Here is a 288,358-nt window from a genome sequence, read left to right on the forward strand (position 1 = left end):
GTTGAAATGATACAAAGTAAAGATGAGTACACCAGTGAGATGTTGAAGAGTATGCACACAGGTCAAGGGAATGTACTTATGGAGTGAGCGATGTGTGCACAGCCTATTCTCCCATGTGCTTGAACACAATCAGATTAAAATAAGAGTGGCACCTCACATGCAAAGGAAGAGAGAGTAATACAATAAACCACATTAGGAGAGTAACAGGCTCCTCAAAGCCTATTGGTCTGACACATCTCCCATCCCAACTAATCCCAGTATTTAATAATTTAGTAAATTATTCCGAACATTTCTCTCTTATTTTTCCTAAAATCTGCTGTGAACTTTCCCCTCGTTTCTCTAAGGAGGAACCTCCCTCTCTCTACCTTCTCTAGCCTTCCCCTCTTGCTCCTTCTTGCTAGAGTCCATCAGCTTCCTCCCTGGGTCTCCCGGAATGGAACAGAAATGATCCAGCTATCCTCAGCAACCCTGGGCTGGGAAACTGACTTGAGCTGCCAGTCTGGAGTCTTACAGAATAACCATAGGAAGGGCAGCATCAGGTGTGGCTCTGACACCCTCTACGTTGAGTAGACTAAAGACATTGCTCACAGGAAACAGACGCAGTTATTGCTGGGATAAGAAGGCTTTGCTACAGCAACCACATGAGATATTGGGACAGACATTGATAATTGATGGATGTGAGCACATTACAGAACACTGATGGAAAGAGAATTCATACAGATTGAGCAACAAGAGGAAATGTTTCAAATCTTCCTTAACCCTCTGTCTCACTACAACCAGAATCATCTCACAGTTATATACATAAACCATCCCTCCCTCTCACCCTAGGTCCTCCCTCTACAGCACCCCACCCCCCCAACCACCCCACCCCCCCGACCAGTGTTCCTCTCCCACCACCCAGGTCTCCCTCTCTGCCTCCAGTCCTCCCTCTCGCCAAAGCCCCTTGCTACTGCACCCCCCGCACTCCACCTTCCAGGTCCCTCTCTCTCCCAAGGTCTCTCTTCCCGCTCCCCCCAAGTCTCTCTCTACCCCCAAGATTTCTTTCTCTCTCTCTCTCTGCCAGCACCCTCCTCCCAGGCCCCTCTCTCTCCCAGGGTCTCTCTCCCCTTTTCCAGCCCCGCAATCTCTCTCTTTCCCCCAGGTTCTCTCCCAACAACCCACTCCTCCAGGTGTTTCTTTCCCCCAAGGAGGTCTCTCCCCGCCCAGGTCCCTCTCCCCCCTCCCCCAGCTCTCTCCATTACCTTTCCCGGTCCGACATTCAGTAACTATCCATGTTGGGTGTACACACTCAGTCATTCTCCAGTAACTGTCCATGTTGGGTGTACACACTCAGTCATTCTCTAGTAACTGTCCATGTTGGGTGTACACACTCAGTCATTCTCCAGTAACTGTCCATGTTGGATGTACACACTCAGTCATTCTCCAGTAACTGTCCATGTTGGGTGTACACACTCAGTCATTCTCCAGTAACTGTCCATGTTGGGTGTACACACTCAGTCATTCTCCAGTAACTGTCCATGTTGGGTGTACACACTCAGTCATTCTCCAGTAACTGTCCATGTTGAGTGCACACACAGTCATTCTCCAGTAACTGTCCATGTTGGGTGTACACATTCAATCATTCTCCAGTAACTGTCCATGTCTTACGTACACACGCAGTCATTCTGCAGTAACTGTCCATATTAGATCTACACACTCAATCATTCTCCAGTAACTGTCCATGTTGGGTGTACACGCTCTGTCATTCTCCAGTAACTGCCCATGTTTTATGTACACACTCAGTCATTATCCAGTAACTGTCCATATTGGGTGTACACTCAGTCATTATCCAGTAACTGTCCATATTGGATTTACACACTCAGTCATTCTCCAGTAACTGTCCATGTTGGATGTACACACTCAGTCATTCTCCAGTAACTGTCCATGTTGGATGTACACACTCAGTCATTCTCCAGTAACTGTCCATGTTGGGTGTACACACTCAGTCATTCTCCAGTAACTGTCCATATTGGATGTACACACTCAGTCATTCTCCAGTAACTGCCCATGTTGAGTGTACACACGCAGTCATTCTCCAGTAACTGTCCATATTGGATGTACACACTCAGTCATTCTCCAGTAACTGTCCATGTTGGATGTACACACTCAGTCATTCTCCAGTAACTGCCCATGTTTTATGTACACACTCAGTCATTATCCAGTAACTGTCCATGTTGGGTGTACACACTCAGTCATTCTCCAGTAACTGTCCATATTGGATGTACACACTCAGTCATTCTCCAGTAACTATCCATGTTGGGTGTACACACGCAGTCATTCTCCAGTAACTGTCCATGTTGGATGTACACACTCAGTCATTCTCCAGTAACTGTCCATGTTGGATGTACACACTCAGTCATTCTCCAGTAACTGTCCATGTTGGATGTACACACTCAGTCATTCTCCAGTAACTGCCCATGTTGAGTGTACACACGCAGTCATTCTGCAGTAACTGTCCATATTGGATCTACATACTCAATCATTCTCCAGTAACTGTCCATGTTTTGTGTACACGCTCAGTCATTCTCCAGTAACTGTCCATGATCGGTGTAAACACTCAGTCATTCCCAGCTCCAATTGCCATGCTCTTCATGTTTGGTTCTGACAGGTTATTTGGACTTTGGGACTAATCGCTCAACATCCAACAAAAGCCTTTTTCTGTTTTCCTTTCAGTCATAGAGTTCCTCACCCATGACTATGAGTTGCTTTCTGGGCTGTTGCTGCTGAAATGTCAATTATAGCTCATCATGCTGTGGAGCACGACTTGTGAGTGTTAATTATTGCAGGTACAGCCAGATTATCTGAAAGCCTTGCTCCCAGGGCATTAGTATTTTTGTGAGGCTGTTTATTGCGGTCAAGGATTTTTGGATCACTGAAGCAATGCTTGGATTGGAGGTAGTTCAGCTACTGTCTGCAGGGTGTCTGCAATAATGAATAGCAATTCCATACAGTGAAGTCTACAGCAATAACTCATACACAGCATCTTTCACATAGCTAATAGTCCCAGGACATACACTGGGCAGGAAGTAGGACAGTGGGTGGAGAGCAGTACACAGTGAGTTCAACACTGAGGAGCGATTGAAGATAAAGAGCAAGGTTGACGAGGTCAAGACTTTTGAACACAAGAAATAGAAATTAGGCCCCTCCCACTTTCTTCACCACTCAATAAGATCATGACTGATCTGGCTGTGGTCTCAACTCCATTTTCCTCTCTGCCCCCCATAATCCTCAACTCCCTTGTCTATCAAAAATCTGTCTAACTCAGCCTTGAATAAATTCAATGACGCAGTGTCCACTGTTCTCTGGGAAAGAGAATTCCACAAACTAACAATCCTTTGAGAGAAAATAAAATCTCCTCATCTCAGTCTTAAATGGGGGTCCCCTATAGCTCTAGACTCCCCAACAAGAGGAAACATCCTCTCAACATCTGCCCTGTCAAGTCCCTCAGGATCTTATATGTTTCAATAAGATCATCTCTCGTCCTTCTAAACTCTTAATGGGTATAGACCCAACCTGTCCAACCTTCCCTCAAACGATAAGCCCTTCATCACAGGAATGAGTCAACTGAACTGCTTTTAATGCAATTATATCTTTCTTAAGTAAGGAGACCAAAACTGTACACAATACTCCAGATGCAGTCTCACTAAGGCGCTGTACAGCTGTAGTAACACTTCACTACTTTTATACTCGATTCACTCAATTCACCCTGTAATAAATGCCAACATTACACTTACTGTACCTGCATATTAACTTTTCTTCATTCATGTACCGGGACACCCAGATCCCCTCTGTACCACCGAGTTCTGCAATCTCTCTCCATTTAAATAATATTCTGCTTTTGTATTCTTCCTGCCAACGTGGACAAGTTTGCATTTTTCCACATTTATACTCCATCTGCCAAATCTTTGCCCACTCATTTAACCTACCTAAATCCCTCTGTAAACTCTTATACTTTCCTACTTTGTGTCATCAGTAAATTTAGCTACCATGCATTTGGTCCTTTCACCCATGTTTGCCAACCTGAAAATGGCCCATTTAGACCATAAGACCATAAGACATAGGAGCAGAAATTAGGCCATTCGGCCCGTTGAGTCTGCTCCGCCATTCAGTCATGGCTGATAAGTTTCTCAACCCCATTCTCCTGCCTTCTCCCCGTAACCTTTGATCCCCTTACCCATCAAGAACCTATCTATCTCGGTCTTAAATACACTCAATGACCTGGCCTCCACAGCCTTCTATGGCAATGAATTCCATAGATTCACCACTCTCTGGCTAAAAAGGTTTCTCCTCATCTCTGTTCTAAAAGATCTTCCCTTTACTCTGAGGCTGTGCCCTCGAGTCCTAGTCTCTCCTACTAATGGAAACATCTTCCCCACGTCCACTCTATCCAGGCCTTTCAGTATTCTGTAAGTTTCAATCAGATCCTCCCTCATCCTTCTAAACTCCATCAAGTATAGACCCAGAGTCCTCAAACGTTCCTCATATGTTAAGCCTTTCATTCCTGGGATTGTTCTCGTGAACCTCCTCTGGACCCTCTCCAGGGCCAGAACATCCTTCCTGAGATACGGGGCCCAAAATACGGGGCTCACAATATTTTAAATGTGGTCTGACCAGAGCCTTATAAAGCCTCAGCAACATATCCCTGCTTTTATATTCTAGTCCTCTGGAAATAAATGCCAACATTGCATTTGCCTTCCTAACTACCGACTCAACCCGCAAGTTAACCTCAAGAGAATCCTGGACTGGGACTCCCAAGTCCCTTTGCACTCCAGATTTCTGAATTCTCTCCCCATTGAGAAAATAGTCTATGCCTCTATTCTTCCAACCAAAGTCTGCTTCCTGTTAGCAAACAAACCTCTATCCAAGTGAATATGTTACCCCCTACACCATAAGCTCTTATTTTGTGTTGTAACCTTTGATGTGCCATCTCATCAGAAGCCTTTTGGAAATGCAAGTACACCACATCTACCAGTTCCCCTTTATCCACCTGGCTTGTTACTCCCTCAAATGACTCTAACAAATTAGTCAAACATGATTTCCCTTTCATAAAAACATGTTGACTCTGCCTGATTTTATGATGATTTTCTAAATGTCCTGTTACTACCTCCTTAATAATGGATTCTACTATTTTCCCATGCAGTTTTGTCAGGGAAAACGCTGTGGGATGAAAGCTCTATCATTGATGGTGCACTGGGGTTGGTAGGGGTCATATGTGGTACAAGGATTTCTATTTCCATGACCTCAGGATGGCCCAAAGCTTTGCACAGCCAACAGTGTGCGCTTGAAATGTAGTCACTGTGTAACGTAGGAAATATGATGACTTGCGCAGAGCAAGCTTCCACAAACAGCAATGTGATCATGACCAGCTCATCTGGCCGGGATTTTCCGGTCCAGCCGCAGAATGGGAAATTTGGAAAGCCAGCCAAAAGTCTATTGACTTTTGGTGGTGGGCGGGGCCAGAAAATCCCAGCTGCTGCTTTTTGTGATTTGTTTTTTATTCATTCATGGGGTGTGGGTTTCGCTGGCTGGGCCAGCATTTATTGCCCATCCCTAGTTGCCCTTGAGAAGGTGGTGGTGAGTTGCGTCTTGAACCTCTGCAGTCCATGTGGTGTAGGTGCACCCACAGTACTGTTAGGAAGGAAGTTCCAGGATTTTGACCCAGCAACAGTGCAGGAACGGCGATATATTTCCAAGGCAGGATGGTGAGTGACTTGGAGAGGAACTTCCAGGTGGTGGTGTTCCCACATATCTTCTGCCCTTGTCCTTCTAGACGGTAACGGTCATGGGTTTGGAAGTTGCTGTCCAAGGAGCCTTGGTGAATTCCTGCGTACATCTTGTAGATGGTAAATACTGCTGCCACTTTGCGTCGGTGGTGGAGAGAGTGAATGTTTGTGGATGGGGTGCCAATCAAGCGGCCTGCTTTGTCCTGGATGGTGTCAAGCTTCTTGAATGTTGTGGGAGCTGCACTCATCCAGTCAAGTGGGGAGTATTCCATCACACTCCTGATTTGTGCCTTGTAGATGGTGGACAGGCTTTGGGGAGTCAGGAGATGAGCTACTCATCACAGGATTCCCAGCCTCTGACCTGCTCTTGGAGCTACAGTATTTATATGGCTAGTCCAGTTCAGTGTCTGGTCAATGGTAACCCCCAGGATGTTGATAGTGGGGGATTCAGTGATGGTAATGCCATTGAACGTAATGGGGCGATGGTTAGATTCTCTCTTGTTGGAGGTGGTCATTGCCTGGCACCTGTGTGGTGTGAATGTTACTTGCCGCTTGTCAGCCCAAGCCTGGATATTGTCCGGGTCTTTCTGCATTTGGACATGGACTACTCCAGTATCTGAGGAGTCGCGAATGATGTTGAACATTGTGCAATCATCAGTGAACATCCCCACTTCTGACCTTATGATGGAAGGAAGATCATTGATGAAGCAGCTGAAGATGGTTAGGCCAAGGACATACCCGGAGGAACTCCTGCAGTGATGTCCTGGAGCTGAGATGACAGACCTCCAACAACCACAACCATCTTCCTTTGTGCTAGGTATGACCTCAACCAGCAGAGAGTTTTCCCAATGATTCCCATTGACTCCAGTTTTACTAGGGCTCCTTGATGTCACAATTGGTCAAATGCTGCCTTGATGTCAAGGGCAGTCACTCTCACCTCACCTCGGGAGCTCAGCTCTTGTGTCCATGTTTAAACCTGTAATGAGGTCAGGAGCTGAGTGGCCCTGGTGGAACCCAAACTGGGCACCAGTGAGCAGGTTATTGCTGAACAAGTGCAGTTTGATAGCACTGTTGATGACCCCTTCCATTACTTTACTGATGATGGAGAGTAGACTGATGGGGCGGTAATTGGCCGGGTTGGATTTATTCTGCTTTTTGTGTACAGAGCACGGGTAATTTTCCACATAGCTGGGTAGATGACAGTGTTGTAGCTGCACTGGAACAGTTTGACTAGGGGCATGGCAAGTTTTGGAGCACAAGTCTTCAGTGCTATTGTTGGAATATTGTCAGGGCCCATAGCCTTTGCACTATCTAGTTTCTTTAGCCATTCCTTGATATCACGTGGAGTGAATCGAATTGGCTGAAGACTGGCATCTGTGATGCTGGGGACCTCTGGAGGAGGCTGAGATGGATCATCTATTCAGCACTTCTGGCTGAAGATTGTAGCAAATCTTATCTTTTACATTGATCTGCTGGGCTCCCGCATCATTAAGGATGGGGATATTTGTGGAACCTTCTCCTCCAGTGAATTGTTTAATTATCCATCACCATTCATGACTGGATGTGGCAGGACTGCAGAGCTTAGATCTGATCCGTTGGTTGTGAGATCGCTTAGCTCTGCCTATCACTTGCTGCTTATGCTGTTTGGTACGCAAGTAATCCTGTGTTATAGCTTCACCAGGTTGACACCTCATTTTTAGGTATGCCTTGTGCTGCTCCTGGCATGCCCTCTTGCACTCTTCCCCTGGCTTGATGGTAATGATAGAATTGGGGATATGCCGGGCCATGAGGTTACAGATTGTGTTTGTTTACAATTCTGCTGCTGCTGATGGCCCACAGTGCCTCATGGATGCTTAGTCTTGAGTTGCTAGATCTGTTCGAACTCTATCCCATTTAGCATGGTAGTAGTGCCACACAACGGAGAGTATCCTCAATGTGAATTCATCCCCACAATGTGCGGTGGTCACTACCACCAATACTGTCATAGACAGATGCATCTGCAGCAGACAGGTTGGTGAGGATGAGGTCAAGTATCTTTTTCCCTCTTGTTGGTTCCCTCACTGACCACCTGCCGCAGACCCAGTCTAGTAGCTGTACCCTTTAGGACTCGGCCAGCTCGGTCAGTAGTGGTGCTACCGAGGCACTCTAGGTAATGGACATTGAAGTCCTCCACCCAGAGTACATTCTGTGCCCTTTCCACCCGTAGTGCTTCCTCCAAGTGATGTTCAACATGGAGGAGTATTGATTCATCAGCTGAGGGAGGGTAGTACATGGTAATCAGCAGGAGGTTTCCTTGCCCATGTTTGACCTGATGCCATGAGATCTCATGGAGTCCGGAGTTGATGCTGAGGACTCCCAGGGCAACTCTCTTCTGACTGTATACCACTGTGCCGTCACCTCTGCTGCTCGGTGGGACAGGTGGGACAGGACATACCCAGGGATGGTGATGGTGGTGTCTGGGACATTACCTATAAGATATGATTCCGTGAGGATGACTATGTCAGGCTGTTGCTAGACCAGTCTGTGAGACAGCTCTCCCAATTTTGGCACTAGCCCCCAGATGTTAGTAAGGAGGACTTTGCAGAGTTGACAGGGCTGAGATTGCCATGTTGTTTCTGGTGCCTAGGTTGATGCCGGGTGGTCCATCTGGTTTCATTCCTTTTCTGTGACTTTGTAGCAGTTTGATACAACTGAGTGGCTTGCTAAGCCATGTCAGAGGGCATTTAAGAGTCAACCACATTGCTGTGGATCTGGAGTCATATGTAGGCCAGACCAGGTAAGGACAGCAGATTTCCTTCCCTAAAGGGAATTAGTGAACCAGATGGGTTTTTACAACAATTGACAATGGCTTCATGGTCATCGTTAGACTTGTAATCCCAGATTTTTATTGGATTTAAATTCCACCATCTCGTGGCGGGATTCATACCTGGGTCGCAGAGTAGTACTCTGGGTCTTTGGATTACTAGTCCAGCGACAATATCACTGCACCATCGCCTCTCCATTTTTGAGGGATTAATATTGACTAGGACACCAGGGAGAACTCCCTATTCTTCTTCAAAATAGTGCCATGGTTTCTTTATCAACCATCCGAAAGAGTTTAATGTCTGATCCAAAAGGCAGCTCCTTTGACACTGCAGCACCATATCAGTACTGTATTGGGAGGGTTGGTCTGGATTTAGTGCCCAAGTCTCTGGAGTGGGACTAGAACCCACCACCTTCTGACCCAGGAGTAGCAGAGCAGATTTGGAAAAGCACTGCATACCTTCTGGGATGTTGGGTTGGAGTACGTTGGCGAGGTGAAAGGTGGAAGGTCATGGAGTTCACTATCTCAGAGGTGGTGCAATGGAGTGTAGGTGTCCAACCTGACAGAGCTTTTCACCGCATTGAAAAGAATAGGAGAGCAGAGGGGATAATTCAGTGAACAGTTATTCTGGTTGGTTTCTGAAAATCCGTAGGCTGTACGGACATATGAAATAGGAGCAGAAGTAGGCCATTCGGTCCCTCGAGCCTACCCCGTCATTCAATTAGATCATAGCTGATCTGGTTGTGGAAGGGAGAGGAGACGGAAGCAGGGAGAAGTTCCTGTGAGAGAGGAGGTGATGAGCCTGAATTTGACTACAGTGAAGTTGGAGAGAAGAGGAAGAGTGTGGAGGCTGAGGGATTGGGAGTTCATGCCTGATATCCTGCTCTGTCTGTGCCCGAGTGATCACTCTTTTCCCTGCTTCTACCAGAGCTCCATTCGGTTGCTACATCTTGCAAGGTAATAGAGAGGCCCCTGGGAAATGCTTGAGACATTCTCTGAGAGAGGGCAGTGCCTCTGTCCAAGTGTGAGCCTGACTTATTTACTTAATTAATTTACTGTCCTCTAAATGTGTGCCTAAATTTACTGCCCCAGCTAGATCGGGTGTACTTGTTGACAAGAAATGTCAAATTACGCTCCGTCAATTGGGTTCAAGACTGCCTGACATTTGCTCACCATTAAACAGTGAGAAACATGTCAATAAATTTTAACATTACATGTAAGCAGTGCAGACAAGCGCAAAATTTACTTTTATCAAGCAAAATGCACTCACTGATTCTCACATACTCACGTGGAAAGCTCCTGTCAGTTTTTCCCTAAGGGTTCACTCAGTCTTTGTTGCTTGATGTCTGTGTTTTGAACTGGATGATTCTCCTGCATTGAGCATGCAGACTCATCACTCTAACTGGCTTTGCCAGCATTTGTTATATTTGTACATAACAGCATTTGTTATATTTGAGGTTATACAGGGTATTCAATCATGGAGGGGGGCCAATTCACCCAAAATTAACACAGGAAAGTGAATATGAGCTGACTTCCCCTCTCCGGGATGTTGAAGGAATTGCAGCACCTCAACTCCAACCCGTCGGAGATCAGCCAATTGGATCGTAGAATGGTGACCGAACAGGAGGAGGCCATTCGGCCTGTTAGTTCCATGTCAGTTCTCCGAAAGAGCAACTCACTTAGTCCCACTCCTCCTCCTTTTCCCCATAGCCCTGCAATTGTCTCCCTTTCAGGTGTTTATCCAGCTCCCTTTTGAAAGCTAGGATTGAATCTGCCTCCACCACCCTCTCAGGTAGTCTCTCAGATGGACAGACCCTAACCACTCGCTGTGTAACACGTTTTCCTCATGCTGCCTCAGGCTCTTTTGGCAATCATCCTGAACAAATGCCCTCTGGTTCTCAAACCTTTGGCCAATGGGAACAGTTTCTTCCTATCTACTTGGTGCAGACCCCTCATGATGTTGAATACCTCCAACAAATCTCCTCTCAAACTTCCCTTCTCCAAGCAGAACAATCCCAGCTTCTCCAATCTATCCAGGTAACTGAAGTCCGCCATCCCTGGAATCATTTTAGTAAATCTCTGTACCCTCTCGAATGCCTTCACATGCATCCTAAACCATGGTGCCCAGAATTGGACACAACATTCCGGTTGAGGTCATACCAGTGTTTTATACAGGTTTAACATAACTCCTTACTTTTGTACTTAGTGCCTCTATTTATAAAACCTAGAATCCTGAATGCTTTAGTAGCAGCTTTCTGAACCTTCTTCAACGATTTGTGCATGTATACCCCCAGGCCTCCCTGTTCCTATATCCCACTGAGGACACAGTAGGGAGTGAATCCTCTCTTTTTCCTCTGTACCACCTCAGACTGTGCATTGACTTGCTTCACCATCAGGAAAAGCTCAGCAATTCCCAGGAATTTCTTGCTTGTCTCGAATTGGATCGGCTGTAGAGTGCTGAGCTCCGTGGGAATTTGGTAGGCCTGTGTGAAGAGACTGAAGAGCCAGTGAACCGACTGACTCTTTGATCATTTCTCAACCCCTTCCTGTCGTTGGTGTGTGGTTTGATAATGAGGTTCCTGAACAGAGGGGGTTTTATTAAAGAAGGGAGAATTGCATTTCCGTAGCACCTTTCATAACCTCAGGCCATCCCAAAGCACTTCACAACCAATGAACTGCTGTCGGAAACTTGAGAGCCATATTGAGCACAGCAAGATCCCACAAGCAATTATGTAATAATGACCAGTTTATCTGTCTTTGTGATTTTGATTGAAGGATAAAAACTGGCCACAGGACACCGGGGAGAGCGCCCCTGCTCTTCTTTGAAATAGTGCCATGGGATCTTTTATACCCAACTGAGAGGGCAGATGGGACCTTGGTTTAACGTCTCATCCGAAAGACCTCCGACGGTACAATGCTCCCTCAGCTCTACACTGGAGTGTTAGCCTGTTGTATGTGTCCAAGTCTCTGTACCTCTCTCACTCAAGAGATGAGAGTGCTACCCACTGAGCCAAAGGAAGTCCCATCCACCTCCTTGTTGCTATATTGTACCATACGCTCACCAGCCCATTGAACGGTGAGGAGCCCCCAATCTGTAGGAAGATCAGTGTGCAGTTGGCGCCATATTTAAATGTTGGCTTTGGAAAGATTGACATTTACAGCAAACAGATGTGTTTTCCAAATTCTGTGTTGGTTGGCCTCCTACTCCTGCCATCCAATATACGGGGAAATTACCATTCTTCATCCATCCAGTTTTGACGTTCATTGCAGGAATTTCCCCTGTGATTTCCTGATGCTAATAGCACAGATTCATAAACTTAAATATTGCTGAAAAGAGAGACATGTTGCAGAAGCTTTTCATCTTGGGACACTCATTGGGACAAACACAAGAATGCCAAATTTCAAAGGGAGCAACAATTTATACTATATGAGAAAAGGGTGCTGATTGGTTAGCAGGTTGGCTCTGATTGGTCAAGACATTGCCATGGAGAGTGCACCAGGGAACTACTGTCCCCCACGTTTTTGTTTAATTCATAAAAAAGGAGCAATGCCTGGACATATTCCTTTTGTCTGCAGAGGACAGGTCCCTGTGTATGAATACATGCAGCTTCTAGCAAGCATAAGTGAGCCACATTATGAGCCCAAATGATAATTTTAAATTGATTGGATTCATAATCTATTGGTCAGTGGCATGAACTCCCTCCCTGTCACTGGGACAGAGCCTCTTAGCAAGATCCCAGGTGCTATCCCTCCTCTGTTCTGAGACAGTAATGGGGGCAGTGGGGCAGTAATGTGGGCAGTAACAGGGCAGTATTGGAGGAAATAACAGGAACAGCAATAGGGCAGTAACAAGGACAGAAACAAGGCGCTGACGGGGGTGGTAATGGGACAGTAACAGGAGCAGTATGCGGGCAGTACAATTGCCGGTTAGAGGCCCTAAATCTTGGCTAGGGAAAAGAAGATTAGCTGTGATTCTTGTGTATAATAACTTCTCCATGATTCCTGCTGGAAAATGTAAACATATTGATTTCAGATGAGGACAGGAGTGGCTCTGCTGTGAGGTCTTTCACAGCTCAATAGCCTGCAGACACACTCCATTTTGGCTCCCTCATTTGGAATGGCTGATTGGTTGAGGTATGGCAATGCACCATCTATGGATCCCAAACTTCAAGAGAGATAAGGGAAAAATTCTACATCGATACTAAAGACGGCAGTGAGCCTTCTGAGACAGCATCTCTTTCTCTGCATGTTAAGCGGAGCATTGATGCCTTTGTAACACTATTTCACTGCATTAGTGTGAAGTTAGCCAGCATCCTTGTTACAGGAGATCAATAGGGACATAATTTTTCTCCGGTTTGAGTTACTATTTGCCATCGACAGCCATGGTCCCTGAAGGATTCAGTCAAATGCATCAAGGGGTAAGAGAGGATGTTTGTCTAATCAATTTGCAATTGCTTAACTCTGCTACAGTTTCTCAACATTTAGTGATGAACTGGAACATTGATGGATCCATTTTGAACTTCTTTGTCTCTTGGTTTGTTCACTGATGGTTCACAAAAACTGGAAGATTCATTTATTATAAGAACGAGTGAATATGGACCATCTGAATGATCCAAATTGGGTTTGAGCAACTTACCATCTGACATAAAATATTGAGACTCCAATCACTGTTACCTTTAGAATTCAGTCTAATTTTTTTCTTATTCATACTCGGGGAACTGGGCATCGCGGGCTGGGCCAGCATTTATTGCCCATTCCTAACTGCCCTTGAGAAGGTGGCGGTGAGCTGCCCTCTTGAGCAGCTGCAGTCCGTGTGGTGTAGGTACACCCACAGTGCTGTTAAGGAGGCAGCTCCAGGATTTTGACCCAGCGACAGTGAAGGAACAGCCGATATATTTCCAAGTAAGGGTGGTGAGTGGCTTGGAGGGGAACTTCCAGGTGGTGGTGTTTCCATGTGTCTGCTGCCCTGGCCTTTCGAGGTGGTAGCGGTCATGAGTTTGGAAGATGCTGCCTACGGAAGCTGAGCTCCTGGAAGAACTCAAGTTGGGTCCCATGCATCTGCTGCCCTTGTCCTTCTAGATGTCCTTCTAGTGGTGGCAAGTTTGGGAGCAACTGTCGAAGAAAGCTTGGTGAATTACTGCAGACCAATCAAGATTGAGCTGGTCTGAAAGACTGCAATAACCACGGCGACTCTCCCTCCGGTGGAGGTGAGCAGGAGCCTACAAAGCCACCATATTACAATGTAGTGGGCTCATCGCAGCACACATCAACACCCTGGGGGAAGCCATTGTCATGAAAAGCAGATTATAGCCACAAATTACTTATTGACATTTTGAATTTTTAAGGAAAACCTGTGTTTTTTTAAAGAAATACAAGCAAAGACACTGAGGAAAAGATGGCTGATAATGTAAAGTGACCACTTCTGGAAAAGTCCTGTATAAATTATCCTGACAGATCAGTCCTGAGAGAACATGGAATGTTGCACCTGTCATGGCCTTCTTCAAGCAGAGACACTTAAAAGGGGGCTGGGAAAGTTGCAAATGACTGAACTTTAATCTCCTGTGGTTGCAGAGATAAAAGACTGATTACCACGCCTCAGCAGGCATCTAAAATCCACCTCCGGTTGATTTATTTCTCAGAATGTGTAAAATGTTGGAGATCAAAGAAAACAGACTCTGGGTGCAAGACATGGTATTTTTCCTTCAGAGGAATATACAGGGCAATATGCAGGGCAGTGCAGTGTGCTAGTGTGGTGTGAGAGTGACAGCACAAGAAGACTAAGTAGTCACCCGTGCAGTTGCAGGTGAAGTCTCTCTCTCTCTTTCTGTTGGTGGAGGCAAGGCTGAGCAAAGCTACAATCAAAAAGGGAATAGGACAGCTTCTTCACTTATCCTGCAGAACCAAGTATCTCCCAACCAACTACTAAACTGCCAAAGTCATCTCTAACGGAATCACCCAACTTAATGCCACAACATTTCGCCATCCACGCCTCATGGACAAGCCAAAGACTGATTCATATTTTTTTTTTTTTAACTGTTTTTGGACTCTTAACTTCTCATTTCTGATCTGTGTGTAAGTGTTATGCGTTTTTATTATTTTTCTCGGGTTTTTAGTAACTAATAAACTTAGTCTTTCTCAGACTCAAGAAAGCCCGGTCAAATTGGCTCCTTCTAAAAAAAATAAATACATTTGGACTGGGAAAAGATATCCAAGGGGAAAGGGGTCCCTTTGAAATTAACCTTGTTGCAACCAACCAAGGTGGTTGAATAAAGAAGGGGAGCCAGCTCATTCCTCCTCACCTGGAAGCATAACAACATTGGAGTCCCGTGTGGGAATTAACAAATTGGGAGACCTTGCCCGGGGACTGGTTGTAACACCATTGACCAGAAACTGAGCTAGACTAGCCATATAAATACTGTGGCTACAAGAGCAGGTCAGAGGCTGGGAATCCTGCGGTGAGTAACTCATCTCCTGACTCCACCATCTACAAGGCACAAGTCAGGAGTGTGATGGAATACTGTCCACTTGCCTGGATGTGTGCAGCTCCCACAACACTCAAGAAGCTTGACACCATCCAGGACAAGGCAGCCCGCTTGATTGGCACTACCTCCCACAAACATTCCCTTCCTCCATCACTGATGCACAATAGCAACGGTGTGTACCATCTACAATATGCACTGCAGGAATTCACCAAGGCTCCTTAGACAGCACCTTCCAAACCCACAACCACTGCCATCTAGATGGACCAGGGCAGCAGATACATGGGAACACCACCACCTGGAAGTTCCCCTCCAAGTCACTAACCATCCTGACTTGGAAATATATCGCTGTTCTTTCATTGTCGCTGGGTCAAAATCGTTGAACTCCCTCCCTAACAGCACTATGGGTGTACCTACACCACATGGACTGCCATGGTTCAAGGCAGCTCATCACCTCCTTCTCTAGGGCAATTAGGGATGGGCAATAAGTGCTGGCCTAGCCAGCGACGCCCACATCCCATGAATGAATAAAAAACCACATAAGTACTTACTACCCAATGAGAACCACTGGACAGTGGTTTGGAATGGGAACCCTGACAAACTATTCCTCTCTATAGTTCAAAAATACTGATGCTAAATATTAAACCCCTACTGCCACCTTTGCATAGACTGGGGATGGAACCTGGCATCCACCCACTGTGTGGCTCAGAATCACACTGAATAATACAATCTCCCACTAGCAATCTTGAAAGCCTTTTGTCCTGAGTTTAATTGAAGCATCATTTGTAGGAATTATGTTGTTTAAAAGGCCAAATTGTGTGTTAAGTATCTCGTTTCTCCATATCACAATGGGGACTTATTTGTGAAGGCAGAGTTAGCCATCCATAGCAGGGGGTCTGTACATGGGATCTTTCAGAGTTGAAGGCCTGCTGCAAAGCAGGCCCCACACTCTCTTGATGGGGCATGACATGGTTTCAGTGATCAGGTGAGCTGCATAGTTGAGGACAAGGCCCTGTTGCAATCTTTTGCCAACCTTCACAAGCCAATCCCCCATTGAAGGGTTGTGTTATAGGAGGCTTTGTTGAATGGCAGCCCTTGCTCACCATGTCACACCATGCTGAAAAGTAGGTTTATGGGTGCATTGGATGAGGTGGAGGCACCACTCTCGACCTTACCTCACCCTAAACATTCTGGCACTGTGGTCCGCTTATTCGTCAGGAGAGAGCTGCTTATCCTGCAGCGAGCTTCCCGATCTGGAGGTTATCCCACTATCTGTCACTCACCAATGCGTTTGACAGCTACAGTTTACCACAGCAGGAGAGTTAGCATTTTACTGGTGTTAAGGAAGGATGTGAAGGCATTGGAGAGAGTATGAAAAAGATTCATGAGAATGGTTCCAGGGATGAAGAACTTCAGTTACGTGGACAGATTGGAGAAGTTGGGACTGTTTTCCTTGGAGAAGAGAAGGTTAAGAGTGTTTAATAGGTGGATATCCATTCACCAAATCAGACAGCAGAAAACATTCTGTGAATCACAATTGTCTTATTGTTAAACCATAGCTCAGTACAAATACCAGTTTCCACTCTTCCTTTCTGGATCCTTACTCTGTCCCCTTACTGGGGAAAAAACCAGCTCTTAAGTACAGGCTTCAATGAGCATCACCTACTCTCAGTTCACTCTGAATCTTGTCCTGGTTTACTCTTAAAGGGACCTGCATTTCTAACATTGTCAAAGAGAAGACAGAGGTATTCAAAATCATGAGGGGTCTGGACAGGGTAGATAGGGAGAAACTGTTCCCATTGGCAGAAGGATCGAGAATGAGAGGGTACAGACTTAAGATAATTGACAAAAAAACAGTGGAGACATGAGGAAAAACTTTCTCCCACAGTGAGGTTAGGATCTGAAAATGCACTGTTTGAGAGGCAGGGTCAATTGAGGCTTACAAAAGGGAATTGGATTATTGTCTGAAATGGAAGAATGTGGAGGGTTACAGGGAAAAAGCAGGGAAGTGGCGCTAGGTGAATTTTCCTGCAGAGAGCCAGCATAGACACAGTGGGCTGAATGGCCGAAACAATTCAATGTGAAAGGGAAAAATAGCAGCAGATTTCGGCCTCATTTGCCTGCCTCAATGGCCATGTCGAGAAAACCATTTGCGGGCATTGGGAGGCATGGATGGATGTTGGAGGTATATAATCCCCTTGTAATGGAAACTCACCAGCTTACTGATTGCTAATTCCTGATCACAGTCAAATGTCAGACTGTCTTACAAAACAAATTTGGGGAAGCCGCCAAGTAAACTACTGAAGCCCAAACTGTAGAATAAATTAGCTAACACTGGACTAAATTAACCAACTTCTAACAATGGAGTTAACTAACTAGCAGCAGTATGCAAGAGTGGCACTATTAGAGGGCACTCGCCACCCACTCTCTCACAGAATGATACCTGGTGTAGGCAGAATGAGACCTGCAGTAAAGGGTGTGAGGGATTATTTACAGGTACAGTCCCGCTGGTAATTTTTTTAAAAATCCACTTCTTAAACCATGTGGGCAGGTATTAGAAACACAAACTACCCTGAAATAGATAACAAAAACAGAATTACCTGGAAAAACTCAGCAGGTCTGGCATCATCGGTGGAGAAGAAATCAGTTGACGTTTCGTGTCCTCACGACCCTTCGGCAGAACTGAGTATAGTTAGGAGAGAGGTGAAATATAAGCTGGTCTAAGGTGGGGGACGGGGGGAGAGAGAAGTTGAGGGTGGGGTGATTGTGGAGATAAGCAAGCAGTGATAGGAGCAGATAATCAAAAGATGTCACATTCAAAAGGATCAAAGAGGTGTTGAAGGTGGTGATATTTTCTAAGAAAAGTGCTAATTAAGAAAGGAAGGCAGGATACTCAAGGTACCCTCCCTGAAATAGATAGCGTGTTCAGAATGAAGAGGTTCATCACAGTTATTTTTCCAGAAGCAGGATTCAATCTGACAGGATCAGAGAGAGGGAAGGTGTGTGGGAGCTTAGTAGCTGAGTGAGAATTGTCAGTAAGGCATGGAGGTATGAAGCCTGGGAGTAAGTGAGGCGATTTCTATCCCGGCCAGAGGCATCGTCAATCCCCTGTTTCTTGGATTGTGGTTGTTGGTGGGTGTAAGCTGCTTCATCAGGGCCTGATGTGCAGCTTTTCTGGGGATCTCTTGCCAGCAAGGAGCACTTTTTAATTCCCGCAAGGTGTAATGTTTCTGGTACTGCCTTCGCAGAGGAAGAAGCAGCTATTCATACTGAACGCTTTTACTTTATAGAAGATTGTACAAGCAGTGCGAGTTGGAAAATGTACGTTCCCACATGCTCAGCAGTCCCAGTTGGTGTAACTCAGTCGCTTGGAGGTCCGACCCCACCCCCTACTCCCTGACTGACAGCAAGGGCATTCCAATTGCCCGAGCATAATGCAGTTGAGAAATCTGAACATGACTTCTGCTGTAATCCTCGTTGCTCCTTGACACTAGGGAAGGAATGGGTGAGGTGGAGCTGTGGTGCCCCCACAATTGAATAGCTTCCTGACTGTCAGTAACTTAGATTTGCAAAGGACAGGCTACTGGGGTTAGGGTTAGTGAGTAAGTGACACTGTACTCTGAAAAGAGTCAACCCCTTCATCTGGCTAATGGACAACATTAGGAAATAGCTAAAGGGCACCCTCACAATCACAACACTGTAGCTTTTCACAGAGTTGAGGGTGTCCCATTGCAATGCTGCATGTTTCAGGAAGGTCAATGCCCACACATCAAACACCCTGGCAGGATAGGCTCATAGGGCCGAATGGCCTCCTCCTGTTCCTATGTTCCATAGGAAAGCACTGAGCACACTGACATTGTATGAACAATGGCACTCCTAATTCCCATGGGTGACTGAGAACAGGAGAGGTATATAGCTGAGGCATCTGATTATGAATTTGTTCAATGATTGTGTTTGTCAGTTTGTCCTCTCAGTGAGATGGGAATACAGGAAATCAGAAGTGTGTACTGAAACCCACTTTCTCGCCTGAGACATCTGATTCTTCACTGTCCTTTCACATCTTTGCTGCCACAGAATTGATCGGTTGAAAGTCTATTGAATCTATTCTGTGTTTGGGTGAAAGTCCCTCCAATCTGCTTCCGGGTTGGTTGAGTTTCACTTCAATCTGCTTTATTATTGGGTGAAAGCCACTTCAATCTACCTCCCCATTGGGTGAAAGTCACTCCAGTCTGCTTCCTGATTGGGTAAGTTTCATGTCAACCTACTTCCTGATTGGGTAAAAGTCACGTCAGTCTACTTTCTGATTGGGTGAAAGTCACTCCAGTCTGCTTCCTAATTTGTAAAACAAAAGTAAAATACTGCAGATGCTGGAAAGCTGAAACCAAAACAGAAAATGCTGGAAAAACTCAGCAGGTCTGACAGCATCTGTGAAGAGAGAAACAGAGTTAACGTTTTGAGTCTGTATGACCCTTCTTCATATGGAACTGTATGAGCCAGTCTGAAGAAGGGTCAGACAGACTCAAAACATTAACTCTGTTTCTTTCTCCACAGATGCTGTCAGACCTGCTGAGTTTTCCCAGCATTTTCTGTTTTTATTCCAGTCTGCTTCCTGATTGGGTGAGTTTCATTTCAATCAATGCCGTGATTGGGTGAAAGTCACTCCGATCTACTTCCTGTTATGATATGGCAGGTGGCAATTGCCATGCTGACCAAATCCCAAAGGGAAACTTGGTCAAGCTATCACAACAATTTGCAATTTGTATTTTATTCCGAGAAGGTATTTGCATTGAAGTCAAAAGTAAAGATTCCATTACAACGTTTGGAGATTTTAAATATTAAATTAAAACATTAACATGTATTAACAAAAAAAAAACTTAAACACACAAGATTACAATTATACAGTTAAATTTAGTCTTACAGCAGTTCCCAAAAGATTTATACTTAGCTAAACTCTCAAATAAACACCCTTTTCCCAGGCAACAGTCCAAATTATTAATCTATAAAACAAGGCACCCACTGTTGCTACAAGGGAGGTACTTCATAGCTTGTCTCTTCCTCTAGCTTGACAATGAGAATTCCAAGGCTTTTAACTAAACCTTGCTTTCTGGAACAAGCAAGCACTTCTTTAGGGTGGCTAGAGGTTGATTTTTCACACGTCCATCTTCGCAATGCCCATCTTTCAAGATCTCATGTGGCCACTCACCAGACTGCTTTCAATCTTCCCTTACATATATTTTCTCCCTTTTGATCTTTAAAACCCATTGTTCTTAACTTTCTTTGGAAGTTACCTTTCCCAGAATATAAAAATCTTTCATGTTGTCATTATGGCGAGCACTTTTGTAAAAAAATAAGCTTAATAACTTTGCCTTGTTTATTTAAGTTTTTTCCAGTTGTAAAAGTTCCAATCATGTCTCTTTGAAATTCAAACAGCTAACACTTCAATCCCCACTTATCTCCTAATGCAAATTCCAATTCATACTGTATCTACTGGGATCTCATTTTAGCTTGCCCATCTCCATTTCAAAATGCCTGTTTTTACACTTAATCCCTTTGGTGATTTAAACCTTGCAGTCTGACTGTCTTCAGTTTAATTAAATTATTCACAGGCACTGCCACCACAAGCATGCTTCAGTACCACACAGTAATAATAAGAAAAATAATATTCCCTTTACATTCCTGATTGGGTTGAGTTTCACTTCAATCTACTTCCTGATTGGGTGAAAGTTACTCCAATCTACTTCCTGATTAGACGAGCGTCACTCCAATCTACTTCCTGATTGGGTGAAAGTTGCTCCAATCTACTTCCTGATTAGACGAGCTTCACTTCAGTCTACTTCCTGATTGCGTGATGGCCACTGCAATCTGCTGCTGTGATTTGGGGTGCTCCATTCCACGTTGTGTATTGACAGCGCATTTTGATATGAAAGGGGAGAGTTGCATTTCTCGAGCACTTTTCACGGAAATCCCAAAAACATTTTACAACAAATGATGTACGTTTGAAGTGGAGCGATTGTTGTAATGTAGGAAATGCAGCAGCCAATCTCCCCTCATGTTTCTCATTGTCCATGGAGCAGTCTAGAACTGGAGCCACAGTTTTAAAATACGGGAACTCCCGTTGAAGACTGAGACCAGGAGGAATTTCTTCTCTAAGCAGATCATGTGTGTTTGGAATTCTCTTCCCCAGAGAGCAAGTGGAGGCTGAGTCATTGAATTAATTCAAGGCTGAGTTTGACAGATTTTTGATTGACTTGGGAGTCGAGGGTTATGGGGGCAGTGGGGGTGCTGGGGTGTGCTGCGGGCGGGAGGCAGAGAGGAAAGTGGAGTTAAGGCCACAATCAGATCAAACATGATCTTATTGACAGACAAGGTGGGCTCGAAGGGCCGAATAGCCTACTCCCACTCCTATTTCTTATGTCCTCAACACTCTCCCACAAACAGCATTGTGATAATGATCAGATGTGTTTTGTGCTGTTGATTAAGGGATGATGAATTTTGTCCAGGACACTGGGGAGAACTCCCCTGCTCTCCTTCGAAATAGTGCCATGGGATCTTTAATATCTAACCAAGCAGGAAGATAGGGCCTCGGTTTAACATCTCATCCAAAGTGAATGTTTTAATACCCACAGTCGTGCTTCCTGAGCCTGTGACCTCATTCCCAGCTACATCCCCCGATCCAACTCCAATTCTAGCAACATGCCAAAGCTGTGCAGATTTAAATGTTCCCATCGATTCCACTGAGGCTCGGGATTCACTGCTTCCCAGAAGCTGTGGGAGTCTCAGTAAGCAGAGCTCAGCAGTGCTGATCCAGTCATGAAACAGCAACAAATCAATTCCAGCCAGAACAACATTGATTCTCTTCTAATGAGCTTGAAAGATATTTTCCAACAAAGACTGTGAATCAACTCCACCCCATCACACTGCTTAAGGGTAGCAACTCGAAAATGTCCACTCACCTCTTATCTCACTACCCAGCTTACAGAGCAGCATTCTCACACTCCTGATGTCTTATCCTGGATTTCTGCACAGCCTTTAGGATTCCAAACATAGATTTGAAATTCTTCTCATTAGTATTGGAATAAAAAGAAGCAAATTCCCAGGACAGGTACAGCATGGGGTTAGATACAGAGTAAAGCTCCCTCTACACTGTCCCCATCAAACACTCCCAGGACAGGTACAGCACGGGGTTAGATACAGAGTAAAGCTCCCTCTACACTGTCCCCATCAAACACTCCCAGGACAGGTACAGCACAGGGCTAGACACAGAGTAAAGATCCCTCTACATTGTCCCCATCAAACACTCCCAGGACAGGTACAGCACGGGGTTAGATACGGAGTAAAACTCTCCCCATACTGTCAACATTAAACACTCCCAAGGCAGGTACAGCACGGGGTTAGATACAGAGTAAAGCTCCCTCTACACTGTCCCCATCAAACACTCCCAGGACAGGTACAGCACGGGGTTAGATACAGAGTAAAGCTCCCTCTACACTGTCCCCATCAAACACTCCCAGGACAGGTACAGCACGGGGTTAGATACAGAGTAAAGCTCCGTCCACACTGTCCCATCAAACAGTCCCAGGACAGGTACAGCACGGGGTTAGATACAGAGTAAAGCTCCCTCTACACTGCCCCCATCAAACACTCCCAGGGCAGGTAAAGCACGGGGTTAGATACAGAGTAAAGCTCCCTCTACATTGTCTAACAAACATATCCCAGTTTCAGAGCAGTGCCCCCTCTGTGACATTTTCTATTTTGACACTGTGCTGAATCCCAAAGCAGTCTGCAGTTGTTTGTTGGTATTTATTGCCGTCTGTGTGAACAGCTTCCATCGTTGTCTTGGGAAAGCTGCAGTGAAATGAACTTTAGGGTTTGCATTGATCCAGAGGCTCTCACACCTCTCAAAAACATGCCAAATCTCCTCACTTACTCTCAATTATAGCAACACAATAACTTGTATTTATATAGTGCCCATACCCCAGTAAACCAAAGCACATAGTACAAATCACTTGCCAGTGACGGAAAGAATGTGTCATTTTGCACACGGTAAGATCCCAGAATCTCTGGCTAGGATGAGATAAGAATGGAAGCAGGTCAGAGCAGTCACACATAGCCAGACAATGGTGGATGGACATTAGGGGAGAATGGTGTGGTCACCATGTCAAAGGCTGCAAACAGGATAAGAAGGGCTAGTTAGCTTTGTCATAGTAACACTGGAGGCCATTTATGACTTTGATAAGAATTGTTTCGGAACTGTGACAGGAAGAATTGAAACTGTAGTTTCCGGACAGATGAGTTTGAATTTAGGAGGCGAAAACACCTGTAACATCCAACACACCTGTAAACATCCAAAACATCTGTAAACCTCGAGCACACCTGTAAACATCCAACATACCTGTAATCTTCCAACATACCTATAAACATCCAACATACCTGGAAACATCTGACACACCTGTAAACACCCAACAAACCTGTAAACCTCGAGCATGCCAGTAAATATTCACCACAGCTGTAAACATGCAACGCACCTGTAAACCTCCGACACACCTGTAAACATCCAACATACCTGTAAACACCTGACACAGCTTTAACATCCAAAACACCTGTAAACCTCCAGCACATCTGTAAATATCTGACACACCTGTAAACCTCCAGCACACCTACAAACATCCAACACACCTGTAAACATCTGACACACCAGTAAGCATCCAACACACCTGTAACTTTCCAACATACCTATAAATATCCAACTCACTGTAAAATCTAAAACACACCTGTAATATCCAAAACACCTGTAAACGTCCAGCACAGCTATAAACATCCCACACACCTGTAAACATCCAACACACCTGTAACCTTCCAACACACCTGTAAACATCCAATATGCCTGTAAACCTCCAGCACACCTGTAAATATCCAACACACCTGTAAACACCAACACACCTGTAACCTTCCAACACACCTGTAAACATCCAATACACCTGTAAACCTCCAACACACCTGTAAACATCCAATACACCTGTAAACCTCCAACACACCTGTAAACATCCAACACACCTGTAAACATCCAATACACCTGTAAACCTCCAACACACCTGTAAACATCCAATACACCTGTAAACCTCCAACACACCTGTAAACATCCAATACACCTGTAAACCTCCAACACACATGTAAACATCCAACACACCTGTAAACATCCAATATACCTGTAAACCTCCAGCACACCTGTAAATATCCAACACACCTGTAAACATCCAACACACCTATAAACCTCCAACAACCCTGTTAACATCTGACACACCTGTAAATATCAGACACACCTGTAAACATCCAACACATCTGTAAACATTTGGCACACCTGTAGACCCCCAGCACACCTGTAAGCATCCAACACACCTGTAAACATCCAAAATACTGTAAACATCCAATACACCTGTAAATACCTGACACACCTGTAAACATCTGACACACCTGTAATCCTCCAGCATACCTGTGAACATCCAGTATGCCTGTAAACAATAAACACACCTGTAAACCTCCAGCACACTGTAAACTTTCAACACACCTGTAAACCTCCAACATACCTGTAAACATCCAACACACCTGTGACCATCCAACGTATATGTAAACCTCCAACATACCTGTAAACATCCAACACACCTGTAAACATCCAACGTATATGTAAACCTCCAGCACACCTGTAGACCTCCAATGCACTTGTAAACTTCCAACATGCCTGTAAACTTCCAGCATATCTGTAAACATACAACACACCTGTAACACCCAGCACACCTGTAAACCTCCAGCACACTTGTAAACCTCCAACCCACCTGTAAAGTTCCAATGCATCTTTAATCCTCCAGCACAACTGTAACACTCCACAACTGTAAACATCCAACACACCTGTAAACATCTGACACACCTGTAAAACTCCAACACACCTGTAAAATGCCAACACATCTGTAAACATTCAGCAGAATCTGTAAACATCCAACATACCTGTAAACATCCAGGACACTTGTAAATGTGTGAGTGGTTGAGTGTGGGTGAGTAAGTGGCTGTATGCCTGTATGAGTGTGTGTGAGTGTGACTGAGTGTGTGTATGTGTATCTGACTGTGTATGTGATGACTGAGTGTGCGTATGTGTGTGTGTGTGTTGTGACTGAGTGTGCGTGTGTGTATGTTTGTGATAACTGAATGTGTGTGTGTGTGTGCGAGACTGAGTGTGTATGTGTATCTGACTGTGTGTGATGACTGAGTGTGCGTGTGTGTGTGTGTGTTGTGACTGAGTGTGCATGTATGTGTGTGTGTGTGATGGCTGTGTGTGACTGCGTGTATGTATGTTTGTGACTGAGTGAGAGACTGAGTGTGAGTATGTTTTCAGCTGAGTGACTGAATGTTTGTGACTGAGTGAATGTGCATTTGCGACTAAGTGTGTGTGTGTGACATGTTAGTGAGTGTGCGAATGTGTTGGTGACTGAGTGTGTGTGTATGAGACTGTGTGTGAGTATGTGTATGTTGAGCGTATGTTTGTGACTGAGTGAGTGTGTGAGTGACTGAGCGTGTGTGTGTGTAGGGGACTGTGTGAGACTGTGTCTGAGTATGTGTGTGACTGAGTTTGAGTGTATGTTTGTGACTGAGTGAGTGACTGAGTGTGTGTGTGTATGAGACTGTGTGAGACTGTGTGTGAGTATGTGTGTGACTGAGTTTGAGTGTATGTCTGTGACTGAGTGAGTGTGTGAGTGACTGAGCGTGTGTGTGTGTGTATGGGACTGTGTGAGTCTGTGTGAGTATGTGTGTGACTGAGTTTGAGTGTATGTCTGTGACTGAGTGAGTGACTGAGTGTGTGTGTGTATGAGACTGTGTGAGACTGTGTGAGTATGTGTGTGACTGAGTTTGAGTGTATGTCTGTGACTGAGTGAGTGTGTGAGTGACTGACTGTGTGTGTGTGTGTGAGACTGTGTGAGTATGTGTGTGACTGAGTTTGAGTGTATGTTTGTGACTGAGTGAGTGTGTGATTGACTGAGTGTGTGTGTGTGTATGAGACTGTGTGAGTATGTGTGTGACTGAGTTTGAGTGTATGTCTGTGACTGAGTGAGTGTGTGAGTGACTGAGTGTGTGTGTGTGTGTGTGTGAGACTGTGTGAGACTGTGTAAGTATGTGTGTGACTGAGTTTGAGTGTATGTCTGTGACTGAGTAAGTGTGTGAGTGACTGAGTGTGTGTGTGTATGGGACTGTGTGAGACTGTGTGTGAGTATGTGTGTGACTGAGTTTGAGTGTATGTCTGTGACTGAGTAAGTGTGTGAGTGACTGAGTGTGTGTGTGTGTATGGGACTGTGTGAGACTGTGTGTGAGTATGTGTGTGACTGAGTTTGAGTGTATGTCTGTGACTGAGTGAGTGTGTGAGTGACTGAGGATGGAATTTCCGGCCCCGTTGACGTCGGGCGTCATGGCGGGTGGTGGTGGTGGTGGTGGAGCAATGTCGCGAGGAAGCCAAAAGTCAGCTTCACACCATCACGAAACCAGTTTGTGATCGTCTGCTCCACCCATCACATGTCAGGACCTAATTTCAATGCTTTAGCATCTCATTGTAAACGCTGCCCACTGGAATCACTCCCACCCACGCTGATTCATCCAGGCACCTCGGCATTTCACAACTATACATTAGTGTCGTGCGCCTGGCCAGCTGCACGTTGCTTGGAGCTTCAAGGTTTATTTGCCCACCTTACTTCGGGTAACACTCGTGGTCACTAGTGCCAGGCTTCACAGGCAGCGGCACATCATTTTTAGCGGGATTCACGGGCAGATCTGTACCTACTAGACCAGCCGGAAGGGAAGCTCTGGTCATTCTCTGGGGACCCGGGTTCAAATCCCGCCACAGCAAATGGTGGAATCGGAATTCAATAAAAACCTGGAATTAAAAGTCTAACGATGACCATGAAACAGTTGACAATTGCCGCAAAAACCCATCCGGTTCACTAATGTCCTTTAGGGAAGGAAATCTGCCGTCCTTACCTGGTCTGGCCTACATGTGACTACAGACCCACAGCAATAGAGTCGTAGAATCATAGAGGTCTACAGCACAGAAAAAGGCCCTTCGGCCCATCGAGTCTGCGCCGGTCAAACAAGTACCTAACTATTCTAATCCCATTTTCCAGCACTAGGCCCATAGCCTCATATGCCATGGCATCGCAAGTGCACATCCAAATACTTCTTAAATGTTATGAGGGGTTCTGCCTTTCAGGCAGTGAGTTCCAGATTCCCACCACCCTTCTTCCTCACATCCCCTCTAAACCTCCTGCCCCTTCCCTTCAATCTATGCCCCCTGGTTATTGATCCCTCCACCAAGGGGAAAAGTTCCTTCCTGTCTACCCTATCTATGCCCCTCATCATTTTATACACCTCAATCATGTCCCCCCTCAATCTCCTCTCCTCCAGGGAAAATAACCCCAGTCTGTCCAATCTCTCCTCATAACTAAAACAATGTGGTTGACTTTTAAATGCTCTCTGAACAAGGGCAATTAGGGACGGGCAATAAATGCTGGCCTTGCCGGCGATGCCCACATCCCATGAACAAATAAAAAACAGAGTCTGCAGGATGAGGGCTGTATTGGGGAAGGAGGGTATCCCAGGGTGTGTGTGGGGGGCACATGTTGATCTGTGCAAGTGGCCTCAAGATGGTGAGGGCTGGAGGAGACAGTCTCCAGAGGAGATGAGGCCAGTTGGAGACATGAGGGTGTGTGTGAGAGAAAGAGTGGTGATGTCCCTTGAGCTGGCAGTGAGTGAGATGCCAGTGAATGTGTAACGGGCTTGTGAGTGTGTGAGTTTAGAGTGATGAGATGGTTGACCTACCCTGGTGGCACGGATGAAACCATTCATCCGCGCTTTTTGCACTGGATAGCTGACATCCTGTGTGCAGCGTTGGCGCTGACCACCTCTGACCACCGCCTCCCAAGCCAGAGTGTGAGACTGATGGGCTTCCTGTGCCCAGAGCGCAGGTAAAGGACTTTGTGGTGGGCCTCCACGGCATCCAGAAGATGTCTCGAGGCTGCATCACTGAATCAGGGGGCTGCACTCTTCTTGGCTTTTAGGGCCTTGTCTCCACCAGAGCAGTCCTGGGCTGCGAGCATTCAGAGGTGTGTGCACGGCTGCAGTTGAAACATGGTGCCCTCCGTGAGGAAGCGGTGAGGTAACGGTGAGGTGGGCCAATCAGAGGCTGCCTGCCAGCGAAACGGCGTGTTTCCCGTGGCTGCATATTTAATGAGGTGACAATGGGACGATACAGCGCGAAAAGCCGCCCTTGCAGCCGGCGGATAAAATGTCCTTTATCCTGCTTGCTACCACACTTAGTGCAAATCTGGGACGAGTCCACCCTGAATGTGTGTGACTGTAAGTGTGTGTTTGTGACTGTGACTGAGTAAGTGTTTGAGTGACTGTATGCGTGAGTACATATGTGGCTGAATGAGTGCGTGTGTGACTGAGTGTGTGTGACTAAGTGTGAGTGTGTGCTTGTGAGTAAGTGACTGGGTGCATGTGTGAGTGAATGAGTGACTGCGTATGTGTGTGTGTGTATGTGACTGAATGAGTGTGTGTGTGACTAAGTGTGAGTGTGTACTTGTGACTAAGTGACTGGGTGCGTATGTGACTGATTGGGCGAGTGAGTGTGTTTGTGACTGTGTTTGTGTGTGTTTCTTTTTGCGTATGTGTGTGTGTGACTGTGAGTGAGCGTGTGTGCATGTGACAGAGTGAGTGTGTGCGTGTGCATGATTGTGATGCGTGTGTGTGAGATTGCTGCTTGTTAACGTTGCCTGCGATACACCTTCCAATCTGATTCACAAAATGGAGACTGCCCTGTTTCCGTTCCTGAGACAGGCAACACCGCACCCCCCCCCCCCCCCACCCCGACCCTGACCACAGGCTACAATCAGTGTGAAGCCCTTGCTTGTGGTCTCTCTCACTGGCACTTGTTGAGAAACCACCTCTGCCAGTCAGGGCTCCAAACGCAGTAGCACACATGGATAAAGATGAGCACAAACTGGAGCTTCTGCCAAATTGGAGATGTAATTGTTCTCAGGTTGGGCACCAGATTGAGCAGCTGCTATAATGGGAGTCTAATAAATAGAGTGAGGGCCACAGCGTTTTGCCAATGGGCTGTCACTGGTGCACAGAGGTTGAATGTTTGGGTAATGAGGTGAGCATGTGCTCAAATTGTTGTGCTGGTGATTTGAGCTTTCTCTCTGGATAGCGTGAGAAGGGAGGGTTTTTATTTTTGATTGGTGAGCTGCATCATAAACAGATTGCACTGACTTTGAATCAGAGTGAAGGTTGTTTCTCATTTCCCCTTCTATCACTGCCCACTCTCCTCGGACGAGGAGCTTCCCCAAACCCTGACAGCCCTGCAAGGGGAAAATTGCTTCAATAATTACAACTTCATAATTGTACCACCAGGCAGGGTAATGAATCAAACAGTTGAACAAGGTCCTATTATGTTTCCATTTCTGCTTTACACAATTTCACCAGTCATACACAGGAATGGTGAACTAGACTGAAGTTCGGTTTATTTGAAGATACTGCACAGGATGGCTCAGCAGACAGACCTGCTTTATGGATTCAGCAACTATTACTCACAGGGACAGCACAGCTGCAATTCCTACACACACACAGTCCGAGCTGCTGGTCACACGCTGCTCTACGTCTTGCAACTTGCTCATTTGCATATTCTCTTAAAGTGATATCACAACATCCCCTTTTTCCCCAGGATAACATGACATACATTAACAGTGAAAATACATGCGCAGTAGGGTGGTATGGGGGAGGTGGTGGCATAGTGGTATTGTCACTGGACTAGTAATCCAGAGACCCAGGGTAATGCTCTGGGGACCAGGGTTCGAATCCCAACACAGCAGATGGTGGGATTTGAATTCAATAAAAACCTGGAATTGAAAGTCTATTGATGACCACGAAATCATTGTCAATTGTCGTATAAACCTATCTGGTTCACTAATGTCATTTAGGGAAGGAAATCTGCCGTCCTTACCTGGTCTGGCCTGCATGTGACTCCAGACCCACAGCAATGTGGTTGACTCTTAAATGCCCTCTGAAGAGGGCAATTAGCAATGGGCAATAAATACTGGCCCAGCCAGCAATGCCCTCATTCCATGAACAAATAAAAAAAAATTGTGAAAAAAGATAGATCTCTGTTTAAGGGTTCAAGAATCTGTATAACGTACGGGTGGCTTGCTAATTCTCCTGGATTTCATGATGGTATGACCTTCCTGAGATCAAGACTTACCACTTAGGTGTTCTTGACTTGTAGGCGTGTTGGTATCCTGTGTGTTGTCGGAGTGCTAGTTGTTTTCATGGTCATCTTCCACAATTTCACTTTCCAAGTTTGGATGTTTTTAGATGCAGTTGGAGTGCTGAGTGTTATACGGTTGTACAATTCCCTTAGCTGGCTTCTCTTTCTCCTTAATGTCACTCCATTCAATGTTGTGACCTCATAGGCTCACTGCATACCTTGGGGACTTCTGAGGGTGACCAGTTTCCCTGAGTAGGAAATCAACCAAACCTTCTGTCCTACGCATGGACTAGGCAGTTCCGCACCTGCAAGTCAGTCGTGTGCTATCTTCATTCTCCCTTGTATTTTGAGAAGTTTCTCCTGTATCTCTGAGAGCTGGGACAGGTGATGGCTTGGCAAGGTTGTCCTAACCTGCCTTGAGAACACCATTTCCACTGGTGACAGTAAACCCATTTCTAAAGGTGTTGCTCTCAAGTGTAACATGGCAAGATCTTGTTATGTTTCTCTGCACTTCATCATTAATGCCTTAAGATTAATGCCTTAACAGTCAGAATCATGGAATCACAGAATCACAGAGTACAGAAGAGGCCCTTTGGCCCATCGAGTCTGCACCGACACGTGAAAAACATCTGACCTACCTACCTAATCCCATTTACCAGCACTCGGGCCATAGCCTTGAATGTTATGGCGTGCCAAGTACCTCATCAAAGTACTTTTTAAAGGATGTGAGGCAACCCGCCTCCACCACCCTCCCAGGCAGCGCATTCCAGACCGTCACCAACCTCTGGGTAAAAAAGTTTTTCCTCACATCCCCCCTAAACCTCCTGCCCCTCACCTTGAACTTGTGTCCCCTTGTGACTGACCCTTCAACTAAGGGGAACAGCTGCTCCCTATCCACCCTGTCCATGCCCCTCATAATCTTGTACACCTCGATCAGGTCGCCCCTCAGTCTTCTCTGCTCCAACGAAAACAACCCAAGTCTATCCAACCTCTCTTCATAACTTAAATGTTTCATCCTAGGCAACATCCTGGTGAATCTCCTCTGCACCCCCTCCAGTGCAATCACATCCTTCCTATAATGTGGCGACCAGAACTGCACACAGTACTCCAGCTGTGGCCTCACCAAGGTTCTGTACAACTCCAACATTACATCCTTACTTTTGTAATCTATGCCTCGATTGATAAAGGCAAGTGTCCCATTTGTCTTTTTCGCCACCCCACTAACATGCCTCTCCACCTTCAGAGATCTATGGACACACACGCCAAGGTCCCTTTGTTCCTCAGAACTTCCTAGTGCCATGCCGTTCATTGAATACTTCCTTGTCAAATTACTCCTTCCAAAGTGTATCACCTCACACTTTTCAGGGTTAAATTCCATCTGCCACTTATCTGCCCATTTGACCATCCCGTCTATATCTTCCTGTAGCCCAAGACACTCAACCTCACTGTTAACCACCCGGCCAATCTTTGTGTCATTCACTCAGTGAGATCGTTGGATCTGGGATAGTGTGGTGAGGCTGTCACATGGTTTATGCCCCATTTAATACACACGTCCCTAAAAAGTCGACCTGTATATTGTGGCTCATTGTCTGATATGATCTCTTCAGATATATCTAACAAACCGAATATTGCACTCATTATGTCCACCACAGACGTACTTGGGGTACCCATCAATTGTCTGATGTTTAGAAATTTGGAAAAGTAATCAATGGCTAGGAGAAAGTCATTGCCACGGATGGTGAATAAATCTGTTGTGATTTGAGACCAAGGATATGATGGAATCTCGTGAGGGTGTGGAGGTTCTTTGTGTTGACATGGTTGCTGACTCTGGCATGCTTTGCATATCCTCACTACCTTCTCAATATCATTGTCGATCCCCGGTCAATACACAGATTCCCTTGCCAGGTGCCCTTTTCGTTCTATATCAATCAATTCATTCTTAAGCTTCTCCTAAATGTGCACTCTGCACTTTCTGGAAGGGTTAATCAATGGAATTGCATCTTCTCTGAGGTGTCATACAGCATCACTCTGAAGTTCCCGATAGTATTGAATCTGTCTGGGTATCTCTGCAGTAGGCCACAGACTGACTCAATGTAATTATTCTTGGTCTCTTCTCCTGCGATTGGCATCTTCCTCTTTTCCAATGGCCGTCCTTATTTTCACCGCTTCTTTATCCAGACCTATGATGGATGAATCTAAAAAGCATAATTCCATCCTTTGTTTGAAAATTCAAGTAGGGCACCTGTGGCCTTCCAAGTCATACTGAGGAATTTGATGTCCCCTGGCTTTTATGGACACTCCCGATGTGTAGGGAATTTGTGATCTCTCTACTCCATTCACCAATGCAGCTGCTGTGTTTTCTTTCCCCTCTCTTTTGGTGATCTCATGTATGGTCTCAGTGTTGAGTCTTGTACACGCCAGTAACCCAGCTACTGCTGGTCCACTTGTGTCCACCAGGTAGAACACTTGTGGTTTCCATGGAGACTTGCTGTAGCTGCATTTCAATGTCAATGTACCAGTGCGATGAATGGGTGACCCATTGTACACCATTAGTTTGTCTGTCACAGGTTATATCATTGACTTCCAACAATCCAAATACATATCCTTCAGGATCCTGACAGAGAAGATGTTCATACTCCCTCCCACGTCCACTTGGGCAGTGTGTTTGCAGCTTTTCTTCAGGCATACGATGCTGATAGTAACAAAAGGTTCTAACTGTTTGACTTCATCCACACGTCACTTCACACTCACAGTGTGGAAATCCTCTTCACTTTCCAGTTGAAGATTTTTCCGTTCTTAACCTTCACCCTGATCTGTCTGGCCGTTAACCTCGTGTACGATCTGTCTGGCCGTTAACCTCGTGTACGATCTGTCTGGCCGTTAACCTCGTGTACGATCTGTCTGGCCGTTAACCTCGTGTACGATCTGTCTGGCCGTTAACCTCGTGTACGATCTGTCTGGCCGTTAACCTCGTGTACGATCTGTCTGGCCGTTAACCTCGTGTACGATCTGTCTGGTCGTTAACCTCGTGTACGATCTGTCTGGTCGTTAACCTCGTGTACGATCTGTCTGGTCGTTAACCTCGTGTACGATCTGTCTGGTCGTTAACCTCGTGTACGATCTGTCTGGTCGTTAACCTCGTGTACGATCTGTCTGGTCGTTAACCTCGTGTACGATCTGTCTGGTCGTTAACCTCGTGTACGATCTGTCTGGTCGTTAACCTCGTGTACGTGTTTGCATTTATGTGGGTCTCTGGCGCACCCCCTGCAGTTGCTGCCAGTCTGCTTCATATACTCTTTGGTTGTAACTTATTGTGACCTCCGGTCACACCTCTGGAACCAGATTTCCTACGTATGTGAGCCCAATGTCCTTTTACACCACATAACCTCGCAAAAGACCTTGGAACGCAGGATAGCTTCACGCTGGGTGCAGTAAACCACATTTCCCATGTGGCTTGTTTGCTTTCTGCATCCTGGCTACCGTGCCTATACTGGTGGGTGGACCTAATGCGAGCAGGGGTTGTTGTCCCAGCTACAAGGGCTTCATATTTTCTGCCATTTTTAGCAGTGTATCAGTATTGCGACCTTACTTTTTCTCCAGAAGGTCCTTTTGGAAGGCTTTGATTGGTATCAAAGCTATAATCAGCTCCATTATCCATTCAGAAAGCTCCACTTCCAAATAAATCACAGTCCCTGTGCTTATCAGGGCACCTGCTGATGGACTGATCAATTGGATGGGAAAGATCCCAGGACACTATTTTGAAGGAGAACAGGGGAGTTCTCCCCTGTTTCCTGGCCAATATTTATCCCTCAATCAACATCACTAAAAACGACTCACCAGCACGTAGTTACATTCCCAGGGGAGGAGGGGAAACTGCTGACTGGGAAAGGACAGTGGGACACAGCAGCAAGCAGCTAACTTGTAGCAAGAATAGAGGCTGGTTTACTGAGTGAAATCCTGCTCATCTGAAACTCACAACTAATCCAGAACTCATTAAAAGGTTAGTGCTGGTGATTATTGTCATTTTCTTGGTTCACAAGAAGGGATCTGAAGTTAATCTGCTCATTCATTTTGCGTTTGTTAACAATTTGCACCAAAGTGTCTCGATCACCAAAGTGTTTTCAATCATTCAAGAGAGGCTGGTGAAGTAGCTTGTGAGAGGACATGTGTTCAGTACAATTAGCCACTGACACTCTCTTTATAGGGAAGTGGTTAACTCAGTTGCTGGATGGCGAGTGTGTGATTTAGAATAATGCTCACAGTGTGGGGTCAATTCCTGTTCTGCCTCAGGAAGACTTGGGACCTGCCCTTATCTTCTCGGTTGTAGAGGTCGTAGGTTTCAAAGGTGCTGTCCAAAAATATTACAGAAGGTCTTACAAATATTCCGTTTTCCTTAGATATTCTCTGGACAATCGATAAGCAGCCTGATCATCATACGCTCAGGAGTGGCCAGTACCAATAGCCAAGAACAGAACCTGGGGTATAAAGAAAGTGACGTCATTTTTTAAAATTTGTTGACGGGATCTGTTTCACAGCATTTATTGCCCTTGTTCTGAGGGCATTTTAAGAGTCAACCACATTGCTGTGGGTCTGGAGTCACATGTAGGCCAGACCAGGTAAGGACAGCAGATTTCCTTCCGTAAAGGACATTAGTGAACCAGAACGGGATTTTATGACAATCGTTTCATGGTTATCATTAGATGTTTTAACAGATGGTTTTTATTGAATTCAAATTTCACCATCTGCTGTGGGATTCAAACTCAGGTCCCCAGAGCATTACCCTGGGCCTCTGGATTACCAAGTCCAGTGACAATACCACTGCACCACCGCCTCCCACTATGTGTCCTCTGCCCAAAGACAGGTCTCTGGCGTATTGTCTGCTGATCTTCACTCTTCAGTTGTTTTCCTTGTCAGTTTTTGTCAGTGGTGGTTTGCTATTGCCTTCCACTCTCAGGGGCAAGCGAGGAGGCAGGTCCCAAAATCTTCCTGAGCCAGAACAGGAATTGACCCCACACTGTGAGCATTATTCTAAATCACACACTCGCCATCCAGCAACTGAGTTAACCGCTTCCCTATAAAGAGAGTGTCAGTAGCTAATTGTACTGAACCCATGTCCTCTCACAAACTACTTCTCCAGCCTCTCTTGAATGATTGAAAACACTTCGGTGATCGAGACACTTTGGTGCAAATTGTTAACCTGTTCTACTTTACAAACGCAAAATGAATGAACAGATTAACTTCAGATCCCTTCTTGTGAACCAAGAAAATGACAATAATCACCAGCACTAACCTTTTAATGAGTTCTGGATTAGTTGTGAGTTTCAGATGAGCAGGATTTCACTCAGTAAACCAGCCTCTATTCTTGCTACAAGTTAGCTGCTTGCTGCTGTGTCCCACTGTCCTTTCCCAGTCAGCAGTTTCCCCTCCTCCCCTGGGAATGTAACTACGTGCTAGTGAGTCATTTTTAGTGATGTTGATTGAGGGATAAATATTGGCCAGGAAACAGGGGAGAACTCCCCAGTTCTCCTTCTAAATAGTGTCCTGGGATCTTTCCCATCCACCAGAGGGGGCAGACAGGGCCTCGGTTTAGCATCTAATCTGAAAGATGCACGAACTCTGGACTTTAGCAGTGATCAGGGGTACAGAGGCTAACTGTAGACTGCAGTGCAGTCAAAATCGACTCTAGCTACTCCAGCAGAGTCTGAGACTAGAATCTGAGATCTGTATCGCTTTAAGGAAATAGCAAATGAGGAAGTAGCCACGATGTAGAGCATGTGACCAGCAGCTAGTAATGTGTAGCACGTGTGTAGGAATTGCAGCTGTGCTGTCCCTGTGAGCGACAGTTGATGAATCCATAAAATAGATCTGTCTGCTGGGCCATCCTGTACTGTATCTTCAAGTAAACCAAACCTACCCTACCTATTGTTTATCAATCCTGTGTGTAAGATTGTAAGTTTGTGTAAAGCCAACCTAGAAACACAACATGGTGGCAGCGATGTGAATTTGAAAACCACAGGACAAGCCACTGAACAGACAGAGGCTGTGTGTACATCAAAACCCTGGGAGGGAAAATCCCTCTACAGATGGTATTTTTGCGGAACAGTGAGTACCTGGTTTGGGGAATAGCCAGTTCGGTGGTTAACGGGAGCAGCGAGTTGGTTCAGAGTCCGGCTGTGCAGCCATTGCCACGTCTGCGGGTGCCATTCCTACACAAAAACACGCAAAACAGGAAAAACCCAAATGGCCGTTACAAAAAGAGGGGAACAAAAACGCAGCAGCTGCATTGGCGAATCTCTCCGTGGAGTAGAGAGTTCACAAATCCCCTACACATCGGGAGCGTCCGCAAAAGACAGGGGACACCAGAAAGATGACCACCAAATTCCCCAGTCTGATTTGGAAGGCCACAGGTATCCGATCCTAATTTAGGCTTTTCAAACAAAGGATGGAATTACGCTTTTTAGATTCATCCATTCTAAATCTGGATAAACAAGCGGTGAAAATAAAGCCATTGGAAGCAAGGGGTTGCATACTGTCCACAACTTTGGGCCTGTCTGAGGAGGATCAGGAGGATCCTGTTAAGCTGTGGAACGTGATGGAGGATCAGCTTTGTGTAAAAGTGAACTTAAGGATTCACTTTTGAGCTGATGTCCTACAGACCATAGCCACAAGAATCAACTGATCAGTCCATCAGCAGGTGCCCTGATAAGCACGGGGACTGTGATTTATTTGGAAGTGGAGCTTTCTGAATGGATAATGGAGCTGATTATAACTTTTTTACCTGTCAAAGCCTTTCAAAAGGAACATTCTGGAGAAAATGTCAAGTCCAATACCGACACGATGCTAAAAATGGCAGAAAATATGAAGCCCTTGTAGCTGGGACAACAACCCCTGCTCGCATTAGGTCCACCCACCAGTATAGGCACAGTAGCCAGGATGCAGTAAGCAAACAAGCCACATGGGAAATGTGGTTTACTTCACCCAGCGTGAAGCTGTCCTGCGTTCCATGGTCTTTTGCGAGGTTATGTGGTGTAAAAGGACATTGGGCTCACATACGTAGGAAATCTGGTTCCAGAGGTGCGACCAGAGGTTACAATAAGTTACAACCAAAGAGTATATGAAGCAGACTGGCAGCAACTGCAGGGGGTGCGCCAGAGACCCACATAAATGCAAACACGTACACGAGGCTAACGGCCAGACAGATCGTACACAAAGTTATGGACCAGACAGATCGTACACGAGGTTAACGACCAGACAGATCGTACACGAGGTTAACGACCAGACAGATCATACACGAGGTTAACGACCAGACAGATCGTACACGAGGTTAACGACCAGACACATCGTACACGAGGTTAACGACCAGACACATCGTACACGAGGTTAACGACCAGACAGATCGTACACGAGGTTAACGACCAGACAGATCGTACACGAGGTTAACGACCAGACAGATCGTACACGAGGTTAACGGCCAGACAGATCGTACACGAGGTTAACGACCAGACAGATCGTACACGAGGTTAACGGCCAGACAGGTCAGGGTGAAGATTAAGAACGGAAAAATCTTCAACTGGAAAGTGAAGAGGATTTCCACACTGTGAGTGTGAAGTGACGTGTGGATGAAGTCAAACAGTTAGAACCTTTTGTTACTATCAGCATCGTATGCCTGAAGAAAAGCTGCAAACACACTGCCCAAGTGGACGTGGGAGGGAGTATGAGCATCTTCTCTGTCAGGATCCTGAAGGATTGTTGGAAGTCACACTCAGCCAGGGCAACAAGGGCAGCAAAATCACACACCATCCTGACTTGGAAATATATCGCCATTCCCTCACTGTCGCTGGGTCAAAATCCTGGAACTCCCTTCCTAACAGCACTGTGGATGTACCTACACCTCATGGCCTGCAGCGGTTCAAGAAGGCAGCTCACCACCACCTTCTCAAGGGCAACTAGGGGTGAGCAATAATTTTTGGCGTTCATTGCCGGAGATGCAGTGCAGAAAACACAATAAATGTCAGATAATTAACTGAGGTCATGAGGGACCATAGACATCTCTCTTTATTAGAGAGAGACAATTGGTTTCTTCATAGGTTGAGGGGCACCAGTCTGCAGCGTGGGGCAATGTGATCGGGGAGGGCTCAGTACAGAGAATGAACCCACATCGTTAGCGTCGTTCTGCATCACACACCAGCCATCGACCCAAGTGAGCTAACTGACCACCCCCCCCGGAACTGATTCACAGCAGCAGAATGGAACCTTGCAGTCACTCACTGGGGTGTCAGCAGGTTGGATGACTGAGTGAATCCCTTACTATACAAGGGGCAGGTGAACAGCCTCTCCCCACTGTGAATGCGTTGGTGTTTCATCAGATCAATCCTGCTTTTAACGCTGGCGTCACAGTCAGAACATTTAAACGGATCTCGGATTGGCGTGAATAAGCTTGTGCACCCTGAGATGGAATGGAGTTTAGAACAGCGAGAGCGAGGGGGTGACGTGATTGAAGTGTGTAAATTCCTGAACAGCCTTGACAAGGTGGACGTGGAAAGGATGTTTTCTCCTGTGGGTGAATCCAGACTAAGGGGCACAGTTTTAAAGTTAGGGGTGGCCCTAATGATGAGGAGAATTTTTCTCTCTTAAGAGGCAACTTTGGAACTCTCTGCCTCAGAAGGTGGTGGAGGTGGGGTTATTGAATATTTTTAAGGCAGAGGTAGATAGATTCTTGTTAGGCAAGGGAATCAAAGGTTATCGGAGGTTAGATGGGAATGTAGGATTTGAAACACAAACGGTTCAGCTGTGATCTTATTGATGTTCTGAGCAGGCTCGAGGGGCTGAATGGCCTGCTCCTGCTCTATTTTATATGCTTGTATGTAAGTTCCTTCCCACACACGGAGCAGATAAAAGGTTTACTCCCAGCATGAATATGCTGTGAACCAGAAGATGAGGTAAATTAGTGAATCCCTTCCCACACTCAGTGTGGTTGAAATTGCAGATATTAAATCCAATGGTTCAGCGAATCAGAGTAAAGAATTTAAATTAATAACTTGATCCAGACAAAAAAAACTGCTTCATCACAAGACCAACACAGTCCAGGACCCTCATAGTCCACGACCATTACAGTCCAGGACCATTACTGTCCAGGACCATCACATTCCAGGACCATCACATTCCAGGTCCATCACAGTCCAGGACCATCGCAGCGCAGCACCATGACAGTCCAAGACCATCACATTCCAGGACCATCACATTCCAAAACCATTATAGTCCAGGACCATCACATTCCAGGACCATCACATTCCAGGACCATCACATTCCAGGATCCTAACAGCTGAGAGCCGTTACATTCCAGGACCATCATATTCCAGGGCCATTACAGTCCAGGACCATTACAGTCCAGGATCATCACTGTCCAGGACCATAACAGTCCAGGACCATCACATTCCAGGACCATTACAGTGCAGCACCATCACAGTGCAGGACCATCACAGTGCAGCACCATGACAGTTCAGGACCAACACATTACAGAACTATCACAGCCCAGGACCATCACATTCCAGGATCCTCACAGCTGAGAGCCGTTACATTCCAGGACCATCATATTCCAGGGCCATTGCAGTCCAGGACCATGACAGTCCAGGATCATTACAGTCCAGAACCATCACATTCCAGAACTATCAGATTCCGGGTCCATCACATTCCAGGACCATTACAGTCCAGGACCATTACAACCCATGAGCATCACATTCCAGGATCATTATAGTCCAGGACCATTACCCTCCAGACCATCACATTTCAGGACCATCACAGCCCAGGACCAATACAGTCCAGGACCATCACAGCCCAGGACCATTAATATCCAGGACTATCACATTCCAGGACCATTACAGTCCAGAGCCATCACATTCCAGAACTGTCACAGACCAGGACCGTCACAGACCAGGACCATTGCTGTCCAGGACCATCATAGTCCCAGACCATCAGATTCTAGGACCATCACAGCCCAGGGCTGTCACATTCCAGGACCATCACAGCCCGGGGCCACCACATTCCAGGACAATCACATTTCAGGCCCATCACATTGCAGGACAATTACATTCTAGGACCATCATATTCCAGGACAATTACATTCCAGGCCCATCACAGTGCAGGACCATTACAGTCCAGGACCATTACATTCCAGGGCCATCACATTCTAGGAGCATTACTGTTGAGGATCATCACATTCCAGGACCATCACAGTCCAGGACCATCACAGTGCAGCACTATGACAGTCCTGGACCTACACATTACAGGACTGTCACAGCCCAGGACCATCACATTCCAGGATCCTCACAGTCGAGGGCCATTACATCCCAGGGCCATCACATTCCAGGACCATTACAGTCCATGACCATTACAGTCCAGGAACATTACAGTCCAGGATCATCATTGTCCAGAACCATGACAGTCCAGGATCATCACTGTCCAGAACCATGACAGTCCATGACCATCACTGTCCAGGACCATGACAGTCCAGGACCATCACATTCCAGGATCATTACAGTCCAGGATCACCACATTCCAGAACCATCACATTCCAGGTCCATCACATTCCAGGACCATCACATTCCAGGACCAACACATTCCAGGACCATTACAGTCCAGGACCATTACAACCCAGGAGCATCACATTCCAGGATTATTACAGTCCAGGACCATTACCCTCCAGACCATCACTGCCCAGAACCGTCACAGTCCAGGACCCTCACATTCCAGGACCATCACATTCCAGGACCATTACAGTCCAGGATCATTACAGTACAGGAACATTGCCCGCCAATACCAGCACATTCCAGGACCAATACAGTCCAGGACCAACACAGTCCAGGACCATCACAGTCCAGGATCATTACCTTCCAGCTTGATTACAGTCCAGGACCATTGTCCTCAAGGACCATCATATTCCTGGTATATCACAGCCTAGGACCATCACAGTCCAGGATCATCATGGCCCAGGACCATCATATCCCAAGACTGTCATTTTCCAGGGCCATTGCAGTCCAGGAACATCACATTCCAGGACCACCAGAATTCATGACAATCACAGTCCAGGATCATCACATTCCAGGACCATCACATTCCTGGACCATTACAGGCCAGGAGCATTACCCTCCAGAACCATCATATTTCAGGACCATCACAGTCCATGACCATCACATTCCAGGACCATCACAGTCCCGGACCATCTCATGCCAGGACCATCACAGCCCAGGACCATCTCATTCCAGGACCATTACAGCCCAGGAACATCTCATTCCAGGACCATCACAGTCCAGGACCATCTCATTCCAGGACCATCACAGTCCAGGACCATCTCATTCCAGGACCATCTCATTCCAGGACCATTATAGTTCAGGACCCTCACAGCCCAAGACTACTGCATTCCAGGATCATACATTCCAGGACCATCAATTCAAACAGTGATGGAAATTATTGAAGATTTTGATAGCCTCTCATTGATTATCAATGTCTGTTGTTACTAGAAGTTAGAATAATGCTGTGGACAAACCATCAGAGAGAGCCTTGGTGAGTTGCTACAGTGCATCTTGTAGATGGTACACACTGCTGCCACTGTGTGTCGGTGGTGGAGGGAGTGAATGTTTGTGGATGTGGTGCTAATCAAATGGGCTGCTCAGTCTTAGATGGTGTCAAGCTTCTTGAGTGTTGTTGGAGCTGTGCTTATCCAGGAAAATTAAGAGAATTCCATCACACTCCTGATTCATACCTTAAGCATCCCCGATTTTAATCAATCCACCATTATGGAGTGGGCCTTCAGCTGCCTGGGCCCTAAGCTCTGGAATTCTCCCCCTAAACCTTTCCTCCTCTCTGTCTCTCTCTCTCTCTCTGCTTTTCTCTCTCTCCTTTAAGACGCTTGTTTGGCAGCCCATCCACAAACATTTGTTCCCTCCTCCACTGACGCACAGTGGCAGCAGTGTGTACCGTCTACAAGATGCACTGCAGGAAATCATCAAGGCTCCTTAGTTAGTACCTTCCAAACTCATGATCACTACCACCTAGAGGGACAAGGGCAGCAGATAGATGGGAACACCACCACCTGGAAGTTCCCCTCCAAGTCACTCACCATCCTGACTTGGGAATATATCGCTGTACCTTCACTGTCGCTGGGTCAAAATCCTGGAACTCCCTCCCTAACAGCACTGTGGGTGTACCTACACCACATGGACTGCAGCGGTTCAAGAAGGCAGCTCACCACCACCTTCTCAAGGGGCAATTACGAATGGGCAATAAACCATGGTCTAGCCGGTGAAGCCCACATCCAGTGAATGAATAAGAAAAACTCTTTTAAATTCTACCTGCTTGACCAAGCGTTAAGTCATTTGCCCCGTGTCTCCTTAGCTCGATGTTAAAATTCTGTTGGATAACACACTCCTGTGAAATTCCATAGGATGGTCATTATGTCAAAGGTGCTATATAGATACAAGTTGTTGTTGTGGATGGTGGTGAGGCTTTGAGGGAGCCTGGAGGCAGAGATACAGAGATTGCACTGGTAGTGGAGGGAGACACGTTGTGTGACTGGGTATTGGTGGGGAACTGTGTGGGCGTTAGCGAGTCTGTCACTTGTTGCAGAAAGCTGGTTTCTAAACGCTGATGTTGATTGGATACAGACACTGAGCTCCTTTGTGTTGTATAACATGGTTAATGGGTGAACCTGACACTTCAAGCTGGGCAACAAACTTCGTCATGCACTTGACAAGCTGCTCGAGGTTATAATGGGGCAGTGTTACTGAATAGGATTTATCTCACCATGTCCTCCGAAGGTTTGGAATTATCTTTCTGACGACAATGTTCCAATTCCTAGACGCTCCAGGACAATCCTGGAAAGTTGGCAACCACAACGCAAAGCCAACGAGAAAAATCTATCAATCTCCGTTTTTAAATTCAAATTGACCCCCCAGCCTGAACAGTTTGAGGGTGGGGGGGAGGTGGTCCGATTTCCATTCCCCTTTCTATGAAGGAGTGCTTCCTGACATCACTGCCGAACAGTCTGGCGTGAATTTGAAGGTTTTGAGAAGGAAGAAAGTTGCTGAAGACCTTCAACTCAACCCCTGCTGCACTAGGCCTCAGATTCTGGGCCTGGAGGAAATCGCTTGTAATTACAGCCTTCTCCACCAGAGGGGACCCTCTTATTAATATTTCGGCTGCCTCCTGATCGACTTCAAAACCACGGGGAGTTTATTTCCAACTTAAACCCTTTCCTTTCTGTCTCTGACATGAAGTTGGCTTCACACTGAAATTCTGAAACTCCACTAAGCCAGCCTCATTCCTTTGACTGAAAAGACAGGCTAAGTGACGGGCCAAAGTTCACTGCAGCCCAAAAGAAACATCTTGCATTTCTATAGCACCTTTCACTACTACAGGACATTCCAAAGCAATTTAGAGTCAATTAAGTACTTTTTGAAGTGGAGTCACTGTTGCAATGAAACTCAGCAGCCAATTTGCGCACAGCAAGCTCCCACAAACAACAATGTGATAATGACTGGATCATCTGTATTTGTGATGTTGGTTGAGAAATAAATATTAACCCCAGGACACTGGGAGAACTCTCCTGCTTTTCTTCAAAATAATGCTATGGGATCTTTTACTTCTACCTGAGAGGACAGATGGGGCCAGCACTCCCTCCTGACCCTCTGAGAGTGCACCGTTCTCTCGATACTGACCCTCCAAAAGTGCATCAACCCCTCGGTACTGACCCTCCAACAGTGCGGCACTCCCTCAATACCGACCCTGCGACAGTGCGGCATTCCCTCAGTACTGACCCTGCGACAGTGCGGCATTCCCTCAGTACTGACCCTGCGACAGTGCAGCGCTCCCTCAGTACTAACCCTCTGACAGTGCGGCACTCCCTCAATACCGACCCTGCGACAGTGCGGCATTCCCTCAGTACTGACCCTGCGACAGTGCAGCACTCCCTCAGTAGTGACCCTGCGACAGTGCAGCGCTCCCTCAGTACTAACCCTCTGACAGTGCAGCGCTCCCTCAGTACTGACCCTCCGACAGTGCAGCACTCCCTCAGTACTGACCCTCCAACAGTGCGGCACTCCCTCAATACCGACCCTGCGACAGTGCGGCATTCCCTCAGTACTGACCCTGCGACAGTGCAGCACTCCCTCAGTAGTGACCCTGCGACAGTGCAGCGCTCCCTCAGTACTAACCCTCTGACAGTGCAGCACTCCCTCAGTACTGACCCTCTGACAGTGCGACACTCTCTCAGTACTGACCCTCTGACAGTGCAGCCCCCTCTCAGTACTGACCCTCTGACAGTGCAGCACTCCCTCAGTACTGAGCCTCCAACAGTGCAGCCCCCTCTCAGTACTAACCCTCCGACAGAGCAGAATTCCCTCAGTAATGAGCCTCTGACAACGTGGCACCCCCTCAGTACTGACCTTCTGACTGCATTACTCCCTCAGTACTGACCTTCTGACAATACATTACTCCCTCAGTACTGACACTCCAACAGTGCAGAGCTCCCTCAGTACTGACCCTCTGACAGTGTAGCACTCCCTCAGTACTCTCTGACAATGTAGCATTCCCTCAGTACTAATCCTCCAACAGTGCAGTCCTCCCTCAGTAGTGACCCTCTGACAATGCAGCACTCCCTTAGTACTGACTCGCTGACAATGCACCATTTCTTAAGTACTGACCCCCAACAGTGCAGAGCTCCCTCAGTACTGACCCTCCAACATTGCTGCACTCCCTCAATACCGACTGTCTGACAGTACAGCACTCTCTCAGTACTGACCCTCCGCCAGAGCAGAACTCCCTCAGTGCTGACCCTCTGACAGTGCAGTGCTCCCTCAGCGCTGACCCTTTGACAGTGCAGCACTCCCTCAGTGCTGACCCTCCAACAGTGCAGCACTCCTTTAGTACTGACTGTCTGACAGTGTAGCACTCCCTCAGTACTGACTCTCTAACAGCGTAGCGCTCCCTCAGTACTGACTCTCTGACAGCGTAGCACTCCCTCAGTACTGACTCTCTGACAGTGTAGCACTCCCTCAGTACTGACTCTCTGACAGTGCAGCACTCCCTCAGTACTGACTCTCTGATAGCGTAGCACTCCCTCAGTACTGACTGTCTGACAGTGTACTGCTCCCTCAGTACTGACTGTCTGACAGTGTAGCACTCCCTCAGTACTGACTCTCTGACAGTGTAGCACTCCCTCAGTACTGACTCTCTGACAGTGTAGCACTCCCTCAGTCCTGACTCTCTGACAGTGCAGCGCTCCCTCAGTAATGACCCTCTGACAGTGCAGCACTCCCTCAGTACAAATTGGGAATGTTGTTATGAATTTTATGTTCAAGCCTCCGGTGTGGGACTTGAACTCCCAACCTTCTGACTCTGGGGCGAGTGTGTGACCTACTCACATTGGCTGACCATGATTGGGAAGAGCGGATTTTTGGTAGAGGTTACTGACCTCCAGGATTGTGCTGGTGTCTCCTAGATCTGCAGCTGAGCCTCTAGGCGAGTGCTGCTGGGACAGGACAGCAGGCTGACCGAGTGGAGAGGTGCAGGCAGAACAGTGCCAACTCTGGCGTCAGCTCTGACACAATACCGACACTGAGTTGGGAACCCCTCGGGCGGGGTGACCCTAAGGTTGGGTTTGAGAAGTCTGCAATTGTGCTGTGGGGTAGGGAGCGTGGTGGGGGAGGAGTCCAAAGTTTGGGATTCTGAACTAGAGTTGGAAATGGGTGATGGGTTGAGGGCAGAGAAAGGACAGAGAGTGTGTGAGTTGGAGAGTGGGGGTGGTAGAGAACAGATATCAGAGTGGGGAGGGAACACAATATAATTAATAAACTAGAAAAAACAAAAGGCATCCTAGCTTTAAGAGATGGATTGACATAAAACTACAATACATTTTTATCCAGGCTGAAAGACAAATGGTGGTGTTCGAATCCCAAGAATTTGTATAGCACCTTTCAGATTCCCGAACATCCCTTGGAACTTCACTGAGGTGTGATTAAACCAATCACGATTCATCATTCAAGCCTCTACAAGGTAACTGAACCAAACACGAAGAAAGCCTAATGACATAGCATTCCACACTCCAATAGAGAATTGTACACTGACTGGTGTCTCCTAGTCCCTCTCACTCTCTCTCTCTCTCTCTCTCAGGGTTTTATCTGTGCACTGACTGGTGTCTCTCAGTCCCCTCTCTCTCAGGGAGATATCTGTACACTGAGTGGCGTCTCAGTTTCTCTCTCTCTCTCTCTCTCTCTCTCTGAGGGAGATATCTGTACAGGGACTGATGTTTCTCAGTCTCTCTCTCTCTCTCTCTCTCTGAGGGAGATATCTGTACACTGACTGGTGTCTCTCAGTTTCTCTCTCTCAGAGAGATACCTGTCCACTGACTGGGGTCTCTCAGTCTCTTCTCTCTCAGGGAGATATCTGTACACTGGCTGGTGTCTCTCAGTCCCCTCTCTCAGGGAGATATCTGTACACTGACTAGTCTCCCTGAGTCCTCTCTCTCTCAGGGAGATATCTGTACACTGACTGAGGTCTCTCAGTCCCTCTCTCTCAGGGAGATATCTGTACACTGACTTTGTCTCTCAGTCCCTCTCTCTCAGGGAGATATCTGTACACTGACTTTGTCTCTCAGTTTCTCTCTCTCAGAGAGATATCTGTACACTGACTGGTGTCTCTCTGTCCCCTCTCAGGGAGATATCTGTACACTGGTGTCTCTCAGTCCCCTCTCTCTCAGGGAGATATCTGTGCACTGACTGGTGTCTCTCCACCTCTCTCTCTCAGAGAGATATCTGTACACTGACTGGTGTCTCTCTGTCCCCTCTCAGGGAGATATCTGTACACTGGTGTCTCTCAGTCCCCTCTCTCTCAGGGAGATATCTGTGCACTGACTGGTGTCTCTCCACCTCTCTCTCTCAGGGAGATATCTGTACACTGACTGGTGAATCTCAGTCCTCTCTCTCTCAGGGAGATATCTGTACACTGACTGGTGTCTCTCCACCCCTCTCTCTCTCAGGGAGATATCTGTGCACTGAGTGGTGAATCTCAGTGCTCTCTCTCTCTCAGGGAGATATCTGTACACTGACTGGTGTCTCTCAGTCCCTCTCTCTCTCAGGGAGATATCTGTACACTGACTGGTGTCTCTCAGTCCCTCTCTCTCTCAGGGAGATATCTGTACACTGACTGGTGTCTCTCAGTCCCTCTCTCTCTCAGGGAGATATCTGTACACTGACTGGTGTCTCTCAGTCCTCTCTCTCTCTCAGGGAGATATCTGTACACTGACTTTGTCTCTCAGTTTCTCTCTCTCAGAGAGATATCTGTACACTGACTGGTGTCTCTCTGTCCCCTCTCAGGGAGATATCTGTAAACTGGTGTCTCTCAGTCCCCTCTCTCTCAGTGAGATATCTGTACACTGCCTGGTGAATCTCAGTCCCCTCTCTCTCTCAGGGAGATATCTGTACACTGAGTGGTGAATCTCAGTCCCTCTCTCTCTCAAGGAGATATCTGTACACTGAGTGGTGTCTCTCTCTCTGTCCTTTCTCAGGGTGCTGCCTGGGAGATGTGCTCTTGGGTGCTGGTACCATTCACAGGCTTCTCAAAGATAGCTGGCCATCAGAGAGTTAACACTATTCACTTCCTGTGCGTGGATTTAATTTAGTTTTGGAATCTGAGGTATCTGCATTCAGCTCTGCTGCCTGATCCCACCCTGATGAAATGTGGGATTTGAGCAGCGTTATTGCAGTCTCTGCCTCCTCCTTTCTCCCTCCCTCTTTCTGTCTCCCTCCCTTCCCAAACTCTCTCCGAAATCAGGCCCTATCTTTACCTCCAGCCCACCCTGTCCTCCTCACTTCACTATCGATTGAAAGGTAGTCTGTGATGCCTAGCAACCAGGAGATAAACCGGACAATAACCCAGAACATTCAGCGAGCCGATCGCTGCCTGTGTGAGTGAGAAACGGTTGGATTGTTTGACTATAACAGGATGAACTAAGGTTACAGCTTTCTTCAAACTGGTAAGTGGACAATACATTGAGCCAGCAAGATTGCAGTCTCTGATCAACTGCATCTCTGTATCATGATGCCTCTCTGTTCACTGCTTCAAGATCACTTCGCAGTGAAACAGAAGACAGCTCTTGAATGCGAGTGCACAGTGCAGACTGCTACAGAATTGATTTGTGGCTAAATGTTATTTGAATTAGATGTAGAATGGGAGCTTCTCCCCGTTTGTGAGGCTACCAATTCATAAATCATGTGAAAATCACAGTAAAATCTACCGGCTGAAATGAAAGATTTAAAATTCTTGTCTCCTATCAGTGCCTTGAATTTGTGTCTCCGTGCAGCTGGGCTATTGTACTATACTGCTGTAGGAAGAAAGGCAGGAATTGTAAATGTCGGACACGCAGTGTTTGAGAAATGGGGAATGTAGCAGCCAGGAATAGAAGCAAATCGAATTGTGTGTGTGTGTGTGTGTGTGTGTGTAGGTATGGGGGGTGTGTGTGAGATTGTGTGTAGGTATGGGGTGTGTGTGTGTGTGTGTGTGTGTGTGTGTAGGTATGGGGGGTGTGTGTGTGAGATTGTGTGTGGGTATGGGGGGTGTGTGTGTGTCTTCCTGTTTCACAGGTAATTGTGTGTGTGTGTATGTGTGTGTGATTATGTGTAGGTATGGGGGGGGGTGTGTGTGTGAGATTGTGTGTGTGTGATTGTGTGTAAGTATGGGGTGTGTGTGTGGGTATGGGGTGTGTGTGTGTGTGTGTGAGATTGTGTGTGGATATGGGGTGTGTGTGTGTCTTCCTGCTTCACAGGTAATTGTGTGGGTGTATGTGTGTGTGATTGTGTGTAGGTATGGGGGGTGTGTGTGTGTGTGAGATTGTGTGTGGGTATGGGGTGTGTGTGTGTCTTCCTGTTTCACAGGTAATTGTGTGTGTGTGTATGTGTGTGTGATTGTGTGTAGGTATGGGGGGTGTGTGTGTGTGTGATTGTGTGTGGGTATGGGGTGTGTGTGTGTCTTCCTGTTTCACAGGTAATTGTGTGTGTGTGTATGTGTGTGTGATTGTGTGTAGGTATGGGGGGTGTGTGTGTGTGTGAGATTGTGTGTGTGTGTGATTGTGTGTAAGTATGGGGTGTGTGTGTGGGTATGGGTTGTGTGTGTGTCTTCCTGCTTCACAGGTAATTGTGTGTGTGTATGTGTGTGTGATTGTGTGTAGGTATGGGGTGTGTGTGTGTCTTCCTGTTTCACAGGTAATTGTGTTTGTGTATGTGTGTGTGTGATTGTGTGTGTCTGTGTGTGCCTTCCTGTTTCACAGGTTTTTGTGTGTGTGTGTGTGTGTGTGTGTGTGAGTGCTTCTGTGTGTATCTTCACATTGAGGATACCCTCCATCGTGTTGTGCGGCACTACCACCATGCTAAATGGGATGGATTTCCAACAAATCTAGCAACTCAAAATTGGGCACCCATGAGGCACTGTGGGCCATCAGCAACGGCAGAATTGTACTCAACCACAATCTGTAACCTCATGGCCCACTCTACCATTACCATCTAACCAGGGGATCAACCCTGGTTCAAGAGTGCAGGAGGGCATGCTAGGTGCCTATAAATGAGGTGTCAACCTGGTGAAGCTACAACACAGGACTACTTGCATGCCAAACAGCGAAAGTTGGTTACAGCGAAACCTACGCTGCTGTTTACAGTAACTTTCCTGCACTGCTGCTTAGAGTAACTATAATGTACTGCTGGTTGCAGTGACTGCACTGCGCTGCTGGCAACAGTGGCTGTACTGCACAACTGCTTACAGTGACTTTCCTGCACTACTGGTTACAGTGACCTTCCTGCACTACTGGTTACAGTGACCTTCCTGCACTACTGCTTACAGTGACCTTTCTGCACTGCTGGTTACAGTGACCTTTCTGCACTGCTGGTTAGTGACCTTCCTGCACTACTGCTTACAGTGACCTTTCTGCGCTACTGGTTACAGTGACCTTCCTGCACTACTGCTTACAGTGACCTTTCTGCGCTACTGGTTACAGTGACCTTCCTGCACTGCTGGTTACAGTGTCTGTACTGCGCTGCTGGTTCACAGAATCACAGAATGTTATGGTGCAGGAGGCCATTCAGCCCATCGTGTTTCCGCCGGCTCTCCGAATGAGCATTATGACTTAGTGCCATTCTCCTGCTTTTTACTCCGTAGCCTCTTGAATGCCTCAATTGAAGTTGCCTCCACCACACTTCCAGGCAGTGCATTCCATAGACAGTACTGCGCTCCTGATTAGAGTGACTGTCCTGCGCTCCTGGTTACAGTGACTGTCCTGCACTGCTGGTTACAGTGACCTTTCTGCGCTACTGGTTACAGTGACCTTCCTGCACTACTGGTTACAGTGACCTTCCTGCACTACCGCTTACAGTGACCTTTCTGTGCTACTGGTTACAGTGACCTTCCTGCACTACCGCTTACAGTGACCTTCCTGCACTACTGGTTACAGTGACCTTCCTGCACTACTGGTTACAGTGACCTTCCTGCACTACTGGTTACAGTGACCTTTCTGCACTACTGGTTACAGTGACCTTCCTGCACTGCTGGTTACAGTGACTGTACTGTGCAGCTGGTTACAGTGATCTTTCTGCACTGCTGGTTACAGTGACCTTCCTGCACTGCTGGTTACAGTGACTGTACTGTGCAGCTGGTTACAGTGACCTTCCTGCGCTGCTGGTTACAGTGACCTTCCTGCGCTGCTGGTTACAGTGACCTTCCTGCGCTGCTGGTTACAGTGACCTTCCTGCACTGCTGGTTACAGTGACTATACTGCACTGCTGGTTACAGTAACTGTACTGTGCTGCTGGTTACAATGACTGTACTGTGCTGCTGGTTACAGTGACTGCACTCATCTGTTGGTTACAGCGACTGTCCTGCACTAATGATTGCAGTGACTGTACTGCACTACTGGTTGCAGTGACTGTACTGTGCTGCTGGTTACAGTGTCTGTACTGCACTGCTGGTTACAGTGACTGTAATGCGCTGCTGGTTACAGTGACTGTACTGCGCTGCTGGTTACAGTGATTGTACTGCGTGGTGGTTACAGTGACCTTCTTGCGCTGCTGATTACAGTGACTGTACTGCACTGCTGGTTACAGTGATTGCACTGTGCTGCTGGTTACAGTGACTGTACTGCGCTGCTGGTTACAGTGACTGTACTGTGCTGCTGGTTACAGTGACTGTACTGTGCTGCTGGTTACAGTGACTGTACTGCACTGCTGGTTACAGTGACTGTACTGCACTGCGGGTTACAGTGACCTTCCTGCACTGCCGCTTACAGTGACTGCACTCCTCTGTTGGTTACAGCGACTGTCCTGCACTAATGATTACAGTGACTGTACTGCACTACTGGTTGCAGTGACTGTACTGTGCTGCTGGTTACAGTGACTGTACTGTGCTGCTAGTTACAGTGACTGTACTGCGCTGCTGGTTACAGTGACTGCACTCCACTGCTGGTTACAGTGTCTGTACTGCACTGCTGGTTACAGTCACTGCACTCCGCTGCTGGTTACAGTCACTGCACTCCGCTGCTGGTTACAGTGACTGTACTGCGCTGCTTGTTACAGTGTCTGTACTGCACTGCTGGTTACAGTGACTGTACTGCGCTGCTGGTTACAGTCACTGCACTCTGCTGCTGGTTACAGTGACTGTACTGCGCTGCTGGTTACAGCGTCTGTACTGCACTGCTGGTTACAGTGACTGTAATGCGCTGCTGGTTACAGTGATTGCACTGTACTGCTGGTTTCAGTGACAGTCCTGCACTGCTGGTTACATTGACTGCACTGCATTGTTGTTTACAGTGACCATCCTGTGCTGCTTGTTACAATGACTGCACTGCACTGCAGGTTACAGTGACTGTCCAGCACTACTGGTTACAGTGACTGTACTGCGCTGTTGGTTACAGTGACTGTACTGCACTGCTGGTTACAGTGACTGCACTGCACTGCTGGTTACAGTGATGGTCCTGCACTGCTGGTTACAGTGACTGCCCTGCGCTGCTGGTTACAGTGACTGCACTGCGTTGTTGTTTACAGTGACCATCCTGTGCTGCTTGTTACAATGACTGCACTGTACTGCGGGTTACAGTGACCCTCCAGCACTGCTGGTTACATTGACTGCACTGCGTTGTTGTTTACAGTGACCATCCTGTGCTGCTTGTTACAATGACTGCACTTTGCTGCTGGTTACAGTGACTGTCCAGCACTACTGGTTACAGTGACTGTACTGCACTGCTGGTTACAATGATGGTCCTGCACTGCTGGTTACAGTGACGGTCCTGCACTGCTGGTTACAGTGACTGCACTGCGCTGCTGGTTACAGTGACTGCACTGCGTTGTTGTTTACAGTGACCATCCTGTGCTGCTTGTTACAATGACTGCACTGTACTGCGGGTTACAGTGACCCTCCAGCACTGCTGGTTACAGTGACTGCACTGCGCTGATGATTACAGTGACCTTCCTGTGCTGCTGGTTGCAGAGACTGTCCAGCACTACTGGTTACAGTGACTGTACTGTGCTGTTGGTTACAGTGACTTACTGCGCTGCTGGTTACAGTGACTGCACTGCACTGCTGGTTACAGTGACTGTCCTGCACTACTGGTTACAGTGACTGTCCTGCACTATTGGTTACAGTGACTGTCCTGCGCTGCTGGTTACAGTGACTTCCCTGCGTTGCTGGTTACAGGGACTGTACTGCGCTGCTGGTTACAGTGACTGTACTGCGCTATTGGTTACAGTGACTGTACTGCACTGCTGGTTACAGTGACTGCACTGCACTGTTGGTTACAGTGACGGTCCTGCACTGCTGGTTACAGTGACTGCCCTGCGCTGCTGGTTACAGTGACTGCACTGCGTTGTTGTTTACAGTGACCATCCTGTGCTGCTTGTTACAATGACTGCACTGTACTGCGGGTTACAGTGACCCTCCAGCACTGCTGGTTACATTGACTGCACTGCGTTGTTGTTTACAGTGACCATCCTGTGCTGCTTGTTACAATGACTGCACTTTGCTGCTGGTTACAGTGACTGTCCAGCACTACTGGTTACAGTGACTGTACTACGCTGTTGGTTACAGTGACTGTACTGCACTGTTGGTTACAGTGACTGTACTGCACTGCTGGTTACAATGACGGTCCTGCACTGCTGGTTACAGTGACTGTACTGCACTGCTGGTTACAGTGATGGTCCTGCACTGCTGGTTACAGTGACTGCACTGCACTGCTGGTTACAGTGACGGTCCTGCACTGCTGGTTACAGTGACTGCCCTGCGCTGCTGGTTACAGTGACTGCACTGCGTTGTTGTTTACAGTGACCATCCTGTGCTGCTTGTTACAATGACTGCACTGTACTGCGGGTTACAGTGACCCTCCAGCACTGCTGGTTACAGTGACTGCACTGCGCTGATGATTACAGTGACCTTCCTGTGCTGCTGGTTGCAGAGACTGTCCAGCACTACTGGTTACAGTGACTGTACTGTGCTGTTGGTTACAGTGACTTACTGCGCTGCTGGTTACAGTGACTGCACTGCACTACTGGTTACAGTGACTGTCCTGCACTACTGGTTACAGTGACTGTCCTGCGCTGCTGGTTACAGTGACTTCCCTGCACTGCTGGTTACAGTGACTGTACTGCGCTGTTGGTTACAGTGACTGTACTGCACTGCTGTTTACAGTGACTGTACTGCGCTGCTGGTTACAGTGATTACACTGTGCTGCTGGTTACAGTGACTGTCCTGCGCTGCTGGTTACAGTGATTGCACTGTGCTGCTGGTTACAGTGACCTTCTAGCGCGGCTGGTTGCAGTGACTGCACTGCGTTGTTGTTACAGTGACCATCCTGTGCTGCTTGTTACAATGACTGCACTTTGCTGTAGGTTACAGTGACTGCACTGCGCTGCTGGTTATAGTGACTGCACTGCACTGCTGGTTACAGTGATGGTCCTGCGCTGCTGGTTACAGTGATGGTCCTGCACTGCTGGTTACAGTGACTGTACTGCGCTGCTGGTTACAGTGACTGTACTGCGCTGCTGGTTATCGTGACTGCACTGCGCTGCTGGTTACAGTGATGGTCCTGCACTGCTGGTTACAGTGACTGCACTGCACTGCTGGTTACAGTGATGGTCCTGCACTGCTGGTTACAGTGACTGCCCTGCGCTGCTGGTTACAGTGACTGTACTGCGCTGCTGGTTACAGTGACTGCACTGTACTGCTGGTTACAGTGACTGCACTGCGTTGTTGTTTACAGTGACCATCCTGTGCTGCTGGTTGCAGAGACTGTCCAGCACTACTGGTTACAATGACGGCACTGTACTGCGGGTTACAGTGGCCCTCCAGCACTGCTGGTTACAGTGACTGCACTGCGCTGCTGATTACAGTGACCTTCCTGTGCTGCTGGTTGCAGAGACTGTCCAGCACTACTGGTTACAGTGACTGTACTGTGCTGTTGGTTACAGTGACTTACTGCGCTGCTGGTTACAGTGACTGCACTGCACTGCTGGTTACAGTGACTGTCCTGCACTACTGGTTACAGTGACTGTCCTGCACTATTGGTTACAGTGACTGTCCTGCGCTGCTGGTTACAGTGACTTCCCTGCGTTGCTGGTTACAGGGACTGTACTGCGCTGCTGGTTACAGTGACTGTACTGCGCTGTTGGTTACAGTGACTGTACTGCACTGCTGGTTACAGTGACTGTACTGCGCTGCTGGTTACAGTGATTACACTGTGCTGCTGGTTACAGTGACTGTACTGCGCTGCTGGTTACAGTGACTGCACTGTTCTGCTGGTTACAGTGACCTTCTAGTGCGGCTGGTTGCAGTGACTGCACTGCGTTGTTGTTTACAGTGACCATCCTGTGCTGCTTGTTACAATGACTGCACTTTGCTGTAGGTTACAGTGACTGTCCAGCACTACTGGTTACAGTGACTGCACTGCACTGCTGGTTACAGTGACTGCACTGCACTGCTGGTTACAGTGACGGTCCTGCACTGCTGGTTACAGTGACTGCCCTGCGCTGCTGGTTACAGTGACTGCACTGCGTTGTTGTTTACAGTGACCATCCTGTGCTGCTTGTTACAATGACTGCACTGTACTGCGGGTTACAGTGACCCTCCAGCACTGCTGGTTACATTGACTGCACTGCGTTGTTGTTTACAGTGACCATCCTGTGCTGCTTGTTACAATGACTGCACTGTACTGCGGGTTACAGTGACCCTCCAGCACTGCTGGTTACAGTGACTGCACTGCGCTGATGATTACAGTGACCTTCCTGTGCTGCTGGTTGCAGAGACTGTCCAGCACTACTGGTTACAGTGACTGTACTGTGCTGTTGGTTACAGTGACTTACTGCGCTGCTGGTTACAGTGACTGCACTGCACTACTGGTTACAGTGACTGTCCTGCACTACTGGTTACAGTGACTGTCCTGCGCTGCTGGTTACAGTGACTTCCCTGCACTGCTGGTTACAGTGACTGTACTGCGCTGTTGGTTACAGTGACTGTACTGCACTGCTGTTTACAGTGACTGTACTGCGCTGCTGGTTACAGTGATTACACTGTGCTGCTGGTTACAGTGACTGTACTGCGCTGCTGGTTACAGTGATTGCACTGTTCTGCTGGTTACAGTGACCTTCTAGCGCGGCTGGTTGCAGTGACTGCACTGCGTTGTTGTTACAGTGACCATCCTGTGCTGCTTGTTACAATGACTGCACTTTGCTGTAGGTTACAGTGACTGCACTGCGCTGCTGGTTATAGTGACTGCACTGCACTGCTGGTTACAGTGATGGTCCTGCGCTGCTGGTTACAGTGATGGTCCTGCACTGCTGGTTACAGTGACTGTACTGCGCTGCTGGTTACAGTGACTGTACTGCGCTGCTGGTTATAGTGACTGCACTGCGCTGCTGGTTACAGTGATGGTCCTGCACTGCTGGTTACAGTGACTGCACTGCACTGCTGGTTACAGTGATGGTCCTGCACTGCTGGTTACAGTGACTGCCCTGCGCTGCTGGTTACAGTGACTGTACTGCGCTGCTGGTTACAGTGACTGCACTGTACTGCTGGTTACAGTGACTGCACTGCGTTGTTGTTTACAGTGACCATCCTGTGCTGCTGGTTGCAGAGACTGTCCAGCACTACTGGTTACAATGACGGCACTGTACTGCGGGTTACAGTGACCCTCCAGCACTGCTGGTTACAGTGACTGCACTGCGCTGCTGATTACAGTGACCTTCCTGTGCTGCTGGTTGCAGAGACTGTCCAGCACTACTGGTTACAGTGACTGTACTGTGCTGTTGGTTACAGTGACTTACTGTGCTGCTGGTTACAATGACTGCACTCAACTGTTGGTTACAGTGACTGTCCTGCACTACTGGTTACAGTGACTGTCCTGCACTACTGGTTACAGTGACTGTCCTGCGCTGCTGTTTACAGTGACTGTACTGCGCTGCTGGTTACAGTGACTGCACTGCACTGCTGGTTACAGTGACTGTCCTGCACTACTGGTTACAGTGACTGTCCTGCACTACTGGTTACAGTGACTGTCCTGCGCTGCTGGTTACAGTGACTTCCCTGTGCTTCTGGTTACAGGGACTGTACTGCACTGCTGGTTAAAGTGACTTCCCTGCGCTGCTGGTTACAGTGACTGTACTGTGCTGTTGGTTACAGTGACTGTACTGCGCTGCTGGTTACAGTGACTGCACTGCACTGCTGGTTACAGTGACTGTCCTGCACTACTGGTTACAGTGATTACACTGTGCTGCTGGTTACAGTGACTGTACTGCGCTGCTGGTTACAGTGATTGCACTGTTCTGCTGGTTACAGTGACTGTACTGCACTGCTGGTTACAGTGATTACACTGTGCTGCTGGTTACAGTGATTGCACTGTTCTGTTGGTTACAGTGACTGTACTGCACTGCTGGTTACAGTGATTACACTGTGCTGCTGGTTACAGTGAATGTACTGCGCTGCTGGTTACAGTGATTGCACTGTTCTGCTGGTTACAGTGACCTTCTAGCACGGCTGGTTACAGTGACTGTACTGCGTTGTTGTTTACAGTGACCATCCTGTGCTGCTTGTTACAATGACTGCACTTTGCTGTAGGTTACAGTGACGGTCCTGCACTGCTGGTTACAGTGACTGTAGTGTGCTGCTGGTTACAGTGACTGTAGTGCGCTGCTGGTTACAGTGACTGTACTGCGCTGCTGGTTACAGTCACTGCACTGTACTGCTGGTTACAGTGACTGTACTGCGCTGCTGGTTACAGTGACTGTCCTGCGCTGCTGGTTACAGTCACTGCACTGTACTGCTGGTTACAGTGACTGTACTGTGCTGCTGTTTACAGTCACTGCACTGCTAGTTACAGTGACGGTCCTGCACTGCTGGTTACATTGACTGCACTGCGTTGTTGTTTACAGTGACCATCCTGTGCTGCTTGTTACAATGACTGCACTGTGCTGCTGGTTACAATGACGGTCCTGCACTGCTGGTTACAGTGACTGCCCTGCGCTGCTGGTTACAGTGACTGCACTGTACTGCCGATTACAGTGACCCTCCAGCACTGCTGGTTACAGTGACTGCACTGCGCTGCTGGTTACAGTGACTGTCCTGCACTACTGGTTACAGTGATTTTACTGCACTACTGGTTACAGTGACTGTCCTGCACTACTGGTTACAGTGACTGTCCTGCACTACTGGTTACAGTGATTGTACTGCGCTGCTGGTTACAGTGACTGTCCTGCACTACTGGTTACAGTGACTGTACTGTGCTGCTGGTTACAGTGACTGTACTGCACTGCTGATCACAGTGACTGTGCTGTGCTGCTGGTTACAGTGACTGTACTGCACTGCTGATCACAGTGACTGTGCTGTGCTGCTGGTTACAGTGACTGTACTGCACTGCTGATCACAGTGACTGTGCTGTGCTGCTGGTCACAGGGACTGTACTGCGCCGCTGGTCACAGTGACTGTACTGCGCCGCTGGTTACAGTGACTGTACTGCGCCGCTGGTTGCAGTAACTGTACTGTGTCGCTGGTTACAGTGATTGTACTGCACTGCTGATCACAGCGACTGCGCTGCTGGTTACAGTGACTGCACTCCTCTGCTGGTGACAGTGACTGTCCTGCACTACTGGTTACAGTGACTGTACTGCACTACTGGTTGCAGTGACAGTACTGTGCTGCTGGTTACAGTGACTGTACTGTGCTGCTGGTTACAGTGACGGTCCTGCACTGCTGGTTACAGTGACTGTACGGCACTGCGGGTTACAGTGACCTTCCTGCACTGCTGGTTATAGTGACTGTACTGTGCTGCCGGTTACAGTGACTGTACTGTGCTGCTGGTTACAGTGACTGCACTCCTCTGCTGGTTATAATGACTTTCTTGCACTACTGGTTACTGTGACTGTACTGTGTTGCTGGTTACAGTGACTGTACTGTGCTGCTAATCACAGTGACTACGCTGTGCTGCTGGTTACAGTGACTGTACTCCTCTGCTGGTTACAGTGACTGTCCTGCACTACTGGTTGCAGTGACTGTAGTGTGCTGCTGTTTACAGTGACTGTACTGCGCTGCTAGTTACAGTGACTGCACTCCTCTGCTGGCTTCAGTGACTGTCTTGCATTACTGGTTACAGTGACTGTACTGCACTACTGGTTGCAGTGACTGCACTCCTCTGCTGGTTACAGTGACTGTCCTGCACTACTGGTTGCAGTGACTGTACTGTGCTGCTGGTTACGGTGACTGTACTGCGCTGCTGGTTACAGTGACTGCACTCCTCTGCTGGTTACAGTGACTGTCCTGCACTACTGGTTGCAGTGACTGTACTGTGCTGCTGTTTACAGTCACTGCACTGCTGGTTACAGTGACGGTCCTGCACTGCTGGTTACAGTGACTGTACTCCTCTGCTGGTTACAGTGACTGTCCTGCACTACTGGTTGCAGTGACTGTACTGTGCTGCTGGTTACAGTGACTGTAGTGTGCTGCTGTTTACAGTGACTGTACTGCGCTGCTAGTTACAGTGACTGCACTCCTCTGCTGGCTTCAGTGACTGTCTTGCATTACTGGTTACAGTGACTGTACTGCACTACTGGTTGCAGTGACTGCACTCCTCTGCTGGTTACAGTGACTGTCCTGCACTACTGGTTGCAGTGACTGTACTGTGCTGCTGTTTACAGTCACTGCACTGCTGGTTACAGTGACGGTCCTGCACTGCTGGTTACAGTGACGGTCCTGCACTGCGGGTTACAGTGACCTTCCTGCACTGCTGGTTACAGTGACTGTACTGTGCTGCTGGTTACAGTGACTGTACTGTGCTGCTGGTTACAGTGACTCTACTGCACTACTGGTTACAGTGACTGTACTGCACTGCTGGTTACAGTGACTGCGCTGCGCTGCTGGTTACAGTGACAGCGCTGCGCTGCTGGTTACAGTGACTGCGCTGCGCTGCTGGTTACAGTGACTCCGCTGCGCTGCTGGTGACAGTGACTACGCTGCGCTGCTGGTTACAGTGACTGCGCTGCGCTGCAGGTCACAGTGACTGCGCTGCTGGTTACAGTGACTGCGCTGCGCTGCTGGTCACAGTGACTGTCCTGCGCTGCTGGTCACAGTGACTCTACTGCACTACTGGTTACAGTGACTGTACTGCACTGCTGGTTACAGTGACTGCGCTGCGCTGCTGGTTACAGTGACAGCGCTGCGCTGCTGGTTACAGTGACTGCGCTGCGCTGCTGGTTACAGTGACTCCGCTGCGCTGCAGGTCACAGTGACTGTGCTGCTGGTTACAGTGACTGTCCTGCGCTGCTGGTCACAGTGACTGCCCTGCGCTGCAGGTCACAGTAACTATCCTGCGCTGCTGGTTACAGTGACTGTCCTGCGCTGCTGGTCACAGTGACTGCGCTGCGCTGCTGGTTACAGTGACTGTCCTGCGCTGCTGGTCACAGTGACTGCGCTGCGCTGCTGGTCACAGTGACTGTCCTGCTGGTCACAGTGACTGTCCTGCGCTGCTGGTCACAGTGACTGCGCTGCTGGTTACAGTGACTGTCCTGCTGGTCACAGTGACTGCACTGTGCTGCTGGTCACAGTGACTGCGCTGCTGGTCACAGTGACTGCGCTGCTGGTCACAGTGACTGCGCTGCGGGTCACAGTGACTGCGCTGCGCTGCTGGTCACAGCGACTGCACTGCTGGTCACAGTGACTGCGCTGCGGGTCACAGTGACTGCGCTGCGGGTCACAGTGACTGCACTGCGCTGCTGGTCACAGTGACTGCGTTGCGGGTCACAGTGACTGCGCTGCGCTGCTGGTCACAGTGACTGCACTGCGCTGCTGGTCACAGTGACTGCGCTGCGGGTCACAGTGACTGCGCTGCGCTGCTGGGAACTGTAAAAAAACATTTTGCCAAAATCCCTGTCCCTTTCGGATATACTGGATGCTGAGCACTATCTTATTTGAACATCCCATAAACCTTTCTCTCCATCAATCAAACCCACATCCTGCCCCAATTATCCACCACTTTCATATCCTTATCTCGAAATATTTTTCTATAACTTTGGAATTTTATACACCCTCAACTCCTCCCTCCTAAATTTTCTAATTTTTACCTTTGGGATTTGAACTGAAAGTGCTGGATGCGGCAAAGGCTATGGACCTTGACTATATTCTGGCAATAGTGCTGAAGACTTCTGCTCCAGAACTTGCCGTGCCCCTAGCCAAGCTGTTCCAGTACAGCTACAACACTGGCATCTACCCAGAATGTGGAAAATTGCCCAGATATGTGCTGTACAGAAAAAAACAGGACAAATCAACTCGGCCAATTACTGCCCCATCAGTCTACTCTCGATCATCAGTAAAGTGATGGAATGGGTCATCAACAGTGCTATCAAGCAGCACTTGCTCAGCAATAACCTGCTCACTGAAGCTGTGTTTGGGTTCCACCAGGGCCACTCAGCTCCTGGCCTCATTACAGCCTTGGTTCAAACATGGACAAAAGAGCTGAACTCCAGAGGTGAGCTGAGAGTGACTGCTCTTGACATCAAGGCAGCATTTGACCAAATGTAGCATCAAGGATGCCGAGCAAAACTGGAGTCAATGGGAATCAGGGGGAAAACTCTCCACTGGTTGGAGTCATACCTAGCACAAAGGAACATGGTTGTGGTTGTTGGAGGTCAATCATCTCAGTCCTGGGACATCACTGCAGGAGTTCCTCAGGGTAGTGTCCTCGGCCCAACCATTTTCAGCTGCTTCATCAATGACCTTCCTTCCATCATAAGGTCAGAAGTGGGAATGTTTGCTGATGTTTGCACAATGTTCAGCACCATTTGCGACTCCTCAGATACTGAAGCAGTCCATGTCCAAATGCAGCAAGACCTGGACAATATCCAGGCTTGGACAGCTGAAGGGTCATGAGGACTCGAAACATCAACTCTTTTCTTCTCCGCCGATGCTGCCAGACCTGCTGAGTTTTTCCAGGTAATTCTGTGTTTGTTTTGGACAGATTAGTGGCAAGTAACATTCGTGCCACACATGTACATCTCCAACAAGGGACAGTCTAACCATCTCCCTGTGACATTCAATGTCATTACCATCACTGAATCCTCCATTATCAACATCCTGGGGGTTACCATTGACCAGAAACTGAACTGGACTAGCCATATAAATACTGTGGCTTCAAGAGCAGATCAGAAGCTAGGAATCCTGCAGCGAGTAACTCACCTCCTGACTCCCCAAAGCCTGTCCATCATCTACAAGGCACAAGTCAGGAGTGTGATGGAATACTCCCCACTTGCCTGGGTGAGTGCAGCTCTAACACACAGAAGTTTGAAACCATTCAGGACAAAGCAGCCCGCTTAATTGGCATCACAATCACCAACTTAAACATTCACTCCCTCCACCGCCGATGTACAGTGGCAGCAGTGTGTACCGTCTACAAGATGCACTGCAGCAACTCACCAAGGTTCCTTTGACAGCACCTTCCAAACCCATGACCGCTACCACCCAGAAGGACAAGGGCAGCAGATAAATGGGAACACCACCACCTGGAAGTTCCCCTCCAAGTCACTCACCATCCTGACTTGGAAATTTATCGCCGTTTCTTCAGGCCACCCCAAAGCACTTTACAGCCAATGAAGTGTATGCTGTAAAGGTGGAAATGCAGCAGTCAATTTGCACACAGCAAGCTCCCACCAACAGCAATGTGATAATGACCAGATCATCTGTTTTTTGTGATGTTGATTGAGAGATAAATACTGGCACCAGGACACTGGGGAGAACTCCCCTGGACTTCTTCAAAATAATGCCGCGGAACTATTTACATCCACCTGAGAGGGCAGATGAAGCCTCTGTTTAAAGTCTCATTGGAAAAACAGCACCTCCATCAGTGCAGCACTCCCTCAGTACTGCACTGAGAGTCTTAACATAGATTTTATTGCTCAGGCCTCTGGACTGAGACTTGAACAAATAAACCTTCTGACTGAGAGGCAACTGTACTACCCCCTGAGCCATGGCCTGCTGCTTTGTTGATAATTTTCTGGATTCCTGGTCTATACAACATTGTTCTGTTTGATTCCTCTTCCCAGATCAATGACTGTGAGGCCAGTTGTCACACAGAGCTGCCCAGCAACACTCGGACATCAAACCTTGAAGCTTCATGCTCTGCCTGATGTGAATCCACACTGGACACTGCAGTTCCATATTGGACACTCCAGATCTACAGTGGACACTGCAGATCCAATCTGATCACCACAGATCCACACTGGACATTGCCATTCCACACTGGACACTGTAGTTCCACACTGGACATTGCTGTTCCACACTGGACACTACAGTCCCACACTGGACATTGCTGCTCCAGTCTGGACACTGCCATTCCACACTGGAAATTGCTGTTCCATGCCGGACACTGCAGCTCCACACTGGACATTACCGTTCCACACTGGACATTGCTGTTCCACACTGGACACTACAGTCCCACACTGGACATTGCCGTTCCGCACTGGACATTGCAACTCCACACTGGACACTACAGTTCCACACTGGACATTGCCATTCGACACTGCCATTAAGCTTCCACACTGGACATTGCTGCTCCACACCGGACACTGCAGCTCCATACTGGACATTGCTGTTCCACACTGGACACTGCTGCTCCACACCGGACACTGCAGCTACACACTGGACATTGCCGTTCCACACTGGACACTACAGCTCCACACTGGACATTGCCGTTCCACACCAGACACTGCAGCTCCACACTGGACATTGCCATTCCACACTGGACACTACAGTCCCACACTGGACGTTGTTGCTCCACACTGGATACTGCATCTCCACACTGGACATTGCCGATCCACACTGGACACTACAGTTCCATACTGGACACTGCAGCTCCACACTGGATGTTGTTGCTCCACACTGGATACTGCAGCTCCACACTGGATGTTGTTGCTCCACACTGGATACTGCAGCTCCACACTGGACATTGCCATTCCACACTGGACACTACAGTCCCACACTGGACGCTGTTGCTCCACACTGGATACTGCAGCTCCACACTGGACATTGCTGATCCACACTGGACACTACAGTTCCATACTGGACACTGCAGCTCCACACTGGACACTGCCATTCCACACTGGACACTACAGTCCCACACTGGACATTGTTGCTCCACACTGGATACTGCAGCTCCACACTGGACATTGCTGATCCACACTGGACACTACAGTTCCATACTGGACATTGCCATTTCACACTGGGCATTGCTATTCCATGCTGGACATTGCTGTTTCACAGTTTCACACTAGTTTCACCCGGAAGTGCAAAATGTTTTAGTTGACGGGCAATATGATCAGCGCAGGCTTGGAGGGCCAAAGGGCCTGTTCCTGTGCTGTACTTTTATTTGTTCTTTGTTCTAGACATTGCCATTCCACACTGGACTTTGCAGTTCCACACTGGACACTGCAGTTCTATGTTGGGTTGAGTAAGGTTTTCACCATTAGGGAACTGCCAGTGAATTGTTTCCAGTGGAAATTGTTCAGACCAGATGAGTGTGGGTTAAGATATCAAATGGATAATTGAGCAGTGAGAGAGGGAGCAGAGAAGAGCCTTGAGCTGAACTGTGTTGCAGAATTTGATCTTGACCTGCTCAGTAACTGGCTAGCCCATAGTACCATAGTACTCTGCACTGATTAATATTTCATTGAGAGTGGCAAACATCTCCATAATTTCTTCTGCTTGGATTTGCTGCAAGCCTCCCCTGTCTTAGATGCTCAGTTTATATTTCTGAGCTGGGATGTTCAATAAATATCATGAGCAAAATCCTGCTTTTAACAAAAACTGGATTGAATGATAGATAAATTTGGGATGGGAAGCATCAGCTCTCCTGGTATTTCTGCACCTCTCGAATTTAACTCCTTCATGATTGTAAGCCACAGTTGAGGGGACAGGTGACATTAAGAGCAAATCCCACCAACCCACCTTCTCCCCATATCCCTCAATCCCACCCACCCACCTTCTCCCAATATCCCTCAATCCCACCCACCCATCTTCTCCCCATATCCCTCAATCCTACCTACCCACCTTCTCCCAATATCCCTCAATCCCACCTTCTCCCAATATCCCTCAATCCCACCTACTCACCTTCTCCCAATATCCCTCAATCCCACCCACCTATCTTCTCGCCACATCCCTCAATCCTACCTACCACCTTCTCCCAATATCCCTCAATCCCATCTACCCACCTTCTCCCAATATCTCTCAATCCCACTTACCCACCTTCTCCCAATATCTCTCAATCCCACCTACCCACCTTCTCCCAATATCCCTCAATCCCACCTACCCACCTTCTCCTAATATACCTCAATCCCACCTAAGCACCTTCTCCCAATATCCCTCAATCCCACCTACCCAGCTTCTCCCAATATCCCTCAATCCCACCTACCCACCTTCTCCCAATATCCCTCAATCCCACTGACCCACCTTCTCCCCATATCCCTCAATCCTACTTACCCAGTTTCTCCCAATATCCCACAATCCCACCCAACAAGTTTCTCTCTATATCCGGGTATTTGAGTGTTTGTCCTGTGTTCAGCTGCTGTGGAAATGTGTTCTTTGTGCTAAAATTGGGAGACTAATGAACATTTAGCCCTGGGTTTTAGCTGAAAGTTGAGCCTGTTGTCGAGCGGGCAAGAGAGCAGGTCTGCTGATTACTGCCTGCACTGGGGTAGGTGGGTTAACATGATTCGGGTTTGAAAACATGAATTAAATGCTTGAGATCTCGGAGAGCCCAGCTAATCATTCCCCTTACCACCTCACCACTAGCTCAACACATTACCTCTTTTTTGCATGGCTTTATTATAATTGAAATGATCTCCGGGTATTTCATGGTATGCTGATGTTTGAATGCAGTTGCCAAAACAAGATAAGGTTGAATCGCTATATATGGTAATTGGTTTGCTCACTTACCTACTTCTGCCAGTTTTCCTGCTGTGTGTGGATATTTTGCTGACTGTCGCTGGGATCTGTATTGTGGCCTCGAAGCAGGGGGTCTCCTCAGACATCAGTGAAAGCATTTGAGAGATTCCTATTCAGCTTTGGCAGTGAAGGACCTTGTCAGGAATGAGTGAGACTAACGATCAGATCACTGCTCCTCACAGAAGCTTTGACTGTTCCCAGACCTCAGCTGCCTGACACAGTGTGATAACGTAATGGTCGCTCCTCCTGCACTGGCAGATTCCTGCTTCGGGTTCTTTCTGTGACACAACGTTCTCTTCTGAACCAGGGGCGGAATCGTCCCAGATTTGCACCAAGTGCGGTAGCGGCGGGCGGGAGAAAGGGCATTTTACCCGCTGGTCACAATGCCGGCTTTTCACGCTGTATTGTGCCAATCCCGTCTCATTCATCATGCATTCCCGAGAAACACACGGTTTCGATGGCTGACGGTCACCGATACTCCCGTTACGCCGTTACCTCGCCACTTCTTTACACCGGGCGCCATATCCGCACGCACGCCTCTCAGTGCCTCCAGCCCGGGACTGCTGCACAGAGGACATGGCCCCAAAAGGCAAGAAGACTGCAGCTCCCTCCTGCCCCACAATTCAGTGACACATCCCTGGGACGCCTCCTGGAGCCTGCTGCCATGTCCTTTGGCTGCAGGAGGCCCATCAGTGTCACCACTCCAGCTTGGGACCGGGTGGCAGAGGTGGTCAGTGCCAACGCTGCCCGGAAGAGCTTCACCATCCTGTGTAGAAAACGGATGAATGGTCTCGTCCCTGCCGCCAGGGTAAGGCAACCATCCCACCACTCTAAACTCTCACGCTCACACGGCCATCACACATTCCCTGGCATCTCACTCACTGCCAGCTCAAGAGACATTACCATGCACTCTCTCACATACACCCTCACATCTCCATCTGGCCTCATCTCCTCTGGAGATGCCTCCTTAGCCCTCACACGTACTCTTGAGGCCACTTCCACAGATCAACATGTGTCCCCTTGGATGCCCCCATTCCCCAATAATGCCCTAGCCAATGCAGACTTTTCTCTTGCCTGAAGCCACTTCTCCCCCCCGCCTCCCCAAGCAAGCTATAGCCCTGCAGCCGTTAAAAGGTCACCCCCGCCTTATGGCTGGTCTGGTAAGTAGGGAGCTGCCTGTAGTGAGCCCCCCCCCTAAAAGTGATGTGTTGCTGCCTGCGTAGCCTGGCGCTGATGACTGCGAGTGCTGCCCGAAGCAAGGTGGGCAAACAAGCCTCACAGCCCCGAGTGAAGTGCAGCTCACCAAGTACACTTATGTTCAGTTGTGAAACACTTCGACGTGCCCGGATGATCCAGCAAGGGGGGGATGATTCCGGCGAGCAGGGCTTATAATGATATTCAGGTGCATTAAAACGAGGTTCCCGAAGTGCGGCAGTGTAAACGTGGCCCACCATTGATGGGCGGAGCGGAAGATTGCAAACAGGTTTCATGACATTGTGAAACCAATTTTTGGCCTCCCCACCATATTGCCTGCTCACGCCCACCATGACGCCCGACGCCAACGGGCACAGAGAATTCCACCCTACATCTCGTTCTCTTTCGCTTTTCATTGCCCTCTCTCTCTCTCTCTATCTCTTTCCCACTCAGTCTGGTCTTTCTCACTCTCTTCCTCTGTCTCTATCACCTCTTCACTTTGGCTCCTTTCACTTGCTCCCCCTCTCTCACTCTACCATGAGTGTCACCCTCCTGCTCCCTCAGTCTCGCTTATTCTCATCTCTGCTTTCCTTGTGTTCCCTCTGTATCTGCCCTTCTGTTTACTCATTTCTGATATCACACAGTCTGACCCAGAGCACAAGCTGATGAACCGAACAGTTTTCTCTGAATTTAATATAGTTGTGCTGTTAGCAAGGATAGTGTTGTTGGTGAATGATGTCAGACCTCCACGGTCCAACTCACACAAACACTGAATTAACTGTTACCTGCCCACAATTGGAAGTTATCGCTGGACCCTGCTAGAATAATTCCAAACACAACACAGCTCAGACACAATAGGTGGGAACATTTGCTAACTTTTGGCTGCGCACACACTCAATCAGAGAGTTATTATCATTGACAAGGAACTAGGAGGAGATGAGGAGAAACTTCTTTACCCAGAGAATGACCTCCTCCTGTGCAGAATGACTCAATAACTCAATGGGAGTGGTGAAAATTTGGAACTCACTGCCACAGAGAGAGATACATTTAAGGGGAAGCTGGATAAACACACGAGGGAGAAATGAATAACGGGATATGCTGTTAGGGTGAGGTGAAGCCCACAACTCTTTTCTCCTTGAAAGCAGCAAAGCTAATCATCACAATCTGAGGATTTCTCCAGTCATACTGTGCAGTGAGGGACAGTTAATGTATCCATGCAGTTATTCCACAGATGTCCGTGAGTGTTGCTCCATTATTCATGTCGGGTGGTGTCACTGGGTCTGCAAATCAGCTTTGCAATCACCAGAGGGGACTCTCCATCTGATTAATGCCTCACAAAAGAAAATGGCTGAATTGAAGGCAAAGGAAACATTGAAGGGCCCGTGTTGTGGGGCTATAAACCTTGTTTATTGTTAGGAAGGAAAATCTTTATGTTTGAAATAGTCAAGTTTGTTTCTCTGTTGTTCTGGGTTAAACAATGTCAGATTTTTTTGTATAAAACTAACTATGCCCTGGTTTTCCTTCCCTGGTTTCACCCTCCAGCCCATCGCCAAGCAATCATCCTGCGTCACCATTTGAACCAATCCCAGCCAGCCATACAACCCTAATCTCTCCCTTCCCCCTGGGCATTTTTAATGTTTTTTTAATCTTTCATGGGATGTGGGCATCACTGGCAAAGTTGTTGCCCATCCCTAATTGCCCCTTGAGAAGCTGGTGGAGAGCTGCCTTCTTGAACTGCAGCAGTCCACGTAGTGTAGGAGGGAGTTCCAGGATTTTGACCCAACGACAGCGAAGGAAACACTGTCCAACGTCCAAGTCAGGATTGTGAGAGGCTTGGAGGGGAATTTCCTGCTGCCCTTGCCCTTCTAGATGGTAGTGGTCATGGGTTTGGAAGGTGCTGTCTAAGGAGCCTTGGTGAATTCCTGCTGTGCATCTTGTAGATGGTGCACACTGCTGCTACTGTGCATCAGTGGTGGGGGGAGTGAATATTTGTGGAAGGGGTGCCAATCAAGCCAATTCCTAGTCAGGACGAGAAACTCTGGCTGATTTCCACTCCTTCTAACCCAGAGGTCACCTTGCCTCTCTTACCACAGACTGGGAATTGAACTTCAGAGTTTGTCTCAGTACCACACTGGGCAGGGTATATTCCTACTGAGATACCAGAGGAAACGGTTGATAAGTAACCTAGTGATTCACCAGGATGTAGGACTGTCATGAAACCCATGGAAATCTGCACAAACTCACTCACTCTCTCTCTCTCCCCCACTCACACTCTTTCCCCGACACTCACTCACTCTCTCTCCCACAGTCACTCACTCACTCTTTCTTCCACACCCACTCACTCTCCCACATTCAGTCACTCACTCTCTCTCTCCCATTCTCACTCATTCTCTCTCTCCCATGCTCATTCACTCACTCTCACCCCACTCACTCTTTCTCTTCCACACTTTCTCTTCCATACTCACTCACTCTCTCCCACACTCACTCTCTCTCCCACATCTATTCACTCACTCTCTATCTCCCCCACTCTCTCTCCCACACTCACTCTCTCTCTCCCACACTCACTCACACTCCCCCACGCTCACTCACTCACTCTCTCTCCCACACTCACTCACTCACTCTCTCTCCCACACTCACTCACTCTCACCCCACTCACTCTCTCTCTTCCACACTTTCTTTTCCACACTCACTCACTCTCTCTCACCCCACTCACTCTCTCTCTTCCACAATGTCTCTCTTCCATACTCTCTCCTCCACACTCACTCATTCTCTCTCTCCTACACTCACTCTCTCTCCCACACTCCCTCTCTCCTACACTCACTCTCTCTCACACACCTACTCACTCACTCTCTCTCCCACACTCACTCACTTTCTCTCTCCCCACACTCACTCACTCTCTTCCTCCTCGATACGCACTCACTCACTCTCTTCCCCACATGCACTCTCTCTCCTACACTCACTCAGTCTCTCCCACACCCATTCACTCCCTGTCTCCCCCTACTCTCTACTCTCTCTCCCACACTCACACTCTCTCTCTCTCTCCCACACTCACTACTCTTCTCTCTCCCGCATTCACTGTCTCTCTCCCACACTCACTCACTCACTTGCTCATTCTCTCCCTCATCCACACTCACTCACACTCTGTCCCACACCACCAGGCAGTGGCTCTTCACCCTCACTATCCCCACCCGCACCACTGCACCCAGCCTCTTCCGATCCGGCAGCCTCTTCCTCCCCCCAGCCGGTCCGGCCCGGCCTAGCCCAGCCTTGGAGCCTCTCTCTCTCTCTCTCTCTCGCCAGTGCCTCTTTTTCCAGAGTGCACTCACCTCCGCCCGTGTTGCTGCTCCTCCAGTCACAGACTGCTCCTCTCCTGATAGGCTCACTTGTCAGCCTATCAGCAGCAAACGCGGGAAGGGGCTGGCCTGTGATTGGAGAAGCAGTTCCTTTCAGAATCTTCCACTCCAATTACTGGCATCTTGACAACTGCCTCCGGGAGGGCTTCACCGGCCACATCTGGCCCGTGGGCCGTGCATTTGACAAGCCCGCTTCAGAGGATTTGATCAAAGCAAAATACTGCGGACGCTGGAAACCTGAAACAAAAACAGAAAGTGCTGGAAAGACTCAGCAGGTCTAACAGCATCTGTGGAGAGAGAGAAACAGAGGTAACGTTTCGAGTCCGTGTGACTCTTCTTCAGAGCTCCTCCTTCAGAGGATTTGATGTCTGGTCAGATATATTAAAATATGGTTGCGCTGCTGGACTTGCAGTCTGGGGAAGGTTGGATGAAATAAGACAGCCCCGACAACAGACCATCCAAAACTCCCATCAACAGATTTTAATTCTGTTTTTGAGGTTGTGAGGTGGTTTGGCTAAAAGCCTGCCACTCATGGCCTAACAAAAAAAGCATAACAGATCCCACACCGACCTTAAAATTCCCTCTGCGCCATAGCAGTCATTTGAACTGAACCCACCAAATCCTAATCCAGATCAAATTGGGCAGGTGAATGATGCCACCAGTTCCCCAGTGGGTCGGTCAGAGGAATTCTGCCCCCCGACAGACTACCAGGTGTGGCATCGCTGCCGGACGGGTGAGGCGCAGTATCATAGTGGTGACGCTACTGGGCTAGTAATCCAGAGGGCTGGATAACGTTCCAGAAGCAGGAGCTCAAATCCACCCGTGGCAGCTGGAAAATTTAATGAATTAAGTAAACCCGGAATAAAAACTAGGATCAGTAATGGCGACCGCAAAACTGCCAGATTCTAGTGAAAACCCACCTGGTTGACTGGAAGGAAATCTGCCATCCTCACCTGGACTCCAACCCACAGCAATGGTGTTGACCCTTAACTCCCCTCTGAAATGGCCACTCAGTTGTATTCAAGAAGGTAGCTCACCACCACCTTCTCAAGGGCAATTAAGGATGGGCAACAAGTGCTGGCCTGGCTGAATGAATCTAAAAAAAAGTGGGCGTTCGGCTTGTTAGTTGCAGAACACTTGGTCCTGCCTGGTGTTGAGCGTGGTTTCTACCTGCCCCAGAGGGAGACCCTGTTCACTTGCCCCAGATAGAGAGCCTTTCCACTTCACTTCAGCTTCCAGTTTTATCTGACACAATAACTATACAAAATGTCGAACTTTACTAGACAGTAAAACAAGTGAATCGTGGCAGTAAATACAGCCTGGATGTTTAGAGTCATTACTAAGTTCGGCTCTCTCTTTGACTTGTCGAAAGTTATAAACCTTTTCAGCACTGTTGTTGTGCCAGTTTGAGATATCAGAAATATTCTTTTCTGTGGCTCCCTTCTCTTTCTTACCATTTCTCAAAGCTATCTGGCTGGGCCATCTCTCTTCAAATATAGACTCAGAGTTACTTCTTTGAAGTGACAAACTAATGAATATTGTCAACAAAGGGAGCAGGGTCTAACAAATTTAAACACGTACCTTCCTCAATTCTTTTGAGAAAACGGCAAAATGCATCAATGTGAACAAATCCCAAAGCGTGTTTGTGTTTGAACTGAGTGACTTGCCCCCACAAACCCACAACGCCATCTCCACCAGTCCCACTGGAGACCAGTCCAGACAGACAAAGCTCAGGGTTAGAACAATGAGTGCCAATGTGATTTCTGTGGTTGAAGCTATTTTATAAAATCTTGGTCCAGAAAGAACGAAGCAAATATCAGATAAAAGCAAAAAAACTACGGATGCTGGAAATCCAAAACAAAAGTAAAAATAAAAATACCTGGAAAAACTCAGCAGGTCTGGCAGCATCTGCGGAGAGGAACACAGTTAACGTTTCAAGTCCGCATGACCCTTCAGCAGAACTAAGTAAAAATAGAAGAGAGGTGAAATATAAGCTGGTTTAAGGGGGGGTGGGACAGGTAGAGCTGGATAGAGGGCCAGTGATAGGTGGAGATAACCAAAAGATGTCATGGACAAAAGGACAAAGAGGTGTTGAAGGTGGTGATATTATCCAAGGAATGCACTAATTAAGGGTAGAAAGCAGGACAAGCAAGGTACAGATAGCCCTAGTGGGGGTGGGTTGAAGGAATCGAAATAGGCTAAAAGGTAGAGATAAAACAATGGATGGAAATACATTTAAAAATAATGGAAATAAGTGGGAAAAGAAAAATCTATATAAATTATTGGAAAAAAAGGGGGGGGGGATCGGAAAGGGGTTGGGGATGGAGGAGATAGTTCATGATCTAAAATTGTTGAACTCAATATTCAGTCCGGAAGGCTGTAAAGTGCCTAGTCGGAAGATGAGGTGCTGTTCCTCCAGTTTGCGTTGAGCTTCACTGGAGCAATGCAGCAGGCCACGGCACCTTCCCATGCAACCGCAGAAGGTGCAACACCTGCCCCTTCACTTCCCCTCTCCTCACCGTCCAAGGGCCCAAACACTCCTTTCAAGTGAAGCAGCATTTCACTTGCACTTCCCTCAATTTAGTCTACTGCATTCGTTGCTCCCAACGCGGTTTCCTCTACATTGGAGAGACCAAACGCAGACTGGGTGACCGCTTTGCAGCACCTTCGGTCTGTCCGCAAGCATGACCCAGACCTCCCTGTCGCTTGCCATTTCAACACACCACCCTGCTCTCATGCCCACATGTCTGTCCTTGGCTTGCTGCATTGTTCCAGTGAAGCTCAACACAAACTGGAGGAACAGCACCTCATCTTCCGACTAGGCACTTTACAGCCTTCCGGACTGAATACTGAGTTCAACAATTTTAGATCATGAACTCTCTCCTCCATCCCCACCCCCTTTCCGACCCCCCCACCTTTTTTTCCAATAATTTATATAGATTTTTCTTTTCCCAACTATTTCCATTATTTTTAAATGTATTTCCATCCATTGTTTTATCTTTACCTTTTAGCCTATTTCGATTCCTTCACCCCACCCCACCCCCACTAGGGCTATCTGTACCTTGCTTGTCCTGCTTTCTACCCTTAATTAGCACATTTCTTAGATAACATCATCACCTTCAACACCTCTTTGACCTTTTGTCTATGACATCTTATGGTTATCTCCACCTATCAATGGCCCTCTATCCAGCTCTACTTGTCCCACCTCCCCCCTTAAACCAACTTATATTTCACCTCTCTTCTATTTTTACTTAGTTCTGTTGAAGAGTCATGTGGACTCGAAACGTTAACTGTGTTCCTCTCCGCAGATGCTGCCAGACCTGCCGAGTTTTTCCAGGTATTTTTATTTTTATTTTTGTTTCGTGAAGCAAATATCAGGCCCGATCTCATATAAAAAGATTGATGTTTATGAAGTAATCTCTTACGATGATCAACAGGGAATAGGTAGCTTCTATGGTGACACTGTGAATTACGAAGGGTGGTAAAAGATTGAGAAACTGGTCCATCTTTCAAATCCTCCTGTTCCCTGGATCCGGCAAAGTTTTGTGAGATGAACAACAAATGTTCCGATCCGTGTGGTAACATTTGTCACCCCATTAAACGTGGCATATTATACCCTGGTGAAGAAACCTCCAGCAATTAGAATAGGATTAATTACTCTGAAAAAATATTACACTGAGGAATCTGAACAATTCCACACAGAGATTAGAAATGGTCCATTTAAATGGGAAATTTACGTTAATGCTCTGGAAAGGATCAGTAGATATTACATTACTGGAGGTAATTTCTTTCACCAACCATCACTTTAGCTTCAGCCCTTTAAGACTTAGATTATCACAAACTCAGGGATTTTAATTAAAGGGAGTTTTCGGCAGTTGATGAGAGGGTTAATATGTGGTGTTCGTGGTTCTCTGCTCTTGTCAGAACTGTTCATAGAGTCATTACAGTGCAGCAGCAAACCATTCAGCCCATTGAATCCATGCCAGCCCTCTGTAGAGAAACCCAGTCAGGCCCATTCCCTCACTCTAACCCCATAGCCTTGGGAGCTTATTTCCATTTGGTGCCCATCCAATTTTCTTTTCAAATCATTATCATCTCTACATCCAGCACCCTCCGAGGCAGCGAGTTCCAAACAACTGTACAATTTTCCTTTTATTTAATGAAAGGTTTTAAATTTTAATGCTTATCAAAGTTCAAGGAGGTCAGTGCAGGAGAATGGAGGACTTAACAGTTCAGTCATCCCATGATATTATCAGACACTCCCAGGACAGGTACAGCACGGGGTTAGATACAGAGTAAAGCTCCCTCTACACTGTCCCCATCAAACACTCTCAGGACAGGTACAGTGCAGGGTTAGATACAGAGTAAAGCTCCCTCTACACTGTCCCCATCAAACACTCTCAGGACAGGTACAGCACAGGGTTAGATACAGAGTAAAGCTCCCTCTACACTGTCCCCATCAAACTCTCCCAGGACAGGTACAGCCCAGGGTTAGATACAGAGTAAAGCTTCCTCTACACCGTCCCCATCAAACACTCCCAGGATGGGTACAGCACAGGGAGTGTTTGATGGGGATAGTGTAGAGGAAACTTTACTCTGTATCTAACCCCGTGCTGTACCTGCCCTGGGAGAGTTTGATGGGGACAGTGTAGAGGGAGCTTTACTCTGTATCTAACCCTGTGCTGTACCTGTCCTGAGAGTGTTTGATGGGGACAGTGTAGAGGGAGCTTTACTCTGTATCTAACCCCGTGCTGTACCTGCCCTGGGAGAGTTTGATGGGGACAGTGTAGAGGGAGCTTTACTCTGTATCTAACCCTGTGCTGTACGTGTCCTGAGAGCGTCTGATAATATCATGGGATGACTGAACTGTTAACTGCTCCATTCTCCTGCACTGACCTCCTTGAACTTTGATAAGCATTAAAATTTAAAACGTTTCATTAAATAAAAGCTCTCTCTACACTGTCTACATCAGACACTCGCAGGACAGGTTACAGCATGGGGTTAGATACAGAATAAAGATTCCTCTACACTGTCTACATCAGACACTCCCAGGACAGGTACAGCACGGGGTTAGATACAGAGTAAAGCTCCCTCTACACTGTCTACATCAGACACTCCCAGGACAGGTACAGCACAGGGTTAGATACAGAGTAAAGCTCCCTCTACACTGTCCCCATCAAACACTCTCAGGACAGGTACAGTACAGGGTTAGATACAGAGTAAAGCTCCCTCTACACTGTCCCCATCAAACACTCTCAGGACAGGTACAGTACAGGGTTAGATACAGAGTAAAGCTTCCTCTACACTGTTCCCATCAAACTCTCCCAGGATGGGTACAGCACGGGGTTAGATACAGAGTAAAGCTCCCTCTACACTGTCCCCATCAAACTCTCCCAGGACAGGTACAGCCCGGGGTTAGATACAGAGTAAAGCTTCCTCTACACCGTCCCCATCAAACACTCCCAGGATGGGTACAGCACAGGGAGTGTTTGATGGGGATAGTGTAGAGGAAACTTTACTCTGTATCTAACCCCGTGCTGTACCTGTCCTGAGAGTGTTTGATGGGGACAGTGTAGAGGGAGCTTTACTCTGTATCTAACCCCGTGCTGTACCTGCCCTGGGAGAGTTTGATGGGGACAGTGTAGAGGGAGCTTTACTCTGTATCTAACCCTGTGCTGTACCTGTCCTGAGAGTGTCTGATAATATCATGGGATGACTGAACTGTTAACTGCTCCATTCTCCTGCACTGACCTCCTTGAACTTTGATAAGCATTAAAATTTAAAACGTTTCATTAAATAAAAGCTCCCTCTACACTGTCTACATCAGACACTCCCAGGACAGGTTACAGCATGGGGTTAGATACAGAATAAAGATTCCTCTACACTGTCTACATCAGACACTCCCAGGACAGGTACAGCATGGGGTTAGATACAGAGTAAAGCTCCCTCTACACTGTCCCCATCGAACACTCCCAGGACAGGTACAGCACGGAGTTAGATACAGAGTAAAGCTCCATCTACACTGTCCCCATAAAACACTCCCAGGGCAGGTATAGCACGGGGTTAGATACAGAGTAAAGCTCCCTCTACACTGTCCTAGAGTTGGGCTTGAAACCATGAGCTGTTGCCTGAGTTTGCTAACACTGTATCTGGGTGGCCCTCACTGCTTGTATCGGTCTCTGTATTCTGTCGCTATCACACCCCCGACCTCAGTTATAACCTCAGGGACCTTCCTCTAGCACACCACTACCTTAATTCCGTATACTCCTCCCCAGTCATCCTGTGCTTTCCTTCAGAATGGCATTGGGGCTTACAATCTGAGGGCTGATTGCATACATTTTAAAAAATGTATTTGTTCATGTGATGTGAGTGTTACTGGCTAGGCCAGCATTTATTGCCCATCCCTAATTGCCCTTGAGAAGGTAGTGGTGAGCTGCCTTTTTCTACTGCTACAGTCTATGTGGTGTAGGTACACCCACAGTGCTGTTAGGGAGTGAGTTCCAGGATTTTGACCCAGTGACAGTGAAGGAACGGCCGATATATTTCCAAGTCAGGATGGTGAGCAGTTTGGAGGGGAAATTCCAGATGGCAGTGTTCCCATGTGTCTGCTCCCCTTGTCCTTCTAGATGGTAGTGATCGTGGTTTTGGAAGGTGCTGTCTGAGGGGCCTTGGTGAATTCTTGCAGTGCTTCTTGTAGATGGTACACACTGCTGCTACTGTGCATCGGTGGTGGGGGGAGTGAATGCTGAAGGTGGTGGATGGGGTGCCAATCAAGCGGGCTGCTTTGTTCATGATGGTGTCAAGCTTCTTGAGCGTCATTGGAGCTGCACTCATCCAGACAAGTGGGGAGTATTCCATCACACTCCTGACTTGTGCCTTGTAGATTGTGGACTGGCTTTGGGGAGTCAGGAAGTGAGTTACTTGCCACAGGATTCCCAGCCTCTGACCTGCTCTTGTAGCCACAGTATTTATATGGCTAGTCCAGTTCAGTTTCTGATCAATGGTAAACCCCAGGATGTTGATAGAAGGGGATTCAGCAATGGTAATGCCATTGAATGTCAACGGGCAATGGTTAGATTCTCTATTGTTGAAGAACTTGAGTACTGCTGAAAAAAATAGATCTTGTTGTCAAAACGTTTCGTCTTGCATTCAACAGGACAATTCGCAAGAATACCAAATGTAAAGGGAAACAACAATTTATTCTGTATGAGAAGAGAGTGCTGATTTAATTGGCAAGTGGACTCTGATCGGTAGAGGCGTTGCCATGGAAAATGCACTGATTGATGGTGACTGACAGTTAAATGCCAAGTATTGTTTGAAAATCAAACCAGGCAGCTTTACTCCTATTGGTCAAGGCATTGCCTTGAGGAATGAACCAGCGAATGACTGTCACTTATTTTGTTTAGCTGAAACAGGTGCAATGTGTGTACATGTTCTTTCTGTCTGCATAGAACAGGGCCCTGTGTATTAATATATGTCGTTTCCAGTACATGCAAATGTGTCACACTGCGAGTCTGACTGACAATCTTAAATTGGTTGTCAGCGTGATTCTTAGCACACTGAGGATTATTTAGCAAATGTAGCCCAATCGTAGATTCACGTCTAACGTTGGACACTGTGTTTTGAGTTTTGCAAGCACAGGCTGGTTGGGTACGGGCTGTACCTTGCCTGTTGTGAACAGCAACTGGGACGTGCTGTTTGATACAATCCACCTGTCTTTGGGACATACGGCCTACATACCTACTATCACACTGGCACTGAAATTCATATATCACATTCCTCATTTGTGTGATAGGCAGAGTGTCTTTTTGGCTTGACGGCAGCATCCTGTTAGTGGTGAATACCACTCGTGTTGCTACTGCATAGTAGCAGCGTGAAACAGCTAGCTTCACCTGTTGCTCGAATTTTTGAGATACCTTACCCTTCCAGGGTAATCTGAGGTAGATTGGGCACTTTTTAGGATTGAAAGTGACGGCCTTAGACCCATCCAGGAGATCGCATGATATACAGCGCAAAATGATCTGATCAGGGTAATCTTTGATGAGCCCTATTTCAGCATCAAGCTTGTTGGAGATGATCATTGTCTGGCAGTTGTGTGGTGCCATTGTTACTTGTCACTTGTCAGCCCAAACCTGAATGTTGTCCAGGTCTTGCTGCATTTGGACATGGACTGCTTCAGTATCTGAGGAGTCGTGAATGGTGCTGAACATTGGGCAATTATCAGCAAACATTCCTACTCATGACCTTATGATGGAAGGAAGGTCATTGATGAAGCAGCTGAAGATGGTTGGGCCTAGGACGCTACCCTGAGGAACTCCTGCAGTGATGTACTTGGACCGAGATGGTGAGGATGAGGTCAAGTAGGTTTTTCCTGCTTGTTGGTTTCCTCACCACCTGCCGCAGACCCAGTCTAGTAGCTATGTCCTTTAGGACTTGCCCAGCTCGGTCAGTGGCCATGTTACGGAGCCGCTCTTGGTGATGGACACTGAAGTCCCCCACCCAGGGGACATTCTGTACCCTTGCCACCCTCAGTGTTTCTTCCAATTGGTGTTCAGCATGGAGGTGGGGTTGGTGGGAGGGTGGTAGGTGGCAATCATGTTTGACCTGATACCATGAGACTTCATGGGGTTCGGAGTCGATGTTGAGGACTCCCAGGGCAGCTCCCTCCCAGTTGTATAGCACTGTGCCACCTCCTCTGGGACAGGACAGAACAGGGTTGGTGATAGTGATGTCTGGAGCATTGTCTGTAAGCATTGGCACCAAGTTACAATTATAGGAACAGGAGGGGGTCATTCAGCTCCTTAAGCCATGAGATCATGGCTGCTCTAAGATTCGAAGAGATTCTGTTAGATTTGAATTCTGTTTCTAACAATAAATTAATTATTAATTCCTTGCCTGCTCCTTAATCAAAGTGAAACTAATTAAATCTGTTGCATCGCTCATTTTCTGATCTGCCAATTTCTTGATGTATATTTGTCAGTTTTGGAAGACAGTCACAATTTTCACATAATTTGATACACAGACTCAGGGATTTGAAAAGAAGGAACACTCCTTCAGACAGACACCATCTGGACATAGGAGAAGGAGGAGGCCATTCAGCCCCTTGAACCTGTTCTGCCAATCTATTAGATTGTGGCTGCACTGAACCTCAACTCCATTAATCCACCTTTATTCCATATACCTTAATTGATACCCTTAACTCACAAAGATTTTTCAACCACAATTTTGAAAACTCATAATTGATCCCCAGCATTCACAGCTTTATTGGGTGGGAGTTCCAGATTTCCACTAGCCTTTGTGTGAAGAAGTGCTTCCTGACATCACCCCTGAACTGCCTGGCTCTCATTTTAAGGTTATGTCCCCTTGTTCTGGACTCTGACCCCCCAACCCCCCCAGCCCACCATAGGCACTCGTTTCTCTGACCTACCCTATCAAACCATTTTAACATTTTAAACACCTCAATGAGATCATCCCTCAATCTTCTAAATTCCAGGGAATACAAATCAAACCTTTCCAGTACAGCCACAACATTGACATCTACCCAACAAAGTGGAAAATTGCCCACGTTTGTCCTGTACACAAAAAGCAGGACAAATTCAAACCAGCCAATCCAACCTCTTCACCATCAGTAAAGTAATGGGAAGGGGTCATCAACAATGCTATCAAGCGGCACTTGCTTAGCAATAAACTGCTCACTGTTGCACAGTTTGGGTTCCGCCAGGGCCACTTAGCTCGATCCTGACCTCATTACAGCCTTGGTTCAAACGCGGACAAAAAAGCTGAACTCCAGAGGTGAGCTGAGAGTGACTGCCCTTGACATCAAGGCAGTATTTGACCGAGTGTGGCATCAAGGAGCCCTGGCAAAACTGGAGTCAATGGGAATCAGGGGGAAAACTGTCTGCTGGTTGGAGTCATACCTAGCACAAAGAAAGATGATTGTGGTTGCTGGAGGTCAATCATCTTCGTCCCAGGACCTCACTGCAGGAATTCCTCAGGGTAGTGTCCTAGGCCCAACCATCTTCAGCTGCTTCATCAATGACCCTCCTTCCATCATAAGGTCAGAAGTGGGGAGGTTTGCTGATGATTGCACAATGTTCAGCACCATTTGTGACTCCTCAGATACTGAAGCAATCTGTGTCCATATGCAGCAAGACCTGGACAACATCCAAGCTTGGGCTGATAAGTGGCAAGTAACATTCATGCCACACAAGTGACAGGCAATGACCATCTCCAACAAGGGAGAATCTAACCATCTCTCCTTGACATTTAATGGCATTACCATCACTGAATCCCTCACTATCTACATCGTGGGGTTACTATTGACCAGAAACGGAACTGGACTAGCCATATAAATACTGTGGCTACAAGAGCAGGTCAGAGGCTGGGAATCCTGTAACAAGTAACTCACCTCCTTTCTCCCCAAAGCCTGCCCACCATCTACAAGGCACAAGTCAGGAGTGTGATGGACTACTCTTCACTTGCCTGGAAGAGTGCAGCTCCAACAACACTCAAGAAGCTCGACACCATCCTGAACAAAGCAGCCCACTAGATTGGCACCCCATTTACAAACATTCACCCCCTCCACTACCAACGCACAGTGGCAGCCGTGTGTACCATCTACAAGATCCACTGCAGCAACTTGCCAAGGCTCCTTCGACAGCACCTTCCAAATTCACAATCACTATCACCTAGAAGGACAAGGACAACAGACACATGGGAACATCACCACCTGGAAGTTCCCCTCCAAGTCACTCACCATCCTGACTTGAAAATATATTACCATTCCTTCACTGTCGCTGGGTCAAAATCCTGGAACTCCCTCCCTAACAGCACTGTGGAGGTACCTTTACTACATGGACTGCAGCAGTTTAAGAAGGCAGCTCACCATCACCTTCTGAAGGGCAATTCGGGATTGCTGGCCTAGCCAGCGATGCCCACACCCTATCAAAGAATAAAATAAAAGGCCCTAACTCAAGATGAGCCCCTTTGTCCTGCCCATGCAGGTATCCATGTGAGACGAGATGGTGAACATCACAAGAAATATTCAACTGATTCACAAGCAAGCCTGATCCTTCATCATAGCTGATTTCTGCTTCGAGATGTTCAGGACTAATAACCCCTGGCTGCTTTCCATCTCTAAACATAAAGAAATATTATTATCCAAACCTGAGAAAGCCAGACAGACAGAGAGAGAGATAGTTAGTGGGGGAGAGAGAGAGAGAGAGAGAAAATATTGGAGTCAGAGAAAAAGAGGAGAGAGAGTAAATTACAACAGTGATGGCATTTCAAAACTATTTCATTGGTTGTGAAACACTTTGAGACATCCTGAGGTTGTGAAAGGCACTATAGAAATGCAAGCCCTTATTATTGCAACAGCAACAAGCTCAATTAGTAATTTCCACAGTTATGCATCTGTAAATTGGCATTTTACCTCTCCCCGTGTTGGGACTTAAGCAACAAAGAGATTGGCTTGTGAAGACTGTTCACAGGTGGTTTGGTTACAGAGTCTTGCATCTTTATTTATGTACACGGTGCTCCCATTGTGTGTACATGTGCAGTTCTGGGACACAACAAAGGGCCATGTATATAAAATATCCTCCGCTGAAGATTTTGACTTCTCCTCAATTTAAAACAAAACTAAATGAAGAGTGAAACAGCCCAGAATGTGCAGTTTTTCAACTCTCTCCCTGTTCGTGTAGGTCTCTGAAGAAGAGAGGAGAGGCTGGGGACAGGGCAGTTAACTAATGGGGGAAATGCATCATTCATCAATTGCTTTCTCTCTTTTTTGCTCTCACCCAATGGATCCTGCTCTGTGTAACCATTGAATCATAGAATGGAACCGCACAGAAGGAGGTCATTCAGCCCTTTGTGCCTGTGCCGACTCTTTGAAAAAAACTATCCAATTAGTCCCATTGTCTGCTCTTTCCTCGTAGCCCTGCAAACCTTTCCTCTTCAAATATTTATCCAATTCCCTTTTTGAAAGTTATTATTGAATCTGCGTCCACTGCCCTTTCAGATCGTGCATTCCAGATCACAACAACTCACTGTGTAAAAAAAACGTTTTCTCATCTTCTGTTTGGTTCTTTTGTCAATCACCTTAAATTTGTTTCTTCTGGTCACTGACCCCCCTGTCACTGGAAACAGTTTCTCCTTGTTTACTTAATCAAAACCCTTCCAGGACTTTGAACACCTCTATCAAAGCTCCTCTTAACCCCTCTGCTCTAAGGTGAACTTGCACCCAACATAGTGCTCAGGTCTATTCTGCTCAATATTAACTCCAAGCTTTTCTATCTATTGGACAAGCGGGGTGGGGATGGTAAGAAGCTTTCCAAACCATCACTCAATCATGGCCACGTGTGAAAACAAGGGAAGTTTAGAATCCTTCAGTACCAAGATGGATTTGTAGATATCACAATACACAAAAGGGTCTCGTTTGACATTTTAATGTCAAACTGAATGCTGCAACGCATCGAGACACAGAAATAACACAAAGCAACAGTTCTGTCACTGTCTCCATGGGAAGTGCTGCAGGTATATCAGAGCCTCTTTTCTTTGCAGTGGTTGGAGAGTGCCGAGGGTGATTACTGGTCAGTTGATTAAATCGTCAAGCTGTTATCACTGAACTTTCTCAAGGAGTGCGAAACATCTGAACTGCGTTAGATTAAGAGCCATCACCGGGCATTGTAACCTTTGGAAAGTCTCTGGTGAGGCCACAGTTAGAATATTGTGTATAATTCTGTGGCTACTACTTTCAAATGTTTTAATCTGGATTCTGCACATTCACATTATTCATACGTCATTTGGGGCAGCCTGTGTCTCCTGACATTTCAATTTTCACAAGTCATTTGGTGTTTGTGTGGCTTTCTGAAGTGGAATTAGTGGAAGATTAAGTAGCCATATTAAAGCCAGAAACGAAAAACTGCCCAGGTAGGAGATGGAGAAAAGCAATTAGTCTCTCTGCCTCTGGCCTTCTGAAACTCTCTCCTGAAACTGCTGGAGGTGCCATCTTTTGGAGGAAACATTAAACCAAAGCCCCATCTCCCGATTTGCGTGGAAGTAAAAGATTCCACAGTACTATTTCGAAGAACAGCATGGGAGTTCTCCCCAGTGTCCTGGCCAATATTTACCCCTCAACAAACATCACAAAAAAGATAATCCGACCATTATCACATCGCTGTTTGTTGGATCTTGCTGTGTACAAATTGGCTGCTATGTTTCCTACAACAGTGACTACACTGCAAGAAGTACATTTTTTTATTCATTCACAGGATGTGGGCTTCGCTGGCTGGGCCAGCATTTATTGCCCATCCTTAGTTGCCCTTGAGAAGGTGGTGGTGAGCTGCCTTCTTGAACCGCTGCAGTCCATGTGGTGTAGGTGCACCCACAGTGCTGTTAGGGAGGGAGTTCCAGGATTTTGACCCAGCGACAGTGAAGGAACGATGATATATTTCCAAGTCAGGACGGTGAGTGACTTGGATGGGAAATTCCAGGTGATGGTGTTTCCATGTATCTGCTGCCCTTGTCCTTCTAGATGGTAGTGGTTGTGGGTTTGGAAGGTGCTATCGAAGGAGTCTTGGTAAATTCCTGCAGTGCATCTTGTAGATGGTACATATTGCTGCTACTGTGAGTCAGTGATGGAGGGAGTGAATGTTTGTGGATGTGGTGCCAATCAAGCGGGCGCTTTGTCCTGGACAGTGTCAAGCTTCTTGAGTATTGTGGGAGCTGCACTCATCCAGGCAAGTGGGATGTATTCCATCACACCCCGACTTGTGCCTTGTAGATGGTGGACAGGCTTTGGGGAATCAGGAAGGTGAGTTACTCATCATAGGATTCCTAGCCTCTGACCTGCTCTTGTAGCCACAGTATTTATATGGTTAGTCCAGTTCAGTTTCTGGTCAATGTAAACCCCCAGGATGTTGATAGTGGGGGATTCAGTGATGGTAATGCCATTGAACATCAAGGGGCGATGGTTAGATTCTCTCTTGTTGGAGATAGTCATTGCCTGACACTTGTGTGGTGTGAATGTTACTTGCCAGTTATCAGCCCAAGCCTGGATATTATCCAGGTCTTGCTGCATTTGGACATGGACTGCTTCAGTATCTGAGGAGTTGCGAATTTTGCTGAACATTGTGCAATCATCAGCGAACATCTTCCTTCTGACCTTATGATGGAAGGAAGGTCAATGATGAAGCAGCTGAATATGGTTGAGCTGAGGTCAGTACCCTGAGTAATTCCTGCAGTGATGTCCTGGAGCTGAAATGACTGACTACCAACAACCACAACTATCTTCCTTTGTGCTAGGTATGACTCCAACCAGCGAAGAGTTTTCCCCCTGATTCCCATGGATTCCAGTTTTGCTAGGGCTCCTTGATGCCACACTCGGTCAAATGTGGCCTTGATGTCAAGGGCAGTCACTCTCACCTCACCTCGGGAGTTCAGCTCTTTTGTCCATGTTTGAACTAAGGCTGTAATGAGGTCAGGAGCTGAGTGGCCCTGGCGGAACCCAAACTGGGCGTCAGTGAGCAGGTTATTCCTAAGCAAGTGCCGCTTGATAGCACTGTTGATGAACCATTCCATTACTTTACTGATAGTTGAGAGTAGACTGATGTGGCGGTCATTGGCCGGGTTGGATTTGTCCTGCTTTTTGTGTACGGGACATACCTGGGCAATTTTCCACATAGCCGGGTAGCTGCCAGTGTTGTAGCTGTACTGGAACAGCTTGGCTAGGGGTGCGGCAAGTTCTGGAGCACAAGTCTTCGGTACTACTGTTGGATTATTGTCAGGGCCCATAGCCTTTGCACTATCCAATGCCTTCAGCTGTTTCTTGATATCACATGGAGTGAATCGAATTGGCTGAAGACTGGCATCTGTGATGCTGGGAACCTCCGGGGGAGGCCGAGATGGATCATCCACTTGGCACTTCTGGCTGAAAATTGTAGCAAATGCTTCAGCCTTATCTTTTGCACTGATGTGCTGGGCTCCCCCATCATTGAGGATGGGGATATTTGTGGAGCCTCCTCCTCCAGTGAGTTGTTTAATTGTCCACCACCATTCAGGACTGGATGTGGCAGGACTGCGGAGCTTAGATCTGATCCGTTGGTTGTGGGATCGCTTAGCTCAGTCCATCACTTGCTGCTTATGCTGTTTGGCACGCAAGTAGTCCTGTGTTATAGCTTCACCAGGTTGGCACCTTATTTTTAGGTATGCCCGGTGCTGCTCCTGGCATGCCTTCCTGCACTCTTCATTGAACCAGGGTTGATTCCCCTGGCTTCATTGGCTGTAAAGCACTTTGAGACATCTGGTAGTCATGAAAGTCGCAATATAAATGCAAATTGTTCTTTCTTTTTATTTCTTTACTCAGGAGTGGCGGGAACTAGTTCCCAATGAAAGTGGTTGAAGCAATAAAGCTGAGATGCTTTCAAAAGGAAACTAGATGAGTACATGAGAGAGAAGGGAATAAAAAGACGGGCTGAAAGGCTGAGAGGTTTCTGTTTCTGCTTTAGTTGTGTCAGCATCACAAACTAATATCTGTATTCCGCCAACATTTCTGTGGGTAGCGTTAACTAAACCTGCTGAGATGGTAGTCCTGGTAATGAAAATTTCTAAACAGAAATAATCTAATGATGGGTCTTGGAGATTTCCAGTGATGGGGCCGGACTATTTCCTTTGACAGCTTGTTCCACTGTGGGATTGCCCTTGGGAAGAAAGATTGTTGATGCACTGTCTTGGAAACAAATGGTCTTTGTATTTTGTGTGGATGGCTACCTTGTGTTTTGTCATTGCCGAGGGCACCAGGTACATGATTCTGTCAATTCTCACCAATCGATTCCATATTTTATAGAACATGGTCCATCGGTTTAACTCCCTCCTTTTCTGTAGTGATTCCCATCCCAAATCTTTGATCCAGGATGTGACCCTGGTGTATTTCCCATACTGATTCATACAGAATCATGCAGCACATCTCTGGATCACTTCAATCTTATTTATATCTCTCACCATTTAAGGATCCCACACATAACTTGCATACGCCAGGATTGGACGAACAAATGTCTGATAAGCTTTAACTCTGATATTTTTGTTGCAATGCCAAAGGTTCCTCCTCACAAATCCAAGAACTCTGAAAAGAGAGAGATGGATAAGGAGGAGACTCATGTGAAGGAGAAACACCAGCATAAACGACTTGTGCCGAATGGCCTCTTTCGGCACTGTATGTTCCATGTGAAAATAAATTTTAGTAACAGACTAAAGGCCCACACAGCCTGTTATATTCAGTGCCCTTGCACAAAGGATTCATGGGCCAAATGCCATCTATTTTCTCACATTCTATCGAATTCCAATGGACCTGACCTTTTCGCAGTCAATCCCACTTACACCAGAGGGATGTCAGTGCTGCTCTCTGGAACCCTCTTCCTAAGCCCTTCCCTTTGCTACCTTTTACATTTTAAAAATCTCTTGACAGTCTTATTTTTTTGACCATACTGTTGGTTATCTCCCCTGCTTCTGCTCCTTGAAGGATCTTGGGTTCTTGTCTATTAAAGGTACATGCTGTATGAATGTATTTGTTCTCACTGTATACAATGTTGTTGGAGTTCCCTCTTCCCATCCCTTCCTGTCCATTGCCGCTGTATTTTAATGGTCCAGTGCGTCACCTAACCTGGTTTCAGTGAATGAGCTGGACGTTGAACAAGACTCAGCATTGGTTCTACGGCCACTTGTTAAACTGAGGACCATTCCCCGACACCCCCCGGCCTCCCCCCACAAAAAAAAATTCTGTTTCAGATAAGCAGTATGGGAACAAAAGGTGTTGAGTGTCTAAATTACCCTCTAAGTTGCACCATTTTATATAAGTGAACATCCCATTACACAAAACAGATCAAAGGTGAACACATCAGAATGGTAAGCAGTGTGGTAGCAGGATTGGCCCCAATCGCACCTCAATGGCGAGTCATGCTGCTTTCAGACCTGATTACCAGAAAATGTTTTTCCATCTGAAAATGTAATGCAACAATTTTTATTGCAAAGTTATCTCCGTCTTACAGTGTGTTCTTTGTCTGCCTCTCTGTACTGTACACTTCAGATAAGTGCTCATGGAAAATGTGGGAAATGAGTTTTGCCTTTCCCTCCTCGCTGAAATACATTTTTTCATTGTAAATTTAAAGCTCATTTAAATGGGAGATCTTGATACTGGGCCAGTGAAGCATCATCTATTTCACGCTCAAAGTGTCAGTTTCAAGCACTCCAATTATCACAGGGTTCAAGCTCTTTAGGAGAGAGGAGCCTGAAGTCTGAGTCGGAGGTTAAAAACCAGCTTCGCTCACACAAGTCACGATGCAACACGAGAGAATCGTGATGGGTTTTAGGGTTGGTTTGTCCAGTAGCTGAGAAAGTGACCAGGGCACTCATTTCAATTACAAACATCCTGCGGGATCTGTATCAAAATGCATGCAGGTTATCATCTTTCTGAAAGACATTGAACTGTCATTCTGGTTTTCAGTCACTTTTTTTTAAAAATCATACCGATCAACCCTTCCAAATCAGAGAGTCTATCTGTAGATTTGAAGGAGAAATAATCAATTAGCTTTGTGAAATGGTGAAATAAAGAAAATATAAAAATATTGCTTCTATCATGAAATATTTATGATTTTATCCTAGTTGAAGAGCTGACCAATAATAACAATTACTGTATTTATACAATCCTTTTAATGTCGTGAAATGTCCCAAGGTGCCTCATAGGAGCGATTATCAAACAAACTTTGGTCCCGAGCCACATAAACAGATATTAGGACAGGCGACCAAAAGCTTAGTCAAAGAGGTAGGTTTTAAAGAGTGTCTTAAAGGAGGAGAGAGAGATTGAGAGGTGGAGCGGCTGAGGGAAGGAATTCCGGAGCTTAAGGCCCTGGCAATTGAAGACACAGCCACCAGTGGTGGAGTGATTAAAGTCAGGGATACTCAAGAGCCAGAATTGGGGGAGGGCAGAGTTGTCAGTAGGGCTGTCTGAGCTTACAGAGGTAGGGTGGGACAAGGTCATGGACGGATTTGAACACGAGGTTGTGAATTTTAAAAGCAGAGCATTGCGGGAGCAAGTTTGCTGTATGAATACTTTGTGGGCTGCTTGTTTACTTGATAATAAATTTGCATGGTAGATAAAGCCTGACTCCAGGCCTCAGGTAGTGATATTCTGCTCTCTGCTAACGGATGACCACAGTCGCTCACATAAAGTGAAGTATGCTGTATCCCTGTACACACAACCTGAATTTACTTAGATATCTAGGCAAGGAAAACAGTCTCAGGGACATAAGATTCGCCAAGAATGTGGTCTGAACCTTGGAAAGCCAAAATAGCTTGAGTGAAAAAGAGAATGGGAGCTGGTGAAAGCCATTCTGAGCTTCTGGAAACTCTGATGTGATACATTACCTTCCCAAATACATCAGACCCAGTCATCAGGAAAACATGGAATCATCCCTTCAGGGCACCACATCAATAGGGAGCATGATAGATAATACAACCAACAGCCAGGCTGAATATACAAGTTTCAGATGGGACGTGAAAAATTCAAATGAGAGACGCAAAGAGAGAGTATGAGAAGAGACTGGCAGCTAACGTGAAAGGAAATTTATAGACGTATAAACAGTAAAAAGGGTGGCAAAAGGAGAAGTAGGGCCTATTAGGAACCAAAAAGGGGGATTTACACATGGAGGCAGAGGGCGTGGCTGAGGTATTAAATGAATACTTTGTATGAAAAAATAAAACCCTGTGCAGACATGATGGGCTGAGCTGGGACATGTCTATGAATTTTATTTAAAATTTTTATTGAAGTTTAAAAACCTTCATGAAACCTCATCCCGCGTGTGGATGAGGCTTCATGATAAATGCGAAGGCCGCCTGGGCTCTTCGCCTGCCCCCTCCTGCCGACCTTAAGGTTGGATGGGCAGCTATGTTAATTATTTAAATTGATATTTAAATGGCCTTACTAGGCCCCTGACAGCCCGGCGGGCACATAGCCGGCTTCGGCGCGCGCCTGTCGAACTGAAGACCTGATGACGTGCGGTGATGTCGGGACGCACGCCTGACATCACCACGCGTCATTTTGCGTGCCGATGCGCGGGGCCTGCCCCTGCACACCGACCCAAAGATTCTGGCCTATGATTCTGTTTGTTGCTGAGTGTGGAACCAGACCCTGGACTATCTGCCTTTGAGATCCACAGTAGTATCTCAGGAGAGGAGATAATTAGACCCAAAGTGGTTTCTGCTCAGGGCAAACTGTACAGGACCTGGGTAAATCTCCTCTGTTCCCTGTTACCAATAAATCTTTCTCCTAATTGGTCTAAAGTTTGAGCCAGTCAATTTACTGCAGTCTGTTGATACTCTAATATGTTCAAATATGTCACCACTTATCCTGATTGGCATCTGGCTAACCATGTGTTCCACTACGTTTCTCACAATAATTCCCAGGTCACCACGAATAATGTCACCGGAGACCCCAATTTACAGGAATGTTTGGAATTGTCCCTGTATTTTATTACCAGAACCACAACAATTCACTCAAATGAAATTTAGCAACCTTTCCAATCACTAACACTATGAAACAGAAGGAAAATATCACCAATAATGTGATATCCCAAGTGTTAAAATCTCATTAGTGTTGGAGTGAGGACCAAAGTAAGGCTTGAATAATTCACATCTTTAGAATTCCATTGCAGACGTCTATTCCCATTCACTCCCATTGTGCAGAATTCCAATGTGGCAGCCTCTTCCTCATTTACTCCCCAGAACGAGGGAGCCTGCCTCGCAGTGAAGTGACTTTGAATCATAGAATGGATACAACATAGATGGAGGCCATTCAGCCCATCGTGTTTATGCCGGCTGTCTGCAAGAGCAACTCAGTTAGTCCGCTCCCCTGCCTTCTCTCCGTAACCCTGCAAAATAGAAGTTCAGGAGGACACAGACTGTTCAGGAAGATGTCAAGAGAGATTTAATGCTGGGAGGTGTAAGGCAAGGGAATTATTGGTCAGCCCACAGTTAAAACATAAGTGCGGAGACAAAGGAGAGAGACCGAGGTATAAGGGAGAAACAGGAAAGAGGGAGGGGTCAGAGAGTGCATTTATGTGTACTCTTCCTCTGAGGCCGTCCCTCTGGATTAAGGACAGCTTGCATCTTTGAAGGAGTCACATGTGCTGTGGATAAAGGGGAACTGATGGATGTACTTAGATTTCCAGAAGGCATTTGATAAAGTGCCACATCAAAGGTTATTGCAGAAAATAAAAGCTCATAGTGTAGGGGGTAACATAATGGCATAGATAGAAGATTGGCTATCTAACAGGAAGCAGACAGTTGGCATAAATGGGTCTTTTTCTGGTTGGCAGGATGTGACGAGTGGTGTGCCACAGGGATCAGCGCTGGGACCTCAATTTTTTACAATTTATATAAGTGACTTGGAGGAAGGAACCAAAGGGATGGTCGCTAAATTTGCTGATGACACAAAGATAGGTAGGAAAGTAAATTGCAGGAAGAATAAAAAAGAAGCTTATTATCTAAATGGTGAGAGATTACAGAGCTCTGCGATTCAGAGGGATCTGGGTGTCCTAGTGCATGAATCACAAAAGGTTAGTGTACAGGTACAGCAGGTAATTAGGAAGCTAATAGAGTGTTATCATTTATTGGGAGGGGAATTGATTATAAAAGTATGGAGGTTATGCTTCAGTTGTGCAGGGCATTGGTGAGACCACATCTGGTGTATTGTGTACAGTACTGGTCTCCTTATTTAAAGAAAGATGTAAGTACATTAGAAGCAGTTCAGAGAAGGTTTACTAGACCAATACCAGGAATGGGCAGGTTGTCTAATGAGGAAAGGTTGGACAGGTTAGGCTTGTATCCACTGGAATTTAGAAAAGTAACAGGTGACTTAATTGAAACCTTTAAGATCCTGAGGGGTCTTGGCAGGGTAAATTTGGAGAGGATGTTTCCTCTTGTGGGAGAATCTAGAACTAGGGGTCACTGTTTAAAAATAAGGGGTCGCTCATTTAGGACAGAGATGAGGAGAATTTTTTTTCTCCCGGAGTGTTGAGAGTCTTTGGAACTCTCTTCCTGAAAAGGCAGTGGAAGCAGAGTCTTTGAATATTTTTAAGGCAGAGCAAGATAGATTCTTGATTAACAAGGGGGTGAAAGGTTATCGGGGATAGGTAGGAATGTGATGTTGAGGTTACATTCAGATCAGCCATGATCTTACTGCATGGTGGAGCAGGCTCGAGGGGCCGAGTAGCCTACTCTTGCCCCTAATTCGTATGTTCCACACTGGTTCGATGGGTTCTGTAGTGGTTGATAAGTCCAGTGTGCGACCTACAGATTCTGTCACATGCAGGGTAGATGGTGTTTGAAGGGTTGGGTAGATGGGTTGTTGGAGGTTTGTGCGCTCTTTCTGACGCCTCAACTTCACCTCTGCACGTTCACGACAAAGTCTCTCGATGTGTTCGGTGCCTTCCCGAATAAACCTTCTCTATTTTGGTCGGTTACAAGTCAGGGTCCCTCATAAATCAGTGGGGATGTTTGACCTCTTCAGGAAAGCTTTGAGAACATTCCCAAAACATTTCTGCTGTCCTCCTGGGAGTCTCCCACCGTGACTGAGTTCAGCGTAGAACAGTTGCTTCAGGAGTCTGGTGCCAGACTTATAAACTACATGTACTAAGGGTGTGATAGGTGTTGTGGAAATGCAAGCACCGTCTTTTCTTTACTGAGTGTTAAAGTAGGAAGCAGTTGGTGTTGGTGCCATCACATGCTCCTGAAATCAGAATCTTAACCAGCTCTGCATGCATGCATCTCAGTAACACAGCTGTTACTGTGTTCCTGCAACTCCCTGGAGATGAGCTGCTCTTTAATCGCTCTTTATACCAAACCCCATTTTGTCGAATATCCTGGGACTTTTATTGCGTCTTTGGTCACTGCTGTTGACAGGGCTGGAGCCACCTGTCATTGAAAATTACCCTCTCTCTCCTGCCTCTCTACATATTAATTGTCATTAATATTTCAGAACCCAAAGGACTTTGGTCTAGCAAAACACAACCCATTAATCTTTCATTCTCTTCCTAAGGCAAGCTGCTTCCATCGCTAGTTCCCTCAATGGTACCATGTCTAGGCCTGAACCCTCTGCCCCTTCCCGTCAGTCATTAGCCAGGCTTGCTTTGCTAACATGTTTAATGTTCTGTGTGTGTTATCTTCACATGAGGTACAAGGACGGAGCAAGAGATCGGGCATCTGCTCGTGAAATGGGATGTCTGATAGAAATAATGAAGACAGATTAACTTGAGAATGTTACAGGGCATTTAGTTCAATAACTCTAATCCGTGTTGAGCATCTGCAACGCACTAACCAAAAAACCAGAACAAATCTCACTCTGAGCTAAACAAGGGATGAGTCAAAAAAACACATAACACACATGTAACCATGCAACATAAGCAGACAACACAGCATAGACACACACCATCTTCAGCTGCTTCATCAATGACCTTCCTTCCATCATAAGGTCAGAAGTGGGGATGTTCGCTGATGATTTCACAATGTTCAGCACCATTCGTGACTCCTCAGATACTGAAGCAGTCCATGTCCAAATGCAGCAAGACCTGGACAATATCCAGGCTTGGGCTGACAAGTGGCAAGTAACATTCGTGCCACACAAGTGCCAGGCAATGACCATCTACAACAAGAGAGAATCTAACCACCGCCCCTTGACGTTCAATGGTATTACCATCGCTGAATCCCCTACTATCAACATCCTGGGGGTTACCATTGGCTAGAAACTGAACTGGACCAGCCATATAAATACTGTGGCTACAGGAGCAGGTCAGAGGATGAGAATCCTGCAGCGAGTAACTCATGTCCTGACTCCCCAAAGCCTGTCCACCATCAACAAGGCACAAGTCAGGAGTGTGATGGGATACTCTCCACTTGCCTGGGTGAGTGCAGCTCCAACAACACTCAAGAAGCTCGACACCATCCGGACAAAGCAGCCCTATTGTTACCCTCACTGGGAATTATACATTAGGAACAGTGACCTGGATGGGGTTCCTTAACTGTTCTCAGGAATGAAACTGGCAACTGACCCCCGTCAACAAAAGGATTGTTGAGTTTGAGTTGGGATCACTGGCGAGAGAACCCATTACTTCTCTCTGGCTGACTGGAGCAATAGTGAAACAAGATGCTTGTGTAATGTATAGATATCTGAGTCACTGAAAACGTAGATATCAGTGGTAAATATAAAGAGAGGAGTTGGAATGCACATTGTTATTAATTTGGATGTGGTGTCACATTTATTGAGAGATTTAAAAGAATGTTACAAATTTCTGTTTGAAGAGAATTTACTAGAAACAGCTCAATGAATCTCTGATGGCAGGGCGATGTGAGAGCTAGCAAAATACAAAATTGAATGGGAGAATCTATCAGAGCTTTACATTCCATCATTGCACAAATTTAATATTCAGTTTCTCTCCGTGTTTCGGAGTTCTGTCAGGAATGACATTGCTGGGTAGAAATTCTGGGTGCAGACACATTCTCCTGTTCCTTTTAGGTTCTTTTTTCGATCATTTTGGAGAAGGATGGTGATGGATCAGGTTGGAGACCATTCCATGATTGCAAAGTCAGAGGGTGGCAACATCCATTGTCACACATGAGCTCCCCAATATTGGGCTGTCTTCACCTTGCAACAAGCTAACACCTCACAACAACCCAACACCTCACAACAACCCAACACCTCGCAACAATCTAACGCCTCACAACAACCCAACACCTCACAACAACCCAACACCTCACAACAACCCAACACCTCACAGCAATCCAACGCCTCACAGTAACCTAACGCTTCACAGCAACCCAACGCCTCACAGCAACCCAACGCTTCACAACAACCAACGCCTCACAACAACCCAACGCCTCACAACAACCCATCACCTCACAACAACCTAACCTGTCACAACAACCCAACACCTCACAACAACCCAACGCCTCACAACAACCCAACACCTCACAACAACCTAACCCCTCACAACAACTTAACACCTCACAACAACCCAACACCTCACAACAACCCAACACCTCACAACAACCCAACGCCTCACAACAACTTAATGCTTCACAACAACCTAACGCCTCACAACAACCCAACACCTCACAACAACCTAATGCCTCACAACAACCTAACACCTCACAACAACCCAACGCCTCACAACAACCCAACGCCTCACAACAACTTAATGCCTCACAACAACCTAACGCCTCACAACAAGCTAACACCTCACAACAACCCAATGCCTCACAACAACCCAACGCCTCACAACAACTTAATGCCTCACAACAACCCAACGCCTCACAACAACCTAACCCCTCACAACAACTTAACACCTCACAACAACCCAACACCTCACAACAACCCAACACCTCACAACAACCCAACGCCTCACAACAACCTAACACCTCACAACAACCCAGCACCTCACAAGAACCTAACGCCTCACAACAACCTAATGCCTCACAACAACTTAATGCTTCACAACAACCTAACGCCTCACAACAACCTAATGCCTCACAACAACTTAATGCTTCACAACAACCTAACGCCTCACAACAACCCAACGCCTCACAACAACTTAATGCCTCACAACAACCTAACGCCTCACAACAAGCTAACACCTCACAACAACCCAACGCCTCACAACAACCCAACGCCTCACAACAACTTAATGCCTCACAACAACCTAACGCCTCATAACAAGCTAACACCTCACAACAACCCAACACCTCACAACAACCCAACACCTCACAGCAATCCAACGCCTCACAGTAACCCAACGCTTCACAGCAACCCACCGCCTCACAGCAACCCAACGCTTCACAACAACCAACGCCTCACAACAACCCAACGCCTCACAACAACCTAACCCCTCACAACAACTTAACACCTCACAACAACCCAACACCTCACAACAACCCAACACCTCACAACAACCCAACGCCTCACAACAACCTAACACCTCACAACAACCCAACACCTCACAACAACCCAACACCTCACAACAACCCAACATCTCACAACAACCCAACGCCTCACAACAACCCAACGCCTCACAACAACTTAATGCCTCACGACAACCTAAAGCCTCACAACAACCCAACATCTCACAGCAACCCAACGCTTCACAACAACCCAACACCTCACAACAACTCAATGCCTCACAACAACCCAACACCTCACAACAACCCAACGCTTCACAAGAACCCAATGCTTCACAACAACCCAACACCTCACAACGACCTAACACCTCACAACAACCCAACGCCTCACAACAACCCAAAACCTCACAACAACCTAACACCTCACAACAACCTAACACCTCACAACAACCCAACGCTTCACAACAACTCAACACCTCACAACAACTTAATGCCTCACAACAACCCAATGCCTCACAACCACCCAAAGGCTCCTGCACTGCAGCACAGCAAGTCTCCATTGCATTTTGAATTTATAAGATATTTTATTACCCAGGTTGTTCTCCTCCTTGGGTCAATGGCTTTTGCCCTTCTGATTGTCTTTCTTCAACAACAAGAGCGCAATTGCACTAGAAAGGGTTGTCTGAGGAAACTCCACTGGACACTAGTCTGTGCACCAAAAATCACAACAAGCAGAACATAAATACCCCACGGTGCAGTGACACTAGGGGAAGGGTCGAGGGCCCATGGTGCAGAGAGACCAGGGGAAGGGCCAAGGGCCCACGGTGGAGGGAGACCAGGGGAAGGGCCCAGGGTGCAAGGATACCATGGGAAGGGCCGAGTTGCAGGGAGACCAGCGGAAAGGCCGAGGGCCCATGGTGCAGGGAGACCAGGAGAAGGGCCTATAGTACAGGGTGACCAGGAGAAGGGGCCATGGTGCAGGGAGACCAGGGGAAGGGTCATTGAGTCATAGAGGTCGACAGCACAGAAAAAGGCCCTTCAGCCCATCGAGTCTGTGCATGTCAAACAAATACCTAACTGTTCTAATCCAATTTTCCAGCACTAGGCCCATATCCTTGTATGCCATGGCATCGCAAGTGCACATCCAAATACTCCTTAAATGTTATGAGGGTTTCTGCCTCTACCACCCTTTCAGGCAGTGAGTTCCAGATTCCCACCACCCTCTGGGTGAAAAAATTCTTCCTCACATCCCCTCTAAACCTCCTGCCTTAAATCTATGCCACGTGGTTATTGATCTCTCCACCAAGGGGAAAAGTTCCTTCCTGCCTACCCTATCTGTGCCCCTCATAATTTTATACACCTCAATCATGTACCTCCTCAATCTCCTCTGCTCCAGGGAAAATAACTCCAGTCTATCTAATCTCTCCTCATAACTAAAACTCTCCAGCTCCAGCAACATCCTGGTAAATCTCCTCTGCACTCTCTCCAGTGCAATTACATCCTTCCTATAATGTGGATTCCAGAACTGCACACAATACTCTTGCTGTGGCCTAACCAGCGTTTTATACAGTTCCAGCATAACCTGCCTGCTCTTACATTCTATGCCTTGGCTAATAAAGGCAAGTATCCCACAGTGTAGGGAGACCAGGGGAAGGGCCTATGGTGCAGGGAGGTCAGGGGAAGGGCCAAGGGCCCATGATGCAGGGACGCCAGGGGAAGGGCCAAGGGCCCACAGTGCAGGGAGATCAGGGGTAGGGCCAAGGGCCCACGGTGCAGGGAGACCAGGGGAAGGGCCCACGGTGCAGGGAGATCAGGGGTAGGGCCAAGGGCCCACGGTGCAGGGAGACCAGGGGAAGGGCCCACGGTGCAGGGAGATCGGGGTAGGGCCCACGGTGCAGGGAGACCAGGGGAAGGGCCCACGGTGCAGGGAGATCAGGGGTAGGGCCAAGGGCCCACGGTGCAGGGAGACCAGGGGAAGGGCCCACGGTGCAGGGAGATCACGGGTAGGGCCAAGGGCCCACGGTGCAGGGAGATCAGGGGTAGGGCCGAGGGCCCACAGTGCAGGGAGACCAGGGGAAGGACCCATGGTGGAGGGAGACCAGGGGAAGGACCCATGGTGGAGGGAGACCAGGGGAAGGACCCATGGTGGAGGGAGACCAGGGGAAGGACCCATGGTGGAGGGAGACCAGGGGAAGGGCCCATGGTGCAGGGAGACCAGGGGAAGGGCAGAGGGCCCATGGTGCAGGGAGACCAGGGGAAGGACTGAAGGCCTGAGAGTAAGCGAGTATAATTAGGAGACAAAGTGAAGGGAGCCTTGATTGCAACACAGTGAGGATGTAGGCCATAATTAAGAGTTAAAACAGAAAATGCTGGAAAAACTCAGCAGGTCTAACAGCATCTGTGGAGAAAAAACAGAGTTAACGTTTCGAGTCCGTATGACTCTTCTTCATTTGGACTCAAAACATTAACTCTGTTTTTCCCTCCCAGATGCTGTTAGACCTGCTGAGTTTTTCCAGCATTTTCTGTTTTTGTTTCAGATTTCCTGCATCCGTAGTATTTTGCTTTTATCTTACCATTTAGAGTTTGTCTTTGCTTATAAAATCGTAATTAATTTTATTTATTAAATTAGTTTTGTTAAATCTTGAATATAAACCTTGAACCCTTTATCAAGGGGGAATGTTCTGTGAGTCTGGTTATCTTTCATCATTCACATGAGCAGAGCTGAAGCTTTAATGTTTCATTTTCAATACATCCTCAGATCTGACGGGACTCTGCAAACACATGCATTCCTCTTCAAAGTAGCCTTGAAATTTACTGAAAAAAAGCAAGCTGCACAGGAATGGAGCTCTACTTTGGTGACTCTGTTTAGATCCCAGGATGCTCTGCAACATCCCTTAATCTTCACTCTCTGTTCAGATCTGATTTTGGCCTTTTCTATATAAGACCATCAAAGCAAACTCAGCTTTGTGTTGTGGATCTAACAGGCTCATGCCTACTGGGAACTGCAAAGCATATAATAACTTGTAAATAATATAATAACTGGCGACCTTTCTATCAGAGGGGCCGATGGGGTTAGTCACCCTGCCTAAATTTCAGAGACCTTCTCCAAAAAAGTCATATGGGTTGTGATTCTGAAATGGCCAATCCTGAAGGGCTATTGGTGCCTGCCTCCCATCTTAACTTCAGACAAGGAATTGGGGGTCAAGGGTTGCACAGGGCATTGGGTCAACGACTGGGGTCAGAAGTTTGGACAGGATGTGAGGTCAGGCTGTGTGTATGTACAATACACAGGGGGTAAAGGGGAATAATTCACTCCTGCCTGGTTTTGTCTGGTGTGTGTGTCTCACTGTCAGCTCTGGTACAGGGAGCATACTTGATGTCATTGGGCAGAAAGTTGTAAGCAGTGCTCCCTTGATCTTCCCATGTATTGTTGGTTGCATGGGAGTGTGTGCCCAGCATAAACTGGGTAAAGTATTGTCACACACTAGCCCACTCTCACGTTCAACCAGTACCAGGAGTCAGTTCAATGTCTTGGGAAAGGAGCTTCATGTTTAACATAAATGTTGCGCTTTGACATTTCTGTTGGTGATTAAGAACTGACCAAAGGTTTTTCAGTGGCTGACCTTCCCTGGGATAAACACCAGGAAATGGATCTGCGTATGAAGTTAGAATCCTAGAATGGTACCGCACAGGGGAAGCCATTTGCCCATCATGTCTGTGCCAGCTCTTTGAAAAAACTGTCCAATTAGTCCCCACTCCCTACTCTTTCTCCAGAGCCTTGCCAATTTCTCCCTTTGAAGAATTTGTCCAATATACTTTTCAACATTATTATTGAATCATCTTCCAGAGCCTGGTCAGGTAGCACATTCCAGGTAACAACAACTGATAAGAGAGAGCAGGAAGAGGCAATATGTCCCCTTGAGCCTGCTGCACCATTCAGTACGATCATGGCTGATCTTCAGTCTCAACTCCACTTTCCCGCTCACTCTCCATATCCCTTGAATTCCCTGAGCGACCAAAAAATCTGTCTATCCTTAACTGTGTTCAACGACGGAGCATCCACCACCCTCTGGGGTAGAGAATTCCAAAGATTCATAACCCTTTGAGTGAAGAAGTTTATCCTCAACCCAATCCTAAATGATTGGCTCCTTATCCAGAGATTGTGCCCCTGTGTTCGAAATTCCCCAGCCAGGGGAAACAATCTCTCGGCATCTACCCTCTCACACGTCGCATAAAAATATTCTCCGCATCTCTCTCCTAGTTCTTTTGTTAGTTATCTTAAACAGTTGCTAACTTGTGTGAGGAACAGCAGAATCACCCTTCCCAGGGGAACTGTACATAAGACATAGGAGCAGAAATTAGGCCATTCGGCCCATCGAGTCTGCTCCGCCATTCAATCATGGCTGATAAGTTTCTCAACCCCATTCTCCCGCCTTCTCCCCGTAACCTTTGATCCCCTTACCAATCAAGAACCTATCTATCTCAGTCTTAAACACACTCAATGACCTGGCCTCCACAGCCTTCTGTGGCAATGAATTCCATAGATTCACCACTCTCTGGCTAAAGAAGTTTCTCCTCATCTCTGTTCTAAAAGGCCTTCCCTTTACTCTGAGGCTGTGCCCTCGGACACAGACCGATTCTGTCCTGAGATCAGACAAACCCGGAGGTCCACCCATCCATGAGGAGGTGAAGATGTTGCAACTGTCCCCAGCTCACTGAGCTTCACAGCTTGGCCAGGTTTGTGGCATGGGGGAAAGAGCGGATTGACATTTTTACTTCACGTGATGATAATTACATAGGATATACAGTACTGAAACATTTAATCATTTTAAAGGCCTCTGTCAGGTCACCCCATAGCGAGAGAAGAGACCCAGCCTGTCGACCCTTTCCTGATATGTACCCACACATTTCTGTGATTACCCTCGTAAATCTTCACTGCACTCTCTCCGGTGCCTCTGTCTCCCTTTTTCTAATATGGTGACCAGGACTGCACCTGATGGGCTTGTAAAACCCTGAGAATAGGCTGAGTGATTGCTTCATATCCAAGGGCAGCTTCTTGTTGCTCTGAGCTGCAAATGTCTTCACTCTTCCTATGGGTTGGGACAGGGTAGATAAAAGCAGACTGTTTCCATTGGTTGGGAGTCTAGAACAAGGGGCCATTGATACAAGATTCAACGTGAGAGTTTTTAAAAATTCACAGGATGTGGGCATCACTGGCAAGGCCGGCGTTTCTTGCCCATCGCTAATTGCCTTCATTCAGAGGGCATTTTAATATTCAGCTGCATTGTCATGGGTTTGGAGTCACTTGTAGGCCAGACCAGGTAAAGAAGGCAGATTTCATTCCGAAAGGACATCAATGAACCAGATGAGTTTTTACAACAATCAACAATGGTTTCATTGTCATCATCAGACTTTTAATTCAAGATTTTTATTGGATTTAAGTTTCAAAATCTGCCCTGGTGGGATTGGAACCCGGGTACCCAGAGCATTACCCTGGGTCTATGGAATATTAGTCCAGTGACAAAACCCTATGCCACCACCTCCCTGCAGGAACAGAAAACAAGAGGAACATCTTCGTACAGAGAGTGAAGAGGTTGTAAAGTTGGTGACTGAGGCAGAAACTGTGTCAACATTCAGGATTGGAAAGATGCCGGATGGTGGATGGCGGATGGTAGATGGTGGATGGTGAATGGTGGAAGGTGGAAGGCGGATGGTGGAAGGCGGATGGTGGAAGGCGGATGGTGGAAGGCGGATGGTGGATGGTGGATGGCGGATGGTGGAAGGCGGATGGCGGATGGTGGATGGTGGATGGCAGAAAGCGGATGGTGGATGGTGGAAGGTGGATGGTGGAAGGCAGAAGGCGGACGGTGGATGATGGAAGGCGGATGGTGGAAGGTGGATGGTGGAATGTAGATGGTGGAATGTGGCTGGTGGAATGTGGATGGTGGAAGGTGGATGGTGGAAGGTGGAAGGTGGAATGTGGATGGTGGAAGGTGGATGGTGGATGGTGGAATGTGGATGGTGGATGGTGGAAGGTGGAAGGTGGATGGTGGAAGGCGGATGGTGGAAGTTGGAAGGTGGAAGGTGGATGGTGGATGGTGGATGGTGGAAGGTGGATGGTGGAAGGTGGAAGGTGGATGGTGGATGGTGGAAGGCGGATGGTGGAAGGCGGATGGTGGAAGGTGGATGGTGGATGGTGGAAGGCGGATGGTGGAAGGTGGAAGGCGGATGGTGGAAGGTGGATGGTGGATGGCGGAAGGTGGATGGCGGATGGCGGATGGTGGAAGGTGGATGGTGGAAGGCGGATGGTGGAAGGTGGATGGTGGATGGTGGAAGGCGGATGGTGGAAGGTGGATGGTGGATGGCGGATGGTGGAAGGCGGATGGTGGAAGGCAGGTGGTGGAAGGCGGATGGTGGATGGTGGAAGGTGGATGGTGGAAGGCGGATGGGGAATGGTGGAAGGTGGATGGTGGAAGGCGGATGGTGGAAGGCGGATGGTGGAAGGTGGATGGTGGAAGGTGGATGGTGGATGGTGGAAGGCGGATGGTGGATGGTGGAAGGTGGATGGTGGATGGTGGAAGGTGGATGGTGGAAGGTGGATGGTGGATGGCGGATGGTGGAAGGCGGATGGTGGAAGGCGGATGGTGGATGGTGGAAGGTGGATGGTGGATGGCGGAAAGCGGATGGTGGATGGTGGAAGGCGGAAGGTGGATGGTGGATGATGGAAGGCGGATGGTGGAAGGTGGATGGTGGATGGTGGAAGGTGGATGGTGGAATGTAGATGGTGGAATGTGGATGGTGGAATGTGGATGGTGGAATGTGGCTGGTGGATGGTGGAAGGTGGAATGTGGATGGTGGATGGTGGAAGGTGGAATGTGGATGGTGGATGGTGGAATGTGGCTGGTGGAATGTGGATGGTGGATGGTGGATGGTGGAATGTGGATGGTGGATGGTGGAAGGTGGATGGTGGATGGTGGAATGTGGCTGGTGGAATGTGGATGGTGGAAGGTGGATGGTGGAATGTGGATGGTGGAATGTGGATGGTGGAAGGTGGAAGGTGGAAGGTGGATGGTGGAAGGTGGATGGTGGAAGGTGGAAGGTGGATGGTGGATGGTGGAAGGCGGATGGTGGAAGGTGGATGGTGGATGGTGGAAGGCGGATGGTGGAAGGCGGATGGTGGAAGGTGGAAGGCGGATGGTGGAAGGTGGATGGCGGATGGTGGAAGGTGGATGGTGGATGGTGGATGGTGGAAGTTGGAAGGTGGAAGTTGGATGGTGGATGGTGGAAGGTGGATGGTGGAAGGCGGATGGTGGAAGGCGGATGGTGGAAGTTGGAAGGTGGAAGGTGGATGGTGGATGGTGGATGGTGGAAGGTGGATGGTGGAAGGTGGAAGGTGGATGGCGGATGGTGGAAGGCGGATGGTGGAAGGTGGATGGTGGATGGTGGAAGGCGGATGGTGGAAGGTGGAAGGCGGATGGTGGAAGGTGGATGGTGGATGGCGGAAGGTGGATGGCGGATGGCGGATGGTGGAAGGTGGATGGTGGAAGGCGGATGGTGGAAGGTGGATGGTGGATGGTGGAAGGCGGATGGTGGAAGGTGGATGGTGGATGGCGGATGGTGGAAGGCGGATGGTGGAAGGCGGATGGTGGAAGGCAGGTGGTGGAAGGCGGATGGTGGATGGTGGAAGGTGGATGGTGGAAGGCGGATGGGGAATGGTGGAAGGTGGATGGTGGAAGGCGGATGGTGGAAGGTGGATGGTGGAAGGTGGATGGTGGATGGTGGAAGGCGGATGGTGGATGGTGGAAGGTGGATGGTGGATGGTGGAAGGTGGATGGTGGAAGGTGGATGGTGGATGGCGGATGGTGGAAGGCGGATGGTGGAAGGCGGATGGTGGATGGTGGAAGGTGGATGGTGGATGGCGGAAAGCGGATGGTGGATGGTGGAAGGCGGAAGGTGGATGGTGGATGATGGAAGGCGGATGGTGGAAGGTGGATGGTGGATGGTGGAAGGTGGATGGTGGAATGTAGATGGTGGAATGTGGATGGTGGAATGTGGCTGGTGGATGGTGGAAGGTGGAATGTGGATGGTGGATGGTGGAAGGTGGAATGTGGATGGTGGATGGTGGAATGTGGCTGGTGGAATGTGGATGGTGGATGGTGGAATGTGGATGGTGGATGGTGGAAGGTGGATGGTGGATGGTGGAATGTGGCTGGTGGAATGTGGATGGTGGAAGGTGGATGGTGGAATGTGGATGGTGGAATGTGGATGGTGGATGGTGGAAGGTGGAAGGTGGAAGGTGGATGGTGGATGGTGGAAGGTGGAAGGTGGATGGTGGATGGTGGAAGGCGGATGGTGGAAGGTGGATGGTGGATGGTGGAAGGCGGATGGTGGAAGGCGGATGGTGGAAGGTGGAAGGCGGATGGTGGAAGGTGGATGGCGGATGGTGGAAGGTGGATGGTGGATGGTGGATGGTGGAAGTTGGAAGGTGGAAGTTGGATGGTGGATGGTGGAAGGTGAATGGTGGAAGGTGGATGGTGGATGATGGAAGGTGGAAGGCGGATGGTGGAAGGTGGATGGTGGATGGTGGTCGGCGGATGGTGGAATGTGGCTGGAGGGATATAAAGTTAGGAAGGGTAAACATGATTAGAACTATTTGCTCAGGTGGACAGCAAAGACTGGCAGTGACTGGTTGGGCTGAATGGCCTGTTTCTGTCTTAAGTCTTCTGCGTATTTCTATAAAACCCTGAATGAGCTCTCCCCACCCTGAGCTCATTGTGCTATATATCATCTTACTGACGTCACACAGAGCAGTAAGATCCCAGCTTTGACCCTGAGTTAATCTTGGTCCTGACTGGTCTCCATTCTCTCCGCTGCCTGGTTTTGGAAACTGTGTATGAGTGGATGTCTGTTAAGAAGAGGACCTGGCCCAACGTCATCCCGCAAGACACAGAGGTAACGCGTCTTGGCTGAGGAACAAGCTGGCAGCTGGTGCTCAGTGGACAGTAGGCAGAGAGAATCCGAATCTTCAGGAATAGTGGAAGAAATTGGACGATAAAGTGAAAGACAGTTTGAACCTTTATTACTAATCAGGGAGAGGAATCAAAAGCCCAGACTGAGCAAGTCATACAACAGCAGAATATCCATTCAAAACCTGATGTGTTTTGTTTTTTCAGAGTAAATTAGCTTCCGATGAAATGGGACTGTGGTACACAAAACACTCAATTATGTACAAACGGAGCCAGAGCAGAATTAATTTCACTCTGAGCGGGGAACCTGCAGCATGTCGCATCAAACACCCTGAATCTTAATCAGCATCTCACTGCCACAGTGCAAACAGCAGCAGCAAATCACTGCTTCATCTGTCTCGAATTCAGGTAGAATATGAGGATGTAGAAATCTAGGTTGGGAAGGTCATTCAGCCCATCAAAACCTGTCCCTCTAATACACTGGGGATATCATACAGGGAAGATACTAATGCCAGTTCTGTATGGGGAACGCCCTACAGAGAATACTTAATATATTGTTGAGAATATACTGCCTGGAATACTGCACTAGGAATATACTATTGGGAATTCTGTGCTGGGAATATCCTACAAGGAATAGCATACTGGGAATATATTATTGGGAATATAATAATGGGAATGCCGTACTGGAAATATATTATCATGAATATACCGCCAGGAATACCCGACTGGGAACATACCATAGACAAATCCGTACTTGGATTATACAGGACACATGGTTGCAGGATGACGCAGATTGGGCCCTGAATGTTGAAGGGTATGTGATTCATAGGAAGGACAGGAAGCTGGGGAAAGGTGGAGGGGTGGCTCTGCTAATTAATGATGGTATGAGCGCAGTGGAGAGGGATGACCTAAATTCAGGAAACCCAGGATGTAGAAGCGGTGTGGGTTGAGATGAGAAATGATAAAGGCAAGAAGTCGCTTGTGGGAGTGGTGCATAAGTCCCCTAATTGTAACTACATGGTAGGACAGAGTATAAAAGAAAAGATAATGGGAGCTTGTCAGAAAGGTATGGCGATAATCATGGGGGATTTTAATCCACAGATAGACTGGAAAAATCAGGTGGGCATAGGTATCCTAGATGAGGAGTTCATAGGATGTATTCAGGAAAGTTTCTTAGAACAGCATGTTCTGGAGCCAACCAGAGAGCAGGTTACACTAGACCTGGTATTGAGCAATGAGATAGGATTAAGTGGTAACCTCATGGTGAAGGCACCACCAGGTGGCAGCAATCATAATATGATTGAATTTTATATTCAGTTTGAGGGAGAAACGAGTGCGTCCAAGTCTAGTATTTTGAACTTAAATAAGGGTAATTATGAGGGTATGAAAGCAGAGCTAGCTAAAGTGAACTTGCAGATAAGGTTAAGGGATATGTCAATAGAGATGCAGTCACACACTTAAAGGAATATTTCAGAATACACAGAATACATTCCAATGAGAAAGAATAATTCCAAGGGGAGGACTCACCAACCGTCATTAACTAAAAAAGTTGCAGATAGTATCAAACTTAAAGTAAAAACATATAATTGCGCAAAGCTGGGTAGCAGGTCAGAAGACTGGACAGAATATAAAAAAAAAGCAAAGAATGACAAAAAGATTAATAAGGAGGGAAAAATTATAGTATGAGAGGAAGCTAGCTGGAATATAGTTGGATAATAAGACTTTTTATAGATGCTTAAATAAGAAAAGAGTTAATAAAGTGACGGTTGGTCCTATAGAAAGTGCGTCTAGGGAATTAATAATGGAAAATAATGAGATGGCAAATGAATTGAACAGGTATTTTGCATCGGGCTTCACTAAAGAGGATACAAGTAACATCGCAGATATAGCTATAAATCAGGAAATGGAAGGGAGGGAGGAACTCAGGAAAATTACAATCACCAGGGAAGTGGTATTGAGCAAATTGTCGGAGCTGTGGGCTGACAAATCCCCAGATCCTGATGGACTACATCCTAGGGTTTAAAAGAAGTGGCTAGTGAGATAGCAGGATCATTGGTTTTAATTTTCCAAAATTCCCTAGATTCAGGGAGGGTGCCATTAGATTGGAAAATAGCAAATGTATCTCCATTATTCAAAAAGGGAGGGAGGCAGAAAGCATGGAAACATAGAAACTAGGAGCAGGAGGAGGCCATTTGGCCCTTCGAGCCTGCTTCACCATTCAAGATGATCATGGCTGATCCTCTATCTCAATGCCATATCCCCACTTTCTCTCCATAACCCTTGATGCACCTAATATCCAAAAATTTATCAATTTATTTCTTGAATATACTGTGACCCAGCCTCCACAGCCTACCGTGGTAGAGAATTCCACAGGTTGACCACCCTCTGAGTGAAGAAATTTTTCCTCATCTCAGTCCTAAATGGCCTGCCCTGTATCCTGAGACTGTGGCCCCTGGTTCTAGACTCCCCAAACAGGGGAAACATCCTCCCTGCATCTAGTCTGTCTAGTCCTGTTAGAATTTTATATGTTTCAATCAGATCCCCTCTCATTCTTCTAAACTCTAGTGAATACCGGCCCAGTCGAACCAATCTCTCCTCATACGACAGTCCTGCCATCCCCAGTATCAGCCTAGTGAACCTTCGCTGCACTCCCTCTATGACAAGTATATCCTTTCTTAGGTAAGGAGACCAAAACTGCACACAATACTCCAGGTGTGGTCTCACCAAAGCCCTGTATAACTGCAGTAGACATCCCTACTTCTGAACTCAAATCCTTTTGCAATGAATCCAACATACCATTTGCCTTCCTAATTGCTTGCTGTACCTGCCTGTTTACTTACATAGACTGGTGTACAAGGACAGCTAGATCCCTTTGTACATCCACATTTCCCAATATATCACCATTTAAGTAATACTCTGCCTTTCTGTTTTTCACACCAAATCATGTAACTTCACATTTATCCACGTTATACTGCATCTGCCATGTGTTTGCCCATACGCACAACTTGTCTAAATCGCCCTGAAGCCTCCTTGCATCCTCCTTACAACTCACAACCCCACCTAGTTTTGTGTCATCAGCAAACTTGGAAATATTGCATTTGGTTCCCTCATCCAAGTCATTTATATATATCGTGAATAGCTGGGGCCCAAGCGCTGATCCCTGCGGTATACCACTAGTCACTGCCTGTCACCCGGAAAAAGAGCCATTTCTCCCCACTCTCTGTTTCTGGTCTGTCAACCAATTCTCAATCCATGCCAGTCTATTACCCCCAATTCCATGTGCTTTTATTTTGCCCAGTAGCCTCTTATGTGGGACCTTATCAAAAGCCTTCTTGAAATCCAAATACACCGCATCCACTGGTTCTCCCTTATCTATTCTACTAGTTATATCCTCAAAAAAACTCCAGTAAATTAGTTAAGCATGATTTCCCTTTCATAACCTATGCTGACTTTGTCTAATCCCGTTAATGCTTTCCAAGTGTTCTGTTACCACATCTTTTGTAAAAGACTCCAGTATTTTCCCCACTAACCGGCCTATAATGCTCTGTTTTTCCTCTCCCTCCTTTTTTAAATAGTGGGGTTACATTTGCCACCCTCCAATCTGTAGGAACTGCTCCAAGGTCTATAGAATTTTGGAAGATGACCACCAATGCATCCAATATTTCCAAGGCCACCTCCTTTAGTACTCTGGGATGTAGATTATCAGGCCCTGGGGATTTTTCAGCCTTTAACCCCATTAATTTCTCTAGCACCATTGTTTTACTAACACTGATCTTCTTCAATTCCTCCCTCTCACTAGACCCTTGGTTTCCTAACATTTCTGGGAAATTACTTGTGTCCTCTTTTGTGAAGACAGAACCAAACTATGTATTCAATTCTTCTGCCATTTCTTTATTCCCCATTATAATTTTCCCCATTTCTGACTGTAAAGGACCTACATTTGTCTTTGCTGATCTTTTTCTCTTCACATATTTATATGTCTAAAATACCATCATGTACACACTCCAGGAAATCCTCCTCCATAGTATTATTGCTAGTTTGATTCGTCCAATCTATATGTAGATTAAAGTCACCCATGATTACAGTTGTACTTTTATTGCATGCGTCTCTAATTTCCTGTTTAATGCCTTCCACTGATGTTTTGGGACCTATACACAACCCCCACCAATGTTTTCTGCCCCTTGATGTTTATCTCCACCCAAACAGATTCCACATCATGATTTTCTGAGCCAATATCCTTCCTCACTATTGCATTGATTTCCTCCTTCACTAACAATGCTACCCCACCTCCTTTCCCTAATTGTCTGTCCTTCCTAAATATTGAATACCCCTGGATGTTCAGTTCCCATCCTTGGTCACCCTGCAGCCATGTCTCCGTAATTGCAACTATATCATAACCGTTTATATCTATTTGCGCTGTTAATTCATCTACCTTATTGTGAATGCTCCGTGCATTAAGATACAATGCCTTTAGACTTGTCTTTTTACCTAGTTAGTCCTCTTAGCTTTATTTTGCACTATGACCCCATTTGTTTCTCATTCTTTAATTTTTTGCCTTCCACTTTTGCTTCTTACTTTTCTGTCTTTCATTTCTATCTTTGTTTCCCCTCCTCTGTCTCCCTGCTCAGGTTCCCATCCCTCTGCCATTCTAGTTTAAACCCTCCCCGACCGCACTAGCAAACACCACCCCCCTGCCCCCCCCGCCGCCAAGACATTGGTCCCGGTCCTGCCCAGATGCAACCCATCCTGTTTGTACCAGTCCCACCTTCCCCAGAACCGGTTGCAGTGTCCCAGGAATCTGAATCCCTCCCTGCTACATCATTTCTTCAGCCACGTATTCATCTGATACATCCTGATACTCCTGCTAGCACGTGGCACCTGAGATTACTACCTTTGAGGTAGTAACTTTTTAATTTATGCCCTAACTCCCTATATTCAGCTTGTAGAACCTCATCCCTTTTTTTCCTCATGTCGTTTGTACCAATATGTACCCATGACCACTGGCTGTTCACCTTCTCCCTTCAGAATGCCCTGCAGCCTCTCTGAGACATCCTTGACCCTGGCACCAGGGAGGCAACATACCATCCTGGAGTCTCTTTTGCGGCTGCAGAAATGCCTGCCTGTTCCCCTTACTATTGAGTCCCCTATCACTATAGCCCTGCCGCTCTTCTTCCTCCCGTCTTCTGCAGCAGAGCCACCTGTGGTGCCATGGACTTGGCTCCTGCTGCTTTCCCCTGAGAAGTCGTCTCCCCAGCAGTATCCAAAACGGTAAATCTGTTAGAGAGGGGGACAGCCACAGGGGACCCCTGCACTACCTGCCTTCCTCTACTCTGCCTGGTGGTCACCCATCCCCTTTCTGCTTGTTCAGTCTTTACTTGCGGTGTGACAACCTCACTGAACGTGCTGTCCACGATAATCTCAGCATCGTGGATGCTCCACAGCGAATCCACCAGCAGCTCCAGCTCCGAAATGCAGTTAGCCAGTAGCTGCAGCTGGACACACTTCCTGCACACATGGTTGCAATGGACACTGAAAATGTCCATGACTTCCCACATAGCGCAGGAGCAGCATATCACGGGTGCAAGCTCTGCTGTCATGACTTCCCTTTAGAATAAGCTCGTTAGTTACTCCCTTTAAAGAATACTAATTACGCTAGGGGCCTTATTCCACTCCAAACACTCCCACTACGGTCCAAAGTCCTCACCTTATTTTGTTTAAGCTAATGGACTGCAGCAGTTTAATTAGTAGAAAAAGCAGAAGTAGAAGTACTCACCTGACCCTGCTTACCAATCAGCTGTTTCCCCTGCGTCGCATGACTTTTTGAATCGTGACATCACTTCGAAAGCAGGAAACTATAAGCCAATTAGCTTAACATCTGTCATAGGTTAGATGTTGGAAGCTAATATTAAAGATGTCTCACACTGCAACTCTATTGACATATCCCTTAACCTCATTTACCAGTTCACTTTAGCTAGCTCTGCTTTCATTGCCCTCATAATTCAAGGCAATCAGGCAGAGTCAACATGATTTTGTGAAAGGCAAATCATGGTTAACTAATTTCTTGGAGTTCATTGAAGAAGTCACATGTGCTGTGGATAAAGGGGAACTGGTGGATTTACTGTACTTAGATTTCCAGAAGGCATTTGATAAAGTGCCACATCAAAGGTTATTGTGGAAAATAAAAGCTCATGGTATAGGGGGTAACATGGATAGAAGATTGGCTAGCTAACAGGAAACAGAGGGTAGCCATAAATGTGTCTTTTTCTGGTTGGTGGGATGTAACGAGTGGTGTGCCACAGGGATCAGAGAGTCTCTCAGAGGGTCGAGAGTCTTTGGAACTCTCTTCCTCAGAAGGCAGTGGAAGCAGAGTCCTTGAATATCTTTAAAGCAGAGCTAGATAGGTTCTTGATAAACAACGGGGTGAAGACGTACTGGGGGTATGCGGGAGGTTACAATCAGATCATGATCTTATTGAACAGCGGAGCAGGCTCGAAGGGCAAATGGCCTACTGCTGCTCCTAGTTTGTAATATTCATAATTCTGTCCCAGAAAATACTACTGGGAATATTGCAATAGTGCCTCACTGTTGCCAGACTCTGCAAATCTCCTGCTCCTTAATTGCTGGTAAAGTTTCTCTTATCTGGATATCTGTGTGTGTGTGTACGTGGGGAAGCCAGGTTTGCACAATCGTAACACAAGTGGATTCGAGGCCAGCTGAGTTTAAAATAGATTGAAAAAGGATTTGGAACAGATTTATTATTCATGCTGAATCCTGAGGAATGAATGAGCAAATTGGAGCAAATAAAATAATATGAAGTTTGAAGCCAATTTGAGAGGAAGTGGTTCCTTCACGGATCTTTTCCGGATGATCAATGGCATCGATTTTGTACAATCTTCCTCCCTGAATTTTTAACCCTTTGGGTTCTTGGCCCTTGAGTTACTGTGAGGAGTTTACATTTTTTTATATAAACTAACATTTTTTTTTGCATTGATCTCAGTGAAAGTTGTCAGCGTTTCAGGCTGGACCTCCCCTTGCTTCAGGAACCCATTGTCTGAACATTCAGTTATAGCTCAGGTTAACATCTTAAATTGAGAAAGGAGATCAGCTGGCCTATCAAGCCTGGCCCAGACCACAATGGCTGAAGCATGTGTGCAGAACCACCCCCATTCCTGCTCCCCCACTCCTTCTTCCTCCCCTAACCCTTCTCCCCTCCCCTGATGGACTTCATCCTACGGTCTTAAAAGAAGTGGCTAGTGAGATAGTTGGTTTTAATTTTCTGAAACTCCCTAGATTCTGATTGGAAGATAGAAAATGTAACTCCATTATTCAAAAAGGGAGGGGAGACAGAAAGCTTATGTCCCCTGCACCTTGTGCGGCCAACTTCATCACTAAAGGAAATGCAGTGGATTTCTGACCTGTTGATTTTACTGAATGTACCAGATGGACATTGGTAAGAGTGGCACTTGAACAAAAGAAGTGTAGTTTACAGTTTGTTCTCTCTGCTCCAACTCGCTTTCACTGAACTGTTCAATACATTTGGGTATAAATTCATCCTGGACACTAGTGCGAATCGACAACAGCACATAGCAAACTGTCTCACACAATACTAGAATTTTTTTAATGTATTTAAATCAATGGAAGAGCAAATCATTCAGTGTGTAAAGTGTCCATGTGATATGGTGTGCTCTCCTGCCTAAGACAAATTCAAAGCCTGATGTCTCTTTAATCTACATTTATTGAATTATAATGGTGTTGCTAGATTTATACACTGAACACTTAACTGCTGACATGGGAAGCTACAGGCCAGTTAGCTTAACATCTGTCATAGAGAAAATGTTAGAAGCTATTATTAAAGAAGCTACAGCAGGGCACTTGGATAATTTCAAGGTAATCAGGCAGAGCCAACATGGTTTTGTGAAAGGGAAATCATGTTTACCCAACTTATTGGAGTTCTTTGAGTAAGTAACATGTGCTGTGGATAAAGGAGAACTGGTGGATATACTGTATTAGAGTTCCAGAAAACATTTGATAAAGTACCGCATCAAAGGTTATTGAAGAAAGTAAAAGCTCATGGTATAGGGGGTAACATATTGGCATGGATAGAAAATTGGCTGGCTAACAGGAAGCAGAGAGTAGGCATAAATAGGTCTTTTTCTGGTTGGCAGGATGTAACGAGTGGTGTGCCACAGGGATCAGTGCTGGGATCTCAACTATTTACAATTTATATAAATGACTTGGATGAAGGGATGGATAGGGTGGTTGCCAAATTTGCTGATGACACAAAGATAGGTAGGAAAGTAAGTTGTGAAGACAACATAAGGAGGCTACAAAAATGTATAGATAGGTTAAGTGAGTGGGCAAAGATCTGGCAAATGGAATATAATGTGGGCAAATGTGAAATTGTCCATTTTGGCAGGAAGAATAAAAGAGAAGCATATTATCTAAATGATGAGAGATTGCAGAGCTCTGAGATGCAGAGGGATCTGGGTATCCTAGTGCATGAATCACAAAAGGTTAGTGTACAAGTACAGCAGGTAATTAGGAAAGCTAATAGAATGTTATCATTTATTACGAGGGGAATTGAATACAATAGTAGGGAGGTTATGCTTCAGTTATACAGAGCACTAGTGAGACCACTTCTGGAGTACTGTGTACAGTATTGGTCACCTTATTTAAGGAAAGATGTAAATGCATTGGAAGCAGTTCAGAGAAGGTTTACTAGACTAATACCTGCAATGGGTTGTCTTATGAGGAAAGGTTGGACAGACTAGGCTTGTATCCACTGGAGTTTAGAAGAGTAAGAGGTGACTCGATTGAAACATATAAGATTGCAAGGCGTCTTGACAGGGTGGATGTGGAGAGGATGTTTCTTCTTGTGGGAGAATCCAGAACTACGGGTCACTCTTTAAAAATATATGGGGTCACCCATTTAAAATGGAGATGAGGCCCTCTCAGAGGGTCATGAGTCTTTGGAACTCTCTTCCTAAAAAGGTGGTGGAAGCAGAATCTTTGAATATTTTTAAGGAAGAGGTGGATCGGGGGTAGCCAGGATGCAGATTTGAGGTTACTATCAGATCAGCCATGATGTTATTAAATGATGGAGCAGACTCAAGGGGCCAAATGGCTTACTCCTACGCCTTGTTCATATGTTCTGTCCCTCTCCTCCACACTTAGCCCAATCACTTGTTGCCCCATCCTCTCCATCCCTCAGCACCCTGCCCCTCCCAGTCTGCATTGCATTCTTCTAACAGCCCAGGGATGTTTGAACGTAATAGCTGTTTTCACTCAGATTGGCTGTCTCAGTACTGGATTCCAGAGCCTTCCTCATGAAAGCACTGACCTCCCTCATCATTTAGATGCATAAAAACGGCCTGTATTGCACTGAGTACTGGATATTGAAGAGTGATCTCATTGAGATGTTTCTGATGTTAAGGGGAGTTGATAGGGTAGAGGAACGCTTTCCTCTGATGGGGGGACATCAGAACAAGGAGGCAGAACCTTAAATATCGGGCCAGGCCATTCAGCAGTGATATCAGGAAGCACTTCTTCACAAAAGGGGAATGGAAATCGGCAGCTCTCTCTCCCAAAAAGCTGTGAATGCCGGGGGTCAATTGGAACTTTCAAGACTGAGATTGGTAGATCTTTATTAATTAAGGTATCGGGGCATATGGATTAAAGGCGGGTAAAAGGGCAGATTCAAATCAGCCATAACCTAATAGAATTAGGTTCAAGGGGCTGAATAGCCTCCTCCTGTTCAGATGATATCTGTCTGAAGGAGAGTGCTTCATTACAAAGCCCTCTTGTGTATCAAATCACACAAAACTTGTGACTTCTTCAAAACGGCAAATATACATCAAAAAACAGACAGGTCAGAAAATGAGCAATAGCAACTGATTCAATTAGTTTCACTTTGATTAATGGAGCAGGCAACACATTAATAATTGATTTATTGTTAGAAACTGAATTAAAATCTGATAGAATCTCTTCAAACCCATTGCTGCTCAATTCATTTCTCTCGTTTGAAGTGAGCAAACCATTCAGTGATTTGAATGCATGATCTGAAGCACTGGCCTGTGGAATTGTGTTGATCAGGGTGTAATCTTATTAACTCCCCTAATCATGCACAAGGAACTTTTCACTAAACTTGAGAGAGAGCAGAGATGCCAGATTGTTTCTCGATCTGGACCAGGGTAATCATATTTTAATCTGACGTTTAAATTTGGGTTTTTCTCGTTGTGTTGGGATCAGCCCTGATATCTACCCACTGAGGTCTGTACAGAAGGAGAGGAGAGGACAGGGCCAGGTCACACCAAAGAGAACATTCTGAGAGCCAGTCGGTGAGTTCAGGCACTGGATGATCACCAAGAAGCCCACAGGTCACCATAGACAGAGAGGAGAATTCCAAATGCACGAAGTTAGATGTTTTAGAGTTAATATTAATTAAGGGTGAGATCATCTGTCTGCCAGCTGCTCATTTCCACTCTTTATTTTAAGAAAATTGCTAATTGTCCAATATCAGGCTCTGCCTCAGTGTTCATCCAAACACTGTTGTCTAGCACATTCCTGCAATTCCACAGGCAGCAAAAAAGGTCCCTGCAGTCCCAAATGCAGTGATTGAGGCTCCTGCAGTCCCACATGCAGTGAGTGAGGTTCCTGTAGACCTACATGCAGTGAGTGAGATTCCTGCAGTCCCACATGTTGTGAGTGACGTTCCTGCAATCCCACGTACAGTGAGTATGTTTCCTGCAGTCCCAAATGTAGTGAGTGAGGTTCCTGTAGACCCACACGCACTGGATCAAGTCCCTGCAGTCCAACATGCAATGAATGAAGTTCCTACAGTCCAAAGTGCAATGAGTAAGATTCCTGCAGTGAGTAAGTTCTCTGCAGTCCCACATACAGTGAATGAGGTTCCTGTAGTCAAACACACAATGAGTGAGGTTCCTGCAGACTCACATGCAGCGAGTGAGGTTCCGGTAGACCCACATGCAGTAAGTTCCCTGCAGCCACATATCCAGTGAGTGAAGTTCCTGTCGAATTACATGCAGAGAGTGAGGTTCCTGCTGTACCACGTACATTGAGTGAGATTCCTGCTGTACCACATGCAGTGATTGAGGTTCCTGTAGTCAAACATGCAATGAGTGAGGGTCCTGCAGTCCCACATGAAGTGAGTGAGGGTCTTGCAGTCCCACATGAAGTGAGTGAGGTTCCTGCAGACTCACATGCAATAAGTGAGGTTCCTGCAGACTCACATGCAGTGAGTGAGGTTCCTGAAATCCCAGGTGCAGTGATTGAGATTCCTGAAGTCCCACATACAGTGCGTGAGGTCCTTGCAATCCCACATGCAGTGAGTGAGGTTCTTCTACTCAAACAGGCAGTGAGTGATGTTCCTGTAGTCAAGCATGCAATGAGTAACTTAACTGCAGTCACATATACAGTGAGTGAGGTTTCTACATTCCCACATGCAGTGAGTCAGCTACCTGTGGACCGACATGCATTGAGTTTTTCGCAGTCCCACAGACAATGAGTGATGTTCCTGCAGTTGCACAAGCAGTGAGTGAGGTTCCTGCAGCTGCATGCAGTGAGGGAGCTTCCTGCAAATCCACATGCCGTGAGTGAGTCTCCAGAAGTTAAACAGGAAAAAGTGAGGTCCCTGCAGACCAACTTCCAGTGAGTGAGATTCCTACAGTCCCACATGCAGTGAGTGAGGTTCCTGGAGTTAAAAATGAAATCAGTGAGGTTCCTACAGGCAAACATGCAGTGAGTGAGGTTCCTGCAATCGCACAAGGAGTGAGTGAGGTTCTTGCATTCCCACCTGCAGTGAGTGAGGTTCCTGGATTCACATATGCAATGAGTGAGGTTCCTGCAGTCAAACAAGCAGTGAGTGAGGTTCCTGCAGTCAACCATGTGGTGCTTCAGCTTCCTGTCGTCAAACATGCCATGAGTCAGGTTCCTGCAGTCGCAAATGCAGTGAGTGTGGTTCCTGCACTCAAACATGCATTGAATGAGGTTCGTGCAGTTGAACATGCAAGGAGTGAGGTTCCTGTAGTCAAACATGCAATGAGTGAGGTTCCGGTAGTCAAACATGCAATGAGTGAGGTTCCTGCAATTAAACATACAATGAGTGAGGTTCCTGCGGCCAAACATGCAGTGAGTGAGGTTCCTTCAGTCAAACATGCAGTGAGTGAGGTTCCTGTAGTCAAACATGCAATGACTGAGGTTTTTGCAGTCAAACCTGCTGTGAGTTAGGTTCCTGCACTCAAACATGCAGTCAATGAGGTTCCTGTAGTCAAACATGCAGTGAGGTCCCTGCAGTCCCACATGCAGTTAGTGAGGTTCCTGCAATTAAACATGCAGTGAGGTTCCTGGAGTTAAAAATGAAATCAGTGAGGTTCCTGCAGGCAAACATGCAGTGAGTAAGGTTCCTGTAGTCAAACATGCAATGAGTGAGGGTCCTGCAGTCCTACATGCAGTGAGTGAGGGTCCTGCAGTCCCACATGCAGTGAGTGTGGTTCCTGCACTCAAACATGCAGTGAATGAGGTTTGTGCAGTTGAACATGCAATGAGTGAGGTTCCTGCAGTCAAATATGCAATGAGTGAGGCTCTTGCAATTAAACATGCAGTGAGTGAGGTTGCTGGGGCTAAAAATGAAATCAGTGAGGTTCCTGCAGTCAAACATGCAGTGAGTGAGGTTCCTGCAGTCGCACAAGGAGTGAGTGAGGTTCTTACATTTGCACCTGCAATGAGTGAGGTTCCTGGAGTCAAACATTCAAAGAGTGAGGTTCCTGCAGTCAAACATGCAATGAGTGAGGCTCCTGCAGTCAAACATGCAGTGAGGGAGGTTTGTTCAATCAGGCATACAGTGAGTGAGGCACCTGCAGTCGCACAACGAGTGAGTGAGGTTCTTGCATTCCCACCTACAGTGAGTGAGGTTCCTGTAGTCAAATATGCAATGAGTTAGGTTCCTGTAGTCAAACATGCAATGAGTGAAGTTCCTGCAGTCAAACATGCAGTGAGTGAGGTTCCTGTAATCAAACATGCCATGAGTCAGGTTCCTGCAGTCCCACATGCAGAGTGGTTCCAGTCAATGAGGCTCGTGCAGTCAAACATGCAATGAGTGAGGTTCCTGTAGTCAAACAAGCAATGACTGAGGTTTTTGCAGTCAAACATGCTGTGAGTGAGGTTCCTGCGCTCAAACATGCAGTCAATGAGGGTCCTGCAGTTAAATATGCAGTGAGACAGGTTCCTGTAGTCAATAATGCAATGAGTGATGTTCTTATAGTCCCACATGCAGTCATTCAGGTTCCTGCAGTCAAACATGCAATGAGTGAGGTTCCTGTAGTCAAACATGCAATGAGTGAGGGTCCTGCAGTCCCACATGCAGTGAGTGCGGTTCCTGTGCTCAAACATGCAGTGAATGAGGTTCGTGCAGTTGAACATGCAGTGATTGAGGTTCCTGCAATTAAACATGCAATGAGTGAGGTTCCTGCAGTCAAACATGCAATGAGTGCAGTTCCTGCACTCAAACATGCAGTGAGACAGGTTACTGTAGTCAAAAATGCAATGAGTGATGTTCCTGCAGTCAATGAGGGTCCTGCCGTTAAACATGCAGTGAGTGCGGTTCCTGTAGTCAAACATGCAATGCATGAGGGCCCTGCAGTCCCACATGCAGTGAGTCAGTTTCCTGCAGTCCCACATGCAGTGAGTGCAGTTTCTGCGCTCAAACATGCAGTGAATGAGGTTTGTGCAGTTGAACATGCAATGAGTGAGATTCCTGTAGTCAAACATGCAATGAGTAAAGTTCCTGCAATTAAACGTACAGTGAATGAGGTTCCTGGGGTCAAACATGCAGTGAGTGAGGTTCCTTCATTCAGACATGCAATGAGTGAGTTTAATGCAGCCAAACATGCAGTGAGTGCAGTTCCGTCAATTAGACACGCAGTGAGAGGCTCCTGCAGTCGCACAAGGAGTGAGTGAGGTTCTTGCATTCCCACATGCAATGAGTCAGATTCCTGCAGTCGCATATGCAGTGAGTGTGGTTCCAGCGCTCAAAAATGCATTGAATAAGGTTCGTGCAGTTGAACATGCAAGGAGTGAGGTTCCTGCAGTCAAACATGCAATGAGTGAGGTTCCTGCAGTCAAACGTGCAGTGAGTGAGGTTCCTGCAGTCACCATGCGGTGATTGAGCTTCGTGTAGTGAAACATGCAATGAGTGAGGTTCCTGCAATTAAACATGCAGTGAGTGTGGTTCCTGCGCTCAAACATGCATTGAATGAGGTTCGTGCAGTTCAACATGCAAGGAGTGAGGTTCCTGTAGTCAAACATGCAGTGAATGAGGTTCCTGCAATTGGACACATGTTCAGTTCCTGTAGTCGAACATGAAGTGAGTGAGGTTCCTTCAATCAGACATGCAGTTAGTGAGGTTCCTGCAGTCGCACAAGGAGTGAGTGAGTTTCTTGCATTCCCACCTGCAGTGAGTGAGGTTCCTGGAGTCAAACATGCAGTGAGTGAGGTTCCTGCAGTCAACGATGCAGTGATTGAGCTTCCTGTCGTCAAACATGCCATGAGTCAGGTTCCTGCAGTCGCATATGCAGTGAGTGTGGTTCCTGCGCTTAAACATGCATTGAATGAGGTTCGTGCAGTTCAACATGCAAGGAGTGAGGTTCCTGTAGTCAAACATGCAATGAGTGACGTTCCTGTAGTCAAACATGCAATGAGTGAGGGTCCTGCAGTCCCACATGCAGTGAGTCAGGTTCCTGCAGTCCCATGTGCAGTGAGTGCGGTTCCTGTGCTCAAACATGCAGTGAATGAGGGTTGTGCAGTTGAACATGCAATGAGTGAGGTTCCTGTAGTCAAACAAGCAATGAGCGAGGTTCTTGCAGTCAAACGTGCAGTGAGTGAGGTTCCTGCAGTCAACCATGCGGTGATTGAGCTTCCTGTAGTGAAATATGCAATGAGTCAGGCTCCAGCAGTCCCACATGCAGTGAATGCAGTTCCTGCGCTCAAACATGCAGTGAATGAGATTTGTGCAGTTGAACATGCAATGAGTGAGGTTCCTGGAGTCAAAAATGCAATGACTGAGGTTCCTGTCGTCAAACATGCAATGAGTGAGGATCCTGCAGTCTCAAATGCAGCAAGTGAGCTTCCTGCATTCCCACATGCAGTTGGTGAGGTTCCTGCAATTAAACATGCTGTGAGTGAGGTTCCTGGAGTTAAAAATGAAATCAGTGAGGTTCCTACAGGCAAACATGCAGTGAGTGAGGTTCCTGCAGTCGCAAAAGGAGTGAGTGAGGTTCTTGCATTCCCAACTGCAATGAGTGAGGTTCCTGGAGTCAAACACTCAAAGAGTGAGGTTCCTGTTGTCAAACATGCAATGAATGAGGTTTCTTCAGTCAAACATGCAATGAATGAGGTTTCTTCAGTCAAACATGCAATGAGTGAGGTTCCTGTAGTCAAACATGCAATGAGTGAGGTTTCGTCAGTCAAACAAGCAATGAGTGAAGTTTCTTCAGTCAAACATGCAATGGGTGAGGTTCCTGTAGTCAAACATGCAATGAGTGAGGGTCCTGCAGTCGCACATGCAGTGAATGAGGTTTGTGCATTTGAACATGCAACGAGTGAGGTTCCTGCAATCTCACATGCAGTGAGTGAGTTCCCTGCAGTCAAACATGCAGTGAATGAGGTTTATGCATTTGAACATGCAATGAGTGAGGTTCCTGCAGTCAAACATGCAGTGAGTGAGGTTTCTTCAATCAGACATACAGTGAGTGATGTTCTTGCATTCCCACCTGCAGTGAGTGTGGTTCCTGTAGTCAAATATGCAATGAGTGAGGTTCCTGCAGTCAAACATGCAGTGAGTGAGGTTCCTGCAGTCAACCATGTGGTGATTGAGCTTCCTATAGTCAAACATGACATAAGTCAGGTTCCTGCAGTCCTACATGCAGAGTGTGGTTCCAGTCAATGAGACTTGTGCAGTTGAACATGCAATGGGTGAGGTTCCTGCAGTCGCACAAGGAGTGAGTGAGGTTCTTGCAATCCCACCTGCATTGAGTAAGGTTCCTGGAGTCAAATATGCAATGAGTGAGGTTCCTGTAGTGAAACAAGTAATGACTGAGGTTTTTGCAGTCAAACATGCTGTGAGTGAGGTTCCTGCGCTCAAACATGCAGTCAATGAGGGTCCTGCAGTTAAATATGCAGTGAGACAGGTTCCTGTAGTCAATAATGCAATGAGTGATGTTCTTATAGTCCCACATGCAGTCATTCAGGTTCCTGCAGTCAAACATGCAATGAGTGAGGTTCCTGTAGTCAAACATGCAATGAGTGAGGGTCCTGCAGTCCCACATGCAGTGAGTGCGGTTCCTGTGCTCAAACATGCAGTGAATGAGGTTCGTGCAGTTGAACATGCAGTGATTGAGGTTCGTGCAATTAAACATGCAATGAGTGAGGTTCCTGCAGTCAAACATGCAATGAGTGCAGTTCCTGCACTCAAACATGCAGTGAGACAGGTTACTGTAGTCAAAAATGCAATGAGTGATGTTCCTGCAGTCAATGAGGGTCCTGCCGTTAAACATGCAGTGAGTGCGGTTCCTGTAGTCAAACATGCAATGCATGAGGGCCCTGCAGTCCCACATGCAGTGAGTCAGTTTCCTGCAGTCCCACATGCAGTGAGTGCAGTTTCTGCGCTCAAACATGCAGTGAATGAGGTTTGTGCAGTTGAACATGCAATGAGTGAGATTCCTGTAGTCAAACATGCAATGAGTAAAGTTCCTGCAATTAAACGTACAGTGAATGAGGTTCCTGGGGTCAAACATGCAGTGAGTGAGGTTCCTTCATTCAGACATGCAATGAGTGAGTTTAATGCAGCCAAACATGCAGTGAGTGCAGTTTCGTCAATTAGACACGCAGTGAGAGAGGCTCCTGCAGTCGCACAAGGAGTGAGTGAGGTTCTTGCATTCCCACATGCAATGAGTCAGATTCCTGCAGTCGCATATGCAGTGAGTGTGGTTCCAGCGCTCAAAAATGCATTGAATAAGGTTCGTGCAGTTGAACATGCAAGGAGTGAGGTTCCTGCAGTCAAACATGCAATGAGTGAGGTTCCTGCAGTCAAACGTGCAGTGAGTGAGGTTCCTGCAGTCACCATGCGGTGATTGAGCTTCGTGTAGTGAAACATGCAATGAGTGAGGTTCCTGCAATTAAACATGCAGTGAGTGTGGTTCCTGCGCTCAAACATGCATTGAATGAGGTTCGTGCAGTTCAACATGCAAGGAGTGAGGTTCCTGTAGTCAAACATGCAGTGAATGAGGTTCCTGCAATTGGACACATGTTCAGTTCCTGTAGTCGAACATGAAGTGAGTGAGGTTCCTTCAATCAGACATGCAGTTAGTGAGGTTCCTGCAGTCGCACAAGGAGTGAGTGAGTTTCTTGCATTCCCACCTGCAGTGAGTGAGGTTCCTGGAGTCAAACATGCAGTGAGTGAGGTTCCTGCAGTCAACGATGCAGTGATTGAGCTTCCTGTCGTCAAACATGCCATGAGTCAGGTTCCTGCAGTCGCATATGCAGTGAGTGTGGTTCCTGCGCTTAAACATGCATTGAATGAGGTTCGTGCAGTTCAACATGCAAGGAGTGAGGTTCCTGTAGTCAAACATGCAATGAGTGACGTTCCTGTAGTCAAACATGCAATGAGTGAGGGTCCTGCAGTCCCACATGCAGTGAGTCAGGTTCCTGCAGTCCCATGTGCAGTGAGTGCGGTTCCTGTGCTCAAACATGCAGTGAATGAGGGTTGTGCAGTTGAACATGCAATGAGTGAGGTTCCTGTAGTCAAACAAGCAATGAGCGAGGTTCTTGCAGTCAAACGTGCAGTGAGTGAGGTTCCTGCAGTCAACCATGCGGTGATTGAGCTTCCTGTAGTGAAATATGCAATGAGTCAGGCTCCAGCAGTCCCACATGCAGTGAATGCAGTTCCTGCGCTCAAACATGCAGTGAATGAGATTTGTGCAGTTGAACATGCAATGAGTGAGGTTCCTGGAGTCAAAAATGCAATGACTGAGGTTCCTGTCGTCAAACATGCAATGAGTGAGGATCCTGCAGTCTCAAATGCAGCAAGTGAGCTTCCTGCATTCCCACATGCAGTTGGTGAGGTTCCTGCAATTAAACATGCTGTGAGTGAGGTTCCTGGAGTTAAAAATGAAATCAGTGAGGTTCCTACAGGCAAACATGCAGTGAGTGAGGTTCCTGCAGTCGCAAAAGGAGTGAGTGAGGTTCTTGCATTCCCAACTGCAATGAGTGAGGTTCCTGGAGTCAAACACTCAAAGAGTGAGGTTCCTGTTGTCAAACATGCAATGAATGAGGTTTCTTCAGTCAAACATGCAATGAATGAGGTTTCTTCAGTCAAACATGCAATGAGTGAGGTTCCTGTAGTCAAACATGCAATGAGTGAGGTTTCGTCAGTCAAACAAGCAATGAGTGAAGTTTCTTCAGTCAAACATGCAATGGGTGAGGTTCCTGTAGTCAAACATGCAATGAGTGAGGGTCCTGCAGTCGCACATGCAGTGAATGAGGTTTGTGCATTTGAACATGCAACGAGTGAGGTTCCTGCAATCTCACATGCAGTGAGTGAGTTCCCTGCAGTCAAACATGCAGTGAATGAGGTTTATGCATTTGAACATGCAATGAGTGAGGTTCCTGCAGTCAAACATGCAGTGAGTGAGGTTTCTTCAATCAGACATACAGTGAGTGATGTTCTTGCATTCCCACCTGCAGTGAGTGTGGTTCCTGTAGTCAAATATGCAATGAGTGAGGTTCCTGCAGTCAAACATGCAGTGAGTGAGGTTCCTGCAGTCAACCATGTGGTGATTGAGCTTCCTATAGTCAAACATGACATAAGTCAGGTTCCTGCAGTCCTACATGCAGAGTGTGGTTCCAGTCAATGAGACTTGTGCAGTTGAACATGCAATGGGTGAGGTTCCTGCAGTCGCACAAGGAGTGAGTGAGGTTCTTGCAATCCCACCTGCATTGAGTAAGGTTCCTGGAGTCAAATATGCAATGAGTGAGGTTCCTGTAGTGAAACAAGTAATGATTGAGGTTTTTGCAGTCAAACATGCTGTCAGTGAGGTTCCTGCGCTCAAACATGCAGTCAATGACGGTCCTGCAGTTAAACATGCAGTGAGACAGGTTCCTGTAGTCAAAAATGCAATGAGTGATGTTCCTGCAGTCCCACATGCAGTCATTGAGGTTGCTGCAGTCAAACATGCAGTGAGTGAGGTTCCTGGAGTCAAATATGCAATGAGTGAGGTTCCTGCAGTCCCACATGCAGTGAGTGCGGTTCCTGCACTCAAACATGCAGTGAATGAAATTTGTGCAGTTGAACATTCAATGAGTGAGGTTCCTGCAATTAAACACGCAGTGAGTGAGGTTCCTGTAGTCAAACATGCAATCAGTGAGGATCCTGCAGTCCCACATGCATTTACTGAGGTTCCTGCAATGAAACATGCAATGAGTGAGGTTCCTGCAGTCAACCATGTGGTGATTCAGCTTCCTGTAGTCAAACATGACATGAGTCAGGTTCCTGCAGTCCCACATGCAGAGTGTGGTTCCAGTCAATAAGGCTCGTGCAGCTGAACATGCAATGAGTGAGGTCCCTGTAGTCAAACAAGCAATGACTGATGTTTTTGCAGTCAAACATGCTGTGTGAGGTTCCTGCGCTCAAACATGCAGTCAATGAGGGTTCTGCAGTTAAACATGCAGTGAGACAGGTTCCTGTAGTCAAAAATGCAATAAGTGATGTTCCTGCAGTCCCACATGCAGTTGTTGAGGTTCCTGCAGTCCCACATGCAATGAGTGAGGTTCCTGCAGTCAAACATGCAAGGAGTGAGGGTCCTGCAGTCCCACACACAGTGAGTCAGGTTCCTGCAGTCCCACATGCAGTGACTGCGGTTCCTGTGCTCAAACATGCAGTGAATGAGGTTTGTGCAGTTGAACATGCAATGAGTGAGGTTCCTGTAGTCAAACAAGCAATGAGTGAGGTTCTTGCAGTCAAACGTGCAGTGAGTGAGGTTCGTGCAGGCAACCATGCGGTGATTGAGCTTCCTGTAGTGAAACATGCAATGAGTCAGGTTCCTGCAGTCCCGCATGCAGTGAATGCAGTTCCTGCACTCAAACATGCAATGAATGAGGTTTGTGCAGTTGAACATGCAATGAGTGAGGTTCCTGGAGTCAAAAATGCAATGAGTGAGGTTCCTGAGGTCAAACATGCAATGAGTGAGGTTCCTGCAGTCCCACATGCAATGAGTGAGGTTCCTGTAGTCAAACATGCAATGAGTGAGGTTCCTGCAGTCCCACATGCAATGAGTGAGGTTCCTGTAGTCAAACATACAATGAGTGAGGTTCCTGTAGTCAAACATGCAAGGAGTGAGGGTCCTGCAGTCCCACACGCAGTTAGTCAGGTTCCTGCAGTCCCACATGCAGTGAGTGCGGTTCCTACAATCAAACCTGCAGTGAATGACATTTGTGCAATTAAACATGCAGTGAGTGAGGTTCCTGGAGTCAAAATGCAATGAGTGAGGTTCCTGTAGTCAAACATGCAATGAGTGAGGGTCCTTCAGTCCCACATGCAGTGAGTCAGGTTCCTGCAGTCCCACATGCAGTGAGTCAGGTTCCTGTGCTCAAATATGTAGTGAATGAGGTTTGTGCAGTGGAACATGTAATGAGTGAGGTTCCTCAAGTCAAACAAGCAGTGAGTGAGGTTCCTGCAGTCAGCCATGCGATGATTGAGCTTCCTGTAGTGAAACATGCAATGAGTCATGTTCCTGCAATCCCACATGCAGTGAGTGCAGTTCCTGCACTCAAACATGCAGTGAATGAGGTTTGTGCAGTTGAACATACAATGAGTGAGGTTCCTGCAGTCAAACATGCAATGAGTGAGGATCCTGCAGTCTCAAATGCAGCAAGTGAGGTCCCTGCATTCCCACATGCAGTTAGTGATGTTCCTGCAATTAATCATGCAGTGAGTGAGGTTCCTGGAGTTAAAAATGAAATCAGTAAGGTTTCTGCAGTCCCACATGCAGTGAGTGCGGTTCCTACACTCAAACCTGCAGTGAATGACATTTGTGCAGTTGAACATGCAATGAGTGAGGTTCCTGCTGTCAAATATGAAATGAGTGAGGTTCCTGCAATTAAACATGCAGTGAGTGAGGTTCCTGGAGTCAAAATGCAATGAGTGAGGTTCCTGTAGTCAAACATGCAATGAGTGAGGTTCCTGCAGTCCCACATGCAATGAGTGAGGTTCCTGTAGTCAAACATGCAATGAGTGAGGTTCCTGCAGTCCCACATGCAGTTACTGAGGTTCCTGCAATGAAACATGCAGTGAGTGAGGTTCCTGGAGTCAAATATGCAATGAGTGAGGTTCTTGCAGTCAAACATGCAATGAGTGAGGTTCCTGCAGTCAACCATGTGGTGATTGAGCTTCCTGAAGTCAAACATGACATGAGTCAGGTTCCTGCGGTCCCACATGCAGAGTGTGGTTCCAGTCAATGAGGCTCGTGCAGCTGAACATGCAATGAGTGAGGTTCCTGTAGTCAAACATGCAATGACTGAGTTTTTGCAGTCAAACCTGCTGTGAGTGAAGTTCCTACGCTCAAACATGCAGTAAATGAGGTTTGTGCAGTTGAACATACAATGAATTAGGTTCCTGCAGTCAAACATGCAGTGAGTGTGGGTCCTTCAATCAGGCATGCAGTGAGTGAGGCTCCTGCAGTTGCACAAGGAGTGAGTCAGTTCTTGCATTGCCACCAGCAGTAAGTGAGGTTCCTGGAGTCAAATATTCAATGAGGGAGTTCCTGCAGTCAAACATGCAGTGAGTGAGGTTCCTTCAATCAGACATGCAGTGAGTGAGGTTCCTGCAGTCGCACAAGGAGCGAGTGAGGTTCTTGCTTTCCCACCTGCAGTGAGTGAGGTTCCTGGAGTCAAATATGCAATGAGTGAGTTCCTACAGTCAAACATGCAGTGAGTGAGGTTCCTACAGTCAACGATGCAGTGATTGAGCTTCCTGTCGTCAAACATGCCATGAGTCATGTTCCTGCAGTCCCACATGCAGTGAGTGCGGTTCCTGCACTCAAACATGCAGTGAATGAAATTTGTGCAGTTGAACATTCAATGAGTGAGGTTCCTGCAATTAAACACGCAGTGAGTGAGGTTCCTGTAGTCAAACATGCAATCAGTGAGGATCCTGCAGTCCCACATGCATTTACTGAGGTTCCTGCAATGAAACATGCAATGAGTGAGGTTCCTGCAGTCAACCATGTGGTGATTCAGCTTCCTGTAGTCAAACATGACATGAGTCAGGTTCCTGCAGTCCCACATGCAGAGTGTGGTTCCAGTCAATAAGGCTCGTGCAGCTGAACATGCAATGAGTGAGGTTCCTGTAGTCAAACAAGCAATGAGTGAGGTTCATGCAGTCAAACGTGCAGTGAGTGAGGTTCCTGCAGGCAACCATGCGGTGATTGAGCTTCCTGTAGTGAAACATGCAATGAGTCAGGTTCCTGCAGTCCCGCATGCAGTGAATGCAGTTCCTGCACTCAAACATGCAATGAATGAGGTTTGTGCAGTTGAACATGCAATGAGTGAGGTTCCTGGAGTCAAAAATGCAATGAGTGTGGTTCCTGTCGTCAAACATGCAATGAGTGAGGATCCTGCAGTCTCAAATGCAGGAAGTGAGGTCCCTGCATTCCCACATGCAGTTGGTGAGGTTCCTGCCATTAACCATGCAGTGAGTGAGGTTCCTGGAGTTAAAAATGAAATCAGTGAGGTTCCTGCAGGCAAACATGCAGTAAGGTTCCTGCAGTCGCAAAAAGAGTGTGAGTTTCTTACATTCCCAACTGCAATGAGTGCGGTTCCTGTTGTCAAACATGCAAAGAGTGAGGTTTCTTCAGTCAAACATGAAATGAGAGAGGTTCCTGTAGTCAAACATGCAATGAGGGTCCTGCAGTCGCACATGCAGTGAATGAGGTTTGTGCATTTGAACATGCAACGAGTGAGGTTCCTGCAGTCAAACATGCAGTGAGTGAGGTTTCTTCAATCAGACATACAGTGAGTGAGGTTCTTGCATTCCCACCTGCAGTGAGTGAGGTTCCTGGAGTCATATATGCAGTGAGTGAGGTTCCTGGAGTCAAACATGCAGTGAGTGAGGTTCCTGTAGTCAACCATGTGGTGATTGAGATTCCTGTAGACAAACATGACATGAGTCAGGTTCCTGCAGTCCCACATGCAGAGTGTGGTTCCAGTCAATGAGGATCGTGCAGTTGAACATGCAATGAGTGAGGTCCCTGTAGTCAAACAAGCAATGACTGAGGTTTTTGCAGTCAAACATGCTGTGAGTGAGGTTCCTGCGCTCAAAAATGCAGTCAATGAGGGTCCTGCAGTTGAACATGTAGTGAGACAGGTTCCTGTAGTCAAAAATGCAATGAGTGATGTTCCTGCAGTCCCACATGTAATCGTTGAGGTTCCTGCAGTCAAACATGCAATGAGTGAAGTTCCTGTAGTCAAACAAGCAATAAGTGAGGTTCTTGCAGTCAAACGTGCAGTGAGTGAGGTTCCTGCAGTCAACCATGTGGTGAGTGAGCTTCCTGTAGTGAAACATGCAATGAGTCAGGTTCCTGCAGTCCCACATGCAGTGAATGCAGTTCCTGCGTTCAAACATGCAATGAATGAGGTTTGTGCAGTTGAACATGCAATGAGTGAGGTTCCTGGAGTTAAAAATGAAATCAGTGAGGTTCCTGCAGGCAAACATGCAGTGAGTGAGGTTCCTGCAGTCGCAAAAGGAGTGAGTAAGGTTCTTGCATTCCCAACTGCAGTGAGTGAGGTTCCTGGAGTCAAACGTGCAATGAATGAGGTTTCTTCAGACAAACATGCAATGAGTGAGGTTCCTGTAGTCAAACATGCAATGAGGGTCCTGCAGTCGCACATGCAGTGAATGAGGTTTGTGCATTTGAACATGCAACGAGTGAGGTTCCTGCAGTCAAACATGCAGTGAGTGAGGTTTCTTCAATCAGACATACAGTGAGTGAGGTTCTTGCATTCCCACCTGCAGTGAGTGAGGTTCCTGGAGTCAAATATGCAATGAGTGAGGTTCCTGCAGTCAAACATGCAGTGAGTGAGGTTCCTGCAGTCAACCATGTGGTGATTGAGCTTCCTGTAGTCAAACATGACATGAGTCAGGTTACTGCAGTCCCACATGCAGAGTGGGGTTCCAGTCAATGAGGCTCATGCAGTTGAACATGCAAAGAGTGAGGTTCCTGTAGTCAAACAAGCAATGAGTGAGGTTCTTGCAGTCGAACATGCGATGAGTGAGGTTCCTGCAGTCAAACATGCAATGAGTGAGGGTCCTGCAGACCCACACGCACTGAGTCAGGATCCTGCAGTCCCACATGCAGTGAGTGCATTTCCTGCACTCAAACATGCAGTGAATGAGGTTTGTGCAGTTGAACATACAATGAGTGAGGTTCTTGCAGTCAAACGTGCAGTGAGTGTAGTTCCTGCAGTCAAACATGCAGTGAATGTCGTTTGTGCAGTTGAACATGCAATGAGTGAGGTTCCTGGAGTCAAAGATGCAATGAGTGAGGTTCCTGCAGTCAAACATGCAATGAGTGAGGTTCCTGCAGTCAAACATGCAATGAGTGAGGTTCCTGTAGTCAAACATGCAATGAGTGAGGGTCCTGCAGTCCCACACGCAGTGAGTCAGGTTCCTGCAGTCCCACATGCAGTGAGTGCAGTTCCTGCACTCAAACATGCAGTGAATGAGGTTTGTGCAGTTGAACATACAATGAGTGAGGTTCCTGCAGTCAAACATGCAGTGAGTGAGGTTCCTGGAGTCAAAAATGCAATGAGTGAGGTTCCTGGAGTCAAACATACAATGAGTGAGGAACCTGCAGTCTCAAATGCAGCAAATAAGCTCCCTGCATTCCCACATGCAGTTAGTGAGGTTGCTGCAATTAATCATGCAGTGAGTGAGGTTCTTGAAGTTAAAAATGAAATCAGTGAGGTTCCTGCAGACAAACATGCAGTGAGTGAGATCCCTGTTGTCAAACAAGCAATGACTGAGGTTTTTGCAATCAATCATGCTGTGTGAGGTTCCTGCGCTCAAACATGCAGTCAATGAGGGTCCTGCAGTTAAACATGCAGTGAGACAGGTTCCTGTAGTCAAAAATGCAATGAGTGATGTTCCTCCAGTCCCACATGCAGTCGTTGAGGTTCCTGCAGTCAAACATGCAATGAGTGAGGTTCCTGTAGTCAATCATGCAATGAGTGAGGGTCCTGCAGTCCCACACGCAGTGAGTCAGGTTCCTGCAGTTCCACATGCAATGAGTGAGGTTCCTGTAGTCAAACAAGCAATGAGTGAGGTTCTTGCAGTCAAATGTGCGATGAGTGAGGTTCCTGCAGTCAACCATGCGGTGATTCAGCTTCCTGTAGTGAAACATGCAATGAGTCAGGTTCCTGCCAGTCCCACATGCAGTGAATGCAGTTCCTGCGCTCAAACATGCAATGAATGAGGTTTGTGCAGTTGAACATGCAATGAGTGAGGTTCCTGGAGTCGAAAATGCAGCAAGTGAGGTCCCTGCATTCCCACACGCAGTTGGCGAGGTTCCTGCAATTAAACATGCAGTGAGTGAGGTTCCTGGAGTTAAAAATGAAATCAGTGAGGTTCCTGCAGGCAAACGTGCAGTGAGTGAGGTTCCTGGAGGTAAAAATGAAATCAGTGAGGTTCCTGCAGGCAAACGTGCAGTGAGTGAGGTTCCTGCAGTCGCAAATGGAGTGATTGAGGTGCTTGCATTCCCAACTGCAATGAGTGAGGTTCTTGGAGTCAAAAATGCAATGAGTGAGTTCCTGCAGCCAAACATGCAATGAGTGAGGTTCCTGCAGTCAAATGTGCCATGAGTCAGGTTACTTCAGTCCCACATGCAGTGAAAGTGGTTCCTGTGCTTAAACATGCAGTGAATGAGGTTTGTGCAGTTGAACATGCAATGAGTGAGGTTCCTGCAGTCAAACACGAAATGAGTTTGGTTCTTGCAATTAAAAATGCAGTGAGTGAGGTTACTGGAGTCAAATGTGCAATGAGTGAATTCCTGCAGCCAAACATGCAATGAGTAAGGTTCTTGCAATTAAACATGTAGTGAGTGAGATACATGGAGTGAATTATGCAATGAGTGAGGTTTCTGCAGTCAAACCTGCAGTGAGTGAGGTTCCTGCAGTCAACCATGCGGTGATTGAGCTTCCTATAGTCAAACATGCCATGAGTCAGGTTCCTGCAATCCCACATGCAGAGTTTGGTTCCACTGAATGAGGTTCGTGCAGTCAAACATGCAATGTGTAAGGTTCCTATAGTCAACCGTACAGTGGGTGAGGCTCCTGCAGTCAACAATGCGATGATTGAGCTTCCTGTAGTCAAACATGCAAGGAGTCAGGTTCCTGCAGTCCCACATGCAGTGAGTCAGGTTCCTGTAGTCAAATATGCAGAGTGAGTTCCTGCATTCAAACATGCCATGAGTCAGGTTCCTGCAGTCCCACATGCAGTCAGTGTGATTCCCGCGCTCAAGCATGCAGTGAATGAGGTTTGTGCAGTTGAACATCCAATGAGTGAGGTTCCTGTAGTCAAACATGCAATCATTGAGGTTCCTGCAGTGAAACATGCAATGAGTGAGGGTTCTGCAGTCCCACATGCAGTGAGTGAGGTTTCTGCACTCTCACATGCAGTTAAGTGAGGTTCCGGCAGTCCCACATGCAGTTAGTGAGGTTTCTGCAATTAAGCATGCAGTGAGTGAGGATCCTAGAGTTAGAAATGCAGTGAGTGAGGTTCCTTCAATCAGACATGCAGTGGGTGAGGTTCCTGCAGTCGCACAAGGAGTGAGTGAGGTTCTTGCATTGCCACCAGCGGTGAGTGAGGTTCCTGGACTCAAATATGCAATGACTGTGGTTCCTAGAGTCAAATATGCAATGAGTGAGGTTCCTATAGTCAAACATGCAGCGAGTGAGGTTCCTTCAGTCAAGCATGCAATGAGTGAGGGTCCTGCAGTCCCACATGCAGTGAGTCAGGTTCCTGTAGTTCACATGCAATGAGTGAGGTTTCTGCAGTCAAACAGGCAGTGAGTGAGGTTCCTGCAGTCAACCATGTGGTGATTGAGCTTTCTGTAGTCAAAGATTCCATGAGTCAAGTTCCTGCAGTCCCATGTTCAGTGAGTGTGGTTCCTGCAGTCAAACATGCAGTGAATGAGGTTCGTGCAGTTGAACATGCAATGAGTGAGGTTCCTGTAGTCAAACATGTAATGAGTGAGGTTTCTGCAGTCAAAATGCAATGAGTGAGGTTCCTGTAGTCAAACATGCAATGAGTGAGGTTCCTGCAGTCAAACATGCAATGAGTGAGGTTCCTGCAGTCAAACATGCAATGAGTGAGGTTCCTGCAGTCAAACATGCAATGAGTGAGGTTTCTGCAGTCTCACATGCAGTAAGTGAGATTCCTGCAGTCCCACATGCAGTGAGTGAGGTTCCTGCAATTAAACATGCAGTGAGTGAAGTTCCTGGAGTCAGAAATGCAATGAGTGAGGTTTCTGCAGTTAAACATGCAGTGAGTGAGGTTCCTTCAATCAGACATAAAGTGAGTGAGGTTCCTGCAGTCGCAAAAGGAGTGTGTGAGGTTATTGCATTCCCACCTGCAGTAAGTGAAGTTGCTGGAGTCAAATGTGCAATGAGTGATTTCCTGCAGCCAAACATGCAATGAGCGAGGTTCCTGCAATTAAACATGCAATGAGTGAGGTTCCTGGAGTCAAAAATGCAATGAGTGAGTTCCTGCAACCAAACATGCAATGAGTGAAGTTCCTGCAGTCAAATGTGCCATGAGTCAGGTTCCTTCAGTCCCACATGCAGTGAAAATGGTTCCTGTGCTTAAACATGCAGTGAATGAGGTTTGTGCAGTTGAACATGCAATGAGTGAGGTTCCTGCAGTCAAACATGAAATGAGTTTGGTTCTTGCAATTAAACATGCAGTGAGTGAGGTTGCTGGAGTCAAATGTGCAATGAGTGAATTCCTGCAGCCAAACATACAATGAGTAAGGTTCTTGCAATTAAACATGTAGTGAGTGAGATACATGGAGTGAATTATGCGATGAGTGATGTTCCAGCAGTCAAACCTGCAGTGAGTGAGGTTCCTGCAGTCAACCATGCGGTGATTGAGCTTCCTGTAGTCAAACATGCCATGAGTCAGGTTCCTGCAGTCCCACATGCAGAGTGTGGTTCCACTGAATGAGGTTCGTGCAGTCAAACATGCAATGTGTAAGGTTCCTACAGTCAACCGTACAGTGAGTGAGGCTCCTGCAGTCAACAATGCGATGATTGAGCTTCCTGTAGTCAAACATGCAAGGAGTCAGGTTCCTGCAGTTAAAACATGCAGTGAGTCAGGTTCCTGTAGTCAAATATGCAGAGTGAGTTCCTGCATTCAAACATGCAATGAGTGAGGCTCCTGCAGTCAACCATGCAGTGATAGATCTTCCTGTAGTCAAACATTCCATGAGTCAGGTTCCTGCAATCCCACATACAGTCAGTGTGGTTCCCACGCTCAAGCATGCAATGAGTGAGGTTTGTGCAGTTGAGCATCCAATGAGTGAAGTTCCTCTAGTCAAACATGCAATGAGTGAGGTTCCTGCAGTCAAACATGCAGTCATTGAGGTTCCTGCAGTCCTACATGCAGTTAGTGAGGTTTCTGCAATTAAGCATGCAGTGAGTGAGGATCCTACAGTCAGAAATGCAATGAGTGAGGTTCCTTCAATCAGACATGCAGTGAGTGAGGTTCCTGCAGTCGGATAAGGAGTGAGTGAGGTTCTTGCATTGCCACCAGCAGTGAGTGAGGTTCCTGGACTCAAATATGCAATGAGTGAGGTTCCTGTAGTCAAACATGCAATGAGTGATGTTCCTGTAGTCAAACATGCAATGAGTGAGGGTCCTGCAGTCCCACAAGCAGTGAGTCAGGTTCCTGCAGTCACGCATGTAGTGAGTGCAGTTCCTGCAGTCAGCCATGCGGTGATTGAGCTTCCTGTAGTGAAACATGCAATGAGTCAAGTTCCTGCAGTCCCACATGCAGTGAGTGCAGTTCCTGCACTCAAACATGCAGTCAATGAGGTTCCTGCAGTCAAAATGCAATGAGTGAGGTTCCTGTAGTCAAACATGCAATGAGTGAGGTTCCTGCAGTCCACATGCAGTTACTGAGGTTCCTGCAGTCAAACATGCAATGATTGATGGTCCTACAGTCCCACATGGAGTGAGTGAGTTTGCTGCAGTCCCACATGCAGTTAGTGAGGTTCCTGCAATTAAACATGCAGTGAGTGAAGTTCCTGGAGTCATAAATGCAATGAGTGAGGTTTCTGCAGTCAAACATGCAGCGAATGAGGTTCCTTCAATCAGACATGCAGCGAGTGAGGCTCCTGCAATCGCAAAAGGAGTGTGTGAGGTTATTGCATTCCCACCTGCAGTAAGTGAGGTTGCTGGAGTCAAACGTGCAATGAGTGAGTTCCTGCAGCCAAACATGCAATGAGTGAGGTTCCTGCAGTCAAACATGCAATGAGTGAGGATCCTGCAATTAAACATGCAATGAGTGAGGTTCCTGCAGCCAAACATGCAATGAGTGAAGTTCCTGCAGTCAAATGTGCCATGAGTCAGGTTCCTTCAGTCCCACATGCAGTGAGAGTGGTTCCTGTGCTTAAACATGCGGTGAATGAGGTTTGTGCAGTTGAACATGCAATGAGTGATGTTCCAGCAGTCAAACCTGCAGTGAGTGACGTTCCTGCAGTCAACCATGCGGTGATTGAGCTTTCTGTAGTCAAACTTGCCATGAGTCAGGTTCCTGCAGTCCCACATGCAGAGTTTGGTTCCAGTGAATGAGGTTTGTGCAGTTGAACATGCAATAAGTGAGGTTCCTGTCGTCAAACATGCAATGAGTGAGGTTCCTGCAGTCAAAATGCAATGAGTGATGTTCCTGCAGTCAAACATGCACTGAGTCAGGTTCCTGCAGTCCCATAGACAGTGAGAGTGGTTACTGCGCTTAAACATGCAGTGAATGAGGTTTGTGCAGTTTAACATGCAATGAGTAAGGATCCTGTAGTCAAGCATGCAATGAGTGATGTTCCTGCAATTAAACATGCAGAGAGTGAGGTTCTTATAGTCAAACATGCAATGAGTGAGGTTCCGGCAATTAAAGATGCAATGAGTGAGGTTCCTGCAGTCAAACATGCAATGAGTGAGGTTCCTGCAATTAAACATGCAGTGAGTGAGGTTCCTGGAGTCAAATGTGCCATGAGTCAGGTTAATTCAGTCCCACATGCAGTGAGAGTGGTTACTGTGCTTAAACATGCAGTGAATGAGGTTTGTGCAGTTGAACATGCAATCAGTGAGGTTCCAGCAGTCAAACATGCAGTGAGTGAGGTTCTTGCAATTAAACATGCATTGAGTGAGGTAGCTGGAGTGAATTGTGCAATGAGTGATGTTCCAGCAGTCAAACCTGCAGTGAGTGAGGTTCCTGCAGTCAACCATGCGGTGATTGAGCTTTCTGTAGTCAAACATGCCATGAGTCAGGTTCATGCAGTCCCACATGCAAAGTGTGGTTCCACTGAATGAGGTTCGTGCAATCAAACATGCAATGAGTGAGGTTCCTGCAGTCAACCGTGCAGTGAGTGAGGCTCCTGCAGTTAACACTGCGGTGATTGAAAACATGCAATGAGCCAGGTTCCCGCAGTCAAACATGCAGTGAGTGAGGCTCCTGGAGTCAAACATGCAATAAGTGAGGTTCCTGCAGTCAAACATGCAATGAGTGAGGATCCTGCAGTCTCACATGCAGTAAGTGAGGTCCCTGCAGTCCCACATGCAGTTAGTGAGGTTCCTGCAATTAAACATGCAGTGAGTAAGGTTCCTGGAGTTAAAAATGAAATCAGTGAGGTTCCTGCAGTCAAACATGCAATGAGTGAGGTTCCTGCAATTAAACATGCATTGAGTGAGGTTCCTGTAGTCAAATATGCAATGAGTGAGTTCCGGCAGCCAAACATGCAATTAGTGAGGTTCCTGCAGTCAACCATGCGGTGATTGAGCTTCCTGTTGTCAAATGTTCCTTCAGTCCCACATGCGGTGAGAGTGGTTCCTGAGCTTAAACATGCAATGAGTGATGTTCCTGCAGTCAAACATGCAGAGAGTGAGGTTCCTGTAGTCAAACATGCAATGAGTGAGGATCCTGCAGTCCAACATGCCGTGAGTGAAGTTCCTGCAGTCAAACATGAAGTGAGTGAGGTTCCTGCAGTTAAACATGCAGTGAGTGAGGTTCCTTCTGTGAAAGATGCAGTCAATGTCTTTCCTGCAGATGCACATGCAGTGAGGTTCCTGCACTCCCACATGCAGTGAGTGAGATTCCTGTCATCAAACCTGCAGTATGATTCCTGCAGTCATACACACATTGAGTTGCTGCAGTCACACGTGCAGTAAGCTTCCTGTAGTCACATGCAGTGAGTGAACTTCCTGCAGACCCACATGCCTTGAGTAAGGTTTCAGTAGTTCAACATGCAATGAGTGATGTTCCTGCAGCCAAACATGCAATGAGTGAGGTTCCTGTAGTCAAAGATGCAATCAGTGAGGTTCCTGCAGTCAAACATGCAATGAGTGAGGTTCCTGTAGTCAAACATGCAATGAGTGATGTTCCTGTAGTCCCACATGCAGTCATTGAGGTTCCTTCAGTCAAACATGCACTGAGTGAGGTTCCTGTAGTCAAACATGCAGTGAGTGAGGGTCCTGCAGTCCCACACGCAGTGAGTCAGGTTCCTGTAGTCAGCCATGCGGTGATTGAGCTTCCTGTAGTGAAACATGCAATGAGTCAGGTTCCTGCAGTCCCACATGCAGTGAGTGAGGTTCCAGGAGTTAAAGATGAAATCAGTGAGGTTCCTGCAGGCAAACATGCAGTGAGTGAGGTTCCTGCAGTCGCAAAAGGAGTGAGTGAGATACTTGCATTCCCAACTGCAATGAGAGAGGTTCCTGGAGTCAAACACTCAAAGAGTGAGGTTCCTGTTGTCCAACATGTAATGAGTGAGGTTTCTTCAGTCAAACATGCAATGAGTGAGGTTCCTGTAGTCAAACATGCAATGAGTGAGGGTCCTGCAGTCGCACATGCAGTGAGTCAGTTTCCTGCAGTTCACATGCAATGAGTGAGATTCCTGCAGTCAAACATGCAGTCAGTGAGGTTCTTGCAGTCAACCATGCAGTGATTTAGCTTCCTGCAGTCAAACATTCCATGAGTCAGGTTCCTGCAGTCCCACATGCAGAGTGTGGGTCGTGCAGTCAAACATGCAGTGAATGAGGTTCGTGCAGTTGAACATGCGATGAGTGAGGTTCCTGTAGTCAAACATGCAATCAGTGAGGTTCCTGTAGTCAAACATGCAATGAGTGAGGATCCTGCAGTCTCAAATGCAGCAAGTGAGGTCCCTGCATTCCCACATGCAGTTAGTGATGTTCCTGCAATTAATCATGCAGTGAGTGAGGTTCCTGGAGTTAAAAATCAAATCAGTGAGGTTCATGCAGGCAAACATGCAGTGAGTGAGGTTCCTGCAGTCGCAAAAGGACTGAGGTTCTTGCATTCCCAACTGCAATGAATGAGGTTCCTGGAGTCAAACACTCAGAGTGAGGTTCCTATTGTCAAACATGCAATGACTGACGTTTCTTCAGTCAAACATGCAATGAGTGAGGTTCCTGTAGTCAAACATGCAATGAGTGAGGGTCCTGCAGTTGCACATGCAGTGAGTCAGGTTCCTGCAGTTCACATGCAATGAGTGAGGTTCCTGCAGTCCCACATGCAGTGAGTGCAGTTCCTGCGCTCAAACATGCAGTCAATGAGGTTGCTGCAGTCAAAATGCAATGAGTGAGGTTCCTGTAGTCAAACATGCAATGAGTCAGGTTCCTGCAGTCCCACGTGCAGTGAGTGCAGTTCCTGCACTCAAACATGCAGTGAATGAGGTTTGTGCAGTTGAACATACAATGAGTGAGGTTCCTGAAGTCATACATGCAGTGAGTGAGGTTCCTGCAGTCAAACATGCAACGAGTGAGGTTCCTGTAGTCAAACATGTAATGAGTGAGGATCCTGCAGTCTCAAATGCAGCAGGTGAGTTCCCTGCATTCCCACATGCAGTTAGTGATGTTCCTGCAATTAATCATGCAGTGAGTGAGGTTCCTGGAGTTAAAAATCAAATCAGTGAGGTTCATGCAGGCAAACATGCAGTGAGGTTCCTGCAGTCGCAAAAGGACTGAGGTTCTTGCATTCCCAACTGCAATCAGTAAGGTTCCTGTAGTCAAACATGCAATGCTGAGGGTCCTGCAGTTGTACATGCAGTGAGTCAGGTTCCTGCAGTTCACATGCAATGAATGAGGTTCCTGCAGTCAAACATGCAGCGAGTGAGGTTCGTGCAGTTGAACATGCGATGAGTGAGGTTCCCGCAGTAAAACATGCAATCAGTGAGGTTCCTGCAGTCAAAATGCAGCGAGTGAGGTTCCTTCAGTCAAACATGCAATGAGTGAGGGTCCTGCAGCTTTCTGTAGTCATAGATTACATGAGTCAAGTTCCTGCAGTCCCACGTTCAGTGAGTGTGGTTCCTGCAGTCAAACATGCAGTGAATGTTGTTTGTGCAGTTGAACATGCAATGAGTGAGGTTCCTGCAGTCAAACATGCAATGAGTGAGGTTCCTGCAATTAAACATGCAGTGAGTGAGGTTCCTGGAGTCAGATGTGCCATGAGTCAGGTTCCTTCAGTTCCACATGCAGTGAGAGTGGTTCCTGTGCTTAAACATGCAGTGAATGAGGTTTGTGCAGTTGAACATGCAATGAGTAATGTTCCAGCAGTCAAACCTGCAGTGAGTGACGTTTCTGCAGTCAACCACGCGGTGATTGAGCTCTCTGTAGTCAAACTTGCCATGAGTCAGGTTCCTGCAGTCCCACATGCAGAGTTTGGTTCCAGTGAATGAGGTTTGTGCAGTTGAACGTGCAATAAGTGAGGTTCCTGTCGTCAAACATGCAATGAGTGAGGTTCCTGCAGTCAAAATGAAATGAGTGATGTTCCTGCAGTCAAACATGCAGTGAGTCAGGTTCCTGCAGTCCCACAGACAGTGAGAGTGGTTACTGTGCTTAAACATGCAGAGAGTGAGGTTCTTGCAATTAAACATGCATTCAGTGAGGGACCTGGAGTGAATTGTGCAATGAGTGATGTTCCAGCAGTCAAACCTGCAGTGAGTGAGGTTCTTGCAGTCAACCATGCGGTGATTGAGCTTCCTGTAGTCAAACATGCCATGAGTCAGGTTCCTGCAGTCCCACATGCAGAGTGTGGTTCCACTGAATGAGGTTCGTGCAATCAAACATGCAATGAGTGAGGTTCCTGCAGTCAACCGTGCAGCGAGTGAGGCTCCTGCAGTTAACACTGCGGTGATTGAAAACATGCAATGAGCCAGGTTCCTGCAGTCAAACATGCAATGAGTGAGGATCCTGCAGTCTCACAGGCAGTGAGGCCCCTGCAGTCCCACATGCAGTTAGTGAGGTTCCTGCAATTAAACATGCAGTGAGTAAGGTTCCTGGAGTTAAAAATGAAATCAGTGAGGTTCCTGCAGTCAAGCATGCAGTGAGTGAGGTTCCTGTAGTCAAACATGCAATGAGTGAGGTTCCTGCAATTAAACATGCATTGAGTGAGGTTCCGGCAGCCAAACATGCAATGAGTGAGGTTCCTGCAGTCATACACACATTGAGTTGCTGCGGTCACGCGTGCAGTGAGTAAGCTTCCTGTAGTCACATGCAGTGAGTGAACTTCCTGCAGACCCACATGCCTTGAGTGAGGTTTCAGTAGTTCAACATGCAATGAGTGATGTTCCTGCAGCCAAACATGCAGTGAGTGAGGTTCCTGTAGTCAAACATGCAATGAGTGAGGTTCCTGCAGACGCACATGCCTTGAATGAGGTTCCAGTAGTTCAACATGCAATGAGTGATGTTCCTGCAGCCAAACATGTAATGAGTGAGGTTCCTGAAGTCCAACATGCAATGAGTGAGGTTCCTGCACTCCCACATGCAATGAGTGAAGTTGCTACATTCAAACATGAAGTGAGTGACATTCCTACAGTCAAACATGCAGAGTGAGGTTCCTTCAGTGAAAGATGCAATCAATGACTTTCCTGCAGACGCACATGCAGTGAGTGAAGTTCCTGCAGTCAAACATGAAGTGAGTGACATTCCTGCAGACGCACATGCAGTGAGTGAGATTCCTGCACTCCCACATGCACTGAGTGTGATTGCTGGCCCCCTAAATGCAGTGACTGAAGTTCCTGCAGTCCAAGATGCAGTGAGTGAGGTTCCTGCTGTCCCACATGCAGCGAGTGAATTTCCGGTTGTCAAACATGCGATGAGTGAGTTATCTGCAGCGCCACTTGCAATTAGTGAGGTTCCTGCTGTCAAACATGTAATGAGTGAGATTCCAGCATGCACATATACAGTGAGGTTCTTGCACTCCCACCTGCAGTGACTGAGGTTCCTTTAGACCCACATGCAGTGATTGAGGTTCCTGCAGTCTCACATACAGTGAGTGAGGTTCCTGCATTCCCACATGCAATGAGTGAGGTTCCTGCTTCCTACATTCAGTCAGTGTGGTTGTTGGCCCCCTGCACGCAGTGATTGAGGTTCCCACAGTCCCACATGCAGTGAGTGAGGTTCCTGCTCTCCTACATTCAGTGAGTGAGGTTACATCAATCAAACGTGCTATGAGTAAGGTTCCTGTAGTCAAACATGCAGTGAGTGTGGTTCCTGCAGTCCCCTATGCAGCCAGTGAGGTTCCTGTTATCAAAGATTCAGTGAGTGTGGTTCCTGCAATTACACATGCAGCGTGAGGTTCCTGCAGTCCCATGTGCAGTGAGTGAGATTCCTGCAGTCAAACATGCATTGAGTGAGGTTCCTCCACTCCCAGATGCAGTCAGTGAGGTTCCTGCTGCCCCACATGCACTGAGCGAGGTTCCTATTGTCAAACATGCATTGAGTGAGCTTCCTGCAGTCCCGCATGCAGTGAGGTTCCTGCATTCCTACATGCAGTGAGATAGGTTCCTGTTGTCAAACATGTAGCGAGTGAGGTTCCTGCAGTCAAACATGCAATGAGCGAGGTTCCTTCAGTGAAAGATGCAGTGAATGACGTTCCTGCAGACGCACATGCAGTGAGTGAGGTTACTGGCCCCCTATATGCAGTGATTGAGGTTCCTGCAGTCCCAGATGCAGTGAGTGAATTTTCTGTTGTCTAACATGCGAAGATTGAGTTTTCTACAGTGCCACATACAGTAAGCGAGGTTTCTGCTCTGCTATATTTAGTGTGTGAGGTTCCTTCAGTCAAAGATGCAGTGAGTGAGGTTCCTTCAACCAAAGATGCAGTGCTTGAGGTTCTTGCATTCCCACATGCAGTGAGTGAGGTTTCAGCAATCACACATGCAGTGATTGAGGTTCATGCAGTCAAAAGATGCAGGGAGTGAGGTTCCTGCAGTCAAATATGCAATGAGTGAGGTTCCTGTCGTCAAACATGCAGTGAGGTGCCTGCATTCCCATGTGCAGTAAGGTGTCTGCAGTCCCACACTGCAGTGAATGAATTTCCTGTTGTCAAACATGCGCTGAGTGAGTTTTCTGTAGTGCCACATGTGAGGTTCCTGCAGTCAAACATGTAATGAGTGAGATTCCAGCATGCACATATAGGGAGGTTCTTGCACTCCCACCTGCAGTGATTGAAGGTCCTTTCAACCCACATGCAGTAAGTGAGGTTCCTCCAGTCCACATGCAGTGAGTGAGGTTCCGACAGTTCCACATGCAGTCAGTGAGATTCCTTTTGTCAAACATGCATCGAGCGAGGTTCCTGCAGTCACATATACAGTGAGGTTCCTGCTTTCCCACCTGCAGTGATTGAAGTTCCTGTAGACCCACATGCAATGAGTGCAGTTCCTGCAGAATCACATACGGTAAGATCCCTGCAGTCACATATACAGTGAGTGAGGTTCTTGCAGCCACACACATGTTGAGATCTTGTAGTTGCACATACAGTGAGTGTGGTTCCTGCAATCCCACATACAGTGAGTAACATTCCTGCATTCCCACATGCAGCGAGTGAGCTTCCTGCCGTCCCATATGCAGCCAGTGAGGGACCTGTTGTCAAACATACAGTGAGTGATGAGGTTCCTGCAGTCAAACATGCAGCGAGTGAGGTTCCTGCAGTCAAACATGCAATGAGTGGGGTTCCTGCAGACGCACAGGAAATGAGTGAGGTACCTGCAGTCTCACATGCAGTGAGTAACATTCCTGCATTCCCACATGCAGTGAGTGAGGTTCCTGCTCTCCTACATTTAGTGTGTGAGGTTCCTTCAGTCAAAGATGCAGTGATTGAGGTTCCTGCAGTCGCACACGCGTTGAGTTTTTGTAGTCCCACATGCAGTGAGTGATGTTCCTGCAGAATCACACATGCAATGAGTGAGATTCCTGTCGTCAAACATGCAGTGAGGTTCCTACATTCCCACGTGCAGTAAGGTTTCTGCAGTCCCACATGCAGCGAGTGAATTTCCTATTGTCAAACATGCGATGAGTGAGCTTTCTGCAGTGCCACATGCAATTAGTGAGGTTCCCGCAGTCAAACATGTAATTCCGGAATGCACATATAGTGAGGTTCTTGCACTCCCACCTGCAGTGATTGAAGTTCCTTTCGACCCACATGCAGTGAGTGAGGTTCCTGCATTCCTACATGCAGTGACTGAGATAGGTTCCTGTTGTCAAACATGTAGTGAGTGAGGTTCCTGCAGTCAAACATGTAGTGAGTGAGGTTCCTGCAGTCTCACATGCAGTCAGTGAGGTTCCTGCTTTCCAACATACGGTGAATGAGGCTCCTGCAGTTCCCCATACATTGAGTGTGGTTGCTGGCCCCCTACATGCAGTGAGTGATTTCCTGCATTCCCACATGCAGTGAATGAGGTTTCTGCTGGCCAACATTCAGTGAGTGAGATCCATCATGCAAACATGCTATGAGTGTGGTTCCTGTAGACAAACATGCAGTGAGTGAGCTTCCTGCCATCCCATATGCAGCCAGAGAGGTTGCTGTTGTCAAACATGCAGTGAGTGAGGTTCCTGTTGTCAAACATGCATTGAATGTGGTTTCTGCAGTCACACATGCAGTGAGTGAGGTTCCTGCAGGCGCTCAGGCAGAGTGAGGTACCTGCAGTCACACATGCAGTGAGTGAGGTTCCTGCAGTTCCACATGCAGGGAGTGAGGTTCCTGCAGTCAAACATGCAGTGAGTGAGGTTGCTGGCCCCCTATATGCAGTGATTGAGGTTCCTGCAGTCCCAGATGCAGTGAGTGAATTTCCTGTTGTCTAACATGTATTGAATGTGGTTTCTGCAGTCACACATGCAATGAGTGAGGTTTCTGCAGTCCACATGCAGTGAGTGAGTTTATTGCAGTCTCACATGCAGTCAGTGAGGTTCCTGCTTTCCAACATATGGTGAATGAGGCTCCTGCAGTTCCACATACATTGAGTGTGGTTGCTGGGCCCCTACATGCAGTGAATGAGGTTCCTGCTGTCCTACATTTAGTGTGAGGTTCGTTCAGTCAAATATGCAATGAGTGATGTTCCTGTCGTCAAACATGCGGTGAGGTTTCTGCAATCCCACATGCAACGAGTGAATTTCCTATTGTCAAACATGCACTGAGTGAGTTTTCTGCAGTGCCACATGCAATTAGTGAGGTTCCTGCAGTCAAACATGTAATGAGTGAGATTCCAGCATGCACATATAGTGAGGTTCTTGCACTCCCACCTGCAGTGATTGAAATTCCTTTTAACCCACAAGCAATGAGTGAGGTTCTTGCAATCACACATGCGATGAGTGAGGTTCCTGCAGACGCACAGGCAGTGAGTGAGGTGCCTGCATTCCCACAATGCAATGAGTGAGGTTCCTGCTCTCCTACATTTAGTGTGTGAGGTTCCTTCAGTCAAAGATGCAGTGATTGAGGTTCCTGCAGTCGCACACGCGTTGAGTTTTTGTAGTCCCACATGCAGTGAGTGATGTTCCTGCAGAATCACAGATGCAATGAGTGAGATTCCTGTCGTCAAACATGCAGTGAGGTTCCTGCATTCCCACGTGCAGTAAGGTTTCTGCAGTCCCACACTGCAGCGAGTGAATTTCCTATTGTCAAACATGCGATGAGTGAGCTTTCTGCAGTGCCACATGCAATTAGTGAGGTTCCCGCAGTCAAACATGTAATTCCGGAATGCACATATAGTGAGGTTCTTGCACTCCCACCTGCAGTGATTGAAGTTCCTTTCGACCCACATGCAGTGAGTGAGGTTCCTGCATTCCTACATGCAGTGACTGAGATAGGTTCCTGTTGTCAAACATGTAGTGAGTGAGGTTCCTGCAGTCAAACATGCAGTGAGTGAGGTTCCTTCAGTGAAAGATGCAGTGAATGACGTTCCTGCAGACACACATGCAGTGAGTGAGGTCACTGGCCCCCTATATGCAGTGATTGAAGTTCCTGCAGTCCCAGATGCAGTGAGTGAATTTCCTGTTGTCTAACATGCAATGAGTGAGGTTTCTGCAGTCCACATGCAGGGAGTGAGTTTCTTGCAGTCTCACATGCAGTCAGTGAGGTTCCTGCTTTCCAACATACGGTGAATGAGGCTCCTGCAGTTCAACATACATTGAGTGTGGTTGCTGGCCCCCTACATGCAGTGAGTGATTTCCTGCATTCCCACATGCAGTGAGTGAGGTTCCATCATGCAAACATGCTATGAGTGTGGTTCCTGTAGACAAACATGCAGTGAGTGAGCTTCCTGCCATCCCATATGCAGCCAGAGAGGTTGCTGTTGTCAAACATGCAGTGAGTGAGGTTCCTTTTGTCAAACATGCATTGAATGTGGTTTCTGCAGTCACACATGCATTGAGTGAGGTTCCTGCAGTCACACATACAATGAGGTTCTTGCTTTCCCACCTGCAGTGCTTGAAGTTCCTGCAGGCCCACATGCAATGATACGGTCCCTGCAGAATCACATACGGTAAGATCCCTGCAGTCACATATTCAGTGAGGATCTTGCAGCCACACACGTGTTGAGATCTTGTAGTTGCACATACAGTGAGTGTGGTTGCTGCAATCACACATACACTGAGTGTGGTTCCTACATTCCCACATGCAGTGAGTGAGGTTCCAACAGTTCCACATGCAGTCAGTGAGGTTCCTTTGGTCAAACATGCATTGAGCGAGGTTCCTGCAGTTACATGTACAGTGCAGTTCTTGCTTTCCCACCTGCAGTGATTGAAGTTCCTGTAGACCCACATGCAATGAGTGTGGTTCCTGCAGAATCACATACGATAAGATCCCTGCAGTCACATATACAGTGAGTGAGGTTCCTGCAGTCCACATGCGGTGAGTGTTGTTCCTGCATTCCCACATGCAGTGAGTAACATTCCTGCATTCCCACATGCAGTGAGTGAGGTTCCTGCTGTCCTACATTCAGTGAGTGAGGTTCCACCGGTCAAACATGCAGTAAGGTTCCTGCAGTCCCATATGCAGCCAGTGAGTTTCCTATTGTCAAACATGCAGTGGGTGTGGTTCCTGCAATCACACATGCAGTAAGGTTCCTGCAGACGCACATGCAGTGAGTGAGGTTCCTGCAGTCAAACATGCAGTGAGTGAGGTTCCTTCAGTGAAAGATGCAGTGAATGACGTTCCTGCAGACACACATGCAGTGAGTGAGGTCGCTGGCCCCCTATATGCAGTGATTGAGGTTCCTGCAGTCCCAGATGCAGTGAGCAAATTTCCTGTTATCTAACATGCAATGAGTGAGGTTTCTGCAATCCACATGCAGTGAGTGAGTTTCTTGCAGTCTCACATGCAGTCAGTGAGGTTCCTGCTTTCCAACATACGGTGAATGAGGCTCCTGCAGTTCAACATACATTGAGTGTGGTTGCTGGCCCCCTACATGCAGTGAGTGATTTCCTGCATTCCCACATGCAGTGAGTGATTTCCTGCATTCCCACATGCAGTGAGTGATTTCCTGCATTCCCACATGCAGTGAGTGATTTCCTGCATTCCCACATGCAGTGAGTGATTTCCTGCATTCCCACATGCAGTGAGTGATTTCCTGCATTCCCACATGCAGTGAGTGAGGTTCCTGCTGGCCAACATTCAGTGAGTGAGGTTCCATCATGCAAACATGCTATGAGTGTGGTTCCTGTAGACAAACATGCAGTGAGTGAGCTTCCTGCCATCCCATATGCAGCCAGAGAGGTTGCTGTTGTCAAACATGCAGTGAGTGAGGTTCCTGTTGTCAAACATGCATTGAATGTGGTTTCTGCAGTCACACATGCAGTGAGTGAGGTTCCTGCAGTTCCACATGCAGTGAGTGAGGTTCCTGCAGTCAAACATGCAGTGAGTGAGGTTGCTGGCCCCCTATATGCAGTGATTGAAGTTCCTGCAGTCCCAGATGCAGTGAGTGAATTTCCTGTTGTCTAACATGTATTGAATGTGGTTTCTGCAGTCACACATGCAATGAGTGAGGTTTCTGCAGTCCACATGCAGTGAGTGAGTTTCTTGCAGTCTCACATGCAGTCAGTGAGGTTCCTGCTTTCCAACATACGGTGAATGAGGCTCCTGCAGTTCCACATACATTGAGTGTGGTTGCTGGGCCCCTACATGCAGTGAGTGAGGTTCCTGCTGTCCTACATTTAGTGTGAGGTTCGTTCAGTCAAATATGCAATGAGTGAGGTTCCTGTCGTCAAATATGCAGTGAGGTTTCTGCAGTCCCACATGCAACGAGTGAATTTCCTGTTGTCAAACATGCGCTGAGTGAGCTTTCTGCAGTGCCACATGCAATTAGTGAGGTTCCTGCAGTCAACCATGTAATGAGTGAGATTCCAGCATGCACATATAGTGAGGTTCTTGCACTCCCACCTGCAGTGATTGAAATTCCTTTTAACCCACAAGCAGTGAGTGAGGTTCTTGCAGTGCCACCTGCAGTGAGTTTCCTGCAATCACACATGCGATGAGTGAGGTTCCTGCAGACGCACAGGCAGTGAGTGAGGTGCCTGCATTCCCACAATGCAGTGAGTGAGGTTCCTGCTCTCCTACATTAGTGTGTGAGGTTCCTTCAGTCAAAGATGCAGTGATTGAGGTTCCTGCAGTCGCACACGCGTTGAGTTTTTGTAGTCCCACATGCAGTGAGTGATGTTCCTGCAGAATCACACATGCAATGAGTGAGATTCCTGTCGTCAAACATGCAGTAAGGTTCCTGCATTTCCACGTGCAGTAAGGTTTCTGCAGTCCCACATGCAGCGAGTGAATTTCCTATTGTCAAACATGCGATGAGTGAGCTTTCTGCAGTGCCACATGCAATTAGTGAGGTTCCTGCAGTCAAACATGTAATTCCAGCATACACATATAGTGAGGTTCTTGCACTCCCACCTGCAGTGATTGAAGTTCCTTTCGACCCACATGCAGTGAGTGAGGTTTCTGCAGCCCACATGCAGTGAGTGAGGTTCTTGCAGCCCCACCTGCAGTGAGTGAGGTTCCTGCAGTCCCACATGCAGTGAGTGAGGTTCCTGCATTCCTACATGCAGTGACTGAGATAGGTTCCTGTTGTCAAACATGTAGTGAGTGAGGTTCCTGCAGTCAAACATGCAGTGAGTGAGGTTCCTTCAGTGAAAGATGCAGTGAATGACGTTCCTGCAGACACACATGCAGTGAGTGAGGTCGCAGGCCCCCTATATGCAGTGATTGAGGTTCCTGCAGTCCCAGATGCAGTGAGTGAATTTCCTGTTGTCTAACATGCAATGAGTGAGGTTTCTGCAGTCCACATGCAGGGAGTGAGTTTCTTGCAGTCTCACATGCAGTCAGTGAGGTTCCTGCTTTCCAACATACGGTGAATGAGGCTCCTGCAGTTCAACATACATTGAGTGTGGTTGCTGGCCCCCTACATGCAGTGAGTGATTTCCTGCATTCCCACATGCAGTGAGTGAGGTTCCATCATGCAAACATGCTATGAGTGTGGTTCCTGTAGACAAACATGCAGTGAGTGAGCTTCCTGCCATCCCATATGCAGCCAGAGAGGTTGCTGTTGTCAAACATGCATTGAATGTGGTTTCTGCAGTCACACATGCAGTGAGTGAGGTTCCTGCAGTTCCACCTGCATTGAGCGAGGTTCCTGCAGTCACACATACAATGAGGTTCTTGCTTTCCCACCTGCAGTGCTTGAAGTTCCTGCAGGCCCACATGCAATGATACGGTCCCTGCACAATCACATACGGTAAGATCCCTGCAGTCACATATTCAGTGAGTGAGGATCTTGCAGCCACATACGTGTTGAGATCTTGTAGTTGCACATACAGTGAGTGTGGTTGCTGCAATCACACATACACTGAGTGTGGTTCCTACATTCCCACATGCAGTGAGTGAGGTTCCAACAGTTCCACATGCAGTCAGTGAGGTTCCTTTGGTCAAACATGCATTGAGCGAGGTTCCTGCAGTTACATGTACAGTGCAGTTCTTGCTTTCCCACCTGCAGTGATTGAAGTTCCTGTAGACCCACATGCAATGAGTGTGGTTCCTGCAGAATCACATACGATAAGATCCCTGCAGTCACATATACAGTGAGTGAGGTTCCTGCAGTCCACATGCGGTGAGTGTTGTTCCTGCATTCCCACATCCAGTGAGTAACATTCCTGCATTCCCACATTCAGTGAGTGAGGTTCCATCAGTGAAACATGCAGTGAATAAGGTTCCTGCAGTCCCATATGCAGCCAGTGAGTTTCCTATTGTCAAACATGCTGTGGGTGTGGTTCCTGCAATCACACATGCAGTAAGGTTCCTGCAGTCCCACGTGCAGTGAGTGAGATTCCTGCAGTCAAACATGCAATGAATGAGGTTCCTGCAGACGCACATGCAGTGAGTGAGGTTCCTCCACTCCCACATGCAGTGAGTGAGGTTACTGGCCCCCTATATGCAGTGATTGAGGTTCCTGCTGTGCTACATGCAATGTGAGGTTCCTGTTGCCAAACATGCATTGAGTGAGCTTCCTACAGTCAAACATGCAATGAGTTAGGTTCCTGCAGTCAAACATGTAATTCCGGAATGCACATACAGTGAGGTTCTTGCACTCCCACCTGCAGCGATTGAAGTTCCTTTCGACCCACATGCAGTGAGTGAGGTTCCTGCATTCCTACATGCAGTGACTGAGATAGGTTCCTGTTGTCAAACATGTAGTGAGTGAGGTTCCTGCAGTCAAACATGCAGTGAGTGAGGTTCCTTCAGTGAAAGATGCAGTGAATGACGTTCCTGCAGACACACATGCAGTGAGTGAGGTCGCTGGCCCCCTATATGCAGTGATTGAGGTTCCTGCAGTACCAGATGCAGTGAGTGAATTTCCTGTTGTCTAACATGCAATGAGTGAGGTTTCTGCAGTCCACATGCAGTGAGTGAGTTTCTTGCAGTCTCACATGCAGTCAGTGAGGTTCCTGCTTTCCAACATATGGTGAATGAGGCTCCTGCAGTTCCCCATACATTGAGTGTGGTTGCTGGCCCCCTACATGCAGTGAGTGATTTCCTGCATTCCCACATGCAGTGAGTGATTTCCTGCATTCCCACATGCAGTGAGTGAGGTTCCTGCTGGCCAACATTCAGTGAGTGAGGTTCCATCATGCAAACATGCTATGAGTGTGGTTCCTGTAGACAAACATGCAGTGAGTGAGCTTCCTGCCATCCCATATGCAGCCAGAGAGGTTGCTGTTGTCAAACATGCAGTGAGTGAGGTTCCTGTTGTCAAACATGCATTGAATGTGGTTTCTGCAGTCACACATGCAGTGAGTGAGGTTCCTGCAGGCGCTCAGGCAGAGTGAGGTACCTGCAGTCACACATGCAGTGAGTGAGGTTCCTGCAGTTCCACATGCAGGGAGTGAGGTTCCTGCAGTCAAACATGCAGTGAGTGAGGTTGCTGGCCCCCTATATGCAGTGATTGAGGTTCCTGCAGTCCCAGATGCAGTGAGTGAATTTCCTGTTGTCTAACATGTATTGAATGTGGTTTCTGCAGTCACACATGCAATGAGTGAGGTTTCTGCAGTCCACATGCAGTGAGTGAGTTTCTTGCAGTCTCACATGCAGTCAGTGAGGTTCCTGCTTTCCAACATACGGTGAATGAGGCTCCTGCAGTTCCACATACATTGAGTGTGGTTGCTGGCCCCCTACATGCAGTGAATGAGGTTCCTGCTGTCCTACATTTATTGTGAGGTTCGTTCAGTCAAATATGCAATGAGTGAGGTTCCTGTCGTCAAACATGCAGTGAGGTTTCTGCAGTCCCACATGCAGCGAGTGAATTTCCTGTTGTCAAACATGCGCTGAGTGAGCTTTCTGCAGTGCCACATGCAATTAGTGAGGTTCCTGCTGTCAAGCATATAATGAGTGAGATTCCAGCATGCACATATAGTGAGGTTCTTGCACTCCCACCTGCAGTGATTGAAATTCCTTTTAACCCACAAGCAATGAGTGAGGTTCTTGCAATCACACATGCGATGAGTGAGGTTCCTGCAGACGCACAGGCAGTGAGTGAGGTGCCTGCATTCCCACAATGCAATGAGTGAGGTTCCTGCTCTCCTACATTTAGTGTGTGAGGTTCCTTCAGTCAAAGATGCAGTGATTGAGGTTCCTGCAGTCGCACACGCGTTGAGTTTTTGTAGTCCCACATGCAGTGAGTTATGTTCCTGCAGAATCACAGATGCAATGAGTGAGATTCCTGTCATCAAACATGCATTGAGGTTCCTGCATTCCCACGTGCAGTAAGGTTTCTGCAGTCCCACATGCAGCGAGTGAATTTCCTATTGTCAAACATGCGATGAGTGAGCTTTCTGCAGTGCCACATGCAATTAGTGAGGTTCCTGCAGTCAAACATGTAATTCCGGAATGCACATATAGTGAGGTTCTTGCACTCCCACCTGCAGTGATTGAAGTTCCTTTCGACCCACATGCAGTGAGTGAGGTTCCTGCATTCCTACATGCAGTGACTGTGATTGGTTCCTGTTGTCAAATATGTAGTGAGGTTCCTGCAGTCAAACATGCAGTGAGTGAGGTTCCTTCAGTGAAAGATGCAGTGAATGACGTTCCTGCAGACACACATGCAGTGAGTGAGGTCGCTGGCCCCCTATATGCAATGATTGAGGTTCCTGCAGTCCCAGATGCAGTGAGTGAATTTCCTGTTGTCTAACATGCAATGAATGAGGTTTCTGCAGTCCACATGCAGGGAGTGAGTTTCTTGCAGTCTCACATGCAGTCAGTGAGGTTCCTGCTTTCCAACATACGGTGAATGAGGCTCCTGCAGTTCAACATACATTGAGTGTGGTTGCTGGCCCCCTACATGCAGTGAGTGATTTCCTGCATTCCCACATGCAGTGAGTGAGGTTCCATCATGCAAACATGCTATGAGTGTGGTTCCTGTAGACAAACATGCAGTGTGAGCTTCCTGCCATCCCATATGCAGCCAGAGAGGTTGCTGTTGTCAAACATGCAGTGAGTGAGGTTCCTGTTGTCAAACATGCATTGAATGTGGTTTCTGCAGTCACACATGCATTGAGCGAGGTTCCTGCAGTCACACATACAATGAGGTTCTTGCTTTCCCACCTGCAGTGCTTGAAGTTCCTGCAGGCCCACATGCAATGATACGGTCCCTGCAGAATCACATACGGTAAGATCCCTGCAGTCACATATTCAGTGAGTGAGGATCTTGCAGCCACACACGTGTTGAGATCTTGTAGTTGCACATACAGTGAGTGTGGTTGCTGCAATCACACATACACTGAGTGTGGTTCCTACATTCCCACATGCAGTCAGTGAGGTTCCTTTGGTCAAACATGCATTGAGCGAGGTTTCTGCAGTTACGTATACAGTGCAGTTCTTGCTTTCCCACCTGCAGTGATTGAAGTTCCTGTAGACCCACATGCAATGAGTGTGATTCCTGCAGAATCACATACGATAAGATCCCTGCAGTCACATATACAGTGAGTGAGGTTCCTGCAGTCCACATGCGGTGAGTGTGGTTCCTGCATTCCCACATCCAGTGAGTAACATTCCTGCATTCCCACATGCAGTGAGTGAGGTTCCTGCTGTCCTACATTCAGTGAGTGAGGTTCCATCAGTCAAACATGCAGTAAGGTTCCTGCAGTCCCATATGCAGCCAGTGAGTTTCCTATTGTCAAACATGCAGTGGGTGTGGTTCCTGCAACCACACATGCAGTAAGGTTCCTGCAGTCCCACGTACAGTGAGTGAGATTCCTGCAGTCAAACATGCAGTGAGTGAGGTTCCTCCACTCCCACATGCAGTGAGTGAGATTACTGGCCCCCTATATGCAGTGATTGAAGTTCCTGCTGTGCCACATGCAATGTGAGGTTCCTGTTGCCAAACATGCATTGAGTGAGCTTCCTACAGTCAAACATGCAATGAGTTAGGTTCCTGCAGTCAAATATGTAGTGAATGAGGTTCCTTCAGACGTACATGCAGTGAGTGAGGTTCCTGTCGCCTCACATGCAGTAAGGTCCCGCAGTTCCACATGCAGTGAGTGTGGTTGCTGGCCCCCTTTATGCAGTGAGTGAAGTTCCTGCATTCAAACATGCAGCGAGGGAGGTTCCTGCAGTCAAACTTGCAATGAGTGAGGTTCCTGCTTTCACACATGCAGTAAGTGTGGTCCCTGCAGATCCAGATAACGTGACTAAGATTCCTGCATTTGCACATGCAGTGAGTGAGGTTCCTTCAGTGAAAGATGCAGTGAATGTCGTTCCTGCAGTCAAACATGCAATCAGTGAGGTTCCAGCATACACATGGAGTGAGGTTCTTGCACTCCCGCCTGCAGTGATTGAAGTTTCTGGAGACCCACATGCAGTAATTGAGGTTCCTGCAGTTCCACATGCAATGAGTGAGGTGCCTGCAGACTCATTTATGGTAAGATCCCTGAACTCACATATACAGTGAGTGAGGTTCCTGTAGCCAAAAATGCAGTGAGCGAGATTCCTACATTCCCATGTGCAGTGAGTAAGGTTTCTGTAGTCCCACATGCAGTGAGTGTGGTTGCTGGCCCCCTACATGCAGTGAGTGAGGTTTCTGCAGTCCCACATGCAGTGAGGTTCCTGCAGTCAAACACGCAGTGAGTGAGCTTCCTGCAATTAAACATGCAATGAGTGAGGTTCCTGTAGTCAAACATGCAACGAGTGAGGTTCCTGCAGTAAAATATGCAGTGACTGAGGTTCCTGCAGATGCACATGCAGTGCGTAATGTTCCTGCAGTTCCACATGCAGTGAGTTTGGTTGCTGGCCCCCTTTATGCAGTGAGTGACGTTCCTGCATTCAAACATGCAGTGAGGTTCCTGTAGTCAAACAAACAATGAGCGAGGTTCCTACAGCCAAACATGCAGTGAGGTTCCTGTAGTCAAACAAACAATGAGCGAGGTTCCTACAGCCAAACATGCAGTGAGTGAGCTTCCTGTAGTCAAACATGAAGTGAGTGAGGTTCTGGCAGTCAAACATGCAGTGAATGTGGTTGCTGGCCCCCAAATGCAGTGAATGAGCTATCTATATGTCAGGTGCAGTGAGTGAGGATCCTCCAGTCCCGGATGCAGTGAGTGACGTTCCTGCAGTCATGCATGCTGTGAGTGAGGTTCCTGCAATCCATATGCAGAGTGAGGTTCCTGCATTCCAACATAGGTCTGAGGTTCCTGCATTCCCACATGTAGTGAGCGAGGTTCCTTCAGTCCCAAATGCAGTGATTGATGTTACTGTCGTCCCACATGCAGAGTGAGGTTCCAGTCGTTAAACATGCAATGAGTGATGTTCCTGTAGTCCCACATGCAGTGAGTGAGATTCCTGCAGTGAAACATGCAGTAAGGTTCCTGCAGTCCCACATGCAGTAAGGTTCCTGCCTCCCTACATGCAGTAAGATTCCTGCAGTCTCACATGCAGTGAGTGGGGTTACTGCAGTCCCACGTGCAGTCTGTGTGGTTCCTCCCCCACTACATGTATTGACTGAGGTTCCTGCTGTCCCACATGCAGTGAGTAAGGTTCCTGTAGACCCACAGGCAGTGAGTGAGGTTCCTGCAGCCCTACATGCAGCAATTGAGGTTCCTGCACTCCCACATGCATTGAGGTTCCTGCAGTCCCACATGCAGTGAGTTTCCTGCATCCCCACATGCAGTGATTGAGATTCCTGCAGCCCCACATGCAGTGAATGAGGCTCCTGCATTCTCACATGCATTGAGTGAGGTTCTTGTGGTCCGACATGCAGTGAGTGATGTTCCTGCAGTCCCAGATGCAGTGACAGAGCTCCCTGCACTCCTACATGCAGTGAGTAATGTTACTGCAGTCTCACATGCAGTGAATGATGTTCTTGCATTCCCACATGCTGTGATTTGACGTTCCTGCAGTCCCAGATGCAGTGATTGAGGTTCTTGCAGTCCCACATGCAGAGAATGAGGTTCCTGTAGTTAAATATACATTGGTCCAGCTTGTTCTGTACTCCCACTATCTAATGAGAGTGCAACTTCTGTGGTTTGTGACTGTACAGTCAGCAGCCATTTCTGATTGTCAGTTTAATCATCAGTTGTGAATTCCCATCTGTTCCTTTCAAACTTATTCCATCTGTATCAATGTTATCAGCATGTATTAATATTTGTCTCTTGTTTTTTTTTATATCTATTCATCTTTCTATTTCTCACCATGTCAGTCTATGTGTGTTATATATCTCTCAATCTCTCAATCAAGATGTCTTTGAATCTATCTGATCGTTTCATCTCTCAATCTAGCAGCTTCTGTCTGGTTTTTATCTTAGTGTGGCTTCTCTCCTCTCCTCTTCCCATCTCTCTCTTCCACCATATCTCTCCGTCTCTCGCTTTACTACCCCTCTCTCCTTTTCTCTATATGTCTCTCCCTCCTTCTCCACTACTCTCTCTCCCTCCCTATTTCTCTCTCCACCACTGCTCTCCTCTCTAAATGTCACTCTCTCTCTCCACTACCCCTCTCTCCTTCTCTCTATATGTCTCTCTCTCCCTCTCCACTACCCCTCTCTCTTTCTCTCTCCCTCTCCACGGCCTCTCTCTCAATCTCTCTCTCCCTCGTTCTTTCTCTTTGCCTCTCCACTACCTCTCTCTCTCTCTTATCTCCCTTTCTCTCAGTCTCTCTGCATTTATATTTTTCTTCCCGGTTCTTTATCGCTCCACATGAATGTCTGTCTCTTTCTTTGTTCAATACTTTCTATATATTTCCCGCTCCCTTTCTTTCTCTCTCTATCTCTCTTTTTAAATCTCTTTCTATGCCAATATCTCTCTTTTTCTCTTACTCTGAATTTTTACCTGTCTCTTTGAATCTTTACCTGTCTGTCTGAAACTATGGCTGGGATGTTCCGGTCTCACCCATAGCGGGAAGTGGCAGAGGTGAGCCCAGAAAATTTGGAGAGCAGCCAAAAGTCTACTGACTTTGGGTGGGAATTGGCAGGAGTGGAAAACCCTGCCCTATATCTTTTCTTCCTCTCCTTCTGCCCCTCTGCCTATGTGTTTCTCTGTTCACAGCTCTTCATTTCATTCTCTACGTTTTGCTCTGTATCTCTTTCTATCTATCATTCCTGTCTATTAGTTTGTCTCTCTTTCTCTCTCTCTCTCTCTCCCCTCCACGTCTGTCACTCTGTCCCCACCCTCTCTGTCACTATCCATCTCACTCACTCTCTCTCCAATTTTCCTCAAGGGCATTACTTAGGTGGATATGAACCGCCTGATTCGTTCCCGAGAATCTGATACGTCGATGAACACCAGGTAGAGGCAGCAGCAGAATGTGATGGTCTTCATGGCCAAATATCCTGCCAAAACTCGGTGTTATGGAGTACGTGGGATAAATAGTTTGAGGGAGGTTTCACAAGACATGAAAAAGAAAGACTTGCAGTGGTACAGAGCCTTCCAAAATCCCATATCATCCCAAAGCACTTTACAGTCAATTACTTTTGAAGTATAGCCACTGTTGTGTGGCAGCCAATTTGTACACAGCAAGATCCCACAAATAGCAATGTGATAATGACCAGAAAATCTGTTTCACTATTGTTGGATAATATTGGCCAGATCTCCCTGGCTCTTCTTTGAAATTATGCTATGGGATCTTTTACTTCCACCTGAGAGGGCAGTCAGAGTCTCAGTTTAATGTCTCTTTCAAAGGACAGTGCAGCACTCCCTCCACATTGCACTCAAGGGTTATTATTGTGCTGAAATCTCTGGAACAAGACTCGAACCCACAACTTTCTGACCCAGAGGTGTGAGCACTACCCACTGAGACAGGGCTGACATTAAACTGACAGTGGCTTTGCCAATTTAGCCCCATGTCTGTTGTTCCTAATACAGGGCAACATCTGAGGGAATTCCTGACTTCGGGGCCAGGCAACTGAAGCCGGGAACACCGATGGTGGAGCGATTAAAATTGGGGATTCGCAAGAGGCTAGAATTAAAGGTGTGCAGAGATCTCAAAGGGTTATGAGGTTTCAAAGATAGGGGAGGGGAGAAGCCATTTTAAAACTGAGGCACTGCTGGAACAGGAGCCAATGTAGGTCAACGTGGACAGGAGTAATGAAGGGAATTGATGCAAGTTAGGACACAGGGACAAGAGTTAGGACGGGAGTAATGGTGCAGGGAACTGATGTGAGTTAGGTTATTTCAAGAAAAATTCGGACTAGGCTGTGGAAAGAGTAAATTACCTTTTCCTCCTATGTCTCATTAACATTCGACAATGACTTTGAACCAATTTGTTGATGCTGTTTGATCATTTCAATCACAATTCACAGCCTTTCCTTGATTTAAATCTCTCACCTCAGAACTAATATCTCTCTCTCTCTCTAACATCACAATCGACTTTACATCCAAAGTCTTCTGGGACAGTGCACAGCCCTTTATAAGAGGAATGTTCCTATACTAAAAATAATAATAACTGTGGAAACAAGTCCAGGTACAATTACCAAGTGGGGAGGAAGGGAGGGCGTGGTGTTGGGAGACGATACTGGGGGGAGGGGAAGTAGAGAGCAGTAAGGGGGAATGAGGAGGAGAGATAGTGGAGGGGGCAAGAGGGAGTGCAGGAAGAGCCATGGGGTAGTGGGAAGGGATAGGGGGAATGGGGAGGGGGAGGGTGAGTGGGAAGGGTGGGAGTGTGGTGACAGGAGGGGGAGTGGAGAGGGGCTGTGGGGAGGGGAGGGGATTTGGGAAGGGGAGGGGGTTTGGGGAGGGGGGAGGAAGTGAGGAGGGTGTTTTAGACTTAACATTTGGATTGCTGTAAGCACACAGCATCCTCCATTTAATTCAAAGTGTTTTTATATAAGAGTCTTGGGGATTTTCTTGCAGCACTAATTAAACAAAACTCAGTCTGCAATGAATGACCATTTGTTGGGAATACATTCCATTCATTGCTTACATTTCAATTGCACTCTATTGCAGATCTCTCCAAAACTAGCTTGATTTAAAACAGAGAACTCCAGTCTAGGCTGAGGCTAGATGCAGAGGAAAATACAGGAGAAGAACCAATTCCTCCATCCACCTGCTCCCAGAGTCACAACCACCCTCTCTCCAAACTAGATTTTCCCTTTTTTATTGTTTACATGAAGTGAGTGTCGCTGGCTAGGCCTAGCTAGGCTAGTGCCAATCCTTAATTGGCCTGAGAAGATGATGGCGAGCTGCCTTCCGGAACCTCGTAGATGGCGGACAGGTTTTGGGGAGTCAGGGGGTGAGTTACTCCCCACAAGTTCCCAGCCTCCGAACTGCTCTTGTGGCCAAAGTATTTACATAGCAAGTCCAGCTCAGTTCCTGGCTGTGGGAGGGGATTGAATGGGTGGGTGAGTCAGTCATGGGGATAGGGTACATGGGGCTGTGGGAGGGGATTAAATGGGTGGGTAGTGTCAGTGATGGGGGAGAGTGTACATGGGGCTGTGGGAAGGGATTAAATGGGTGGGTAGTGTCAGTGATGGGGGAGAGTGTACATGGGGCTGTGGGAGGGGATTAAATGGGTGGGTAGAGTCAGTGATAGAGGAGGGAGTACATGGGACTGGGGGTGTGGGTGAGTATTAGTGGAGTTAGTGGTAGGGGAGAGGGCATGAGGAGGGGAGGTACAGTGATGAATGTTCTTTGTCAATTCCCTTTTCCTTCTATTTTTGGTGCCACTATTTTGATCCAGCTGTGCTCATGGGCAGAATTTTTTGCTCGGTGTGCAGGCGCACGCCCGACACGCGCGAGCGTAAAATATCATGCGATGGCATTGGGTGAGTGTCCCAACATCATTGCACAGTTGTGCGATATTTCACTTGGTAGGCGCCCGTGGGAGTCAGGGCCGCGCCCACCATTAAGAGGCCAGTTAAGGTCAATAAAAAGTCAATTGACACCAATTTTTCATTGCCCTTGCGATTCTGCTTTTGTTGCCCGGGCAAAACGGGCAGCCGACAATTTCAAAAACCTCATCCACGGGCGGGATAAAAAGGGTCAGCAGCATTGCCAGCATGAGAAGTGAGGGGTTTGGTAGATAGCTTGCTACTGGTGACTTATTGTTATATGGCAGATTCATCTCTGTTTGGGGCTTCATTATTAGCATTTCCAAGCTTCATTTCAGGACTCCTTGGTGTCTCCAAGGACATTGGAGAATTCAGACCGTGTGGAGCCTTCCAGGTATCAGACAGCCTTCCCTTACCCTGGTAATGGGCATTGTGGTCTCTGCTGGAGGCACCTCCTCTGAGGAGGAAGAGAGGGCCAGAAGGGAGAGGAGGCCAGGTGTCCCAATGCAGCTTCCAGGGGAGTGACCTGCGGGAGGAGATGTGCAGGCACAGGGCCAACTGGCAGTCCAAGGAGGAAGAGGCCGCAGAAGACGCCACTATCTCGCTGCCAGGGTTTACAGTTGGTGATGCAGCTACCTCAATATGTCCAAGGTGCAATGCCGAAGGAGGCTCCACCTCTCAAGGGAGGCTGTGACCTCCATCTGTCGGATGATTGGGCCTGAGATAAGCTCCGACTGTGTGGATGGACACCCCATGCCAGTGGCGCTGAAGGTCACAGTGACCCACAAATTCTATGCCTCTGGCTCTTTCCAGGGGTCAGTGGAGTATCTGTGTGGAGTGTCCCAATTAGCTGTCCACAGTTGTGTCCCAATTAGCTGTCCACAGTTGGTGACAGAAGCTCTGTTCAGCCTGGTATTGACTTTCATTCATTTCTGTACAGACCAGGCCAGGCAGGCTGAACGAGCTAGAGGCTTTGCAGAGCTTGCTGGGTTCCCCCACGTTCAGGGTGCCATGAACAGTGCACATGTGGCCATCAAGGCGCCAGCGGGTCAGCCGGGTGTTATATAAACAGGAAGGGATTCCACCCCATGAACGTGCAGATAGTGTGTGATCACAGGAGGCAGATTCTGCACGTCTGTGCAAGGTACCCAGGCAGCTCCCATGACGCGTACGTCCTGAGACACTCCCAGGTGCCGAGGCTCTTCAGTGCTCCAGCCCGACAAGATGGATGGCTGCTGGGTGACAAGGGCTATCCCTTGAAGAGGTGGCTTATGACTCTTCTCTGCCACCCAAGAACAGAGGCAGAACAGCGTTACAATACGAGTCATGCCTCCACAACAGCGGTGGCAGAGTGGACCATCTCAAGGTGCACCTCCGATGCCTGGAACTGTTCAGGGGGTGCGCTACAATACCCCCAGGTTGTGGTTGCACGCTGCACTGGCAAGGGGGGACCCACTGGAGGAAGAGGATGTTTACGCAGCTGCACAGGCCACAGACGATGAGTCCAGTAGTGAATCCGAGGATGAGCACGGTGAGGAGAACGCTGAGGGCATGGACACTGACCTGGGTAATCTCCAGGGAGGCAGGGACACCAGGAATGCCTTTATCCAACGCTCCTTCAGCTAGGCTGCCAAATAAGTGCTACCACCTCATGGGCTGCTGCTTCCATCCCGTATGTCTGAAATGGCTGTTTCCTTTGTCCACTCAGTGCCTGTGTAATAAAGTACGTCTAGCATTACATACTGGTGTACCCTGCACCACATTAAATAAAAAAGGTGAAGCATACTCAGGCCATTATGACAAAAGAAAATTTGTCTCATGTTGACAGCCAAAACAAATTAACAGAACCTTCTCTGGTGTTCAGCCCCAGACCAGTTAAAATAAACAAAACATTGCACAACAGAAGATCACCCGCAGCCAGTCCCTTTTGTATTCATGGTGCCTTAAACTTATGTTTGTGAGTGCTAGGTTTTGGTGCTCCCCTCTCACTGGCACTGGCATTGGAGGCAGCCTGCTAACTACGCTGTCTTGTTGGCCTTGATGACCTTGGCGGTCATCCTCTGGCCAGTGGAGCCTGTGCTGGCTCCGCCTGGGAGGGAGCAACCAGTGCCATGGCTGGAATCTCCCCAGTCATCGCAGCCTCATCATATGCCACAGTCACCGGCAGAGGAGCTGCTGCCATCATCTAGAGTGCCCTGAGAGGAGCCTGCAGAGGCGACAGGCAGCTCATGAACCAACATGAGGTCGCTCTGGTCCGTCCTGCTCACCATTGATGGACGGGCACATAGCTGGGATGCTGGGTGCCTCGTTCATCTCCCACACGGACACTGACCACCTGGGATCAGTGCCTGTGCGGCTTGCAGGTCCGAGCGCAATCCCAGGAACCCCTGATTCTGTTCCTGGAGCTGTCCCTCCATGAGAGTCGCCACTGTCTCAATGGAGGAGGCAGTTCCCTTGGCCATGAGGGTCAACACAGTGCTCATGCTCTGCATGGACGCCTCCATAATGGAGACCATGGCACGCTTACCCTCATGGATCTCCACCAGGTCCTGCTGGACATCCAGCATCTGTCGCCTAATGGACGACTCCGAAGACTCATCAACTGCCTTCAACTGAGTGTTGTCCTGGCCTCCAGCAGTCCTTCAACTGCTGGCGCCCTGGGCACTCACTGCCTCCGCCTGAACCTCAAGCATGTGTGAAGTGAGCCCTCATCAATGTGCAGTGACATTCTAGCTGAAGATCTAATGCCCACCGAGGCGCTGGAGCCTGGTTCAGAGAGCGGGTGTGACGCAGGTGCATGTGGAGCCTGACAGTCCTCTGACATCAGGGGTGGGTCTTCGGGGTCCTGCAATTGGGTGCGTGGTGGCAAACCTAAGGGAGAACAAGGACATATCATTAGTTAAAGTCATCACACAGTCACTGTGCATGTCAGGCACCCTGGTGAGACCATGGAGATCTGCATCACAGCGCCATTGTTTTTCAATGATCAATGGGAAATCGAGTTTTGAGGCTCCCATCAATGATGAGACTACACAAGTATGTTTGCACCATCTGAAACTCTCACCTCTGTGCACTGCGCTCTTACCTTCATCTGACACCCCAGTCTCTCCGCGGCTGGTTGACCGAAGTGCAAGGCGCCTCTCCAGCTCCAAGGCATCTTGCTCGTATCTGGTTAGGATTAGGAGGTTAGCGGGGCCTCCGCCGGTCTGTGACCTTTCAATGGTGTTATGGGCTGTCTTCTTCTGAAAGGACAGAGAAGCATTGATTAGTCCACTCTCTACCTGCGACGCCATTGCAGTCTGGCCACCCTACCTGAGGAACACCTCGCAGGGCACATCCGAGTTGTGGCCCTCGAGCCGCAAGGTCCTCAGTCCAACAGCCAGGGCTCACGCCCTTGGCCAACTCTGGCATCATTGACAGTTGGCACTCAGATTCTAACACCCCTGAGGTTCATGGATTGGGGGGGAACGACCAGACCTTAACACTTCACCACACTGATCCATGCCAACAGGGTACTCACCCTTCCTGAGCACAACAGGTCAGTAAACCTCCTGCGGCACTGGACCCATGTTCGCCCCACAACATCACGGCTGCTGACCAGCACTGCCACCTCCTCCCAAGCTCTTTTTGTGAGGCGCGGCGGCCTCCTCCTTCCATCCCTGGGAACATGGACGTCCCTCCTGGGAGCCACCTCCTCCAGGAGGACTGCAGGACACTCAGCAGAAAACTGGTGGGCCAAGTGCCCACCCGACCTGCCCTCCCGCCTGGCGTCTGCCGCCGTATTGGAGTCCATCATTTTTAATCTCCTGTTGACAACGCTGGAGGTGTCTTCCTCGCCTGCAGCCTTCCAAGGGCCTGTCTGTGCTGGTTTTAAACTGGCCGCCAGGTCGCCATTGGACCCGGCAGCCGACAGGCCCCCGCCCACGCCTTCCCGGCCACTGGGGAGCCACCATTCATCCTTAATTGCCCACCAGCGTGAAATTGTGGTCGGGGGCGGGGTGATTGTGGTCAACCTGATTGCAGGCAGCTGGACATTTCCGCTGAACTCAAAATTCTGGCCCGTGTTTCTGTTTCGGTTCAGGGAGCTGGAGCTTTGACGCTGGTTGTCTTCCAGCCGGTTTCTTAGTTTCACGGCATGCTGAAGGCATTCGGGAGCGTGAAGGTTAAATTTCCTTAACTGCCAGAACAATGCTGGATGAGTGTAATGATTAAAGTGGGGCCTGCATCTGTTCACTGTTGCTGCACTTTACTGCAACATCACTGCAGAATAATGAAGTGCTAATTTAATTATTTCTCCAATTTTATAGCAAATAGTTGTCATTACTTGCGCTCTGCATTCCATTAATCAAATGTTACTAACACTGTTACAATTTGTGATTGGGGAGCCTAGCACATTTTACTGCAAGGAGTTGCATTGTAAATGCTCACTACTATACTCAACATGTTTCAAATAGATTCATCCCCATATCCACTCCAAACCTTTCCCAGGACTTTATACTGTGGGATTCCTATCCCCTCCACCCACCTCATACTCCCCCTCACTCGCCCCCCGCCGCTACCTCTCCATTACCCCCATGCTCCCCCCCACTCTTCCCCTCACTACCCCGTACTCTCCCCCTCCACTCCATCTCTACTCCCTCTCACTCTACCCCTCACCCTCCCTCATTCTCCCTCCACTCCCCCATTCTCCCCCTCACTCTCCCCCCACTCTCTCTCTCTCCAACTCACTCTCCCTTATTTCCCCTCACATTCCCTCCACACCCTCACTCACCATTTGCTCTCCCTCCACTCCCCCTCACTCCCCTCCAGTCTTCCTGAGTGTGTGCATGCACACGTATGTGTTTGTGCATGTCTGCGTACATACATTTTGAGTGTGCGTGAATGCAAACCTGTGTGCTTATAAGTAAGTGTGTGTGAGTATGTGGGCGTACTTGAATGAGTGTGTGTGTGGGTGTATATGAATGACTGAGTGTATGTCTTTATTTGTGTATGTGAATGTACGTGTGAGTATCTGTGTGTGGCCATATGTGAGTGAGTGAGTGTGTGTGTGTATACGTCTTTATATGTCTGTGCGTGTATGTGTACACACATGTATGAGCGAGTGTGTGCGAGGGTTTGTGTGTGAACACATTTCTGAGAGTCCATACGTGTTTGTATGTCTGTGAATGCATCTGTACACGTGTATGAAAATGTAGGTGCGAGGGTTTGTGTGCATGATTCGTGTGTGTTTGTGAATGTGTCAGTGTGTATGTGTCAGTGAATGTGAATGTGTGTGTCTTTGTGAATGTGTGTGTCTTTGTGAGTGTGTGTGGCTGTGTGAGTGTGTGTGGCTGTGTGAGTGTGGCTGAATGTGTGTGGTGTGTGTGTGTACGACTGTATGTGTGTGTGTGTTTGTGTGAGTGTATGTGTATGTATGTGTGTTGTGTGCATGAGTGTCTGAGTGTGTGTGCATTAGTGTGTTGTGTGTGTGTCTGAGAGTATCTGTGAGTGTGTGTGTGTGAGTGAGTGTGAGTGTATGTCTGAGAGAGAGTGTCTGTGAGTGTGTGTGTGTGTGTGAAAGTGAGTGGGTGTGTGTGTCTGTGTCTGAGAGGGAGTGTCTGTGAGCGTGTGTGTGTGTGTGAGAGTGAGTGTCTGTGAGTGTGTGTGTATGTGTGTGTGTGTGAAGCAGAATTAGCCTTAACTGTGATGATGCATTACATTGTCCTGGTTGAATATCCTGGCAGTTGGAATGAGACAAGGTCCAAGGTAATGAGCCACTTGGTGCCAGTGAGAGTACAACTAAAACTTTCAGGCAGAGAGATGGGAGAAGAGAGAAAGAGAAAAGGAAGGGAAAGAGAGCAAGAGAGAAGAGAGGAAGGTTAGAAAAGAGGAGAAATGGAGGGGGTAAAGAAAGAGAGGAGGCAAGAAGCAGAGAGAGCAGAGGAGATGATAGCGAGGAGGAGAGAAACAGAGAGAGAGGAGAGCAGAGAACAGCTAACTCATGTTTGTTACAAAGAGCATCAGGTGGAGGCGGGGTCTCTTGCTTTATGTGGCACTTGGGGGAGAGAAGGCAGATGGTACAGAACCTGGCAGCTCCAACTATGGTGCTGCCCTCTGTCTCAGAGCACAGTGCAGTAATCTATTATCACTGCCCTCTTGCAACCTCCCCCCCACTGCTTTCTATTGCACAACAGTTGTGGATGTGTTGGAATGAATAATGGGAGAAAAGCTTCTCAGATTATTTCTTCTGAAATTATTCAGTCAATTTCTTTCAGCAATAGTAGAAATACCGGTGGAGAAAGGAAAAGTCCTGAGAGACAGACTGACAAAGGGAGTCGGAGTGACAGAGGGAGACAGAGTGAGAGAGGGAGACATTGAGAGAGGGAGACAGACAAAGAGGGAGACAGACAGACTGACAGAGGGAGACAGAGTGAGAGAGGGAGACAGTGAGAGAGGGAGACAGTGAGAGAGGGAGACAGTGAGAGAGGGAGACAGAGATAGACAGAGTGAGTGAGAGACAGTCAGAGAGGGACACAGAGTGAGAGAAGGAGACAGAGTGAGAGGGAGACAGACAGAGAGAGGGAGACAGTGAAAGAGGGAGACAGTGAGAGAGGGAGACAGAGGCAGAGAGGGAGACAGACAGAGAGGGAGACAGAGTGAGAGGAGGCAGACTGAGAGAGGAAGCCAGTGAAAGAGGGAGACAGTGAGAGGGGGAGACAGACAGAGAGGGAGATAGAGTCGGAGACTCAGACAGAGTCAGGGACGGAGACAGAGTCAGAGAGGGAGACAGAGTGAGAGAGGGAGACAGACAGAGAGGGAGACAGACAGAGAGAGACAGACTGAGAGAGGAGACAGGCAGAGGGAGACAGACTGAGAGAGGGAGACAGAATGAGAGCGAGACAGAGTGAGAGCGAGGCAGAGAGGGTGACAGAGTGAGAGAGGGAGACAGAGTGAGAGAAGAAAACAGAGAGGGAGACAGACAGAGAGAGAGACAGTCAGAGAGAGGGAGGCAGAGTGAGAGAGGAGACAGGCTGACAGAGGGTGACAGACTGAGAGAGGGAGACAGAGAGACGGAGATACAGTGAGAGAGGGAGACAGACTGAGAGAAAGACAGATTGAGAGAGGGAGACAGAGTTTGAGAGGGAGGCACAGTGAGAGAGGGAGACAGACTGAGACACACTGTCGGAGACATCGAGGGAAAAAGAGAGAGAGAACTACACTGAGGGAAAGAAAAAGAGGCAGGGTGAGAGAGAGAAGGAGGAAGAGACATGGCTCTTTCCATAGCTCCGTAAGAAAAACTATAGCAAGCAAAACATTATAATCCCAATGTTTACAGCAGTGAAAAATACATCAAGCTGAGATAACACTGGAATCTAATTGAGGAGAAGTGAGATACAGACTGGAATCTAATCAAAGGGTTCGGGGCCCTATATGCAGAATAATGGATAGCTGAAAGTGTGACTAACTTGGTATGATGGCCTTTACATCACACTGCATCAAATAATCAACCCAAGGGTTGGTTGACACAGTATTATTCATTCCAAAGGCCTCGTTGAGTTTCTGTAAAGAACATTCCGGTGGCCAGCTTGTGATGGCACAAACTGATTCAACCTTTTATGTATCACTGGGTTAAGTGGGAAATGAGTTAACAGTGACACCAAGTAAACCATATTGCCCAACCTAACATCCCTCCCAGATTGTGTGTAATATTAAACACTGAGATAAGGTGAGAATTGTGACAGATGTTTCTTGTGCAGTGGAAGATTTCTATTGAATGGCTGAGACCCATGATGCAGAACAGAACCAAGATTGAAACAGTGAGGGAGAGGCTGGCTAATTCCACAAACTGAGACTGTATCCCATTAAATCTGGGACCAGAGAGCCCATAGACTGAGGGAGCTAGGGTGGTGAAGATAAAGGGAAGAGAAAAAATTCCTTGGATTTGACTTCCTGGAAATGAATGAATTAAAAAAGCAGATATCGTATGAGTCTTAATGAGTCACATTCCCATGTTATATAACAACAGGTGAATGTTTGGCACCTCCAGGAATGGAGGGGGCTTCAGAATAACCTTGTGCTGTGAATTCTGATTCACTGAATTCCTTCCAACATGGGCTGGACCTGTTTCTGGCTGGGATTGAGATCATCTCATACAACTGGTCAGTATGCCATCAATCAAACAGGGCCAATCTTGTTAATGATGAATTTGTGTTGCAATGAAATGCATACTTTAAACTCTTTCGAGTTATCAACAGTTACAGATTGCAACTCTTTCGAGTACAATCACAGTTCTTGGTTTCCGGGAGTGGGACATGAACCCACAACCCTCTGATTCAAAGGCGAGGGTGCTATGAACTGAGCCACAGCTACCACAATTGGGGAAGGATTAGGGAATCATTGCATGAAATATAAACCAGTTCACACTGGGAGGAGGAACAGGGAGAGTCTGTGATTTTGCTTTACTGTTTTGGAAATAAACCTGGTTTAAGGTACAGGCTAGTTTTGGATTCATTTTTCCCCAAAATACAATTATTGGAATTAACAAATCTGATCTCCAGGAGGAAGCTTCTACGTTGTTCTCTTTTCCCTAATTGTTTTTTTAAAAATTTGGTTTCTTGCCTCTCCAAGGTGATTTTCAGTTATTGTATATCACAGATGTGAGATTATTATACGATAGCAACAGTGGTGAGATTGCTGCCACTTAAAGCAATAGTTTTCTGGGCACCATTCTCAAATCTTGGTCCATTTACTGTATATAAAGGGCTAGTAGCTTGAGTGCATCATCAGTGATGTCAGATCACATGTAACCTGAGGGAAGAAGATTCTATTGAAGTGCTGCTAAAGTCCATCTCTGAAAACAGTGTGAATAGTCAATAAATGTTCCCTAATTTGCAACATCATGGGTTCCAGCTCTCTTCTATCGAAGATACCCAAGCCCGGTCATGATATTGGTGCATTTATCAATTGAATCTTCAAACCACTGGGGTCATTTATCCAATTGCCCCTTGACCTCATCTCCTCATCTCTTCACCTTTTGTTCTACAGATTGATAGGCACTGACTTTCCCCTCCCCTCCCCTACCCACCCCAATGGCCCTCACCTTTCCTGCCACAACATAGTCAGTATGGGCAGGCTGCCTATGGAGAATCTAACGTTGTGATCCTGTTCTCTCCTGATGTGTATCCGCAGAGATCACTTGCTGGAGATCAAGGGCGGGCACCTGGTCCTGATATTTTAGGACTAATCCCAGTTCTCCTAAACTCCAAATCTTCCATCTTATGGTCTCCAGCTCCTCTCCACATCCCCCCACATTGGAATTGAGATAATCAGTTTCTCTCTCACTGTAATTAATCCTCCTCAGGATCTCAGGTTGTGGAATTCTCTGTGTCTCTCAGGCTGAATGGTCACTGCCCGTGCTGTATTAATTGGTGATTCTCTGATTCTGGCTGCTTCAATTTCCAGCTCCTTAAAGACCATGTTTAACGTCCCCTAAACTACAATTTCCTAATTTACGTTATCTTCTTTCCTATTCCGGGCTGTATATACAGTCGCAACACTTGGCCCAGCCACAGTGGAGAAAACTGGTTAATTCTTCCATCAGCCATATCCAAAGGCAGCATTGCTGGCAAGTGACTGGGATTGATTACATGCTTGTAATCTATATTATGTAACTAGCCTCCACTCACTGCATTTTGCGGGAGAAACGATCCTGTTTTAATCGGGAGACTTTGCTGTAGTTCATGTCATGAGCACTTTTTGCAGTAGTTCATCTAATCCTTTCTTAAATGGACTCTGTAGACTGTTTGCTGAGAGTCCTGCTGTTAGTCCCGCCCTGCCTCCAACCCATTGGCTGACACCATGATGCTGACAGACACGCTGCCTACTCTTGTCAACCTTAGTGTTCCTCTGCACTGTGAGGCTCAACTTACCAAAGGGTCCTGGACTGGGCTGGCCCCAGCAGATTAACGATTAGCCTCTCAGCAGCTAGGTCCTATCACTTACAGTGTGAGCCAACTGCATCCCAGCCAGGCTCTTTCTAGCTCTGTTTTACTCTGGTTTAAATAATAGGTGAGTATAACAAGCAGCAGTGATGTTCTAACAGCATGTCGAGGCTCTGTGATACAGCACGGGTTATGATATTTTCCAATGCTGTGCCATTCACAGGGTTGTAATGCACAGAAAGCAGATGTAGTTTGATGAGAATTACTGCTTTTCAAAGCGTCTGATTGCTTTAATTAGTGTTGACAGCGAATTCACTAATACTCCAAACCACAACCAGCAATCTACCAATTAAAAGCATGCAATTAAAACAATTAATTTTGCAATTCTAGCACAGGTAGTGTATGGAGCAGTGACAGAAATTGGAGACGGCAGACAGGGTAACCAAATCTTTCTGGGGCTTAATCCCAACCACTCCCTCCTTCTGTTGCAGATGCTCGCGACACTTCCAGAGACTCTCGCCATTCCCTAACACAGTGATCAATGTGTGACACCGTACAGAGAGTGCCAACAGAGGGTTAAAGAATGGAGGGGTTACTCACTCCGCGCCACATACTTAACACTTTCCCACAGTCACACACACACAATAAGTACACTCACACACACACGAATGCGCGGACACCTACATACTCATGCATCACACGTCTGAGAGCTCCCCCAGCAGAATAAGTTTCCCAGAAGTGAGGGGGGAGAACTCACAGGGGTGAGGAGGAACTCCAGGAGTGAGGAGGGCAGACTCCAGGAGTGGTTTGGGGGGGAACCACAAGTGAGGGGCAAGACCCCAGGAGTGAGGGGGAGAGCCCTGGGAGTGAGGGGGGAGGTGCCCAGGAGAGAGGGAGGAAGAGCCCAGGAGTGGCAGAGGGAGGAGCCCAGGAATGGGGGTAGGACCTAAGGAGTTGGATGAAAGGCCCCAGGAGTGAAGGGGGAGGAACCCAGGAGTGAGGTGGGGGGGGGGGACCCAGAAGTGAGGGGGATCTCAGGTAGATGGGGGGTGGGCAGGAGTGGGGAGGATCATAGGAGTGAGTGGGGGAGGACCTCAGGGGTGAGTGAGTGAGGACCCCAGGGGTGGGAGATCTCAGGAGTGAAGAGAGGAGGACCCCAGGAGTGAAGAGAGGAGAACCCCAGGAGTGATGGGGGAGGACCCCAGGAGCGTTATTTGCGGGGGGCAGTGAGGTGCCTTGTTTGGAAGCTATCCTTTCAACTGCATAGAAATTTGGGATCTGACCCCTTGAAAGGAGCAATAGAGATTGTAAAATGTAACTTCAGTGAGAACTGTTTCAGGCTAAATCATGAAAGATTTAATTTTGGCCTTAGTATCAGGAAGATTCCACATAAACAGTGTGTGGAATAAATTTCCAACGAGAGTGGGGATGGAAAGTCAGGAACCATTCTTGGAACAGCTGGATGGTGTGATTTGAGGTTTGATTGAATGGGTGATTTGGGATGGGTTGGATTCTCCGTGTCTAAGATATTGAGATGTAGAATGAGTGTTTGCTTGGGTAATTGCTGATTAATATTTGGAATGACCCAGCTTCCTGACAGCCATTCTTCCTGAATCACCCAGTGAGCAATGAAATGTTAGATGGACTCACAATCAGAATGTCATCCACATGGGTGAGTACAGACAGTGTGTGCATTGACTCTAGAATGATACGTTAGGAAAATTGGTTCCGTTTGAATGAAGGCAGCGTGACCTGTAATATCGACATGGGCCCATCCATACAAACCAATAACAATCAGCTTGTGAGCAGCACATCGGACAGAGTTAAACTCATGTTCACAGCAAATATCACCCAGGCTATTCCCCATTTCCATATCATTGACCTCTCCCTAGCCACTGTCTGTGACTGAGGTATCTTGGACTCCCAGGTCTATACATACAGAGAGAGATTGCACAAACTAGGGTTGTATTCCCTGGAATTTGATTGAAGTTCTCAGATATTGAGGGGTCAGATATGGTAGAGAGAGAAACCGTTGCCCCTGGTTGGGGAGTCTAGGACAAGAGTGGATAGACTCAAAATCAGAGCCACACCTTTCAGGAGTGAAAGTAGGAAACACTTGTAGGTGCAAAGGCTGCTGGATGTTTGGAACTCTCTTCCATAAACAGCAATTGACGTTAAACCAGGTTAGTTTTAAACCTGAGATTGATCACCTTTTGTTAACCAAGGGTATTAAAGGACAGGGGGCAAATGCAGGTATGTGGAGTTGGGTCACAGATCAGCAATGATCTCACTGAGCAGTCTTGAGGGGCTGAATAGCCTCCTCCTTTTCCAATGTTCCTTGCTGTCCTTCCACCTGCTTCGCTCATGTATCACCCATGGTCCATGGACAAAACTTCCACCATCAGTTACACAATGGTGTTTCCATGGTGATATGCTTTGCAAGGATGGTCATTACCTCATCAACTGCACTGTCCATCCAACGGTTCTTATTGGACGCAGCCAATGGCGGGGGACACGTTTGGTCACTCAGCCCACCTCTCTCCTGGCGACCTTGCTTATGACAGGATGGGTCATGGCGAAGGAGCTCACGATGTCCACCATGTATGCTTGAGGCCTTCCAGACAGGGTGCCTGTGAGAATATTCTGATGTAATTTGATCATTTTCATTTCATTTTGACTATGACACTGTAAGAAGGAGCTATGTTTACCTGAGTTTGGGTTTTGGTTTGATGACCCAGTGTCTCCTTATGATCTCATTCAGGAAAGGAAGCTGGTAGCATTTTAACAAACACTAAGAATTTTTTTCAAAAGTGCCCCATTGGAAAAATACATCATCAGATATCACATGCCACACTTTAGGAAAGACCGTGAAAGCATTGGACAAAGTGCAGAAAAGATTCATGAGAATGGTTCCAGGGATGAGGAACATCAGTTACATATATAGTTTGGAGAAGTTGGGGTTGTTTTCCTTGGAGAAGAGAAGGTTGAGAGATTTGATAGAAGTATTCAAAATCATGAGGGGGCTGGACAGAGCATAAAAATTGTATTGATGGAAGGATCAAGAATCAGAGGGCACAGATTGAAGGTAATTGGTAATGGTGACATGAGGGAAAACTTTTTCACACAGTGAGTGGTTAGGGTCTGGAATGCACTGCCTGACAGTGTGGCCGAGACAGATTCAGTCGAGGCATTTAAGGGGGAATTGGATTATTATGTAAGGAGGAATGTTATGGGGAGAAGGTGGGGGAATGACACTAGGTGCACTGCTCATTCACAGAGCCAGCACTGGCATGCAGGTTGAATGGCCTCCTGTGCTGTAACCATTCTGTAATTCTGTGGGAATGTCTTCAGCCAGAGTTGGTCACCCACCAGCCACTGTCTGTCTGACTCGGAGATGGGGAGGGAGTCACGTAGACTCATTCTAACTTATGGCTGAAACCACATGCGACACAAGTGTAAAGGTCAAACCATCATCAATGCAAATTTATGCCGCATGCTAATTAAATCTTATTTACATATGCAAATTAGGCTTGTAAATTACTTCCTCGCCAACTCCAAAACTGTCTAATCTTTGAGATATTGAATGCAATTGTTATGCCATTAAGAATCAAATATTAATTAATAAATCTGCAAAGACCTCATTTAAAGGCAAATTAGACTAACTAAAAGGTAGGCTTTTGCTGACCAATTTGAATCCTCTGCTTCTATCTTTGTGAAGTTGAAGTTTGGATTTACAGAAACAGTGAACTACCAGTCTGAGAAACCTGGGCACACAACAATACAGTTAGCATGATACCCCACCAGTGGTTCACTGTATCACACTGGTAAAGGTGTCAATAGATCACTGCATCAGACTGGGGCAGTGCCAGTGGATCTCTTTATCACACTGGTGAAGATGCCAATGGACCGCTGCATCACACTGGGGGGGTGATGTCATCTCCCATGTACTCCCTGTGACAGTGAGACGGGCTGTCCCTGTGAGTTACTCCCTGTGACAGTGGGACTGGCTGTCCCAGTGCGTTACTCCCTGTGACAGTGGGACGGGCTGTCCCAGTGCGTTACTCCCTGTGACAGTGGGACGGGCTGTCCCAGTGCGTTACTCCCTGTGACAGTGGGACGGGCTGTCCCAGTGCGTTACTCCCTGTGACAGTGGGACGGGCTGTCCCCCAGTGCGTTACTCCCTGTGACAGTGGGATGGGCTGTCCCAGTGCGTTACTCCCTGTGACAGTGGGACGGGCTGTCCCAGTGCGTTACTCCCTGTGACAGTGGGACGGGCTGTCCCTGTGTGTTACTCCCTGTGACAGTGGGACGGGCTGTCCCAGTGCGTTACTCCCTGTGACAGTGGGACTGGCTGTCCCAGTGAGTTACTCCCTGTGACAGTGGGACTGGCTGTCCCAGTGCGTTACTCCCTGTGACAGTGGGACGGGCTGTCCCAGTGAGTTACTCCCTGTGACAGTGGGACGGGCTGTCCCAGTGCGTTACTCCCTGTAACAGTGGGACGGGCTGTCCCAGTGCGTTACTCCCTGTGACAGTGGGACGGGCTGTCCCAGTGCATTACTCCCTGTGACAGTGAGGACGGGCTGTCCCAGTGAGTTACTCCCTGTGACAGTGGGATGGGCTGTCCCAGTGTGTTACTCCCTGTGACAGTGGGACGGCCTGTCCCAGTGCGTTACTCCTTGTGACAGTGGGGACGGGCTGTCCCAGTGAGTTACTCCCTGTGACTGTGCCCTGCAAGGTGTTGAATATTACAATAAGCATGTTGTGATATGAGGAGGGACAATATGGAAGTGTTTGGGTATTCCAGTGGATCAGGCTGTGGAAGCTGCTAATGCCAAGACATATCACTGAGAGAGTTGTCATGGAAACCATTAAAATGAAATGTTGCTGCTGGCTGATTATGAAACATTGCATTGTTGGGAGAAAATCGAAAGCCTGACACCTCATGCAGGCAACCTGATTTTTCGCAAAGTGTTTTACACAAAGCAGTTTGGGGGCTGGGGGCTGGGGGCTGCGTCTGATGTGGGGGTGAAAGGCTGACCACAATCCCACTTTAGCAAAGCTGTCAGATCCAGTGCAGCTCCCCAAAAACCTCAGCTTCTCTGCTCCCCTTTTCCTTTTTTTTCCTCTTCTTTGTTCATTGTTTCCTTCATTCATTTCCTCAGACTCCCAATTCTTTCTCTCCGATTCTGTCAACGTCCCCATTTCAGTCCGTCAGTCTCATGTCCCAGGCACGCTGATTTTGCAATGATAACCAGGAAAGTGCTTCCACATTGTCCTCACATTCCAGAATCTGTGCAACTTTCCTTTCAACCATCCCTGCAGGGGTTGAGATCCAAGGTTTACCGTCTGCTTGATGATTCAGCCTTGATTCATTTAACAGTGCCACAATTCCAGCCCCACGGTCTGCATTAGAAAGACTGCACAGTGATAATGGTCTCTGTGACACATTAGTATTCAGCCACGGTGATGACAATGGCTATACAAATGAAACAGAACGGTCAGGTGGTCACGGAGAGGAATGAGAGAATTATGGAATAAATAGTGAGTGAAACAGCTTCATAGCTGGGCCAAATATCTATTGTTAAACATTGTACAAGCTGGAGAAATAGAAAATGGGGGGAAGATCGTTTCAATTCGAATCCAAGGCAGTGCGAGGTCGGAATGGTCGGAGGTAGATAGATCTGCAGATACCATCTGGACAAAGAGAGCGTCCGTTGATGGAACACTGCAGGATTCAACGTGGGGCTCGACAGCGTTTATTGAATGCTGCCTGAGAGTTTCATACCCATCCGACAAAGCAGATAGGTTTAACGTCTCACACAAAGCATGGCACCTCCGACAGTGCGGCACTCCCTCAGCACTGACCGTCCGACAGAGCTGCACTCCCTCAGTACTGACTCTCCGACAGTGTGGCGCTCACTCAGTACTGACCCTCCGAAAGTGCAACACTCCCTCAGTATTGACTCTCCGACAGTGCAGCACTCCCTCAGTGCTGACCCTCCGACAGTGCAGCACTCCCTCAGTACTGACTCTCCAACAGTGCAGCACTCACTCAGTACTGACCCTCTGACAGTACAGCACTCCCTCAGTACTGACCCTCTGACAGTGCAGCACTCCCTCAGTACTGACACTCTGTCGGTGCAGCACTCCCTCAGTACTGACCCTCTGACAGTGCAGCACTCCCTCAGTACTGACACTCTGACAGTGCAGCACTCCCTCAGTACTGACCCTCTGACAGTGCAGCATTCCCTCAGTACTGACCCTCTGACAGTGCAGCACTCCCTCAGTACTGACACTCTGACAGTGCAGCACTCCCTCAGTACTGACCCTCTGACAGTGCAGCACTCCCTCAGTACTGACCCTCTGACAGTGCAGCACTCCCTCAGTACTGACCCTCTGACAGTGCAGCACTCCCTCAGTACTGACCCTCTGACAGTGCAGCACTCCCTTGGTACTGACCCTCTGACAGTGCAGCACTCCCTCAGTACTGACACTCCGACAGTGCAGCACTCCCTCAGTACTGACTCTCCGACAGTGTGGCGCTCACTCAGTACTGACCCTCCGAAAGTGCAACACTCCCTCAGTATTGACTCTCCGACAGTGCAGCACTCCCTCAGTACTGACTCTCCGACAGTGCAGCACTCCCTCAGTGCTGACCCTCCGACAGTGCAGCACTCCCTCAGTACTGACTCTCCAACAGTGCAGCACTCCCTCAGTGCTGACCCTCCGACAGTGCAGCGCTCCCTCAGTACTGACCCTCTGACAGTGCAGCACTCCCTCAGTACTGACACTCTGACAGTGCAGCAGTCCCTCAGTACTGACACTCTGTCGGTGCAGCACTCACTCAGTACTGACCCTCTGACAGTACAGCACTCCCTCAGTACTGACCCTCTGACAGTGCAGCACTCCCTCAGTACTGACACTCTGTCGGTGCAGCACTCCCTCAGTACTGACCCTCTGACAGTGCAGCACTCCCTCAGTACTGACACTCTGACAGTACAGCACTCCCTCAGTACTGACCCTCTGACAGTGCAGCACTCCCTCAGTACTGACACTCTGTCGGTGCAGCACTCCCTCAGTACTGACCCTCTGACAGTGCAGCACTCCCTCAGTACTGACACTCTGACAGTGCAGCACTCCCTCAGTACTGACCCTCTGACAGTGCAGCACTCCCTCAGTACTGACCCTCTGACAGTGCAGCACTCCCTCAGTACTGACCCTCTGACAGTGCAGCACTCCCTCAGTACTGACCCTCTGACAGTGCAGCACTCCCTTGGTACTGACCCTCTGACAGTGCAGCACTCCCTCAGTACTGACACTCCGACAGTGCAGCACTCCCTCAGTACTGACTCTCCGACAGTGTGGCGCTCACTCAGTACTGACCCTCCGAAAGTGCAACACTCCCTCAGTATTGACTCTCCGACAGTGCAGCACTCCCTCAGTACTGACTCTCCGACAGTGCAGCACTCCCTCAGTGCTGACCCTCCGACAGTGCAGCACTCCCTCAGTACTGACTCTCCAACAGTGCAGCACTCCCTCAGTGCTGACCCTCCGACAGTGCAGCGCTCCCTCAGTACTGACCCTCTGACAGTGCAGCACTCCCTCAGTACTGACACTCTGACAGTGCAGCAGTCCCTCAGTACTGACACTCTGTCGGTGCAGCACTCACTCAGTACTGACCCTCTGACAGTACAGCACTCCCTCAGTACTGACCCTCTGACAGTGCAGCACTCCCTCAGTACTGACACTCTGTCGGTGCAGCACTCCCTCAGTACTGACCCTCTGACAGTGCAGCACTCCCTCAGTACTGACACTCTGACAGTGCAGCACTCCCTCAGTACTGACCCTCTGACAGTGCAGCACTCCCTCAGTACTGACCCTCTGACAGTGCAGCACTCCCTCAGTACTGACACTCTGACAGTGCAGCACTCCCTCAGTACTGACCCTCTGACAGTGCAGCACTCCCTCAGTACTGACCCTCTGACAGTGCAGCACTCCCTCAGTACTGACCCTCTGACAGTGCAGCACTCCCTCAGTACTGACCCTCTGACAGTGCAGCACTCCCTTGGTACTGACCCTCTGACAGTGCAGCACTCCCTCAGTACTGACACTCCGACAGTGCAGCACTCCCTCAGTACTGACACTCTGACAGTGCAGCTCTCCTTCGGTATTGTCCTGCAGTCTCAGCCTTTATCCTGGGCTTATGTCCCTGGAGTGGGACTTGATTCTGAAGCTTCCAGCTCCGAGGCCGGAATGCTAACTGAGCCATGGCTGAGATGGTTTTGAATTATTGAATAATAATTGTGTTTGCAAAGGGATTCAAACATTCTTACGATGGGAATGTTTTGATATAAATGCAGCGTTTAATGTATTTCCATGTCCTCCTTTCTTGTATCACTGTGTTGTGTCACTATGACTAGAGTCAGTGCTGCTGGGAGTTTACCTTATTGTGGAGGCTACAAAGAACCAACATCTTGCTCCACATTCTTCATCCAGACCACGTTAAGATTAAACATACCAAAGCTCTCCTCGTCCAGCTCGCTCTTTCTGATGAAACTGCTCACATCTCTGCCTCTCCCTCATCAACCCCTCCCCCCACACCACCCCCCCCGCCCCCTCCCCCCCGACTCACCTGTTCCGCTTCCACCTCCCCCGACTGCCCGAGAATCCCACCCCTCTTATATACCCCACACTAACTCCCCCACAATTCCCCACTCACCCCCTACTCCACCCCACTCACTCACTCCCCGCCACTAACCATACCCCCACTAACCCCCCCCCCACTCACAACCTAATTCACCCACCAATTCACCCCCTGTTCCCCCCACTCACTCGCCCAAGCACATCCCCCATTCACCCCCAACTCAACCCCTGCTCCCCCCACCCTCCCTCAATTCCCCCACTCACCCCCCATTCAGTCCTCACTCACTCCTCCCAATCACCTCCCATGCACTCCGCCATTACCCCCACTCAACGTCCCCATTCACCCCTCCACTACCCGCTGCCACTCACCCCCCATTCAACTCCCCCACTCTCTCCCATTGCCCCCCATTCAGCCCCCCCTCACTAACCTCCCTCCAATTCACCTTCCCCTACTCAACTCCCCACTCACCCCCCCCAGTTCATCCCCTCACAACCGCCCCCACTCACCCCCCATTCAGCCCCCCTCAAACCCCCCGCTCACCCACACCAGTCACTCCTCCCACTCACTCCCTCCATTAACCCCCAACTCAACCCATGCTCCCCCCACTCACTCCCTCCATTCGCCCTGCTCACCCCCACTGGCACCCTGCTCCCCCCCAATCACTCCCCTGCTCCCTCCTCACTCTCCCTCGCCATAAACCCACCACTCACTTACCCCCACTCACCACCCACCCCCACCACTCACTCCCTGACTCATCCCCCATTCCCCCAACTCACCCAACCCTCGTGTTCTCTTGTGATTTGTAAATTTTAAGCAAACCAGGCTTGCATCATCTATTGGGCTTCTCCCTAACTGAGCTCATCTTCTAACTGAGTTATTAAGATTCTGCACCATGGACAACGACTCTTCACGAGGGAACATATACAAGAAGAGTCAGCTATAGAAGTGAAGAGGAAATTCCTCCGAGATTCAGCGTCCTCCTAACCCAGTAAGAACAAGAATCTCAGGAGGTTGAGCTCAAACTAAGATGGAAATACTATTCTTTCAAAAATGCGTTTAATAGTGACGACAAATATTGACCTTCCCACTGCACTGCTGTTGTGTCTATTTGTTCTTTCAGAATTGGAATGGGTCAGGTTTGTAGGGGCACGTGCAATTTGGAAATGAGTGATGGGCTGAGATAAGTGTTGGCTCAGTCAATAGCTGTTTAAATTCTTTTTACTCATTATCTGTGAACTTGAAAATGAAGAGATGTGAGCTGTCATCACCTTGCACAGCACAGGCATGATGGAAATAATAATGCTTAGATCTTGCTTTATTGGACCAGCAACTAATTCGCAGGACAGGGCGAGATTGCCAAGAGATTATTCTACAGCAGGCTTTAGATCAAGATTGCATACAAACTGATTATTTTTAAAAAAAAGCATAGCAGACTGGAAATGGTTTACAATATTTAAACAAACATTAGGGATTCCACCCTCAGGAGTCAGGAAGCTTACAACAATGGCAGTTGGGTCCTTTGGGCTTGTATACAATGGGAGTGAATGGGAAGGGGTTTGGGTCCATTGGGATTGTGTATACTGGAAGTGAATGGAAAGGGGTTTGAGTCCATTGGGATTGTGTAAACTGAGGGTGAATGGGAAGGGGTTAGGGTCCATTGGGAATGTGTACAGTGGGAGTGAATTGGAAGGGGTTTGGGTCCATTGAGATTGTGTATACTGGAAGTGAATGGGAAGGGGTTTGGGTCCATTGGGATTGTGTACACTGGGAGTGAATGGGAAAGGGTTTGAGTCCATTGGGCTTGTGTACAGTGGGAGTGAACGGGAAGGGGTTTGGGTCCATTGGGGTTGTGTACAGTGGGAGTGAACGGGAAGGGGTTTGGGTCCATTGGGGTTGTGTACACTGGGAGTGAACAGGAAGGTGTTTGGTTCCATTGGGATTGTGTACACTGGGAGTGAACGGGAAGGGGTTTGGGTCTATTGGGATTCTGTACACTGGGAGTGAATGGGAAGGGGTTTGGGCCTATTGGGATTGTGTGCACTGGGAGTGAATGGGGAGGGGTTTGGGTTCATTGAGATTGTGTACAATGAGAGTGAATGGGAAGGAGTTTGGTCAATTGTGATTGTGTACATTGGGAGTGAAAGGGAAGAGTGTGATCCAATAGGATTCGGTACAATTGGAGTGAATGGGAAGGAGATGGGTCCATTGGAATTGTGTACAATAGGAGCGAATGGGGAGTGATTTTGGTCAATTGGGATTGTGTACTCTGGGAGTGAATGGTGAGGGGTTTGGATCCATTGGGATTGTGTACAGTGGGAGTGAATGGGAAGGGGTTTGGATCCATACAGATTATGGGTGTGAATGGGAAGGATTTGGTTCATTGAGATTCTGAACAGTGTCATGAATAGGAAATGGTTTGGATTATTGGGATTGTGTAGAGTAGGAATAAATGGGAAGGGAGTTGGTCAATTAGGATTGTTTACGGTGGGAGTGAATGGGAAGGGGATTGTATCCAATTCGATTCTGTACAATGGGAATAAATAGGAAGGAGTTTGGATCCAATGGGGTTCTGTACAATGGGAGTAAATGGGAAGGGGTTTGGATTCAATGGGATTCTGTTTTGGGATTATGGTTCTTTGAAGTATGCCATGCCAGAAGTATTAGTGAGGGGTGTGTCGGACAGAACTTGTTTACTCTGAGGTGAGTTTTCTTTGTTTAACTCAGGGAAACAGTAGCCTCCGTGCTTTAGAGTATTATTGTTAGTGTTATTGTTGGAGTATTAGTGTTATTGTTTGAATATTATTGTTAGAGCATTATTGTTGGAGTATTATTGTTACCGTATTATGTTAGAGTGTTATCATTGGAATGTTACCGTTGGAGTATTATTGTTAGACTATTGTTGTTAGAGTGTTCTGGTTAGAGTGTTGTCATTGGAGTGTTACCGTTGGAGTGTCATTGTTACAGTGTTATTGTTAGAGTATTGTTATGGACAGGAGGGGAGTTAATTTAAACAGCATTAATTTCTCCTCTCACTACCCATCCATAAACAGAAAGGTGTTTCGATGTGCTTCCCCCTTTATAAGCGGTGGTGTATTTCCCAACTCCTCGGTTTTGGTGTGATCCAATTTCTATTGATAACCCCATAGTAAACTCGAGATAGGGTTAATTTATTTGCTCACACTCAAAACGCAGGATGGGGGTTGCAATTCAGCCCCCTGTGCACTCATACAATAAAAGAGGGGTAGAGTAAAGAAGGATTTATAGGGGAAAAAAGACAGAGAAAAAAATTATTCTTTCTGGTGGGTCCAGAGTCTAGAATCAAAGTCCAGTGAGGTATTCCTTCACAGGCAGGTTGAAAACTGATGCTGTATAATTCACTTTTCCAGTTTAGTTGACTTCCAAACTAGAAATAGGGGACACAGTTTAAAAATAAGAGGGATCCTATTTAAGATGGAGGTGAGAAGAAATTTTTCCACCAGAGAGCGGCGGAGGCAGGGCCATTGAATACTTTTAAGGCAGAAATGGATAGATTCTCAACTAACAAAGAAATCAAAGTTTACTGGGGGTTGGCGAAATGTGGAGTTAAGGCCACAATCAGATCAGCCATGATCTATTGAATGGTGGAGCAGGCTCGAGGGGCCGAATGGCCTACTCCTGCTCTTAATTCGTATCGTATGTCAGAGGTGAAGGAATAATTCCACAGGAGTGTTTGGTCACACAAACCAAGATGAATATTGCATTACACTGACTATTTTAAATCAGATGCTCCCCATCAATTCCAATCTCCAAGGACATTACCTCAGAATTCTGATGAAATGTGGGCTTCAGAGATAATGACAACAGCTTGTATTTGACATGGTAAAATGCCTCAAGGCACTTTGCAGGACCTAATAATATAAGGAGATATTAGGACTGGGGACCAAAAGCTTAGTCAAAGGTTTTAAGGAGCATCTTAAACGAGGAGAGAGAGAGAAAGAGAGAGAGAGAGAAAGAGAGAGAGAGAAAGGTTTAGGGAGGGAATTCCAGAGTTTAGGGCCCAGGCAGCTGAAAGCACAGTCGCCAATGATGGAACGATGAAAATTGCAAGAATTGCAAGAATTGAAGGAGCGCAGAGAACTGGGTGGGTTGTAGTGGTGAAGGAGATCACAGAGATCACACACTTTGAGTGTTCCCTTCCCAAGACTCTAGGTGTAGCTGAGCAGATATACGGCGATGCAGCCAAGCCAGTCTATTTCAATCCTTGTCCTGGGGTCCACATTGCCTCTCAAACAAGGAATTCTGTGTGATTCCTTTCTGACTTCTCAGAGCCTCTGACATAGAGCACAGTGTGGACAGCTCTCCCTAAACTAAAATGTGAGATTAACATTATGATGAGAAACGGCAGAATTAGTAGAGTGAATCAGATGGAAAAAACACAAGAAGGAAAATGGGCATTAGATTAATCCAGTTGGTGCATACAATGGAGCAGGGATCTTACACAATCCAGATTACACGTTCAGAAGGTGGTGGTGGGAGGGAGTTGTTAAAAGTTCAATGTCAGCAGCAGAGGAGGTGATAGACAGCTGGAGGACAGACTCTCTGTCCCTTGTTTTTTTCATTTCCCTAATCGATATCCTCTCACTGCCTTCCCAAAAGCTGCTGCTATCACAATTACTTGGCACCTTTTCATTCAGCTGTGTTCAGACTGTAATTGTGTTAAGGCAGGCTTTCTGGCTGCTCTCACATTGCAGTTTAAACTCCTTGTCTTGTGTTTCTCTTGATTCACTATTGTCTCCTCTTGCGGACGCTGTTGGAACTATATCCCAGCCTAAGGGTCGAATATTCGGTCTCTGATCCTCAGCCATTCATTCTTGCTGATGGAAGCACACTCTGGTATCTCCCATTCTTCAGGTATGAGCTGACCAGCTGAAACAAAAACAGAAACAGAAATACCTGGAAAAACTCAGCTGGTCTGGCAGCATCAGCGGAGAAGAGCACAGTTGACGTTTCGAGTCCTCATGACCCTTCAACAGAACTAAGTAAAAATAGGAAAGGGGTGAAATATAAGCTGGTTTAAGGAGGGGCGGGGGGTGGGCGTTGCTGGGACAAGCAGCCAGTAATAGTAATAACCTTGTTGCGACCAAAGTTGAGGGGGTTGAATAAAGAAGGGGAGCCAGCTCAATTACTATTACTAGCTGCTTGTCCCAACAACCACCCCCCCACCCCAAACCAGCTTATATTTCACCCCTTTCTTATTTTTACTTAGTTCTGTTGAAGGGTCATGAGGACTCGAAACGTCAACTGTGCTCTTCTCCGCCGATGCTGCCAGACCTGCTGAGTTTTTCCAGGTATTTCTGTTTCTGTTTTTGTTCTGGATTTCCAGCATCCGCTGTTTTTTGTTTTTATCTTATGAGTTGACCAGCTGGCTGCTTAACAGTAATATCCATCCACACATTTTCCAGCAGGAAGACATTAAATCCACAAGGAGTAGCAGCAGGAGCCCTGCCAGATTCTTCCCCAATTTCCTCGGACCATCCTGGCTGAGATCAGTGAACACAGCACAAAGACGGAATCTACAATCGTCTCCATTCGTGTGGCTCACAGCTGACTGATGTCCTCAATTTGCAAAGAGTTTTCCCACAAGCTGCGAGCAGAACGAAAGTCTTGTGGGTGAGGAGTGGGGAGTCGAGCCTTATAAAGCTCCAACCAGGGTCAACCCTGTCAACAAAGGAAGAGAGAACATTGAAGAAGAACAGAAACAAGAGTGACTATTGTTATGACCAGTCCCCGGGCGATGTCCCCCAATTTGTTATGGTCCTGGGCGAGGAAGATTGAGCTGGCTCCCCTTCTTTATTCAACCCCCTCAACCTTGGTCGCAACAAGGTTATTTTAAAAGGAATCCCTTCCCTCGTAGATACGTTTTTCCAGTCCAAATGTATTTATGTTTTAGAAGGAGCCAATTTAAACAGGCTTACTTGAGACAAGGGTAGATTTATTAGTTACAATAAAAACCCAAGAAAAAAATAATAAAAGTGCAACACGTACACACAGATCAGAAATGAGAAGCTGAGTCCAAAAATAAAAGCTAAAAAAGATATACAAGTCAGTCTTTGGCTTGTCTGTGAGGAGTAGATGGTGAAATATTACAGCAGTTAAGTTGGATGATTCCAGTAGAACTGACTTTGGCAGCTGAGCAGTTGGTTTGGAGACTCTTGGTTCTGCAGGTTAGCTTAAGGAGTTGTTCTGTTTCCTTTTTTGACTGTGGCTTTGCCGACTTGCCTCCAGCCAGAGATTGAGAGAGATAGACTTTTACCTGCAAACTAGAGGGATGTTTGGTTGATGTTCTTCTGCTGTGACCTTCACAGCGCACACTAGCATACTAGAACTAGAACACACAGATCAGGTTTGGCTTTTTAACCCATTTTCTTGTGTATTTCTGGAAGGGAAAAAACAAAACCGTGTCTTTCGCCCAGAATCTGCTTTCAGACCATTTCCGCATTCTAAGATATCACTCCACGATGTGGTAATCAGTCTCCATTGTCTCCGCAACCACAGGAGATTAAAGTTCAGTCTTTTGCATTGCATCTCTTCCTTTCAAGTGTCTCTGTCTGAAGTAGGCCTTGACACTTTGAGGTGTGACATTTCATGTTCTCTCCTAACTAGTCGGTCAAGTATAATCCACATAGGAATTTTTCCAAAAAGTGGTTACTTTACATTCTCAGCCAACTTTTACTTGTAGGTCTATTTTTTTTTTAAAAACACGCCTTCCTTTAAAAAGTTCAATATGCCCATAAGCAATTTAGGGCTGTGATCCCTGTCATCACACTATGAAGAGTGAGGATCTGGTTAAAACTGGCACAACATGATTTACCTCTGAACCCTTGTGTATCCTGAGCGGGAAACATAAGGGTCTGTTTATAATTCTGTCTTCCACAATCTTCTATGAAAGGACATTCCAGTCACAGAGTATATACAGAGAGGTCACTTGCCATTAGTTAAGAGGCAACCTATTCACCCCAGGTCCTCTGGGAGGTTGCCCACCAATCTAGGGAGTGCTGACCAGACCTTTCTGAGCCAGAACAATAGACTTTGAGACCACCAAGTTAATGAATAAGAAACAAAAACTCTCAACTCAGCAGTACAGACTTCAATGATCTCTGAAATCCAGCCTTCACTGTTAGGCAAAGACAGATAGAATTCGAATAGTTTATCGATTCATGAGAGGTATTGGAGTCAGCTATTGATCAGTTTTTCCACAGCTTTTATTCTGGTTGGTAAATTCAAAGGTTATTTTGAATGAGAATCTTTTTGTAATTTTTACAACTTTTAGATTTTTGATCAGTCATTTAGCGTTAGTCATAAAGCGTTTAATCCAAGTGCATCTGGTAGATTAATGAGAAACTGTACAAAAGTTAATGATAATTACTAAAATATATGGCCCTCCTTCAGTGCCATTGGTTATGTGATAATAATAATTTTGTTATCATGTCACTGAGAATGGTTCTAAAAATTATGACACAGCCGATGGTAAAGGCTGAGTTGTTCAAATCCCACAGGGAAACTTGAAACAACTGTCATAACCTATTTTTGCAATTTGTATGTTTCGAGGTGCAGTCTTTGAATTCAGACCACCGAGTCTCAACAGGTTTTTTTACAAAACTAAATTAAACATCTACTAATACAAGAAAAATTGTAAGCACATACATACGTCTACAAAATTACTACTATAATAACTACAAAAATCCCCTAATTAACCCGACTCTCAGTTACACCTCCGTTAAGGCAACAGTAAATCTCAGATTTAAACAGACACCTGGCAGAGCACACCCTGGACAGTCGCATTCTTTCAGCTCTGGGTCCTTGCAGACAGCAGCTTGAGGGCTTACAGGTTGGAGGCTTCTCACACTTGTTGGATCGTACTATGCCTCTCCCTTACACACAATCTCCCTTCTCCTTTATACATATTTTTCTCTTTGAATGTAAATTTTCCATTGTATCACTCGGCTTTTAAGCTTACCTCTTCTAACATTAACATCCTTTCATCCCACCAATTTTATAAGATTAAAAAAATAAACACGTTGCTTGGCGTCTTCTAGCCAGGTGTAAGATTTCACCCGCAGCCTTGAATGGTTTCTGTCAATAAATGCAAATTTACACTTTACCTTCTACCCTTCTTACATTTACCTAATTAACATCTCAAAACTACTATACATCAAAGCACCCAGACTAGCTGGCTTTAATCCAATTAAGACACACACATATAGACACAGATCCCACTAGAACTCTATTTTTAAAAATAATTTCCAATAACATTATAGACATTAATACCTCTCCAAAACAAAATAAACATGGATAAAATTAGGTGGGGATGAGATTAGAGGTTGTCAGGATAGTGCAGACTGAAATAGTCACACACTTGTCATGCGGAATTCCTTTCCCAGAGAAAACATCGATATTCCCAGGAAGAGCAAGAGGACACAATGGAATACTGGAGATGTGAGGATTAGGAATCTTGTATTCTTCTAATCAACGTAAACATACCAATCAAACAATATGGATTGGTAAAACAATTATGTGGGATCTTTATTTGAAGATAAGACTATATACAGATTATGTTTACTGGGAAACTTGTGAGACATATCTGACCTTGATTACTACTGTATACTGAGTCATGGGGTTACACAACTCATCCGGTCTCGATGGCAGTGACTGACAGCAGTTTGAGATAGGCTCCCTTAAATGTACATCATATGACAACATCCCCTATTTTTTCTAAACTAAAGATTTACCCTTAAAGAGTCAAACTTTATGTGACAGCAAAAGAAAATAACATTATGCCTGAATGTACCCTCATACAAAGCACTAAATTTTCAAGTCTCTGGACCGTATCAGTGGTTTCCTTATCCATCCAGACTTATTTACGATTATCTTGATTGGGGGCTGCGGTTTGGTTTCAGAATGCTGGTCAGGGATACATTGTTTGTGTTGCGAACGTACAAACATATGAAATAGTAGCAGAAGTAGGCCATTTAGCCCTCGAGCCTGCTCTGCTAGTCAATAAGATCACGGCTGATCGGGTTTGTGTTGAGTTCCACATTCCCATCTAATCCCGATAATCTTTGAATCCCTTGCCTAACAAGAATCTATCTACCTCTGCCTTACAAATATTCAGCGACCCCGTCTCCACCACCTTCTGAGGCAGAGAGTTCCAAAGTCACACAGCCCTCTGAGAGAAAAGATTTCTCCTCATCTCTGTCCTAAAACAGCGTCCTCTAATTTTAACACAGTGTCCCCTAGTTCTGGACTCACCCACAAGAGGAAACATCCTTTCCACATCCAACTTGTCAAGACAGCTCAGGATCTTATATACTTCACTCAAGTCATCCCTCACCCTTCTAAACTCCAGTGGAAACAAGCCCAGTCTGTCCAACGTTTCCTCATAAGACAACCCGCTCATTCCAGGTATCAATCTAGTAAACCTCTTAACCGCCTCCAACAAATTTACAAATCCTTCCTTAAATGTGGAAACCAAAACAGCACACAGTATTCGAGGCGTGGTCTCCCCAATGCCCTGATTAACTGAAGCACAACATCCTTACTTTTATGTTCAATTCCTTTCGTAAAAGGGATAGCATTCCATTTGCCTTCTTGCTTGTGACTTAGACCGTGTTCTGTTCGGTGTTTCTGGTCGTGGTATTATTCTGATTTGGCATCAGTTTCATTGCACTGTCACGCTGTGTGGTGTATACTTGGTCCTGGGCATTTACTGATGATTTCAGCTGCATTCCATGTACCATCAGTTGCATGTGGTACTCAAAACTTTTGTCTGATGTTCAGGTTGGGTCATTTCTTACCCGCATGCCAGTTGTGGGCATCTTTCATCTTCCTCTGATTCTCGATAAATGCACTTTGTGCTCCTGGGAATATCAACGAGTGATGACTGGGGAGGTTTGTCCACACTTGTCTGCTGAATGGTAATTCCATCTTGGTTCCGCAGTGCGATGTTTGCAAGTTCTGAATGGATATACGTATTCGGCTCCCATTGTGTCACGTAGCCTGTCAGCTGATGATCTGCTCTGCAGAGTTAGGTGACCTTCTCCAGGTATAAGCACAAGATTTCCAATGGTGCTCCTCGTGGTCTGTGGTCCTTGTCGTTGTCTTGACAATACCAAGGACGGTGACCCAAGGACAGGTCCCTGCATGTCAATAAGCCTGTGATCACTGGACTGTGGAGTCCACAATATAAAATATCTGGGGTAACCTGGGTGAGTTGTTGCAGTGACACTGAGTGCAATGGATCCTAGGGATGGAATCTCCAAGCCATTGTACTCGATGAGTTTGGCAGTGATTGGTTAAACCATCACTTGCCACTTTTGTGGATACATATATTTCAGCGTGTGAAGTGGAAGGATGTTTGCGCCTGCACCACTATCCAGCTTGGCATACAATTGTGCATCTGTGGGCACACAATCGGAATGGTGTCAAAGGCTCATGTTGGTACCAGTGCCAATACGTTCTTTGATGTTCACTGTGCTGAATGTCTGCTCATTTTGTGTAACCAAGGAGGGTTTCCAAGAAGACCTTCTAGTCAAAGGAAAGAACACGAATCTGGAAAAGGTCCTGTTAAATGAAGTTAAGAGTGAGGCCGTGCCCACATTGCTTACTGGATTTGCCGGTATTGGCTATCAGGCTGATGGTAAACGAGTGTTATGCATTGCTTGTAGACTCTGCCTACCCAGTAGTATTGATTCCTACTTGTGTCCACTTTGCAGCCATGCTGTAACGTTTGGGTTGGTCCAAGGGGTCTTTTTGGAATGCTTCTATTGGGGTAGATATTATCACGAGCTCAATTATCCTGTCGGCTAGTTCTGACACTGTAAAGTCACAATCACACCCCTTGTCTCTGCATTTACTTATAAACTGATCAATGGCCTCTGTCAGATGCTGTCTAAAGGACTTGAACTCTAGACAATTATTCAGAAGTTGAGCTTCACTCGTAATTGATCTTTGAATGATGACCATATTTTATCTGGATTTTTAAGGTCATCGTCTGACAGACCTGAGGTGTTCAGTCTGTGGGGGCCTTCATTGACTGTAACAGTTTTATCACATGGCTTGTTCAGAAATATTGAGGTCCAGAAAACATAGCTCTATGCACTGTAGGAACAAAGTAAATTCAGGTAGGAGTTCCACTGCCTTCTCATTGGTTGGAAATTTTGTACCTTTTTGCAGGATTACCAGGACCTTCTGGAACAGGACAGCTTTCAGACATCTTTATAGCCCTTCAGAACCTGGTTTTGCTCCCTGAGTTGCAGTACCTTAAGTGGCCACTGCTTTAGCTTATCATAGGCTGCTGCTTGACTGCAATGGTGGTGCTGTTGAGCTCTGTTTCTGGTTTCCCTGGCTTGGGTTAAGCTCCGCCCACAAAACAGTGATTTTTGGTGCTAAATGGAAGTGCCTGCTTCAAAGGGAAGATTAACAGTGAAAAACTTCGCAGCAGGTAGACTTACATCAATCCAGCTCTCCCAAGTTTGAACAATCTTACCAGGACCCGGTACCTGATGGCTGCAGTGAAGTGCAATGTCCCGCAATGAAGGTACAGCAGGTAGAGTTTCTACATTGTTCCAGAATCACTTAAACACCGTGAGTTAGCACTTAGTGGTTGATTCACTTCCACACCAGCTCTTCTACTACATGGTTGAGGCTTGTATACTTCTCAGTCAAATCTTCAAAAACCACATTGCCACCATGTTACATTATTACATCGGACGTAAAAGTACCAATCATAACAATAATGTGCATTCTTTATTTGAAGATAAGATTATATACATACAGCATTAGCTGGGAGACTGTATACATGTCTGACCTCGTCTGCTATTGTATACTGAGTACAAAGTCCTGGGATTACACCTCACATCCCATCTCGATGGCAGTGACTAAGAGCAGTTTGAAATACGCACCTTATATCATCATATCAAAACAGGGAGTTCCAAAGTTTTGTTCAATTGGCAATTAGAGAGTATCTATACAGAACTTTCCATTGGGAGATTAAATGGGTAGAGACAGTGATAGGGGAGAGTGTACATGGGCACATGGGATAGGAGTAAATGGGTGGGTAGAGTCAGTGATAGGGGAGAGTGTACATGGGGCTGTGGGAGAGGATTACATGGTGGGTAGAGTCAGTGATAGGGGAGAGTGTACATGGGGCTGTGGGAGGGGATTAAATGATTGGGTAGAGTCAGTGATAGGGGAGAGTGTACATGGGGCTGTGGGAGGGGATTAAATGGGTGGGTAGAGTCAGTGATAGGGGAGGGTGTACATGGGGCTGTGGGAGGGGATTAAATGGGTGGGTAGAGTCAGTGATAGGGGAGAGTGTACATGAGGCTGTGGGAGGGGATTAAATGGGTGGGTAGAGACAGTGATAGGGGAGAGTGTACATGGGGCTGTGGGAGGGGGTTAAATGGGTGGCTAGAGTCAGTGATAGGGGAGGGTGTACATGGGGCTGTGGGAGGGGATTAAATGGGTGGCTAGAGTCAGTGATAGGGGAGGGTGTACATGGGGCTGTGGGAGGGGTATGTTTTAGTTTTGATGCTCCTGCCGCTGGGTATCTCAGCCAGTTGGCCATTCCTAGTGTGTCTGTCCTGTTAGTGAGATCGATAGGGTGTCTGATCAGCCGGCTTGATCCTGCCCTTTACCAGCAGCAACACTGTTGTGTATCTTCTAGTCAACATTGCTAGCTGCCCTGGAGAGGGCACTTCATCATCTAACCAACCCTGAGAGTGGGAGGGAGGCGGGTGGGAGGGTGGGGTGTAGATGAGGGTGGTGGTGGGATCTGGAATCCCTGCTCTTTAGTGCTCCAATCTAATTAACCACTGAGAAACACAGTGGAATCTATGGAAGGAGTGCAGCTTGATGGCCCAGTCACTTCCTCTCGTTCCATGTATCTCAGGACAGGATTTTACATCCTGTGGGGTGGGCGGATGCCCAACCTAATCAGGCGCAAAACAGCACATGATGACATTGGCCAAGTGTCCTGACGTCATCGCGTGATGTTTCGGTTGGCAGGCGTGCACGAGAGTCAGCAGCGAGCCCACCGGCAATTAAAAGGTCTATTAAGGCCCTTAATCAATTAATTTAAAGCTCTTTTTCGTTGCACATCCAACCTTATGGTTGGCGGGCGGGCAAATCAGGCAGGCGGCCTTTGGGTTTTTTAGGGAGCCTCATCCACGGCGCGGGAAGAGGTTTCCAACATTAATTTTTTTTTTAAATAAAAATATTTTGACAGCGTTTTTACTATGTCCTTGTTCATATGAGTGAGTGAGTCCTATGTGGGGACATGCTTTGCACATTTTAAGGTTCTTTATTTTTGATTTTAAAATTCTTCAGCTCCCGGCCTTCAGGGAGCTTTCAGTGCGTGCTCCCCCGCGCCCACGCAGACATTCCTCCCGCCTCCACCCCCCCCAGTAGTGCTGAGCTCCTCAGCTCCCCTTTCACACTGGCTGGCCATCAACTGGCCAGCTAGCCAGCGTGAAATCGCGGAGGGGGGGCTGATCGCGGACGGTGGACCGTTTTCCGGCCACTCCCCCGGCCGGACGACCCAAAAATCCTGCCCTTGGTCTCTGTCAATAGTCTGTGATGTGAATCCCGTAATATTTTATCTGACAGTGTATTAACTTCAGGTGAAATGGTGTATCTAATGAGAGCAAGAATTGTAGTGTTGGCATTCACTGCATTCCAACAAAATACTCCAAGGATTTAAAATCACAGAAACATTTTATGGTTGATGGGTGCTTTAAAATCTGCATTGATCCCAGTGCTGAACACAACTGCCTGCCAATCAGTGGTTACTCAGTGAATGTTAGCAGACCATTCTGTCATTGAGAAAGGCTTTGTGTGATTCTCCACATCGGCCCAGATTCTGCATTGTCACCGGACATACACTGCTTGCAGATCTGACAGAAACACTCAGTGACAGTGAAATGGCTTTTGCGAAGAGTACAGGGAAAACTTAGCAATAAAAGAAAAACTGCGTGGCATGAAGCCAAGCCGGACTGTGCAAGGTTCAGCTAGAATGCTGTGAACATGGATCTTAAAACATCATCCCCCCTCAGCCCATATGAAAAGCTGAGTGCAAGTAGGTATGTCTGTGTAAATTCGACTGTATGAACATGAACACTTGTATCTATGCACTTGAGTCTGTAAGGATGTGCCGATGCACTGTGTGCGCGCGTGCGTGCATGCAAGTAAACAAGTTTGCATTGTGTATGGTATCGGTACACGTTAGTATCCATATGCTCTGAGTGTATACCTGAATTGTCACATAGGGCAGAATCTCAGTCATGAGCCATATACCTCAAAGCAAGAACACGAGCAGAGTTAAAAGCCAAGAAGAGTGCAGTGACCGTCACTGGACTGTCTTTTGGAGGCCCGCCATGATGTCCCCCACCCCTGCTCTGGCTGCAGGAGGTCCAACCATCTCACCACTCCGGCCTGGGAGGCAGTGGCAGTGGTGGTCAGCGCCAACGCTGCACAGAAGAGGCCGGCCATCCAGTGCAGAAAGAGGATGGATGCTCTCGTCTGTGCCGCCAGACTAAATAATCATGGGGCAAAAACAGGGGAGAAAACAAATACTTTAACTATCACTAGAGAAAAAGTACTAGGGAAACTAATGGGGCTATAGGCCGATAAGTCTCCTGGACCTGATGGGTTGCATCCTAGCATATAAATGGAAATAGCTGCAGAGATGGTGGACGCACTGGTGGTAATCTTCCAAGAGTCCTTAGATTCTGGAAAAGTCCCAGAAGATTGGAAAACTGCCAATATAACACCCTTATTCAAAAAGGGAGGGAGACAAAAAAAAAAGGTAACTACAGGCCAGTGAGCTTAACTTTTGTCATTGGGAAAATGTTGGAGTCTATTATAAAGGATGTAATAGCAGAGCATTTAGAAATGCATAATCTAATCAAGCAGAGTCAGCATGGCTTCATGAAGGGGAAATCATGCCTAACAAATTTATTAGAATTCTTTGAAGAGGTAACAAGCAGGATAGATAAAGGGGAACCAGTAGATGTAATATATTTGGATTTCCAAAAGGCGTTCGATAAGGTACCACACATAAAGCTACTTAATAAGATAAGAGCCCATGGTGTTGGGGGTAGTGTATTAGCATGGATAGAGGATTGGCTAACTAATAGAAGACAGAGAGTTGGGATACAGGTGGTGGGGGGGCGGGGGGGGCATTTTCAGGATGGCAACCTGAAACCAGTGGAGTGCCACAGGGATCAGTGCTGGGGCCACAATTATTTACAATATAAATTAATGACTTGGATGTGGGAAGTGAATGTACTATCGTCAAGTTTGCGGATGACACAAAAATAGGTGGGAAGGCAAGTGGTGAGGATGACACAAAGAGTCTACAGAGGGATATAGACAGGTTAAGTGAGTGGGCAAAAAGGTGACAGATGGAATATAATTGGGAAAGTGTGAGGTTATGCACGTTGGCAGGAAGAGTAGAGGAGCTGAACATTATTTAAATGGAGAAAGACTGAAGAAAGCTGCAGCACAGAGGGATTTGGGGGTCCTCGTGCATGAATCCCAAAAAGCTAGCATATAAATTCAGCAGGTAATAGGGAAGGCAAATGGAATGTTGGCCTTTATTTCAAAGGGAATGGAGTATAAAAATAGGGAAGTCTTGATAAAACTATACAAGGCACTAGTTAGACCACATCTAGAATACTGTGAACAATTTTGGTCCCCTTATCTAAGGAAAGACATACTGGCATTGGAGGTAGTCCAGAGGTTCACTAGGTTAATCCCGGGGATGGAGGGATTTTCTCATGAAGAGAGGTTGGGTAGTTTGGGCCTGTACTCATTGGAGTTCAGAAGAATGAGAGGCAACTTTATTGAAACATATAAGATTCTTAGGGGGCTAAACAGGGTAGATGCTGAGAGGTTGTTTCTCCTTGTGGGAGAGTCTAGGAATAGAGGGCATAATCACAGAGTAAGGGGGCACCCATTTAAAACAGAGATGAGGAGGAATTTCTTCTCTCAGAGGGTAATCAATCTGTGGAATTCTTTATCACAGAGGGCTGTAGAGGTTGGGTCGTTAAGCATATTCAAGGCTGAGATAGACAGATTTTTAATCAGTAAGGGAATCAAGGGTTGTGAGGAAAAGGCAGGAAAGTGGAGTTGAGGATTATCGGATCAGCCATAATCTCACTGAATGGCGGAGCAGACTAGATGGGCCAAATGATCCACTTCTGCTTCTACATCTTATGGTCTTATGGCCAGGGTGAGGCAACCATCTCATCACTCTAAACTCACACACTCACAAGCCCATCACACATTCACTGGCATCTCACGCACTGCCAGCTCAAGAGACATTACCACACACACACTCTCACATCTCCATCTGGCCTCAACTCCTCTGGAGACTGCCTCTTCAGCCCTCGCCATCTTGAGGCCATTTGCTTAGATCAACATGTAACCCCACACTCACCCTGGGATACCTCCCTTCTCCAGTACAGCCCTCACCCTGCAGACTCTTTCCTTGCCTGAGGCTACTTCTCCCCCTTCCCCAAGCAAGCCATAGCCCTGCAGCCATTGAAAAGCCTCCCAAAAGTGATGTGGTGCTGTCTGTGAAGCCTGGCACTGATGACCACGAGTGCTGCCCGAAGTAAGGTAGGCAAACAAACCTCCGGAGCCTCGCGTGAAGTGCAGCTCGCTAGGGGCACGTTGCTTATGATCAGTTGTGAAACACTGCACACCAACGTGCCCGAATGATCCACTGTGGGGGGGGATGGTTCCAGTGAGCAAGGCTTATAATGAGATGCTAAAATTTTGATATTAGGTCCAGACATACAGCAGTGAGAAACGCGGCCCGCCATTGACGGGTGGAGCGGACAATCGCAAACTGGTTTCATGATGGTGTCAAACCGATTTTTGGCCTTCTCGCCATATTGTCCGCTCAGGCCCGATATGGCGCCCGCTGCCGAAGGGAGTGGAAAATTCCAGCCTAAGACTCCCTCTGCCCCCTCAGGTCCGGTAGAAGATCCAATGGCTCTGTATCAAAGGTCAGGTGGAGTCCTCCCCGATGTCCTGGGGCCTGTATTTATCCCTCAACCAACGTCGCAAAAGCAGATTATCTGGTCATTATCGCATTGCTGTCTGTGGGAGCTTGCTGTGCACAAATTGGCTGCCACGCTTCCTACATGACAACAGTGACTACATTTCAAAAAGAACTTCATTGGTTGTGAAGAACTTTGGAACGTCCTGAGGTTGTGAAAAGTACTATATAAATGCAGGTCTTTTTCTTCCTTCTCATGTGCCAAAGAGAATGACTTTGCCCTCTGTTCGCTGTCTTTGTTTCTCAATCAATTGTTTCCGGTGATTCGTTTCTCACTGCAGTCTGCCCATTTGTGCAATTTTTAAAAAGGGTTTCTCTAACTTATTCTCACACGAGAGAATCTGGTGGAGGGGGGCTGCCAAGCAGTCCAGTGATGAAATTTACAACGTGCCCCTAGCGAGCGGCACTTCACGCGAGGCTTCGGAGGTTTGTTTGCCTACCTTCCTTCGGGCAGCACCCGTGGTCATCAGTGCCAGGCTTCACAGACAGCTGGGGGACTGCCCCAGCAAGCAGTCCAGTGATGAAATTTACAATTACAATATTCCAGGCCGAGAAAGCTGCGGGTGATTAGCCGCGAGGGGAGTTTGGGTTGCCAACGTTTTCCTGGAGATTGCATCATGTGACCGCCTGCCTCCAACCTCCATCCAGCCATCGATTGGCTAAAACCCCACCAATTGGAGAAGCAGAATTGTCATTCTCCAACGGGCTGACCCTGGCTTGCCTGTCAAAAAGCCTTTATTCGAATCATGAATAATTTTATAAATAATACATCAAAATGTTAAAGATACTGAAAAATAAAACACTTATCATGTACACCTGTGCTGTTTCACTGGAATTTTCAATCAGAGCCATGTCTTGGACATTAATCTTTAATTCCTGGAATCTCCAGGACAATCCTGGAGGGTTGATAACTCGACTAGGAGTGCAATTCAATATTGCTATTTTCAAGAATTAATGTGAACGTCCAATCTTGTGAATGGTTCAGTGCAGAGAAAGAAAAGCAGGGAGAAAGCTCTGAGGATTTTTGTCCTGATTGTGGGCTCTCAGCATGAAGTGCGTGTGGGTACCTGCACACCGAGACTGTTAAACACTGCCATTGTGCTGATAAGAGCTCTGAGTGGGTCTGGGAAGGTACCAGATGTATTTAGGTTCCACACATCACCCTCTGTGTGTATTTGGGGGGTTCAGATTAATGTGTGTATTTGGGGGGGTTCAAATTACTGTGTATTTGGGGGGGTTCAGATTAATGTGTGTATTTGGGGGTTCAAATTAGTGTATTTGGGGGTTCAGATTACTGTGTGTATTTAGGGGGGTTCAGATTAATGTGTGTATTTGGGGGGTTCAGATTACTGTGTCAATGTGGGGGGGGTTCCGATTACTGTGTGTATTTGGGGATTTGAGGTTACGTTGTTAAATGTACATTGTAAGGATAATAAGGTAATTTTCTATATGTGTGTGTGCATTCTAGAGGTGACTATGGGTAAATGTTCACTGTAGCGCTAAGTAAGAGTCCTTTTGCTAACCTGTTGTGTCTCTGCTGTTTTCAGGTAAGAAGTAGGATGCTGCCTGGAGAGGTTGGTATGCAAAGCTGTGGCCTGACCTGCTGGCAGCCCATCCTGCTGCTGATATTGGGAGCGGTTTTATCAGGACACGCAATGGGCTGTCCAGCGCGTTGTGATTGCTCAGCGCAGGAGAGATCGGTGGTGTGTCATCGGAAACGCTTCATCACAGTCCCAGAGGGGATTCCCACTGAAACTAGATTGTTGGACCTCAGCAAGAACCGGATAAAGACCATCAACCAAGATGAATTTGCAGCTTACCCACTGCTGGAGGAGTTGGAGTTGAATGAGAATATCATTTCGACTGTTGAGCCAGGGGCTTTCAGTAACCTCTTTAACCTTAGGTCACTGGGGTTGAGGAGTAACAGACTCAAGCTCATACCTCTTGGGGTATTCACTGGACTCAACAACCTGACCCAGCTGGACATCAGTGAGAACAAGATCGTCATCTTGTTGGACTACATGTTTCAGGACTTGTACAACCTCAAGTCCCTGGAGGTGGGGGACAATGATCTTGTCTACATCTCCCATCGAGCTTTCAGTGGTCTCCACAGTCTGGAGCAGCTGACCCTAGAGAAATGTAACCTGACCACCATACCCACCGAAGCCCTGAGCCATTTGCATGGCCTAATAGTGTTGAGACTCCGTTTTTTGAACATTAATGTGATTCAGAACTATTCCTTCAAACGACTATATCGTCTCAAAGTCTTGGAGATTTCTCACTGGCCATTTCTGGACACTATGGCTCCCAATTGTCTCTATGGTTTGAACCTCACCTCGCTCACCATTACCAGCTGCAATCTAACGTCTGTTCCTTACGTTGCAATCCGCCATTTGGTCTACCTGAAGTTTCTCAATCTGTCCTTTAACCCCATTACAACTGTGCAAGGGCACATGATGCAGGAGCTGCTCCGACTTCAGGAAATCCACTTGGCTGGAGGACAACTCAACACAATTGAGCCATATGCTTTCCGAGGGCTTAATCACCTTCGAGTCCTCAATGTGTCCAGCAACGACTTGACAACTTTGGAGGAGGCTGTCTTCCATTCAGTCGGTAATCTGGAGACCCTTATCATGGACAACAACCCCCTTGCCTGCGATTGCAGGCTCCTGTGGATCTTCCGACGTCGCTGGCGTCTTAACTTTAACAGAGAGCAGCCTGTCTGTACCACCCCGGAGATAGTCCAAGGCAAAGAATTCAAGGATTTCCCCGACGTTTTGCTACCCAATTACTTCACCTGCCGGAAGGCCAGGATTCGTGACAAGAAGCCCCAGAGGATCCACGTCGATGAAGGCCACACCGTCCACTTTGTCTGCAGAGCTGATGGAGACCCACCTCCAGTCATCCTGTGGGTGTCTCCGAGGAAACGTCAGATCTCCAGCAAGACTAACGGGAGGCTCACGGTGTTCCCAGACGGCACACTCGAGGTGCGCTATGCTCAGCTACAGGATAACGGCAGCTACCAGTGCATTGCAATGAATGCTGGAGGGAATGATACCTCCAGTGCCAGCCTGCACGTCAGAGGTTACTCCCCAGACTGGGGTCAGCAGCCAAACAAGACCTTTGCTTTTATTACCAATCAGCCCAATGACAGCAACGCCAACAACACCCGTGCCTCTGTGCCTTTTCCATTTGATATTAAAACACTAATCATAGCGACCACCATGGGATTTATTTCTTTTCTGGGAGTGGTTCTCTTTTGTCTCGTACTGCTGTTTCTCTGGAGTAGAGGCAAGGGGAACACAAAACACAACATCGAAATCGAGTACGTGCCTAGAAAATCAGACGCAGGTATAGGGACCGCAGATGCTCCTCGCAAGTTCAACATGAAAATGATATAAGACTCTCAACAGTGAGAGCTGACTGAGAAAATTCTCTGCCATGTTTCAAAAGAACAATCTGATAGACTATTGAAAGTGATGTACTCTTTTCCAAGAAAATGTCTGTAATGGGTTTGATGATCACTGATTTTTGAGACTCCCCCCAAACCCGTTTGAAGACAACTTCATTTAGTTAGTTGGAATGCACAAAGAGGGATTGGATTGATCCATCGTTTATGCCATTTTTTTCTATGTGAAGGTGATACCTATTGTCCCACTCTGAGGAAGTGAGTGAACACTTCAATCAGTCTTTTCCCAATCAATGTAACTGCAAAGTTCCCCACTAAGGCAGACCTGGATTTTCCAGGGCACTCTCATACCAACAATGGAACTGTATGTTTAATTACAGTCTAATCATAACTCTCTCGTTCATAACACTAGCTTGGTCGAAGGTGCCTGGGTACCAGCTCCCTGTTATGTGCTACAGTATGTGCCAGGCACTGCTCATCTCTTGGCAGTAACCACAGAGCTCAGTCACCAAGTTGAGTTCTATAATGAGGGTGAGCTGTACCTCTCCAGTCATCCAAACCAGCCACTGATATTCCTGCTTTCACAGAAAAAAAAACACTGGGAACTTGTGCAACATCTTTTATTGTCAGTAGCAGTGAGCTTGACTAAGGCTTTGCTGTTTACACATCAGCTGCTATAGGAACCACCAAATAACCAGGACACACAGATGTACACTTCACAGATATGCACTGCACAGGTGTACACTGCACGGGTGTACACTGCACAGGCGTACAATGCAGAGGTAAAAGGCAGAGAATAATTGAGGTAAGAAGCCACATTAGTTAGATTTTCAAAGGATTAATATTTTCAGTTATTTTGACCATTTGCCAAAATATAAACTCAACGGATTTAAAAGCCATTGAATAGAATGATGATTCTTTGATAGAGAATAGGAACGCATTCACAATGAAGGACAGCAGCAGTATCCTTCATCTTGTGGGATCATCACTGGCTGCAAGAAACGTCGCAAAAGAAACTCTACCCACCCATTTATCTCCTCCCACCAGCCCCATGTACACTTTCTCCTATCACTGACTCTACCCACCCATTTAATCCCCTCCCACAGCCCATGTACACTCTCCCCATCACTGACTCTACCCACCCATTTAACCCCCTCCCACAGCCCATGTACATTCTCCGCTATCACTGACCCTACCCACCAATTTAATCCCCTCCCACAGCCCATGTACGCTCTCCCCTATCACTGACTCTACCCACCCATTTAACCCCCTCCCACAACCCATGTACATTCTCCACTATCACTGACCCTACCCACCAATTTAATCCCCTCCCACAGCCCATGTACACTCTCCCCTATCTCTGACTCTACCCATCCATTTAATCCCCTCCCATAGCCCCACATACACTTTCCCCTATCACTGGGCAGAATTTTCGGGTCGGCGAGCAGGGGTGGGGCCCGCTCACCGACACATGAAATGACATCGGGCGTGCCCACCAAAATGTCAACAGCCAATAAAGGCCATTAGGAAATCAATTAAAGCAGCTTAGAATGCAAGGTTGGCGGGCAGGCAGAGAGCCCAGGCGGCCTTTGCATTTTGCTTGGAACCTCATCCACGGGCGGGATGAGGTTTCATGAAGTGTTTAAAAATTGAATAAAATTTTTTTTAGAAATTCATTGACATGTCCCAGCTCATGTGACACTGTATTTTTAATTATAGTCTAATCATAACTCTCTCATTCATAACACTAGCTTGGTCGAAGGTGCCTGGGTACCAGCTCCCTGTTATGTGCTACAGTATGTGCCAGGCACTGCTCATCTCTTGGCAGTAACCACAGAGCTCAAGTCACCAAGTTGAGTTCTATAATGAAGGTGAGCTGTACCTCTCCAGTCATCCAAACCAGCCACTGATATTCCTGCTTTCACAGAAAAAAAAAACACTGGGAACTTGTGCAACATCTTTTATTGTCAGTAGCAGTGAGCTTGACTAAGGCTTTGCTGTTTACACATCAGCTGCTATAGGAACCACCAAATAACCAGGACACACAGATATACACTGCACAGATGGACACTGCACAGATGGACACTGCAGAAGTGAAAGGCAGACTAATTGAGGTAAGAACACTGTCACTTGAGGGTACATGTTTTAAAATTTTTAAATTTATTTACATGTTTAAAATTGAAACTACTCTCCCTGAGGCACAGAGATGTCTCAGGGAGATTTCTGAACTCTTTCGCACGCATGCACAAAAGATCACAGGCCCCGACTCTGGGAATCCTTCCCTGCCCGCACAGGGAGCGCTCAGCGCTTCTGGGCGCACGTCACGCTGGGCAGGCCTTAATTCGCCCACCCACGTAAAATGGCAGCGCCGAACGGGTTCACACCTGCCCCTGCACAGCGGCCCCCACCGGGGGGAAAATTCTCCCCACTGACTCTACCCACCCATTTAATCCCCTCCCACAGCCCCATGTACACTCTCCCCTATCACTGACTCTACCCACCCATTTAATCCCCTCCCACAGCCCCATGTACACTCTCCCCTATCACTGACTCTACCCACCCATTTAATCCCCTCCCACACCCCCATGTACACTCTCCCCTATCACTGACTTCATCCACCCATTTAATCCCCTCCCACAGCCCCATGTACACTCTCCCCTATCACTGACTCTACCCACCCATTTAATCCCCTCCCACAGCCCCATGTACACTCTCCCCTATCACTGACTCTACCCACCCATTTAATCCCCTCCCACAGCCCCATGTACACTCTCCCCTATCACTGACTCTACCCACCCATTTAATCTCCTCCCACAGCCCCATGTACACTCTCCCCTATCACTGACTCTACCCACCCATTTAATCCCCACCCATTGTCCATGTACATTCTGAATAGTTACACCATGTTGAAAAACTAACATGAGATTCACTGAAGAGCTAAAAATGGAACAGGAACTATCTGGGTCAGTAGCTGTCAGTGGTGGAACAGCAGGGATTCGATGGGTCATTACTTGCCATATCTAATATACATATACTACTGTGGACTCTGAAAACTCTTTTTCATACCTCCTGTTCCCAACAGGTCATTGAGCTCAATTCTGCAATATTCACATCCATCCTCACGTCCTGACTAGTCACCCTGACACACAGTGAGTGGATATCTTGAAGCATTGTACACATCACATGGCCACAAGCTGAGGGATCCTAACTCAAGCCAGCTCATCCATCATCAGTGCCAACTTGTCCCGACAGAAAAGCACAGAGCTTAACATTATAACCAATCGGAACTCTTACGTTTCCTGAACAAACCAGTGCATGTGTCCTGATCTGTGATTGGACACTACTTATCATCCCCCACCCACCTTGAACCAACAAGTTCTAACCCATGGTGCTCATGTACAGACAGACCCCTGTGATCGTACAGCTCTCGTGGTCTCTTCTGACACTAAGGAAAGGACAAGAGGAAATGTTCACTAACTTCACTCGAGCTGTAAATATTTAATTGCAGCATTTTTATCAGAACATTCTGTGCACAAAACTCGATGGGGGGGTGGGGGGGGCGGGGGCGGAATAAGGAATAAAAGTGAACCCCAGGTGTTTCTGATGAGGAAGTGACTCTGTTACATTTGTGTAGGAAAAGTCTACATATAAATATATAGGTATATATATATATATATGGAATTTTCTTTCCTTCACTGAACTTCCATGATGTTTTTATATATTAAACAAAAAAAGCTGAGACTTTTCTGGCGTTTTCTGTAACTTTTAGCCATGATCTGGGAAAGTCAGCAACACTGTCACACAGAAAAATCATTTTTCTACAATGTCTGGGATTCAGAGTGTGATCATCCCTGTCAAAGCACTTTTCACTAAAGATCTTTCAGTTGTTTTGTGCAATAAAAACAAGATAATCACAGTTCTATAATAAAGATGATATGGAGGTTTTATATTTAACAACAGCATCTCCTGGTCCCTGGTGTTCTATTGGACAGTGCAAGCCAATCTACTGCCTCCAGTATAAAGTCAAGCCCAGCTGATTCTTATATATATATACACGTGTGTGTGTGTGTATGTATGTACGTAGGTGTTTGTATTTCCATTTTTGAGTGCGAGTGTGTCTGTGTATGTGCATATCTTTGTCTGCTTGTGCCTGTGTGCATCTTTCTGTGTATCTGCATGCAACTGTGTGTATGCGTTTGACTCAATGTGTGCCTGTGTCTGTTTGTCTGTATGTATGTATTACTGTGTGTCTGCGCATGTTATTGTGTCTGCGTGTTACTGTCTGTATGTTACTAATAGGTGCCTGACTGTATCTCTGTGCGTTTCTGTGTGCCTGTGTTTTTTTCTGTGTGCCTGTGTTTTTCCTGTGTGACTGTGTGTCTGTTTGTTACTATATGTGGATGACTGTATCTGTGTTACTATGCGTGCCTGTATGATACTGTGTGTATGTTACTATATGTGCCTGACTGTACCTGTGTTATTGTGTGTCTGTATGTTACTATATGTGCATGACTGCATCTCTATGTGTTACTGTTTGTTTGTATGTTACTATATGTGCCTGACTGTATCTGTGTATTACTGTGTGTAACTGTATGTTACTATATATGCCTGACTGTATCTCTTTGTTACTGTGTGTCAATATGTACCTGACTGTATGTGTTACTGTGTGTGTCTGTATGTTACTATATGTGTCTGACCGTTTCTCTGTGTCTGTATGTTACTGTGTTTGTATGTTACTATTTGTGCCTGACTGTATCTCTGTGTTACTGTATGTGTCTGTATGTTACTGTGTGTTTGTATTTTATATGCCTGACTGTATCTCTGTTAGTGGGTGTCTGTATGTTACTATATGTGGATGACTGTATCTGTGTTACTATGCATGTCTGTATGATACTGTGTGTATGTTACTATATGTGCCTGACTGTATCTGTGTTACTGTGTGTGCCTGTGTCTGTATGTTACTGTGTGTTTGTATGTTATATGTGCCTGACTGTGTGTTACTGTGTGTCTCTATGTTACTATATGTGCCTGACTGTATCTCTGTATGTTATTGTGTGTCTGTATGTTACTGTGTGTTTGTATGTTATTATATGTGCCTGACTGTATCTCTGTTACTGTGTGTATGTTACTGTGTTTGTATGCTACTATCTGTGTGTTCATATGTTACCAAATGTGCCTGATTGTATGTGTGTTATTGTGTGTCTGTATGTTACCATATGTGCCTGACTGTACCTGTGTTAGTGTGTATATGCTACTAAGTGTTTGCATGTTACTATCTGTGCCTTACTGTATCTGAGTGTTATTGTGTGTCTGCATGTTACTATATGTGCCTGACTGTATGTGTGTTACTGTGTGTAACTATATGTTACTATATATGCCTGACTGTATCTCTCTTTGTTACTGTGTGTCAATATGTACCTGACTGTATCTGTGTTTTATTGTGTCCATATGTTACTATATGTGCCTGACTGCATCTCTGTCTATTACTGTGTTTGTATGTTACTATATGTGTCTGACTTTATCTGTGTTACTGTGTTTATATGTTATTACGTGTGCCTGACTGTATCTCTGTATATTAATGTGTTTGTATGTTACTATATGTGCCTGACTGTATCTGTGTTATTGTATGTGTCTGTATGTTATTACATGTGCCTGACTGTATCTCTGTGTTACTGTATGCGTCTGCATGTTACTGTATTTGTATGTTACTATGTGTCTGACTGTATCTGTGTATATTGTCTGTGTCTGTATGTTACTATATGTGCTTGACTTTATCTGTGTGTTACTATATGTGCCTGACTGTATCTCTGTGTGTTACTGTATGTGTCTGACTGTATCACTGTTATTGTATGCCTGTATGTTACTATTTGTGCCTGACTGTATCTGTGTTACTGTGTATGTCTGTATGTTACTATATGTGCCTGACTGTATCGCTGTTACAGTATGTATGTTAGTGTGTTTGTATGTTACATGTGCCTGACTGTATGTGTTATTGTGTGTCTGTATGTTCCTATATGTGCTTGACTGTATGTGTGAAATTATATGTGCCTGATTGTATCTCTCTGTTACTGTGTGTTACTATATATGCCTGACTGTATCTGTGTTATTGTCTGTGTCTGTATGTTACTATGTGTGCCTGACTGTATCTGTGTTAATGTGTGTATCTGTATGTTACTATATGTGCTAGACCATATCTGTGTGTTACTGTGTGTCTGTATGTTACTATTATGTGACTGACTGTATCTCTATTAGTGTGTCTGTATGTTAGTGTGTTTGTATGTTACTATATGTGCCTGACTGTATGTGTGTCTGCATGTTACTGTGTTTGTATGTTCCTATATGTGCCGAACTGTATCTGTGTTATTGTGTCTGTATGTTACTATATGTGCCTGACTCTATCTCTGTTACTGTGTGTTAGTGTTTGTATGTTACTATATGTGCCTGATGGTATCTCTGTTACAGTGTGTATGTTACTGTGTGTATGTTACTGTGTTTGTATGTTACTACATGTGCCTGACTATCTGTTACTGTGTGTATGTTACTGTGTGTATGTTAGTGTGTTTGTATGTTACTATGTGCCTGACTGTATGTTACTGTGTGTATGTTACTGTGTGTATGTTACTGTGTGTTTGTATGTTACATGTGCCTGACTGTATCTCTGTTACTGTGTGTATGTTACTGTGTGCATGTTAGTGTGTTTGTATGTTACTACATGTGCCTGATTGTATCTGTTACTGTGTGTATGTTACTGTGTGTATGTTACTGTGTGTTTGTATGTTACATGTGCCTGACTGTATCTCTGTTACTGTGTGTATGTTACTGTGTGCATGTTACTGTGTTTGTATGTTACTATATGTGCCTGACTGTATCTCTGTTACTGTGTATGTTACTGTGTGTTTGTATGTTACTATGTGCCTGACTGTATTTCTGTTAGTGTGTATGTTACTGTGTGTTTGTATGTTACTATGTGCCTGACTGTATTTCTGTTACTGTGTGTATGTTACTGTGTGCATGTTAGTATGTTTGTATGTTACTGTGTGTTTGTATGTTACTATGCGCCTGACTGTATTTCTGTTACTGTGTATGTTACTGTGTTTGTATGTTACTATGTGCCTGACTGTATTTCTGTTACTGTGTGTATGTTACTGTGTACATGTTAGTGTGTTTTGTATGTTAGTGTGTTTGTATGTTACTGTGTGCGTGTTACTGTGTGTATGTTACTGTGTTTGTGTGTTACTGTGTGCGTGTTACTGTGTGTATGTTACTATGTGCCTGACTGTATGTTACTGTGTGATTGTGTGTTACTGTGTGTGTGTATGTTAGTGTGTGTTACTGTGTATGTTAGTGCGTGTGTTACTGTGTGTGTTTGTACGTTAGTGTGTTACTGTGTGTGTGTTACTGTGTGTGTTTGTATGTTAGTGTGTGTTACTGTGTGTGTTACTGTGTGTTTGTATGTTAGTGTGTGTTACTGTGTGTGTGTGTTAGTGTGTTACTGTGTGTTAGTGTGTTACTGTGTGTGTTAGTGTGTGTGTGTTTGTGTGTTACTGTGTGTTTGTATGTTAGTGTGTGTTACTGTGTGTGTTACTGTGTGTTTGTATGTTAGTGTGTGTTACTGTGTTTGTATGTTAGTGTGTGTGTTACTGTGTGTGTGTGTGTTACTGTGTGTGTGTTAGTGTGTGTGTGTTTGTGTGTTACTGTGTGTTTGTATGTTAGTGTGTGTGTTAGTGTGTGTTACTGTGTGTGTTTGTGTTACTGTGTGTTTGTATGTTAGTGTGTGTGTTACTGTGTGTTTGTGTTACTGTGTGTTTGTATGTTAGTGTGTGCGTGTTTGTGTGTTACTGTGTGTGGGTGTTACTGTGTGTTTGTGTGTTACTGTGTGTTTGTGTGTTACTGTGTGTGTTAGTGTGTGTTACTGTGTTTGTTAGTGTGTTAGTGTGTGTGTTACTGTGTGTGTGTTTGTGTGTTACTGTGTGTTAGTGTGTGTGTGTTACTGTGTGTGTTTGTGTGTTAGTGTGTGTTACTGTGTGTTTGTTAGTGTGTTAGTTAGTGTGTGTGTGTTACTGTGTGTTTGTTACTGTGTGTTAGTGTGTGTTTGTGTGTTTGTGTGTTACTGTGTGTTAGTGTGTGTGTTTGTGTGTTAGTGTGTGTGGGTCTGCATTAGGGCTCAAAACACTCGGAGACAACGGGCGAATTTGCCTTCGGAACATTGTAAGTAGCCGCGATAATGGAAAGACGGGGGTGAAAAATTCAGAAAGGTCGCCCCCGCCTCACACATTTACCTCAGGTTCCGGCTCCGGCTGAACAGGGGAAGGAGATCGGGAAAGGGACACCGAGACTGACCGGAGAAGCAGAAAGCGGATCAGTGAGGAGCTGCTCCTCCAATCACAGGCTCCCGCTCGTGCTGCTCCTCCAATCACAGGCTCCCATCCTCCCGCTCGTGCTGCTCCTCCAATCACAGGCTCCCATCCTCCCGCTCCTGCTGCTCCTCCAATCACAGGCTCCCATCCTCCCGCTCCTGCTGCTCCTCCAATCACAGGCTCCCATCCTCCCGCTCCTGCTGCTCCTCCAATCACAGGCTCCCACCCACCCCAGCTCTTGCTGCTCCTCCATTCACAGGCTCCCACCCTCCCGCTCCTGCTGCTCCTCCAATCACAGGCTCCCACCCTCCCCAGCTCTTGCTGCTCCTCCAATCACAGGCTCCCACCCGCCCCAGCTCTTGCTGCTCCTCCAATCACAGGCTCCCACCCGCCCCAGCTCTTGCTGCTCCTCCAATCACAGTCTCCCACCCTCCCGCTCGTGCTGCTCCTTCGGACGCAGAACCTCTGATTGGAGGAGCCGCCAGGGCGGGAGGGAGGACACCTGTGATTGGAGGAGCTGGAGCAGCCGCGTGGGAGGCTCAGGTGTGAGAGAGAGGGAGGCCAAGATGAAGGTGGAGCCAGTGCAGGTAAAGCAGCTGCGGTTGGGAGAAAGATGGAGTGTGAGAGGGAGGAAGAGAGGGAGAGAGATAGACTGAGGAAGGAGGTGGGGGGATTGATCGAGGAGGAGAGGAGAGGAGAGGGGTTGGGGTGGGCATCAGCCAACACTGCTCACTGTCATAATTCCAGCTCATTGTGTTTATTTATGTTCTTCACTTCCCTTTATAAAACAATCTTCATTTTTCCTTCAAAAGCCCTCCTCCTGGGCCTGGCTCTCAAGTTTACAAACTGCTGCTGGATCAACAATAACCACAACACAAAGAAAATGTTAAACCCTTTCCAGAGGCTTTCCTTCCTCGTTTGTCTCTTGCCCAGTCAATGATTTGGGGACTTTGGTTTAAAGTTAAAGTTTAAAGAGACCTGGGGTAGAGGGAGCAAAAACATATAGAACCATAGAACACTACAGCACAGAAAACAGGCCATTCGGCCCTTCTAGTCTGTGCCGAAATATTATTCCGCTATTGTGGAGGAAATCCAGTTTTTTTTCTTTCTCTCTGTTCCCGTCAGATTTTTTCTTTAAATGTTCCTGCTGTGGAAGTGTTTGCCTGTGTACAAGCTCTTTGGCTGCTGCTGTCCGTGTGTATTTTAATATAAAAAAAGTTTCAATGTGTGTGGATCAGTTGGGAGTCCAGTCAATACAGAAAAACCCGACCCTCCCTGCCTTGAGTTTGTGTTAACATCAACCACCGTGGGGGAGGACGATGATGTTAAGATGGTGGGTGTAAGTGAATGAATGAACTGTTTAATTGTTGTTGGATTCTTGCTGCCTGCCTAGCTCAGTGTCTCTCGCCTCTTTAATAATCTTTCATGGAACGTGTAGAACAACTTTGCAAATACCCGCTTCGGGAACAGTTTGTTTTAAACCAAAATCTTTAGATCTAAAGAGCCCCTGGAAGCCAAAGAGTAGCCCCGAAACGCCAAGGGCAGCAGGCAAGAAAATCTCAAAAAGCGCCCTTGAAAAAGAACTATTTTGACCCTTGGTTGGCATGGGCAGAATTTTGAGTTCGAAGGGCGAGAATGGTCAGCATGCCCGGGAGTAGCTGGCAAATGGCCCACCACCTGCGATCTGCCCCCGATCGCCATTTCACACTGGCGGGCCAATTAAGACCCACCCAGCATGAAAAGCAGCTCCTCACTGGTCGGGAATAGGCACGCGGGGGAGGGTGCCTGTCAACCACTGGGTCCAATGGGCGACCCGGCGGCCAGTTTAAATGGTACAGGCAACCCCTGGAAGGCTACCTCAGAAGAATGTCTCCTCTCTGTGTTGCCAAATATTCAGGTTATGGAGTCAGGTGCGGCTGGATATGGTAGGCGGGAGGGCAGGTCAGGTGGGCACTTGGCCCCCTGCTTTTCGGATGAGCGCCTCGCGGTCCTTCTGGAGGAGGTGGCTGCCAGGAGGGACACCCTTGTCCCCAGAGATGGGAGGAGGAGGCCAACGCACCTCACAAAGAGGGCATGGGAGGAGGTGGCAACGCTGGTGAGCAGTCATGACGTGGTGCGGCAGTGCCGGAAGCAGCTGAATGACCTGCTGTGCTCAGGAAGGCTGAGGTCCTTCCTATGTTGGCATAGGTCAGTGTGCAGAAATGTTAAGGTGTGGCTGCTCCCCCCAATGGACTTCAGGGATGCTAGAGTGTGAGTGCCAACTGTCAATGACGCCAGAGCTGGCCAAGGGGGTGAGCCCTGGCTGCTTGGGCTGAGTGCCTTGCAGCTCGAGGGCCACAACTCAGACGTGCCATGCGAGGTGCTCCTCAGCTGGGGTTGGCCAGGCTGCAATGGCGCTGCAGGAAGAGAGTGGACTAATCAATGCTCCTCAGTCCTTTCTGGAGAAGACGAGCCATAACCAATTGGAGAGGTCACAGACAGGCGGAGGCTGCACCCAACGTGCTGCTGCTGACCAGGTTCGAGCAGGACGTCCTTGAGCTGGAGAGCCGGCACGCTCCCTGTGCAACCAGCGTGGAGAAGCCGGGGTGCTAGACGAAGGTAAGAGCTCAGTGCACAGAGGTGAGAGTTTCAGATTGTGCAACCATTCTAGTGTCGTCTCTTCATTGATGGGAGTCTCGAACCTGGATTCCCCATTGATCATTGAGAGACGATAGCATTGTGATGCTGATCTCTATTGTCTCACCAGAGTCCCTGGTATGCACAGTGACAGAATGATGACTTTAATTAATGACATGTCCTTGTTCTCCCTTTTAGATTCGCCAGCGCGCACTCACTCTCCGGACCCCGAAGGGCCACCTCTGACACCGGAGGACCTCCGGGTTTCATTTGCACCTGCATCGCACTCGTTCTCTGAACCAGGCACCAGCGCAGATACCAGCACCTCGGTGGGCACTAGATCAGCAGCTCGAATGTCAGTGAACATTGGTGAGGGCACTTCACATTCACTTGAGGAGCAGGCAGAGGCAGAGAGTGCCCAGGACGCCAGCAGTTGAAGGACTGCTGGGGACCAGGACGATGCTCAGTTGAAGACTGATGATGATGATGAACCTCTGGAGTCGGCCATTAGGCGGCAGATGCTAGATGTCCAGTGGAATGTGCGGAGGATCTGGCGGAGATCCATGAGGGGCTGCGTGCCATGGTCTATGTGATGGAGGAGTCCATGCAGGGCATGAGCGCTATTGACCCTCAAGGCCGAACGCACTGCCCTCTCCATTGAGAGCAGTGACTCTCATGGAGAGGCAGCTCTAGGGACAGAATCTGGGGTTGCATTCAGACCTGCAAGCCCTCACATAGGTGGTCAGTGTCCGTGTGGGAGATGGATGAGGCACCCAGAATTCCAGCTAGGTTCCCATCCATCAATGGTGAGCAGGGAGGTCCACAGCGGCCTCACATTGGCGCACGAGCTGCTCATCATCTCTGCGGGCTCCTCTCAGGGCACTCTGGATGACAGCATAAGACCATGAGACATAGGAGCAGAAATTAGGCCATTCGGCCCATCGAGTCTGCTCCGCCATTCAATCATGGCTGATAAGTTTCTCAACCCCATTCTCCCGCCTTCTCCCCGTAACCTTTGATCCCCTTACCAGTCAAGAACCTATCTATCTCGGTCTTAAATACACTCAATGACCTGGCCTCCACAGCCTTCTGTGGCAATGAATTCCATAGATTCACCACTCTCTGGCTAAAGAAGTTTCTCCTCATCTCTGTTCTAAAAGGTCTTCCCTTTACTCTGAGGCTGTGCCCTCGGGTCCTAGTCTCTCCTACTAATGGAAACTTCTCCGCCCCTCTGTCAGTGACCATTGCATCTGACAAGGCTGTGATGACTGGGGAGATGTCAGGCTTGGCACTGGCCGCTCCCTACCAGGCGGGGTCAGCACAGGCTCCACTGGCCAGATGACGACCGCCAAGGTCATCAAGGCCAACATGACAGTAGAGTCAGCAGGCTGCCTCGAATGCCTCCAGTGAGGGGGGGAGCACTAAGGCATAGCACTCTGAAACATAAGTTAAAGGAACCATGAGCACAAGAGGGACAGTTCACAGGTGATTTTCTGTTCATTTATGTTTGGGTTATATGTCTGCTGGTGTGGACATCAACACCAGTAATGGTAATGTCATTATGCTTTCAATGTGACAATAACATTCAATTGGCTTTGGTTCTGATGGCCTGAGTATGCTTCACCGGTTTTCTTTCTGGTACGGGGTACGCCGGTATGTAATGCTGGATGTGAGTGGCTGGATACTTTATTGCACAGGCACTGAGTGGACTTTGGGTGCAAATGAAAGGGTCATTTCAGGCACCTGGGATTGACACGGCAGCCCTGGCCTGAGGTGGAAGCAGGTCTTTGGTAGCCTAGCTGAAGGAGCATTGGATCAAGGCTTCTCCTGGTGTCCCAGCCTCCCTGGAGGTTACCGAGGTCTGCCTCTATCCCCTCAGCGTTCTCCTCACCGTGCTCCTCTCGATCATTTGTGGCCTGTGCAGCTTAGTCAACATCTTCTTCCTCCAGTGAGTCCCCCTTACCAGTGCCAGATTGTGGAGAGCACAGCATGCAACCACTATCAGTGACACCCATTCTGGGGAGTATTGCAGTGCTCCCCTGAACAGTCCAGGCATCAGAAGCGCATCTTGAGAAAACCTATGATCCTCCCTACCACCACCCTTGTGGACGCAAGGCTCCTATTGTGAGGCTGTTCTGCCTCTGTTCTTGGGCAGCGGAGAGTCATCATGAGCCACCTCTTCAAGGGATAGCCCTTGTCACCCAGCAGCCATCCATCCAATCGGGCTGGAGCACTGAAGAACCCCGGCACCTGGGAGTGTTTCAGGATGTATGCGTCATGGGAGCTGCCAGGGTACCTTGCACAGACTTGCAGAATCTGCCTCCTGTGGTCACACACTATCTGCACGTTCATGGAGTGGAATCCCTTCCTGTTGACAAAGGCACCCGGCTGACCCGCTGGCGCCTTGATGGCCACATGTGTGCAGTCGATGGCACCCTGGACACGGGGGAACCCAGCAATTGCTGCAAAGCTTCTGGCTCACTCAGCCTGGCTGGCCTCGTCTGTACGGTGAAGAATAAAGGTCAGTAACAAAAATAGAAAATGCTGGAAATACTCAGCAGGTCTGACAACATCTGTGGAGAGAAAAACCGAGTTAACGTTTTGAGTCCGAAAGAAGAGTCGAGTCTGAAGAAGAGTCAAATGGACTTGAAACGTTAATTCTGTTTTTCCCTCCCAGATGCTGTCAGACCTGCTGAGTTTTTCCAGCATTTTCTATTTTTGTTTCAGATTTCCAGCATCCACAGTATTTTGCTTTTATAATAAAAGTCAGTACCCTCCTGAATATAACTTCTGTCACCAGCTTGACACAACTGTGTACAGCTGATTAGGAAACTCCACGTAGATACCCCACTGACCCCTGGAAAGGGCTGGAGGCTTAGAAATTGAGGGCCACTTTGACCTTCAGAGCCACTGGCGTGGGGTGTCCACCCACACAGTCAGAGCTGGTCTCAGGCCCAATCATCTGGCAAATAGAGGTCACAGTCTCCCTCGAGAGGCAGAGCCTCCTTCGGCATTGCACCTCGGACATATTGAGGTAGCTGCTTCGCCGCCTGTAAATCCCGGCAGCAGGATAGTGGCGTCTTCTGCGGCCCCTTCCGCCTTGGACTTCCTGCTGGCTCTGCATCCCTTGTGCCTGCACCTCTGGGTGGCTCCCTGGAAGCTGCATTAGGACATTTGCCCCCCTCTTCCTTCTGCCCCTCTCTTCCTCCAGACGAGGTGCCACGAGCGGAGACCACAATCCCCATTACCAGGCTAACAGAAGGATGTCTGATACCTGGGAGGGCCCACACTCTCTGAATCCTCCGGGGGCCTGGCAGACACTAATAAATCCTGAAATGAAGCCCAGAAATGCTAAGAATGAAGCCCTGAACAGAGATGAAACTGCCAAGTACCAATAAGCAACCAGCAGCAAACTATCTCCAAAACTCCCCACTACTCACACTGGCAATACTGCTGACCCTGTTTAACCCACCCTTGGATGAGGTTTTTGAAATAATTAGCCGCCTGCTTGCCCATTTTGCCTGTGCAACGAGCGCAAAATCGCACGGGCAACATAAAATCCAGATTAATAGCCTTTTTAATGGCCTTAACTGGCCTCATAATTGATGGCAGGCGTGGCTCCAACTCCCACTCACGCCCACTGACTGAAATATCGCACAAGCGAGCGCGCGATGACGTCGGGACGCTCACCCAACATCACCGCGCGCTATTTTACACTCGAACATGTCGGGTGTGCACCCACACGTTAAGCAAAAGCTTCTGGCACATGTACCTGCGTGTTGCCATGTCATAGAGTCATAGTGGTCTACAGCACAGAAAAAGGCCCTTCGGCCCATCAAGTCTACGCCGGTCAAACAGGGAGGTTATGCTGCAACTGTATAAAACGCTGGTTAGACCACAGCTAGAGCATTGCGTGCAGTTTTGGAATCCGCATTATAGGAATGATGTGATTGCACTCGGGAGAGTGCAGAGGAGATTTACCAGGATGTTGCCTGGGCTGGAGAGTTTTGGTTACCAGGAGAGATTGGATAGACTGGGGTTATTTTCCTTAGAGCAGAGGAGATTGAGGGGGGACATGATTGAGGTGTATAAAATTATGAGGGGCATAGATAGGGTAGACAGGAAGGAACTTCTCCCCTTGTTGGAGGGATCAATAACCACGGGGCATAGATTTAAGGTAAGGGGCCGGAGGTTTAGAGGGGATGTGAGGAAGAATTTTTTTCACCCAGAGAGTGGTGGGAATCTGGAACTCACTGCCTGAAAGGGTGGTAGAGGCAGAAAACCTCACAACATTTAAGTAGTATTTGGATGTGCACTTGTGATGCCATGGCATACAAGGCTATGGGCCTAGTGCTGGAAAATTGGATTAGAACAGTTAGGTACTTGTTTGACTGGTGCAGACTCGATGGGCCAAAGGCCCTTTTTCTGTGCTGTAGACCTCTATGACTCTAGAAGTTGAAATCTCCCACTATTACTACCCTATTATTTTTACACTTCTCTGAAATTTGCCTACATATCTACTCTTCTATTTCTCTCTGGCTGTTTGGGGGCCTATAGTACACTCCCAGCAACGTGATTGCTCCTTTTTTGTTTTTCGGTTCTACCCATATGGTTTCATTTGAGGAGCCTTCTAAGATGTCATCCCTCCTTATTGCTGTAATTGATTCCTTGATCAATATTGCGATACCCCCTCCTCTTTTACTGCCTTCCCTGTCTCGCCTAAAGACCCTATATCCTGGAATATTGAGCTGCCAATCATGCCCCTCTCAACCATGTCTCTGTGACAGCAATGACATCATACTTCCATGTGTGAATTTGTGCCCTCAACTCATCTGCCTTATTCATCAGACTTCTTGCATTAAAATAAATACCATCCAACCTTGCCAACTCGCATGTGCCTTAACTGGCCTATAATTTCTATGCCTTCCAGACTCATTTGCTCTCTCTTCTAATTTTGGCTGTGCATCTTCCCCTGCTGAACCTCCTCTCAGGATCCCATCCCCCTGCCAAGTTAGTTTAAACCCTCCCCAACAGCACCATCAAACCTCCCCGCAAGGATGTTGGTCCAATCTGGTTCAGGTGCAAATTGTCCGCTTTGGACAGGTCCCACCGCCCTGAGAAACGGCCCCAATGTCCCAGAAATCTAAAGCCCTCCCTCCAGCACCATCTCTCCTGCCACGCATTCATCTGGACTAACCTCCTATTTCTATACTCACTAGCGCGTGGCACCGGAAGTAATCCAGAGTACTACCTTTGAGGTCCTGTTTTTTAATCTGTTTCCTTGCTCTTTGCTTGCAGGACCTCATCCCTCTTTCTACCTGTGTCGTTGGTACCAATATGTACCATGATCTCTGTCTGTTTGCCCTCCCCCTTTAGAATTCCCTTCAGCTGTTCAGTGACATCCTTTACCCTGGCTCCACGGAGGCAACATACCATCCTGGAGCCACGTCTACAGCCGCAGAAATGCCTGTTTGTTCCCCTTACTATCGAGTCTCCTATATTGCTCTTCCCCTCTTTTTCCTCCCCCGCTGTGTAGCTGAGCCACTCTCAGTGCCATGAGCGTGGCTGCATTCCCCAGAGGTACCGTCACTCTCACCGTTTTCCAACACAGAAAAACGGTTCTCGAGCTAGATGCACCCTGGGGATTTCCTGACTACCTGCCTGACACCTTTCTTCTGACTGATGGTCACCCATTCCCTCCCTGTCTGCACTTCCGTAAGCTGTGGAGTGACCACGTCTAAAAACGTGCTATCCACGAAACTCTCAGCCTCACGGATGCACCTCAGTGTCTCCAGCTGCCACTCAAGCTCTGAAACCCGGAGCTCAAGTAGTTGCAGCTGGTGGCACTTCCTGCACACATGGTCGGCCAGAGCGCAAGGAGCGTCTAGGACTTCCCACATGTTGCTGGCGGTACATCACACGGGACTGAGCTGCCCTGCCATGCCTCTAATTGAAAAAAAAAACCTTACTTTAAGTTAAATACAGTAAAAAAACGTTAAATTATTTATGTACTTAAAATAAAAACTGGAACCCTTACCTTTCCTTAGCTTAATCTATTTTAAATTGGAGAAAAACACTTACCCACTACTCACCAATCAGTTCTCACCTTTGTGCTGATGTCACTTTTTGAAGCTTCCCTGCACTCGCATTGGTTCTGATCTCTCCACCGCTCTCTCATGCTGTCTTGTGATGTCACTCTTGTTATTTCCAACAAGGACTGACTGTAAGACATTCTTCCCAGACTGCTTCACCATGATGCTGACAGCAAGACACTCTTCCCAGGCTGCTTCACCGCGATGCTGACTGCAGGACACTCTTCCCAGACTGCTTCATCGCGATGCTGACTGCAGGACACTCTTCCCAGACTGCTTCACCGCGATGCTGACTGCAGGACACTCTTCCCAGACAGCTTCACCGCGATGCTGACTGCAGGACACTCTTCCCAGACTGCTTCATCGCGATGCTGACTGCAGGACACTCTTCCCAGACAGCTTCACCACGATGCTGACTGCAGGACACTCTTCCCAGACTGCTTCACCGCGATGCTGACTGCAGGACACTCTTCCCAGACTGCTTCACCACGATGCTGACTGCAGGACACTCTTCCCAGACAGCTTCACCACGATGCTGACTGCAGGACACTCTTCCCAGACTGCTTCATCGCGATGCTGACTGCAGGACACTCTTCCCAGACTGCTTCACCGCGATGCTGACTGCAGGACACTCTTCCCAGACAGCTTCACCGCGATGCTAACTGCAGGACACTCTTCCCAGACTGCTTCACCACGATGCTGACTGCAGGACACACTTTCCAGACTGCTTCACTGCGATGCTGACTGCAGGACACTCTTCCCAGACTGCTTCACCGTGATGCTGACTGCAGGACACTCTTCCCGGGCTGCTTCACCGTGATGCTGACTGCAGAACACTCTTCCCAGCCTGCAGGGCACTTTTCTTTGTCTGTCTTTGTGTGTGTGCAGAACTTTCCCCCAGTCGGGAGGGACGTTTAGGAGCAGACGCATGGAGGCGCGCCTCCGACTGCCGTTTTACGTGGATGGGCCAATTAAGGCCCATCCGGCATGACGTCTGCAAGGAAACGCTATGCGCTCCCTGTGCGGGCGGGGGAGGGGGGAATTCCCTGAGCTGAGAGTGCGCGAAAGAGTGCACTCATCTCCCTGAGGCTAAGTGCTGCCTCAGGGAGATCGGCTCCACATGAAAAAAGTTTAAAAACAGAAAAAAACAATTTCCCTGACACATCCCCTCATGTGACACTGTCACGTGAGTTGGGACAACGTCCATCACTTATATTGACACTTTTATTCAAAATTTTAAAACCTACGTGAAACCTCATCCGGCCCGTGGATGAAGGTTTCATGCTTTTTCTTAAGCCCGCCAGGGAGCCGGCCTGCCCGCCAACCTTAAGGTTGGACGGGCAGGTCCATTAATAATGTTACTTTGCCAATGGCATCAATAGGCCATTGACAGGTCGGCGGGCGCACAGCTGATTCGGCTGAGCCCCCGCCGACCTGAGAATTGAAATGGGGCGGGGTGACGTCAGAAGTTCTGCCCGACATCGTCCCCCCGCTCCATTCCCCCGCTCGCTGACTCAGGGAAACTCTGGCCTGTGTGTTATTGTGTGTGCGCTTGTTACTGTGTCTTACAGCGTGTGTATCAGTGTGTCACTGCGTGTGTCGGCGTGTTACTTTGTGTGTCGACGTGTGTCTATTTGTCTGCCTTCCAGTGAAGGGATTGACAGGGATGATTAAAGAAGGGGGCCATTCTTTAGAAGCCTGTGAGCCCTCCTGCCGCTGACTCCGAAGATTATATTTGCCTGGGGCAGGGCCAATAGTGACCACATAACAACCCAATATGATGATTGTGATCAGAATTATTGATGTTGGCATTTCCAAGCTCACTACGAAGCATCAGTCACTGTAGATCAATCTGCTCATGTGCCCTTTAACATGTTGTTCTAGATAACCTGGAGCGTGATATATTGATCTGGAATAATGTGATGCTGTGGGTGTGATGCCTGATCCCTCAGGATAATGGAATGTAACATACTTTACTAGGATCAGTGTGGCATTTTGCAGTTTATTAGTTAAGTCCTGTTCGAGGTCATTGTGATACCATGTCGATAAACAAGCTTGTAATTTGGTACAACGCTGCTATGTACAGACTGTTCTAGATTAGCATGGTCCCATACTGTGTGGTATACTGATCTCGATCAGTGAAACTGCGTGCGAATTCTCTGGCATTAATTCAGTGCAATACTGCATATCATTCCAGATCTCTGAATATGATGTGTTATTGAAATGTAACATGATATATCAGATCCAACTTTCTATTCGCTGGTGAAAGTGTTCTCCAGTGGTAGAAAATGGGCCTTTGGTGGTGCTAATAATTTCTAATAAGGACAGACAGTCAAGGTGAACTCTGAAAAAAGCAGGTGAAGTTGTTGGTCACATACTATTGGGCATCAATATGATGGAAGGCACCATACTGAACAGATGTATCTCTATCCTCCCCAACTTTGTTGCAGGTTTAAAGGAAATTGTGAACACTCATACGACTTAGGAGCAGGAGTAGGCCATTCAGCCCTTCGAGCCTGTTCTGCCATTCAATAAGATCATGGCTGATCAGCTCCACTTTCCCTTCTTCACCCCAGAACCCCTGATTCCCTTGTCTAACAAAAATCTATCTAGCTCAGCCTTGAATAAATATAAAGACACAGCCTCCACGACCTCCTGGGGAAGAGGATTCCACACCCTGACGACCCTCTGAGACAAAAAAAAAATTCTCGCCCGGACCCAGTGAGGATCGTATCCTCATTCCAACTGTAAAGAGACCATGACCAGACCATGCTAGCTGAGTGGGAGGTGGGATGACTCTCTGTTTAATTGCTGTGTTGGGGCTTTCACCTCATATTTTAAAAGAGGACGCTTGCTTTATGAACACCTCAGGAGCATGATGAGCTGGGTCATTCTTGCCAGCATCAGGCTCTAGGACCTTCCAGCCTGACTCACTCGATTAAACTACCCCAACCAGCTAGCTCTGATCCAGTAACCCCAGTTCTGGAGTTAGGTGTTTGTATTAAAATTTAGTAGCTAGGCCAGCATTCATTGTTCATCCCAAGTTGCCCTTTGAGGAAGTGATGGTGAACGTTCATCTTGAACCACTACAGCCCAATTGATTTAAAAATGTTCGTTTCACTAAAGTTTCTTGAACTGGGATTCATCCCGTTGGAATTGCCGGCCATTTATACACCGCCCCCCCCCAGGGCCTGCTGGGAACATCCATCCAAATATGGGCAGACATATTTAAGTGAGGCAGGGTGGCAGTGATAACGTACATCATGCATTTTGTCATTTTATCACCTGGACAATGCTAGACTCAAAGGTCTTTAGCTGTGTTCATTAGTTTTTATCCATTTTATTCATTGCCCCAGCAGTGTCCAGCCATTGCCCTTTGGGAGCTCTGCAGTGCTCCCTGTTAAAGGATGTTGCCCTCTCTGGCCTCCCTTCCAGCAGCAGGATTTGAAAACTCCCCCATGGTAGAACACTGACCCTGTGTTCCTTCTGCAGACCTGCCAATCACTGTCGCCTTGAACCTTTTCTCGAGGATCAAATGTTGATGACGATTCCTGGGACACTAAGTGTTGTTGGACTTAAAATCCTGGTCCAGTAGAAATGGTCCCAGTCTATCATGTGTCTCCTCGTGTTTGTCATTTCCCATTCTGATAGAATCCTGACGATTCTCCTCTGTCTGTTCACTCTGGCTTCAATGCCCATAAGAAAGAATGGGAGGAATCCAGGATAAAGCTCCCTGTACTTTGCCCCAGATTTAAGCTCCCCATCCTAGGCAATGTTTTCTGGTCATTATCAAGTGCAGAGCACCTGACCCTTTATCCCAGGGAATATTACCTGTATTTTATCCCACAGCCCCTTTCCCATGACTTGATCCCAGAGTGAAGCTGCTTGTACTTGATCCCATGTTATTCATCACGATCCTTCCTGCCGATCCTCCCATTTCCAATATGATTGCCCCATTTTTCTATATACTGACAGTGACTGCACTTCAAAATAACTCATTGTACATGAATCCCTAAGAGATGGTACGATCATAATGCAAAATGTTATTTCTGTTTAATGAATAATTTGGCAGAATCAGCTTTCTCAAACCTTAACTTGAAATCTTCACTTTTTCAAACCACTCAACCTCCAATCACAAACCAAGCATTTGCATCAGTAATTCAGTGTTCATTTCTGCCTGTTCGCCCCACTTTAAAGTACTATTCCCCACCATCCCCGTACCCTTTAATATCCCACCCATTCTAATCCCACTCTCCACCTCACACCCTGTGCTTTTTGATATCCCACCCAGTCTAATCCCACTCTCCCCCTCATTTCCCGCACCCTTTACTATCCCATCAAGTCTGATTCCACTCTCCCTCTCACTCCCTGCACCCTTTAATATCCCACCGAGTCTAATCTCACTCTCCCCCTCACTTCCACACCCTTTAATATCCCACCCAGTCTAATCTCACTCTCCCGCTCACTCCCTACATCCTTCAATATCCCACCCAGTCTAATCCCACTCCCTCACTCCCCACACCTTTTAATATCCCACCCAGTTTAAACCCACTCTCCCCCTCCTTCCCCGCACCCTTTAATATACCATCCTGTCTAATCCCACTCTCCCCCTCAACCCCCCACACCCTTTAATATCCCACCCAGTCTAATCTCACTCTCCCCCTCAACCCCTCACAGCCTTTAATATCCCACCCAGTCTAATCCCACTCTCCCCCTCACTCCTTCCACCCTTTAATATCCCACCCAATCTAATCCCACTCTCCCCCTCAACCCCCCGCACCCTTTAATATCCCACCCAATCTAATCCCACTCTCCCCCTCAACCCCCCACACCCTTTAATATCCCACCCAGTCTAATCCCACTTTCCCACTCACTCCCCGCACCGTTTAATTTCATCCCCATCTGATGCCACTCTCCTGCACACTGCCTGCACAGATTCATCCAGTGAGGGTTACACCTTTACCCATTGCGCAATTACAGAGTTGTTGCTGTCAGAGTCTGCAGATTGATTTCATGGCCCACAGTTTGCCATTGCAGTGTTGCTGCTGATTTTGAAGAAAGGTTTACTGAGCGATCTAGTGATCTCTGAGGTGAGGGCTTTAACTCACCTGACGTGTCACTGACTGTTGCACGGTTTAATGGGATTCCCAGCATCAATCTGCAGTTATGTCATCGAGCTATGCAAGCAGTCAATCACACGAGTGAACTCTCACAGACAGCCAGCCAGGAAGTGAAAAACACTAATAATCAAATCCTTTTTAAAAATTATACCAAGTCCAAAATAAAGACTTGGACATAGATATTGGGGTAAAATAGAAGCTGAAATATCATGAACAAACTTTTTTAATTCCTAGAATCATAAAAAAGTTACAGCACTGAAGGAGGCCATTCAGCCCGTCAATTCTGTGCTCGCCCAGAAGGGGAGGAGCAATTAGTGCCACTTTCCCCCATAACCCTGCACATTCTTCCCTTTCAGATAATGATCCAATTCCCTTTTGAATGCCTTGATTGAACCTGCCTCCACCACACTCCCAGGCAGTGCATTCCAGATCCTAACTACTCACTGCGTAAAAATGTTTCTTCTCATGTCCCCATTGCTTCATTTGCCAATTATCTTAAATCTGTTCCTGATCCTCCTCCCAATGGGAACTGTTTCTCCCTATATACTCTGTCCAGACCCATTATGATTTTGAATACCTCTATCAAATCTCTTCTCCACCTTCTTGTCTCCAAGGAGAACAGTCCTAACTTCTCCAATCTATCTACATAAGTGAAGTCCCTCATCACTGGAACCGTTCTTGTGAATCTTTTCTGCACTCTGTCTAATGCTTTCACATCCTTCCTAAATTGTGATGCCTAGAACCGGACGCAGTACTGCAGTTGAGAATGAACCAGTGTTTTATACAGATTTAACAACTTCCTTGCTTTCATACTCTATGCCCCTATTGATAAAGCCCAGAATACTGTATGCTTTATTAATTCCTCTCGCAACCTGGCCTGCCACCTTCAATGATTTATGCACATATACACCCAGGCCCCACTGCTCCTGCACTCCCTTTAGAATTGTACGCTTTATTTTATATTGCCTGTCCATGTTCTCCCTGCCAAAATAAATCACTTCACACTTTTCTGCATTAAATTTCATCTGCCGCTTGTCATCAACTTGTCTATGTCCTTTTGAAGTCCTACACTATCCTCTTCGCAGTTTACAATTCTTCCAAGTTTTGTATCATCCGCAAATTTTGAAATTGTGCCCTGTACACCAATCTTAGATCATTAATATATATCAGGAAAAGCAGAGGCCCTATGACCAATTCCTGGGGAACTCCACTATAAACCTTCTTCCAATCTGAAAAATACCCATTAAGCACTACTCTGTTTCCTGTCACTCAGCCAATGTTGTAACCATGTTACCACTGTGCCTTTTATTCCACGAGCTCTAACTTTGATCACAAGTATGTTTGCGATACTTTATCAAATGTCTTTGGAAGTCCATGTGCACCATATAAACAGCATTGACCTTGTCAACCCTCTCTGTTACCTCTTCAAAAACTCTCTAGCAAGTTAGTTAAAGTTAATTTTCCCTTAAATTATTTACAAGATCAAGCAATTAATTATAATGAAGACATTTAACAATACTTCACAAATATATCATTATTTTTTTCATGGTCAGAGGGGTTGTTCAGCCATAGCTGTTATTCAGATCACCAATAAAAACCCAGTGACATCTCACTGAACAAGGTGTAACTGATTTATGGGGTTTTTAACAGTGAGATAAGAGTGGAGAAGGGCGGCGTTTTCACCAAGTTAACCGATTGTGACTAACAGCAAGCCTGTGGTGCAGCAGTAAGTAATGGACCATAACTTCAGGAATTCTGTATTAATTTGTGCTAATGATAATTCCTGAGGTTGTATTCAGTTTCAGTAGGATAACGGTGGTGAGCACTGACAGTTCCTCAGCAAAATCCTCCCGCATTCCGGGACGGTGGAACTGAAACAGTTCCAAGGAGGAGAGTGGAACTAAATGGTATAATAATGCAAGGTAATTAGTGGTTCCAATGTGTTATAATGTACCACCAGTGTTATTATCTTGTGATCAGCTTGCTAATGGGCCCAGTAACACCAACTCAATTCACAAGCTGCCCGATTGCTTATTCCATTTAATTTACATTTACAACTGGAGATGCTTCTTGGACAGGTGCCAAAACGAGCATGAATACAATACAAACTTTACTAACTGATTATTACCTGCTTACAATTGGTGAAGTACCTTGATTGATAATGTTAGGTTTTCTGCTCAGTCAGCAGAAGAACATTCATTATGAAGCAAAAGATTGTTCTGATCAAACATTCCCAAGACAGGTGCAGCACGTTGTAGATGCAGAGTAAAGCTCCCTCTACACTGTCCCCATCAAACACTCCCAGAGCAGATACAGCACGGGGTTAGATAAAAAGTAAAGCTCCCTCTACACTGTCCCCATCAAACACTCCCAGGACGGGTACAGCACGGGGTTAGATACAGAGTAATGCTCTCTCTACACTGTCCCCATCAAACACTCCCAGGGCAGGTACAGCACGAGGTTAGATAGAGAGTAAAGCTCCCTCTACACTGTCCCCATCAAACACGCCCAAGACAAGTGCACCCCGGGCTAGATAAAAAGTAAAGCTCCTTCTGCACTGTCCCCAGCAAATATTCCCAGCACAGGGTTAGATTCAGAGTAGAGCTCGCTCTACACTGTCCCATCAAACACTCCCAGGACAGGTACAGCACGGGGTTAGATACAGAGTAAAGCTCGCTCTACACTGTCCCATCAAACACTCCCAGGACAGGTACAGCACGGGGTTAGATACAGAGTAAAGCTCCCATTACACCGTCCCCATCAAACACTCCCAGGACAGGTACAGCACGGGGTTAGATACAGAGTAAAGCTCCCATTACACCGTCCCCATCAAACACTCCCAGGACAGGTACAGCAAGGGGTTAGATGCAATAAAGCTCCCTCCACACTGTCCCCAACATACACTCCCAGGACAGGTACAATACGGTGTTGGATACAAGTAAAGCTCCCACTACACTGTCCCCATCAAACACTCCCAGGACAGTTGCAGCACAGAGTTGGATAAAAAGTAAAGCTCCCTCCACACTGTCCCCATCAAACACTCCCAAGGCAGATACTGCACAGGGTTTGATGCAGAGTAAAGCTCTCTCTACACTGTCCCCATATAACACTCCCAGGACAGGTACAGCATGGTGTTGGATACAGAATAAAGCTCCCTCAACACTGTCCCCATCAAATACCCCCAGGACAGGTACAGCACGGGGTTAGATACAGAGTAAAGCTCCCTCTACACTGTCAGACCATCACTGTGTATCTAACTCAGTGCTGTTATATGGACAATGGATTCTGGAATTTGTGCGGCTTTAGTGTAATTTCCTCCGTCCACATTTACAGAGCTGCCTCCTCATTTAGATGGGCAATGGGAGCAGGTATTCATTGACAGTCAATAAGTCACAGGCTGCAGCCACAAGGGAAAAATAGAATCAATAAACTATCGGTTTCCTTCTAAATGTTTACAGCTTCAGTTTTATTGTAGGTGATATTTACAGGGACGTCAGCAGTTTAAAGGGAGTGAGTGAAGGCTGTAGTACATAAACACAAACTCAGCCACGATAAAGCATTGACATGAGTGAGTGTGCCAGAACAATGAGCTCTTATTCCCCAGAGAAATAGACTCCGGCCACAGCAATGGGGCTGGCTCCTGGCTTTTGACTCGAGAACATGCACAAGGTCAGCACAGACTGTTTGATAAAAGACCTTTCAGTTCGCTTCTTGTGGAAGTGGATCTGTTTGGGAGGATGAGACTGAAGTTTTTGGTGAAGGGAACATAGCTTGAATGTGTTCCACGGGAAATATGTGAATCTAAAACACCCTAGAGAGAGTTCATTCCACAGAGTAGCTGGTTCGCACCGGGATAGAATGACTGCGCAATCAACAAGCTTTGTATTTCTGACTTTCAATTCTTTGCAGAGAGTGTCAGTAATAAATCAGGTTTGATGGCACAATAGCACAGACCCCTCACTCCATCAACCACAATACCATACCATACTGTCATGTTCAGCCACCAGCTGTGTAGTGAGGGAGAGAGACTCCAAAAAGAGCAGGAGACTGTCCTGTCTGTTGGAAAAACAAAAAAACAGACAAGCATTCTGGACAGAGTTTGAGCCAAATATGACTCTTCATAAAGAAAAGTTGCATTCAACTCGCAGTGTTCAATCTGTTCTTAGTCCACAGACACCATCAGACCTGCTGAGTTCAGTATTTGTATTTAATTCCAGATTTCTAGCATCTGCCGTGTTTTGCTTTTAAATGTGCTCCCTGAAGTTTCTCTGCTGAAAACTGCTCTTTGTCTTTTAGCAATGAATTGTTTGCAGCATATTTCTAAACTACATCTGATACAACTCCATACAACACCCCACGCTCTCACACACACACACACTGAACCCCATCCAACTCCCCACCCTCTCACACACACACACTGAACCCCATCCAACTCCCCACCCTCTCTCACACACACACTGTACCCCATCCAACTCCCCACCCTCTCACACACACACTGTACCCCATCCAACTCCACATCCTCTCTCACACACACTGTACCCCATCCAACTCCCCACCCTCTCACACACACACTGTACCCCATCCAACTCCCCACCCTCTCTCACAAACACACTGTACCCCATCCAACTCCCCACCCTCTCACACACACACTGTACCCCATCCAACTCCCCACCCCCTCACACACACACTGTACCCCATCCAACTCCCCACCCTCTCACACACACACACTGTACCCCATCCAACTCCCCACCCTCTCACACACACACTGTACCCCATCCAACTCCCCACCCTCTCTCACAAACACACTGTACCCCATCCAACTCCCCACCCTCTCACACACACACTGTACCCCATCCAACTCCCCACCCCCTCACACACACACTGTACCCCATCCAACTCCCCACCCTCTCACACACACACACTGTACCCCATCCAACTCCCCACCTTCTAACACACACGCACACTGTACCCCATCCAACTCCCACCCTCTCACACACACGCTGTACCCCATCCAACTCCCCACCCTCTCACACACACTGTGCCCCATCAAACACCCACCCTCTCACACACACACTGTACCCCATCCAAATCCCACCCTCACACACACACTGTGCCCCATCAAACACCCACCCTCTCACACACACACTGTACCCCATCCAAATCCCACCCTCTCACACACACACTGTATCGCATCCAACTCCACATCCTCTCACACACACACTGTACCCCATCCAACTCCCCACCCTCTCACACACACACTGTACCCCATCCAACTCCCCACCTTCTAACACACACGCACACTGTACCCCATCCAACTCCCACCCTCTCACACACACACTGTACCCCATCCAAATCCCATCCTCTCACACACACACTGTACCCCATCCAACTCCCCACCCTCTCACACACACACTGTACCCCATCCAACTCCCCACCTTCTAACACACACGCACACTGTACCCCATCCAACTCCCACCCACTCACACACACGCTGTACCCCATCCAACTCCCCACCCTCTCACACACACTGTGCCCCATCAAACACCCACCCTCTCACACACACACTGTACCCCATCCAAATCCCACCCTCACACACACACTGTGCCCCATCAAACACCCACCCTCTCACACACACACTGTACCCCATCCAAATCCCACCCTCTCACACACACACTGTATTGCATCCAACTCCCCACCCTCTCACACACACACTGTACCCTATCCAACTCCCCACCCTCTCAAACACATACTGTACCCTATCCAACTCATACAGTACCCTATCCAACTCACACTGTACCTTATCCAACCCTCTCACACACATACACACTGTACCTCATCCAACTCCCCACCCTCTCAAACACATACTGTACCCTATCCAACTCACACTGTACCTTATCCAACCCTCTCACACACACAAACACTGTACCCCATCCAACTCCCCACCCTCTCTCACACATACACTGTACCCCATCCAATCCCCACCCTCTCACACACATTGTAACCCATCAAACATCCACCCTCTCACACATACACTGTACCCCATCCAACTCCCCTCCCTCACATACATACAAATCGTACTTCATCTAACTCCCACCCTCTCACACACACACTATACCCTATCCAACTCCCCTCCCTCACACACATGCAGACTGTACTTGTCCCAACTCCCACCCTCTCTCACACACCCTGTATCCCATCCAACACCCCATCCTCTCACACGTACGCTGTACCCCATCCAACTCCTACCCTCTCACGCACACTTTACCCCATCCAACTCCCCACCCTCTCACACACAAACCATACCCCATCCAACTGCCCACCCTCTCACACACACACTGTACCCAATCCAACTCGCACCCTGTCTCACACACACACACTGTACCCCATCCAACCCCCACCCTCTCAAACACACACTGTACCCCATCAAACATCCACCCTCTCACACATACACTGTATCCCATCCTACTCACCTCCCTCACATACATACAAATCGTACTTCATCTAACTCCCCACCCTCTCACACACACACTATACCCTATCCAACTCCCCTCCCTCACACACATGCAGACTGTACTTGTCCCAACTCCCACCCTCTCTCACACACCCTGTACCCCATCCAACTCCCCATCCTCTCACACACACTTTACCCCATCCCACTCCCCACCCTCTCACACAAACTGTACCCCATCCAACTGCCCTCCCTCACACACCTAAAGAGTGTACTCCATCCAACTCCCACCCTCTAACTCCCACCCACACACACTGTACCAAATCCAACTCCCCACCCTCTCATACACACATTGTACCCCATCCAACTCCCCACCCTCTCACACACACACTGTACCCCATCCAACTCCCCACCCTCTCACACACACACACTGTATCGCATCCAACTCCCCACCATCTCACACACATACACACTGTACCCCATCCAATCCTTACCCTCTGAAACACATACTGTACCCTATCCAACTCATACTGTACCCTATCCAACTCACACTGTACCTTATCCAACCCTCTCACACACACAAACACTGTACCCCATCCAACTCCCCACCCTCTCTCACACACACAAACTGTACTCCATCCTACTCCCACCCTCTCACACACATTGTACCCCATCCAACCCCCACCCTCTCAAACACACACTGTACCCCATCCGACTCCCACCCTCTCACAAACACATTGTACCCCATCAAACATCCACGCTCTCACACATACACTGTACTCCATCCAACTCCTCTCCCTCACATACATACAAATCGTACTTCATCTAACTCCCACCCTCTCACACACACACTGTACCCCAACCAACTCCCCTCCCTCACACACGTGCAGACTGTACTTTTCCCAACTACCACCCTCTCTCACACACCCTGTACCCGATCCAGCACCCCATCCTCTCACACGTACGCTGTACCCCATCCAACTCCTGCCCTCTCACACACACTGTATCCCATCCAACTCCCCACCCTCCCACACGCACACTTTACCCCATCCAACTCCCCACCCTCTCACACACAAACCATACCCTATCCAACTGCCCTCCCTCACAAACCTAAAGAGTGTACTCCATCCAACTCCCAACCTCTAACTCCCACCCACACACACTATTCCCCATCCAGCACCCCACCCTCTCACATACAAACTGTACCCCATACACACACACACACAAACATACACTGTACCCCATCCAACTCCCCACCCTCTCTCACACATACACTGTACCAAATCCAACTCCCACCCTCTCACACACACACTGTAGCCCATCCAACTCACCACCCTCTCACACAGACAATGTACCCCATCCAACTGCCCACCCTCTCACACACACACACTGTACCCCATCCAACCCCCACCCTCTCAAACACACACTGTACCCCATCAAACATCCACCCTCTCACACATACACTGTATCCCATCCAACTCCCCTCCCTCACATACATACAGATCGTACTTCATCTAACTCCCACCCTCTCACACACACATTATACCCTATCCAACTCCCCTCCCTCACACACATGCAGACTGTACTTATCCCAACTCCCACCCTCTCTCACACACCCTGTACCCCATCCAACTCCCCACCCTCTCACACACACTGTTCGGCATCCAAGTCCCCACCCTCTCACCCACAAAGTATACCCCGTCCAACTGCCCTCCCTCACACACCTAAAGAGTGAACTCCATCCAACTCCCACCCTTTAACTCCCATCCACACACACTGTACCAAATCTAACTCCCCACCCTCTCATATACACGCTGTACATCATCCAACTGCCAACCTCTAACACACACACACACACACACACACCAACTGTACCAAATGCAACCTCCCACCCTCTCACACACACACCGTACCCCATCCAACTCCCCACCCTCTCACACACACACACTGCACCCCATCCAACTCACCACCCTCACACACATGCAGACTGCATTCGACCCAACTCCCACCCTCTCACACACACACCCTGTATCCCATGCAACTAACCACCCTCTCACACACACTGTACCCCATCCAACACCCCACCCTCTCACACACACTGTACCCCATCCAACTCCCATCTTCTCCCACACAAACTGTACTCTGTCCACACACACACACACAACACACACTGTACCCCATCCAACTCCCACCCTCTCTCAGACACACACTATACCAAATCCAACACCCAAACCTCTCACACACACTGCACCCCATCCAACTCCCCACCCTTACACACACACTGTACCAAATCCAACTCCCCATCCTCTCACACACACACACTGTACCAAATCCAACTCCCCACCCTCACACACACTGTACTAAATCCAACTCCCCACCCTCTCTCACACACACACTCTACCAAATCCAACTCCCCAACCTCTCACACACACACACAGTACCAAATCCAACTCCCACCCTCTCACATGTACCCACACACTGTACGCCATCCAACTCCCCACCCTCACACAAACACACTGTACTAAATCCAACTCCCACCCTCTGTCACACACACTGTACCCCATCCAACTCCCAACCTCTCACAAACACACCACCAAATCCAACTCCCTACCCTCTCACACACACACTGTACCCCATCCAACTCCCACCCTCTGTCACACACACTGTATACCATTGAACTCCCCACCCTCTCACTCAGTTAATGGCTGGAATTTAATCTTGGGCTCGGGTTCTCGGTGATTCAACGAGAGGTCCAAATCCGTATCCACAGGGCACGGATAGGTGAGGAACCTATATAACAAGATGCCAAACAAGAGTTTAGGTCAAAGCCCTGTTTTACTCTGTTCTTCACTCTGAATCTTTACAGGGCAGAGCATGTTGTCATGGAAGCAGCAATTGAGACTGAGGATCTTTGGTGGACAGGCACTTTTCCTCAATACCTTGTCGAGTCCTGCCCTGCCAATGATTTTAATGCTCCTCAGAGAATGGAGTTAAGCTATCTACTTGGTACAGTGCGGGCGTCACATTGCTTTGCATCTGAGGATAGGGAACAGGGAGAGAGCTCCACCATATGACATTGAGACACTCTCTGAGTCTGTAAACACAAAATCCAACGTGGCAGATAGACAGACCTAATAGAGAGAGGACAAGACACATCATTATTAACCTCATTAACCCAGTCACTGAATTTATAACTGACCCCTTCTGACAAGTAGGCAGACAACAGGTGAGTTAAACCTCCATGTCAGATCCCCGCTGTCAGAGTGTCAGAGTGTATCAGATCACATAGAATCACAAAGCTATGAATCACTCATTCTGACCACATCTCTGATATCTTTTATGACAGACTGTTGCACCAAGTGGCAAATTAATGGAATGCAGTTGGTTCTGGTCTACAGTTGAGTCATTCCACAGCAGAACGAGGTGAAGAAACAAGGGCTGGAAACCTGGAGAATACAGACTGCACTTCAGCGTTTCAGCACAGACAGACTAATTTGTGTGAATGAGGATGTCTCTACGGGGCAGAGCTGTCGAAACAAGCGAGAGCCATTTGTCTGACAGGTATCATTCAAGTGGAAAGTGTGGTTTTTAAGCCTGAGCTCGTCCACAGGAGAATCTCAGAACAGCCTCTTCAGACACTGACATCGCACACAATCCAGTAATAAGCTGCTAACTCACTTGCCCTTGGAACACATATTGGTTCTATTGCAAAGCAGTCTGTCCCAATTCTTCCACAGTGTGGACCTGGGCATCACCTTTTACTGAATTCAGTTGATTCACATCTGCAGGATTTGTACATCTGGATCTATCCTGGTGCATGTGAAGTCACTAGACCATATAACAATTTGCATTTGTATAGCATCTTCAACATAATAAATCATCCCAAAATACTTCACAGGAGCATTATCAAATGTGACACTTAAAGGAGGAGAGAGAGGCAGAGGATGATGGAGGGAATTCCAGAGCTTAGGACCCAGGAAGCAGAAGACACGTCTACAGTCATAGATTTGACTTCATCATCTTCAGTTTCCTGCCCGAAGGCGGGTCCACCCCACAGTGCCACAATCTCCATCACGGCTAGGGCAAGAAGGCAGGTCCCAAATCCACTCCAGCCAGAGTGGTGATCAAACCCCATTGCTGTGGGCACCAATCTGATCTACAGTGACCGTCCAGCCAACTGAGCCCCAAGGAGTCCGAGCTGCTGTGGCGACATACACATTTACATGCATGTTGTAGTCTGGAGCTAAGGATAGTGATGGTGGAGGCTCCAACTTTCTTGCCATCATAAGGCCGAACAGGAATCTCTCCAGCTCTTAGCGCCTGCCGTTGGCATGTGTTGGAAGGATTTACAAGTTGGTACTCAACCTGTTTGGTCATGTTATGAACTCACCTTCCTTGGCCACTGTAGTATTAGGGTGTTCAGGCAGAGCAAAGGGTAATGTGGGACTAGAGAACAGAACCACCCACAGTATGATGCAGAGAGTCACATGATGGTAGACTGTGTGTAGGAGAGTCTGGAAGGAGCCAGCATGGAGGCAGCTCCCATGCAGGGCTGTACATTGCAGATGTGTATAGTTATGGGTTACCAATAAACAGTTTATGTTCCACCATACAAGCCTCCAGACCTCTTGGTGAGACACCTAACAACCTTACAACAGCCACCAACCCCTGAAGTGGGACTTGAACCCAGAGCTTCTGGCTCAGAAGCAAGGACGCTAATGTATTAGAAGGGTTAACAGATGGGATATACTAATGTATGATGCAGATGATAATGTACCGCTGACATCAGTCAGTCATGTGTTGGACTGTCAAGAGAGAAGCTGGAATCACACCTAAGAGCTATGCGCCTACTTTGTTTAGAAGTAGTACTAATAAGTAAGTGTTAAGCAGACACCGGAGTATGTCTACAGTCTTTCTAAGAACCAAGTCCCACGCTTAGAGTCCAAGACAGAAGGACCCAATCTCAGAACATGGTGGCAGCGATGGAGACATCGATGTAAAAACAAAGACACACCTGTTTTATCGAAGGAACCTCAGAGTGAAGAAACCTTTGAAAGCAGCTCAAGAATTTTCAGCAGAAGAAGGAGGTACACTGGAGAGAGGCAACGATGACCGTACCTGGTGAACAGTCCCTGCCCTTGCCCCATTTGTTTGACTGCATCGAGGACCCGCAGAAATGCCATCAGCGGGAGTTATGGAAATGCCATTTTCTCCGGTACCAAGCAGCATCAGGTCTCCATGAGAAGGAGCCAAAGCTTCAAGTTAGTTCCTTTCTATATGCGGTAGGTCCAGTAGCAGATGACATTCTCCCAAGGCAGGATGTGCAGGAGCCACTGTGGATTTTGACTCCAATATTAAAGCCTTTGACACCTATTTTAGCATGAAGCAAAATTTAGTAATTGAATGAGCACATTTTAACCAATGCTAGCCATGACCTGGGGAATTGCTTCAATTATTCCTAGCCAACCTGTATCACCTAGCTAGCTCTTGTGGAAATAGGGTGCTGAAGGATGAGCTAATTCGTAATCGCATTATCCTAGGTGTCCAGGATGAAAAGCTCTCTGACTTTCTGCAGACCAAAGATGATCTCACTTTGGATCAGGTGGTCCTGTAGGTGAGGCAGGCTGAGCTTAGGGTGTTTAATCGGCTCTAATTCATGGTGACTCCGAGGCTTCACGTGACTCCGTGGATTGGATAGGCCCACAGAGCAGCAGCCCCACCCTTATGAAAGCCCGCCAGACCAAGCAAAAGAGTGGGAAGCTGCTCACCGGCAGCCATTTTGAGATGTTTGCGCTGTGGCGCGAAAACCCAGCACGGGGCGTGGAATGCTTCCAGTGTGGCAAAACTGGACATTTCAAGAGTTTCTGCAAATCCAGAAATTTTAATCAAAGATGAAGACCAGAAAGTATTCCTGAAACGCGTTCCTTCCAAGAAATAGAAAGTCCAGATCAAGACGAATCTATAGAGCTTCTTGGGAAAGTTGATAATCTTCATCCAAACTACTGGTCAGTTACGGTACAAGACAGCTCCGGTATCAATTTTAAAATTGATACTGGAGCTGCTGTTAACATATTAGCACACTGACTTCAGCTGATGACCCTTCATCCATCAGACGTCAAGTTACAAGGACCAGCCGGCATAGACCTTCCAATCAAAGGCAGGACTATTGCTCCTCACAGCTACAAAGAGAGAATCAAAGATCTGTCACTCCATGTTCTTCATAATCAATGTACATCCCTGTTGAATGGCAACGTCAAAATCCTGGAACGCCCCCCTAACAGCACTGTGGGTGTACCTACACAACAGGGACTGCAGCGGTTCAAGAAGGCAGCTCATCACCGCCTTCTCAAGGGCAATTAGGGATGGGCATTAAATGCTGCCCTAATCAGTGATGCCCGCTAAAGAATAAAAAAAATGTTGCCATATTTCTAGGAATCCTAACAAAGCAGCTGATGTCTACCATTTGGACAACTCTTGCAACAATCTTTATCCTTTTATTTAGAATTTGTGGAAGTTCAGCCTTCAGAAGCTGAGGAAGTTTATACACTCAGCAGCAAGTTCCTTTCTTTCACAGAGACTCCATCCACTAGACCTAGAGCAGACAAGGAAGTTGGGAATCTCTCAGTTCTTCAGAAGTAAGGCCAGAGGTGGAGGATACAGAAGGCACTGCAGCAGATGGTGACCATCCCCATGAAGTCCTGCTGGACCCGAATTGGCTCTTCCCACAGACTGATGAGGAAGAATGCCATGCAGCACTGAGTGATCTCCTGGAGGTAAAGGTCCTAGAGAACGATTCGTCTTTCCCACTGTTAGATGTACCTGATGAAGTCTCTGTTGTCTTTTTAGAAGAATCAGCTGTGCTTTTTTAGTGACTGAGCAGCATTCAGAACTTAGTTCCACTGAATCTACCAACATATTGACTACTTTATCCCCTGTTGTTCATGAAGAATCTTCCAATGAGGATGCCTTGCCTGGGCCCAGGTCATAGTTCATTGAGGATCACACTGCTAAAGAGCTGGTACCTTCCCAGGGTGAAAGTCAATTCCCAGCTGAAAGTCTTCTGTTCAGAGCTGGAGGTCAGCACAGAAGCTGCAGCAGAACCTTTAGCACTTCTGAAGCTGCAGAATCCTGTACAGGTTCTTGTCCCCGAGTTGATGTCTACAGGAAATTTCTCTCATTACAGAAGATGAGACTGTCTTGTCTCCATATTCTCAGCAATTCTTCCCGTTGCCCAGAGTGGAGCAACCTCGTACAGAGAGAAGTGTGGCTCTCTTACCACTGCTGACAGAAAGTAGACAGCCCTCCTGAAAATTCATTGGGAAACCACCCCTTTATCTTTTTCTGAAAGGCTTATTGAATTTCTGTGTTTTCCCTTCGTTGTGTAAGTTCACTGAAATCTCAGATCTTCAATGCTTTTTCAGTGTTCGATATAACAGTCAATGATACAGCTGTGATAGCCTTCCCTGGAGTTGAAGATCATTCCTCTTCTGAAGCTTCTTCCCCAGAGCCCTTCAAGGGAGCAACAAGTTCCTCAGAGTTTCCTGAGATCTTCTCTTCTGATCTCAGAGGGTCTAAAGGTCGATTCTCTTCAATCTTCTCTTTGGGATCGGTCTTTCCTTGTTGTCCTTGCAGTTCAGTCAACCTGAAACCTACACTCAGCTCCCCAGCAATGCTGCTAAAGTGTTGCCCTATTCTTCAGATTGTGATGTCCTACCAGATGCAGAAAAAAGCCCTCATGTCTCCAAGCCATCTTTGCCAAGGGCCAAGATTACTGAAGGAGATTGAATCACCCAGCACTGTGTCTTGGGGAGGGGAAGAGTAGGAGTTGGAGTTGGTTAGAATCTATAGTTGTTAAAACGGAGCTACAGAAATGTAATGTAAATAGTTAAAGACATAGTTTCACATTGTTAAAAATTAGGATACCATATTTGGCGGGGAGGTGAACTATAAAGGGTTAGATGGGGCATGCTAATGTATGAATTGGATGGCAATTACCGCTGACGTCAGTCAGTCATATGTTGGAGAGAGAGAGAAAGAGAGAGGTTGGAATCATGACTATTCTGTAACCTGTTTAGAAGTAGCACTAAGTGTCAAGCAGATATCAGAGTATAACTACAGTGGGCAGAATTCTTACCTCGATGGGCGGGCGGGCCCCACCGGCTCGGCGGTGGGCGGGCAGCCCAACCCTGTCGCCGAAACGGGGCCTGCCACCATTTTGAGTGGGCGGGCCAATTAAGGCCTGCCCAACGGGAAGCGCTATGCGCTCCCTGTGCAGGGTGGGGGGAGGGAATCCCCATCTGTCAAAGTGCGCTCTTTCGCACATGCGCACGAAAGAGTGCACTGTTCCCTGAAGCAAAGTCCTAGTCTCAGGGAGATTCGTGAGAGGTAAGTAAACTCTAAAAATAGATAAATATTAAAATTATTAACATGTCCCCCTCATGTGACACAAGATGGGACATGTTAATAATAAACACATAAAATTTATTACATTTTTTTAAAAAGGACATGAAACTTCATCCCGCCAATGGATGAAGTTTCATTAATAATCTGCAGTCCGCTGGGGCTCCTGGCCTGCCCACCAGCCTTCAGCTTGGCCGGGTGGGTGTTTAATAAGGTTAATTAGCCTATCAATGGCCTTAATTGGCCATTGACATGTCGGCGGGTGGACAGCTGATTTCCCTGTCCACCCGCCTTCCTAAAAATTTAAAGGGACCGGGATGACGTCGGGGGTTCCTCCTGACATCATCCCGCGTCATTTTCCCCTTGGTGAGCAGGCCCCGCCCCCAAATCACCGAGGGGAAAATCCTGGCCAGTCTGTCTAAGAACCAAATCACACACCTAGAGTCCAAGACAGAAGGACACATCTCACAATAGCTAACACTGCACTACAAGACCTCCTTTGAATCATGCATTATATGTACCCAAAGGAGTTACAGGATGCACACTCTCACTCGGAGTGCAGCAGTGTCAGAGGTATTTCCTTTTACAGCAAACTCAATACCAAGGCTGTGTGTGGATTCAGGGCAGTGTCCAACATTCTATGCTGCTACTTGAAGAGTGGGGAAGCTCTGACCACTATTCATCCCTCACCCAAATTCCCCAAAAAACGCCAGCTCATCAAGTAATTTATCTCATTGCTGATGGGGGGATCATGTTGTGCATATTTGCCTGCTCCATTTCCGACAATACAATGGTGACTACACTTCAAACATATTTCATTGGCTGTAAAGCACTTTGGGGTATTGTGAAAAACTCTTTATTCTGGGGAGAGAAACATTTTTCTCTCTAATTCAAAGAGGAATATAGGAGAGAGCAGCTCAACCCTCTAGTTCATAATTAATCCAAAGGTCCTTTCCTTCTGCCCAACGGACTTCATTCATACAACCCATGCTCGCGCTGCGTCTAGAATTCGTTTTCCAAATCGCCTTGCAAAGTTTGTGGGTTTAACCCCCACTCGAGAAGAGCTCACAACCCAGGTTAACCGAGGCCCAGTCTGTGTTCAAGTGGACACAAAGGATCCCATGGTACAGTTGAAATGGAGCAGGTATTGTTCTCTGTGTTCCGAAACAGGAGGAAGCCATTCAGCCCACTATAGCTTGCTCTACCATTTAATTAGATTACGGCTGATCTGTATCTTAACTCCACGTATCTACTTTGGTTCAGTACCCCTTAATACCCTCACCCAATAAAAATCTGTCAATCTCAGCTTTGACATTTTCATTTGACCCTCAGCCTCAACAGCTTTTTGAGATAAGAGGGGCAGGACAGAGAGTTCCAAATCAACTAGTTATCCCTCAACCAGCATCACCAGAGAACAAATGACCTGATCATCTATCTGACCGCTGTTTGTGGGATCTTGCGCTGTACAGAATGGCTGCTGCATTTGCCTGTGAATTGTAGAGCTGTGTGAAGTGCGGGAGGATGTTACGAGGACCTTCTATCAATGTAGCTAGCTTCTTTCTTTCGCTGTGACTCTCCTTTCAAACACAGGTTAGCTCCTTTTCATGTTATTGATTTCTGGGAAGTTTACATTATGTCAAAGTACGTTTGAACACATGAAAATGACAGGAATTCACCAAGGCTCCTTCGCCAGCACCTTCCAAACCCACTACCATCTAGAAGGACAAGGGCAGCAGACACATGGGAACACCACCACCTGGAAGTTCCCTTCCAAGCCACTCACCATCCTGACGTGGAAATATATCGGCTGTTCCTTCTCTGTCGCGGGGTCAAAATCCTGGAACCCCCTCCCTTACAGCACTTTGGGTGTACCTACACCACACGGGGACTGCAGCGGCTCAAGAAGGCAGCTCACCACCACCTTCTCAAGGGCCATTAGGGATAGGCAATAAAAATGCTTGCCCAGCCAGTGACACCCACATCCAATGAAAGAATACAAAAAAACCCTGCTTAGTCTCTTTCAAACCCGGCCAAGGCTCTTCCTCCAAATGAAACGACCTTTTAGATACATTGAGGTGTTATACTGAAATTCCAACAAAGCCACTTGGCCCCGTCACTCCATGCTGTGTTTATCCTACTGATGAATATTTTCCACGTCCCATGTGTCTGCCCTGTCCTCATTTACTTTTCTTCAATGTTCTTCAAACATCTACCAAACTATTTCCAAGTAAAATGCTCCGAGTGACAGCATTATTGTGCAGAGCTCCTCACAGTTCAGGCCAAGATAAAATCTGAAAATCAATTAGATGTGCACTGCATTCCAACAGCAGTTGCTATGGAAACTAGATTTTGTTCAATGGAAATAGTTGGATCTCATTCCAAAATATTGGAGTTTCCCAATCTGACTGTTGACCTCACAATGCAGATCCCACCCCTAACTCAATGTGGGACCTCCCACAGTGCAGATCTCGCCCCTAATCCAGTGTGGGACCTCCCACAGTGCAGATCTCACCCCTAACCCAGTGTGGGACCTCCCACAGTGCAGATCTCACCCCTAACCCAGTGTGGGACCTCCCACAGTGCAGATCTCACCCTTAACCCAGTGTGGGACCTCCCACAGTGCAGATCTCACCCTAACTCAGTGTGAGACCTCCCACAGTGCAGATCTCACCCCTAACCCAGTGCGGGACCTCCCACAGTGTAGATCTCACCCTCAACCCAGTGTGGGACCTCCCACAGTGCAGATCCCACCCGAAACCCAGTGTGGGACCTCCCACAGTGCAGATCTCACCCTTAACCCAGTGTGGGACCTCCCACAGTGCAGATCACACCCGTAACCCAGTGTGGGACCTCCCACAGTGCAGATCCCACCCCTAACCCAGTGTGGGACCTCCCACAGTGCAGATCCCACCCCTAACCCAGTGCGGGACCTCCCACAGTGCAGATCTCACCCCTAACCCAGTGCGGGACCTGCAACAGTGCAGATCTCACCCCTAACCCAATGCGGGACCTCCCACAGTGCAGATCTCACCCCTAACCCAGTGCGGGACCTCCCACAGTGCAGATCTCACCCTTAACCCAGTGTGGGACCTCCCACAGTGCAGATCTCACCCCTAACCCAGTGCGGGACCTCCCACAGTGCAGATCTCACCCCTAACCCAGTGTGGGACCTCCCACAGTGCAGATCTCACCCTTAACCCAGTGTGGGACCTCCCACAGTGCACATCTCACCCCTAACCCAATGCAGGACTTCCCACAGTGCAGATCTCACCCCTAACCCAATGCAGGACTTCCCACAGTGCAGATCTCACCCCTAACCCAGTGCGGGACCTCCCACAGTGCAGATCCCACCCGTAACCCAATGCAGGACCTCCCACAGTGCAGATCTCACCCTAACCCAGTGTGGGACACCCCCCACAGTGCAGAATTCACCCCGAACTCAATGTGGGACCTCCCAGAATGCAGACCTCACCCTTAACCCGGTGCGGGACTTCCCACAGTTCAGATCTCACCCTTAACCCAGTGTGGGACCTCCCACAGTGCATATCTCACTCTTAACCCAGTGTGGGACCTCCCACAGTGCAGATCTCACCCTTAACCCAGTGTGGGACCTCCCACAGTGCAGATCTCACTCTTAACCCAATGTGGGACCTCCCACAGTGCAGATCCCACCCTTAACCCAGTGCGGGACCTCCCACAGTGCAGATCCCACCCTAACCCAGTGCGGGACCTCCCACAGTGCAGATCTCACCCTTAACCCAGTGTGGGACGTCCCACAGTGCAGATCCCACCCTTAATTCAATGTGGGACCTCCCACAGTGCAGATCCCACCCGTAACCCAATGTGGGACCTCCCACAGTGCAGATCCCACCCTTAACCCAGTGCGGGACCTCCCACAGTGCAGATCTCACCCTAACCCAGTGCAGCACCTCCCACAGTGCAGATCCCACCCGTAACCCAATGTGGAACCTCCCACAGTGCAGATCCCACCCATAACCCAGTGCAGGACCTCCCACAGTGCAGATCTCACCCTAACCCAGTGCGGGACATCCCACAGTGCAGATCCCACCCGTAACCCAGTGCGGGACCTCCCACAGTGCAGATCCCACCCGTAACCCAGTGCGGGACCTCCCACAGTGCAGATCTCACCCTTAACCCAGTGCGGGACCTCCCACAGTGCAGATCTCACCCCTAACCCAGTGCGGGACCTCCCACAGTGCAGATCTCACCCCTAACCCAGTGCAGGACCTCCCACAGTGCAGATCTCACCCTTAACCCAGTGTGGGACCTCCCACAGTGCAGATCTCATCCCTAACCCAATGCAGGACCTCCCACCATGCAGATCTCACCCCTAACCCAGTTCGGGACCTCCCACAGTGCAGATCCCACCCGTAACCCAATGCAGGACCTCCCACAGTGCAGATCTCACCCTAACCCAGTGTGGGACACCCCCCACAGTGCAGATTTCACCCCGAACTCAATGTTGGACCTCCCACAATGCAGACCTCACCCTTAACCCGGTGCGGGACTTCCCACAGTTCAGATCTCACCCCTAACCCAGTGTGGGACCTCCCACAGTGCAGATCTCACCCTTAACCCAGTGTGGGACCTCCCACAGTACAGATCTCACCCGTAACCCAGTGTGGGACCTCCCACAGTGCAGATCTCACCCTTAACCCAGTGTGGGACCTCCCACAGTGCTGATCCCACCCTTAACCCAGTGCGGGACCTCCCACAGTGCAGATCCCACCCTAACCCAGTGCGGGACCTCCCACAGTGCAGATCTCACCCTTAACCCAGTGTGGGACCTCCCACAGTGCAGATCCCACCCTTAATTCAATGTGAGACCTCCCACAGTGCAGATCCCACCCGTAACCCAGTGCGGGACCTCCCACAGTGCAGATCCCACCCGTAACCCAGTGCGGGACCTCCCACAGTGCAGATCCCACCCCTAACCCAGTGCGGGACCTCCCACAGTGCAGATCCCACCCGTAACCCAATGTGGAACCTCCCACAGTGCAGATCCCACCCATAACCCAGTGCAGGACCTCCCACAGTGCAGATCTCACCCTAACCCAGTGCGGGACCTCCCACAGTGCAGATCCCACCCGTAACCCAGTGTGGGACCTCCCACAGTGCAGATCCCACCCGTAACCCAGTGCGGGACCTCCCACAGTGCAGATCCCACCCGTAACCCAGTGCGGGACCTCCCACAGTGCAGATCTCACCCTTAACCCAGTGTGGGACCTCCCACAGTACAGATCTCACCCTTAACCCAGCGTGGGACCTCCCACAGTGCAGATCCCACCCTTAACTCAATGTGGGACCTCCCACAGTGCAGATCTCACCCGTAACCCAGTGCGGGACCTCCCACAGTGCAGAACGCACCCTTAACCCAGTGCGGGACCTCCCACAGTGTAGATCTCACTAACCCAGCACAAGTTTCAGCCTAGACTACAGATTGTGACTGATGGGCAGCAGATCACTATTAAAGGGGAGGCTTGGACAAGCCGGAGTTCACTATCAAAGGGGAGCTCAAACATTGGCCAGGGTTGGGAATGGGAATTCTGGCTTATTCACCTGCTCCACCTTCAGTTTAATGCCTTCAAACTCTGGCTCCCTGTCCTCCCTTTGAGAATCTGTAGAACCTGATACAAATCCCTTACCTCCGAGACATAAAATTATAGAATCAAAAAGATTGATTCTATACAGAGAGAGGCCATTCAGGCCATCATGTTTGTGCTGCCACATTGAACGAGTTATCCAATTAATCCTACTCTTTTGCTCTGTCTCCTAAACCCATCAAATGTTTCTCCAACTTCCCCTTTTGAAGGTTCCTATTGAATCTGCTTCCACTGCCCTTTCAGGCAGCGCATTCCAGACCTCAACTCGCTGCGTAAAATAAATGTTCCCCGTGTTGCCTCTGGGTCTTTTGCTGATTGCCTTAAATCCGTGTCTTCTCTTTACTGAACCTTGTGCTACTGGAAACAGTTTCTCCTCATCTACTCCCTCAGAACAAAGAGGAACGTGGCTCTAAATGAAGATACTGTGTTGCTTGGAGATCTCTTCCCGTCTCTGAAATGATGAGCTCACTGTTTGTCAATCTGGGGTTGAAGTGATCAGTTTACCGAGGTTTGGGGGGGGGTGGGGGAGAGCGGAGGGAATTTACCTTAAAGTCTAATTCCCAAGAACCCTGAGATTGAAATTGTGTTCCTTTCAGTAAAAGGTAGTTCATCATAAATGATGCAAGGTGCTGCTAGAATCCGAAACCCTTATTGAAATTCAGCAGTTTTCCTATTGTATTTGTCTCTATACAGAGTAAATCTCTTCCCTCCTCTCAAACCACAAGGGTGTACCAACAGAATGATGAGAAATTGGCTCTTTGTTCACCCAGAGTGCATCGAGTGACAGGCTGCACCTGCTCGATTGCTATTTTTAACACCCTGATACTGAGTTCTGGCTGTAATGTTGCTGACACCATCTAGATCATCCTAACTTGGCAAGCTACCAGTAAAATCCTCAAGGAAATAACTGCCTGATTTTCTCTTACTGGAGCAAGCTTTTAAACTGCATAGACAGCGCATTCTCTCTCAGTTGCTCTGCTTTCTCAAAATCGCTAGTGTTCAAATATTTTTTACAAAGCCCACCCCCAAAGGAGGCTTTTCGTTCTGCAGAAGGTTAGGAATTCACAGGAGCTGGTACTAGGCTTCACATCAGCAGTTCACACCTCACCTCACCCGTCTCTACCCCTTTGCCCATCACTACCCCAGTCACCCTCCCCACCCCATCATCCCCGTCACCGCCCCTCCTTATCATTCAACACTACCCCACCATCACCTTCCCCTCCCCTATTATTGTCCATCCCTCCTCCATTCTTCCCCCTACATCACCTGCACCTCCCTCCCATCACCCCCCCCACCATTGCCCACTCACCCTCTTCCCCTCCAATTGCCCCCTCCCCACCTTGCCCGACACCACATGTCCCTTGCCATTGCCCCTCACTCCCATCCCCCATCTCCCCCCCCACTCCACACTTTTACCACCTCCCCCACCCAATTGCCACCCCTTTGCCCCGGCCACCCTCCCCCATCATCCTCACCCCCGTTCAGTCAGATTCTGCCCTGTGTTCTGGACCCTCCCACCGGAGGAAATATTTCTTTATCAACCTATTAAATCCTTTCATCTGAAACACCTAATTAGATTATCCCTTATTGCTCTAAACTCAAACCTAGTCAATGCAACCTGTCTTGATAATTTAACCCTTTCTGTCCTGGTATTATTCCGGTGAATGATATCCTTCCTGAGAAGTGCTATCCAGAATTTTTAACCAGGCTTCCCTCCAGAGATATTAAACTACCCGCAAGGGCAGTCAGAGCCAGCTTACTTATCAGCTCATTACCGATAACACGTTCAGCTGTTGCTGGTGTCCGTGTTCAGGGAGCTGAGTTTGTGTGGCCAACTTTGATTTTTAACCAGTGCATTTTTGCTCAGTGCCTGGCTTGTGGTCTGAATTCTACCTCAATGATCTGGCAAGAAAGAGTTAATTCACTGATATCAGCAACTTGACAGGAGCCTAACCCAGGGTTAATAAACAAAATTCATTTTGTTCCAAGCTAGACTGATGTCAGGATGTTGAGGAGCCAAGTCAGACACTGGCAGGTAAAATCCCAGACTGTTCTTTAGTGCAGAGTTAGAAGGGGGAATTACGGATTCCTCTGGTTATTGGGCAGATGTTTGTTAGCGCACTGAAATCAGACAGGAGTTAGGAAAAGAACCGTCAAACAGACAGCAAGCTTTTAGTCTTGCTACTGAAATTAGTGACTGGCCCCCAAGTCATTGATTTTGCAGTAAAATCCCTCCCCCAGAGCCCAGCTGAATGGAATGTGTGGGGGTGGTTACAATCCCAAAGACTGCCACCTCCAGAACTCTCATTGATTTCCCTCAGCTAATGGTGTTTGCAGCATCTGACTATTTCTCTGTTACAGGTTACAATTTAAAAGCAATAAAAATCAATTTGTAAATTTGCTGCTTCAGCGTTTATTCTGCCTGCCAATGTGTGTTGTATCATAGCTTTACAACCTCATTTACCGTAGTCTCTCTCTCTCTCTCACTGATCAGTAATTTCAGCCTCAGGATATCTGAGGTATTTTCGTCTGTACTTTCTACTTATCTCTTTTGCTTTCCTACATTTTTCCATTTTCCCCTTGACCTCTCCTGAAGGAGCTGAGGGTAGAATTGCCATTGACACCGTCAACTGGACCAACAGCCCATTGACAATCTGAGAGTTCAGGTAACAAGAATCAGGCAAGGTTGACTACCCAACCCTGCCCTAAGGTCCGAGGGTCAGTACTGAGGGAGCACTGCACTGTCTGAAGGTCAGTACGCGAGGGAGTGCTGCACTGTCCGAGCTTCAGTATTGAGGGAGCACTGCACTGTCCGAGGGTCAGAGCTGAAGAAGTGTTACATTGTTAGAGTGTCGCTATTGAAGGAGGGCTATACTGTTGGGGGAGTTACTTTGGATAAGATATTAAACTGAGGTCACATCTGTCATGCTGTTATACTTATATAGATACCAATCACTCATAAGGGATTGTGTAAACATGTTGTGGGTTCATTTATTTAGACTTTTTTTTATTCTTTCACGGGATGTGGGCTTCACTTGCTGGGCCAGCATTTATTGCCCATCCCTAGTTGCCTTTTAAGAAGGTAGTGGTGAGCTGCCTTCTTGAACAGCTGCAGTCCATGTGGTGTAGGTACGCCCACAGTGCTGTTAGGGAGGGAGTTCCAGGATTTTGACCCAGCGACAGTGAAGGAACGGCAATATACTTCCAAGTCTGGATGGTGAGTGACTTGGAGGGGAACTTCCAGGTGGTGGTGTTCCCATCTATCTGCTGCCCTTGACCTGCTAGGTGGTAGTAGTCATGGGTTTGGAAGGTGCTGTCTAAGGAGCTTTGGTGAATTCCTGCAGTGCATCTTGTATTTGGTACACACTGCTGCTACTGTGCATCGGTGGTGGAGGGAGTGAATGTTTGTGGATGTGGTGCCAGTCAAGCGGGCTTCTTTGTCCTGGACCGTGTCCAGCTTCTTCAGTGTTGTGGGAGCTGCACTCATCCAGGCAAGTGGAGAGTATTCCATCACACTCCTGACTTGTGCCTTGTAGATGGTGGACAGGCTTTGGGGAGTCAGGAGGTGAGTTACTTGCTGCAGGATTCCTAGCCTCTGACTTGCTCTTGTAGCCACAGTATTTATATGACTAGTCCAGTTCAGTTTCTGGTCGACGGTAACCCCCAGGATGTTGATAGTGGGGGATTCAGGGATGGCAATGCCATTCAATATCAAGGGGCGATGGTTGGATTCTCTCTTGTTGGAGACGGTCATTGCCTGACACTTGTGTGGCGTGAATGTTACTTGTCACTTGTTAGCTCAAGCCTGGATGTTGTCCAGGTTTTGCTGCATTTGGACATGAACTGCTTCAGTAACTGAGGAGTCGCAAATGGTGCTGCACATTGTGCAATCATCAGCGAACATCCCCACTTCTGACCTTATGATGGAAGGAAGGTCATTGATGAAGCAGCTGAAGATGGTTGGGCCTAGTACACTACCCTGAGGACCTCCTGCAGTGATGTCCTGGAGCTGAGATGACTGGCTTCCAACAACCACAACCATCTTCCTTTGTGTTAGACTAAGCACATGAGAACATTTATACATAGGTAGAAAACTTGAAGATATCAGCAGCAGAGCTCTGTGTGTGTGCTCTGCTCAAAAGCAAAAGTGAAACTAAGACTGGGTTGCAAGACACACTTCCCTTCTAGTATGTCATGCTGCTACCCCTTAAAGGCATATCGCAACATCCCTTTTCTTTTTATAGATACTTTCCCCCCATCGAAGGAGTATAATTATTTACAATACATGTTCGTGTTTAGTTACCATTACATAAGTGTATAGACCTGAGGAATCTAGGAGCCTCTAAAGTGTAGAGGTAATCTGCTGCGATGCCGAGATCTTGTAATGGTAACCTTGCCTGGAGGTTTCTTTAATTGCTCACAGTGATTTGTGAGATTGTCATTCTTGGATGTTGTTCCTGGTTGCTTTTGGGATCTTGTCGTTGAGGCAATAGGACTGTATGGTGGCTGAGGAGCAGGAATGGATCTGATTTATCCTCAGTTACACCTCACCATTGCGCCTTCGTGTGTAATGACTTCATAGGGCCTTGATTCTGATCAAATCCTTGTCACCTCGGCTGGTTGCCACGTACCTTCTGTGGGATCCTGGATGTGAACTTGTTGTCCCAACTGTACCCACATTATTATCGTGCACATTGGTCATCTTCTCTTGCAGTTTTAAAAGTTGCTGTCTAGTTTCTGAGATAGTAGAATGAGTAAGAATAGGTGTGTGGATTCCAGTTCGTAGGGCACTAGCACCAATACTGGGGAAAGTGGGAACTGTACTGTTGGGACAGTCTGAACCCGTACCGTGCTAGGACCGGTGTTCTTGTGAGCTGCATAACTAGGGAAGTAGAGAGGGTTTTAAACTAAATAGTGGGGACAAAGAATCATATTTGGGAACAAAACAAAAATACCTGGAAAAACTCCAGTTCTGACAGCATCTGTGGAGAGGAATACAGTTAACGTTTCGAGTCCGTGTGACTCTTCACCAGAACTAAGGAAAAATAGAAAAGAAGTGAAATATAAGCTGGTTTAAGAGGGGGTGGGACAGGTAGAGCTGGATAGAGGGCCTGTGATAAGTGGAGATTGCCAAAAGATGTCATAGGCAAAAGGACAAAGGGGTGTTGACGGTGGTGATATTAGCTAAGGAATGTGCTAATGGTGACATTAAGGGTAGAAAACAGGACAAGCAAGGGACAGATAGCCCTAGTGGGGGTGGGGTTGGGGGGAAGGGATCGAAATAGGTAGAGATAAAACAATGGATGGAAATACATTTAAAAATAATGGAAATAGGTGGGAAAAGAAAAATATATATAAATTATTGGGAAAAGGGGGATGGGAAAGGGGGTGGGGATGGAGGAGAGAGTTCATGATCTAAAGTTGTTGAACTCAATATTCAGTCCGGAAGGCTGTAAAGTGCCTAGTCGGAAGATGAGGTGCTGTTCCTCCAGTTTGCGTTGAGCTTCACTGGAACAATGCAGCAGGCCAAGGACGGACATGTGGGCATGAGAGCAGGGTGGAGTGTTGAAATGGCAAGCGACAGGGAGGTCTGGGTCATGCTTGCAGTCTGTTGCATAGAGGAAGAAATAATTGGAACTTATCAGAAAGGCACAGCGATAATCAGAGGAGCTTTTAATTGACATATAGACTGGAAAAGGCAGATGGGCAAAGATAGCCTGGGTGAGGAATACATTGAATGTTTTTGGGATAGTTTCTTAGAACAGAATGTTCTGAAGCCAACCAAAGAACAGGCACCTCATCTTCCGACTGGGCACTTTACAGCCTTCCGGACTGAATATTGAGTTCAACAACTTTAGATCATGAACTCTCTCCTGGTATTGTGCAATGAGATGAGTGTAATTAATGATCTCATAGTGAAGGCACCCTTAGGTAGCAGTGATCTCAATATGATTGAATTCTACATTCAGTTTGAGGGAGAGAGGAGTGAGTCCAAGACTATGTTTTTAAACTTAAATAAGGGCAATTATGAGGGCATGAAAGCTGAGCTGGCTAAAGTGAGTTGGCAAATTAGGTTAAGGGAAAGCCAATAGAGATGTAGTGGCTAATATTTAAGGGGATATTTCAGAATGCAGAGAATAGATACATTCCAATGAGTAAGAAAAGGTCCAAGGGATGGATACACCATCTGTGGTTTACTAGAAAGGTTAAAGATAATATCAAACTTAAAGAAAAGCATATAATTGTGCAGAGACAGGTGGCAGGTCAGAAGTTTGGACAGAATATAAGGAACATCAAAGAATGACTAAAAAACTCATAAGGAGGGAAAAATTAGAGTATGAGAAAAAGCTACCAGAAATATAAAAACAGATAGTAAGAGTTTTTATAAATATTTAAAAAAGAAAAGAGTTAACAAAGTAACTGTTGGTTCTATAGAAAGTGAGTCTGGAGAATTGATAATGGAAAACAAGGAGATGGCAGATGAATTGAACAGGTATTTTGCATCAGTTTTCACTATAGAGGACGCAATTAATATCCCAGAGCAGCTTTAAACCAGGGAATGGAATTGGGGAAGGAAGTCAGGGAAATTACAGTCACCAGAGAAGTGGCACTGAGTAAATTGTTGGAGCTGTGGGCTGACAAGAGCCCAGGTCCTGATAGACTTCATCCCAGGGTCTTAAAAGAAGTGGCTAGTGAGATACTAGATGCGTTGGTTTTAATTTTCCAAAACTCCCAAGATTCAGGGAAGGTCCCAATAGATTGGAAGATAGCAAATGTAACTCCATTATTCAAAAAGGGATGGAGACTGGCGGGAAACTACAGGCCAGTTAGCTTAACATCTGTCGTAGGGAAAATGTTAGAAGCGATTATTAAAGAAGTTATAGCAGGGCACTTGGGTAAGCTCAAGGTCATCAAGCAGAGTCAACATGGTTTTGTGAAAGGGAAATTGTGTTTAACCAACTTATTGGAGCTCTTTTAGGACTGTGCTGTGGGTAAAAGGGAATCATTGGATGTACAAACTTGGATTTCCAGAAGGCATTTGATAAAATGCCACATCAAAGGTTATTGCAGAAAATAAAAGCTCATAGTACAGGGGGTAATATATTGGCATGGAAAGAAGATTGGCTGGCTAACAAGAAGCAGAGAGTAGGCAGAAATTGGATTTTTTTTCAGGTTGGAAAGATGTAGCAAGTGGTGTGCCACAGGGATCAGTGTTGGGACCTCAACTGTTTACAGTTTATATAAATGACTTGAATGAAGGGATGGATGGGATGGTTGCCAAATTTGCCGATGACACAAAGATAGGTAGGAAAGTAAGTTGTGAAGAGGACATAAAGAGGCTACAAGAAGATATATATAATTTAAGTGAGTGGGCAAAGATATGGCAAATGGAGTATAATGTGGGAAATGTGAAACTGTCCATTTTGGCAGGTAGAATATAAGAGAACCATATTATCTAAATGGTGAGAGATTACAGAGCTCTGAGGTGCAAAGGGATCTGAGTGTCCTAGTGCATGAATCACAAAACGTTAGTATGCAGGTACAGCAAATAATTAGGAAAACTAATAGAATGTTATCATTTATTGCGAGAGGAATTGAAAACAAAAGTAGGGAGGTTATGCTTATTGTTGGGCCTTTAGACTCCACAATATAGAACATCTGTGACACCCAGCAGGATTGATTGTACTTGCACTCCAGGGCTGTGGAGCCTACACATGGAATACGTGAACCATTGTACGCTGAAAGTTTCACAGCAGTAGGTTTTGCCATGGCTCCATGTGTCTGTGGATACATGTCCTTTAGAATTCGCAGCGGTGGTATGTTGGCACTTTCCTCCATGTCAATCTTGGCCAAAAACAAGTAGTTACAAACTGTCTTAGGACAGATCATTTGAATCTTGGCAAAACCTTCTGACAGTGTAACGGTGTCCACGTTTTCCATGAGACTAACGGTGTGAAACATGTGTTAACCGCTCTTCGTCTCGTCTGCACATGATCGTCATTTTATGGTTTATCATTCGCCTCGTGTATGTTTCTGACAGGATACCGGGATTCTTACTGCTTGAAGGTACCTGTTGTGTACGGTCTGTTTGGATCAGTGCATGGCTCGTTGTAGCTGCGTCAGCCTTTTCTCTAGTGCACTGCTGCTGCCAATGGCCCTTTCTGTCACATTCCTTACAGAATTGATGGAAAGCTGGACATTTCCTTGGTGCATGCAGAAGGCCACGCCCTCCACTTGTCTTGCTAGGTTTGGGTGTTCTAGTGAGTGTGTCAACAATTGGGGTTGTACTTAGGACCTGTAAGCTTCATCAACCTACCAGGATCACTTCATAGTTACATCCATCTTTGAGTAGCCCTTTGATGCTATACATTTTGGGCTTGTCTCTCAGATCTTTCTGGACCACTTCCATGGAAGTGGTTATGATCACCAACTCAACAATTCTGTCTGCTGGCTCTGTGTTTGAAAAATCACAATGTGTACCCTTTTCTCTGCATCTGCTGATGAAGTGGTCAATGGATTCTGTGGACTGTTGTCAAAATTGACATGAACTCTAGTTGATGAATATGGAAGTTTAACCTGATCTTGAACTAGTCTTCTAATGTAGTCCTTATTTTGTGGGGATCCTTTAGCTCTTCTGCTGTTAATCCTGACATGTTCAGCCTGTGTAGTCTTTCATTCCCAATTGCTAGGTGAATTTTTATGGCTTGCTTGTCTGGTTCAGACACCCCTGAATCAAGAAACCATAGTTCTGTACGCTGTTTAAACAGTTTGAATTTGGATGGTAGGTCAGATGCATCCCAATTCAGACTGGGGAATTTTGAGGACATTTTGACAAAATCCCTCTGACCTTCCTTCTCCTATAGTACCTGGGATGAGTGTCGCTTTAGCTGCTTTCGCACATTTTTCTGAAGTTCCGACCATTATAATCACATTCCTCGCTGTAACTGCTTGTTTTTGGCCAAGATTGACATGGGGGAAAGTGCCAACATACCACTGCTGTGAATTCTAAAGGACATGTATCCACAGACACGTAGAGCCATGGCAAAACCTACTGCTGTGAAACTTTCAGCGTACAATGGTTCACTTATTCCATGTGTAGGCTCCACAGCCCTGGAGTGCAAGTACAATCAATCCTGCTGGGTGTCACAGATGTTCTACATTGTGGAGTCTAAAGGCCCAACAATAAGCATAACCTCCCTACTTTTGTATTCGATTCCTCTCGCAATAAATGATAACATTCTATTAGCTTTCCTAATTAATTGCTGTACCTGCATACTAGCCTTTTTGATTCATGCACTAGAACACTCAGATCCCTCTGCACCCCAGAGCTCTGCAATCTCTCACCATTTAGATAACATGGTTCTCTTATATTCTGCCTGCCAAAATGGACAGTTTCACATTTCCCACATTATACTCCATTTGCCATACCATGACAGTTTTTTTGTTTATTTTGTTTGACTCTCCCTTGCTCGCTATCGATCCGGCCCACGCCCTGGTCACTCGCCTTTCTGGACGGAGCTAACCCGGTGCTGGTCCTCTCGATGAGCTGTCTCACTCACTGAACTGACAGGCTATGCGCCGCAGTCTCACCATGAGGGATCCGTCTGCTTACCAGTTCTTTATTTGAGCACTATCTCACTGTGTCTTCAAAGCTTTCCTGTGTAGTCAGCACCTGCAATTTCAACACTCTCTGACACTGTGACTTCGTTGCAGTCTGACCAAAATGTCGAGAGCAAGTAGCACGATCTAAAGCTGTTCACTATGTCATACCTGTACTTAGTCTTGCTGCCAGGCTGTTTGACCGCTGCTGAACAGCATGTCATGTTGTTATACTGATATAGCCACCAACCACTCATAAGGGATTGGGTAAACACATAGTGGGTTCATTTATTTAGATTAAGCACATGAGAACATTAGGAAGCTTGAAGACATCAGCAGCAGAGCTGCGTGTGTGTGCTCTGCTCCAAAGCAAAAGTGAAACTAGGACAGGGTCGCATGACACACTACCCTTCTAGTGATGTTATGCTGCTATCCCTTAAAGGTATATTACAACAACATCCCCTCTCCGGGTGATAACTATAAAAATCCAGTAAATTTATGAGATCTCGAGTCATGATTGGAGGATGAACAAGGGGCTGGTCCTACTGAGGGTTTGCATGTTCTGAGGATGTTGGCAAATCAAAAACTAGGGACCTGCACAAGAGTTTGATTTTCTGCAGAACTCTACAACATTCCGATAGCACTTATGGTTTCAAAGGTTGAGAGATGACCTGCTCAAAATGTTTAACATTTAAATCCAAACAAGTGTTTAAGATAATATTGAGATTCAATAGGGTAGAAACCCTTGGGGGGGTGGGTGACGGGGGAGGACACGGGAGAATAGCTAGAGCCAGGCTGTGCCCGGATGTGATGTCGGGAAGCATCCTTCACACAAAGCGGAGTGGGAATGTGGAGCGCTATTCCCCCAAAAAGCTGCAGGGGATTTTTATTCATTCACGAGATGTGAGCGTCACTGGCTGGGCCAGCATTTATTGCCCATCCCTAGTTGTCCTTCAGAAGGTGGTGGTGAGCTGCCTTCTTGAACCGCTGCAGTCCATGTGGTGTAGGTAGACCCACAATGCTGTTAAGGAGGGAGTTCAGGATTTTGACCCAGTGACAGTGAAGGAACAGCGATATATTTCCAAGTCAGGATGGTGAGTGACTTGGAGGGGAACTTCTAGGTGGTGGTGTTCCCATCTATCTGCTGCCCTTGTCCTTCTAGATGGTAATGGTCATCGGTTTGGAAGGTGCTGTCTAAGCAGCCTTGGTGAATTCCTGCAGTGGATCTTGTAGATGGTACACACTGCCACTACTGTGCGTCGGTGGTGGAGGGAGTGAATGTTTGTGCTGCCAATCAAGCAGGCTGCTTTTTCCTGGATAGTGTCAAGCTTCTTGAATGTTGTGGGAGCTGCACTCAACCAAGGCAGGTACAGCACGGGGTTTGATACAGAGTAAAGCTCCCGCTACACTGTCCCCATCAAACACTCCCAGGACAGGTACAGCACGGGGTTCGATACAGAGTAAAGCTCCCGCTACACTGTCCCCATCAAACACTCCGATGCAGGCGGAGCATGGGGTTAGATACAGAGTAAAGCTCCCTCTACGCTGTCCCCATCAAACACTCCCAGGGCAGGTGCAACACCAGGCTTGATACAGAGTAAAGCTCACTCTACACTGTCCCCATTAAACACTGCCAGGGCAGTTACAGCATGGGGTTAGATACAGAGTAAAGCTCCCTCTACACTGTCGCCATCAAATACTCCAAGGACAGGTATAGCATGGGGTTAGATATAGAGTAAAACTCCCTCTACACTGTCCCCATCAAACACTCCCAGGACAGGTACAGCACAGGGTTAGATAGAGAGCAAAGCTACCTCTACACTGTCTCCATCAAACACTCCCAGGACAGGTACAGCACAGGGTTAGATACAGAGTAAAGCTTCCTCTACACTGTCCCCATCAAACACTCCCAGGACAGGTACAGCACGGGGTTAGATACAGAGTAAAGCTCCCTCTACACTGTCCCCATCAAACTCTCCCAGGACAGGTACAGCACAGGGTTAGATACAGAGTAAAGCTCCCTCTACACTGTCCCCATCAAACACTCCCAGGACAGGTACAGCACAGGGTTAGATACAGAGTAAAGCTCCCTCTACACTGTCCTAACTGATCACTGCAACAATTGCTGTTGTGTTTGTTTATCTCCAATTGTAACACAAGCTCTGACATATCCATCACCTGGGCCATTCTGTGCCCATTGACAGCAGTACAGTGCAGTGCAGAGTTCCAACTCTAACAAAAGAGCCCTTTGGTCTGGCTGGGTTTCTGGTAAAGAAGAAGTCCTGGAATAAATTAATGGACCGAGTTAATTGAAGAGCAGTGAGAGTTCAGCCTATCTCATTCATTATCAGTGGCTGGTCTTTATGCACACTGCTACTTCGCACAGAATGTTCAGTGAGACATTCACCCTGTAGGGAAAGCAGCAAGATGGACTCGGGCTCTGAAGCAGCCACCAGTCCGCAAGTTCACCCCAGGGATGGAAGGAGAGCGAGCCATCTGTCTGCATGAGTTAGCCCTGGGCAATTGCTAGTCAGTTTGATGAACTGAACAGCAGCCAAAGCAACAAATTGTTGTTCATCCACTGTTTCAGTGTCTTTCTCCAGGCTATTAACCATTTTCCAGATGGTCTTTGGGAAACATCCCAGATCCAAGCAGCCCTTACATTGAATCTGACATTAGCATGTGATTAGCTGCAGTTGAAGTGTCTCAATTGTTATGGATCAAACTTGATCAGTTAAAAAAACTACGCCAAACATACAGTACAGAAACAGGCCCTACTGCTCTGTGCTGATCCATGTGGGCCTCCTCCCACCCTTATTATATCACACCCCATTCTTCTCAACATTTCTCTCTCGTGTTTATCCAGCTTCCCCTTAAACACATCCTTCCTATTCACCTCAATCACTCTCTGTGGTAGTAAGTTCCACATTTCATTGAGTCAACATTTGTTGGTTTGAACTTGTTCATCTTTTCACAGATGTTTGGAACCCTGAAGGTTCTCCAATTCACTTTGAATATTTTCCACTCTGATAATTTGGAGTTTTCTTAATTTTGTCAATCTTAGCAGCATGAAATCATTGTCTGGAATTCAGTTATCCATTCTACTGAATTATGACCCAGAACAGAATGTGTTCTCTCTGCCCCCCTGTGTTAGTCACACTTGGTTTGTTTGTAGAATGCCCTCGGTGGAGGGGGAGGCAGGGAATGTTTACAAATAGAAAACATTTTTCTGAGAAAGTGGATTTATATTTCAACATCCAGACTAGCCCCAGATCACCAATGGTAATGGAGGGTGGGACACTCAGAGAGGGAAAGTGGACAATGGTCTGAGAAGGAGAGTGGACGCTGGTCAGGGAGGGAGAGTGGACACTGGTTAGAGAGGGAGACTGGACACTGGTTAGAGGGGGAGTGGATACTGGTCAGAGATGGTGATGTGGACACTGGTCAGAGTGGACATCATAGCAAGAGACTGGACACTGGTCAGTGTAGATATTTTTGGTGCCTTATTATCAACAACACTGTGCACTTACTGGCCTTGATTCTGACCCTGTTGTTCAGCACACTGAGCATCTAGAAATAAAATGGCTTTTCTCTCAGGAAACTGTGGAATGTGAACTATTCCCTGTAACATTTGAAACGCATTGGACCTGTTGGTGAAGCAGTTTCTTGTCTGACAAAGTTCCCTCTTCACCTAATTCCCTCAGCCATTCTCCCCATGCACCATTCAAACACTCTGTCCTCGAGTCTGGATACGTTGGAGATAGTTTGTGTTCTGCAAGACCTCCAAAAATCCTGGCAGAGGCAAGACTTGAGCGCTATGATCAAGAAGCAAGGGTGGATCTGTTTGTTGTCTGATGCTCAGTCATTTTAATGGAAGTTTTTTTTTCCCTTTAAAAGCATTTCATTTTAAAAATCCTCCATTTTATTATGTTATTTTTGAATCGCAGAAATACTTTTCACTTTTATTTGCTGTTTCCAAGCAAATTGTTCCTGCATTAACGACCCGAAGAGTGTCAAAAATTAAAGGCGACTTTAACCTGTCGCCACAGAAGCAGTCTGTTTACAGATACTGAGGTTTTTTAGAAAACAGGACATGGTACCCCAGAGACATCAGAAGGAAAAACTTCACTTGCCATCTCCGAGTAGATCCACAAACCAGTAGAATTCCCGATCGGTACCCGCTGTATTTTCCAACCTGAGAAATCAAGGTCCTCCGATTTTAGAGTCTGCACTTGACACTCTTTTTGACAACGCCAGTCTCTCCTGAAGGAGCACATTGCATCCTGCAGGATCAGAGATCCCGACAGACACCTTCCTCAGCTCACTAGACTGATTAGGGATGGAATCTTTGGAGGAATTCCCCTCCTCCCCCTCCCTCCCCATTCCTCCTCCGGACTCGCACCCTGATCAATTCGAATCTCTCTGGTTTCTTTAACCAGCTCATTAATGGCCCGAGAGAAAAAAGTGACACTAGCCTTTCTATAGAATTTTTTCACAGCCTGAGGATGCCTCAGTGCTTTATAGCACATGAAGCACTTTTGAAGTGTGGTCACTGTTTTAAGGAAATGTGGCAGTCAATTTGCACACGGCAGGATCCCAAAAGCAACATTGTAACAATAACCTGATAGTTTGCTGAAGTAATTTTGGCCAGGACACCAGGGATAAGTCGTCTCCTCTCCTTCGGGATGCGGCCATGGGATCTTCTACATTCGCTAGGCTAGGAAGGGCAGGGCCCTCAGTCCAACACCTGAACAGAAAAACAGATGAATGTTTGGAGGTTAGGGTTTGGAGTTATTCAGAATTCTAATACCTAGTCCATCGTATCCATGCCAGCTCTTTGACAGAAAGTGGATGGATGTAATAGTGTATGGGTTATGTTATCAGCCACTTATCAGGGATATTAATACAAAAGTAAAATACCGCAGATGCTGGAAATCTGAAATAAAAACAGAAAATTCTGTAAGTATTTAGAAGGTCAGGCAATCATCTGGATAGAGAAATAGAGTTAGCGTTTCAGGTAGGTGACCCTTCATCAGACTGAACTAATAATCCAACAGAACTGAGTTCAAATCCCATCACGGCAGTTTGAGAATTTGAAGGTGGAAAGTTAATGCTAGTATCAGTAAAAGTGACAGTGGTCAGATTATTGCAAAAGCCCATCAGGTTCAGTAACGTCTTTTCATAAGCTAAATCTGCCACCCTTACCCGCTCTGGTCTATACGTGACTCCAGTCCCAGCAATGTGGAAAATTGCCCAGGTATGTCCACAAAAAAGAGGACAAATCCAACCCGGCCAACCTACTCTCAATCATCAGTAAAGTGATGGAAGGGGCCATCGACAGTGTTATCAAGCGGCACTTGCTTAGCAATAACCTGCTCACTGACGCCCAGTTTGGGTTCTGCCAGGGTCACTCAACTCCTGACCTCATTACAGTCTTGGTTCAAACATGGACAAAAGAGCTGAACTCCCGAGGTGAGGTGAGAGTGACTGCCCTTGACGCCAAGGCCGCATTTGACCGAGTGTGGCATCAAGGAGCCCTGGCAAAACTGGAGTCAATGGGAATCAGGGGGAAATCCCTCCGCTGGTTGGAGTCATATCTAGCACAAAGGAAGATGGTTGTGGCTGTTGGAGGTCAATCATCTCAGTACAGATACATCACTGTAGGAGTTCTTCAGGGTAGTGTCCTAGGCCCAACCATCTTCAGCTGCTTCATCAATGACCTTCCTTCCATCATAAGGTCAGAAGTGGGGATGTTCGCTGATGTTTGCATGATGTTCAGCACCATTCGCAACTCCTCAGATACTGGAGCAGTCCATGTCCAAATGCAGCAAGACCTGGACAATATCCAGGCTTGGGCTGGCAAGTGGCAAGTAACATTCATGACACACAAGTGCCAGGCAATGACCATCTCCAACAAGAGAGAATCTAACCATTCCCCCTTGACACTCAATGGCATTACCATTGCTGACTCTCACACTATCAACATCCTGGAGGTTACCATTGACCAGAAACTGAACTGGACCACACATATAAATACTGTGGCTACAAGAACAGTTCAGAAGCTGGGGATTCTGTGGAGAGTAACTCACCTGCTGACTCCCCAAAGCCTGTCCACCATCTACAAGGCACAAGTCAGGAGTGTGGTGGAATACTCCCCAACAGCCTGGATGAGTGCAGCTCCCACAACACTCAAGAAGCTTGACACCATCCAGTACAAAGCAGCCTGTTTGATTGACCCCATCCACAAACATTCACTCCCTCCACCACCAATGCACACTGGCAGCAGTGTGTACCATCTACAAAATGCACTGCATGAAATCACCAAGGCTCCCTCAACAGCACCTTCCAAACGACTATTACCATCTAGAAGGACAAGGGCAGCAGATAGTTGGGAACATCACCATCTGGAAGTTCCCCTCCAAGTTAGTCACCATCGTGACTTGAACATATATTGCCATTCCTTCATTGTCACTGGGTTAAAATCCTGGAACTCCCTCCCTAACAGCACTGTGGGTATCCCTACACCACATGGACTGCAGTGGTTCAGGAAGTCAGCTCATTACCACCTTCTCAAGGGCAATTAGGGATGGGCAATAAAAAAAAATGTGGTTGACGCTTAACATCCTCTGATATGAGTTAGCTGTATCAAAATCGGAGAAACCAGTGATGGGCAATAAATGCTAGCCTAGCCAGCAACACCCACATCCCATGAATGAATAAAAACAAAACAAGAGCTGCTGACCTCTGATAGGCTGGGGGCTCTTGCTAGGCTGGGCATCTGCTTCCAGGGTGTTGATTACAGGGGAAGGCCTGCCTGAGAGTTTACAATCTCGCTGGGCTCCTGCACCCTGATATTCAACCATTCAATATTTCCCAAATGGATAGAAAGAAAAGATGCACCATGGCTCTCCAGTCGGCAGGCGAGACCCCCCAACACCTCGACTAGATTCCACCCAGGGGTCAGTGTTGTGACCCTTGCTTTTTCTGACATATATTAATGACCTAGACCTTGGTTCAGGAGGCAGTTTCACAATTTGCGGATGATACGAAACTCAGAAGCATTGTAAACTGTGAGGAGGACAGTGTAGAACTTCAGAAGGACGTAGACAAGTTGATGGGACGGGCGGACAGGTGGCAGATAAAGTCCAATGCGGAGAAATGTGAAGTGATTCATTTTGGTACAAAGAACATGGAGAGACAATATAAAATAAGGGGTACAACTCCAAAGGGTGTACAGGAGCAGAGGGAGCTGGGTGTATATAGGTCATTGAAGGTGGCAGGACAAATGGAGAGTGTGGTTAATAAAGCTTACAGAATTCTGGGCTTTATTAATAGGGGCATAGAGTACAAGAGCTAGGAACTTGTATGTTGACCTTGTATAAGACGCTACTGCGGCCTTGGCTGGAATATTGCGTGAGTCGTGGGTACTGCTCTTTAGGTAAGATGTGAAGGCCTGAGGGTGTAATAAAGATTCATGAGAATAGTTCCAGGGATGAGGATCTTAAGTTATATAGAAAGATTGGAGAAGATGGGACTGCTTCCCTTGGAGAAGAGAAGGTTGAGAGGAGTAAAAACAGAAAATGCTGGAAAAACTCACAGCGGGTCTGGCAGTATCTGTGGAGAGAGAAACAGAGTTAACGTTTTGAATCCATACGACTCTTTTTCAGCCTTGAAGAAGAGTCATACGGACTCAAAATGTTAACTGTGTTTCTCTCTCCACAGATGCTGCAAGACCTGCTGAGTTTGTCCAGCATTTCCTGTTTTTATTCCAGATTTACAGCATCTGCAATATTTTGCTTTTATCTTAAGGTTGAGAGGAGATTTGATAGAGGTGTTCAAAATCATGATGGGTCTGTACAGGGTAGAGAGGGAGAAACTGTTCCCATTGTTGGAAGGATTGAGAACAAGTTAAAGTAATTCACAAAAGAAGGAAAAGTGACGCAGCAATTGGTTAAGGTCTGGAATGCTCTGCCTGAGAGTGCAGTGGAGGCAGGTTCAATTGAAGCATTCAAAAGGGAATTAGACTGTTATCTGAAAAGGAAGAATGTGAAGGGTTACAGAGAGAAGGAGGGAGAAGGGGTCAGTGTTGGGACCCTTGCTTTTTCTGACATTTTGTCAGGTGAATTGCTCATTCAGAGAGCCAGTGCAGACGCGATAGGCTGAATGGCCTCCTGTGCTATAACAATTCTGTGACTCTCTTCTACTAATCATTCCTAAACAAGCTTGAAAAGCTCTCTCCTGTCCCATTGACACTTGTGCTCCTAATAACAGCAAAATATCTCTGGTGACTGGAGACCATTCACCTGATTAAACTGAGATCATTAAAAATGATATTACTTACAAAGCAACAACTGATCCCATTGCCAATTGACATAATAATTAGATACCTTGCTTGAGACCAAATTGATTATAATGGGAATCCCGCCTGACTTATTCCAATTAGCAAAATTACTGTTATGCATATTGAATGTAGGTTCAGAAGTGAGTGAACAGGTGGTACTGTAAGTAATGTTATGATCCAATATTATTTTAAAAATGGGGTCTGGATTAAATCTAGATCTGTATGTGTCCCAGTTTCATCATGCAGTAGCTCAGCTAGGATTCCTGTTCAAATTAATGAACTGTCGCTCTCTTTACCAACCTGTCTTGACTTTGTATCTTATCAATAATACATTGGTCACTGCTTCCCTGAAGTTTACTGCATTGTCCCTCCTGAATTGGAGATACATTGTACACCATCCCCCTACCCCTGCACACTGGTTACGTCTCAATCCAACAATTCAGTCTTTCCTGGGACCTCCTAATTTTGGAACTCCTCTCCTCCTCACACTCTCTCCCCCACCTTCCCTCCCTCAACCTCACTCCCTAACATTACCTCTCTCCCTCACCCTCCCTCTCTCACTTTTCCTCCCTCACACTCCCTCCCTCACCCTGCTTCCCTCACCTTTCCCCTCATCTTCCCTCACTTTTCACCTCTCAATTTCCCTCCCCACTTCCTCTCTCACCTTCCCTCCCACCCCCCACCGACTCCAAACCTGTTTCTCCATCTTCCTATCAGAAACCTGCCTCCTGATTTCCCTCATTTTTTTCACAAAGAGTTTACAATCTCACTGGGCTCCCACACCCTGATATTCAATCATTCGATATTTCCTAAATGGATGGGAAGAAAAATATAACAAAATGTGAGGAGAAAATTTGTGATAAAATACTTTCCCGGTGAAGTGTGCAACTAGCAAGGGGAGAGTTATTCCACTTATTTTGAATCAAGGTTTCTCCACAACCCCTGGGGAGCTCAAAGACCCAGTGAGATTCGTCGTTCACCCAACACTTCCTTATCTACTTCATGCTATACAAAGGGTAGAATGATACAGCAAAGAACGAGGCCATTCTGCCCATCAAGCCTGTGCCAGCTGTTTGAAAGAGTTATACAATTAGTTCCACTCTCCTGCTCTTTCCTGTAGCCCAGCAAATGTTTCGCCTCTAGAATCTTTCCTTCAGAAAGTTATTGTTGAACCTGCTTCCACTGTCCTTTCAGGCAGCAGATCACAGCAGCATAAAAATACTCTCCTCATCTCTCCCCTTGGCTATTTATTTAAAATAAAAATCCCACACTACCTAATCATCTTTTTACACAATTCCTCAATGTTTCTTTGTAATATAATAAACATTTGCTTCGCGGTATCTAATACAGCAGTAATTTGTTTAAATTTGCATTATTGTTGCCAGGAGACCGGCTAAAACTATTCGGAAAGACAGTCTGCTTTTCTTTAAATAAATCCTTCACCTCACTAATAAACCTCTGTGAGCATGTGGGAAAGAGCAAATTGTTCAATTGAGTGACGATTAATTCTTTGGGGAACCTTTCTTTTTCTCCTTATTTTTTACATTAATGCCTGAATATCTGACTCATTTTTAATGAGAGATATGGCTCAGCATGGCTGTGAGGGCACCAATTATTTCACACTCAACCAGCAGCCAGCGATTAAAGAAACTTTTCAACAGGTCTGGTACTTTCCAAGTTAGTGGATTGTGGAAAAGATTATGAGAGCAAATTCACTACAAGAGCCTTACAGGACATTGCTTTCCTTGCGAGTCCATGGATTTGTGCTGAGCAAAGTCTCCACAATCCTTCTACACTGTCCCCATCAAACACTCCCAGGACAGGTACAGCACGGGGTTAGATACAGAGTAAAGCTCCCTCTACACTGTCCCCATCAAACACTCCCAGGACAGGTACAGCACAGGTTTAGATACAGGGTGAAGCTCCCTCTACACTGTCCCATCAAACACTCCCAGGACAGGTACAGCACAGGGTTAGATACAGGGTGAAGCTCCCTCTACACTGTCCCCATCAAACACTCCCAGGACAGGTACAGCACAGGGTTAGATACAGAGTAAAGCTCCCTCTACACTGTCCCCATCAAACACTCCCAGGACAGGTACAGCACAGGGTTAGATACAGAGTAAAGCTCCATCTACACTGTCCCCATCAAACACTCCCAGGGCAGGTACAGCACAGGGTTAGATACAGGGTGAAGCTCCCTCTACACTGTCCCCATCAAACACTCCCAGGGCAGGTACAGCACGGGGTTAGATACAGAGTAAAGCTCCCTCTGGAGAGTACAGAGCCAACATATTCCAGTAAGGATAAAGGGTGGGACCAACAAATCCAGGGAACCCTGGATGTCGAGGGCTATCCAGGATTGGCTAAAGAGAAAAAAGGAGGCTTATGGCAGATACCAAGGGCTCAAAACAGCAGAAGCCCTAGAGGAGTATAGAATGTGTAGGGGGGAACTTAAAAAGGAAATTAGGAGAGCAAAAAGGGAACATGAAATAACATTGGCAGGTAAAATAAAGGAAAATCCAAAGTTATTTTACAAGTACATTAAGAGTAAGAGGATAACTAGGGAAAGAGTAGGGCCCATTAAGGATCATAGTGGTAATTTGTGTGTGGAGCCGGAAGACGTAGGTAGGGTTCTAAATGAATATTTTATGTCAGTGTTCACAAGTGAGAGCGACAACGTGGGTATGGGAATCAGGCAGAAGGACTGTGATATAATTAAAGAAATTAGCAAAGAAAGGGAGGAGGTTCTAAGTAGTCTGGCAGGCTTAAAAGTAGATAAATCTCCAGGCCCAGATGAAATGTATCCCAGGCTGTTGAGTGAGGCAGGGGAGGAGATAGCAGGGGCGCTGGCAATAATTTTCGATACCTCTCTGGCCACAGGAGAGGTGCCAGAGGACTGGAGGACAGCCAATGTGGCACTGTTATTCAAGAAAGGAGGAAGGGATAAACTAGGGAACTACAGGCCAGTCAGTCTAACCTCAGTGGTGGGGAAACTATTGGAAGCAATTCTGAGGGACAGAATTACTCTACACTTGGAGAGGCAGGGATTAATCAAGGACAGTCAGCATGGTTTTGTTAAGGGGAGGTCATGTCTGACCAATTTGATTGAATTTTTCAAAGAGGTGACCAGGTGTGTAGATGAGGGCAATGCATTTGACGTAGTCTACTTGGACTTCAGCAAGGCTTTTGATAAGGTCCCGCATGGGCGACTGATAACGAAGGAAAGAGCCCATGGAATCCAAGGCAATTTGGCAAATTGGACCCAGAATTGGCTGAGTGGCAGGAAGCAGAGGGTGAAGGTCGAGGGGTGTTTTTGTGACTGGATGCCTGTGTCCAGTGGGGTTCCACAGGGATCGGTGTTGGGTCCCTTGCTGTTTGTGGTATATATAAACGATTTAGACTTGAATGTAAGAGGGTTGATCAATAAGTTCGCGGAGTAAACGAAAATTGGTGGGGTGGTAAATAGTGAGGAGGATAGCCTTAGATTACAGGAGGATATAGACGGGCTGATCGGATGGGCTGACCAGTGGCAAATGGAATTTAATCTGGATAGGTGTGAGGCGATGCACTTGGGCAGAACAAACAAGGCACAGGAATACATGATGAATGGTAGGAACCTGGGAAGTACCGAGGATCAGAGGGACCTTGGTGTGCATGTCCACCGGTCTCTTAATGTAGTGGGACAGGTAGATAAGGTGGTTAAGAAGGCATATGGGAAACTTGCCTTTATTAACCAAGGCATAGAATATAAGAGCAGGGAGGTTATGCTGGAGCTGTATAAAACGCTGATTAGGCCACAGCTAGAGTATCGCGTGCAGTTCTGGAATCTGCATTATAGGAAGGATGTGATTGCACTCGAGAGAGTACAGAGGAGATTTACCAGGTTGTTGCCTGGGCTGGAGAGTTTTAGTTATGAGGAGAGATTGGATAGACTGGGGTTATTTTCCCTGGAACAGAGGAGATTGAGGGGGGACATGATTAAGGTGTATAAAATTACGAGGGGCATAGATAGGGTAGACAGGAAGGAACTTTTCCCCTTGGTGGAGGGATCAATAACCAGAGGGCATAGATTGAAGGTAAGAGGGCAGGAGGTTTAGAGGGGATGTGAGGAAGAATTTTTTCACCCAGAGGGTGGTGGGAATCTGGAACTCACTGCCTGACAGGGTGGTAGAGGCAGAAACCCTCATAACATTCAAGAAGTATTTGGGTGTGCATTTGCGATGCCATGGCATACAAGGCCATGGGCCTAGTGCTGAAAAATGGGATTAGAACAGTTAGATAATTGTTTGACCATCGCAGACTCGATGGGTTGAAGAGCCTTTTTCTGTGCTGTAGACCTCTATGATTCTATGACACTGCACTGTTCCCATCAAACACTCCGAGGGCAGGTACAGCACAGAGTTAGATACACAGTAAAGCTCCTGCTAAAATGTCCCCATCAAATACACCCAGGACAGATACAGCACGGGGTTAGATTCAGAGTAAAGCTCCCTCTACACTGTCACCATTAAACATTCCAGACAGGTACAGCACAGGGTTAGATAGAGAGTAAAGCTCCCTCTACACTGTCCCCATCAAACACACTTAGGGCAGGTACAGCATGGGGTTAGATACAGAGTAAAGCTCCCTCTATACTAGCCCCATCAAGCACTCCCAGGACAGGTACAGCACGGGGTTAGATACAGAGTAAAGCTCCCTCTGCACTGTCCCATCAAACACTCCAAGGCCAGGTACAGCATGGGGTTAGGTACAGAGTAAAGCTCCCTCTACACTGTCCCCACCAAGCACTCCCAGAACAGGTACAGCGCGGGGTTAGATACGGAGTAAAGCTCTGTCTACACTGTCCCCATTAAGCACCCTTAGGACAGGTACAGCATGGGGTTAGATGCAGAGTAAAGCTCCATCTACACTAGCCCCATCAAGCACTCCCAGGACAGGTACAGCACAGGGTTAGATACAGGGTAAAGCTCTCTCTACACTAGCCCCATCAAGCACTCCCAGGACAGGTACAGCACGGGGTTAGAGACGGAGTAAAGCTCTCTCTACACTGTCCCCATTAAACACCCTTAGGGCAGGTTCAGCACGGGGTTAGATGCAGAGTAAAGCTCCATCTACACTATCCCCATCGAACACTCGCAGGACAAGTACAGCACGGGGTTAGATACAGAGTAAAGCTACCTCTGCTCTGTCCCCATCAAGCACTCCCAGGACAGGTACAGCACGGGGTTAGATACAGAGTAAAGCTCCCTCTACACTGTCCCCATCAAACTCTCGCAAGACAGGTACAGCACGGGGTTAGGTACAGAGTCAAGCTCTCTCTTCATATTCCAAGAAATCCCAGTGCAGTTATAAAGAAATCACAGAGGGTTATTTGCTCCTCCAGCAGTGTGACATTGTGCATGAGGCATTTGGAATTTTAGATCAATGGTTGGATCAATAACTGATGCAGCATTACACAATGATGTGGAGTAATTGATATATCCGGTTTATTTTACAATGAAAACTCTAACTTTTTTATAGCGGCTTTCAGAGCTGAATGTTCGTTATAAGAGGCCCTACTGTTATGAGTGAGTCACTGACTCTACTGCTTTCAGACAGAAAGGTGCATGGCATAATACAAGCTTTTAGCTTCTCAATTATCTCATTGCTGATTGTGGGAGCTTGCTGTGCACAAATTAACTGCTGTGCTTCACTACAAAACAACGGTGTCTTTATTTCCAAAGAATTCATTGACTGTGAAAGGTTTTGTGATGTTCTGAGAATCTGATCATTCTGTATAAATGCAAATTCCTCTTTTCATTCTTTTGGCCCTTGTAAAGTATCCGAAACTTCTCTTTTTGTCCCTAAACCCCTGGCATTTAAACTACGCCTTCGGAGATTTGAACTCATTGTCACACGAAACAATGTGTCTCAATCAATCCCATGAATGTTCTTCCTGATTTTGAAATGGTCACCTTCAAAGCTTCCTCTTTTCTGACTTGCTAAGCCTCTCGTCCTCTCGCCTCAGAATCCTATGGCCCACCTTAAAATCCAGCTCTTTGGAATCGCACCAATTGTCTCAAAGTATTGGGCATGTGGGACTTTACGCTGATAGTAAGTAGAAAGCCCACAAATCAGAAGCACATTAATCATTGTTAACCCATCTTCCAATTCTATTTAAACCTCTCATCAAACGTCTCAGGGTTCTATCTGTGAGCAAGGCCCACCTCAGGTCAAAGGGTCAGGCCTTTCAGCACACATGTTTATGCCTGGAATATTAGTGTTTGCTTCCTGGTGGCTGTACAACAAACAAATTAAACCCATCAGGCCAATGGAGTGGGAGATTTCCCTCATCTCACCACACTAGAGGTGGGGTAATAACCACAATGATTAAAAAATGGATACTAACATTTACTACATCATATCTGGTGTTTAAAAATAGAGCTGCAATGACTCCAAGTCATAATAGCCTTTTTAAAATTGTACCAGAAAATGTTTAATGGAAATGAATCTCATGTGAACCACATTCTAAGTGTTATACTCTCCAGCACTGATTGACATCTCACCTTCATATTGATTTTACAAGTTCAGTCTGCAATGCATTTGATGAATCTCTATTGCATTGGGGATCGTGAATGCCAGAGAATCTTCAACCAAGATTGAACGATTCTTCATCAGACAGAGAAATCCATTCACTTTACCCAAGAAAAGTGCTTCCCTCTGCTTTAATAATCCTAACCCAAAGAAACTTCATTTTATGGTCAGCCTTACAACTATTGGCTTTTGAATGCATGGAAGGAGTCAGAACATCAACCTGTTCTTCAGAGTGTTTTTGAAGAGCTGAAGAATCATTCCATTCTTCATTTTAAAAACATGAGCAGCAGCCCAAGTACTCAATCAAGAAATTGTGTTTGGACACATGTCGAAAAGTATTTGTACATGTCAACTCTAGTTAATCTGATTTAAGTGTACAACCCCAATGAACCAAACCATTCCATTTACTGTCCTTATACTGAATTCCAAATGTCCAACCCCTTTCCCATTTATTCTCATTTTATGGAATCTCCTGGGCCAAATCTCTGAAAATCTCAGTGAATAAACCTCTTCCCAGTGAACCCAGTGGATCAAATGCCTTCTCATTCATTATAAAAAAAGAAAATGCTGGAAATGCTCAGTAGGTCTGGCAGCATCTGTGGAGAGAGAAACAAAGTTTCTGATCGGGGTGTACAAGATTATGAGGGGCATGGACAGGGTGGATAGGGAGCAGCCGTTCCCCTTAGTTGAAGGGTCAGTCACGAGGGGACATAAGTTTAAGGTGAGGGGCAGGAGGTTTAGGGGGGGATGTGAGGAAAATCTTTTTTTACCCAGAGGGTGGTGACGGTCTGGAATGCGCTGCCTGGGAGGGTGGTGGAGGCGGGTTGCCTCACATCCTTTAAAAAGTAGCTGGGTGAGCACTTGGCACGTCATAACATTCAAGGCTATGCGCCAAGTGCTGATAAATGGGATTAGGTAGGTAGGTCAGGTGTTCCTCACTTGTCGATGCCGACTTGATGGGCCGAAGGGCCTTTTCTGCACTGTGTGATTCTGTGAAGGTTAACGTTTCAAGTCGTTTTGTTGTGAAATGTCATCAACGTGAAACCAACAGAACTCACATTGTTGTCGTAACCTATACCTATCAGAATTCAGCTCTTCCTGGCTTGGCTCAGATTGGGCTGATCTGTGTTAGTTTGCTGATCAGTTCACACGTTGGGATAAAAGCCTCTTGAGCTGCACTTCAAACATCTCCCCTCAGGATCCAGAACAGGAAACCTGGTAGAGGAACTGGACCCCATATCCGGGAAGCTCGGGACCAGACGTGTACCGGACACGGGGACTTTCCTGATTTTGGGTCCCTGGGCTGGCGGAGTGGGGAAAAATAGGATAACTTTGAAACGGGCTGGTTCCTCCACCAAGCTGTTCCCAGCTGGGACGAGGAAAGGAAGAGATGAGGGGTGGACCAGGCCAGTTTCCGCTGTTGATCCCTGACCTAAAGAGCAGGGGATCCGCGCGCCACTATCGGGATATGATGGACAGCAATGCCCGAGGAGGATTGTAGTTTCCAGGGCAGGACCAGGTCTTCGGGTCATACCCGATTTTGGAATGCCGGATAAGGTGTCCGGGTACATGTACCTCCGTCTGATACATGCCTCCATTCAAAGAAGATTTCGAACAGCTCCCAATTCTAGGTCCCTTTTTAACTAGTAATCCAGTGTATTCCACACATCGATCAGCAAATCTATTCAAATCAAATAAATTACAGAGGTTACCAAGTATTAAAGAAATAGGCCATTTGCTCCATCTGGTCTGTGCCAGTGTTAATACTCCCACCTCACTTCCGCTCACCCCATCACCATATCCTTTTATTTCTTTTTCCCTCATCTGGTTATCCAGCTTCCCCTTAAATGTATCTCTGCTACTCACCTCAACTGCTCCGTGTTGTACCGAGTTCCACATTGAATATTGCTGAAAAGGAGAAACATGTTGCTGAAGCTTTTCATCTTGCACTCATCAGGGTAAATGCAAGAATACCAAATTTCAAATGATCACAACAATTTATACTACAGGAGAAAAGGGTGCTGATTGGTTGGCAAGTTGACTCTGATTGGCTAAAGTGTTGCCATAAAGAAAGCAATGGGGAATGATAGGCTCCCCAAGCTCCAGGGTAATTTAAGAAAGGTGAAAGGCTTGAACATGTTCCTTTTGTTTGCAGAGAACGGGTTCCTGCGTATGAATGTATGTCACTTGTAGCGAGTGTAAATGAGCCACATTATAAGCTTGACTGATTATCTTAAATTTATAATTCCTCTTTCCTTTCTCCAACCGATCAGCACCCTCTTCTCTTGGAGTGTAAACTGTTATAATCATTTGAAATTTGGTATTCTTGCATTTGTCCTGATGATCGCAATATGAAAATCTTCAACAACATGTCCCTCTTTTTAGCAAGATTGGAGTTCCACATACTTACTTCCACATACTTACCGCTTTCTGGCTAAAGAAGTTTCCCCTGAAATCCTTGTAGGCTTTATTGGTGACTATTTTATATTTATTATCCCTAGTACTGGTCTCACCCTTTTGTGGAAACACCTTCTCCAACTACCCTATCAAACCCTTGTATATAGTTAAATATCTCTATCAGGTAACTCCCATCTTCTCTTTCTGAAGAAAAGAGTCACGCTCTGTTTACTCTTCCTTGATGTTATAACCTCTCAGTTCTGGTGTCATCCTTGTAAATCTTTCTCCACTTGTGGCCCGGGAACCAGATTTCTGCAACTCTTTATGTTCAGGTGAGGTAATATGTTTAAAATCCGAAACCCTAACATATACCAGCCACTGTCACACTCGGAGAGCTCCCATATTAATCTGATCTGCATGTGACTTGTCTGATTTTCTGAGTATGAGATCTTTGTTTTGTCTTAATGGATTAATTAGATTTGTGAATATTATTGGAATAAGGTTAGGCAACGTGATACAGGTGAGTAGGTTTGACAACCCCATTTTTAAATATGGTAAGGAATCCTCACACACCCATTTTTAACAAGTTTATTACACACTGTACCCTACCATGTTTAACTTTTTTTATTCATTCCTGGGATTTGGCATCGCTGGCTAGGCCAGCATTTATTGCCCATCTAATTGCCCTTGAGAATTGCTTAAAAAAAGAGACATGTCAAAGCTTTTCGTCTTGTACACATCAGGACACTTCACAAGAATACCAGTGTAAGGGAAAACAATTTATGCTGTATGAGAAGAGATTGCTGATGGGTTGCCAAGTAGACTCTGATTGGTAGCGGTGTTGCCATGGAGAATGCACCAGTCATGGTGATTGGCGGCTAACTGCCAAGCATTTTTGAAATTTAAACCAGACGTCTTGACCCTGATGAATGAGTCAGTGAATGGCTGTCACTCATTTTCTTTAACTGAAACAGGCGCAATGTGTGTAAATGTTCTTTCTGCCTGCAAAGAACAGGGCCCTGTGTATTAATTTGTGTAGCTTCCAATACATGCAAATGCGCCACATTGTGAGCCTGCCTGGCAATCTTAAATTGGTTATCAGCATAAATCTTAGCACACAGGATTATTTAGCAAATGTTGTTCAATCACAGAATCACATCTAATGTTGGACGTTGTGTGTTGAGTTTTGCAAGCACAGGCTGGTTGTGTACAGTCTGTACCTTGCCCGTTGCGAACCGCGGCTGGGACATGTTATTTGATACTATCCACTAGTCTTTGGGACGTACAGCATACATACCTAGCATCAAACTGGCACTGAAATTCATATACCACATTACTCATTTGTGTGATAGACAGAGCGTCTTTTTGGCTTGGCCACAGCCTCCTGTTAGTAGTGAATACCACTCGTGTTGCTACTGCATATAGTAGCGTGAAACAGCTAGCTTCAACCGTTGCTCAAAGTTTTGAGATACCTTGCCCCTCCAGGGTAATCTGAGGTAAACTGGGCACTTTTGAGGGCCAAAAGCGACAGCCTTAGGCCCGTTCATGAGTTTGCGTGATATACAGCGCGAAATCATTTGATCAGGGTAACCATTTTCCTGCAGGATGCCTTTGTGTACCTGGTTTAAATTTCAACAATGCTTGATAATTACTGGTGCATTCTCCATGGCATCACCTCTACCAATGAGAGTCCACTTGCCAACCAATTAGCACTCTTCTCATACAGTATAAATTGATGACTTTGCCTTATATTGGTATTCTTGCAAAGTGTCCTGATGAGTGCAAGACGAAAAGCTTTGACAGGTCTCTTTTTTCAGCAACACAGAAGTTCTGTACTATCAAACAACTGTTTGCCTTGAGAAGGTGGTGGTGAGCTGCCTCCTTGAACTGCTGCAGTCCATGTGGTGTAGGTACACCCACAGTGCTGTTAGGGAGGGAGTTCCAGGATTTTGACCCAGTGACAAAGTGAAGGAACGGCGATATATTTCCAAGTCAGGATAGTGAGTGGCTTGGAGGGAAACTTGCTGGTGGTGGTGTTTGCATGTGTCTGCTGCCCTTGTCCTTCTAGCTGGTAGTGGATGTACGTTTGGAAGACACTGTCAAAAGAGCCTTGGTGAGTTGCTGCAGTGCAGTACTGTCCAACTTGCAGTTGGAAATCAGCATCAGAACATGGTTTACCTTGACTTTAGTTTGACTAAGATGACACAAGCTCTCCTTCTAAGCACCAGCCTTACCTAACTCATGGTTCAGGCAAAAGTGAAGGCGACACTGCACTGGGTTAGTCTCATTCCTCAACCACATGTGCAATGATGCATGGAGCAAAGTGGAGCCATCCGCTCTCATGTTTGGCTACAGTAACTGGCCAGTGACTGATCTAAAGCATCTGCATTACTTCCCCTGCCTGCCCTCTTCAAGGGCAGTACCACCATCTTGGTGGTAGATTCAGGGTGAATCCAGTTCGCTCAGTAACCCCCAGCCACACAGCACCCCCAGAGCCCCAAGTTATTGACTGTTTCTCTATTGACATTAATCCCTGTCCCTGTCACCTGTTTAGTGTAGTGCAACACCATCCGGACCATTTATTTGATCATAGAACCATTTTTTGCATAATGATTATTTTGTTCCTTATTTTGGAGCTAATCATTGTAAGGACCTTTGAATATTACTGATGTCTCACTTAGTGAAACATATTCTTATTGTTAAGGACAGGGGAGAGAGGCAAAACTGGACTCTTATTTTCTTGCCATCTGTCCGTAAGCAGAGGTATTTTAATTTTTGAAATAGACTGTGGCGTGTTTCCCCAAACCCTCCATTTGTGAGGTCAATTTTTAAAGTGCCTCTCAGCTTACTCTCTTTAGAGTGAAATCAGAAGTATAGTTTATTCACACATTCAAACCCGGAGAATGACCATAACTTCATACACAAAGACAAGTACACAATAAGAAGATAGGAAAGAGGAGTTCTTCAACTATGAATAACCTAAATGAAAAAGCACCGCAAATATGGACATCAGTTCACGTGACTGCCAGAGTCCAGAAAGTCGGAGTCCAGTGAGGGTTACTTTACAGAGGAGTTACAGTTCAGCTAGCTGAAGCAGGAGTTTGCGGAATTCCTTCAAACTTGATGGTGATGCAGCTGGATGAGATTGGGAATACAGAGATTTGATCTGCTCAGCGGGCGATGGCAAGAATCATCCGGAGAAAACAGGTTTCAAGGAGGCTTAGACTTCATGTAGGCCGTTAGTCTGCCTGGAGTCCTACTTTGATGCTTGCAGGCTGGAGTTTAAATATCAGACTGCATTGTTAGTCTAGAAATGTAATATTAAAACTTTTGAAAGGCCAGAAGCTTAGGTTGTGTGATGTTGCCCATTAATGAGTCAGTTGCAGGCTGACATGCAGTTTGTATGCCTATGCTCAAAATCCATCGTTCACTTCATTAGATAGATAGTGGGTGTAGGTATAACAAGTTTTAACGGCGCTCCCTTTGTTGTAGGACCACCCTATTGATACAAATCGTCTGCTGGTCCCTGGTTTTGTTGATTGTAATGTGTCCTCACAATGAGAGGTGTGAGATTCCACAGAGATGAGGGCTGAGCTTTTGTCCTGTAACTGCTGTTGGAAACTTCCAGAAGCTATGTGTCAACTTGTGAATCATGTGACCTATAGCAGCCATCTTTTGGTTCAGCAAAGCCCACTTTTTAAATAAGCAAAAAGACAAGGTTTGATTTAAGCAGTTTATTATCTCTTTCATGTCTAATGGGCATGACTAAATTAATGATTGCCTGCAAGGTCCCCACCCAACAACAACTTTCATGCTCACAGTCGTTCAACACAGTGAAACACCCTAAGGTGCTTCACAGGAGTATTATCAAACAAAACTGCCAACAAAATAAAAATTAAATACTGTGGATGCTGGAGATCTGAAAAATAAACAGAAAGTACTGAAAAACTCAGCCAGTCTGGCAGTTTCGAATTCAATATTGTTTCTCTATCCACAGATGCTGCCAGACTCTGTTTTTTATTTAAAATCTGACACTGAGCCACATAAGGAGACCTTAGGTCAGGTAAGCAAAAGCTTGGTCAAAGAGCCAGGTTTTAGGGAGGAGAGAGGGGGTCTTTAAGGAGGAGAGAGAGGTACAGAAGCAGAAATGCTGAGGGACGGAACTCCAGAGCATGGGGCCCAGGCAGCTGAAGGCACAGCCACCAATAATGGAGTACAGAGGACAGAATTGGAGAAACGCAGATACGTCAGATGTTTGTGAGGTTAGGGGAGGTTACAGAGATAGGGAGGGTTGGAGGGGATGGAGAGGTTACAGAGATAGGGAGTGTTGGAGGGACTGGAGGAGGTTACAGAGATAGGGAGGGTTGGAGGGGATGGAGAGGTTACAGAGATAGGGAGTGTTGGAGGGACTGGAGGAGGTTACAGAGATAGATGGTTATTGGGGCTGGATGAGGTTACAGAGATAGGGTGGATTGTAAGGGCTGGATGAGGTTACAGAGATAGGGAGTGTTGGAGGGACTGGAGGAGGTTACAGAGATAGATGGTTGTTGGGGCTGGATGAGGTTACAGAGATAGGGAGGGTTGGAAGGGATGGAGAGGTTACAGAGATAGGGAGTGTTGGAGGGACTGGAGGAGGTTACAGAGATAGATGGTTGTTGGGGCTGGATGAGGTTACAGAGATAGGGAGGATTGTAAGGGCTGGATGAGGTTACAGAGATAGGGAGGGTTGTAGGGGCTGGAGGAGGTTACAGAGATAGGGAGGGTTTTTGGTGATGGAGGAGGTTACAGAGATAGGGAGTGTTGTAGGGGCTGGAGGAGGTTACAGAGTAGGGAGGTTTTTTGGTGATGGAGAATGTTATAGAGATAGGGAGGGGCAAGGCCATGGAGGGATTTTAAAACAACAAGAAAAATGTAAAGAGCAGGACTTTAGCGGACTGGGGGCCAGTGTAGATCATTCTGAGCAAAGGGGCAACATGGGAATGGAATTTCACTGTTAAATATAGGTAGGTTATAAAGAGTGTTTCAAAGGACGAAAGAGAGTGATGGAGAGGTAGGGACAAGAGAGATTGATGGAGAGTTGGGGACGAGAGAGAGTGATGGAGAGGTGGGGAGGGGAGAGAATGAGAGATGGGGAGGAGAGAAAGTGAGATTTGGGAGGAGAGAGTGGTGGAGGGGTGGGGAGGAGAGAGTGATGGGGGAAGGAGAGACAGTGGTGGAGGGGCGGAGAGGATAGGGAGAGGTGGGGAGGAGAGATTGATGGAGAGGTGGGGAGGAGAGAGTGAGAGGTGGGAAGGAGTGAGAGTGAGGAGGAAAGAGAGTGATGGAGATGTGGGGCAGAGAGAGAGTGATGGAGAGGTGGGGCGGAGAGAGTGAGGTGGGGAGAAAAGAGTGATAGAGGGGTGGGGAGGAGAGAGATAGTGTGATAGAGAGGAGGGGATGAGAGAGTGATGGAGAGTTGGGGACGAGAGAGAGTGTTGGCGAGGTGGGGAGGAGAGAGAGTGAGAAATGGGGAGGAGAGAGAGTGAGAGGTAGGGAGGAGAGAGAGTAATGAAGAGGTGGGGAGAAGGGAGTGATGGAGAAGTGGGGAGGAGAGAGTGAGAGGTGGGAAGGAGTGAGAGTGATGGAGATGTGGGGCAGAGAGTGATGGAGAGATGAGGCGGAGACAGTGAGAGGTGGGGTGGAGAGAGAGTGAGGTGGGGAGGAGAGAGAGTGATGGAGAGGTAGGGAGAAGAGAGTGATGGGGAGGTGGGGAGGAGAGTGTGTGATGGATAGGTTGGGAGGTTTAAGGAGTGATGGAGAATCAGGAGGAGAGAGTGATAGAGGGATGGGGAGGAGAGAGAGTGATGGAGGCATGGGAATGAGGGAGAGTGATGGAGAGGTTCGGAGGAGAAATAAAATGAAGGCTCATCAGATGCAGTATCATCCCACAGGCACCACCTGTCAGGACACTTCGTATCCGATGTTATCGGGCTAATTATGTTGTCTGGTCATACATGGTAAGGGTGTTGGGACAGAATGTAAAGCCGTCTGGAACTCTTCTGTATTTCCTGTCCAAGTCTCCAGGTTGGCATGCCTCCTGCTGACCCAGGGCTGGCAGAGAGTTCCTGACTGCTCTGGTCAACCCAGTCCTTTCTGATTTAACAATCCTGGCTTAACAAACTAATCCTTCCATTTCACTCTGTCTCCCCTTCACAGCTCTACTTCCACGATGTCAAATATTCTCCATGTTTCCACTAACTGTCTGCATCTGATTCTGGTTGTTTATTCCAAATGCTTTTTGCATTAGTACAACAGCCATTAACATCCTTATTCCTGTTTAAACCTTTACTTATATTTCTCTCTTAACCTTCAGTTCTCTTTCCTTGGTCTGCCAGTAGCCATTTCTTTAATTTTCAAAAAGCGCAGACATTCACTTGGTTAAAGTACAGCGCTCTTGTTCATTATTCAGAGAAACCCATTTCATGTGGCTAAGAGATACTTTGTTGTGTCAGTATATGGAGCAGAAAGTATTAATAACTGGTTTCAATTAAGAAAGACTGTGCATCTCAGCTTCAAGTGCCATCTTTCAATTCCATGGGACAATTACAAACCAGTCTCCTTTATATACTATATCATGCCTAAATCAAAGTAGATATCACAGGTAAGATATGAATATCTCTACTCCTGAATCCTTTGAAGACAGCCCATTCATGTAAATAGTATTCCAAAGATGCTTCCATTAGCCTTTCAGATGTAACAGTTCTAAGCCCCTTTGAAGGACAGGTTTTATCAACATTCATCTTTCTATACAACAGCTAATGGATCCCTTTACCTTGCTGCTAAAGTTGGACTTTAATCATTCACGGCCAATGTCATTATTGTCACTCATCTCCTTACACAAGCCTCCCTCACACCAGAAGCATTGCTTTCCTCTCCTGGCACCTCCTCTCTATAAGGAAAGCCCACTGAAAGAAAATTTGATTGTTAATCCTTTAAGTCCACGCTAATACCCCTATCAAACCTGTCTTCAATAATTCTGATGATCCTTTTCAAATAGTTTAGCCTCAGCCACGTAGAAATGTTCAGGCTGTTCTATTTGTGTGGGAAAGATGCACTCTCAGCAATTCAAGTGCAGCTTGTTGCTGAATTATTTGAAAGTTTGCAGTGGCTCCCCAACTGTTCCACCTTCCAATAAGTGTTGCATTTAATTCTGCACCACTTTACGTAATGCAGCCTCCCTGCGGCTCCTTTGAAACACTTTTGCGCCATCTCCCACTTACATTTTAGCAACCTCAGGACCTGGTGAGTTCCTCACCTCCTGCACTCCTCCTTATCCTCCCTCGAAACACACTTAAACCCCAAACCACAAAGACAAGTTTATCAGCAAAACAGGTCATCGGTGCTGAGCTTCTACAGTAACCTGGGCAGCAACAACAGCCTCACTGGCATCTGCGTGGCCCACAGTGGGTTTGAGCATCGCAGTCTCTTGGGTGACAGCCTCACACATGGATCCTGTTGGACATTGCCCCAAAGGTTTTCTCAGACACATGGAGCAGAATTTTGAGTTCATCAGGAGGGCCCGGGAGCGGCCAGGGAACTATGATCCCCTCCCGCGATCAGCCCCCGACCGTGATTTCACACTGGCCAGCCAGCATGAAAGGCTCAGCGCTACCAGGGTGGGAGCAGCAGGAGGACGAGCACCGAAGTCGGCGAGGGGGGGCGCGGAGTGAAAAGCTCCCTGAAGGCAGAGAGCTGCCTCTGGGAGCTGAAGAATTTAAAACCATCAAATAAAGATTTTAAAATGCAGAAAAAATGTCCACACTTCGGACTCATTTACCTAAACACGTAGATTATAAAAATTCTGCCCAAACATTTTTAAATTAAATTAATATTGTAAACCTCATCTCGCCCTTGGATGAGGTTTCCTCAAAAAACCAAATGCCGCCCGGCCGATTCGCCCGCCTGTCACCCGTAATGTTGGACGGGTAGCGGAAAGTCCAGGTTAACTAATACATTAGTGGCCTCAATGGGCCTCTTTATCGTCAACTGGTGCACTGCTGACTCTCTCGCGCGCGCGCCGACCGAAATATTGTGCGAGTGCGCTATGCCGATGGGATGCTTGCCCAACGTCATTGCGGCTATTTTACGCTCAGGCATGTCAGGCACCTGCCCACACACCAAGCGAAAAGTCCTGCCCATGGAGACCGGTGACGCCAGTCTTCACCTCTCTTTCCAGAGAATAGGGCTCTGTTCCCTTTGCCCCCTCCATTCCAGGATTAATAGTTAAACCATCTCCCCCGTCAAACCTCAGTAATGCCTCACCGGAACTCAGCAGGGTTTTTGGATAAATTCTTGAAAAGGAAAGATTGGCAGAGCTGTGAAGAAAGACCAGGAGAGTGAGACCAATTGGAAAGTTTATTCAAAGAATCAGCACAGGCGGAAAAGGGCTGAATGGCCTCTTTCTATGCTGTATTCTATAGAACGTACAGTACAGAAACAAGCCATTCAGCTCACACTGGTGTTTATGCTCCACACCAGCTTGCTCCTGCCTTCTACATCACAGCTCATTGTCATGTCCTTAAGAGATGAATGAGATCATTATAACTGCTTAAATCAAACCATGCCTTTTTGCTTATTTTAAAAGTGGACAAAAATTGGCTTCTACAGGTCACATGATACACAAGTTGACTACAATTTCTAGAAATTTCCAACAGCAGTTACAAGACAAAAGCTCAACCCTCATCATTGTAGAATGTCACACCTCTCATTGTGCGGACACATTACTATCAACAAAACCAGAGACCAGCAGACAATCCTGTCACCTAGCCTAGTTGTATAACAAAGGGAGCACCATCGAAACTTCTTATACCTACAGAGGCACTAATAGCCACCATCTACCTCTGAAGGTGAACAATCGATTTTGACCAGAGAGGTAGAAACTACTTGTTAGCCTGTAACTGACTCCTTAATGGCTACATCACATGACCTAAGCTTCTGGCCTTTGGAAAGTTTTAATATTACATTTCTAGACTCTCAGCCCAGTCAGCTGTTTAAACATCAAAGCAGGACTCCAGTCTGACCAATAGCCTGCATCGTGTCTAAGCTTCCTCAGAGCCTGCTTTCTCTGGAAGATTCCTGCCATTGCTTGCTGAGCAGACCAAGTCTCTGTATACCAATCATCTCGCTTCGTCACCACCAACTTTAAAGAAATTCTGCAACTCTTGCATCAGCTAGCTGAACGCCCCTGAACTGTGACTCCTCTGTGAAGGAACCCTCAATGGACTCTGACTTTCTGGCCTTTGGCAATCATTTGTACTGATATCCACATCTGTGGTTCTTTTACTTTTAAGTTATTAATAGTTGTAAAAACTCTTCTTTCCAATCATCTGATTGTGTGCTTCTATATGTGTATGAAGTTGTGACTATTCCCTGGGTTTGAATGTGTGAATAAACTATACTTCTAATTTAACCCTAAAGAGTTTGCTGCGAGTGACTTTAAAAATTAACCTCACAAACAGGGGATTTGGGGAAACATGTTTCAAAAATTAAAATACCTCTGTTTATGGACAGGCAGTGAGAAAATAAAGAGGTTCAGGTTTGTCTCTCACCCCTGCCTACCCTCATCAACATATTCTTTTATTCCTTTTTCCACCATGGGTATTTCAGGCTCCCATTAAATATGCCAATGGAAAATAGCAAGAAAGAAGAGTATTTGTCAGTGAATCATCCAATTGCTGTTAAAATAACAAATCGCATTGTGCAGGGTGATCTCACTTAACCTCCAGTTCTATTCCATTATACCAGGCATTGCATTTCAAGTCTAGGCATTTTTTTTAATATCATGATATATAATTCTGGCCACTTATAGACTCAGCTTTTCCACAGTATTCAGAACTCACAGAATGGAGAACATTTTTCTTTCTCTACGCTCTTTCTTGCATTTATATAACATCTTTAACATAATGAAACGTCCCACAGGAACAATTATCAGATAGAATTTAACACTGACTCACATGAACAGATAGCAAGACAGCTGCTTAAAAACTTGATCAATGAGATTGGTTTTAAGGAACACCTTAAAGGAGGAGAGAGAGGCTGAAAGATTTTGGGAGGCAACTGCAGAGTATAGAACCCAGGCAGCTGAGGGCATGCCACCAATGGCGGAGCAATTAAAATTGGGATGTACAAGATGCCAGAATTGGAGGAGCGCAGAAATCTGGAGGGTTGTGGCGAGGAGATAGGAAGGGGCGAGGAGAGATTTGAAAACAAGGATGACTCTGCCTCCAATGCCTTACACAGTTTCCAGAATCCATCAGAAATTCTCACAAGTGATCATTTGGAAGTCTTGACCATGAGTATCAATAGGCTATTGAACCATGAAAGACAACACAGCAGATCCTGATCCTGTTCTCAGTCTGACACACACACTCACACACACACACTCAGACTCACACATACACACTCACATTCACACACACACATACAGATAGACTCACACATACTCACACAGGCACACACACACAGACGCGCGCACACAGACATACACACAAGCACACTCACACACAAATTCACTGTTATGACGTAGCAGATGATGTGTACCAGGGGATCAAATGCACGAGGGAAACCTGATCACACGATTACAGTGGTTTTACAATTTGTATTTATTTCGAGCTGTGTGCCCTGAATTCAGAAGCAATAAGTCCACCAAGACTTCAGAGATTTTTTTTTAAAAACTAAATTAAACATTTATTAACAAATAAAAGGTTTCAAGCACATACATAGGTCTACAAGTTACTACGGTAATAACTCCTAAATTAATTAATTAATCTGGCTTCCAATTACACCCCCATTAAAGCAACAGTAAAAAAATATATAGATTTTAAACAGATCCAGGCAAGTCAACACAATACCCTGGACAGTAGAATTCAAAGTGGCTTTTCCCAGCTTCGGTTTCTGTGGACAGCAGCTTAATGTACAAATACTGGAGGCTTCTCACACTTCTGTTACATCTTACAATGCCTTTCCTGACACATAGCCTCATTCTCCTTTATACATGTTTCTCCCTTTTAATGAGATTCCATTGCTCCCATATGTTTTTGGAACTTTAACTTTCCCATAATATAAATCTTTTCGTGGTGCTAATATTGTCAGTAAACTTTGGGAAAAATAAACACACTGCTTGGCCTAGCTTCTCTGGATAGGTGTAAACATCCTACCATCTCGCTGAAATTCAAACTGCCCTGATTTATCCAAAAATGCAAATTCTCCTCACCTCACATTCTAAGACTTCAGCCATGTTTACGTATTTAGCATTTCAAACCTAGCTTCTTTTGCTAAGTCAAAGCCTCCAGGCCAGCTGTCCCCAATTTAATTAAATTCCAGACACACAGAGAAACTATCCAAACCCCACTATTGACCTACTTTTATAATAAATCACGATAATATTCTGAGAATTATTATACTTTCGTGTCACTCACTCACACACTTACACAGACACATACACACACACACACAGACATACTCACAAACGCTCTCACACACACTCACGTTCGCAGGCAGACACACGTACTAAGACACACACGCATACACTCACACAGACATACACTCACTCGTTCTTTTTGTGTATTCTTTTTGAAAAATATTATACACAGTATTGCTTAGGTGGTAGGATGTTGTGGGTCCATCTTGTAGGTTTGACATTCATTGTTCTGGGTGGTGAGTTGGCACACTGCACAGGTGATGTTGTGTGTCTTGTCTCTGGTGTTGCAGGAGTCGTTCTTGCTGTTGCTAATGTTGTCTCATTTGCTAATGATGTTGTTAATGTTGTTTCCCTGGATTTTGATGTTCCTGGTGTTGTTGTTGGTCCTTTCTGTTTTTCCAGCTCCGGTGTAGGTCAAATATGGACGCTGTTTCTCCTCATTTGTTTACCGGTTTTGGTCTCAATTACGTAAGACCTTGCTGTCTCGGCTTCAGCAACAACTTTTGCTGGATTCCAGGTATTCATAACTGGATCCTGTACCTGTACACTTTGTCCTTTGAACAGCTCAGATGGGGATTTTGCACGTTTGTTGAAATGCTGACCTCCTTGTTCCTGTGCTTCAGTAAGTTGTTGTCTCACTTCCTCCTGGTCACTTGGAGGATGTATTTTGCTTGACAGAGTAGTCTTATATTTTCTTCCGTTCAGCAACTCTGTAGGTGATTTCATGTCGGCCATGACAGGTGTGGATCGGAGTGACAATAAGGCAAGGTTTGGCTCTTCCTTAACAAAAACAAAAATACCTGGAAAAACTCAGCAGGTCTGGCAGCATCTGTGGAGAAGAGCACAGTTAACGTTTCGAGTCCGCATGACTCTTCAACAGAATTAAGGAAAAATAGAAAAGGGGTGAAATATAAGCTGTTTTAAGTGGGGGGGGGGGGGGGGGGGGGGGGACAAGAAGAGCTGGATAGAGGGCCAGTGATAGGTGGAGATAACCAAAAGATGTCACAGGCAAAAGGACAAAGAGGTGTTGAAGGTGGTGATATTATCTAAAGGAATGTGCTAACTAAGGGTAGAAAGCAGGACGAGCAAGGTACAGATAGCCCTAGTGGGGGTGGGGTGGGGTGAAGGAATCGAAAAAGGCTAAAAGGTAGAGATAAAACAATGGATGGAAATATGTTTAAAAATAATGGAAATAGGTAGGAAAAGAAAAATCTATATAAATTATTGGAAAAAACAAAAAGGAGGGTGAAAATCAGAAAAGGGGTGGGGATGGAGGAGAGAGTTCATGATCTAAAATTGTTGAACTCAATATTCAGTCCGGAAGGCTGTAAAGTGCCTAGTCGGAAGATGAGGTGCTGTTCCTCCAGTTTGCGTTGAGTTTGGCTCTTCCTTTGTCTCTTGGCATTTCGCTGGGGTTCTTTTGACCATCTGGACGTGTCTTTCTCTGACCCCTTGTCCTCGGGTATAATGTGGTGATGAGGTGATGATATTGAACCCATACTGTTCAGCGAATTCCTTCATTTCCCTGGATGTGTACTGGGTGCCATTGTCACATATCAATCTTTCAGAAATCCCTTGCTCAGCAAACAGAACTCTCACTGCTAAGATGATGGCTGTGGCTCTTAAGTATTTCATCTTCCAGATAAAAGAGATACCATTCTTGATTGTGTGTGAATAAATCGGCTCCCACGGGATGCCAGGGTCTGAGTGATACTTGAGTGGCTACCTTCCTCTCTTTCTGCTGTGTCTTTCTGTACTTCTGGCATTCACTGCCTGTAGACACCATATTTTCAATGTCTTTGTGTATACCTATCCAGTACATAGCTGATCTGGCTCTGAGCTTACACTTCTCCAATCCCATGTGGCCTTCGTGGATCTTCTGGAGAAGTTCTTCCTGCATTGTTTTGGATTTGATTATTGTGGATCCGGCTAACAGAACACCATCTTCCAGTGAGATGGCATCTCTGACAGACCAGTATTGCCGTATTGTGACTGTGTTTGCTGTATCTTATCAGGCCATCCCTGGATCACTGGCTGAGAGAGCATCTATAACTTCTTGTCTTTGCTGGTCTCATCTATAATTCGGCTCAGTTTCAGTAGTGTTACGTTCACTGGTGATGGATCTTTCCATCTAGTTCTTCTATCTTGTTTTCCTCCTGTGGCTACAACTGAGATGGGCTATTCCTCTCCCTAGCTTGTGTGTCAGAGTGAAATCGTAACTCTGAAGCCTCAAGAGTAACCTCCTCAGTCTTGCTGGGTCTCTCCACAGATTCTTCCTGTAAATCTTCTCCAGTGGATGATGATCACTCTCCACTATGAACTTTCTCCCCTAGAGATATGTATGGAATTTCTCACATCCATACACGACTGCCAAAAGCTCTCTTTCTGTGTTGGCATGTCTGCTCTCAGTTGATGTTAGAGCTTTGGATACGAATGCTATTGGCTTTCCCTCTTGTATCGGGGCTGTTCCCGGTCCTTGTTTAGAAGCACCTGCTTGCAGAGTGACAGGTTTCTCTCTGTTGTAATGTGACAGACTTGTCTCCTGACATGTTACCTTTCTCAGTTTGTTGAAACTCCTGTCGTGTAACTGTGACCACTGGTACTCCACGTCCCCTTCCATCAGCTCCTGCAAGTTTGCCATGTGCTCTGACATGTGCGGTATGGCGGAGCTTATGTATCGGATCAAGCCAAGGAAATTCTCAACTCTCTTATCTTTTGGGGCTTCCATCCCAGAGATAGCCAGGATTCCATCAGAGCTGGATTGATTCTGTCAGGTATGTTCACCATTCCGAAGAACAGGCATTCTGTCACTTTCACAATGCATTTGTTTGCATTTGGCTTGATCCCAGCTTTCCTGGTTCTCTCCATGGCTTCATGCAGATGGTAGTCATGATCTCTTTAAGCTACACTGTATATCTAGATATCATCAGCTATGCTGACTGCTCCTTTGCACCCCCTGTATGTCTCGTCTACTTCCTGCTGGAACAAATCCAAGCTCACTTTAAGCCCAAAAGGTAGACACAGGAATTTGAGCCGTCCAAAGGGTGTGTTGGATGTTGTCAACAGCAAAGATTCCTCATCAAGTTTCATCTTCTTTTCTTCCATCTCTTGGAACCCTATTTCAAGCTTTCCTTTTAGTTCTATTGGGACTTGACATGGGGGCTGAATCACTGGTTTCACCGCTGGGTCAATAGTGATGTGATACTCAACATCTTCAAAGCATCCAACCATCTCATCAAAACACTCTGGGTACATTTGCACCAGACCTTCTTTACATCTGATTAGAGGGAGTTTTTCATTGGGTGAACTATCTTCAACTCTCAGTGTTGCCTCCTTCAAACCATTGATTTACTGAGATAATCTTCAGCTCTTCACACAAACTCACTCACACACACACACGCACATACACACATACACGCATACTCACACAGGTACACAGACACACACTCACTCACACACACAGACACATACACACGTGCACATACTCACACAGACACACGCACACAGACACACACACATACACATACACACACAATCACATTCACACTCACACACACACACACACTCTCTCTCACGCACACACATTCACACACACGCACACTTACACACATTCACACCACACACACTCACACACACACACTGACACACACTTAAACTCACACCACACAGTCACACACACACACACTCACGCACATGCACTCACACACATACACTCTCACATACACACACTCTCACACTCACACACTCACATTCATGCACACACACTCAAGCACATTCACACACTCAGACCACACACTCACACTCGCTCTCTTGCTCTCTCTCTCTCTCTCTATCTATCTCAGACTTTCTCACACACACTTCCCAGCCCAGGCCTCCAGGTGTCTTTTCCCTCCCTAACACACGACACTGAAGCAAAGTATTACAAAACTTGAATACTTACCTCGGAACTATAGTTCCCAGTGGGCCTTGGGCACCTGCACATGCACTGTCTGGGGAAGGGGCCGCACATGGGCAGTTAGTCTTTTCTTCATTCTTCGGGCCGGAAACCAGCCCTGCACACATGCACAGAGTAAAAAGAAAAGAAAAGTGAAGCAGTGCAAAACTGCAGGTCAGGTGACCTGAAGAGGAGCGCCATTGCGGATAAGGTGACCCGGGGAGCAGGAAAGGGTGAGGGGGACAGGGGGAGGGTCCCAAACCAGGGAGTGGAACAGGAAGAGGTCCCAGAAGGAAGTCCCAAGTTAAGGGACAAGGACAGGAACCTGAAACCGGTCCTGTTAAGTAAAGTTAAAAGTAAGGAGCAGAGGAATAGGCTCTAAATTAAAGATAGAGCTGCAGGGAGCAGACTTGAAGCAAAGTGGGCTCGAGAGAAGCCCAGAAGATCCGAGGAGGCAGCCAACAGTTGGTGACTCCTAACTGCGAGACTTTCGGAGAAGTGAGGCTCTGCTTGGCATGGCCAAAGATCTGAAAGTGTGTTTGGAAGATGAAGCTTGAGTGTACATGGAGATCCAGAGGAAAAGAATCTCAGAAGGTGAGATTAAAACCATGGAGGTGGATCCTTGTTGAAGCCGCCTGAGTGGGAACAACGTTTGGAGAGAATTCCAAGGTTAATTCTTAGAATGTGGAGATTGGAAACCCTTGTGAGAAAGACAGAGTTTCAGTGAGGCTGGTCAGCTCACGGTGTGACAAGTGTCTGATTGGGTCATTGAGAAATCAATGGAATCTGCTTTGGTCACATCTGTTATTTGCTTTGGAGTGTGGTATGTCTGACCACAGCTCGCCAGTTGGTTCACATGTACCGCATACTTACTCTGTATATTATAGCATAAGATCGATATGGTAAATTGTTTTATCTTTCTGAATTTGTATGTGTCTGTAACGATATAGTTGGAGTGAAGGAATAGTGAATATTTAAATCATTTTCTTGTGTTTGTATTGAGACCTTTCCAACATTTTTGTCTGGTGTAGTATGGTTCATTTTTCTTGTTTAATAAATGTTTTATTCTTTGTGTTTAAAGCTCATCAGCAGACTCCTGTGAATTTGCTCAGTAACTTCTCTCCACAGTTTCTAAAAGGAAAGTTAGGACCTAACAAGCCAGGTTTCACTCTGGGATCTGACTTGTCCAGTATTAACATCAGCTGGGATCGTAACACCAAGTGCAGTTAACCCCACCCAGGCAGGTGATTGGACCCGAAAGCTTCCTGGACGGTGTGTCTCAGTCCACCAGGCAGAGCAGCTTACACATGTGTCAATGGCGGAGGAGGCTCACATCAAGCTGTGCTAGGCTAGTGAAAGAATATCAAAGACATCAGTGCAGAAATACAATCTCCTCGCTCTGTGCCCAGGTACACTGGGTTGCTTGCATGTAGCGGATATTGGGAAATTAGCAGGTTAAAACATGAGTTGGAGTAGCAACTGTTGGATTCAGACCCTGGAAAATCACAGAGATAATATCTCCAACAACATGGACAAGTGCAACAACCAACCCAGGGAGGCAGTGAGTAAGGAATATATGATAAAAAGCCAGGGTGCAGTTGAAAAATATTTGGCTGACAGGCTCAGGAATAACATGAAGCCTGTGATCCCAGGAATGACCCAATGAACAGTGATACAATTAACTGGCACTGGGTTCATAAGAGCAGAGGGACGTATGGAGGTGGTGGGAGCTGGAGTTAGTGAACAAGACATGACTGATTGAATTTGAATTGCTGTGGTCTGCTGGAACCATCTTCATTACTATGATGAGTCATGGAGGATGTGACCTAACAATAAAATTGTTGGGGATTTTTTTTTAACTTTATTCAGTCACAGGATTTGAGCATCACTGGCTAGGCCAGTATTTATTTCCCATCCCTAGTTGCCCTTGAGAAGGTGGTGGTGAGCTGCCTTCTTGAACCACTGCAGTCCATGTGGTGTAGGTACACCCACAGTGCTGTTAGGGAGGGTGTTCCAGGATTTTGACCCGGCGACAGTGAAGGAACAGCGACATATTTCCAAGTCAGGGTGGTGGGTGATTTGGAGGGGAGCTTCCAGGTGCTGGTGTTCCCATCTATCTGCTGCCCTTGTCCTTCTAGATGGTAGTGGTCGTGGGTTTGGAAGGTGCTTTCGAAGGAGCCTTGGTGAGTTGCTGCAGTGCATCTTGTGGAGCTGTCTGGTCCTCGTGGATGATCTAACTCCCCAGGAAGTATATATAGATCAAAAGGAGGAAATTAGAAGGAGTAAGGGAATTGAAAGGAACTTCATCTTTCAAAGACGAATCAAGAAGAGGAATAAGTCAGCAGCAAAGCAGGTTGAAGCAGACATTAAGACTGAGGTCAAGAGATAATCAGAGAGGTTTTCTTGCAGAGTGAAGGGACTGAGGGATATGGGGAGAAGGTGCACCGTTAATGAAGCCCTGATCACCATTTTCCAGCCCTTATGATCTCACCTTCTAACTGGGCTCAAACCCCTGAGCCCCTGGGCTGCTGGTTGATTCAGGAAATGAGGCCAGTGAAAAAACCTAAACACAATTTATCCCCAAATGAAGCAGTAAGAATGAAACTGTTTGATAAGGTAAATGTGGAGAAATGTTCTCACTTGTGCAGGATTCCAAAACTTGGGGTATAAATACAAGATAGTCCCAAATAATCCCAAAAGGGAATTCAAGCGAAATTTCTTCCCCAGATGGACTGCAGCAGTTCAAGACAGCAACTCACCACTGCCGATTTTTAAAATTCATTCACGGGATGTGTTCATCGCTGGCTGGGCCGGCATTTATTGCCCATCCCTAGTTGCCCTTGAGAAGGTGGTGGTGAGCTACCTTCTTGAACCGCTGCAGTCCATCAGATGTAGGTACACCCACAGTGCTGTTAGGGAGGGAGTTCCAGGATTTTGACCCAGAGACAGTGAAGGAACGGTGATATATTTCCAAGTCAGGACAGTGAATGACTTGGGGAATACTTCCAGGTGGTGGTGTTCCCATGTGTCTGCTGCCCTCGTCCTTCTAGATGGCAGTGGTCGTGGGTTTGGAAGGTGCTGCCAAAGACAAAGACAGCTCAAGGACAATTAGGGATGGGCAATAAACGCTGGCCTAGCCAGTGACGTCCACATCCCGTGAAAGAATAAGCGAAGAGTGGTGAGAATCACTACCACAGGGGGTGGTTCAGGGGAATAGTATCAATACAAGAGAGGAAGTTGGATAAACACATGAGGGAGAAAGGAATAGAAAGATATGCTAATAATTGAAGAAGAGTAGGGGAGGCTCAATTGGAGCATAAACATTGGCTTTGATCTGTTGGGCTGAATGGCCCATCTCTGTGCTGTAAATACAAAATCGCCTTTGAAGCCTTGAGTGTAAAATGAATAGAGCACCATCAAGTGGTATTGATGAATATTGCCCAGTACATCCCATCTCCACAGCACAATAATGGCAGACATTTGTCACCTCACCATGTGCGATACTTTAACCTTCAGGACTCTGGAGTCACTGGTTCTGCTTTGACTCGCTCAGTTTCTATTTCCAATACACCATTTGTACAAAGACCTTTAGTTCCCTAAAATTGAAAGGATTATCTCAAACAGCAGTTCACGGAGCACGTGCTAAGATGCTATAATGCCCTGGTTGAGCGTCAGTTGAACATTGACTGGATCCACTGAGGATGCAGTGAAATGGGAAATAGGCAGAAGGTGTCAAGGTGTGTGGTTAGTGTGTGAGGGAATTCCAACAACTCAAACACATGAACTGACTGTCAAACAATAAGACTGTTTATATCCTTACCCACACCAAGTCCCATTCCTCTGTCACCCCTGTGTTTGCTGACCTACATTGACTCCCTGTGAAGCAACACCTCCATTTTACAATTCTCATCCTTGTTTACAATTCCTCCATGCCTTGCTCCTCCCTATCTCTGTAACGTCCTCCAGCCTCCAACAATCCGAGGTCTCTGCGCTCCTCTAATTCTGACCTCCTGAGCATCTCCAATTTTAAACTCCCCATCATTGGCATCCAAGCCTTCAGCTGTCTGGGCCTAAAGATCTGGAATTCTCTCTCAATACCCCTCCTCCTCTCTCTCCTCTGTTAAGACACTCCTTAAAACCAACCTCTCTGACCAAGCTGTAGTGTTGGTGCCTAATTTTGTTTGATAATGCTCCTGTGAAACATCTCCTTGTGTTAAAGGTGCTATATAAATACAAGTTTTTGCTGAGGCGTTCTGTGCGGGAATGAGTGATCCATTCCTCCTCTAAGCAAGGCTGAACTTGTTGTGAACACATTAAGGAATCCACATTCTTTAGCAACAAGAGACATTGAGGTGCCTTATGGGTGAGTGCCTGACGAAATAATGCATTCCTGCTTACTATCTCACTCTGGGTGTAGTTTGTTCGCTATCGGGAGAATTTTCTCCCCTTCGGAGGGCTGAGTGGGAGCAGGCGTGGGCGGGCCAATTAAGGCCCACCCAGCATGACGCGCACCCGGAAGCGCTGAGCACTCCCTGTGCGGGAGGGAGGAGTAGGCTGAGTTGGGGCCTGCGCTCTTTCGTGCATGTGCGCGAAAGAGCGCAGAAATCTCCCTGAGACACAGAGCTGCCTCAGGGAGATTAGTTAGATTAACAAAAATTTATATAAAGAAAAAGAAAAATCTAAGACATGTCCCCTCGTGTGACAGTGTCACAGGAGCTGGGACATGTCAATGAACTTTAATGAAAAATTTTATTCAATTTATAAACACTTCATGAAACCTCATCCCGCCCGTGGATGAGGTTTCATGATAAATGCGAAGGCCGCCTGGGCTCTTCGCCTGCCCCCCCCGCCAACCTTCAGGTTGAACGGGCAGCTCCATTAATTATCTTAATTCGTTTCTAAATGGCCTTAATAGGCCTTTGACAGTTCGGTGGGTGCACTGCCGACTCCGGTGTGCGCCCGCCAAACTGAAAATCGGAATGACGCGCGGTGATGTCGGGAAGCACGCCCAATGTCACCGCGCGCCAGCAAGTGGGGCCCACCCCCACGCACGCCGACCAGAAGATTCTGGCCTATATCTCTGAACCCAGAATCACCTTCTTCACAAATCCCCTGCCTTACTGTCCCTGTCATATTCTTCAACCTCTTCTCTCTCCAGAAGCACTTCTCCTTGTCTCTTCATGAAGAAGAGTTATACGGACTCGAAACATTAACTCTGTTTCACTCTCCACAGATGCTGCCAGACCTGCTGAGTTTTTCCGTCATTTTCTGCTTTTATTTCAGATTTCCAGCATCCGCAGTACTTTGCTTTTATCCTTGTCTCTTCATGCTGTTTATGCTGACAGTGTCAATGTCCCTCCCTGGGGAATGATACCATTCGCCTTTAGGTGGCAGATTGTTTCCTGACTTTCCTTATTACCCTTCACTTCTTTAATTTTCCGGTCTACCCTCTCAGCTTTTTTTTATTCATTCACGAGATGTGGGCTTCGCTGGCTGGGCCAGCATTTATTGCCCATCCCTCGTTGCCCTTGAGAAGGTTGTGGTGAGCTACCTTCTTGAACCGTTGCTGTCCATGTGGCGTAGGTACACCCACGGTGCTGTTAGAGAGGGAGCTCCAGGATTTTGACCCGGTGGCAGTGAAGGAATGGCGAAATATTTCCAAGTCAGGATGGTGAGTGGCTTGGAGGGGCTTCCAGGTGGTGGTGTTCCCATCTATCTGTTGCCCTTGTCCTCCTAGATGGCAGAAGTCGTGGGTTTGGAAGGTGCTGTCGAAGTAACCTTGGTGAATCCCTGCAGTGCATCAGGTAGATGTAAAAGATGCCACGACACTATTTCAAGGAGCAGATGTCCAGGCCAATAGTTATCCCTTAACAATCCCTAAAGACAGATCATCTGATGATGATCACATTGTTCTTTGTGGGCTCATGTTGTGCGCTAGTTGGTTGTTGCATTTCCTTCATTGCCACAGTGATACTCTTTAAAAGTATTTCTAGTACAGTGAGGAATTTGAAAGTCTAACGTCATGTTGGCTGTTATTGCAAGGGGTTGGAGTATAAGAATAAGGAAGCCTTGCTGCAATTGTACACGGCTTTGGTAAGACCACATCTGGAATACTGTGAACAGTTTTGGTCTCCAAACTTAAGAAATGATGTACTTGCCTGAGAGCTAAGGAAAGCAATGAAAATTCACTAGGCTGGATCCTGGGATGAGAAGATTGTCCTATGGGAACAGGTTGAGTAGACTAGCCTTAATACTGTTTGGAGTTTTGAAGAATGAGAGGTGATCTAATTGAAATCTATAAGATTCAGTGAGGCTTGACAGGTTAGACGCTGAGAGGATGTTTCTCTCTGGCCGGCGAGTTTAGAACTAGGGATTATTTTCTCAGGATAAGGGGTTGATCACTTAGGACTGAGATGAGGAGAAATTTCTTCAATCTTCGCAGGTGGTTGTGAACTCTCATAGATTGTTAAAGTTTTAGACACCAAAAGAGTCAAGAGATATGGGGAGCAGAAAGAAAGTAAAGTTGATGTAGAAATTCAGCATGATCATATTGAATGGAGGAGGGGGTTTGAGGAACTATATGGTCTACTCCTTTTCCTTATCTTTTTATGAGATTATTAGCTGCAAAACTCTTCGGAAGGTCCTGAAGCTGGTTGATTCTTTCATTCTTCCTGTTGTTC

The 288,358-nt window shown here is 47.0% G+C and overlaps 1 protein-coding gene across 1 annotated transcript; it reads left to right on the top strand.

The window, feature by feature from the left end:
- The first annotated feature begins 48,178 nt into the window (after positions 1–48,178).
- On the top strand, positions 48,179–199,073 carry lingo1a (leucine rich repeat and Ig domain containing 1a). The gene is made up of 2 exons (XM_078532402.1): positions 48,179–48,367; positions 194,854–199,073. Exon 2 carries the CDS (start codon positions 194,866–194,868, stop codon positions 196,705–196,707), a length of 1,842 nt encoding a protein of 613 aa, XP_078388528.1. The 5' UTR covers positions 48,179–48,367; positions 194,854–194,865; the 3' UTR covers positions 196,708–199,073.
- Positions 199,074–288,358: the final 89,285 nt, after the last annotated feature.

This window comes from Cetorhinus maximus, chromosome 30 (genome assembly GCF_964194155.1).
Source record: "Cetorhinus maximus chromosome 30, sCetMax3.hap1.1, whole genome shotgun sequence".
NCBI classification, from domain to species: domain Eukaryota; kingdom Metazoa; phylum Chordata; class Chondrichthyes; order Lamniformes; family Cetorhinidae; genus Cetorhinus; species Cetorhinus maximus.

Coding starts and splice junctions, on each gene's coding strand:
- lingo1a (XM_078532402.1), top strand. CDS start 194,866: ATGCTGCCTGGAGAGGTTGGTATGCAAAGCTGTGGCCTGACCTGCTGG.